Source organism: Pelophylax lessonae (genome assembly GCF_965119305.1).
Source record: "Pelophylax lessonae genome assembly, chromosome: 10".
NCBI classification, from domain to species: domain Eukaryota; kingdom Metazoa; phylum Chordata; class Amphibia; order Anura; family Ranidae; genus Pelophylax; species Pelophylax lessonae.
Genome location: NC_138777.1, coordinates 127,061,878 through 127,350,235, shown reverse-complemented (window position 1 = coordinate 127,350,235; position 288,358 = coordinate 127,061,878). Strand labels below are relative to the sequence as shown.

The 288,358-nt window shown below is 46.1% G+C and overlaps 2 protein-coding genes across 3 annotated transcripts in view; one reads left to right on the top strand and one right to left on the bottom strand.

Moving 5' to 3' along the window:
• Positions 1-94,635: 94,635 nt before the first annotated feature.
• Positions 94,636-254,553, bottom strand: PLA2G15 (phospholipase A2 group XV). Its single transcript, XM_082271076.1, has 6 exons — positions 254,285-254,553; positions 233,954-234,110; positions 200,655-200,773; positions 195,734-195,832; positions 153,409-153,633; positions 94,636-95,220 (listed from the first exon to the last, which is right to left on the bottom strand). Exons 1-6 carry the CDS (start codon positions 254,382-254,384, stop codon positions 94,709-94,711), a joined length of 1,212 nt encoding a protein of 403 aa, XP_082127202.1. The 5' UTR covers positions 254,385-254,553; the 3' UTR covers positions 94,636-94,708.
• Positions 254,554-269,527: 14,974 nt separating this feature from the next.
• The window catches only part of PSKH1 (protein serine kinase H1), a 207,753-nt gene continuing 188,922 nt past the window's right edge, over positions 269,528-288,358 (top strand). The window contains exon 1 of one of the 2 annotated variants that reach the window (XM_082271072.1): positions 269,528-269,640. The gene's annotated coding sequence lies outside the window, so the exon portion shown is untranslated. The remainder of the gene's footprint in view (positions 269,641-288,358) is intronic. The other variant, XM_082271071.1, reaches the window with a different exon arrangement.

Below are 288,358 nucleotides of genomic sequence, written 5' to 3'. Positions count from 1 at the left end.
GATGCTAGGTTGGATACTAGGGTTTTATACAAAATCAGGAGCCAGGGTCAGGGTAAATGGTCTTCTTTCAGATGCTTTTGATATTTTTAATGGTACAAGACAGGGATGTCCTCTGTCCCCTTTGCTCTTTGCCCTGACCCTTGAACCGTTCCTAAGGAAGATTATAGATACTCCGGATGTTACTGGAATTAAGGTGGGAATGGTGGAACATAAAGTCTCGGCTTATGCCGATGACTTATTATTCTATATAGTCCGACCTCAGCTCTCATTAACCATTTTGATTCGTGAATTGCGTGCATTTGGGGAGGTATCAAACTTTAAAATAAATTATGATAAGTCAGAGGCACTGTTAATCCACACTCCACAAGATATGGCAGATTCCTTACGTCACTCCTTTGGATTTAAATGGAGAGAGGCTTCCCTTTTATATTTGGGGGTACATGTTTCCTCAGATGGGAAAGTACTTTATGATCGAAACTATGGAGACTTGTTGACTCAAATCACCTCAGACATAGAATCATGGATGCCATATCCACTTACCTGGTTTGGACATATTAATGCCATTAAAATGAATGTCCTACCTAGAATAATTTATTTGCTTAGTACAGTTCCCATCCAATTACCAAAACATTTTTTCAAACACCTACGACGTGTCTTTTTGAAATTTGTCTGGCATGATAAACATCCACGATTAGCATATGATATACTTAGGAGGCGGAAATGGGAGAGAGGAGTTGGGCTACCTAACATAGCCTTGTATTATAAGGCTATGGCATTGGTTCGTATAATAAACTGGACACATGACGCTATTAATAAACCTTGGGTATCCCTGGAGAAAACAATGGTGGGTCAGAACGTAGCGGGTGCCCCCCGGATCCCGAGGGGAGGTCGCGGGCTGTCAGAATGGACATCCCTATTTACGCATAATACTCTTCGTATCTGGGATGGCCTTAATATAAAGGGGGCCTTTTCCCCGGGGGTATCACCACTGGCTCCTCTGGGTGGCTTCCCTTGGTTTCGACCAGGGGAAGATCCCTGTTTTTTTTCGCTCCTGGGGGAAGGATGGGAAAACATATTGTGGCAAATTTGCACCCGAGGGGAAACTTCTTTCATTAAATATCCTACGCGCACGATTCGGGGATTTCCCAATGTCAATGTGGCGATATAGACAAATGATGGATTTTGTAACTAAACTTTCAGCCCCCCCTCGATCGTTTGATCAACTCTATCCTTCGGAGTCATGGGTGATTAAACCCCCGCAATCTCGGCATTTACTATCTCATATGCACAATCTGGTTTTGGACTGAGTTGTGGAGACGATACCTTTTTATGTCAGAGAATGGGAAAGAGAGTTGGGAATAAAATTCTCCCCTCCGCAATTAACTAAAATTATGCAACTAAATCATGTTTCCTCTATTAACACTAGGGTTCAGGAATCTTCTTATAAGTTTATATCACGTTGGTATAGGACCCCTGACAAGTTGGCACAGTTGTCCCCACGGCCGACCCAAGCCGTTGGCGAGGGTGCAGCCAGGTGGGCTCGTTTTTACATATTTGGTGGGAATGCCCACGTATTCAATCCTATTGGGATTATATTAATTCCTGGATACAGAAACTGGCCATTGCCCCAGTAGGACCGCACCCCCCTTCAATACCTCTTCCATGATACGCATTCCTCTGTAAAGAGATACAGGTGGAGTATTATTCCGTTTGTGCTGAATGCTGCTAAGTGTCTGATTTCCAGACACTGGAAGCAGTCTACAACTCCTACTCTAGGAGAATGGAAACGAGAGGTTAATGGGATCATGGAGGCGGAGAGGAGGGTCTTGGTTTCCTGGGGTCAGCAGTCTTTTCCAAGAAATATGGGCGGGTTGGAGGCTATACTCAGAGGAAATAATTAACATTTAACATGATTGGAAATAGACTATGGACTTGGAGGTGGTATCGTCTATATGCATGCCCAGGATAAAATGGGGGGGGGGGTCCCTTAGGGGGGTGGTCACTCCTTAGGGGAAACTCTCTTCCCCCTTTTTTTTTCCCTTCTCTCTCTCTTCTTCTTTCACTTTGACATGAAATTAGAGGTAATTAAAGGATCCGTTAAAATATAGATTAACAGACGCTCTCAGACATTGAAAAGTGGAGTTTTGTGAGACTAGTATTTGATTGAGCAATAAGTATAAATTCCTTCCCCTTCTTCTTTTTTTTTTTCCACTTTATGTATCACGAATTATGGTATTGGTTGGTTTAGGGGATAATCTCCCCCTTATGATTTGATATTTGATAATAGAAATAATCACATAGGAGTGTAATATACGATAATGGGAAAGAGGGAAAAATTGGGGTTCGTTTTTTTTTTTTTCCCCTCAATACAGGGGAATCATGACACTGGGGTGTAGAAAGGTTTTTGAGATTGGAGATTTCTCCCCTTAATGATTGATAATATGAATTAATCACTTAGGGGTATAATATGATGAATATCACGATAATATGATGGAGGAGGGAGGGAAAATATTTTCTCCAAAGATTAATGAAATTCACTGATGGCTAATATGGAGAACATATGAGGTTGGGGAGGGAGGAAGAGGCAATGTTTTTATAATTGAAAATGTTAGAAATGAAAGAAAGAAGAATTTTTTGGGTTCTTTCCCCATTTCTTTTTTTGTCTTATATTTACTTTGTATGTGAAAAATTTAATAAAAATATATAATATATATATATAAAAAAAAAATATGTAGGGGGTTCTTCACTGTAAGAGCAGTAAGGATGTGGAATTCTGTTCCGCAAACAGTTGTATCAGCAGGGAGCATCGATAGTTTCAAAAAACTATTAGATGGGCACCTTAAAGACTACAACATACAGGGGTATACAATGTACGGTTAACAGCAAACACACACACATCATAGGTTGAACTGGATGGACTGATGTCCTTTTTCAACCTCACTAACTATGTAACTATGTAACTATGTAGGCCTGGGCCCATGGCCTGCTGGAGCAAAAGGACCCTGCTCTCAATTCTATGGAGACCTTCTTTGATCTAATGGCCCAACTTTGATGATCCTCAGCTTGTGGCTCTGGCTAAGGCTACCTTGCATTCTCTCCAGCAGGGAAAACGCCCCGCCGAAGATTACACAGTAGAGTTCCGCAAGTGGTCCGGGGTCGGTACACAAGTTATCAGGCAGAGACAAGTCCGTGGAGCAAGCCAGGGTCACAACAGGAAACAGGAACAGAACACAGGTCAAAGGTACAGGAAGCTGACGATAATCCAGCGCCGAATGAGAGGGTGAGCGATCCTTAAGAGGAGGCTGGGTTGGTACAATGTGCGTCATGATGCACGCGCGCTGCGACGGCACATCTCCCGCGAATGCGCACTCGCCTAGATGGATCGTTGGCTGCACAGCGGCGTCTGAGTCCCTGACAGTGCCCCCCCCCCCCCCCAAAGGGCAGCCTCCGGATGCCCAACTGGGATTGTTTTTCAGGGAATTTGTCATGAAATTCTTTTATGAGTTCAGGGGCGTGAATGTTACTTACAGGTTCCCACGAATTGTCCTCAGGGGGGTAACCTTTCCATTTGATTAGGTATTGTGTTGAATTACCCTTCTTCCGACAATCTAGGATGGACTCGACCTCGAATTCCGATTCCCCCTCTACCCTGATTGGAGGTGGAGGCGGCTCTTCCCTGCCTGGGAAGGGACTAGGCACCGCAGGCTTCAGCAGGAAAGCATGGAACACAGGATGAATCTTGTAGGAGCCTGGTAGGGCTAGTTCAAAGGCCACAGGGTTGATGATCCTCCTGATTTTGAAGGGTCCGATAAACCTTGGTCCTAATTTCTTAGAAGGGCACGTGATCTTTAAGTTGATTGAGGAGAGCCAGACTTCATTCCCAATCTTAAATGCAGGATTCTCCCATTTCCCGAGATCGTGGAATCTTTTGTACTCCTGTTGAGCTTTTGCGATGTTGTAGCAGTCGATAATTGGTTTTAATGGTAGTTATCTGGTCCTGTACTGCAGGCACTGATGTCCCAGATAAGATGTTGGGTAAAAAGGAGGTGTGGAACCCGTAGTTTACCCAAAACGGAGTCTGGTTAGTTGCAGAGTGCAAAGAGTTGTTATATGCAAACTCCGCGCAGGGAAGAAGCGGGACCCAGTTATCTTGAGATCAGGTACAGAAGCAACGCAGATACTGTTCAAGGGTCTGATTGGTTCGTTCGGTTTGCCCATTACTCTGCGGATGATAGGCAGACGATAGGCAAACCTCAATAGACAGAGACTTACAGAGTTCTCTCCAGAACTTGGAAGTGAACTGAACGCCTCTATCTGAGACTATGCTGTCCGGGAGTCCGTGTAGCCTGACCACTTCTTCTTTTATAAAGGCATTGGATGTGTCAACTGCAGAGGGTGTGCCCATCATGGGCAGAAAGTGAGCCATCTTAGAGAGACGGTCTACGACCACCAGAACGGTGGTAAACCCTTCCGAGAGTGGCAGTTCCACTATGAAGTCCATAGAGATTCCCTTCCATGGTTGTTCAGGGATTGGCAGTGGTCTAAGTAGACCCCAGGATTTAGTTTTAGCTCCCTTATTCCCCTGGCATGTGACACATGAACTTACATAGTTGGTACAGTCTCCGGACCAGATTTGGCCACCAGAAGAAACGCTGAATGAGCTCACACGTCTTCCTGACCTCGAAATGACCGGCCAGCTTGTGGTCGTGTAAGGTTTCCAAGACCCGTAGTCTAGCTTGTGCTGGGACAAAGATCTTTTCACGGTACCATAAGAATCCTTCTTATCGTCTCAAGGAAGAGACACCCGGCTCTATACATTGAACAGAAGCTTGCTCAATTGCTGACCGTAAATCGGTCTGGATAAGTAAAAAATTTTGAGTCGAAAGAATGGTGTTAGGCTCAGTCATATTTGGAATGTCTGGAAACATCTGGGAAAGGGTGTCTGCCTTCCCATTCTTCGATCCTGGTCTGTAGGTTATGTGAAAGTTAAATCGCGAAAAGAACAAGGCCCATCGGGCCTGACGGGGTCTCAGGCGTTTAGCTGTCCTGAGATATTCCAGGTTTTTGTGGTCTGTGTAAATCATGATGGGATGAGCAGCCCCTTCCTCCAAAGCACATTTTATGGCCAGAAGTTCCCAGTCCCCCACATCATAGTTCCTCTCAGTAGGAGTCATTTTCCAGGAGAAAAAGGCAACGGGGTGAAGAAGGGCCTTTGGGCCTAGACGTGGGGAGACAAAATTTCTCCAGTGGCTATTTCTGATGCATCTACTTCAAGCACATAGGATATGGCTGGGTCAGGATGCTGAAGAATAGGTGCAGAGATAAACAAGGTTTTTAACTTGTCGAAAGCCATTTGAGCCTCTTGTGACCAATGGAAACGGACCTGTTGACGAGTCAGCTGGGTAATAGGTGAAATAATTGTGGAGAATCCTTTTATAAATCTTCTATAGAAGTTGACAAACACCACGAACCGTTGGACCCCCTTCTTATCGGTGGGAGCTGGCCATTCCAGGATGGACTTCACCTTTTGTGGGTCCATGGAAATGCTGTTGGTGGAAATAATAAGCCCCAGGAATTGGATGGAGCTCTTTTTGAACTCACACTTTTCTGCCTTTACATAAAGACCATGTTCCCTTAGGGTATACAGTACTCTCTTAACATGGACCCGGTGGAGCTCAAGGTTGGGAGAAAAGATGAGTATATCGTCCAAGTAGACGATGAGGAAGTTATCCAGGAATTCCCGGAAGATATCGTTGACCAGATGTTGGAAGGTGGCCGGAGCATTACATAGCCCGAAGGGCATGACCAAGTACTTGAAATGGCCAAAACGAGTTCTAAAGGCCATTTTCCATTCATCCCCCTTCCGGATGCGGACCAGGTTGTAAACTCCACGAAGATTCAATTTTGTGAAGATCCGGGCTGAGCGGAAGCATTGGAACAGTTCTGGAATAAGGGGTAGAGGGTACTGATTTTTAATAGTGACCTTATTAAGTTCCCGGTAGTTCACACAGGGTCTTAGGGTACCATCCTTCTTTTCCACAAAGAATATGCCGGCTCCTGCTGGTGAAGAGGAGGGGCGAATAAAACCTTTTTCCAGGTTTTCATTAACATGGACTCGGAGGGTCTCCAATTCTTTTTCTGACAGAGGGAATATCCTCCCGAAAGGAATCTCTGCACCTGGAAGAAGCTCGATAGGACAGTCGTAGGGTCTGTGCGGAGGAAGAGCTTCGGCCTTTTTCTTGTCGAAAACGTCTGTGAATTCCCCATAAACTGTGGGGACGTTTTCGGGAAGATCGACGGCCAGGCAGGCAGCAGGGATATTGGATCCAGAAGGGAGGCAATGATTCAGACAATACTTAGAGGTAAAGGTGATCTTTTTATTAACCCAATCAATTTGCGGATTATGGGCCTGAAGCCATGGAAGTCCTAAAATGATAGGAAACATAGGTGAGGACAGGACATTAAAGCAAAGAAACTCTTGGTGATGGGAGTCCGTTGTGGTGAAGATGGGGTGTGTCTCTTCACTTACTGGTCCAGAACTGGGCAAGGTGCTATCCGCTAGCAGGATATGGAGTTGTTGCTTCTTGGCTTGCAGAGGGACACCCAATCTCTTGGCTAGTGTGTGGTCCAAGAAGCAGCTGCTTGCCCCAGAGTCAATGATTGCCAGGAGCGGAATCTTCTCTTCTGCTACCTGTAGGGAGACTGGGAGAACAAGATGAGCAGGAGATGGTTTGGCAATTTGACAACTCAGCAGAGGTCGGATGTAGCACTTACTGGGCCTTACTGGGCAGCTGCGCAAGAAGTGGCCGGATTCCCCACAGTAGGCAGAGATTGGCCTGGCGTCGACGTTGCCTCTCTTCAGGGGTCAAAGAGGAACGGATCAGCCCTATTTGCATAGGCTCCCCCTCGGGTCCCGTGGTGGTGGAAGGCCCAGGGTGCGGTGAGGCAGCAAATAGAACCTTGGGCAGTACCCAGGTGGGTCGAGCCCCTTGAAGACGCTCCGAGCGTCTCTCCCGCAGGCGCCTGTCCAACTGAATCGCTAGTGAGATCAGGTCTTCCAAAGATGCGGGGGCCTCTACCCGAGCCAGTTCGTCTTTAAGGGCTTCATACAGTCCGTGTCGGTACTGGTACTTAAGGGCTGCCTCATTCCAGTCCATGTTCGCGGCCCATCAACGAAAGCCAACGGTGTAATCCTCCACAGGACGTTTATTCTGCTGTAAGGTGTGCAGAGCGGATTCGGCTGTGACTGTACGTTGCGGGTCCTCATATAGTTGGGCCATGGCCTCAAAGAAAGAGGTCATGGAATTCAGGGCTGGACTCTTTTGCTCCAGGAGGTTATGAGCCCAGGTCTGGGGCTCTTCAGCCAGCAGAGAGATTATAAACCCCACTTTGACCGTCTCGGAAGAGAAGGTTCTAGGTTGAAGTGCAAAGTTCTGCGTTTTTAAAAGACCTGAATTTTCTTCGCTCCCCACGTTCAGGAGTGGGGACCCTGGGTTCAGGTGCGGTAGCCATAACTGGTCCTTTCGAAGAGGAGACAGGCACAGAGCTGGCAGGAGGTTGATTGGGGTCAGCAGGAGGTGGTGAGCCTGCAAGATTTAATACTCGACCCTCCAGCTGGAAGTAGCCATCCTGCAGTCTTTGAACTGCTTGGGTCAGACTGGAAACTTGCTGACACAGTGCCTCGAGCTGGGAAGCGCCTCTGTCGGCCTCTGACATGGCTGGATTATACTGTCAGATCACTAGGTGGAGGCCGAAGTGCTGAGAGGGCTTCCCTTGCAGCTCGGTGTGAATCACCCCTGGAAGTGAGACAGGAGGTGACGCGATCCAAGTAGCACTGGATGCTTGTAGTGGTGCAGGTGGATGGCTGAGAGGGATATCCGGGTCCCTTCTGAGAAGCTCCAGTGAAAGCAAGCAGTGCAGTGGTAAATGCCAGGCCGGGGGTCATACACGTGTGGTCAGTCTAAGTAACAGCAAGCCGGGGTCAGTACACAGTTTATCAGGCAGAAGCAGATCCGTGGAACAAGCCGGGGTCGGTACACAAGTTATCAGGCAGAGACAAGTCCGTGGAGCAAGCCGGGGTCAGAACACAAGTTATCAGGCAGAGACAAGTCCGTGGAGCAAGCCGGGGTCGGTACACAAGTTATCAGGCAGAGACAAGTCCGTGGAGCAAGCCGGGGTCACAACAGGAAACAGGAGCAGAACACCGGTCAAAGGTACAGGAAGCTGATGATAATCCAGCGCTGGATGAGAGGGTGAGCGATCCTTAAGGGGAGGCTGGGTTGGTACAATGTGCGTCATGACGCACGCGCACTGCGCTGACACATCTCCCGCGCATGCGCACTCGCCTAGATGGATCGTTGGCTGCACAGCGGCGTCTGAGTCCCTGACACGGACGATCCCTTTCGGACGTATATTTCTGTTATCTGAGGTTGAGCTAGAAACTTTACGACTGTATATTAATGAGAACCTTGAAAAGGGATTCTTCCGTCCTTCCTCCCCCCTCTGGAGCTGGAATTTTTTTTGTCGGGAAGAAGGATGGTTCACTAAGGCCATGTGTGGATTACAGGGAACTTAACAAAATTACTATTAAAAACCGATACCCACTTCCCCTCATCCCTGAACTTTTCCAAAGGTTCCGAACTGCTCAGCTCTTTACTAAACTTGACCTACGGGGAGTTTACAATCTTGTTCGTATCTGGGAGGGGGACGAATGGAAAACAGCTTTCAGGACCCGGTTCGGACATTTTGAATATTTAGTTATGCCCTTCGGATTATGTAACGCCCCAGCAACGTTCCAGCACTTTGTAAACAATATTTTCCGGGGAATTTCTGGACTATTTCGTAATCGTTTACCTAGATGACATCCTCATCTTCTCTGGTACCCTGAATCTCCACAGAGCTCACGTGAAAAAAGTCCTTGTGACTCTAAGGAAGCACGGTTTATACATTTAAAGCAGAAAAGTGCGAATTTGAAAAGACTTCCATCCAATTCCTGGATCTTATCATCTCTACCGAGGGAATCGCAATGGACCCACAAAAGGTGAAAGCTATCCTTGAATGGCCTGCCCCTTCAGACAAGAAGGGTGTTCAATGATTCATAGGATTTGCTAATTTTTACCGAAGATTTGTAAAAGACTTTTCAGCTATCATTTCATTGATTACTCAGCTGACTCGCCAGCAGACCAGATTCAAATGGTCCCCAGAAGCTCAGGCAGCATTTGACAAACTCAAAGGACTGTTCACCTCTGAACCAGTCTTACAGCACCCAGATCTGGCTTTACCCTCTGTATTAGAGGTAGACGCCTCAGAAATAGCCACAGGAGCCATCTTGTCTCAGCGCCAAGGACCTAAGGCCCTACTCCACCCTATTGCCTTTTTCTCTCAAAAGATGAGCCCCTCAGAGAGAAATTACGACGTGGGTGACCGAGAACTGTTGGCCATTAAAACCGCCTTGGAGGAGAGGAGATATTTATTGGAAGGTGCCGCCCACCCAATTATGATCTTCACAGATCATAAAAATTTAGAATACCTGAGGGCAGCTAAATGTCTGAGACCACAACAGGCCCGGTGGGCTTTATTGTTCTCGAGATTTAATTTCCACATAACTTACCGACCAGGCTCCAAGAATGGGAAGGCAGACTCTCCCGAATGTTCCCTGATACCCCCGAGTCTGTGGAACCAAGTACTATTCTGTCAGCACATTTTTTCCTGATCCAGCCAGAATTAAAATCCTCAATTAAACAGGCATCCACCCAGTATGCAGACACAGAAATACCCCCCTTGGAGAGTCGAGACGGGTTCCTTTGGCACCAGGACAAAGTTTTCGTTCCCCAACCAGTCAGGCTCCAAGTTCTAAAGACTTTCCATGACCATCAGCTGGCCGGACATTTTGGTGTATGAAAGACCCTTGAGCTTATCCAACGCTCCTTCTGGTGGCCCAGTTTAAGGAAGGATTGCCAGTCTTATGTTAGCTCCTGCGTTGTCTGTCAGCACAACAAGGGGTCCAACACCAAGTCCTGGGGTCTGTTAAGGCCTCTACCCATCCCTGTGCAACCCTGGAAGATGATCTCATTGGACTTTATTGTTGACTTACCTTCCTCTGGGGGTTTTACTACCATCTTGGTGGTAGTGGATCGTCTGACCAAAATGGCCCACTTCATGCCCATGACTGGCACTCCATCAGCCCCAGAAACAGCAAAAATATTCATCAAGGAAGTAATCCGACTACATGGGCTTCCGAATAATATTGTTTCCGATAGAGTAGTGCAGTTCACCTCCAGATTCTGGAAGGATCTTTGTAAGACCTTGTCCTTTAAAATATGTCTTTCTTCCGCTTACCATCCCCAAAGCAATGGCCAGACAGAAAGAACAAACCAGACTCTAGAACAGTATCTTCGTTGTTTCTGTACTTTTGCCCAAAATGACTGGATATCCCTTCTCCCATGTGCGGAGTTTGCATACAATAATTCAGTACATTCCGCTACTAACCAGTCCCCATTTTGGGCGACTTATGGGTTCCATCCCTCCTTTTTGCCCAATACCCTTCCTGAAGCATCTGTCCTTGCAGTCCAAGACCGGATTGATTCTACTCAGACGAACTACTTATTCCTTCAGGAGGCCGTCCAGAAAGCACAAACGGATTACAAGAGGTTCTATGATAAAAAGAAAAGAACCTACCTTTAAAAAAGGGGGCAAAGTGTGGCTCTCCTCAGCTAATCTTAAACTTTCCTGCCCATCCCGGAAACTGGGTCCAAGATTCGTGGGACCCTTTGAGATCAAAAGGGAGGTTAACTCTGTGGCTTTCGAACTGGTTTTACCCAACTCCTACAAGTATTTCACGTATCTCTGCTAAAACCAGTTGTACCCAGCCCTTTTTCTGATAGGGATGAATTACCTCCTCCTCCAGTCCTGGTGGAAGGCGAAGCGGAGTATGAAGTGGAGGCCATAATGGACTGCAGAAAGAGGGGTAGACAAACCCAGTACCTCATCAAGTGGAAGGGGTATTCTGCAGAGGAGAATTCCTGGGAGCCTGCAGATAATGTACACGCTCCTAGACTGATCAGGGAGTTCCACAACAGACACTCAGAGAGACTGGCCCGTCTGGGCATCCGGAGGCTGCCCCTTGGGGGGGGGGGGGCACTGTCAGGGAAATGGCCATAGGAGAACTGGCAACTTTGCCAGTAATAGAAGTAGACGCTCCTGACTCAACTGACACAGCCCTCTGCTGGCCTGTCAGGGAAATGACCATAGGAGAGCTGGCAACATTGCCAGTAATAGAAATGGATGCTTCTGACTCAACTGACACAGCCCTCTGCTGGCCTGTCAGGGAAATGGCCTATAAAAGGTGGCCATAGGATCAGACTCATTGCTGGATTATCTCTCAGCTTCCTGTGTTTCCTGTTTGGATTTCATGTTGTGACTTGGCTTGTTCCTGATTCGGTTTGATCTCCTGCTCCTGGTTTGACCTTTGACTTCTCCCACTGACCTTGCTTCCGTTACCTACCGTGTATGACCCCGGCTTGCTTCAAGACCTCGGCTATTCTGGTTGTCTCCTGTGCATGACCTCGGCTTGTACCAGGGTTTCCGCTACTAGAGACTATTCCTTGGCACAAGGTAGCCCGGCTGCTTCAGAGCCTTTGAAGACTCATACCCTGCTGTGATTCCAGCCTGTTCCAGTTCGCTCTCGGATTGCTCCAGGTTCTACCTACCTGCTTGCAGCTGGTAACCCATGCCACTTGGGGCGCCGCACCCTTTGAACCATCTCCAGGGCTGTACCGCACTGAGCCTCAAGGGGAGCCCTCTCAGCACCTCGGCCTCGGATCAGGAACCCGTTGTGGATTGATCTATAAGGGTCACATAGCTGTGTGAATAGAGATCGCTACAGATATCAGCCACAGTAGCCTTTGCTCAGTTGTGGATTTATCTATAGGGGTCACATACCTGTGTGAATAGATATCACTACAGATATCAGCCACAGTAACCTTTGTGCTCAGTTGTGGTTTTATCTATAGGGGTCACATACCTATGTGAATAGAGATCACTACAGATATCAGCCACAGTAACCTTTGCTCAGTTGTGGATTTATCTATAGGGGTAACATACCTGTGTGAATATAGATCACTACAGATATCAGCCACAGTAACTTTTGCTCAGTTATGTTTTTTTCTATAGGGGTCACAAAGCTGTGGGGAATAGACATCACTGCAGATATCAGCCACAGTAATCTTTGCTCAGTGGTGGATTTATCTATAGGGGTCACAGATCATCCATCTATAGGATTATAGATTACATCAGATATCAGTGAGAGTATTGATAATCGGTCAGTTGCGTACATCTATAACCACCACAACTCATCTATAGGGCTATCAATTACATCATATTCGGTCATTGAGTATCTATTGGTCAGTTGCGTATACCCTATATTGATCTGTATCAACAAAATGTCTGAAAGGCCGACAAGGAGAGGCCGACACTCACAGGCTACGAAAAGAGGGCAAGCAGCCTCTGTGTCGATTGTGAAAAGTGGTGGTCACAATCGACATAGTGCATCCTCTGCAGGCGGGGCATGCCCGTCCTTTATTTCCGACGCTGCCTGTGATATTCATCCACAACATGTGGAAGAGTTGGTGGAGTGGATCAATAAGCCATCCTCATCCTCCTCTTTCTCTGACACCCACGCTCCCCAGTAGTTTTCCTTCCACCGCAGCTGCCAAAGCGGCACGTTCCAAAGGCTCCTTCTCCACAGCTAATCCTTCAGTTGTCCCACCATCATGCATGGAGGAGTGACCTGAACTATTCGATCATAGTGTCAGTGACATGCTCCTGGAGGATGTGCAGCAATTTGAAAGCTGTGATGTTGTTTTCCAGGTTGATGAAGGGAATGACATGAGCCTAGAGAGAGGGGGTGGCAACGACGGACAAGAGACCAGCAGTCATGTTGCCACAGCTGAAGCATATTGACAAGTTTGCTCCAGTGACGAGGAGGGAGGGGATGATGAGGTCACTGACCGAACTTGGGTGCCTGACAGGATAGAGGAGGAGGGGGAGGATGCACAACTGCAACGAGGCAGGATGTGCTCCATGGGCCGGCCTATCACCAGCCAACCTATTGCATCACAGCACAGAGCTCCACAGGTGCAGGGTGCTGCAAAATCCCCGCGGGCTCCAAAAAGTTCATTAGTGTGGGCTTTTTTCAGCACCTGTGCAGTAGACAGCAGCATTGCTGTTTGCAGCATCTGTCTAAAGCGGATCAAGCGCAGCCAAAACACCAGCCGCTTGGGCACCACATGCTTGACAAGCCATATGACTTCCTGCCATGCAGTCCGTTGGCAACAGCACCTGAAAGAGGCACCAGATCAAAACAAGCATACATCACCTTGCTCCTCACCTGCGATCTCTAACCCTACTATACCTCATGCCTTCTCAAATACCAGCATTGAGAGGGATAATGGTAAAGCAATGAGTGGCACAGAGAGTTGCACCCAATCTGCTAGCAGTACACCACCACTTGATTTGAGCAGCAGGCAGATTTCACTACCCCAGTATTTGAACCATAGAAATAAATACTGTCCCAGCCATCCACATGCTCAGTGTCTTAATGCTAGCTTGGCCAAATTGCTAGCATTACAGTTGCTGCCTTTTCAGCTGGTAGATTCGGCTCCCTATGCGCAAATTTGTGGCAGGTCCCAAAAAGGCATTACTTTTCGCAAAAGGCCATTCCAGCTTTCTACCGTCATGTGGAAGGTAGTGTTTTGTGCACATTACTGCTGACTCTTGGTCCAGCAGGCATGGACAGGGACGTTACATTTCTTTCACGGCACACTGGGTAACTCTGCTGGCAGCTAGGAAGGATGCAGGACAGGGTTCAGTCTTGCAGCTTGTTTTGCCACCATGCCTTCAAAAAGCTGGTGCTGGTTCTGCCACATCTGGCTACTCCACCACCACCTCCTCCTACTCCTCTTCCTCCATGTCCTCTTCTGCGCAATTCTCCTCTACAGCAGCAGTGCTCCCTAAGCGTTCAAGGGACTATGCAAGCAGTCAGGCTAAAAGATGCCATGCTGTGCTTCAGTTGGTCTGTCTAGGGGGTTGGAGTCACACTGGTGCAGAGATTCTGTCAGCTCTGCGGGTTGACGCCACGACAGCTTGAACCAGGAATGGTTGTATGCGATAATGGCACCAACCTTCTCTCCGCCCTCTGACAGGGACACTTGACACATGTCCCATGCTTGGCACATGTTCTAAATCTGGTGGTGCAGCGTTTCTCAAGCAGATACCTGGGCTTCCAAGATCTCCTGAGACAGGCCAGGAAAGTCTGTGGCCATTTCCGCCGTTCATTCAATGCCAGTGCTCGCTTATCTGACATTCAACAGGAATTCAACCTGCCCGCCAACTGCCTCATTTGTGACATGCCCACCAGGTGGAACTCAACGTTGGCAATGCTGCAGTGGCTGCACATACAGCAGAGGGCCATCAATGAGTACCTGTGTGAGTATGGCGCAAGGACAGGGTCAAAAGAGCTTGGCTTTTTTTCGCAACGCCAGTGGCTTTTGATTAAGGATGCATGCATCGTCCTGTCACCATTTGAGGAGGCCACTCGGATGGTGAGCTGGGACGATGCATGCATCAGTGACACTATCCCGCTAGTCTACCTGCTGGAGCACATACTGCGTGGAATCATGGACAGGGCACTTGAGGCAGAACAGCGGCAGGAAGAGGAGGACTTCCTTTCGTCGCAAGGCCCCCTTTATGCAGATATCATTCCTGCAGGGGCACAAAACACACAGGAGAAAGAGGAGGAGGAAGATAAGGATTTCGGCAGCATGCATGTAGAGGAAGAGGATAGGATACAGCAGTCTTCAAGGGATGGTTTGGATTCCCCAGAAACCCCAGGAGTTGTACGTGGTTGGGGAGAGGTTGCTCCTGGTGACAATGTCATCCTTAGTGACCCAGTGGACTGAGAAGCTCATGCCTCCTCCAACTTACATTGCATTGGCTCCCTGATTCTGCAAAGCCTGCAAAAGGACCCGAGGATTTGTGCTATCAAGGAGAGGGGTAATTACTGGTTGGCAACCCTTCTTGATCCATGTTACAAGGGTAAAGTTGCAGAGCTCATCCTGCCTTCGCAGAGGGAGCAGAGGATGAAACATCTTGAGGAAATTTTACTGGTAGAACCTATCACTTAGTACCCAGTGTTAGTGGCCATCATCCCGATAGATAGTGTGACAGGAAGTCAGGTAAATCTGTGGATGTAGTCACAGACAGGAGATACATTTCCACCTGGTTTAGAAAATTCACCAATTACTATAGGGTGTCGGCTGCAGAGGTAGCCAGAACTGTCTAAGGACGTTGAACAGACTTCAGCTGTTCAGAATGAGGAAGTTAAGGCCTCTATAATTTGTCCAGAGGAAGTCTATGGATTGCTGCCTCCTGACGCTGTGTGAGCTGGGGAGAGGAGGACAGTCAGATGTGTGCCTCCCGACGCTGTGTGAGCATGGGAGAAGGATTGCTGCCTCCTGACGCTGTGTGAAGCTGGGGAGAGGAGGACAGTCAGATGTGTGCCTCCCGACGCTGTGTGAGCATGGGAGAAGACCTCCTGAAGCGATGTTTGCTAAGGAGGGTAAAAAGTGTGAAGACTACTCAAGGTGAGGTCTTGGACTATTTCTATGTGGAAAGAAATAAATGCACTGTTTGCTATGTGAAGAGACAAGCAAAGGAATGGTTGCTATGTGAAGAGACAAACAAAGGAATGTGTTCTATGTGAAAAGAAAAGGGACATGTTCAATGGACATTTGTTGTGTAAAGAGAAAAAACATGGACTATTGAGTGTCTGCTGTAGGATCAGCAAAGTTTGCCCAACAGTAGGTTGGAGACAGACTCCGTAGGTAGGTTCCTGTATGTGAGAAGGTAGCCGCCCACAGTGGCAAGGATTTATTTTGTGTTTTATTTTTATTTTGATGTTTTGAGGCTTGCACTTGTGTGAAGAAAATTGCAATAATAAACCAAACTGTTGTTTGCAACCACTTCTCGGCTATCTCCCTGTGTAACAGACCCCCCCCAAGGGGTCATCCATACCCGCCACCGAGCTAATCTCCCACAATAGATACAAAAAAATTACCCCCAATGGTTTTGGGACTTTAAAATGTAAAAAATCCGCGCTTAGGATAATTTTAGATTTCTAGTATTTGATGTTGGCTGCAGCCTACCTTTATACTATATTCCTAAGAATATAGTGAGAATGAAGGAAAAAGAAGGGGGAAGGTGTATGGCGCTGCCAAAAAGTGCTGATGTTTCTGTATGTCCAAAAATAGGTGTTAAAAGTATATACGATATAAATCACCACTATAAATAAAGTGTCCAGTGCATCGTATGTGTATTCCTAATAAATATATGCAATACTGTAGGATAATTCAACTCTGTAGATGATAAATATTTGTGCTAAACTGTGAGGAAAGGTGGATACAAAATTGGTGTGTATAGGTGTGTATACAGTATGGTAAGAAAAAATATAAAATGTATGAAATATACAAAATATAAAAAATAAAAAAATAATAAAAAATATAAATAGTTGGATCCACTTAAATCTACAGCCTTATAATCGTAAAATACAAAGCATCAAGTATGGCATAAATAAGGTGCACAATAGATATATAAATATTATGGCAGCAATAGTACAAGAATAAATAAGTCCGTAACACCTAAAAAAGGCAAATAGTCCCACAATGCTAAAAAAACTTTTCCTAAAAAACAGGGCAAAAAGGTGACTTGAGTGCAGGTGTTCTGATGATAAATATTAAAGGTGCTCAGGTATATGGTGACCATTCAGTGCTCCCCGCACCCCTTGGACCGCACTCACCAGAGCTATATACCCCTGCAGGGGTATCAGGCCTTGAATCTATAATCCTGGGTCTCCTCCACTGACCATCAAAGTGGTTGGGTGGTCCAATTATCTGCCCGAATCTTGTAAACCCGTCACCAATCTTTTTATTTATTATTATCACCATGTACTTAGGCCATCTATCAAATTATTTATATAGTGACTAGAAAGAGTACATACCATATTTCATTTCACCTCTATTTTTATGTATTCACCGTCACCAATATTAATTTATTTATCATTACCACTACATTTTTAATCACCATTTTTATCACCAATATTATTTTATCTATTATTACCATCATAATTCTAGGTCACCCATTAAATTATTTAAATACTATAAACTATATATATGATTTTTATGAATGGGTTATATTCTGAGATTGGATGTAAGATTATTTATATTTACCAACGTTACTTATTTTTAAGATTCATCTTTATCATCATTAGTTTAGTACTATATGCCAACGCAGGTATTCAATGTAATTTGCTGTAGACTAGATGGTAAACAGACCCGATACCCAAGCAGAGATTGTCATACCATTATTGTATTAGCGGGAATAGAGGAGGACCTGACCCTCTTAAAGTCCATTTTGTGGTCTCTTTTTCTTTTTTAAACCAAGGTATATTTCGTACTTTTGAGGTCAGAAATGTCCATCTCTTAATTACGCAGCCGCCAGTATGTAAATTCCCCAAGTTCTAATACACACAGTTCTACCCGGCAACAGCGTGCGTCCTCTCTCTTTTTTCTATTGGATGCTTTGCCCGGCATTCTGATTGGAGCACGCATCGAGCCTTGTTTACCATGCTGGTATAAAGAGGCGGAGATGGCGTGATGACGCTACTCCTGAAGACGTCATCACGACGAAACGTACGTAGAGCGTCATCGCGTCACATCCGCCTAAGTGGAACGCACATCCGCCCTGTGGAACGCACGGCGTCCCGGAAGTGCGCTACTATTGTTATTTTTTCATGCCACTACCCTCTATTCGTTTGTGAGTACCTAATTTTTAATCTTTAATAAAGTATTTTAAAAGCGGTACTACTCTATGTGAGCCTTCTTCCCCCATATATCGGTACACCTTCGGACCCTAATACCAAGGAACCGGGTTTACAAGATTCGGGCAGATAATTGGACCACCCAACCACTTTGATGGTCAGTGGAGGAGACCCAGGATTATAGATTCATGGCCTGATACCCCTGCAGGGGTATATAGCTCTGGTGAGTGCGGTCCAAGGGGTGCGGGGAGCACTGAATGGTCACCATATACCTGAGCACCTTTAATATTTATCATCAGAACACCTGCACTCAAGTCACCTTTTTGCCCTGTTTTTTAGGAAAAGTTTTTTTAGCATTGTGGGACTATTTGCCTTTTTTAGGTGTTACGGACTTATTTATTCTTGTACTATTGCTGCCATAATATTTATATATCTATTGTGCACCTTATTTATGCCATACTTGATGCTTTGTATTTTACGATTATAAGGCTGTAGATTTAAGTGGATCCAACTATTTATATTTTTTATTATTTTTTTATTTTTTATTTTTTATTTTTTATATTTTGTATATTTCATACATTTTATATTTTCTTCTTACCATACTGTATACACACCTATACACACCAATTTTGTATCCACCTTTCCTCACAGTTTAGCACAAATATTTATCATTTACAGAGTTGAATTATCCTACAGTATTGCACATATTTATTAGGAATACACATACGATGCACTGGACACTTTATTTATAGTGGTGATTTATATCGTATATACTTTTAACACCTATTTTTGGACATACAGAAACATCAGCACTTTTTGGCAGCGCCATACACCTTCCCCCTTCTTTTGGGACTTTATATGCCACTAAGACACTGAAAAAGGGATGCAGAAATGTATATGTAAAAATCAAAATTTTATTATATAAACAAAGAATAAATTCACAAACATAAGTATGACCAGCACAAAGCTAGACATGTGAAAACTTTAAAAACCTGCAAGCGAAGACAGACCAATTTCCATACAGAAGACTCTTGGGTATCATTGATAGAAAGAACCGGACAGGACCCTACGCGTTTCGGGTTTTAGAAACCCTTCTTCAGGGGTAAACCAGAGTTCAATGCACAATGTTTACCCAAGGGAGTCCTCTTTGTAGGGGTAACTGGGCTGTCAATTAAAATCGGTGTCAACCGAAAAGGAGATGTCTGATCTCATAGAAGACATAGTTCACTGAGAAGAAGAATATAATAGAGATGGCTGGCAGTTAACAAGAACGTGGGCGCCACAATGATCCATTATTGGTCCTAGACGGTCCCCATGGGTGAGTGGGCCAATGTGGTGTCTCAGTAGTCACTCTTATGGGTAAATGTTGCTCATGGCTAGAGGTAGGCGGAGTATATAAGAGTAGCGATTTCAGGACATGGGCAATACCCTACATCCTATCCGTATGAGATCAGACAGCAGATTCTGTATGGAAACTGGTCTGTCTTCACTTGCAGGTTTTTAAAGTTTTCACATGTCTAGCTTTGTGCTGGTCATACTTATGTTTGTGAATTTATTCTTTGTTTATGTGATAAAATTTAGATTTTTACATATACATTTCTGCATCCCTTTTTTAGTGTCTTAGTGGCATATAAAGTCCCAAAACCATTGGGGGTACTTTTTTTGTAAACATCTTGAGGAGGCCTTGAAAAATAAATTTTGTACTGCCTTTCCAGACACTGGGAGGTCAACATTCTCCGGAAGTGTTTCTGAGGCATTGTTCAGCCAAAGGAGGAGCGGTGGAGAAGGCAGGCGGCTGACCGATACCTTTTAAACAGGGCTGTTAGGTTTAAGCAACCATCGCCAGCGTTTTCATCATATGGTGCATGATTATCTAGGCGCAAGAGCAGACTTGGAGACCTTAACAGCTGCCCATCCACTGGCTTACTGGGTCTTGAGGATGGACCACTGGCCAGAACTGGCTCAATATGCAATGGAGCTTCTGGCCTGTCCTGCTTCAAGCGTGCTTTCCGAACGGACGTTCAGTGCCGCTGGAGGTTTTGTGAGGGACAAAAGAGTGCGTCTGTCCACAGACTCTGTTGATCAGCTGACTTTCATCAAAATTAACCATTCCTGGATCAACAAGAGCTATCAGGCCCCTGATGCTGATGTAACAGATTGAATTTGCTAGGGGTCTGCCATCCCTTGATTCTGCTAGCTTCCAACAATGTTTTTGGTTTAGGTCACTACCAACCCCTAAGGCCTAATTTTTCAGCACTTGTATGACAGGTGCATACAATTTAAATGTTGTATGTCACTTTTAACAGCAGGCCCTGTCGCTGTTCCCTGCTAACTGTGAAGGGTTACGGTGTTCAGGCACCACCTTCCACAAAGGCCCAATTTTTGACACTTGTATAGCACATGCCATTTCAAATTTGCATGGCATTCTTACCAGCAGGTCCCATTCCTGCATCAAGCAAGAGTAACTGCGAGGCCTTGGTTACGGTGTTCAGGCACCACCTTCCACAAAGGCCCAATTTTTGGCACTTGTATAGCACATGCGATTTCAAATTTGCATGGCATTCTTACCAGCAGGTCCCATTCCTGCACCAAGCAAGAGTAACTACGAGGCCTTGGTTACGGTGTTCAGGCACCACATACAGCAAAGGCCCAATTTTTGGGACTTGTATAGCACATGCGATTTCAAATTTGCATAGAATTCTTACCAGCAGGTCCGATTCCTGCCCCAAGCAAGAGTAACTGCGAGGCCTTGGTTACGGTGTTCAGGCACCACCTTCCACATAGGCCCAATTTTTGGCACTTGTATAGCACGTGCGATTTCAAATTTGCATGGAATTCTTACCAGCAGGTCCCATTCCTGCACCAAGCAAGAGTAATTGCGATGCCTTGTCACATGAGAGATATATATAGATAAATATATTTATATATATATATATATATATATATATATATATATATATATATATATATATATATATATATATATATATATAAAGATATATAATGAACTCAACATATATAAAGATATATAATGAACTCAACACCATTATTTTTTTTTTTAACAGAAACGTTTTTATTAATTTCAAAAGCAAGTTACAAACAAAAAATTACAGAGCTGTGTTCACAGTGGACAAAATCATAGGCAAGTAAAAGGGCAAGGTACAACATACGCACACAGTAACAGAAGATCTCCCACACCCGCAATAAAGGCACAATACAATTGGGAGGATTCCCACCACCCCCCCACTCAAGCAGCCACACCCCCCCAGCCGGGGGGTCGACCACCCCAGCGGGGTCGGCAGCCAGAAGCTACGCCAGCCATAGGGACAGCAAGTGAAGGATGACACCACCCAGTAAAGGGACAGTGAATCCAAAGAGAGAAGGGAAGGGGGGAAAGAGAGGGGGGGAAGGGGGGGAAAGAGAGGTGGGGAGGGAGGAAAGGGACCCCAAAGGGAGCCGAGCACAGCAAAGCAGAAGAGAGGAGGTCAAGAGAGAACTGACAGAGGAGAGAGCGCAGGAGGGGAAGGGTCTATCCCAGCCCACCCCTAGCCACCCACAATCACCACACCTCTGAGGACAACCCCTGCCCATGTAGGTGAGTTTATAGAGCGGCAATACAGAGTCAACCAGGGTCCGCCACCTTGACAGTAGCGGAGGGTCAGCCGATTTCCAAAGTAACAATATAGTTTTCCGGGCATAGAACATAAGATAAAATATAAAGAGCTGCGTGTGCCTCCTGTGAGAGACCAAATCACAAAAACCCAGTAATGAGACTCTGGGATCAAGGACCACGCCAAGAATCCCCAAACCCTCAAGCTCACCAACCACCTCCCACCAAAACCGCTGGGCAACAGGGCAGGACCACACCATGTGGAAGAAGGTACCAATTTGCCCACAGCCCCGGGGGCATACATCCGAACTACCAGGGTATATCTTGGCCACTCGCTGAGGGGTATAATAGGCCCTATGGAGAAATTTGAGTTGAATGAAGCGATCCCTGACCAAAATCATCCCAGAGATATACCCACTCAGCCCCTCCTCCCAGGCCTCCTCGTCAAGGGATGGGATGTCCTCTTTCCAAAGGGCATAGAGTCGGGGGCTTGCCCTTACAAGTGATTCTAAGGTACACAGAAGACAGGATACAGTCAGCGCATCTAGTTGACAGGAACCGCTCCACCGTATTAGGGGCCACCGTATTAGGGGCCAACGTGACAGCCCGCGGGTATTGGGTCTGCAAGGCATGCTTCAGCTGGAGGTAGCGAAACAGCATAGAGGAGGGGAGATCATAGGAAGAGCGAAGCGTCGGGAACGGGAGAATCACACCCTCAGGCATCACCTGTTGTAGTCGAATAATCCCGAACCGGTGCCACAGACCCGGGTCCAGGATGGACTGGAGGTGCCGTAGCCTGGGGTTACCCCAAAGTGGGGTATGAGGGGAGACACCGACCAAAACCGACATCTGCCCCCAAACCCTGACTGTTGTCCGCATAGGGACAGTCAGCTGTTGGTGCACCCCAGGGCCACGGTATACCAAGTGACCAAGAGCAGTGTAAGAGCCCATGATCGCCGCCTCCAGACTCACCGCCGGGTCGTTCCTGGGGCTGTGCGAACCACCACCGCACCGTGACCAACACCGCCGCCCAGTAATAATAGCGAAAGTTGAGTAATGCCAGCCCACCCAGGGACAACGGGAGTTGCAGGGTAGCCTTCGCAACCCTAGGGACAGCCCCCACCCAAACAAACTCTATCACCACTTTATCCAGCTGCCGGAAAAAGGCGCACGGAATAGGCACCGGGGTATTACCGAAGGCATAAAGAAATTTAGGGAGAAAAATCATTTTAAGTAAATTAATCCTTCCCACCAGTGTTAAAGGCAACGACCGCCAAGTCTGGCAGCGGAGCAGCAATTGCTGCAAAATAGGAGTGACATTGTCATCCAAGTATTTGGCGACATCCCGCTGAATTTCAATACCCAAGTAGCGAAATTTCGTAACACACTGTAGAGGCAGATCGGGGGAGGAGGGAGGGGGAACTGCCGACAAGGAAAATAGTAGGGATTTGTCCCAGTTAATACGTATCCCAGAGAAGGAGCCAAACAGCTCAAAAATCTGCAACGCCAAAGTCAGGGATCCCGCCGCATCAGGGAAATAGAGAAGGGCATCATCAGCGTACAGTGAAATCCGTTCAACTAAGGGGCCCACCTGCAGCCCCCCCAAAGCGGGGGTGGACCGCAAGAGGATAGCCAGGGGCTCCATCCCCAGGGCAAAGAGACCCGGGGACAGCGGACAGCCCTGCCTAGTCCCCCTATGCAGAGAAAATGGAAGGGAGAGAGAACTATTAGTGCGAACCCTAGCGCGTGGGGCTGCATAGAGCAGTCTCAACCAGGAGATGAATTTCGGGCCAATACCAAAGCGACGTAGGACTTCCCAAAGATAACCCCACTCGACAGAATCGAAGGCCTTCTCTGCGTCCAGAGAGGCCACGACCCCAACCCGAGTCCGACAACACTGCATGAGAAACGTGGGTATAAAGGAGACGTATGTTGATGTCTGTCCCCTTGCCCGGCATAAAACCAGTTTGGTCCCCATGATGGATCAGCGACAGAATAACCCAGTTCAAGCGTTGCGCCAGAACCTTCGCCAGAATCTTGGCATCCACATTGAGGAGGGAAATCGGCCTATACGACGCACAACGTTCAGGGTCCTTCCCGGGTTTGGGTATAACAACAATGACTGCCTCCGACATAGAACAGGGTAAGCTATTCGAGTCCAAAGTTACTTGCAGCAGGGAGTGAAGGCGCGAGGCCACCAATTCCAAGTTGGACTTGTAAAACTCCACCGGTAGCCCGTCTCGGCCCGGGGCCTTACCAGATTGCAGAGCCGCAATAGCCTTGGACAGTTCCGTGAGGGAAATTGGGCCATCCAGTTTGACCCTACCCGCCTTCGACAGCTGCGGAAAATCCAGGTTGTCAAGGTAGGCCGTGAGGGGCTCCGGGGGGTAAACCACCCGGGAGCGATAGAGGTCCTCATAGTAGCTTGCAAATTGGGCATTGATGGCAGAGGGATCCGAGTGGCAGCACCCCGCGTCATCTTTGATGTTGGCAATAAGTGTAGCCGGCGAGCGCTCCCGAGACAACCATGCCAATATACGACCCGCCTGTTCCCCCTGTTCAAAAACGCACTGCGATTGTGACAGCAGGCGTTTCCGACAAGCCGTGGCCCTCAGCAACGCTATCTCTCGATGTACCGCCTGCAGAAGCGCATACGTGCCCGAGTCTCCATCCACCCCATACCGCAACTCCAAGGCCGTGGCTCTGGTCTCGGCCTCGACCAACGCCAAAATCGGCTCCCTCCTAGCCCGTCCTATCGCCCGCTGGTACACTCCCCTGGTACACTCCCCTGGTACAAGCTTTGAAAGCGTCCCAGACGAGCGAAGGAGAGGTGGTGTCAGCATTGTGGGCCCAATACTCCAGCAGCCCGGAAGACACAACCGGGGCCACCCTCTCATCATCAACCCAAAACCTAGATAATCGCCAAACACCCTCCCCTGGGGCCGCCCCAATCCCCAAAGTGACAATGACGGGCATGGTCCGAGATTCCCCGAGGCAAAATAGAGACCTCCCGGGTACCTGCAAGCAGGGACTCCGAAAGGTAAACCAGGTCAATCCTTGAGTAAGTGGCGTGAGTGACCGAGTGACAGGTGTATTGCCGCAGCCCAGGGTTCTTCCACCTCCACACATCCACCAGTCCCAGGGCATCAGCCCAGCGGGAGAGGGGAGAGTCCACAGGGCCCCCCCCAGCAAACCTGTCCAGTGATGGGTTGGGGGGCATATTAAAGTCCCCCGCCACCAACAGACAAGCCGCCGGGTAAAGGGCCAGGAGCGGAGTCAACCGCTGTAGGAGGGTAAGCTGGCCCGGCGGAGGCACATACAATCCCGCAATACACATTTCCAACCCCTCGCAAAGAGCATGAAGAAAAACATATCTTCCCTCAGGGTCCAGGTGAAGATCCAGGAGGCTAAAACGGACAGATTTGTGGATCAGGATGCTCACCCCCCTGGAGTAAGAGGAACAGGTGGCATGGTAGTAAGACCCCACCCAGGCCCTTTTAAGCGCCAGCACCCTACTCCCCACCAGGTGGGTATCCTGTAAAATACAAACATGGGGGCGGTGTCGCTGCAAAAAGGAAAAAACAAGTGACCGTTTAAACTTAGAGTTCAATCCTCGGACATTCCAGGAGATTACCGTGAGGGGACCCATGATAGCAATTTGAAAAAATTGGAAGCCTCCAGATCTTCACCACAGACTCCACACAGGGTTAACCCCCCGCCCCCCAACAAGTCCCGGAGCGGAGTAGACCAACCGTTATAGGGCTGTGAACAGAACTCCACACCCCCCCTACCAGAGAACATACATCGTACCAAAAGCACCCAAGAACACAGCTGAAAGGAAACTTAGAAAAAAAACAAAGAACACCCCAAATGCAAAAAACATAGGCATTGTAAAAGCGTACATTGTACATTGGTGCGCATGGCAGGTGGTATGGAAAGTTTGTCGTTGTAGTAGAGGAAGCCTTCTGCATCGGTATTTAGTTGTGGTGGGGGTGAATCCAAACTTATACCATGCAAAACCTCTTCCTTCAAAGAACGGACAACTCCAATAATACGCTTGTGAGGTATTATAGGAACGGAAGGGATTTCGAAGTAGTTTTCTTCAGTTAGTCGTGATAGTGCATCCGCCTTTTTGTTCTTATCTGCAGGTGTGTAGGTCACTAGGAAGTTAAACCTTAGAAAGAATAGTGACCATCGTACCTGTCGGTGAGAGAGAGTTTTGTTAGTCTGAAGATATTGAAGATTTTTATGGTCCGTGTATATAAGTATTGGTAATCGGGTGCCTTCAAGTAGATGTTGCCAATTCTCCAGAGCCAATTTTATAGCAAGCAGTTCCTTTTCACCCACGGGGTAATTTACCTCTGGACTGCTTAAGGATTTAGAAAAGAAGGCGACTGGATGGAGTGGTGCAGTGTTAGTTGGTCGTTGGGAGAGTATTGCTCCTACTGCCATGTTTGACGCATCTACTTCAAGAATGTATTGGAGGGATGGGTCTGGATGGCGTAGTATGGGAGCAGAAGTAAACCTTGTCTTTAACAGGTGAAAAGCTTTATTTGCTTCATCTGACCATTTGAATGGTCTCTTAATGCTAGTGAGCTGTGTGAGGGGTCTCACAATGGCAGAGAAGTTCCTGATGAATTTCCTGTAGAAATTAGAAAATCCAAGGAATCGCTGTAGCGCCTTGCGGGTGGTTGGTGTAGGCCAATCCTGAATGCAGGATATCTTACTCATGTCCATCTTGATTCCTGTTTTGGATATGATGTAGCCTAGAAACAGTACCTCTTCTTTATGAAACAAGCATTTTTTCAGTTTCACGTATAGGTTGTGTGCAAGCAATCTCGATAATACTAGTCTTACATGTCTTATGTGTTCAGACAAGGATCGTGAATATATAAGTATATCGTCCAGATATACCACAACACAGACATCTAGTAAGTCTCTGAAAATATCGTTTATAAATCGTTGAAAGGCTGCAGGGGCGTTGCATAGCCCGAATGGCATTACAAGATATTCGAACAATCCGTATCTGGTTCTGAATGCAGTCTTCCACTCGTGTCCATCACGGATTCGAATGAGATTGTATGCCCCTTTCAGGTCCAATTTTGAAAAATAGGTAGCTCCACGCACCTGCTCAATGAGTTCAGGGATAAGCGGTAGAGGATAGCGATCTTTTATTGTAATAGCATTCAATTGCCTATAGTCGATGATAGGCCTGAGAATTGAGTCCTTATTGCGGACAAAAAAGAGTCCTGCTGCTGTGGAAGAAGTGGAAGGTCTAATAAAACCTTTTTTCAAATTCTCATCCAAATATTCTTTGAGATGGGAAAGTTCATCCTGTGAAAGAGGATAAACATGACCGAACGGCAATTTGCTATTTGGGAGTAGATCAATACTACAATCATAGTCTCGATGGGGAGGTAGTGCTTGAGCATTTTTCTCAAGAAAAACCTCAGAGAGATCCTGATAACATAGTGGTGCAATCTCATCTGTCACCACAGACAGGATCTTCCCGGAAGACGGGAGGTTAAACGTACCCTCGCAATAGCAAGAGAGGAAGGCCAGGGTCCGTTCCTTCCAATCTATGGTTGGTTGATGTGTGTGTAACCAGGGAAGTCCCAAAACAATGGGAAAGTGGGGTGAAGGTATTAGATCGAAGGTAGTGGTCTCCATATGAGACCCGTTAGTAGTGACTAGGAGTGCCTGTGTCTGATCAGTGATCGGACCAGAGGATAAAGGAACACCGTTAATAAGACTCACTGAGACAGGTTTAGGTTTAGAAATAATAGGGACTTTATTTAAAGCAGCAAAACGTATGTCAATATAATTTCCACAAGATCCTGTGTCAATCATGGCCTTAGTAGTAATCCTGTTCTGGTCCCACTGTAATGTTAAGCAAACAAAAAGGTAAGGGTTAGTAATTGAAGTTGTCAATCCCCCTAGGAGGACATGTGAACACTCACCCTTCTTTTTGTAGACTAGGGGACAGACGTTTATCTTGTGATCCGGGGATGCACAGTACAAGCAGAGATTACCAGATTGTCTTCTGGCTCTTTCCATAGTTGATAGAGGTGGGCGTATGGTTCCTACCTCCATAGGAGTGGGGTCATCGGCCGAAATCCGAGAAGAACTGGATAATGGCATTCCCATTTTTTCAGCCTTTCTTTCTCGTAGTCTTCTATCTATGGTGATACTGAGTTGTATCAATGCATCCAGGGTTTTTGGCAGATCTGCTCGGGCGAGCTCGTCTTTAACGGCCTCTGATAGGCCAAGCCTAAATTGAGTTTTCAGAGATGCATCATTCCATTCTGAATCAAGGGTCCATCTCTTGAATTCTGCGACAAAGTCTTCCACAGGTCTCCTACCTTGTTTCAAGGACCTTAATTGAAGATCGGCAGTACTCTGCCTATTGGGATCATCATATAGGCTAGTAAGTTCTGCTAGAAATAAGGTATAGGATTTGAGAAGCTGATCGTTTTTCTCAAAAAGAGAGTCTGCCCAGGCCCGAGGATCGCCTGTTAGGTAAGAAATAATAGTACAAACCTTAATGTGATCAGTAAGGTAGGTACAGGGTTTTAGCAAGAAAAGTAACTCACATGCGTTTTTAAATTCGCGAAATTTTTTGCGATCGCCTGTAAATACCAAAGGAGGATTTATTTTGGGTTCAGGGGACTGAGCAGTGGTAAGTTGTGTCAGTCAGGTTACCTGCTGCGTCAGAGCCTGATTTTCTTCTCTTAATTCAGCAAGTGCGTGTATTAACGCAGTTACTTGCTGTTTTAATTGTGTCACCTGAGTGGTTATTTCTGCTGAATCCATTTGAGGTTCGTTCAATCTGTAACGCTCCTGCGTTTTATATATAATGTGGATTTACAGCTGCAGAAATATTCCACTTCAGTAGTCATGTAGAGAAACGCTGAGACACCAATCCCAACTCCCAAGACTCATCATGTGTGGATAGTCTCAATTCAGCAAGTAGATACACACACTCAATAAGATGTTCCTAGAGTGACTTATATGTATAGTAATATAGTGATGATAGGCTGAAGAGACAGGTTGGGTAGAGATGGTATATGACAGACACTTGAAAGGAATGTTCTTGAAAGTAAGATAATAGCAGATGGGATGCAGATAGGTTAAGCAATCATGTATGGTAGCAGATGATAGAGTAGCAGGTGAACATACAGGATAGACCAACCCAGTGCAAGAGCAGATGGTATTAGGCTCAAGAGCTAGCAATCTTAGTTAATGCAGATGTAGTAATAGTCCTTAGTATGCAGAGCTAGATAGTGTAAGCTTTAGTATGAAGGTTATAGAGGTTTCCCCTGTGGGGTACTTATCACTAGTAGCAATGTAGTAGAGGAGAGGTTCGGCAAGAGCGGATGATCCGGTAGTGGGATACAGGGATCAGCAGCGTGGTTCCGATAGCGAGGTATGCTTGCAAGCATGAGAGCTTCAAGGCAGATTATGCGGCGTTGAACGAACATGTGAGTGAGACCGCCGGAGGTTGAAATAGCTGCTCCAGCGGCGCTCAGTGATGACAGCATCGGTCTTAAAGGTGTATGCGCACCTTACCAAAAGAGAATGGTGGGGCGCATACACTTAGGAAAAGTGGAATTAGGGTACCAAAGGTACCAGAACATTACAATGGGACAGTAGATGCGGAGGTCGCTGGTCTCCTCTGTATATATGACTCAAGCAGCCAGCCCGGAGCAGAAGCAAGCCCTAGAGAAAAGGACAGACATCACCTCTTATTTTCTGAGACGCACAGTGGCATCACGAAGCACTGTTGGGACCAAGGCATCACAGAAACGCCAAACAAACTCAGGAATGGCAGTTCAGCAGAAAGGGCCCAAAGCTACAAACACTCAATCTACTGGGGTCTCTTCTGGTGGGAAGAAGCCTTTAGTAATGGATATATCGCATGAACAAAGGAACGAAGAGCCCAAAGAATCCCTGATTATGCCGCAACAGCCCCAAATACCATTAACAGCGGAGTGGAGTGAGTTTGTAAAGCTGATCCCGACTAAACAGGATATCCAAGACATGGCTGCAGCAATCGTGAGTGACATTAAAATGGAAATATGTGGTTTAAAACAAAAAGTTGACCAAATTGAAGGCAGACTGGTGAATACAGAGACAGTACAATGTGATTTTGAAGTCAGAATCTCTGAATTTGAAAGTTCACGAGCGCAGTTGCAAAAACAAGTCACCTGGTTGCGGCTGCAGCAGGATGATGCCGAGAACCGCAGTCGGAGGAATAATATTCGACTGCGGGGCTTGCCTGAATCCGTAAAGGGCCCAGAGCTCAGAACCACGGTAGTGGGTATTTTGAATGGTGTGTTGGGGAGACCCCAAATGGAAAAAATGGAAATTGACAGAGTGCACAGGGTTAAAGCGCCCCGAAGGACGGTAACAGAACTAATCCCAGATGTCCTGATTAGGATTCACCTGTTCTCACTTAAAGAAGACAAAATGAGACAAGCATGGGCAAAAGGGCAGATTGAGTATGAAGGTTCTCAGCTGAAACTGTTGCCAGATCTTTCACGGGGGACCCTAAAGATGAGAGCCGCAATTAAACCCCTCCTAGAGGTCATAAGAAAAGTGGGAGCAACCTATTTTTGGGGACACCCCTTCCATTTGAAAGTGGTGAAAGACAGAGAAACGTTCTTATTGAAATGGCCAGACCAGCTCCCCGGGCTCTTTACATTTTTGGGGTGCGCCCCGATCCATGTGAGTGACTGGATGGATGTCCTAGGAAACTCCGTGAACTATTACATGAATTAAGCCATACAACATGGGTGAAATTGGGAGCAGATAGGTGTGGGAGCAAAACAGATGCTCAGGACAAGGAGACATTAATACAATGAACCTAAAAGTGCTGCACACAGGTTCCTGGCCTATTCCATGTTTTTTTTTTTTTTTTTTCCGTTTTTTCCCATGCGTTTTTTTTTTTTTCTTTTGTTTGTTTCTGGGGTTCTCCCTATCTCCTCTTCTCCCTCTCTTTCTGGGAGGGGGGAAAGTTAAGATGTGTGGAGGTCCCTGGTATCCCCACACCCGCCTCGAACATTTGCTTTGTCAAGATATGGGCGTTTTTTCTGCATTTTTTCTGTTTTACTTTTTATATGTCCTTACTATCTGAGTCACCCTCGAAGGGGAAGGGGGGGGGGCTACTTTTAGTGTGATTTGTGTTATTTTTCCATGCTTTTCATGTTTTTCTTATGGGAGATTTGTGGTGTGTGTTTTTGGATTTTTTTTTTTGTTTCACAGGAAAGTTGGATATTATATATTTGTATCTGTAGAAATCAACAATAACTTCACAAGGTGTTTTTTTTTTTTTTTTTTATAAATTTTTTTTTTTGTTTCTATTCGTGCCCCCGCCAGCCATGGAGGGCCGGAGCACGATCTTAAGGGTTAAGAGGGAAGGGGGCACTGAGGTAGAGGTAATTCGAGAGTGTTCCCTCACTTCGTGCGGGACATGCTTAAGACATAAAAAAGAAGATATGTGAGACTTAATAATACCTAATTTAAATCACTATTAGGGTGTATACAGAGGATATAGTGACTCAGGGAATAGTTATGGTTAATAGCAACTAGAAGTGAGTAAGAGAGATCCTCCCAGGACCTAGCGTAAGTCTGAAGGGTTAAGATGAAGTTGAGGGGAGGGTAGATGTTTTGCAGAAGGGGGGGGGGTGAGGGGGCCCCGGGGCCCTCAGGAAGGGAGATGGGGGGAGGGGGAGGGGAATCCATAGAGTGATAGGAGTAGAAGGCACAAGCAAGGGATCTGACCATGTAGCAATTAAGTCCCCTTTATCTGCGACCTGGCTCGGGGTAGTTTGACTAGATCGGGAGGCGTAAGAGGGGGTCTCTGGGGCGGGGGAGTAGGACATTGACATTATGTGAAGGGAGGCGATCGTCCGCCGAGTTAGAGCTCCTCTAGCTGGACACTTTAAATTTATAGTTTTACTGTCTGCCAGGGATAACATAGGGACTACATCCTTACCACCACGGTAGGGGTGAAAGGGAGTAGAGCCCATTTTCTTAGCTCCAATTTTTGGAGTCCAGCCTTTTCTTCTTTTTTCTTCCCTCTTGTGTTCTTGAAGGAGAGTGTCCAGGTACAGTGGCTTGCTCGCGGGGTTTTGGGAACCACGGCCCCCTCAGTAGATAGCGCCTGGTTGCTCTGGTTTAGATAACCATTAGAGGGGGGTAGGGGTAGTGGGTATTAAACAGTATATACATACTTGTTTGGGTGAAGGGGGGTTTCTTTCTTGTCAATTTTTTTTTTTTTTTACCAATTTTTTTTAATTAATTATTATTATTTTTTTTTTTTTCTCGCATAGGTTGTGTGGCCGTAGGGGGCAGGGGACCGTTCCACAATGGTGGCTGGAGGTGGGGCGACCCAGGGGGGGCAGCAGGTTGTAAGATTACGACCTATAATGTGAGGGGACTATCAACCCCACAGAAGCGTAGGAGACTTATGGGAGATCTAAAACGAGATGCTACACAAATAGCTTTCATTCAGGAGACCTACTTCCGCAAAGATGCAGTACCAAAATTGTACAATAAAGACTTTCCATGGGTTTACCACGCTACATCCCCTATTGCTAAATCAAAGGGTGTGAGCATTTTAATATCAAGTGCTATGAATTGGACCCTGAAAGAAGAATTGGCTGACCCAATGGGTAGGTTCGTGTTGGTGAAGGGGTGGATAGGACGGGTCGAGGTAACCCTCGTAAATGTCTATTTTCCCATCTATGAGCATGTAATGTTTTTACAGAAAATGATTCCAGTTGTCTTGGAATTCCGGGAAGGGCACTTAGTGATGGGAGGTGACTTTAATTATGCCCCAGAACCTCTGTTGGATACCTCCAAAAGAAGTTCATATATGTCATTTGCTAAATTACGAAGGCTACAAAAAGAGATCTCCCTCCTGGGCCTCATCGACCCATGGAGGTTGATGCACCCAGGGGAGAGAAATTACACTTTCTATTCTCCAATCCACAAGGCATATAGTAGGATAGACAGAATCCTGGTTACCCAGGCAGACCTGCCGTTAGTGACAGACTCAGATATCGGAGATTTTTCAATCTCTGACCATTTTCCGGTGTATGTGAGTATAGAGTGGGAATCAAAAAACTGTAGTCCAAGATCATGGCGCATAAATGAGGCCTTATTACAATCCTCGGAAACAGAGGGGAAGATAGAGGAAGCGTTACATAACTACTTTTTGGAAAATACATCGGAGTCGCTCTCACCTTCCACGATCTGGGAAGCGCACAAGTGCGTGATAAGAGGGGTTCTGATACAGTTGGGTGCACAGCGTAAAAGAGAGCGAGAGGCGAAAACTAAAGAATATCTAACTAAAATTGAACATCTGAGTAGACAGCATAAGAGAACGCTTGCGGAAGCTCACTTGATCCCTCTCATGCGGGTAAGAGAGGAATTGAATCAGATACTTTTCCAAAAGACAGTACGAAATATGTTATGGTTGAAAAGACACCTGTATGAATACGCAAATAAACCAGGGGCGATGCTGGCACGAGCATTGAGGGGCCCAAAAAGACGAACTCAAATTTTACGTCTTAGAAATACAAAAGGTGGGGAGGTTCACACTTCAGCTGACATAGCAGAAGAGTTCTGCTCTTTCTATCGGTCACTATATAACCTACCGGAAATAGGGAGCAAGAAAAGTCCAGAAAAGGGGAAGCAGATAGAGGAGTATTTACGAGACTCGGGCATGCGTACACTTTCAGAGGACCAAGTACTGACTTTGGAAGGCGAGATATCGGGGGAAGAGCTGGCCGCTGTGATTTCACAGACCAAGGCACATAAGGCACCTGGCCCAGATGGCTTTACTTTAAGTTATTACAAGAAATTTGGGGAGCGTTTAAAGAACCCCCTACTATCACATTTCAATGAAGTGGGAAGAAGAGCGGCGTTCCCGTTGGATTCTTTACGGGCGCACATTTATCTAATACTTAAAGAGGAGAAGGACCCCCTGTGTTGCGGCAGCTATCGCCCGATATCTTTGATAAATGTAGACACGAAACTATACGCAAGAATATTAGCAAATCGGCTCTTACCATATATGGCAGACTTGGTCCATTTCGACCAAGTGGGCTTTATTCCTACCCGGGAGGCCCGGGACAATACAATCCGAGCCTTAGATTTAATACATCGGGCACGTACATCACAGAAGAAGATGGTTTTCTTCGCAGCAGATGCGGAAAAGGCCTTTGACAGGGTGGCGTGGGATTTTATCCGGGCCACCCTGTCATACATAGGCCTGGGACCACAAATGCTGCAATTTATACTGCCACTTTATACGGTCCCTACGGCTGCGGTTAGGGTAAATGAATGGAGGTCGAGTTACTTCCCTATCTCTAATGGCACACGGCAGGGGTGCCCTCTATCCCCGCTTATATTCGTGTTGTGTCTTGAACCCCTATTGTGCAGAATTCAGAGTTCTCCGGATATAGCGGGAATCCAAAGCGGGGGGAAACAACACAAGGTGGCCGCGTTTGCGGATGACCTGCTGTTTTTTGCTACTAACCCTTCTCTTTCATTACCAAATATTCTAGACGCCCTGAAAACATACAGTGGGTTCTCTAATTATAAAATTAATGTAACTAAATCAGCGGCACTCAACATATCGTTATCTGACCAAGAAGAGAGAGCACTTCGAACAGCGTTCCCATTTCAATGGGCCTCAGATACGCTGAAATACTTAGGGATACAGTTAACGGCAGATCCCGCGGATCTCTATAGAAAGAATTACCTTCCGCTTGTAGGAAAGATTAAAGCAGATCTTAGAATATGGCAGCTGTTGGCAGTGACGTGGTTTGGGCGCTGTAGCGTTATTAAAATTAATGTGTTACCCCGTATTTTGTATTTAATGCAGACAATTCCAATAGCAGTTCCAAAAGAATTCTTTCAATCAATCAAGGGCATACTCCGCGCCTATATTTGGGCAAACAAATCCCCGAGAATTAAGATGCAGACGTTGGCCTTACCCAAAGTAAGAGGTGGGATGGGATTACCAGATATCCTGAGATATTACAGGGCGGTCCATATAGTAAGGGTGGTAGACTGGCACTGCAATAAAATTACCAAACGATGGGTGGATTTAGAGAATGAGGAATCAGGTCAGCTAGCCCCCCCAGCCCCATGGTCGGTGTTCGAATCAAAAGACGCTATTCTCAAACATCCTACAGTGGGAGCGACTATAAAAGAAACTAAGAGAATTCAGTCGCATTGGAGGGTAGCCCCGGGTATATCTCCGATGACACCGATCTTGGGGAACCCGGATTTTCCCCCGGGGTGTATAAATGCCAGACTCCGTAGGTGGGCTCAGAATGGTAAAAGACGCCTAGGTGATATATGGCAAAATGGGCCTATGCCCTCCCTAGAAGAACTTAGGACAGGTGCAGGAGAATCGCTAGATTATTTCAGCCTTTATCAGTTGTATAATTATATTAGATCAGTTCGGCAGAAAGGGTATGCACCACGAGAGCTAACAGATCTGGAAAATATGTGTAGAACAGGTAAAGCAACGGGCCATTTGATCTCAAGGTTCTATACACAATTGTCAGAAGAAGAGGGAGACCAACAATTGCCGTTTATCCAAAAATGGGAGCAGGAGTTAAACACCGTGTGGTCAAAAGAGCAGATAAATAAGATCCTGAGATTAGTTCACCAATCGTCACTAGATTGTAAGATCCAAGAGACAGGGTATAAAATTCTAACCAGATGGTATAGAGTCCCATCACTATTACACAGAATAAAAGAGGCGATCTCAGGAAAATGCTGGCGGTGTGGATTGGAGGATGGAAATATGGTACATATTTTTTGGGGATGTAAAAGAGTGCAGCCATTTTGGAATAAGATAGCAGTGGCTATAAAACATATAGCCAACGTGGATATACTAGAGGACCCCGCGTTGTGCTTGCTGCATTTGACAGGAAGCTCAGTGCGGAGCTACAGGAAGTCCCTGACTCTGCGTCTGTTGAATGCAGCAAGGGCATGCATACCTATTTTCTGGAAACAGACAGTGATCCCAACTTACGAGTTGTGGTGTGGGAAGGTCAACGAGATTTTTAAGATGGAAGAACTGTCCGCCATATTGGGAAATTCAGAGGATCAAGTTAAGTTGAGATGGAGACCCTGGGTGCAATACTTGGAAGCCAATTCTTCTTAAAGGGAGTTTAAGAGAGGGTCATCCTGGGCGGAGCCTGGTCCAGGCCGCGGGGGGACGGTCCCCATACTCCTTCTGGCGTACGGTAATATAGTATGGAATACATCTTCATACGAAGAAATGTTGGGAATGAGTGTATAAAAGTATAAAAACTTTCTTTTTGTTTTTTTTTTTTTTTTGTTTAATTGGGGGGAGGAGGGAGGGGGAGGTAAGGGGGGTGGGGTTTGGTCAGATCATGACAATGTTTGTTTGAAATGTATGTATATATAAAAAATCACCAATAAAGATATAAATTTAAAAAAAAAAACAGTAAAACCAAAAGAAAGGAGGGGGGGGGGGGCCTCTCAGGCAGCCAGCGGGGAAAGGCCACTAGGCACAACATCTCACGGTCCCACGGGAAGAGGACCCCCCCAAAAAATTTTGTCTCCCCCAAGAGGAAAAAGTGTAACATCCAGAGCGCAGACAGCGCATAAAGAGGCTCACGGCCGTGGAGATCGTGCCCAGGGAAGCGTCTCCAACCAGTGCATGGTGTCCTCCGGGGAAGTGAAGAATCTCACCGTCTCTCCATCCTGAACTCGCAGCCGGGCAGGAAACAGCATACTGTACTTAATATTGCGATTGCAAAGTTACAGTTTAACATGGTCAAAAGACCGCCGAAGACGCTGCGTGTCTATGGAATAATCTGGAAAGATCATGATCTTCGCGGCCTCATGTCGCAGGACATCCAGCTTCCTTGCCTCCCGAAGCACCAAGTCTCGGTCCCTGAAATTGAGGAGGCGCAAGATGAAGGTTCGTGGTGGGGACCCTGGCGGCCCCCGAGTCTCCGGCATGCGGTGCGCTCTCTCCACAACAAAGAAGGGGGAGAACTGGGCCTGAGGTAACAAGTTGTGCAGGAGGCGCTCAGCAAAGGACACCGCATCAGCGCCCTCCGATCCCTCCGGGAGACCGACTATCCGCAGGTTGTTCCGTCGGTTCCTGTTCTCGGCATCCTCCGCCCTTGCCTCCAGGGTTTTGACCCTGGCAGAGATCGAGCGGATGGAGGCCTCATGAGAATGGAGTACGTCCTCCGCCTCCCCCACCCGCCGCTCAGCCTCCGACAGCCGGCCACGAAACGTATCCATATCCTTGCGGATGAGGCCAATGTCCATTTGTATCGAGTCTATTTTGCCGGTGAGAGTAGACTGGCAGGTAGTGATAGCCTGCATCAGAGCAGTAAATTTATCCTGCTCCACCAGGGCCGACTCTGTGGCTTCAGTCTGAGTCGCCATGTTAAGGAGGGGAGCCGGGGGAGGCCCCGCGCCGCCCGCTGCCCCACGTGCGGGACCCGCCTTTGCCGAGGTCTTGTGCGCCGACGGGTCTTTATTCTTCGCCCGAGTCGGCATAGAAGAATAGGGGACACTGTTGGAGCAACGATCCGCAGTCAGCACAGTGCAAGGGGAGCAACGATCTGCAGGCAGCACAGTTCAATGAGAGCAACGATCTGCAGGCAGCACAGGTCAAGGGGAGCAACAATCTACAGGCAGCACAGCGTACAGGGAGCAATAGTCTGCAGGCAGCACAAGCCGAGGAGAGCAACAATCCATCGGCAGCACAGTTCAATGGAAGCAACGATCTGCAGGCCGCACAGTGCAAAGAGAGCAACACTCCATAGGCAGCACAGTTCAGTGGGAGCAACGACCTGCAGGCAGCACAGTTCAATGAGAGCAACAATCCATATGCAGCACGGTTCAATGGGAGCAACAATCTGCAGGCAGCACAGTATAAGAGGAGCAACGATCTGCAGGCAGCACAGTACAAGAGGAGCAACGACCTGCAGGCAGCACAGTTCAATGAGAGCAACAATCCATATGCAGCACAGTTCAATGGGAGCAACGATCTGCAGGCAGCACAGTATAAGAGGAGCAACGATCTGCAGGCAGCACAGTACAAGAGATATGGAGACAGACAGTCCAGACAAGGAGGCCAGTGAAGAGGCTTAAGAAGGCAGATTGAGATGGAGATTACACAGGCAACGTCCTTACCAGAGCCTCACGCAGGGCCTGCCACCCCAGGGCTTCCGTTCACTGGCGGGAAGGGACGAATCCGCTCAGGGCCCACCCGCCAACCAGGGCGGCGACTTACTTCACAGGAGGCCGAACAGGCAGCGGGGCCTATGCTGGGACACTCGGCAGGGATGGAAGGCCGCAAGCCAGCACCAGGCCCAATCCAAGATGGCGGCCGGAATCCAGGAGGAAGAAGCCGGTATGCGGCCTGCAAGGCCCCGGGAGAGCAGAGTCCGGACGTCAGGGGCCGCGGGTCGACAGTCGGAGCGCCGCCAGGTCCAGCGCAGCCCACCTCCGGTTGAGCCGGCAGTCCCGGGCAGACGTCACAGGGCCCAGGCGGACAGACAGGCGGCCGAGGTGCAGGTAGGCCGCGGGTGCAGAAGAGGCACAATCCGCCCCCGGATCTTCAAAAGAAGGACTCGAAGCACCTCCACCAGGGGGGCCCACCGTCAGTATAGCGATGCGGGGTCCTGGTCCCCGAGGAGAAGGCTGGATGGCGGAGGATTGCAGCCGGGATCCCAAGATGGCGGAGGGCTGCAGCCGGGATCGTGGAAGCCCGGGAGGCAAGCAGTTGGCCGGAACGGCACCCGGACAAAGGAGTCACACCAGCGGTGGGTAGGGCATCAGTCTACAGAGAAAATCGGTGAATTACAGGCGGCAAACCCGGAGCCTTAGTCCAGCACGTCTAGCCCGGTGGCCAACTTGGACACGCCCCCAACTCAACACCATTATTAACCACTTTCAGACCGGAGGATTTGGCTGCTCAATGACCAGGCCCTATTTTGTGATTCGGCACTGCGTGACTTTAACGGGCAATTGCGCTTTCGTGCGATGCTGTACCCAAACAAAATTGATGTCCTTTTTTTCCCACAAATAGAGCTTTCTTTTGGTGGTATTTGATCACCTGTGTGATTTTTTTTTTTTTTTGCGCTATAAACAAAAAAATAGCAAACACTATTTTTCACATTCTTTTATATGAAATTCTCAAAAAAAATGTAAAAATCAAAATTTTTTAACATTTTAGGCCAATCTGTTTTCTGCTACATATTTTTGGTAAAAAAAAAATCGCAATAAGCGTATTTTGATTGGTTTGCGCAAAAGTTATTGCGTTTACTAACTACGGGAAAGATTTACGCAATAGTTATTGCGTTTACTAACTACAGGAAAGATTTACTGTTTTTTTTTTTACTAGTAATGGCAGCAATCTGTGAGTTTATGTGGGACTGCAACATTGCAGCGGACAGATCGGTTCCCTAACTGACATTTTTGACACTTTTAGGGGTACCAGTGACATTACTACAGTAAGCAGTGCTATAAATATGCACTGTTACTGTAAAAATGACACTGGCAGGGAAGGGGTTTCACAGTATCGGTGATCAAGGGGTTAAATGTGACCCTAGGGGCGTGATTCTAACTGTGGGGGGGGGGCGTGGCTTGGGAAGTCATCACAGAGACATGTGATCCTATATAGCAGGACCACATGACATCTGTGATCACTTCAGGTAGAAGTACGGACGGCTGTGTATACATCAGCCGTTCGTCCTTCTCTGTCAGCGGCAGGAGATCGCCAGTGGCTGGCAGCCATCGGAGCCGCCTGTCACACGCACTAGCTTCCCCGCTGACGAGCGCCGTACATGTACGGGACTTTGCCTGGCAGAGCCAGACTGCTGCCGTACATCTGCGGCGGCTGGGGCTAAAATGGTTAAAACACAACACTATTAATGGCCACCATTATTTTCCAACACTGCCTTAATCCTCTTGGGCATGTAGTTCACCAGAGCTTCACAGGTTGCCACTGGAGTCCTCTTCCCCTCCTCCATGACGACATCATGGAGCTGGTGGATGTTATTGACCTTGTGCTCCTCCACCTTAGCAAACGGGAGGGATTACCATAGCAACCGGGTGAAATACCTTAGCAACCAAGAGAAATAACTTAGTAACCAAAAAAAATACCTTAGCAACCGGGGAAAAATACCTTAGCGACCGGGGAAAAATACCTTAGCAACTGGGTGGAATACCTTAGCAACCGGGAGGAATACCTTAGCAACCGGGAGGAATACCTTAGCGACCGGGAGGAATACCTTAACGACCGGGAGGAGGGCTGTAGAGACTGGAGGAAGTGTAGTAGCGACTGGGAGTAATACCTCAGTGAGTGCCAGCGAGTGCCTGTGTGTTTCTGTGAGTGCATGCGTGTGTCTGTGAGTGTCAGTGAGTGTCGTGGAGAACCAGAGGGTGAGAAAGTAGAGTAAGAAGCTAGAAAACAGCCACACAGGACAGACTTAAATTACTGAATCCCCATCAATGCCCGGCGGGTGTGGAGATGCGATTCGGTGTACATCTTGTGGCATGTATACATTCCTCTATCAGGCGATCAAGGGTGAATACAGCTGCACAAAATGTAAGCACGTTGCTTCCCTGGAAGCTCAGGTCCTGAATCTAGGGAAGCAACTGGCAACACTGAGAAGAATGTCAATACTGAAGGAGAGCTGGGAGCGTACCCGCCAGGTGCAGGCAGGGGCCTGCACAGAGGAGGGCGGAGATACAGGAGTGCAGGCATCAGAGCAGAGTAGATGGGTGACAGTTAGGAGGGGTAGAAGGGAACAAGGCAAGGAGGCCGGTCCTGGGCTGGAGCACCCCAATAAATACGCCCTGTTGTGTGGTGTTGGGGAAACCAGTCAGGGACCAGCATTGCTGGAGCAGAGAGCGACGCCCCTAGCTGCCAGGGGAAGAACTCCTCCAGTGAGGCTGGGAGAACGAGAAAGGAAAGACAGGTTCTGGTGGTAAGGGACTCAATTATTAGAAGGACAGACAGGGCAATCTGTCAAAAAGACCGTATGTGCCAAACTGTCTGCTGTTTACTGGGCGATCGGGTTCAGCACATCACGGATCGGGTGGACAGATTACTGGGTGGGGCTGGGGAAGTCCCAGCTGTCATGGTACATGTGGGTACCAATGACATAGGCAGAGGGAGATGGAGAGTCCTAAAAAACTATTTCAGGGACTTAGGCGCTAAGTTGAGGAATAGGACCTCCAAGGTAGTATTTTCAGAAATACTACCTGTACCTCGAGCCACACCAGAGAGGCAGTGGGAGATTAGGGAAGTTTACAAATGTCTGAGGAGCTGGTGTAGTAAGGAGGGTTTTGGGTTCCTGGAGAACTGGGCCGACTTCTCAGTCGGCTACCGGCTCTTTAGTAGGAATGGATTGCACCTAAATGAGGAGGATGCAATTGTACTGGGTGAGAAGATGGCCAACAAGTTAGAGGGGCTTTTAAACTAGGTGATGGGGGGTAGGGGTACAGATGTAGAATTAGCCAGCGGGGAGCAAGGTTCAGCAGGCACAAATGGGGACATTAGCGGTAGGGTGTTCAGATTTCCTAAATCCAAGGTGGGTATGGGGAAAAATTGCAAGAGCAGCCTAAAAACAACATCAAACGAGGATGTAGTATGCAACCGGACAAAATTACGAGGTTTGTATACCAATGCTAGAAGCCTGGCCAACAAGATGGGAGAGCTGGAGCTGCTGATGTATAAGGAGGACTTGTGTGGATTACAGAAACAAGAAACAATGTGGTACTAGACCTACTGATTACCAACAATACAGACCTGCTCATGGATATAGAAATCTGGGGCAACTTAGGAAACAGTGACCATAGGTCACAAGGGTAATATAAGGACACTGAATTTCAAAAGAGCCAATTTCTCTAAACTGTGCTCTTTGCTAGAAAATATCAAATGGGATAGAACCCTGGGAACAAAGAACACGAAGAAAATGGGAGTGCTTCAAGAGCATACTAAACAAAGGGATTGGCCAGTGCATTCCAAAGGGGAATACATTTAAAAGAGCAAAAGTAAACCCTGGGTGGCTAAACTCCAACATAAAAATGCAAATTAATACTAAAGAAAAGGCTTTCAAAAAATACAAGGCTGAGGGGTCATTGGCAGCATTCAAGTATTACAAAGAGTGCAATAAGAAATTTAAAGGCGAAATCAAGGCAGCTAAAATAGAACACGAGAGACATATAGCGGAAGAGAGTAAAAAAAACCCCAAGAAATTCTTTAAGTATATAAATAGTAAGAAAGCGAGGCCAGAACACATTGACCCCATAAAAGATGACGAAGGCAAGCTGGCCACAGATGACAGATAGAAGGCGAAAGAGTTAAATAATTTGTTCTCTTCAGTCTTCACAAAAGAATCGGGGGGCTACACTAACCCAGCTTGTAATGATAGATTAAATAATACGCCTCAGGAAGTACCCCCATGGATAACAGAAGATAGACTTAGAACTAAACTAGAGAAACATAAATAAATCACCAGGACCGGATGGCTTGCACCCGAGGGTACTTAAGGAACTCAGCCAGGTGATAGCCAGACCATTATTCTTGATCTTTAAGGATAGTCTACAGACAGGTATGGTGCCAGCTGATTGGAAAAAAGCCAACGTGGTACCAATATTTAAAAAAGGGCCGAGATATAGCCCGGGTAACTATAGACCTGTCAGCCTAACATCTGTAGTCTGCAAGATTATGGAGGGGATGTTAAGGGACTATATACAAGACTTTAGTAATGAAAACAGTATTATTAGTAGTAATCAGCATGGATTCATAAAAAATCATTCTTGCCAGACCAATCTATTAACCTTCTACGATGAAGTGAGTTGCCATCTAGACAAAGGAAGGCCTGTAGATGTGGTGTATCTGGACTTTGCAAAGGCATTTGACACAGTCCCCCACAAACGCTTACTGTACAAACTAAGGTACGTAGGTATGGACCATAGGGTGAGTACCTGGATAGAGAACTGGCTCCAGGGGAGAGTCCAGAGGGTGGTGATAAATGGGGAGTACTCAGATTGGGCGGGTGTGGAAAGTGGGGTCCCCCAAGGTTCTGTCCTGGGCCAATCCTGTTTAATTTATTCATAAATTACCTAGAGGAGGGGATATCCAGCACAATCTCTGTATTTGCGGATGATACTAAACTAAGCATGCCAATATCTTCTATGCAGGATGTGGAAACCTTACAAGCAGACCTGAACAAAATAATAGGGTGGGCAACTAAATGGCAGATGAGGTTTATTGTTGAAAAATGTTTGGTAATGCACTTGGGCGTCAGAAACATGAAAGCAAGCTACTCACTAGGGGGGAACCTCTGGGTGAATCTAAGATGGAAAAGGACCTGGGGATACTAGCGGACAACAGGCTTGGCAGTGGCATGCAATGCCAAGCTGCTGCAAGCAAAGCCAATAAAATACTGGCATGTATAAAAAGGGGATTAACTCCAGAAATAAAGAGATTATTCTCCCACTCTACAAGACTCTGGTCCGGCCACATCTGTGAGTATTCCGTCCATTTCTGGGCACCGGTCCTCAGAAAGGATGTGCTTGAACTGAAGAGAGTCCAGAGAAGAGCAACAAAAATAATTAGGGGAATGGAGGACATCAGCTATGAGGAAAGACTACAAGCATTGAACTTATTCTTTCTGCAGAAGAGACGCTTGAGGGGGGATATGGTATCATTGTACAAATACTGTACTGGTGAGCACCCTAGCATAAGGAACAAACTTTTCAGAGAAAGGGAATACAATAAGACACGTGGCCACTCACTAAAACTAGAGGAAAAATGGTTTAACCTGAAAATACGTAGGGGGTTCTTTACTTCTCTTCCACAAGCTCTGGTATCAGCAGGGAGCATCGATAGTTTCAAAAAACTATTAGATGGGCACCTTAAAGACCACAACATAAAGGGGTATACAATGTACGGTTAACAACAAACACACACACATTATAAGTTGAACTGGATGGACTGATATCTTTTTTCAACCTCACAAACTATGTAACCTTCTGTATTGGGGCCCCACAGATGATCAATAGGGTTAAGGTCTGGAAACATGCTTGGCCAGTTCAACACCTTTACCATCAGCTTCTTTAGCATGGCAGTGGTCGCCTTGGAGGTGTGTTTGGGGTCATTATCATGTTGGAATATTGCCCTGCGGCCCAGTCTCTGAAGGGAGGGGATTATGCTCTGCTTCAGTATGTCATAGTACATGTTGGCATTCATGGTTTCCTCAATGAACTGTAGCTCCCCAGTGCCGGCAGCACTCATGCAGCCCCAGACCATGACATTCCCACCACCATGCTTGACTGTAGGCAAGACACACTTGTCTTTGTACTCCTCACCTGGTTGGATTATCATCTGATCCATATGGAGGACTATACACATTCAGGCACATTTCTACACTTTTTACACACCTTGTCTACCACCATGGTCTCTCCTCGCTGTCCCCCACATCTACACACTCCTTTACCATTCTTTTACACTCACTTGTTATCCTCTTTGGCACTGTTTCATTTTTTGGTCACCCCTCCTTTGCCTTTTTCTTTCTCTTCTTTTCTCTTTCTTTCTTCCTTCTCACTCTTTTTCTTTTTGCCCATACATCCATGTCCCTGCTGTACCATTTTGGTATTTTACAGATACTTTCATTTCCATGCTACCATTAACTTGTGATGCAGTATTTTATTTGTACTCCAACATGCTTACATACATCTGCTTCAGCGGTACGCATTAATACCTATGGACATTCTTCCACATTTACTGGTTTCACCATTTCTTCCTCCACTTTTTCTTTCCTTTCTTTTGCCCATACATCCATGTTTCTGCTGTACCAGTTTGGTGTTTTAATAGATACCCCCCTCTTTCTGCTATCATTATTATGTGATGCAGTATTCCACTTTTACTTTAATATACTTATACATACTTGTTCCAGCAGTACACATGGACATCTTTCCACTATTCACCGGTTTCCCCCACCTGTTTCCCATTGGGATGTTTTTTTACCCCACACCTCCAGCTCCCCTACCAGACCTCCCACCACTGCCTCAGGATCACAGTGTCATTTTTATTCATCTTGGCTCTATTTATTTGTAAGTATGGATTTCCCACACAGGGTTCTTCATGAGTCTTTATACTCCATTAGACATTATGATGTATACTTCTATACTTGACAATATTATATGTACTTTTCAGATACATCCATGAGCATCTACTTCTGAAGAAGTGAGCTGTGTTCTCCCGAAACGCGTTGAGATTTAAGATGCTTTATTTCCATCATGTACTGTTTTACTATACTTACGAGCATGTACATACTTAAGTATTGTGATCCATCTATTTGTTATATATATGTGGCCTTATATGACGATTGTTCTACTTTCAACAAATCTACTATTTTGATTACATATTCAGTGGCCCTTTGTGTTCACCTCAACTAAAGTCCCAGGGCATTCCTTTTCTTTTTTGTATATTGACATAGGGATGGAGGTGTATCACTGGCAGTACCGGAACTTTATCTTTCTGGTAGCACTCACATGTCTATTTCCCAAAGACAACCTCTGGATATGACGCTGAGCATGTGCACTCAACTTCTTTGGTAGACCATGGTGAGGCCTGTTCTGAGTGGAACCTGTCCTGTTAAACCGCTGTATGGTCTTGGCCACCGTGCTGCAGCTCAGTTTCAGGGTCTTGGCAATATTCTTATAGCCTAGGCCATCTTTATGTAGAGCAACAAATTTTTTTTTCAGATCCTCAGAGTTCTTTGCCATGAGGTGCCATGTTGAATTTTCCATGACCAGTATGAGAGCGTGAGAGCAATAACACCAAATTTAACACACCTGCTCCCCATTCACACCTGAGACCTTGTAACATAGTTACATAGTTAGTGAGGTTGAAAAAAGACATCAGTCCATCCAGTTCAACCTATGATGTGTGTGTGTGTTTGCTTTTAACCGTACATTGTATACCCCTGTATGTTGTACATTGTATATCCCTGTATGTTGTACATTGTATACCCCAGTATGTTGTGGTCTTTAAGGTGTCCATCTAATAGTTTTTTGAAACTATCAATGCTCCCTGCTGATACGACTGCTTGTGGAAGAGAATTCCACATCCTTACCGCTCTTACAGTGAAGAACCCCTTACGCACTTTAAGGTTAAACCGCCTTTCCTCAAGTTTTAGTGAGTGGCCACGCGTCTTATTGTATCTCCTTTCTCTGAATAGTTTGTTCCTTATGCTCGGGTCGCCAGTACAGTATTTGTACATTGATATCATATCCCCCCTCAATCGTCTCTTCTCCAGAGAGAATAGGTTCAGTGCTTGTAGTCTTTCCTCATAGCTGATGTCCTCCATTCCCCTAATTATTTTTGTTGCCCTTCTCTGGACTTTCTCCAGTTCCAGCACATCCTTCCTGAGGACCGGTGCCCAGAACTGGACAGCATACTCCAGATGTGGCCGGACCAGAGTCTTGTAGAGCGGGAGAATAATCTCTTTATTTCTGGAGTGAATCCCCTTTTTTATACAACCCAGTATTCTGTTGGCTTTGCTTGCGGCGGCTTGGCATTGCATGCCACTGCCAAGCCTGTTGTCTACCAGTACCCCCAAGTCCTTTTCCATCCTAGACTCACCCAGAGGTTCCCCCCCTAGTGAGTAGCTTGCTTTCTGGTTTCTGGCCCCCAAGTGCATTACTTTACATTTTTCAACATTAAACCTCATCTGCCATGTAGTTGCCCACCCCGTTATTTTGTTCAGGTCCGCTTGCAAGGTTTCCACATCCTGCATAGAAGATATTGGCATGCCTAATTTAGTATCATCTGCAAATACTGAGATTGTACTCGATATCCCCTCCTCCAGATCATTTATGAATAAATTAAACAGGATTGGTCCCAGGACAGAACCCTGGGGGACCCCACTTTCCACACCCGCCCAATCCGAGTACTCCCCACTAATCACCACCCTCTGTACTCTCCCCTGGAGCCAGTTCTCTATCCAGGTACTCACCTTATGGTCCATACCTACCTTCCTTAGTTTGTACAGTAAGCGTTTGTGGGGAACGGTGTCAAAGGCCTTTGCAAAGTCCAGATACACCACATCCACAGGCTTTCCTTTATCTAGGTGGCAGCTCACTTTATCGTAGAAGGTTAATAGATTGGTTTGGCACGAACGATTTTTCATGAATCCATGCTGATTACTACTTATAATACCGTTTTCATTACTAAAGTCTTGTATGTGGTCCCTTAACATCCCCTCCAAAATTTTGCAGACTACTGATGTTAGGCTGACCGGCCTATAGTTACCCGGGATATATCTCGGCCCCTTTTATAATATTGGTACCACGTTGGCTTTTTTCCAATCAGCTGGCACCATACCCGTCTGTAAACTATCCTTAAAGATCAAGAATAATGGTCTGGCAATCACCTGGCTGAGCTCATTAAGAACCCTCGGGTGCAAGCCATCTGGTCCCGGGGATTTATTTATGTTAAGTTTCTCTAGTTTAGCTCTAAGTCTATCCTCTGTTAGCCATGGCGGCACTTCCTGAGGTGTATTATTTAGTTCGGCCTTACAAGCAAGGTTCATGTAGCCCCCCGATTCCTTTGTGAAGACTGAAGAAAAGAAATTATTTAACACTTCCGCCTTTTCTCTGTCCTCAGTGGCCATTTTTCCTTTATCATCTTTTATGGGGCCAATGTGCTCTGGCCTCGCTTTCCTACTGTTTATATACTTAACCACTTCCATACCGAGTCATGTAAAATGACGTCGGCAAAGTGGTTGTGAGGATCCGGGCCGCCGTCATATGACGTCGCCCGGATCTCCCCTCTACTGCGCGCCCCCGGGGGCGCGCAGCGCGGCGATCGGGGGTGAGGCTCGTCCCTCGGACATAGCCCATCCCTGATCAAGGTAAACAGCCAATAGAAATTGGCTGTTTACCACGTGATCGGCTGTGTCAATCACAGCCGATCACATGAGCGGCTCCAGCACGAGCCGCTCGTTCTCTCTGCAATGCGCGCCCCCGCGGGCGCGCAGAGCAGCGATCGGGGACGAGGCTCGTCCCTCGGACAGAGTCGATCCCCGATCTAGGTAAAGAGCCAATGAAATTGGCTCTTTACCACGTGACCGGCTGTGTCCAATCACAGCTGGTCACAAATGTCAACAGAGAACACGGTAACTAGCTGTCACCGTGTTCTCCTCCTCACACACTGATCCTGTGTGAGGAAGAGAGTGTGGTAACAGCTAGTTACCAATCATAGTGCACCCCAAACACACTGATTGCCCCCCCCCAATAAAGAGCACCTGTCACTAGCCCATCAAAGTACCCGAGTACCTGTCACCAGCCCATCAGGTACTCAGATGACAGGTACTCGGGTACTCTGATGGGCTGGTGACAGGTATTCGGGTACTCTGATGACAGGTACTCGGGTACTCTGATGACAGGTACTTGGGTACTCTGATGACAGGTACTCGGGTACTCTGATGACAGGTACGCAGGTACTCTGATGACGGGTACTCGGGTACTCTGATGACGGGTACTCGGGTACTCTGATGACAGGTACTCGGGTACTCTGATGACGGGTACTCGGGTACTCTGATGACAGGTACTCGGGTACTCTGACAGGTACTCGGGTACTTTGAGTACCTGTCAACGGAGTACCCGTCATCAGAGTACCTGTCACCTACCCATCAGAGTACCCGAGTACCTTCCACCTGCTCATCAGAGTACCTGACGCCTGAAGTACCCGAGTACTTGCCACCTGCTCATCAGTACCCATCACTACTCATCAGTACCTATCACGTATCAGTACTGATCATCAGTACCCATCAGTACAGTATCACCTATCAGTATCAGTACTACTCATCAGTACTTATCACCTGCCTGTCACCTGCCCATCAGAGTATCCGTGTACCTGTCACCTGCCTATCGGAGTACTCGAGTACCTGCCACTTGCTCATCAGTACCCGAGTACCTATCACCCTTCATACAGCCACCATGTCCAAGTCCAAAAGGTTTATATACGTCCTCCGTTTAAACCTAAATACCGGTGTTATGGCAGCAGATAGCTGCCATAACCCTGGTATTTTTTTAAACGGTGGATGGTTGGCTTTCTGATAAGGGTGGTCCCAGCGGCGGATTCGCCGTGGGATCACCCTTCCGGGATGGTGGAAGAGGCGCCCCCCCCCCCCTCCCGCCACGTTCCGGTCCTTTTCCCCGCTTACCGGACCCGCCGGCAGCGGGGAAAACGATTGGGTCCCAGATCCTCACAGACAGGATGTCGAGTGAGGGCAAGCTTGCCCTCACTTGACTCTATGGTCTTGGAGGACCGGAGCTACAGAAAATGTTGTTGCCTAGCAACCAGTTTAAAGGTCCTTTTTTTTTTTTCATTTTATATAATAATTTTTTTTTTTTTTTTTTCTATCTTTTAGTGTACTTGTGAGATCTGGGGACTTTTTGACCCCAGATCTCACAAAAAAGAGGTCCTGTCGTGCCTATTTCTATTACGAGGAATGTTTACATTCCTTTTAATAGAAATAAAAATGATAATTTTTTTTTTTTTAAACGGTGTAAAAATAAAAAATAATAAATAAAATAAATAGTAAAGAATAGTAAAAAAAAAAAAAAAAAAATAAAGCGCCCTGTCCCCGTGAGCTTGCGCGCAGAAGCGAACGCATACAGAAACCCCGCCCACATATGTAAACGGTGTTCAAACCACACATGTGAGGTATTGCCGCGATCGTTAGAGCAAGGGGAATAATTTGAGCCCTAGACCTCCTCTGTAACTTAAAGATGGCAACCTGTAGAAATTTTTAAATTGTCGCCTATGGGGATTTTTAAGTACCAAAGTTTGTCGCCATTCCGTGAGCGTGCGCAATTTTGAAACATGACATGTTGGATATCTATTTACTCGGCGTAACATTATCTTTCACATTATGGAAAAAAATTGGGCTAACTTTACTGGTTTCTTATTTTTTAATTAAAAAAAGTGAATTTTTTCCAAAAAAATTGCGTTTGGAAGACCGCTGCGCAAATACGGTGTGATAAAAAATATTGCAATAATCTCCATTTTATTCTCTAGGGTCTCTGCTAAAAAAAAATATATAATGTTTGGGGGTTCTAAGCAGTTTTCTAGCAAAACAACTAATTTTAGCTTGTAAACACCAAATGTCAAAAATAGGCCTAGGCAAGTGGCTAGGATGCATGATGGTGCGCCTTGGATGTTAGGCCCCTCTATATGGCTAGGCTGTGAAAAAGTCTCACACATGTGGTATTGCCATACTCAGGAGGAGTGGCAGAATGCATTTTGGGGTGTCATTTTTGCTGTGTACATGCTATGTGTTAGAAATAGCTTATAAATTGACAACTTTGTGGGAAAAAAAGAAAAAAAAAATTTTTTCTTCATTTTCCCAAAAATTGTGGGAAAAAATTACAACTTCAAAAAACCCACCATGCCTCTTACTAAATACCTTGGACTGTCTACTTTACAAAAAGGGGTCATTTGGGCGGTATTTGTACTGTCCTGACATTTCAGGGCCTCAAGAAAGGAGATAGGCCGTCAGTACATCTGGTGTGATCAATTTTCAGTAATTGGTACCATAGCTTCTAGACTCAATAACTTTCACACAGACTAAATAATATACACTAATTTGGGTTAATTTTACCAGAGACATTTAACAGTATATATTTTGGCCCAAATGTATAAAGAAAAATTAATTTTTTGCAAAATATATTTATAATATATTTTTGAAACTAAAAAAAAGTGTTTTTTTTTCAACATTTTTGCTCTTTTTTTGCATATATTACGGGAAAAAAACCCCCAGTTGTGATCAAATACCACCAAAAGAAAGCTCTATTTGTGTGAAAAAAATGATAAAAATTTTGTTTGGTTACAGTGTAGCATGACTGAGCAATTGTCATTCAAAGTGTGAGAGTGCTGAAAGCTGAAAATTGGTCTGGGCAGGAAGGGTGTCTAACTGCTCTGTATGGAAGCGGTTAAAGAACTTCTTGGGGTTCTTTTTACTCTCCTCCGCTATATGTCTCTCGTGTTCTATTTTAGCCGCCCTGATTTCGTCTTTACATTTCTTATTACACTCTTTGTAGTGCTTAAATGCTGCCAATGACCCCTCAGTCTTGTTTTTTTTGATGGCCTTTTCTTTAGCTCTAATATACATTTTTATGTTGGAGTTTAGCCACCCAGGGTTTAGTTTTGCTCTTTTAAATTTATTTCCCTGTGGAATGCACTGGCCAATCCCCTTGTTAAGTATGCTCTTGAAGCACTCCCATTTTTCCTCCGTGTTCTTTGTACCCAGGGTTCTATCCCATTTGATATTTTCTAGCAGCGAGCGCAGTTTAGGGAAATTGGCTCTTTTGAAATTCAGTGTCCTAATATTACCCTTGTGTTTCCTATTACTGTAATTAATACTGAAACCAATTGACCTATGGTCACTGTTCCCTAGGTTGTCCCTTATTTCTATATCCGTGAGCAGGTCTGTATTGTTGGTAATCAGTAGGTCAAGTACCGCATTGTTTCTTGTCGGTGCATTCACCATCTGACCCATGAAATTGTCCTGCAAAACATTTAGGAACGGCCTAGCCTTAGCTGCCTAGCCATTACCGAGTCACATGACACAGGGGAGGGAAAATGGCTAATTGGGCCCAATTTGGACATATTAATTTAGGGGGTGTACTCACTTTTGTTGCCAGCGGTTTAGACATTAATGGCTGTGTCGGGTTATTTTGAGGGGACAGCAAATTTACACGGTTATACAAGCTGTGTACTCACTACTTTAGATTGCAGCAAAGTGTAATTTCTTCAGTGTTGTCACATAAAAAGATATAATAAAATATTTACAAAAAGAGGAGAGGTGTACTTACTTTAGTGATATATATATATATAGATATATATATATCTATATCTATACACACACACACTATATTACCAAAAGTATTGGGATGCCTGCCTTTACACCCACATGAACTTTAATGGCATCCCAGTCTTAGTCTGTAGGGTTGAATATTGAGTTGGCTCACCTTTTGCAGCTATAGAGCTTCAATTCTCCTGGGAAGGCTGTCAACAAGGCTTAGGAGTGTGTCTATGGAAATGTTTGATCATTTTTCCAGAAGCGCATTTGTGAGGTCAGGCACTCATGTGGATGAGAAGGCCTGGCTTGCAGTCTCCGCTCTAATTCATCCCAAAGGTGTTCGGGTTGAGGTCAGGACTCTGTGCAGGACAGTCAAATTCCTCCACCCCAAACTTACTCATTCATGTCTTTATGGACCTTGTTTGTGGACTGGTGCGCAGTCATGTTGAAACAAGAAGGGGCCATCCCCAAACTGTTCCCACAAAGTTGGGAGCATGATATTGTCCAAAATGTCTAGGTATGCTGAAGCCTTAAGAGTTCCCTGCACTGGAACTAAAGGGCCAAGCCCAACGCCTGAAAAACAACCCCACACGAAATGATTGGGACCAATGCACAAAGCAAGGTCCATAAAGACATGGATGAGCGAGTTTGGGTGAAGGAACTTGACTGTCCTGGAGCCATGACTTCAACATGATAGAACACCTTTGGGATTAATTAGAGCGCAGCCTGTGAGCCAGGCCTTCCCAACCACAGGAGTGCTTGACCTCACAAATTTGCTTCTAGAAGAATGGTCAAACATTCCCATAGACACATTCCTAAACATTGTGGACAGCCTTCCCAGAAGAGTTGAAGCCGTTATAGCTGCAAAGCACGGGCCAGCTCAATATTGAACCCTACAGTCTAAGACTGGGATGCCAATACTTTTGGCAATCTATATATATATATATATATATATATACACAGCTTGAGGGCACACGTGCCCACCAAACTAATACCTCCCATTTATTATCTCACATGCACCAGCTCTTACTGGGGGCACAGTCAAAAACTACTCCTTACTTTACATGGGAGTGGGAGACTGAGCTGGCCTTAAACTTCACCCCATCCGAACTGAAAAAAATAATCAAGCTTTCTCAGGTCTAATCCATAAGCACAAAACCACATGAATCCTGCTACAAGTTCCTCTGTCGGTGGTACTGAAAACCCCACTGCTTGGCAAACATTTTCCCGAGGGTGGATCCTAAGTGCTGGAGGTGATGTTCTCAAGAGGAAACCTATTTACATTCGTGGTGGACTTGCCCTAAGAGTCAAAAATTTTGGCAGGACATCTCGGCCTGGATACAGAAGATCTCGAACCCATTGAATTTACTCCTCATTATCCGTTCCACGCTACCCCATCCTCTCTGAAATCCTATAAACGCAGTTTGACTGCACACTTACTAAATGCAGCTAAGTGCCTAATTCCTAGGTACTGGAGGCAGAGTACTTGTCCTACTTTGGAAGATTGGCAGGAGGATGTGGAGAGAATAATGGAGGCAGAGAGATGGGTTTAAAGAAGCCAGAATAAATAACACCAATTTTAAGTCATCTGGTCTGGGTGGATGTACTACTCTCTTGAAGCAACTGGGTCACAATCATCCTAAATGCACTAGATACGTTCCCACACATGCACAGTATACACAGTCTGAAGGGGGTGCCACAGAGACTTTACTGATGGTCAGGCTATGTGCTATCCGTAATTTTTAGTAGAGGCTGCATGACTCCAAACCCAATTTATGGATGGGAGGCTTCTTCCCAGGTGCTTTTGAGAAAAGTTGTAGTTTTGGTTAAACTTTGCCTCTCTGGGTCTGGTTGGTCAAGGGACTAGCTTCCTAACTCAGATCAGGGGATTTTCATTTCACTCTGCTAGGATGCTGTAGTATCAGTGACCAGTGTCCTGCGATGCATTACATATACCCATATAACTGTAGCTTTTATTGGATGCAGCTAGAAGGGCGATGCTACTGCACAGCTTTATATAGTTATGCACAAAGGAAGCTCTTGCCCGAGATACCTTCTGATTATGGTTGTAAATGGGTAAAAACTGTTTTTACCTCATATACTGTAACTATACTGCCTGCGTATAGTTCAGTGTTGTATAAACGGACTGTTTTTTCTTTATGGTCAGACCCCGTTTTCTTCTTTTAATGTTTTAATTTTTCCTTCTTTTGCTACTGTATTGTATGTACTGTACTGTATGAATATTGGCTTCTTTTTTCTGTATTGGGTTTTGGTTGTCTGGAAACTCAATACATTTTGATTACACAAAAAAAAAGGGCCAAAGCAGTTACCTAAAGGGGATTGTAAAAATCCTTTCAAGGACTGGTATTTGGTATAGGTGTACTATTCTTTGGTGTGCACTATATAGGGGTGTAATACACTTATAATATACTTTCTAATATAGAAAGCATATTCTAGTAGATTTGTATTGTGCACTGTGACTGGTGTGGTGAGCGTTTCTGCAGCGATACTACAACTACAAAGAGTGACAAAAACACTTTTAAAAAAGTATTATAACTGGTGTGATAGACCAGTGGCCCCCCTAAACGACAGATTGAAGCGGGGTGTTATCTAACAATATTCCAAAACAACGGTACATCGCTAATATGTAATAATAAAAGAACATATATCTATGCAATATTAAGGTGCTGTAATACATAAATCTGTGCAGTATTAAAGTGCCATAGTACAAATAACTGCGCAAAATTAAGGTGCTATAATAGAAATAAAGTGCTTGTAATAAATCAAATTCATATAATATATAAATAATTGATAGATCCAAAGAGTCCAGTGGTCTTGTGCTAGAATTGGTGCAAGATTAGCAGTTCTGGCTGATTTAGAAAAAAAAAAAACAATTTTTTTTGCTGAAAAACGTTTCCAATAGCAATACTTCTGTTATGACAGTGTCCATGTTGTGGGACTATTTGTGCACAGCTAGTATTTTGTGGCTGCAAATATGACCTGAAGGTTTTTAAAGTTCGCCTACCATTAAAGTCAATGGGGCCCGCCGCGAACTTGCGGTTCGCGAACATTTGAGAAAGTTTGCGGATAATGTTCGTGAACCTCCCTGGCCGATGTTTGTCGATCACTATCCGCCATCTCCGTCATAAAAAATAAAGCCGTTAGTAAAAAAAAAAAAAACTGGCTCCTAACTTTTTTAGCTGGCTCTTACATTCATAGCAAATGTGTCAAGCCCTGTCTTAATGAATTCTTTACATTCAGGTAAAAAATGTTTTGGTAAAAGTATTACCCCCTTACCCCGCCTAATACTTACCTGAGTGCTCACTCGATCCAGCACTGAGCCGATCTACAGTGGCTTTCTCCTCTCACTTCCTGCTCACAGGTGCTGTTGAGGCAGCAGGAGCCATTGGCTGCCTCCTCTCAGTCAAATCTTGTGATGAGAGAACAGGGGGTGGGGCTGAGCAGCACTGCGTGTTTCTATGAACACAGGCAGCGTAGCTCTGGATCAAGCTTGCAGGTATGCTATAATAGACTCTATGTGTCATTGAACAGAGAAGATAAGTATAAACCGGTTTGTTATTTACAAAAAAAAAATTGAGTTTACAAATCAATAAGACTGGACATCCACCTGGTAGAACTTTGAAAAAAAAAACAGAGGACCGGGTGGCAGCCTTACACAGTTGGGCAACAGATGCCTGGTGATGGAATGGCCAGGAAATGATATTTTTTTTTCCTGCCTCATCCCAAGTTTCCAAACATAGTCGTTCTGTTGCAATTCCCTTAGTGGCACGTCTAAGGGCCATAACCTGATGACAGTTTTAGCAAAGTGAAAAGGGACCACTAAAGTCCCAGGCCCATCACCACCTTCAGGAGCTCTGGTGAAAAACAACTGTCCTAAGTAAAACAGAGGCAAGTGGTCTCTGAAAAAAACTCAAAGCCTGAGATTTACCCCTTGATGATACTCGGGGCTAAACACTGATACAGACCAAACTTGAGAAAACACAGGATTCATTCTCGTTCCTGCTGAGTTAATAGTGAAGGTGTATTAGAGAAGCGTCCATCCAGCATGCAAGCTATGCAGAGAGTTCACAATCCCAACCATTTCTTTCCCTTCAAAGTTTGTACACAAGACACATTGCTTGGACTGAAACCCTTTAGACCAACATTTAAGCCAAAGGGACCCCTGCATTTGTACTAAAAGCAAGCCCATTCTGGATATTTCATAAATGATATCCCAGTCAAAAAAAAAAAACAGAAAAGGACAACAGTCAGGAGCCCCGATGATGGAAGGACAGAAGGATCCGTCAGGATAGAACCAGGATCCTGAGACATGTTCTTGGACCAGAAAGCCAAGGTCTGGTAGATTGACACGACCACAAAGGCAGGTTGTATGGCCTGCAAGTGAAAACAAGGACATAGAAACGGCTTCCTACCATCAATGGACACTTTGAACCAGGGGTCTTCAAACTATTGTCCTCCAGTTGTTCAGGAACTACAATCCCCATCATGCCCAGTCATGTCTGTGCATGTCAGAGTTTTACAATGCCTCATGGGATGTGTAGTTCCGCAACAGCTGGAGGGCCATAGTTTGAGAATCCCTGCTTTAAACACTGGTGGTGTCCCTCACAGGGACAGTTAAAGTCTTGTTAAAACAAAACGTTTTTAGGGGAGCATTTAAAGATTTCTTTCAGATTTAGGCCAATCACCATATAAAACTGGCTGAAAAAGGGAGGGTACAGGAAAGGTTTTAACAGGTCAAGGTACATGTGTACTGCATTAATAAGGAACCAAGTGGGATACTTAAGTTTAGGAGAGATGTAAGTAGAGACACTCCTAACATACCTGGCTCCCAAAACAGCCAAGGTGCAGTCCTCACCACCTAAGGCTGAATGTGTAGAATCTGCACAATGCCTCCAAAATTCTAAATCCCAGCCTCTTCCACCACCAGATCCAACATCTTAGGATTCAGACCAGCACATTCGACTGAGGGTGCCCTGCGACTGAGTACCTGGGAAGACTGGTAAGTATCTTAGCAACTGGTGAGTATCTTAGTGACTGGTGAGTATCTTTGCGACTGGTATCTTAGCGACTGGTGAGTACCCCGGGTTTAGTACCAGGGGAGATAGAGGTAGTGTAGGTAAGAAATAGAGTAGTGGGTAATAATGTCCGACAGGAATTGGGATGCCACTCAGTGCACTTCTTGCTCCATGTATGCGTTCCTTGATGAACCAATCGAGGGCGAATACTGCTGTGCAGGATGTGTGCGACTTGTTGCTCTGGAAGCCCAGATCCTGGATCTAGAAAACATAGTGGCAACACTGCGTAGCATCAACAACCTGGAAAGGAGCTTGGACATTACCCATCAAGCGCTGGCAGGGGCTGGCATAGAGGAGGGAGGAGTAGAGGAGATGCAGGCATCAGAGGTAGGCAGTTGGGTGACCTTTAGGAAGGGTAGAGGGATGAGTGTCAGGGAGGCCAGTCCTGAGTTGGTACATCCCAACAAATTTGCCAAGTTTCAGGTTGAGGGGGATATCAGCTCAGGGGTGGCAGTGCTGGAGGCAGCTGCCAGGGGAGTGGCGGCTCCAGGAAGAAAGGGGGCCGAGATTCAGGAAAGGTTAGACAGGTTGTGGTAGTTGGGGACTTAATCATCAAGAGGACAGAGAGAGCAATCTGTCGAAAAGATCGCGGTAGCCGGACAGTATGTTGTTTACCGGGTGCTCGGATTTGGCACATCGCGGATCGGGTAGACAGATTATTGGGCGGGGCTGGGGATGACCCAGCGGTCATGGTGCATGTGGGCACTAATGACCAAGTAAAAGGAAGGTGGAGGATCCTAAAGAACGATTTCAGGGACTTAGGGAATAGATTGAGGAATAGGACCTCCAAGGTGGTTTTCTCTGAAATACTGCCGGTACCTCGAGCCACACAGGAGAGGCAGAAGGAGCTTAGGGAACTTAACAAGCGGCTGAGGAATTAGTGTAGGAAGGAGGGGTTTGGGTTCCTGGAGAACTGGGCTGACTTCTCAGTCGGCTACCGGCTCTTTAGTAAGGATGGGCTGCACCTTAATGGGGACGGTACAGCTCTTTTGGGGAGAAAGAGGACCACCAAGTTGGAGGGGCTTTTAAACTAGGAGACAGGGGGGGGGGAGGGCTCAGAAGTAGAGTCAGTCAGGAGGGAGCAAAGGACAGAAGGCAGTAGTAGTGTCAGCAGCGACAGTAGTTCCATAACGTCAATTGGGGGGTCTGTGCGGGAAAACCTCAGACCAAACAGAAATAAACATAATCACCATTCACGATCAACTTCCACAAAACTAAGAGGGGTATATGCTAATGCCAGGAGCCTAGCTAATAAAATTGATGAGTTGAAAATGTTAGTACATGAGGAAGACATAGACCTTGTGGGCATAACGGAAACTTGGTTCGACCCCTCACATGACTGGCTGGCCAATATCCTAGGGTATTCTGTGTACCGGAAGGACAGGGTAGGAAAAGGAGGGGGAGGGGTATGTCTCTATGTCAAGAATAATGTAAGGATGATAGAGAGAAATGATATTATGGAAGGGATGAGTATGGAGTTAGAATCCGTGTGGGTAGAACTCCATAGGGAAGAAGAAAAGGGAAAAGTAATTGTGGGGGTTTGCTATAGGCCACCTAACCAAAGGGAGGAGGTAGAGCTGGAATTTATATCACTGTTGGGTAAAATGGCAAAACTGGGATCAGTCATCATATTGGGGGACTTCAATTATCCCGACATTGACTGGGAAGAGGGGACTACACACTCACAGAAGGCCTGTCTATTCACGGAAACCTTACAGGACAACTACATGTCACAGTTGGTGAATTCTCCTACTAGAGAAAAAGCAGTCCTGGATCTATTGATCCCTAATGACCCAGACCTAATCTCGGAGGTAGGAGTCCAGGACAACCTGGGCTCTAGCGATCACAGGATGATCACATTTAGCGTAAATAACAATATAACAAGGCTAGTGGGGAACATAAGAACCCTAAGCTTCAGAAGGGCAAACTTTCCAAAATTGTGCTCATTGATGGAAAGGGTAAACTGGGACCAAACCCTGGGATCACTGACCACGGAGGAAAAATGGGAATGCTTTAGGAACATATTAAACAAATGCATCTTGCAGTGCATTCCTATGTGAGATAAATTTAGAAGCGACAAAGCCAAACCTGGCTGGCTAAACCGTAATGTTAAAAAACCTATTAGGGAAAAAAAATGGCCTTCAAGAAATATAAATCAGAGGGCACAGTATCGGCTTTCGAGAAATACAAGGAGGCAAATAAGAAAAGTAAATATGAAATCAAAATGGCTAAAATCAACTTTGAGAGACAAATAGCGGAGAATAGTAAAAAGAACCCAAAGAAATTCTTTAAATATATCAACACCAAAAAAGCTAGGGCAGAGCATATTGCACACATAATTAACGATGATGGGAGGATGGTTACAGAGGACACTGAAAAAGCAACCGTGCTGAATGCATTTTTCTTGTCAGTCTTTACACAGGAAAAGGAGAGGTACACTTGCCGTTATGGCTAACAGAGGGTGAAATCAGGGAAAGGCTGGATAAAATTAACACAAACAAATCACCAGGCCCGGATGGCGTACATCCGAGAGTACTCAAAGAACTCAGTAAGATTATATCTAGACCACTGTTCCTAATTTTTGCTGACAGTATTATGACAGGAAATGTACCAGGGGATTGTGGAAGGATTGGAAAGGCAAGGACTTTAATGGCACGGAGGTATTAAAAAGTCAATATTTATTGATAATTCTTATAAAAACAAGGAAGGATTTCTTTGTACAATAAAAATAAATTAAATAAGGCACACACTGATTTGCTGTAACAGTGGCATTGATAAATGTTTGATACAGAATAACCAACTATATACGGACAAAAACTCTTAATAATAAAGTACAAATAAATACTTCACATCAAGGGGATCTTCATGAAAGGTGACAGAAGGTGAGATTGCCGTCCAACAAGATCAGTTGATGCTGTATTCAACTGTTCACATTGTTAAGCCCCGTACACACGTACCGATCGTCGGCCGACCGATCGGCCGTCAAATGTCCACGGTGTAAGATTCTGGTACCTTTGGTACCCTTATTGCCCATTTTCCTTTTCATATTGCGTCCCACCTTTTTAGTTAGGTGGAACGCATATACCTTTAAGCCGGATGACATCATCGCTGAGCGCCGCTCTGAGCGGCTATTTCAATCGCCGGCTTTCTCTCTCACATTGTTCGTTCAATGTTACCGCATGCTCACAAGCCTTGTCTTATGCTGCCGGAGCCTCCAGCTATTCTCTTTACCTGGAACAGACCAGAACCTCGCTACTGATCCCGTATCTCGCTACCGGATCACTCCCTCACTACCGGACCCCTCTACTTACTAACCTTACTAGTGATAAGTACCCCACAGGGGATTCCTCCATAACTAATTTACACTATCTATCTTCTGCACATTAAGGACTGTTACTATCTATGCATACTAATTCTATCATCTGCACTGTTACATAGATTGCTAGCTCTTGAGTCTACTACCATCTATCCTTGCACTGGGTTAGTCTATCCTGTATATGTCATCTACTGTCCTCACCACCTGTTACCATACATGATTACTAACCTATCTGCATTCTACCTATTACCATCTACTACTCTCCAGAACATTACTATCAAGTGCTTATCATTGCTGTCACTGCTCACACCTGTCCCTTCAGCACATCACCTCCATACTGTCATATACATCCCATCACTCCAGGAACATCTTATTGAGTGTGTGTATATCTGTATGCTGAAGCAGACAGGCCCACAGTGATGAGTCTGGATAGTTGGATCTGGTATTTCAACACATCTCTACATGACTACTGAGTGGAGATTCTGCAGCTGCAAATCCAGCTTACTATAAAAACGCAGGAGCGTTACACACGGCTGTCGTGTTTGTTGTTTGTCTGTTGAAAAGTGCTCTAGACTTGCCCTGTACTTTTGTCGGCCGACAGAAAATGACGTCAGTACGTTCAACGCACGTTCCACGCACGTCCGCCGCTACAAAAGAGGAAGTGAGTGTTTGGCCGTGACCCTTCTGGGCATCTCGCACTGATTTCGGTAGCATTTGTTTGGTTGACGACATTTCGCTATTTTCCGAGACATCGTTCGAGAATTCATTATGGAGACCGAGGATTCAACCCTTGCTGTAGTTAGCATTGGAGTTTTTGCTCTGAGGTGAGGTATGAGCAAGAGGAAGAAGAACCGGACCTCCTGGACGAAAAATTGGTTGCTTAACCGTGATCAATTTTCCCACATGTCCTTGCTGAGGGAGCTCCAGGAAAATAATCCTGATGACTTCAGGAATTATTTGAGGATGACGGATCCCATCTTTCACCGTCTTCTTGCCCTGGTGTCCCCCTATATTGTCAAGCAGGATACGTGTATGCGGGTTGCAATTACTCCTGAGCAAAGGTTAATTGCGACTTTGAGGTATCTTGCAACAGGGAGAAGCCTGCAGGATCTCAAGTTCACCACAGGCATCTCCCCCCAAGCACTTGGTATCATCATCCCTGAGACCTGCTCTGCTATCATCAAGGTCTTGCAGAAGGACTATATCAAGGTATGTTTTATTTTTTACATTACATTACATGTATTAGTCATCTCACCCGAATTATGATGTTTTTGGATGTACAGCAATTTACACAGGCCATTATTTTGTAACTACCCTTTGTCCGCATGCACATAGTAGTAAAGATGTAGATTATCTTAACCATTTGTAAAATTACCCACTAACCACCCCACCATTCTCTCCTATGTGTCCCTAAACGCATTGCCTGTTAACAGTATTTTGAATCTGTGTCATTTTATGACTTTACCTCAAACAATTATTCCTTGGCCAATGTTTTAGTACCTAGTTTATGATTTATCTTAAACACATCAGTCCATCCATTCCCACCTATGATTGTGTATATTTATGTAATGATGTTAAAACCTTCACTGACCACAAGCCCTTATTAATGTATAAATGCATAGTTTTACTTACCCATCCCCCCACCCACATGCTAAATCTAAAAGTCAGCATATACCAAAGCTCTAGCTCAGAGGTCTTCAAACTATGGCCCTCCAGTTGTTCATGAACTACAATTCCCATCATGCCTAGTCATGTCTGTGAATGTCAGAGAATTACAAGGCCTCATGGGATGTGTAGTTCTGCAACAGCTGGAGGGCCGTAGTTTGAGAATCTCTGCTCTAGCTGGTGAGTATAATGGGCCATACACACTATAAGATTTTCTGAAGACTTTTTCCTTAAGATTTACCAAAACCAGATAATATGAGGTCAAACCTAAACACTTTCAATTTGTATGCAATCTGGCAGGCCCTTGCACTACATAGAAAAGGTAAATCTGAAGGAAAAAGTCTTCAGAGAATCTTATAGTGTGTATGGCCCTTTACAATATAATAACATTAGGAGGTGTAAAATAAATGTATGTAGATGTTACATCCCCAAATCCAAACGATTGCCTTCCTGTTGTTTATATTTTATCAAAGTTGCATAAGCATTTAACAGACAACTGTGTGTGTAATTAATAATGTGATGTGCTCAAGCACTAAATCTTGTTTTTTTGTTTCCCCCACAGTTTCCTTCAAACGCAGAGCAATGGCTGGAGATTTCTGCTCAATTTCTGGAAAAGTGGAATTTTCCCAATTGTGGGGGTGCTATAGATGGGAAGCATGTCCGCATTGTCCCCCCTTCGAATTCCGGCGCATTTTTTTATAATTATAAAGGATTTTTAGTATAGTCATGCTAGCCATAGTTAATGCAAACTATGAGTTTATTTTTTTGGATATTGGCAACAATGGCCGCAATTCGGATGGGGGAGTTATTGAGCAGACTGAGTTCGCTCGTCGTCTTCATAACGGCACTCTGAACTTGCCATCCAGGGAGCAAACCGTTGAGGGCATGAGCTTTGTTTTTATAGCAGATGATGCTTTTGCGCTTGGGGAGCATCTTATGAAGCCCTACCCTCAGAGGAACCTCACCCCCGGGCAAAGGATCTACAACTACCGGTTGTCCAGGGCTTGCAGAGTTGTTGAGAATGCCTTGGGGATAATGGCCAACCGGTTTCCGCATATTCCTGACGTCCATACACCTGGCACTCTACAAAGTAGATAACGTGGTCCTCTGTTGCTGCATTTTACACAACTTTCTACGCAGGAATGCAGAAAACTATCTTATGCAGCAACTGGATACTGACCCTGCTATGCCAGGTACAAGTGGAGAGGCACAATCTCGTGAGCAAATGGAGTCTATGACCTCAATGCAAGTTGGACGTTCAGGATTGGCATCACAAAGGGCCCGTCAGATCCGCCAGGAATATCTGGAATATTTTGTGGGGAGAGGAGCTGTGTCCTGGCAGCAATCACTGCCACACACCCATTAATGTTCTAAAATATTTTACACACAAGATAAATGTCAGAGATATAAGATTTTTCTACACATTAAACCAAAATTGCAATGATTCTGTATTGTGGATTCTAATCATTTGGGCACATATGCCAAACATAATTTTTTGGGTTAATTATGTGTTATATATGTGTGACTTTGGAAGGGTTAATACATTCATCAGTGTGTTTCTTTACTGTTGTCTCTCCCCAGCTGATCCAAAGTGATGATGGCCATGTGTTATTTTTTATCCAGTGGTGTAAATACAAGGGCCTTCTGCACCCCTTTAAATTTCCACAAACCCTCTCACATTGAGAACTAGGTCACACCCAAGGTTCATCTAATGTCACCTTACATTGGTGGTCATTGTCCAGAAGGTGCCCATACTATATATTTCATATAATACATTAGGGTATTAACAACGTACCTACACCTGTTATGTTGTGTTCATTTATGACATCCTTCTCACTGCCCACCAATGTTAGGATATGTCAGTGTTATGTGAAACTTGATCATTGTTGATCTCTTAGTGTTATATATAGGTAATGTAAAGTGAACTAGAGCAACGAACCAGCAATACACTATAGATTACACTGATCTCCCTACACTGATTGCTACTGGCAATATCAATGCCATATTGAATCCTAGGACTGCTAGTACCTTGAGTGTTGAGTCACACTTATGCGATGCGGGAAGTCTGCGACTTTGCAGCCTTCCTGCATCGCATAAGGGTGACCCGCCACTTACTTTTTGCACAGGATTGTATTCCACAAGTGTGAAGCACTGTGTGATCCAATCCAGATACATCAGAAATAAAGGGTCATGTGCGACTTGTGTGCGGGTTCAGTGCGAATGTAGCCATACAAAGTGTATGGCTCAATTCACACTGCACATCTGATGGCATGTAATATCGGAGCGCACTGCTCCTTTATTACATGCGATCAGATGTTCAGGGCAAAATCAGCTATACAGTTTGTATGGCTAAATTCGCACTGCACTCGCACAAAAGTCGCACATGATGCATTTATTCAGCCGCATCAGGATAGGATCGCACAGTCGTTCACACTTGTGTGATCCGATCCTGTGTGAAATGTCAGATCGCACTGTGATATGCGTTAAAACTGGGGGGGTCTTTAACATTTCATTGACACCTCCAGCAACTCGCATATGGCAGTGTCAAAACTGCTTTCATTAACATGTAAATATGTGAATAGGACAGCCATCATACATTTAGTGCTTCTTTACACAGCTTTAGACCTGGACCCCCCAACGAAAGTCAAATAAAGAATCGAACACACATTGTTGAATGTAAAAATGTTTTAGTAACAAACATTCACAGGGTTAGGGTGTTGTAAAGTGCTTTTCCCAAACTTGGGTACACCCTTAACAGCTGAGTGCAATAAATATGCCATAAAAGACAATACAAAATGGGTAAAATCAGGAACATCCCAATAAAAACATTAAAAAAGTTTTTTTTTAAATTTGCCAATCATGTCCACGAAGTCTCGCATTTTATTCTGTAATGCTGTTGCAGTCTCCTTAATTTTTTCAAGGTCTGAGCAGCATTGTAGAGCCTCAGTGGTCAATTTTGCAAGAGTGCAACTATGTAAAACATGATCTGTAAAAAAAGATAAAACAGAGTCAATGTGAATCACCTACATGAGGTCATAATATAGACACATTTGGTGTCCAGTTTATCTTAAATTACTCTCGGGTTAATAACTACCCTGTTCTTAGGCTCTTTTGCCCTAGGCTCTTCTTCTTCCTCCTGTCCTCCTCCGATGGTGTTGCTGATGATTCTGCCCGTCTCCGGAGCTTACTATATATTCATTAGGGGTGTGAACGCATGATGACGTCATTGTGAGGGCATGGTCGTAATGTATATATATTAAGCTGCAGAGACCAGAGACGGGCAGAATCCACGGCAACAGCATCGGAGGAGGACAGGAGGAAGAAGAAGAGCCTAGGGCAAAAGAGCAGACAATATAAGAGCAGAAGATTGGACAGCAGAAGAGTGGAGAGGAGAAGATCCAAAGAGCAGAGTGGAGAAGACCAGATGAAGATATTTAAGAACATTTCAGAAACGTCTCCTGTCGTTATTCACATACACTTCCTTTTATGTGGTTAATGTGTAGGGGTACTATGTACCCCATACCCATTCACATAGGGAGTGGGGTCTGGGATCTGGGGGCCACCCTTTCTTAAAGGTTGCTTCCAAAGTCCTAGGAACCCCCTGGCCGCATGACCCCCCAAAACCACCAGACAGGGTTGTGGGGATGAGGCCCTTGTCCTCCTCAACATGGGAGCAAGGTGATTTTGGGTGTGGGGTGCAGAGCCCCCCCTGGCCCAAAGCAACAAAACCCCCCCATGTTGAGGGCATGTGTCCTGCTGTGGTCCAGGGGGGGTTTGGTCCGCTTGCTCGTCCCCTTTCCTGGACTGCCAAGCTGCATGCTTGGATAAGGGTCTGGTATGGATTTTGGGGGTAACCCACGCCGTCTTTTTGGTGTGGGCCTACTCTCAAACTCAATACCACACACAAAGGGCCTGCTTGGGAACTTGGGGGGGGGGGACACCCACGGCGGGTTATCCAATTTTTCTGTGTAGTTCCCCCTCAATAATCTTCACAGCGCAAGTGGCCCCGCAAGTCAGATCATCCTGATCCGACTTACGGTGCAACTTCCATTCAAATAAAGAGGCTCCCATAGGGAACTAGTGTTTACAAATGGAGGCTGAAAATAACGCTGATAAAAGCAACATGGCAAAACGTGCGATTACGCAAGTTCTCCAAAATAATGAAAACACATATTTACAGCTGCTTTTCTGGCGTTAAACAAAGCTTTGACACATCTTTTAGCTCATGCCCCGTGTGTAAGGGGCCTAGAAACCTACAAACGTCAAAAACATATGTTTTATGTAAAATGTCAATCAGGTGCGCAAAACAATTTAATCATTAATAATGACGAATTTACACTATATGATTATATAATTGACACATATTTTCAAAGCTTGCCACACCTGATTTACATTATTGAACAAACAGGTCGTTCCTTTGAAGCATTACATCAAATACAACAAATGACAAATACACTTTAAAAATCATTATTAAAAAACCTACGTGGGCACACAACTGGCTCTCCGACACTTGGTCAATGATCCTCAACATTTGCAGATGTGCCGGCAAGGCTGCTTGGCAAGTTACCATGAGATTTTTCTTCGGATGTATGAACATCCGATCCGGCTGGAGATGACACATCCTCGCATGAGGGAACATCTGCAATGTAAATTTGTAAGGGAATACAAGAATATAAGGTTAAACAATCATTGCAAATACACATATTTCTATTATCTTACTACCCAAAAATCTGTGCCTACCAACCTTCATGTTGCTCTGGTGGCTGCACACTTGTTGGCTCCACCATTATGCACTCTGGAAGAATGTCTTGATCTGCATAATACAAAAAAGTTGCCATATCATAAAAGTCACAAGAGGTACATTTGTTAAGACATGGTGCCCTGCTTGATAGCTATTTTATGAACAAATATTAAGACATGTACATGGTTATCTCAGAAAAATATGGTACATTAATGTTTGACTGTGCATAGGAACCAATTACCTTTTGGAGAATGTGTGCCAGCATCTGGGCCCATGTCCTCTGCTTCTTCCTCCACTGTAGATGGAGCTGCCAAATTCCCTGCACCTCTCCTCCTCCTTTCCCATTCTTTGGCTTTTAATTTTCTTTTTTCTCCTATTTCAAGGTTAGAATAATAATATGTGAATAATAGGAATGTTTGCAGAGAAAATTTGTGCCAAGAAAGAACATTCGTTGCAATACAATACATATATTTTTAACTATGGCTTCCTGTCTTTTAATGTAATATACTAAAAAATCAACAATAGATCGATCTAATCACGACATGACCAATAAAATGAGTAATAGTACTTTTTATATAGACATTATAATCTAGACATGTTAATACAACATACACCAAATTTCAAAAAAACATATTGCATGATAAAATAACTAACTTACTTTTTTTCAGAATACTATGTATTTGCCCAAGCTGATCTTGCTCACGATGTTTTAGATCAGACCATCGTTTCCTGATTTGGTCTTTGGATCGCTCCACACCGTACTTTTTCTTTAAACAGGCCACCACCTTGTCCATAATGCAGTCTTTCCTGGCATTGGGCCTCTCATAATTTTCCAACTTGCCATCATAGTCCATCCTTTCTAGTATTCCAACCATCTCCACCATTTCTCCCTTGGTCATGGGTGTAGCTTTGGTTTTTTTGGTGGCCCAACCACTTCGGCCCACACTAGTTGAACTCTCAGATCTTTGAGACATGTTTCTTGCCAAAGATTGTTCCACCGCCTCAGGTGTGTGTGTGTCGCATGTAGGCCTGATCTTCGGCACGTACACACCCCTGCACAAGCCCGCCACTGGAGGAGGAATTGACGCATGCGCTGTATTTAAAGGACGCCAGATCTTTCGGTCGACGATTCGCTAGTGGACATATCGTTGGTTGGAGCACGAGCGATCAACGAATCACGACTCTTCCCCGCAAACAAAGGTACGACTATTTGATTAGAAAGTGTGTGTTTTGGGCCCTATACAGCTTTTATTGGGAATATCTTTATTATGTCACAAAATACATGCTATTTTACTATGTTTTGTGTTGTGTTGTGTCTTGCAGGCATATACTGTACTGCATTATGGTGGACACTTTCACCAGCCCTGAATTTTTGCTCCAGTTCATTGAGGAGTACAGGCAACTGCCCTGTTTGTGGCAAGTAAAATCTGCAGCCTACAAAAATAAGCATCTAAAAGAAGAGGCCTATTAAAATCTAGTGGCCTTGTACAAGCCCATATATCCGAGGGCAGATATACAATACATAAAAAAAATAAATAAATAGCATTAGGACTGCCTACAGACGGGAGGTGAAAAAAATGGTGGACGCCACAAAGTCTGGAGCTGCTGCAGATGATGTCCCTGTACCACGGCTTTGGTACTTTGACAACCTGCGATTCCTGGCAGACACGGAGGAATCCAGGCCATCCATTTCAACACTGCCTTCTACTTTGGCAGAGGCCTCAGTTGATCCCAGCCAGGAGGAAGATATCCTGGAGGAGAGTTTGACTCAGGTATGGCATTTCACAATATATTGTCTGCTAAAAATGTAATCATGTAACAAAATTATAAGCAAAACCATAATTGACCATTTATGTAAACGGGCATAGCAAGGGGTTGGCATGACAGGCAACCGCCAGGGTCGCAGGCAAAGGGGGGGGGGGGGTCGCAAAAACATTGGCATTGTTTTAGGGATTTTTTCAAAATCCACTCAGTTTGCATGCGGATTCATGCAGGTTTAAAACATTGAGAGCTGCTTCATGCAGGTGTAAAACATTGAGAGCTGCTTCATGCAGGTGTAAAACATTGAGAGCAGCTGAGCCAACAGACCAGGAGACTGAGACTGCCTCTCACTGCATCCCCAGCACACCTCCGGTCTTAACAAACACTGCTATAGCCTCAGCACACCTCCGGTCTTACAAACACTGCTGCATCCCCAGCACACCTCCGGTCTTAACAAACACTGCTGTAGCCTCAGCATTCCTCCGGCTCAACCTTTTTTTTTTAAAACTAACAAACTAACAGCTCCTGCAAATGATACATCCATCCTTGCTTCCATGTCTCTGGTCTCTCACTCCGGATCAGCAAGGCAGGTGGCTTCCTTATTCCTGTTTACCTGCACCGCTTCACCCTCAATGCCCTACATCAAGCCCTCTGCAAGTTCAGGCCCCTCTCTCTCTGCAACCCCCCTCCTCTCTCTCACACCCCCTCTTTCTCTCCCTCTCTCTATCTCTCACCCCTCTTTCTTGTTGTTCACACCTGAGACAATGATTGCCCACTAGAGAGGTCTATACTGGGCAAACAAGGGACAAATGAGAAACTTTTAATGCCCTTTTAGATTTTTTTGGGTGGTTAAATTTTTACATTGATCTTGGGGGGGGGGTTGTTGCCAAATACAGCTCCTCAACAAGGGCACTGGAGACCCTAGATACGCCACTGTATGTAAAGTCTGCTATTTGTTCACAATAATATAACAAACATGCATTTTTTATACACTATAACATTCTAATCAATTGTTCATTTCATCAACAGGGAAGTATCACTAAGGAGGAGGTAGGTTGCAGCCAGGAGGCTGTGGAGCCCTCGGTATTATTTCCACCTCCTGCCAAACGCAGACAAAAAAGGAAACACATGGATGAGATCACCGACCAGTTCATAAGCGAGGCCACCATAGCCCTCCGTAGGAAACCTGAAGCACATGAGTCCTTCGGGAATCTAACGGGCAAAACTTTAGGGCAAGTGGACCTACTGCAGCGCCAATATGCCCAAAAAATAATATTGGATGTGCTGCACAAGGCCTAAAGGGGCTGCCTTACGGAGCACAGCCACGCGTGCGATGAGCACCCGTGTCCTCCACCTCCACCACACCAGCTACCACCTCGCCAAATGCCACATGGCAGTCAGTGGCAATATGGCCAAAATGATGACAACATGCCCTCATGGCAGCCTGAGTATAGCTATAGGCAATTATAATTTTTGTACCCTGTTATTTATTTTACCCCTGTTTCTTATTTTATAAGTTAATTTAGTCCAAATGGACCTTTTTTATGTTTATTTTTATAATACGGAAAGTATTAATGTTTTCTGTTTGTTTTTTCTGATTTAAAAAAATAAATAAGATTGAAATTAAAAAATGGCGTATCTTAATTTGTTAACATGTTGAATATTGTGCATAACCAGCAAAATATGTTTTATACATTAATTCATAAAATAATAAAGGGACATATCAATAGTTAGATCTTTGCAGTCAAAATACAAAGATAATGGTGAAGAGTTAAAATTATTAAAATCTAAAATTTGATACAACAGATAGAATAGACAAACATTATCTTCATCATAACAGAACACATGCCTTTTTATTTGTAAAGTATTGAATTATGAGCAGCATCTTCCTTCTTCTCACATTTATCAAGATGAGCATGTGCTCCGCATTTCACATATTTTTTGGACTGCCGCGAGCCGAAAGTTCTTTCTGGAAAAAATGTTGAGTTTACTTGAGAATATTCTTCCGGGACGTTATTTGGTTCCGATCATGCGCGTTGAGATTTGTAGATGTGTGTCGGCCGAATTCTATACTGACTGGCGAACAATCGGCCGTTCTGGTGTCGGCATACAAAAATTTTAATGCTTGCACGACAGATTCTGTTCGGCCGAAAGTGCGCTGTCGGCTGGCGGAAGCATCATACTAACAAGCCGAAAATCGGCCGATCGTTCGGCGGCCGAACATTTTCGGCCGACAATCGGTACGTGTGTACGAGCCTTTAGTATTCACATTGCTCGACATTTTTCGCTACAATTAGCTTAGTCTGAAGCGTTATAATAAGATATTCTGTGTGATAAACATAGATATTTAAGGAAACAGCATAGTGTATATTCAATACAGATTCATCAATCTTTACACAGTGAGGTTACAATCACACAAATTTTTTACTACATTTAGTATCTCATAATTACAGAAATCTATCATGTGATCAAACCGGGACATATGGGAGGCAGTGGGCCAGGAAGCAAGAGGAGCCTAATAGGGTCATGTGTGGGAGTCAGGTGCACTTGAAACCTGATGGGGTAGAATAATATTGAATATTACACATACCTGTATAATGCTGTGAAGAAAAATAACGTATAAAAATAAATAATAAAAAAAAGTACAGATGTCTGCTGACTGGCATGATCATCTTGCCACCGGCTGAGACATAAACATGGTCATTAATACGTTGGCAAAACTGGCGTATGGTCTTACCCACGTAAAATGTGCCGCAGGCACAATACATTAGGTAGACTACCCCTTGTGTACCACAGTCAGCTCTGAATTTAGGGACCAGTTTCTCACCATTGGGGAGTGAGAAACTGGCTCCTTCCTGTACCCAGGGACACAGGGCACAGCCGTGACACCTATATGTCCCTCCTGGAAGTGGCCTGGTAGGTTTTACTCATTCATAGTGACTTGAGGTTAAGTGGTCCCTTATGCCCCATACACACGTGCAGATTATCTGCAGACTTTTGTCTGCAGACTTACCAAAACCATATAATATTAGGTCAAACCTAAACACTTTCAATTTGTATGCAATCCGGCAGGCCCTTGCACTACATAGAAAAGGTAAATCTGAAGACAAAAGTCTGCAGATAATCTGCACGTGTGTATGGGGCATTAGAGAGGTAGTACGTTTGAAGACTATTTGTGGGGACTCATGGATTCACCAGCCCTTGTTATGGTGGTGGTTGGCCAACCGGGGAGGGTGTTTGTTTGTCCATGCAGGAGCGCATACATGGTAAGAAATGACTGTTTTGTCCCATTAACTATTTTGCTGTCCCTACAAGCTATTTCATGTTCTACCATAGCTGGCATAGTTGGGTATTTACTCCTGCTAATACCTATACACTATTCGGTGGTTAGTACACTTTGGTGATTTGAGGCTTATTCAGTGGCATGTTACATAATCAACTCTCACTCTGCTTGGCACTTATTTAATAGCCTTTACATTATGTGGCTAGACCTTGGGTGCTCTGCATGCGATCTTAGTATGCATCTGATTATTAATTTACTAATTTATATCCTATATTTTCCAAGGTAGATGTCAGCTTAGTATCCATTAACCCCTGGATGCTATTTCCTATGCGGCTGAGATCTCAATTTACTACATGTCCCACCTACTCCTGTTCTGATCTACGACACCCTCCTCTTTAGTTACATGTGGCGCTATTGCGTTATTTTTCTTCACAGCATTATACAGGTATGTGTAACATTCAATATTATTCTACCCCATCAGGTTTCAAGTGCACCTGGTTTTCTGGCTAAGCCTATGCATGCATACCATGTCTATTGTGTGGACCCCCACATATGACCCTATTAGGCCCCTCTTGCTTCCTGGCCCACTGCCTCCCATATGTCCCGGTTTGATCACATGATAGATTTCTGTAATTATGTGATACTTACATGTTGTAAAAAATTTGTGTGATTGTAACCTCACTATGTAAAGATTGATGAATCTGTATTGAATATACACTATGCTGTTTCCTTAATTATCTATGTTTATCACACAGAATATCTTATTATAACGCTCCAGACGAAGCTAATTGTAGCGAAATATGTCGAGCAATGTGAATACTAACAATGTGAACAATTGAATACAGCATCAACTGATCTTGTTGGACGGCAGTCTCACCTTCTGTCACCCTTCATTAAGATCCCCTTGATGTGAAGTATTTATTTGTACTTTATTATTAAGAGTTTTTGTCCGTATATAGTTGGTTATTCTGTATCAAACATTTATCAACGCCACTGTTACAGCAAATCAGTGTGTGCCTTATTTAAGGCTAATATTCATATTTTATTGTACAAAGAAATCCTTCCTTGTTTTTATAAGAATTATCAATAAAAATTGACTTTTTAATACCTCCGTGCCATTAAAGTCCTTGCCTTTCCAATCCTTCCATATTCTAATTAAATAGGGATGTGGCACTTTCTATTGGTTTCCCTATATGCTCAGATTGCTGCTGTCTGATTGCATATTTCCCTTGTACCAGGGGATTGGAGGAAAGCTAACGTGATACTGATATTCAAAAAAGGGCAGAGGCATATCCCGGGAAATTATAGGCCTGTCAGTCTGACATCTATAGTATGTAAACTTCTGGAGGGGATGATAAGGGACTATATTGTAGAATTTGCTAAAGACAACAACATCATCAGCAGTAATCAGCACGGGTTTACAAATGGGCGTTCTTGTCAAACCAATCTCTTAACATTCTACAAGGAGGTGAGCTGTAAGCTAGATAGGGGCAGACCAGAGAATGTGGTGTACCTGGATTTCGCTAAGGCGTTTGATACAGTTCCCCACAAGCGCTTAATTTATAAAATAAGGTCTGCAGGTATCGACCGCAGGGTTTGCTCTTGGATACAGAACTGGCTAAAAGGGCGTGTCCAAAGGGTGGTAATAAACAGTGCATACTCAGTTTGAGTTGGTAAGCGGGGTCCCCCAAGGCTCAGTCCTGGGACCAACCTTGTTCAATTTATTCATAAACAGCATTGAGGACGGGATCAGTAGTTCTATATCAGTTTTTGCAGATGACACAAAATTGGGCAGGGCAATAACTGCACAGCATGAAGCAGATATCCTACAGAATGACCTGGACAAAATAACAGAGTGGGCAACGACATGGCAAATGAGGTTTAATGTGGAGAAGTGTAAGGTTTTGCACTTGGGGACTAAAAACATAAAAGCACAATACACGTTAGGGGGGGAACCCTTGGGGGAATCAAAATTGGAGAAAGATCTGGGAGTCTTGGTAGATGATAGACTAGGCAATAGCATGCAATGTCAAGCGGCAGCTGCCAAAGCCAGCAGAATATTAGCATGCATAAAGAAAGGGATGTATTCCAGAGATAAGACTATAATCCTTCCACTTTATAAAACTCTGGTCAGACCATATCTGGAGTATTCTGTCCAGTTATAGTCGCCAGTCCTCAGGAGTGATGTGTTGGAGCTGGAGAGAGTCCAGAGAAGGGCAACTAAACTAATTAGGGGATTGGAGGCCCTTAATTATGAAGAGCGTCTGCCATCGCTTGATTTATTCTCCCTGGAGAAGAGACGCCTGAGAGAGGACATGATAGCAATTTATAAATATCTCAATGGTGATCTCGGCATATAAAAACAGCTATTCAGTCGAAGGGATTGCATGAGGACTTGAGGGCATACAATGCGATTAGAGGAGAAGCGTTTTAACCTCAGGCAACGTGGGGGGTTTTTTACTGTTAGGGCTACAAGATTGTGGAATTCTCTACCACAAGAGATGGTTTCTGCGGGAAGTATGGTGGCTTTCAAAAGACTCTTAGACGTACATCTCAAGGATCAGAACATTCAGGGGTATGTGAGATGATTACGGCCACACACACCTACACAGGTTGAACTGGATGGACTATTGTCTTTATTCAACCTCACCTACTATGTAACATTCAGGCTCACAAAAAAAGGGGTGAAAGCACTAACTTACTGCAGTGTTGGTCCTCCAACAGCCTGCCCCACCCAGGTAGACAGGCAGGATCCAAGGGACATGCCCCATCCAGCCGTCTTTCACTTCCCAGGGAGCATACTACCAAATCAGACTTCAGGGACATGGTTTCCCTGGACAGGTTCACCATAGTTCTGGAGCTGTAAAGCACTCTGTGGCTAAATAAGCACGTTGCTTTGAGAGTGCCTAAGTGAGTGCCTTATACAGAGTCCAGTGCCCAGAAGGCACATCACATTGTTGGCCTTGCTTCTTCTTTCTAGCTGGGACCAGGTATGGCTTTCAGGGGAAAGCCAAGGATTAGCCGATCTGGAAGCAGGAACAATGAACCCCAGTGACTCTGCAGAAAAGTTGCTAGAAAAAAAAAAACAACCTTGAGAAAAGAAAAAAAAGAGGGTTGCTTCTCTCAGATGACACTAGAAGAAACCCAGACAAGCTGGGAGTGGTTTTACTGGGTGCCTTTTACAACTCTGGTTTGCAACCAATCTCCTGATGAAAGCAGCATCATCCCATGTGCCTAACAACTCATCCTGTTTCTTGTCAAAAATTATTTAGAAATCCTGTTTTTGCTCCCTGTTCATTGGAGAACACAGGACTGTGTGGGAGGCTCAAAAGCAGTCCCAAATAGTGTCTAGCCAGGACAGCAAAAACTGCACAAATATGCCATAGCAAACCTTTAAGTAGTGTGAATAAATTCCACTGCTGCCTGCAGAATCTTGTGTTCAAAGCTAGCATCCACCAATGCAACTACATCCGCCCAACAGAATTGTGTAAAGGTATGGATAAAGGACTATCTAGCAGCTTTGCAAAGCTGAACAGTCACAGGGATAGGATAAAACCATTCTTTCAGGAAATAGGCCTGAAAAATAGTTTGGAAATCTAAATAGATTTGGTCACAACAGATGACAGAGGCCCTACGAGGAGACCTTCTGGAAGCAAAGAGGGTTGTTCTTTCGGAAGAAAGTTGTATAAATGCCAATCTTCTTAGGAGGAAAAAATAAAATATGGAAGGGAGATATCACAATGCTCTGATTGAGGTGAAAAGATAATATGACCTAAGACACGAATGAGGGCCAAGGTTTTAGGATGACTGTTTCCTTCCTTGTTGAAGAATGAAAAAAGTAACCGTACAGTACAAAGATGCAAACACTAGGCCACCACCTTCTGAGACAGAGAAAGAGGATCTCCCTAAGCAGCTGAAAAAAAGCCTTTAACCACTTCTGGACCGGAAGGATTTTCCCTCTTAATGAGCAGGCTATTTTTTTGTGATTCCGCACTGCGTTACTTTAACGGACAATTGCGTGCTTGTTCGACGCTGTATCTAAATAAAATTGATGTCCTGGTGTCCTTTTTTCACACTCTGCTATATAACATTCCCATAAAAAAAAAATCTAAAGATTAAAATTTTTTAACATTTTAGGCCAATTTGTTTTCTGCTACATATTTTTGGTAACAAAAAAATCGCAATAGGTGTATTTTGATTGGTTTGCGCAAATGTTATTGTGTCTACTAACTACTTGAAAGATTTATGTCATTTTTATTTTATTTATTTTTTTACAAGTAATGGCGGCGATATGTGATTTTTAGCGGGACTGCGACATTGCGGTGGACAGATCTGACCCCTGACTAACATTTTTGGCACTTTTGGGGGGGACCACCAGTGACATTACTACAGTAATCAGTGCTAAAAATATGCACGGTTACTGTAATAATGACACTGGCAGGGAAGGGGTTAACACAGTGGGTGATCAAGGGGTTAAATGTAAGCCTAGGGGAGTGTTTCTAACTGTATAGGGGTTGGGCTTTTGAAATGATCACAGAGACCAGTGATCCTATATAGAAGGATCACAGGCGCTCTCTGATCATTCCAGAGAGAACGGTCAGCTCTGTTTACAATAGCTGACCGTCCTTCTCTCTCAGTGGGGAGCGATCGTAGGTGGCCTTCGGCAATCGGAGCCGCCAGCCCCGTGCATTGGAGTCCCCACTGCCGAGTGGCGCGCGACCGACGTACAGCTACGTCGGTTCGCACAGGAGGGCCAGCCTGCCTCAGTAAAACTGTGGCGGGCAGTCGTTAAGAGGTTAAAGAAATGGAAAAAAAAATAGATTAAGGTCCCAAAGAGCAAGAAAGGACCTACCAGGATGGATGATGTATGATCCTAAACAAAGGTACAAACAAAAGAATGATTGATAAAGAATTTTTAGAACAGAGTCAACAGGGCTGAAAACTGGCAGGAAACCCAGAACTCAGACAACTGAGTAGGTCCAAGAGCTAAAGAGAAGAGACTCATATTATCCGAAGTAAGTGTAATTGCAAGCCTTATCAGAAGGTGATTTCTGAGCCTGGAACATTGAAAAAGTTACTGTCCTTCAGTTCTAGAATCTGAGATTCAATAGCCATGCAAAGCCGCAACTGAGAGTCCTTTTGAACAGGTGCCAAGATACAAAGTCCGGTCTATGCAAAAGATAGAGTAGGATTACCTAAATCCTCTTGGTCAGTCCAGAATAAAGGTAAACCGTCTATATCGCTCTTCTGTACACGCCAAGAAAAGTTGTAATGGGGCAAAAATGTAAATCAGGATAAATTAACCCAATGACGAGGGCACCTAGTGTTTCTACCACTGGCTTTCTTTATCTGACGATGAACCTGTTCATTTTGTGGTTATAATGGAAAGCCATCAGGGCTATGTCATTAATTCCTTACTATTTAAACATGTCCTGGTGATGAGGTTACTCTCTTGGATCCAGATACTTTTAGCCTAGGAAATCTGCTTGCCAGTGTTTCACACTTGGGATGGGGACCGCTAAGAGAGCTAAAACCCATTCAGTGTAGGAAAGACCTGCATTCAAATAAACAAAACCTGGAACTGCAGAGATTTTAATTTCTCCTTAGGCAAGAAAGCAATCTCAGAGCTGGTATGGATCAGAATTAGGTAATCGAAGTGCAAAGCCTGAGTCATGGAGCACTTCTGAGATTTAGGAGCCAACCAAAGTCTTTCAGGGATAACAAGGTGATATGATGCTCCTGAGCTAATGTCTGCATGGCCATGTTGTAAAGATAAGGTTGTCATTGCCAACTCGAAGAGAAGTGTCCACAAATCTGAAGTGATTTCTCCATACAGTAAAGCAGTTCTGGAGACCAAAAACAATCAAATCAGTAGACCCGCCCCCCCCCCCCCCCCACACACACATTGTCCACACACCTTCAAGAGATTGTACGATTGTACACCTCCCAAAAAATGTTTTAAAAATAAAAACCTCAAAGGCATAATGAGCTAGTATGCATTGCCATTATGAAATACCTTAAAAAGAAGCCCCCATAGCGCAGCCAGCACAACACTTACACGGCCGACATGATAAACAGTCTTCCTTCCAGGTCCGCGTTCTCCGGCCATTGGATTGGCCGGAGCGGTGATGATGTCATTCCCGTGCATGCGCACTGAGCCGACGTTCACAGCACATGGCTCTGAAGGAACAGCACGGATGGCCGTTCCTTCAGAGCGCATTTGCCAGTAATCATCTCCTAAATGGTGCATGTTTAGGAGATATCTATGGTACCTATAGTTTAGCCTATAATAAGGCTTACTTATAGGTACAAGTTACAGAGGAAGCTTTTACTTCCTCTTTCATGCTGTTATCATAGGGGATTTAGAGGGCCTTTATTCCAGGGTTGCTTAGAGTTGCACAATACCAGGGGTCACCTATGAATGAAAGGGGTGCCTGTCCTCCCAAAAGAAGTGTGCGCCTTTATGCAGTGGCCACTTGGCCTTGCAGGTCTGGGTAAGCAGGTACTTGCCCCATCTGTAGTTGGTATCATCAACGTCACTGAAGAGTCAAAATGTCCTTTTCCTGGGAAACCATGAAGGACTAGGGATTTCTTGGAAACCTGCAAAAAACTAGAGCAGGAGCTGATGCAAGCTACCAAAAATGACTTGTGTCTAGGGAAGGCTTTGAAGTTATATTTGACTATGTGGAACTGTCAGGTCAATTAAGTGATGAGGTGAACAAATCAAGCCCAGTCAATATTACCCAGGCCAAAACAAGCACCGGTTGGAGCAGAAAGAGAGATTCTGATTATTTCTTCTCTGGATCCTTAAAGGATACAGATTCCACAAGGGGAATCACAGCCACCCTGTTAAGGCAATGAACAGATGGGGATCCATTGTATGTGGTGTAACCCTTTTTTGGAGCAGATTTCTTGGGAAAGGGATAAATGTTTGGGAACTGCTTAGGAATGCAGAAGAGACAATCAGGCTGTTTCCACTCTCTAGACAGATGTAATTGCTGAGAGTTCTGGAAGACTTTGAAGTGGTATTAAACACCCCCCCCCCTCCCCCCAAAAAAAAAAACCAAACAAAAACATATATTATACTGTTACTAAGTTGACCAAAACTTAGATGTGATGGGTGCATTAGTTTTCTTTTTTTAGGCTTTCTTCTATTTTCATTTTATGATGTGGCCAGTAAAACTATTATCTTTCAAAAGAACAAGCTCTCTTGCAGATGTATCAGTTTACAGAGATGAGACAAAAAAATGAACACTGACAGGGGTTCCTACAATGACCAGCTTTTATTTAAGTAAAACCTTTATCCATAAATGAAAAAAAAAAAAAAACTGGATTTTTGACTTACCGCAAAATCCTTTTCTCTGAAGTTCATTGACAGACGCAGCTCCATATTCTTCTTAATCATTGGGTTATGCTGCCCCCTACAGGAGTAGGACACTAGGCAGGAAAAAAACGTTACCACGATTATAGGGCAGTCCCTGAAGGCATACACCCACTCACTCTGCTATAGGATTCAGTTTTGTTGCAAGCAGTGTCAGAAGTAAAAAACCCCAACCCAGGGGGGGCGTGGCCAGGACTGGCATGTGAGTGGACGTGTCTCACTGAGCTCCCCGCTATTACCCGGCACTGATCCTTCTCTGGCTCCTCTTCTGTTGCGAGTTCAGCCGCCCAACACCCCGTACTGCCCTCACTTACCTCCGGTGCTCATCTGGCCTGCCTTTCCTCTATAGGCTCCCGCCGGGCGAAAACGAACACAGCCATGCCGTCCAGCCAAAATGGCGCCGCGGTCCTCCTGCAGCGGGAACAGCGGCGCGGCAAGTAAGGATTTGGCCAGCAAGCTCCCCAAGCCTTCCAAAACTGCCCCTAGAGACACCACCAGGGACATGCGTTTTTATGCACAAAAGGTGCCTTCAGCCCAAGGGGAGATGGAGGGGGCCACAACGGTGCAATCCTCTTATACCCCACTAGCTGACCATGCAGGGGATGGGATGGACACTTTCCTCCCCTGACACGCTGGCCTCTCCACACGCTTAGCCCAGGGATGCAGCCAGCTCAGCCGCCCCTTATGCACAACCCACTCTGGCTGACATCCTTCATGCAGTACATAAGTGCACCGCTTCTGTGGATCTCATGAAGGAACAGTTTGGGGGCCTTAAGGAGACGGTGGCTTAAATTCGGCAGGACCTCCAGAAGGTTAGAGAACGCATGACAGCTGTGGAGGGCAGGGTCAGTGATATAGAGGATCAACCCCCCTTCTGAGAGATAAGCAGCAGGTCTCCAGGCTGGCCAAGGCTACAGACCTCAGAGCAGAGGACATTGAGAATCGACTGCGCCGCAATAACATGCGCATTGTTGGCCTACCGGAAAAGGTGGAAGGCAGGGACCCCACGGCCTTTGTGGAGCAGTGGCTGTTAGATATCTTTGAGCACAATTCCTTTTTGTCCCTCTACGCAGTGGAAAGGGCGCATAGGGTCCCCCCTAGGCCTCAACACCCGGGTCGCCCCTCTCGCACCATGCTGGCCCGCCTTTTGAATTTCAAAGACAAAAAATTCCAACCCACTCAGAAATAGAGGGGCGGGTGCTGCTTCTGTCAATGAACTTCAGAGAAAAGGATTTTACGGTAAGTCAAAAAAACTGTTTTCTCCATCGTTCATTGACAGACGCAGCTCCATATTCTTCTTAACCTTTGGGACATCCCAAAGCAGTATTTGCATGAGGGGTGGGAAAACAAAGCAGAGAAAGAACGTAATACCCCAAAGGCTAAACTTAACCAACCAGGTATCATGGGGCTTAATCAGGAACAACTGGAGCTCACCCTTAAAGAGAAAAATTGCTCTTTTAAACAGCAGCCTGCAAAACCTTGCGGCCGAAAGAGGCATCCGAGGATGCCAACACATTTACTTTGTAGAACGTGTGCACAGACGACCAAGTTGCCACCTTGCAAACTTACATTACTGACGCCTGATGGCGAAAGGCCCAAGAGGCACTCAGCGCCTTCACAGGGAAAGGTGGAAACTGACCCTTAAGTGAATACGCCTGTACCACCATATGCCTGATCAATCTGGATATGGTGGCAGCAGACGCAGCCAATCCCTTCTGTGGTCCTTTCGTGACAAAAAAATGTCTGATTTCCTGAAAGACTCAGTAACCATCAGGCAAACCCTAATTGCCCGAGCCACAGCCAAAGAATGCAAGGCAATTTCCTTGGGATGCTTGGGCTTAGGACACAGTGAAGTTAGCACAATGTCTTCAATGGAAATCAGAAACCACCTTAGGAAGAAACGACTGATTAGGTCAAAGTACCACTTAATCTATGTGGACCACCAGAGAAGGAGAACGGCAGGACAGTGCTGCCAATTCAGACACTCTGCGGGCAGAGGTAATAGCCACCAAAAAGGCTACCTTCTGTGCAGTGTAAGCAGAGAAAACTTCCTAAGTTTTCAAAGGGAGGTTTTTGAAGAACAGACAGTACCAAGTTAAGATCCCACGGAGGTAACGGGGACCGTATCGAACTCCCTGGATAAAAGTGTGAATCAAAGAATGCGTAGCTAAAGGTCGTTGAAAAAAAACACAGCCAAAGCCGATACCTGGCCTTTTATAGTACCCAAGGCCAACCCCTGCTCAACCCCTGCTCAACCCCTCTTTGAAGGAAAGTCAATATCCTAGCCACTGAAAAAGAGCGTGAATGCACCTTAATCGAATCACACCATGGGATGTACGATTTCCATGTACGATGATAAATCTTCCTGGAGGTAGATTTTCTAGCCTTCAACAGTGTAGGAGTCAGAAAGACCCCTATTCAATACCTCGCCAGCGACTGTAAAGCAGGATGGAAGATCGGCCCTTGAGACAACACATCTTTCCTGCGAGGAGCATCAGCAGACCAACCTTACCAGATCTGCATACCAAGACTGGAAAGGCCAGTCTGGGGTCACCAGAATCCCTTCCATCCCTATTCAGCGCAGAAGCCTCGGCAGAAGTTTCAGCAGGGGAAATGCATAGAATAGTCGATACTGACCCCAAGGATCCACCAGTGCATCTTTGGCGTTGGCCAGAGGATCCCAAGACCTGGCTACAAACCTCTGTACCTTCTCATTGAGCCGAGAAGCAGGTCTACATCGGGTGTCCCCCACCAGATACACAACAGGTGAAACACCTCCAGGTGCAGGGACCATTCCCCCTAGTCCAACACCTAACAACTAAAGTAATCTGCCTGCCAGTCCTCCACTCCGGGTATATGCACGGCGGAGAGGGCTGGGACAAAATTTTGTGCCCATATTAGGATCTCGGCCAGCAGGACACTCTTGGTGCCCCCTTGATGATTGACATAAACCACGGACGTGGCATTGTCTGATTGAATCTGAGCTGGACAACGCTGCAGACGATTTGTCCAGTAACTCAAGCAAAGCTTCATTGCTCTAAATTCCAGAATATTGATCGGAAGTCTGGACTCATTCAGGGTCCAGGTTCCCTGGACAAATAACTTTCCAAGTACTCTTCCCCCCCTCCCTCAGCCGGCTGGCATCCGTGGATACCATGGTCCAATACAATGGAAGGAAGGGCTTGCCCTGATGCAGGGCCAAGGAAGGGCGCCACCACAGAAGAGCACTTCTTGCGTTTTGACTAAACCGAATCAGATTGTCCAAAGATTTTGGATCCTTGTTCCACTTGACAAGAATACCCCTTTGCAGAAGTCTTGAGTGGAACTAAGCAAACGGAACCGCCCCGAAGGTAGACACCACCAGGCCTAGAGCTCGCAAGCAAGTCCGCAATGGATAACAGCAACCGAATCACCCTCTACAACTTTGCAGCTTTTTGGGGGGAAGAAACACCCTTGTAGAGGCTGAGTACAGAGTAAGTCCCAGATGAACCATTTTGGAGGCTGGGACCAGAGCAGATCTTCTGAAATTGATGGTCCAACCGAACTCTTGGAGAGTCTGTACAGTGAATGACAGATTGCCCACCAGAACGGAGTGGGAGTCTGCTCCAGATACGGGTGAGGGCGTCCCTTCATGCAGACCTAGGTTTGTCCGTAGATCTGGAGTGGCCTGTTCTCGGCTTACCCGACCATGTCTTCTTGAAACCCCCAGAAGACCTAAATAGCTTAGGTCCGCAGACCAGATTTTTAGCCACACCATGCGTGCGTGGTTACCATTATTGCATTTAGAACAAGTCCACTGACTCACGACAGTTTTGTCACAGTAGGCAGGAAAAGGGAGTACCTTGCCGCATTTACGGGATCTGCGGGCCCCGAGGGGACTGGCGCCCCTCATGTTAAAAATGTTCTGCACCGATACAATCAGTGCATTCACCAGCGCCCTTGCATGTGCAGTAAAAAAAGGGAATCATCCTCACTGCAGAGCCCACGAAGTGCGTGGACGCAGACCCAGTAGAGTCCCTATATGGGAAGCTCACCCTGAGAACATAACAAGCAGGGTTGATTGCCGACCACAGTCCCGCAAGGGGACGCCGGCTAAAGTTCCACAAAATAACCCCTATTAGACATAAGGATCACCCACCATACATGACATAAAAGGACATAGCCCCCTATAAAGGGGAAGAGGGGGCCCACCGTGACGCGCAGGCAGAGTACCCCTAAGGCGCCCCCCAGTTCAAGGGGGGTGCAAGACAGTCCATATGTCCACCCCCCTGAGGAGGGGGGGGCAGATGCCCATCCACTGCCCATCACCCCAGTCAGCAGCTCAAACAGTCTGGTCAACAGCTCAGACAGCCAGTCGCGAGTAGGCCGCAAAGCCGCGGCCTAAATCTGGGGCCCAATCTGGTCACGAGTCTGCCGTCGGCTCTATCAGCAGCTCGGTTAGGAGCTCGGACAGCCTGGTAAGCCTGTTATGAAAAATACCTGACAGCTTGGTCAGTCACTCAGACAGCCAGCTCCGTTAGCCGCAAGCCGCGGTCTAAATTTTCTGCCTGATCCGGCCGCCTGAGGCATCCGCAGGTCAGCTGGGTCAGGCACCTCATCTCGGTCAGCTGGGTCAGGCACCCCATCTCGGTCAGCTTGGTCAGGTACTCAGACAGCCGCGAGTAGGCCGCAAAGCCGCGGACTAAATTTTCAGCCCGACCCAGACACGTGAGGCGCAGACCCGCAGATGAAGAAACATCCGCTTCCCACCAAGCACCGCAGGGATCCCAAAGGACACCCCTGCCCTAGTCACTAACCCCCTGGGGGCCTGGGAACTTGCCAGGTCAGCAACAACCGCATCCACCCCCCCTTACTGGAGCAAGTGACAAAGCCAGCTCCTACCTAACCCCGGGAGGAAGGCATGGGGGTAGGTTGGGGCCAAAAGACCACCGTGACTGTTAGAAGGGCTGGGGAAAATGGAAGGGAACCCGGGTATCCAACCATCCCAAGGAGGGGCCGACATCCACCCCGAGACCGTTAGAGCTGTACGGGGGACACTACTCACCATACCAACGACAATCGGTTAGGCCCCACTCCGGACAGACTACCTCTCCACTCAGGGTGGGGGTGCTGACAGCCAAGGGGCATGCTGCGACTCAGGCTGAACTGTGTGCCTCCCCGGCGAGGTGTTTCACTCGCGGGCCAGCCCCCGTCCATTGGGGCTCTGTCGTGGCGAGACCTAGCGCGGGGCTATAACCTGCACACGCTCGCTGGCCGGACTGGGAGACCTTAAGGATCTAGGATATCCAGTCTGAAACCCAGTCCGGCTGTTTGCAGTTCTCTCAGGAACATAACTAGCTAAAAAAGTAAGGTTTAAACAAAGGTTCACTTTAAAAAAAAAAAAAAAAACAAGCTAAGACCGAAGTCTCAGCCAGGAACTAGGTCCTACTCCTAAACTAGGCAGAAACAAACTGAATCCTATAGCAGAGTGAGTGGGTGTATGCCTTCAGGGACTGCCCCATATGCTTGGTTAACGTTTTTTCCTAGTGTCCTACTCCTGTAGGGGGCAGCATAACCCAACGGTTAAGAAGAATATGGAGCTGCGTCTATAATCAGTTAGAGCTAACTTTTTTCTCTATCCTTCATTGACAAAGTGAGCTGGAGTTAAGCTTCAATTTGTTAGTGTGTCTAAATCTGCTAGCCCACCTAATACTTTCCTCCCCCTCCAGATTAACAATGCTGCTGCCTGCTGTAACTCCTGTGCTCCTTCAGAGTGGTGGCACTCTAATACAGGAGGTGTGTTACTTGCCAGATCACCAAGTGAAAACAGAGGGGAAAACCTAAAAAATAAAAACTAATGCAGTCAACACATCTAATGATTGGTAAGCTGCAATGTATCACATTTTTCGTTTGGGTCTAATAATGCTTTAACAGAACATTTAGGACTACTGAAACCCAGAACAGCCAATGAGCCCTTGGATGAGGTGATAGGATATTGCACTTTAAGTGCCTGAATGGGCTGTCCATATCTCATTTCTGACAAGAGTAAGACTAGGTACAGATATAAAGGGATCTTGATAGAGATTCCGGCTTCCTATTTGAGTTTCCCTTTAAAGGACAGCACATTGTCTACATACAGTATCTCACAAAAGTGAGTACACCCCTCACATTTTTGTAAATATTTTATTATATCTTTTCATGTGACAACACTGAAGAAATGACACTTTGCTACAATGTAAAGTAGTGAGTGTACAGCTTGTATACAGTGTAAATTTGCTATCCCCTCAAAATAACTCAACACAGCCATTGTCTAAACCGTTATCATTTTGGAATACTGCCCTGCGGCTCAGTCTCCGAAGGGAGGGGATCATGCTCTGCTTCAGTATGTCACAGTACATGGTGGTATTCATGGTCAATGAACTGTAGCACCCCAGGGCCCACAGCACTCATGCAGCCCCAGACCATGACACTCCCACCACCATGCTTGGCTGTAGACAAGACACACTTGTCTTTGTACTCCTCATATTTTTGTAAATATTTTATTATATCTTTTCATATGACAACACTGAAGAAATTACCCCTTGCTACAATGTAAAGTAGTGAGTGTACAGCTTGTATAACAATGTAAATTTGCTGTAGCCTCAAAATAACTGAACACAGAGCCATTCATGTCTAAACTGCTGGCAACAAAAGTGAGTACACCCCTAAGTGAAAATGTGCAAATTGGGCCTAAAGTGTCAATATTTTGTGTGGACACCATTATTTTCTAGCACTGCTTTAACCCTCTTGGGCATGAAGTTCATCAGAGCTTCAAAGAATGCCACTGGAGTCCTCTTCCACTCCTCCATGATGACATCACTGAGCTGGTGGATGTTAGAGACCTTGCGCTCCTCCACCTTCCGTTTGAGGATGCCCCACAGATGCTCTATAGGGTTTGGGTCTAGAGACATGCTTGGTCAGTCTATCACGTCTACCCTTAGCTTCTTTAGAAAGGCAGTGGTCGTCTTGGAGCTGTGTTTGGGGTCGTTATCATGTTGGAATACTGCCCTGCGGCCCAGTCTCCGAAGGGAGGGGATCATGCTCTGCTTCAGTATGTCACAGATGGCATTCATGGTTCCCTCAATGAACTGTAGCTCCCCAGTGACGGCAGCCTTCATGCAGCCCCAGCCCATGATACTCCCACCACCATGCTTGACTGTAGGCAAGACACACTTGTCTTTGTTCTCCTCACCTGTTTGCTGCCACACACGCTTGACATCATCTGAATTATAGTTTATCATCAGACCACAGGACATGGTTCCAGTAATCCATGTCTTTAGCAAACTGTTTGTGGGTTTTCTTGTGCATCATCTTTAGAAGAGGCTTCCTTCTGGAATGACAGCCATACAGACCAATTTGATGCAGTGTGTGGTGTATGGTCAAAACACTGACAAGCTGACCCTCCCCCCCCCCCCCCCCACAACCTCTGCAGCAATGCTGGCAGCACTCATACGTCTATCGCCCAAAGACAACCTCTGGATATGAGGCTGAGCACATACACCCAACTTCTTTGGTTGACCATGACGAGGCCTGTTTTGAGTGGAACCTGTCCTGTTAAACCGCTGTATGGTCTTGGCCACTGTGCTGCAGCTCGGTTTCAGGGTCTTGGCAATCTTCTTATAGCCTAGGCCATCTTTATGTAGAAGAGCAATTCTTTTTTTCAGATCCTCAGAGAGTTCTTTGCCATTAGGTGCCATGTTGAACTTCCAGTGACCAGTATGAGAGAGTAAGGCTGGCCATACACTATACAATTTTCTTGTTCAACTTTCCTTTAGATTTACCAAAACCATGTAATATAGGGTCAAACCTAAACACTTTCAATTTGTATGCAATCAGGCAGGCCCTTGCACTACATAGTTAAAGGTAAATCTAAAGGAAATTGAATAAGAAAATTGCATAGTGTATGGCCAGCCTAAGAGTGATGACACCAGATTTAACCCACCTGCTCCCCATTCACACCTGAGACCTTGTAACACTAATGAGTCACATGACACTAGGGAGGGAAAATGGCGTATTGGGTCCAATTCAGACATTTTTACTTAGGGGTGTACTCACTTTTGTTGCCAGTGGTTTAGACATTAATGGCTGTGTTTTACGTTATTTTGAGGGTACTGCAAATTTACACGGTTATACAAGCTGTACACTCACTACTTTACATCGTAGCAAAGTGTCATTTCTTCAGTGTTGTCACATGGAAAGATAGAATAAAATATTTAAAAAATGAGAGGGGTGTATTCACTTTTGTGAGATACTGTATGTGTACATGTGTCTATATGTGTGTATACATGTGTCTCTGTGTTTGTACCTCTGTATGTAGACGTGTTTGTACGTGTGTGTGTGTTTGTATGTGCGTGTGTATACATGTGTGTACACGTTTGTATATGTGTGTGTGAGTATACGTATGTTACTTTTAATCCTAACCCCCTATTCCTGTACTATCAGAACTGCTTTTTTAGGGCTTGTTCGTAATAGAGGCAAGGACTGCCGCTCCCCTGAAAAACAGTACATGCTCAGATTACTTTTAAGAGGCATTTGGCAGGCGGTAAAGAGGCAAAATATTGCTTTCTCTCCACCTGTTTTAACCCCATAAATCCAACATTACCACACTGCAACCACATGCAATGCACACAGTTGCGGGGTGGTTTCAGTGCAGAGCCATTCACCTGGGGGATATACTTCAAGCTGCGGCCACAGCATTTGTACACCCCTAGCTGCTAAAAGGTGAGCAGCTGGGGGTTGAAAAACAGCTCAACCATGTGGTTTTGCTGCCCTCCAACCTCACATGTGAACAAGCCCTTGGTTCACATCTGTGTGGCTGCGTGCTGCCCTGCCCGCACAAATGCAGGGAAAGAAGTCCCCGACCCTTTTTTAGCACTGCACCAAAAACACCCCACGCTTGCCACTGTTTGGGGTACCATTAAGAATTAATGGCACCTTTAAAAAGAAGAGCATTTGTCTGCATGTCAGGAAGGAGCATGATTTTGTGTGCAGAGCCTGTTTTTCCAACTTTGGTATTTGGTCAAAAGATGCAAGGAAAAATAGCATTTTTGTAAGAACTTACCGTCCTCTGACAGTCGCCGCCCACTCATACAATCTTCACGTCTGGGTATTGGCCTTCTCCACAGGAGTAAGCTAGGCAGAAGCTTTTGTTAGAATATTCACAAAAACTTTGTATAGACACACCTACAGGGGGTTGTCCCTCTGGTCCAATACCCCCAGCTAGCCTCATTCCCAATTCAGTTTGGTAGCAAGCAGTATAGAGATCCACGAACCCCAAAAGAGGGGCGGGGGGCGACCACTGTCAGAGGACTCAGAGAAAATAATTTTACGGTAAGTTCTTACAAAAATTCTATTTTCTCTTACGTCCTCTGACAGTCGCCGCCCACTCATACAATCTGCACGTCTGGGACGTCCCAAAGCAGTGTAGATGTGAGGGGTGGGAAAACATAACCATCAAGAAAGGCAACGCAGCACCCAGGTCAGAGAAAAGAACCTTTTCTGAACCAGAAAGGTAAACACTGGGCACCAAGAAAGCTCGACAGGAGCGAAAACCCAGGAAAACAAATAAAAAGGGGAAACCCCAACAGGAGGAGACAGGCCAAAACTACCCTGTCTCCCCTAAGGCACTGCCGCACTCAAAACTTTGCGGCCAAAAGAGGCATCCGCTGATGCCAAGACATCAAGTTTGTAAAATTTTGTAAAGGTATGCACGGACGACCATGTCGCAGCTTTGCACACCTGAGTCACAGACGCCTGATGGCGGAAGGCCCAAGACGCACTAATCGCTCTGGTAGAGTGCGCTGTGACAGGGAAAGGAGGAACCTGATCCCCAATTGAATAGGCCTGCACAATCGTCTGCCTGAACCATTTTGAAATGGCTGCCGCAGACACAGCCGTACCCTTCCGAGGTCCCTCAGGAAGGACAAAAAGACAATCCGACTTTCTGAAGGATTCAGTAGACGACAGGTAAACCCTGATCGCCTGTACCACATCCAAGGAATGCAAGGCAAACTACTTAGGATGCTTAGGCTTCGCACACAGCGAAGGTAAGACAATGTCCTCGTTGAGATGGAAATCTGAAACCACTTTCGGAAGAAAGGACTGAGGAGGTCGCAAGACCACTTTATCCCTATGAACAACCAGATAGGGGGAGCGGCAAGACAGGGCCGCTAACTCCGACACTCTGCAAGCAGATGTGATCGCCACCAGAAAGGCAACTTTCCGTGACAGCACCGGCATGGGAAACTCCCGCATGTTCTCAAAGGGAGGACGTTGCAAAACGGACAGAACCAAATTCAGGTCCCAAGGAGGCAAGGGTGCACTCCTAGGGGGAGCCAGATGACGAACCCCTTGAATGAAGGTGCAGATCAAGGAATTTGACGCCTGAAGGCGCAGAAAAAGAATGGCCAGCGCAGACAACTGGCCCTTAATAGTGGTCAGCGCAAGACGCTGCTCCACACCAGTTTGCAGGAAAGCCAACACTCTCGCCACCGAAAAATGAGCGTGGATGGAACCCCTGCAACTCGAACCAGGCGAAATAGGCCTTCCAGGTACGATAATAAATCTTACCTGAGGAGGCCTTCCTGGCCTTGAGCAAGGTAAGAATGACCGCCGACGAGAGACCTCTGTCTCTCATGACCTGACTTAACAGCCACGCCATCAAAGCCAGCGACTGTAAAGCAGAATGGAAGATCGGTCCTTGAGACAGAAGATCGTCTCTTAGCGGGAGCCGCCAGGGAGGAAGCTCTACGATCAGTTGCATGATGTCCACGTACCAAGACCGACGCGGCCAGTCTGGGGCCACCAGAATCACCAACCTCGGTTCCGAGACCAACCTGTGGAGGAATCTGGACAACAACTGAATCGGGGGAAAGGCATAAATCAGGCGATACCAGTTCCAAGGCACCACCAACGCGTCCGAGGCGTCCGCCAGAGGGTCGCGTGCTCGTGCCACGAACCTTCCCACCTTGTTGTTGAGACGAGACACGAAAAGATCCACGTCCGGGGATCCCCACCGCGCACACAGCATCTGAAACACTTCCGGGTGGAGGGACCATTCCCCTTGGTCGAGGGTCTGGCGACTCAGATAGTCCGACTGCCAGTTCTCCACACCTGGAATGTGAACTGCCAAAATCGCCGGGACCTGCGTCTCGGCCCAGGACAGAATCTCGGACACTTCCTTGACCACCCGGGCACTTCTGGTGCCCCTTAGTGATTGATGTAAGCCACCGCAGTTGCGTTGTCCATCTGCACACGCACTGGGCAGCCCCGAAGACGATCCGACCAACGGCGCAAACAGAGCCTGATTGCCCACAGTTCCAAGACATTTATCGGCAGGGAGGATTCCCCCTCCGACCAAGTACCCTGGGCAGACAAATTGCCCAAAACTCCGTGGTGACCACAGTAAATAGCAACGGACGAAAGGACTTGCCTTCCTTCAGAGCCGGAGACTGGAGCCACCACAGGAGATCCGATCTGACTAGGGGGCTCAAAACAATCCTCCTTTCCAAGGACTGAGGATGCCTGTCCCACCGGACCAGAATCTCCGCTTGAAGAGATATCGAGTGAAACTGTGCAAATTGGATCGCCTCGAAAGCCGGCACCATCAAGCCCAGGGACTGCATGCAGGTCCGAAGCGAGGAGAACTCGTTGTCCCTGAGGGACCTGACCTCATCCTGCAGGATCTGGAGCTTTTCCTCCAGAAGGAAGACCTTCGCCTGGGCGGAGTCCAGAATCATCCCCAGGTAAGGGAGACGGAACAGAAGGGGACAAAGTCGACTTCTGAAAATTGATGGTCCACCCGAATTCCTGGAGCGTCTGAATCGTGATCGACAGATCGCGCAACAGAGTGGCACTGGAGCTCGACCTTAATAGGAGATCGTCCAGGTAACCGAGGATGGCAATCCCCTGCACCCGCAACAAAGCTAGAACAGGAGCCAAAACTTTGGTAAAAACTCTTGGAGCCAAAGCGAGGCCGAAAGGCAATGCCATGAACTGATAGTGTTCCTCCGCTATTGCGATTCGGAGGTACCTCTGATGACGTAAATAGGGATGTGTAGATACGCATCCTTGAGGTCGATGGAAGCCAGGAAATCCCCTAGACTCAGGGATGCCACCACCGACCGGAGGGACTCCATTCTGAACTTCTGAACCCGCACAAAGCAGTTTAGAAACTTCAAGTCCAGTATCGGACGCACCTTGCCCTCCTTTCTGGGCACTGTGAACAGATTCGAGTAAAAACCCCGAAATCTGTCCCACTGTGGAACCGGGACAACCACCCCCTGGGCGAGGAGATCCTGAACCGCCCGATGGAGATCTCAGAAACGATCGGGGGTTAAATGAAGATTTGAGGGAAAGAATCTGTCCGCTGGGCGTGATTTTGTACCCTGACCGAATGAGTTCCTGAACCCACCTGTCCTGAACTTTAGCCAGCCAAGGTTCGGGAAAATAGCGCAGACGTCCCCCCCATCCCTGAAACGGGTGAGGGTGCCCCTTCAGGTTGAAGCAGACTGAGCCGCTGTGCCAGTGTGGGCAGCTTTTGACTTGCCCGCCCAAGGCTTCTTCTGGCCACCTTTGTCTTGTGCCTTAAAGGCACGAAAGGACCCCTGGTTAGGTTTAAAGGAGGGACCCCGCTTGCCGTGGAATGATTTTCCCCTGGACACCTGGGGCAACAGAGTGCTCTTGCCCCCAGTGATCCCCTTGACCAGTTTATCCAGAGAGTCCCCAAAAAGACGACTCCCCGCATAAGGGATGTCAGAAACTGTCTTCTTGGAAGATTGGTCGGCCGACCAGCTTTTTAACCAAACAATGCGACGAATCGCAACTGCGACCGCTGAAAGTCGTGCAACTAAAGGAGCCTCATCTAAGGCCGTGTCACACAGGTATAAAAACAGCCTGACCCATTTGATCCACCATGTCCAGAGTAGCTCTGATGCGCTTAAGCGCCTTGGCCCACTCCACAACAGCCTGAGAGACCATTACCGAAGCAAACACGGGTTTCAGCAAGGAACCCGCTACCAGATAGATGTGGCGGGAAAGAGTTTCCACCCGCCTATCCGCCGGGTCTTTAAACATTGGAGAATCGTCCGCGGGCATTAAAGTGGCCTTATTTAACCTGGACACAGTGTGGTCCACCTTAGGAGCCGCAGTCAAGCGAGAATCCACCAGATCCGCAAAGGGATAACGGTACTGAAATCTCTTTGGCACCACAAAATTGCGTTTCAAATTACGCCATTGTTCATTCACGGTATCATGAAACTCTGCGGGACAAGGAAAAACCTGACCCGATTTTTGGGCTTTGCGGGGTATCAAAGGAAGACCGCTTACCCGACAGATGGGGCTCATCATCCAAATTTAAAGTGTCTTTCACAGAGCTAATAAGCGCGGACACCGCAGCGTGATCATGTGCTGATCCGGAGGAGGAATTCTCCTCCTCCACATCCGACTGAGACCCCACAGGGAGTACGCTGTCCGTGGCAACTAAATCTGGCTCTGAATCAGAAGACTGAGAGGGCATAGGCCTTTTCTTAGAAGCCCGGTCAGACATCAACAAATCCACTTTTGACGCTAAAGTCACAAGTGCAGCAGTAAGGGAGACTATAGCAGAGGATTCAGGAGTACCTGAACCCTCTACCAGATCTGGGGGGAATTTGCTATCCTGGGACTCCATAATAGCAATCTCAATTTTAAATGACGATGGCCCTTTAAATCAGCGATTTCCGCGGTCCCCACCGCAAATGGGGAGCAAGTCCTGTGCTGCAGGGAACTGCAAAAAAAATGAATGCTAGCAGGAAAGCAGGCCAGGAAACACAATAAAAGCCCCCCCACAGTGTGCTATACTTGCCACGCTGCTGAATCGATCTGCATGTGAAGAAAGAGGAAGTGACCTCACGCCTCTAGAGGCAGACACAGCCCTGAGCCACAAGAAAATGGTTGCCAATACAAGTCTATGGGAAAAGCTCTGGGAAAATGTCCGCTGTCCACATAAGGACATTTTGCCCACACTAAAGATGGCGCCCGATCGGCGCCAACAGCATAGTAGAAAATGGCTGCTGCCCTCACAATGAGGCCAAACAGCCTGCCCACAGCTAAAATAGCGGCCGCGCGGTGTCACGCCGATTGCGGCCCCCACACACCATGTACTGTGCCCCAAATAGTTGCACAAGCACCTCAGGGACATAGGAGACCCCCCCAACCCCATATACAGCGGTGGAACCGCCACATCGCCCCCGCAGGGACCAGGAAGGGACCCACAGGGGACCGCACCTACAGACATGAGGGTCTGTGACAGGAAGCCTCCCACTCTGAGTGGTGGTGCCGTCAGCTGAAGGGGACACTAGCAACACACGGGTGTACCGCAGTTGAGACATCCTGGCGAAGATAGCAACTTCACAGGCTCGACCCTGAGGTCAGGGACATAGTCGTTTGCGAGGCCTGGGCGTACCAATAACATGCTAACGCTCGATGGCAGGCTGGGATTCCGTAAGGCTCTAGAATAACCAGTGCGATTCCCAGCTCCGCAAACGCTGTAGTCTTCTGAAGTCCGACTAACTAAGCGCAGGAACAAATAAAAAGCTATCTTTGTAAAGAAAAAATACTTTTCTAGAGAGAAAAAAATAAAAAGAAGAAAGAAGGCTGAGACCGCAGCCCCAGCCAGGGAAAAGCCAGCCTACTCCTAAGCTAGGCAGCAGCAAACTGAATTGGGAATGAGGCTAGCTGGGGGTATTGGACCAGAGGGACAACCCCCTGTAGGTGTGTCTATACAAAGTTTTTGTGAATATTCTAACAAAATCTTCTGCCTAGCTTACTCCTGTGGATAAAGCCAATACCCAGACGTGCAGATTGTATGAGTGGGCGGCGACTGTCAGAGGACGTAAGAGAAAAAAAAAATTTACCGTATTTTCCGGCGTATAAGACTACCCCCCCCCCTACTTTTCAAGTTAAAACACAGGTTTTGGGCTATACTAGCCGTATAAGACTATGCCAAGCATAAAAATCACAAAGTAAATTAAGTAAGTGTAATCTATGAAAGCGCTGGCTGTCTGTGCCCTATTTATTTGCAAGGTACCATAACTAAGTACCGTAAATGTATTCTTTTATAAATCTCCAAGGTATTGTAAGTAAGTATTATAGGTAGATGTATAATCTCTCAAGGCGCTGGCTGTGTGGAAATCCTGTACCAGTATACCGTATGTACCGTAGCTTCGGCTACATACAGTATACCGCGCTGAGCCAATCACAGTGAGCGTTGTATTCTATTATTGAATGCAAAGCCTGCTCGGATTGGCAGAGTCAGAGAGAGTAACATAATCTTGCCTCTCGGACTCCGCCAATCCGAGCAGGCTTTGCATTAAATAATGGAATGCATAGCTCACCGCGATTGCCTCAGCGCGGTATACTACGTAGCCGAAGCTACAGTACAGTATACTGGTACAGGATTCCCGCACAGCCAGCGCCTTGAGAAGATTATACATCTACCGGTAATACTTTTACTTACAATACCTTGGAGATTTATCAGAGAATACATTTACGGTACTTACGGTACCTTGCTGATGAATAGGGCACAGACAGCCAGGGCTTTCAGAGATTAAGCCTGCTTAAATCCCTTTGGGATTTTTATACTCTGTGTATAAGACGATCCCCCCCATTTTTGGAGGATTTTTTTCAGGTTAAAAAGTCGTCTTATACACCAGAAAATACGGTATTTGTAGCCAGTTTTTTATATATTCTATAATAAAAGTATGGATGAGGGCATGCAGTGGCCAAATAGTTAACATTCCTTAAATTATAAAAAAAATGGGAATACACCCAAACTATTTCTTTAGTTACAATAACATTTGTCTTCCTCTTCATATGCAGAACATAGGTGAAATGTGCTGGAAATTGTGCAAAGTACAACTCAAAAAATGGCTCAATAATGTTTGGGCAAACTGTACATAAATGCATGACTGGTAATCTTTGAACTTTGAAGTTATAATCATTTAAAAAACAGATAAAAGAGCCCAAAAATCCAAATTTCAACATACTGAGAAGGCAGGTTACAATGTTTTTAAGAGTAGTAGGCTATGTACCTAAAAGAACCATCTTGATGTAAGATATGGTGGTCATATTTGACAACATTGCAATGTGTTCATTACCCGGCAGCTCCACTAAAGACACTGTCTGTTTCTGCCTGCCCACCCACTTATGACACTGTAAGGCACTTTCTATGTTAACTGTTCCATCTCCAGGTCCATATATTATGTTTGGGTCCTTGTCTGGGAAAGTATCATACTGGAACGAATCAGGGGTGTCCACTTGAGTACCATAAAGACAGTGCACAGGAACTCCAGGAGGTGTAAGAGATGATATTATTCCCTCTGTTTCTTTCCTCATGACCCAACCTTCTGGAAAGCCAATGTCATTATAAAACTTCTGATAGTCCTGCAGTGTGTAGTTTGAGCTTTGTGTCCTTACAAATACTTTGTCAAAGGACCACGTGTTACTGTATGGAAGTAGCCAACTAGTAGTCACTGCTGAGCGCTGCTGGTCACGAATCCGCAATGAACTGATTACTGGAATTCTGTTGTTATCTCCTATAAGGCAGATAATAAGTGTAAAAATTACTTCGCCTTATAAGGGCATTTTTACAAATAAGAAAAAAACAGCAGTTCATATTTATTTGTAAACCAGAAAAAACACTGCACTAAAGGAGAAGCCGCTGACATCTGAAACAATAGTACAAAGTTCCAGATAACAATATTCCAAACAATATGGTGTAGCGCTAATCATGGAAATAGTTTGCAACAATTGATATGTAACAATTAATAACCATAAAGTGAATGTGGCTCAAATAAAGTTATAAATAATAATAATAATAATGCTGTGTGACAAAACATAAAATAAATCAACAGTATTAAATGTCAGCACAATGAGTCCATGTATATCATAAGAAATCCGTCAAGGATAGCAGATGATCAGAGTCCCCAGAAAGAAAATCTCCACATAGAAGAATAAGATGTGTCAAGGAGTCGTAGAGGAAAATGCACCCAAAAAGTGTATCAAATTATAGGTGGCTAAGAGCATCAAACAAAGAAACAGATGGTCCGGGATAAAATCACCAATTGCACCATAGTAACCATCAGTAGCCAGCAGGATCAGATGAGAAGCATTTCCGAGGCATCAGCACTTTCCACAAAACTTATCCTCAGTGTGTATAAGAAAGAAATAGAGGGATGGCTACCATAGTGCATTACCAAAAACTTTTATTTAAAATAGCTAAGAGATAAAATACTCACATTACGTGAATCACATGAATGGCATATAATACAAGAAGCATAAAGAAATGTGCTGCTGCAGCGTTCCTGCAGATCGTTCCTCTTTCAACAGGGCTGCATAAGAGGGGGCGGGACAGGCAGAAGCTCATCACACCGCCGCAAGTCAGGAGCTGTGGTGTCTCGCGCCCTCAGGATAAACACTGAGGATAAGTTTTGTGGAAAGTGCTGATTCCCCTAAAAATGCTTCACATCTGATCCTGCCGGCTACTGATGGTTACTATGGTGCAATTGGTAATTTTATCCCGGACCATCTGTTTCTTTGTTTGATGCTCTTAGCTATAATCTGGTGGCGAGGTTGATCCTGTAAGGAGCCATTTAATACACTTTTTGGGTGCATTTTCATCTACGACTCCTTGACACATCTTATTCTTCTATGTGGAGATTTCCTTTCTGGGGACTCTGATCATCTGCTATCCTTGACGGATTTCTTATGATATACAGTACATGGACTCATTGTGCTGACATTTAATACTGTTGATTTATTTTATGTTTTGTCACACAGCATTATTATTATTATTTAAAACTTTATTTGAGCCACATTTACTTTATGGTTATTGATTGTTACATATCAATTGTTGCAAATTAATATTTATTGTAAAAGAAAGCCCAAATGGTTAGCCGTTTTTAAGCTGAAGTCCAAGCAAACAGCTAAAGACACAGATGAAAAATACATGTAGGGAAGTTGCCTTACTTGCAAACAGATTTCTATTTCTGTCCATCTAGTTCTGAAATTTACAAAGCTCAAGTCATACAACACAACCCTGTCTGGCAGCGGAGGACACATAATTTCTATCTTATGTAGTTCATAACACTTACAAGTCTCCTCTACAATCCCACCCTGTGACTGAAAGCGATAGAAGAAGCAGCAGACCAATAAGTTCATCTCTCTGTCACCCTGTTCTCACCTCCTATCAGCATGCCCCTCTTACTGCAGTACAACTGACCGGCTCCTTGTCTCCCTTACCCCAGTCTAAGTTCTGCTGCACAAGGAGTGTAGGAGTCTGATGCCAAATCAATTTCAAGCACTTACTGCTTGCATTAAAACGACATTAGGAATGTAATAATAAATACAAAGCGATACCAATATATACACACACATATACATACACACACACCATATATACTCGAGTACACGCTGACTTTTTCAGCACGTTTTTTATGCTGAAAAAGCCCCCCTCGGCTTATATTTCGAGTGAGGGTCCCTCCTACCTTTTCTCCGGTGCAGTGCGGTGACGTGTTGGCGCCATTTTTAAATGTAAGGCGCCTCACCGAAAAGGTAAGTGAGACTCCTCCGCAGCCCCTGCATCTCCTCAGGAGATGCAGTGCTGCGGGCATGGTACAGGAGATTCTCCTGTACCATGCTCGCTGCACTGCATCTCCTGTACTATGCCTGCAGCCCTGCATCTCCTGTATCATCTCCTGTACTATCTCCTGTACCATGAAATAAAAGTGGATAGTAATGCGCTTCAGTAGTAAACCAACAATATTAATGTGTAAAACAATAAAATCTTGTAGGTGCAAAAATAGTGCTTGAAGTTTTTACCTCCATCATCTCTGGTAAGAGTCCATCTTTATCACTGGGCGTTATTTTATTATCACATTGTCAAGTTTATTTGGAGGCTCTGTTTTGTCTAACACATGGTAAGAGGCCATTCACTACGTTTGAACACAGTCACCATTTAAATGTGGACTCACCACTGAACATGTTATTTGCACATGTTTGATTATGGACTTTAATTGATGAACTGTATTTTGTTTACACATGATTCTGAAGTCCTCCAATTTTGTGCACTATTTTTGCACCTACAAGATTTGATTGTTTTACACATTAATATTGTTGGTTTACTATTGAAGCGCATTACTATCCACTTTTACTTCATTTACATATTTCTCTAGTGCTGCTTCTACTTATTGATTTGCGCACTTTTTTTTTTACTTTCCTCAGTCCTCAGTCCTTAGGAGATGCAGGGCTGCGGGCATGGTACAGGATATTCTATCGCAGCACTGCATCTCCTGTACTATGCCCGCAGCCCTGCATCTCCTGTACCATGTCCACAGCCCCTGCACCATGCCCGCAGCCCCTGTTTTGGGTCTCGTGGTGGTCCAGTTGGGTCCAGTAGCTGCTGCATTTCCCACCCTAGGCTTATACTCGGATCAATAGGTTTTTCCTGTTTTTTGTGATAAAATTAGGTGCCTCAGCTTATATTCGGGTCAGCTTATACTCGAGTATATAGAGTATATATACACCTGGAGTTCAGCTTAAAGTATAACTAAAGGCAAAACTTTTTTTTTTTTAGCTTTGGATATTGCTTTGTCCCCAGAACAATAATAGGAATGGAAATGAACACAAGTTTTAGTGACAATTAAGAGATTCCCTCTGTTTGGAGGGATTTTTTTTCTCTTCCTGTTTTGGGACAGGAAGTGAAGGAAAATCTTCCCACACAGAATTTAACAAAACAACCCCCCCCTTGCCCCAGAGGTATGCTTGCTTACCCCCCCCCCCCCGCCCTTTTTTCTGACCTGTCAGGCTGCATGCCCGGATAAGGGTCTGGTATGGATTTGGGGGGGACTAAATGCCATTTTTTTTCTAAATTTTGGCGTTTTCTTTTTTCCCTTACATTTTTAAATAGCCAGGAGCTGGCAATTGTAACCGCGAGTCATTTTAAATGGGATTGGACTTTTTTTTTTTTTTTAGAAAACTGGATTTTTGTTTTACCATAAAATTATTTTCTCTGAGGTTCACTGACAGACACAGCTTTAAGTCTTTAGACCATTAGGCTTATGCTCTTGCTCTCTAGGAGTAAGACTAGGTGGAAACCTTTTTGGTTATGCCCCTGGGGCAGTCCCAGAGGGTTTACCATCACTTCCTTCTGTAGGACTTCCAGTTTATGACAAGCAACGTCAGAAGAACAAATAACTCAACCCCAAAAGAGGGGTGGGTGCTGTGTCTGTAAGTGAACCTCAGAGAAAAGGATTTTACAGTAAGACAAAAATCCAGTTTTCTCTTTCATTCACTGACAGACACAGCTTCAAGTCTTCAGACGATTGGGATGTCCCAAAGCAGTGCAACATGAGGGGTGACAACTGGAGCTCACCAACAGAAAAAATTTCACACTCAAGAAGCGGAAGCCTCCACAACTGAAGCCTGCAAAACTTTGCGGCCAAACACTGCATCCAAAGATGCAAGGACATCCACTTTATAAAATTTTGTGAATATGTGTACAGACGACCAAGTAGCCGCCTTGCACACCTGAACCAATGGCGCCTGATGACAGAAGGCCCATGCGGCATTAAGCACCCTCGTAGAATGCGCTTTAACAGGGAAAGGAGGAACCTGACCCTTATTGGAGTAGGCCTGCACCACCGTTTACCTGATCCACTTGGAAATGGTCGCAGCAGATGCGGCCTGCTCCTTACGAGGTCCATCCGTAAGAACAAAGAATCGGTTCAGTCACCGCCAGGTAAACCCAAATCATTCTTACCACATCTAAGGAATGTAAGGGAATTTCCTTAGGATGTCTCCATTCAAATGAAACACCGAGACAACCTTCGGAAGGAACGCCTGACAAGGTTGTAACACCACTTTGTCCCTATGAATCACCAAGTAAGGTGACCTACAGAACAACACAGCCAACTCCGACACGTGACGTGCGGAAGTAATAGCCACCCCCTTCTGTGACAGAGTAAGCAAAGGAATTTCTCGAATATTTTCAAAGGGAGGCCTTTAAAGCACAGACAGAACCAAATTGAGATCCCACAGAGGTACCAGGGATCGCACCGGAGGAGCCAGATGGCGAACTCCCTGCACAAAGGTGTGAACGAATTGCTGCCAACAGCCTTTGTAAAAAATTAGATAAGGCGGAAATCTGGCCCTTGATGGTGCCCAGAGCCAAACGTTGATCTACACCCAACTGTAGAAATTCTAACAGGCGAGACACAGAAAAGGAGCGACTCACACCAAGTAATGTACGCCTTCCAAACTCGATTATGAACCTTCCTGGAAGTTGATTTCCTAGCCTTTAACAGTTTAGGAATCATCAACTCTGACAGCCCAGGGCCACCAGAAAGACTGGGAGTTTCTTCTACCTCGATTCTGCGTAGAAGTCTCTACAAAAGTTGTATTGGAGGAAAGGTGTAAATCAGACGATACTGACCCCATTGGGCCACCAGAGTGTCTGCGGCGTCGGCCAGAGGATCCAGAGACCTTGACAAGAACCTCTGCACCTTCCTGTTGAGGCGGGAAGCCAGCAGGTCCACATCGGGAGTCCCCCACCGAAGACACAGTTGATGAAATACCTCCGGGTGAAGAGACCATTTTCCCGTATCCAACTTCTGCCGACTGAAATCGGCCGCTTGCCAATTCTCCACCCCCGGAATGTGCACAGCAGAGAGGACCTGAACATACTGTTCTGCCCACCTCAAGGTGCCGGCCACTTCCCTGGCTGCCAGGGCACTCTTTGTGCCCCCTTGATGATTGACATATGCCACAGCCGTAGCATTGTCCGATTTTATACACACAGGGTGCCCCTGCAGACGATCCGTCCACTGAGACAAAGTCTGATTGTCCGAATTTCCAGGATGTTGATCGGCAACCTGGACTCCTTGAGCCAAACACACTCCCAAGACACCTCTTCATATGGACAGACTGGCATCGGTGGTGATTACAGTCCAATACAGGGGAAGAAAAGATTTTTTACAGACGCAGGCCTGGGGAGCAGAGCTACCATAGGAGAGACTACCTCGAACCCCGACTCAACACAATCAGATTGTCCAATGACAGAGGATCCTTGTTCCATTTGATCAGAATCTAACTTTGCAAAGGTCTGGTGTGGAACTGCACAAACAAAACCACCTCGAAGGTGGAGACCATCAGACCCAGTACTTGCATTCAAGTCCTGAGAGACGATCGATGGTTGGACAACAGGAGCCGAGCAGCCTCCTGTAGCTTCAGTAGTTTTGTCTGAGGAAGAAACACCCGGGCTGACGCTGAATCCAGCATCAGACCCAAGTAGTCCAGCTTTGTGGATGGAGACAGTGCCGATTTCTGAAAATTCAGTGTCCACCCGAACTCCTGCAGAGTTCGCACCGTAACCTCCAAGTCGGCTTCTAGAGCCGAAGAAGACTGCATGCAGAAGCAGATCGTCCAGGTAACCCAGTACCATGATCTCCTTCTGCCGTAACAAGGCCAACCCTGGGGCCAAAGCCTTTGTGAACACTCGAGGAGCTGAAGCGAGAACAAAGGCTAATGCCACGAATTGAAAGTGCTCCCCGCCCCGCAAAACGGAAGAAAATGCTGATGCCCGACATATATTGGAATATGAAGATAAGCATCCTTGAGATCAATAGAAGCCATCAGATCTCCTTGAAGGAAAGCTACTACTGTGCAGATGGACCCCATCCGAAATTTCGGAACCCGCAAAAAGTGGTTCAGAGCCTTGAGATCTAAGATTGTACTAACCTTGTCTTCCTTCCTGGGAACTGTAAACAGATTTGAATAAAAACCTTGGAAACCAAGCTTTTTATTCAAATCTGTTTACAGTTTTGAAACCTTGGAAAAAGTTTCCCACACTGATACAATCAGGGCCTCCACCAGCGCTTTTTCAAGCGCGGCTGCAGAGGAGGAGGACGACTCATCCTCACTATTTGAGCCCTCAGCATGCGTGGACTCAGACCCAGTGGGCTGACTCTCGTCCACGGCGGCCAAATCCACCTCAGAATCAAGAGTAAGCAGAGGATACAGGTGAAGGTGGGGGGCGCTTCTTGCCAGGCCTCCTTTGTAGGGCCATATCTACTTTGGCTACTAGTTACTGCAGGGCTTCACCACCCGATCCAGGAGTGGATCGGGTGGTGAAATGAGCTCCCCAGGCTCCATGACCATAAAGGGTTAAGCAGAACCGCAGCTCAGCAAAGAAAAAAAAATGGGAGGCCAATCCCCCCTGTGCACCGTTGTGGCACTACAAGAAGCAGTGCACCCGCGGCACTGTTTACAGCAAGGAAGGATAGTGTATCCCAAGAGACTCACCACCTGACCTGGAAAGTGCCAAAACGATCTGCCACACTGCTGGAAAGAGGAAGAGGAAACGCTGACCTGACACTTGAGGCCCCCACAGCCTCAGCACTGTCTCCAACTATAGGAAAATGGCCGCCAATGCAAATCTCTGCGGAAACCAAAAACATGGCCATCGAACCGGTAATAACCGAGACCATGGAAAAATAATGGTACCACGTGGCGTTGCACGGGACCCTGGACCCCAGGTAAAAAAATTTACAGACCCCAGAAGAGGACCCCCCCCCCCCCCGCAGCACCCAGGTATGGAAAACCCTAGCTGGGACCAACAGCGGCATCACCCACTGCTCCTCCAGCCCAGCGCCATGTAGCCCCCCTACCCAATTTCACCCATGCCCCCAAACAGGGGCCGGGGTGGGGGGGGGGGGGGGGGTCGGGGACAGGGGAGGGCATCCAAATTTAAGGGAGAACCCCGCAAGGAGGAAGGGTGTTGTGGAAATTTTATTAATATTTGTGGACATTTTTTTAGGATATGTTTGCCATTATGTCTCCCAGTGTTGGTTTACCAGTAATTGCTATGCACAGCAAATTTGGCTTTAACTGGAATTTAGGAAAGACCTGTAGTTGTGGAAACCTTCCATTAAATGGAGACTGCATGCTACTTGCCTGATCATCCCCATCGTTGGGCGCTCGGAGTGGCTACACGAACGAGCAAGTGCCGGTCCGGATCTATGGCAGTGCGAGACGAACTCCACTGCACAAATGTATATCAGTCACGCGGGGCCCCAGTATTCACTGGCGGAGATATGTTTGTGATATGGAATTCTTATCATTTTGATAATATCTGCCCTTTTGCTGGAAAAATGGCTGGTAGCTTTCCATTATGCTTGATCCGCGTGATTGAAATACTGCTGCTATTGTCCTTTGCAGATAAAAGTCTCATTCACTGGAACAGTTGCATAATCACTATCAAGTATGGTTTTTATGAACTATATTATATAGGATTCACTCTAACAGGGTATGATGGGAGTGCATGCAGATGTATTAGCGGGGCAACGATCATGAGATACACGCTAGTTCCATTGTATAGTGTTTGGCAGGCATTTTTCCTACACGTGTGTTTCATTGATGGTAATAGTGCATGGTTGCTCGTGCAACCAACGGCGGGAAACTCAGGCATGCAGCTCCGCTTGTGCATGAACATACACTGCCCTTTCTATTGATCCATTGAATGTATACATGTGTGTGATTGGTTGTGCAGTACAGTTGTCCCCTCCCACTGCAAACCCCTTTTTCCTGACCATAAATAAACCAGGGCTCTGCTCTGAAGTGGAGACTCTTCAGTTGGCATCGATTTGACATAGCGTGTGTCTGTTTCCTTCTTTGTCGCCGCTCGATTGGATTTCTTTATACAAAAGAGCTGTACATTGTACTTTTCAGTACAAGGGATTAATGGCGCTTGGCACGTATTAATACCCACAAGTGTGCTTTTCAGCACAGTGAAAACCCCAATAATTTCCATCACAGTAATGGCAAGCCAGGAAGTTCTAACCGTAGGTTTCTAACTTCACAGTGGAAAAACAGAGGGGAGTGAGTCGAGTCTAGTGCAACAAAGGCCGGCCGTTTTTGGTAGGACACTTCATTTCAGTTTTTGAAAATTTGTTTCTTTAGACCAAAGCCTACTTTCTTTGTCTGCTGCGGAAGTTAGAAACACAGCAAAGGACATTTTCATTTGCAGATTTTGTATAATGATGGGGTGTTTTGTATTAAGATTTGTGTCTGAGGTTAAGGTCTATTAATTGGGGAAGAAACCTGTCTTTTACAAAGTTCCCAGTTAATACAACCTGGGGTTGTGATAAATGTGTGAAATATTTCCTTTTCAGCATCTCTTTTATATTATAAGTTTAGTTCGATAGGATAGCAATAGATTGCTAGTCTGACTGATAGTCAGTGTTGGTTTTGGCGGCGGATACCGCGTTTTAGTATAACAATCGGCTTGTGTATGTGCTGAAATTGTTTTTTGGCGGCAACACGTTTATTAGTGAAATTGGTGGTTATTTAAGATGCTGAAGTTTAGGTTGAGCATAGACATGCCGGTTTTGTACCGAGTTTCTGTTTCTAGTAGTGGCCGCGCAACTGAAAATCAGTATTCTGTGAGGATAACAATAGAGGACTGAGAAAAAGTAACTAAATCACAAATCTCAAACACCCAGCGCTTCTGCACTCTAAATATACAGTGTGCACACCAATAAAATAAATAATGTATGAACAGCTGCTGCCTAAAATATTAGAACATAAAAAACAGGATGCATATCAACTTAACATACAAATTAAGATTAATATCCACAAGCAGCGCTAGAAAGTGATCTCTAAAAGAAATTTGCGAAAGTCACTAAGTGGATACTCTAATGGTCCGGATGTACCGGGAGATTTGATCCGATGGGCTTGTCTCTTGATAGGATCTGGTAAGTGCGTTTCCTTTGGGAGAGGTTCACTTGGTGAGGTGAAGGGATTGAGAATTTCTTTCGGCTCCAGCACTGGTGGATTTTCCCTCCTTGGATCCTATGGGGGCTTTATTGGATTAATATCCCATGGACTTTATTGGACTGGAATTTATTAGTGATTTATTTTAGAGATAACTTTCTAGCGCTGCTTGTGGATATTAATCTATTCTGTGAGGATAGTTATCGTCTACACTAGATTTTGATCTTGTTGATTGTAAATTCTGTTTTTCCTGTTTTTAGTATAATTTTTTTGTTTTTATACCAAGAAACATGTGTTTGCTTGACTTTTTGTTTTTACATATTTCTATTGTGGCTGGTGGTTCTCAGTGCCACCATTTTGTGTCAACCACGTGTTTGGCCGCCATTTTGTTTTAGCATTATACTTACATAGTTGTAACACAATTTCCTTTGTGTATTGGCCATTTTGGGTTCTACATCCTATTTTGTTTGGTGGTGTTGAAACCCACGTGGCTGAGCCGCCATTTTGAGTTTTAACAAACCACCTCTTCCGTTTTAGGTATTTCTAAACATTTTTCTCTTTTTTGTTTAAAAGGGCAACTTTGTTATAGAGCTATTATGTGATTTTTGTACTGTATTTCAGTTTTAAGTGGGATTTCTTGGTTTTAATTGAAATTCAGCATCTAGGGAGATTTTTACAGGATCATTGCGGTTGTTTTTCTAGCAAACCTTTTTGCGGTTGTTTTTCTAGCGAACCTTTGTTCAGATTTTTTTTTTTTCAAATTTAGCATATATATCCATCCCATCTGTCTTTTTGTGTTTCTAGGTTTGTTTTTAAGGGTAACTATTTTGTTTTAGAACTGTTCTCAGTCTTTTTGTAAGCATTTGTGTTTAAGCTGTTTTTGTAGTGTATTTTGTCCCATTATGTTTGTAACTGTAAGTTTTTCAACAATAGGCTACAGTTTGGAGTGTGACTGATCCATTCTTTTATTGGATTCAGTTCTCGGTTAGAATCGGGTATGTTTTGTGCTGAGTTGCGGTTATTTCTCGAAGAGGTAGTGTTTTCGGTACTGCAGGTTGGGTTTTAGGTAGAGAGGTTATACCTTCCAGTGTACAATCAGCAACCGGCATCTCAATTTAATGTTTTAATGTAACATCAAGGAATAGACTGAAGACAAGGTTTGTATAGGGAGGACTTTCATTGTGCTTTTTTGGGTTGTTTGGCTGCACGGGTTAGGTCTAAAGGAACGTTGTACTTTGGGCCATTTACGTGAAATGGGTGATAGCGACATGCTTGTTTCAGCCTCCAATGCGTGAGGAATAGATACTGAAACCTGCCCCATATTTGGCCGTGTAAAAAAATTGGAGTTGGGGAGCGTGTGGGAGTCGATGAGCTGTATAGCCATACAAAGCCACTGGGTTGAGGTTTTCTAGCTGACCAGCGGAGGGCCCTGTAAAATAATCGGCGTCCGGAAGCAATAACTGTCAAAGCAGGCACCTGGCAGTGTTGCTCCTAAACTAGGTGCAGAAGGATTCCAATCGTCATGGGCAATGGTTCGTCCATGCAAAAGGGGGAAACACGGGCCCATCAAATTTGCCAAAAGGCTTCATAGTACATGAAGTCTGCGTTTGGGGCTCAGGCCATGAGACCCTTCAGGAAGTGGCATAAGTGGTCCAAGGGAACCAGTTGGTGCATCCCTTTGGGAGGTACCTTTGATGTCTGGAGATGGGAGAAGTTCATTAATGAATTTAGGACTAGGCTCCAAACAACAAAGATGTTAGACGTAGCATAATTGTGGCTTCAGAGATCTATTATGGTCAATCAGCAAGGCGTACATGAGGCGGTTTCTGTCCGGAAGAACCGCTTTATGTATACTTGGCCTGATGAGATAGCAGAGTCCAGTGATCCGGTGAGGGAAGTGGAGGAAGCTCTTTCTAGGCTAACTTTACTTAGAGGAGCCAGATCCGCTAACACTGAACCTATCACTGTCCCCCCGATTCACGGCCTGTAAATGACTCTATTGACTCTGCATCTTCATCTCAGTTTTCTTTGGTTTACAGTACAGACCTCGATACTGTTAACACCCTTTCACCTCCCACTGTCTGGATCTCTCAACAGCCTGTCATAATACCTAAACCCTCTCCTTCCAACTCTGTGGTAAACTATGAGCTCTTTTCAAGTGGGGACTTACAAGCGTTGTGTAAGTCAAGGGGGATTCCGTGGAGGAACAGAAATCATGTGGAGTGTTTACAAACCCTAAGGGACTTTGATTCCAAGGTCCCTTCCCTGTATCCTTCCCTGGGGAATCTCATGCCAGAACCAGTTTTGGGTGAAACCGTTCATATTAATCCACCGATGAAGCCACCACCTCCACAGTACACCCATGCTTTTGACCCCGGCACTTATCCAGTCCGGGTACAACAGTATGAAGGCCCCCCCTGATGCTAATGGAGAGAGAACAAGGGGGGATAGAATAGTGTGGCACGTCCCTTTTACACCCTCAGAGATCAGGAGCATCCTGGCCGACTTGCCGGACTATAGGACAAATCCACGGGGGTTCGGAAGGATTTTTGGCCAAACTCAATTTAGTTATGGCATGAGCGGAACGGATTGCACCCAGATTCTGAGAGCTAAAGTGAGAAATGAGATGGCAAATACAATAATCTCTCGTTGTCATATTACCACCCTGGAGCAGACATCAGGGGGTGGAAGGAATTTGTTGTGGCCCTCCGGGGAAAACTCAGATTTGTATGGTGCTACCGCCACTACTGATGTGATGAAGCTGAGCCAAAATTCAGGGGAGGAATGCGTCTGTTTCTGGCATTGCCTGATGCAGGCTGCATTGGATGCAGATCTGGAGGTTGGCCCTGATACCCCAGCTGTGGGTGTGTTAGACCCACAGCCATCCATCTTATGCTAAGAGCCAAAATTAGAGGGGATCCACATGCAAATTCGAGAACGGCTATTATTAGCTAGACTCGAATTTAACGAGATGTCCATGCCTGCCATTTTATCTACTCTCACTGCTATAAAAAGGGAGATGGATCTGAAGAGGCAAGATAAGACATCCAAGGTTTTTGTATCCCAGGCCCCCTGCCCACAGCGAACCGTAGAACGTATCTCAGAGCGCCTTCCCGAGCAAATGTGCCGAGGGGCCAGAGATATTGCCCAACGCAGAGAGGAATGGGTTTGCTATAGATGTGGAAAGTTTGGGGCACTTCAGGAGTCATTGTCTGACCAACACAGCTGGCCCAGGGGGGTGGCAATTTATTCCAGGAAATCCGGAAACCCCAATGGTAGGTATGGTCGGCAACGACTATAACTGATCATAGGGCGTTGGTAAACCAGTGTCAGCCCACATCAATCTATTTGTTGAGGAATTAAAATATCCCCTCCCTTGCCTCATTTACACCGGTGCAGCCAAAATTGTCCTAAGATCTCAAAACCTTAAGAGGTAGGGTTCCCCTTTCAGGGGAAACAACTCCCACCGTAGGTCTCACGGGACAGACAGAGTCTTTGCAAATGACTGAACCTCTCGATTGCAGTCTAGGACAGAACACTGAAGCTGTTAGGTCTGTACTGATATCGGTTGATGTTTCTTCGAATCTGTTAGGAGCTGATATTTTGTCAGAAATACAGGCAATTATCGAGTACACTCCAACAGGTATTATGGTAAGCAGCACACTGTCTGATGAACGCTTATGTATGATGGTAGCACTGCCATAGCTAACTGAACCAGGCTGTTTCATTGAGTTGGATGTGTTGGCTGAGGTGGACCCGAAGCTCTGGGCGGTTGATAAGTATGATGTGGGGCTTCTGCCAGTTCCACCAACTACAATCAACTTCAAACCAGGGAGCATCTTACCCCAACTACCACAGTACCCTTTGAGTGTGGCTCAGATGGATGGTATTAAAATCCAGGTAGACCGATACTTACAGGTAAAGGTCCTCACACCCATCAAATCGCCCTGTAATACTCCTTTATTTCCAGTGGCCAAAAAGATCAAAAATGGTCAAAGGCAAGGAAACAATATACTGTTTGGTACATGACTTGAGGGCTTTGAAAAAGATCATTGTCAGTAATGCTCCTTTGGTGCCTGTCCTACATACCTTGTTAGCTTCAATACCCCCGACAGCAAAATTTCTCACTGTCATTGATCTAACCAATGCATTTTTCTCTGTACCACTGGATTTCCCGATGCCAGTACCTTTTATGCTTCTACATTCCAGGGTCAACAACTAACCTGGACACGCCTCCCAAAGGGGTCAGTGACCAGTCCCTCGGAATATAGTTGCAAACCTAATCACTTCAGCCCCGGAAGATTTTTTTCCCCCTTCCTGACCAGGCTCTATTTTGCGATTCGGCACTGCGTTTTTTTAACGGACAATTGCGCAATAGCGCGACACTGTACCCACATGAAATTGACGTCCTTTTTTTCCTATAAATAGAGCTTTCTTTTGGTGGTATTTGATCACCTGTGCAATTTTTATTTTTTGCGCTATAAACAAAAAAACAATGTAGGCCAATTTGTTTTCTGTTACATATTTTTGGTAAAAAATTGCAATAAGCGTATTTTGATTGGTTTGCGCAAAAGTTATTGCGTCTACTAACTACGGGAAAGATGTAATTTTTATTGTGTTTTTTCTTTTCATTTTTACTAGTAATGGCGGCGATCTGAGATTTCTGCGGGACTGCAACATTGCGGCGGACAGACCGGACCACTAACTGACATTTTTGGGGGTACCAGTGACATTACTACAGTAATCAGTGCTAAAAATATGCACGGTTACTATAATAATGACACTGGCAGGGAAGGGGTTAACAGTATAGGTGATCAAGGGGTTAAATATGACCCTAGGGGAGTGAATCTAACTGTATGGGGGTTGGGCTTCTGAAATGATCACAGAGACATGTGATCCTATATAGCAGGATCACATGAGCTCTGTGATCATCCCAGGGAGAAGGACGGTCGGCTGTGTTTACAACAGCCCACCATCCTTCTCTCTCAGCGGGGACGATTGCGGGTGTCAGGCGGCAATTCGGAGCCGCCTGACACACGCATCGGTTTCCCCGCTGACGAGCGGGGGCGCCGGCGCGCGCTCGCCCCCTAGACTCCCCAGAGCGAGTGCCGTACATGTATGGCGATTTGCCTGGGAGCGTCTGCCTGACTGTGGTGGGCGGTTGGCAAGCAGTTAAGCTTGTGTTTGAGCAATGGACCCCAATGGATTCAGAGGTTGTATTGCTGCAATGATGGATTGCTGATAGATCTGTTGCGGTTGTCCCACACAGGAGGCCTGTTATCAGCATACTGTATCATTGCTTAACCCTCTGGCGTCCACAGGCAATAAGGCTAGCAAGAAGAAATTCCAGTTCTGCAAGGAGAAGGTTGTTTTTTTTAGGTCACTGCATTTCTGAGGGTACCGGACACCTAACCAGAATACAGACATTGAGGGATCTCCAGAAACCTCGTAACACCGGACAACTAAGAGCCATTCTCAGACTTGTCAAATACTGCAGAGATTGGATCCCAAACATCTCATCCAAACTGGGGCCTCTTTATGAGTTAACCTCACAAACACCATTCCAATTGACTGATGAGGATTGGGCAATCTTACAGGATCTGACCCAGGAACTCTCCAAAGCACCTGCTTTAGGTCTGCCCAACTATGACCTCCTCTTTTTCCTCTTTTGGCATGAAAGCAAGGGCCATGCAACTGGAGTATTGACCCAACTACATGGTCCCCGGTACCGATCCATCATGTACCTATCAATTGCTTTAGACCCAGTTATCCGAGGCTCACCAGGATGTGTACGAGCTGTGGTCGCCTGCACTGTATTGTTACAGAAGGTAGGTGACATAGTTTTGGACTTCCCGTTGACACTCTATACTCCCTATTCGGTGTTGGAGATTTTAAATCAGGTCCAAACAAGACACCTGTCTGCTGCTAGACTGACTAGTACAAAGTGGCCCTCCTAACACCCACTAACCTCAATCTTAAAGGATGCACTATTTTGAACCCTGTGTCTCTTCTTCCTGTTCAGGAGAAAGAGAAGGTGGGAGAAGGTGGTACAGAAAATGAAAATTTTCAGAACTTTAGTAACAACACTAATTTCTCTTTTCCAACTTCCAACTTTAGTAGGACAAGAACAACACAATTGCCTTTCTTTAATGGAGTGGGAATCAGTGGCTGTCAGTCCGGTGAAGGAGACCCCCATTACAGATGCAAAGAACCATTTTGTCGATGGTTCTAGGTACTGCACCCCAGATGGTAAGCCACACACAGGTTATGCAGTAACTACAACCAGTGAAATTGTGGAGAGGGGCTCTTTAGGTTCCCATATGTTCGCACAGGAGGCTGAGTTGTGGGCACTAGCAAGAGCTTGTGAGATCCATAAAGATCAGAGTATCAATGTCTATACAGACTCAAGCTACGCTTTTGGGGTGGCACATGATTTTGGTCCTATCTGGAAGGCGATAGGGTTCTTGACTAGGTCAGGGAAGCCGGTGAAACATGCAGAGTTAATAGACAGACTGTTCATTGCTTTCTGCTTGCCACACGAGATAGCCATTCTGAAGGTAAAGGCGAATACTACTGAGACGACTATGTAGCCAATGGAAATGCCTTGGCAGATAGAACTGCTAAGGAAGGTGCTCTGAGTCCAGTGGCAGAGACCCTGATGCTAGCCATCCCCTCTGATGTGCCGCTAGAGGAATTTAAGAAACTTCAGTCCCAAGCGGAAATGCAGGAAAAGAGGAGATGGACGGCTTTGGGGGCTACACAGGGTCCAGGTGACATCTGGGGTCTTGATAGTAAATGCCGTTTATCCAGATCCCAGTTTCCAATGATGGCCCACTCGGCACATTACCCCGGGCACCAGTCGAAGATGGTTATGTGTGCACAGGCGGAGGAGCATTGGATTGCCCCTGGCTTCACTACTGCAGCTAACTTTACCACTACCTGCCTAGTTTGCGCACTGTACAATGTAGGTAAAGCGGTAGCGGTACCGAGAATGCATTCACCCAAACCAGAATATCCCTTTCAGCACATTCAGATAGACTATATCACTTTGCCAAACAGCGAATGTACGAGCATGTCTTGGTCTGTGTAGATATGTTTTCTAGGTGGCCAGAGGCTTTACCCATTCACAGTGCCAATGCTACTACCACCACAAAAAAGATCCTGTCTGAGATAGTTTGTCACTGGGGGCTGCCTGAAACGATCGAGTCGGATCGCAGATCACACTTCACCAGTCAGATCTCTGCAGAGGTATGTAAGGCGTTTCACATCAACCAGGGATTACATACTCCTTATCATCCTTAAAGTAGTGGTAAGGTTGAATGACTGAATGGAACTCTTAAAAATAAAATCTCAAAAATTATGGCTAAAAAGCCATGGCCCGAATGTCTCTCTGTTGCTCTTTATTCCATCAGGAATGCCCCTAGCCAGCCCTATGGATTATCACCTTATGAGGTAGTGTTTGGAAGCCCACCCAAACCTAGACTGTACTTTCCTCAGCAGCTGTCATCTTTACATTCCCAGCTGACGGGGTATGTGCAGTCCCTGCAAAGGGAGCGCCAAAAGGTCCACCACAGGGTTCGGGAGTCTCTTCCGGACCCAGACACAATAACCAGTGTCCATTCTTTTCAACCAGGGGAATGGGTCTTCTAGAAAAAACACCAAGAGGACAGGTTCGGAGCCAAGGTATTCCGAGCCATACCAGGTCCAGCTGACGCCGACTTCTTTGAAGCTCGAAGGACGTGATAACTGGATCCACGCCATCCACTGCACAAAGCTTCTCAACTACTTCCAAGAATGATGATGAGGAGTATCGTTTTTATTTACATACTTCGCTTAGTGTATTTTAGCAAGAGTAATAATAAACAGCATCCCAACTTATTGTTTAAAATGCATCTTCAGCTGGCCAAAGAGGCAAACCGGTCTAACTGCTGGGTGTGCTCCCAACCCCCACCTAGCCATTCCCCCTCGGGAATGGCAGGAGTGCATGCTATCTATATATGACGTTCGTATTGGCATTAAGAAATATCGGACACTTGTGAAAACAACCAGGATACACTTGTCTATAGAATTTAATGACACATTCCTAGAGGGTAACATCAGTTATAGTTTTAATGTTAGCTCTGGCTCCTGTTCATTGCTGGCCAATCCAATTTGGGTATTGGGACAATTAGGTAGTCCACAGATGTGCCTTAACTTTAGTTTTGGCACCGGGACTAGATTTGTAGAATCTACAACCTGTGAGACAGGAAGAAAGGTCAATCTCACCAATGAAACTGAGTCTTTTTAATAACACCAACAGACCGGATTATATCTGCTGGAAGGACGGTTGTGATATACAGACTAAGGGAGCAATCCCTCGGTCTATTATGTTACTGCTTAGTGTCCATGACCGACAGGAAAATTCTTCATGTACGGTGTTGACAGGTCCCTATTACTTTTTAGGTGGTTCTGCAGCTTATAAGGTAATGCCCCCTAATGTGAAAGGTTTGTGTGCTTTAGTAAAGCTCGTACCCGTATCATACATTGCCGCTGACCGTGAGTATCTGCTATTAAGGCAAGGGTGCAAGACAGGACTCGCAGAGAACGGTTTTCTTCTCACGATCAAGTATGGGCATGGTTCCCAGCTTGCACTGGGTGGAGAATCTAGCTGATGAAATGGTTGAAAAATTTCTCACCCATTGTGGATGAAATGTTTGAAACCATTGAAGCTGTAAGGGAAATTACTCAAGAGCAAAGACAAATGAAAACTTTAGTACTGCAGGAGAAGATGGAACTAGATTTTCTTTTAGCTTCCAAGGGGGGTTTTTGTGAATTCATAAGAGAAGACTGCTGTACCTGGATAACAGACACCAGTGATAAGGTCCAGGCCCATATGGATAAGGTAACCTTATTGCAAGGCAGAGCTATAGCTAGCGAGGGTTGGAATCCTTTTAAGGCTTTGGGGATTTTTTGTTCTCCATTGGATCTTGGTTGAAGGAAATAGGAGTATATATACTCATGTTCTTGTTTCTATTCCTCCTATATGCCGTGCTGAATTTATCCTGTTGTCTGGTCGACCGAGTCACCCAAGCACGAGCAGATGACCTCGTCCTGATTGCTGAGACAGGACGCCCTGAAATATGCCCCTTCATCAGACGCCAAGGATCCCAGCCCGACTGCTGATCAACGCATCCCATCATCCCATATCTTCCCTCTAAAGTCACCTCCCGAAGAGCGGAACCCAAGTGTCGTTTCCTTTTGACCCGTTATCTCTTTTTCTTTTTTTTAACTCTTTGAAATAGATTTTTTATTGTGAAAAGAACTGTTCTGTTTATTTAGAAGATGATTCATCAAGGGACACATGGGAGCATATAACAAAGAGGAGGGGCTGTAGTGGAAATGTTATTAATATTTGTGTCAACATTTTTTTTAGGATGGGTTTTTAGTAAAATGGCCATTATGTCTCCCAGTGTTGTTTTACCAGTAATTGCTATGCACTGCAAACTTGGCTTTAACTGGCATTGAGGAAAGACCTGTAGTTGTGGAAACCTTCCATTAAATGGAGACTGCACGCTACTTGCATGATCATCCCTATTGCGGGTGCTCTGAGTGGCTACGCAAAAGAGCAAGTGCCGGTCCAGATCTATGGCAGTGCGAGACGAACTCCACTGCACAAATGTATATCAGTCACGCGGGGCCCCGGTATTCACTGGCGGAGATATGTTTTGCTGGAATAATGGCTGGTAGCTTTCTATTATGCTTGATCCGCATGATTGAAATACTGCTGCTATTGTCCTTTGCAGATAAAGTCTTATTCACTGGAACAGTAGCATAATCACCATCAAATAGGTTTTTTATGAACTATATTATATAGGATTCACTCTAACAGGTTATGATGGGGAGTGCATGCACACGTATTATGAGATACACGCTAGATCCATTGTATAGTGTTTGGCAGCCATTTTTTGTACACGTGGGTTTCATTGTTAGTAATAGTGCATGCTTGCTTGTGCAACCAATGGCGGGAAACTCAGGCACGTGGCTCCGCTCGTGCATGAACATACACTCCCCTTTCTACTGATCCATTAAACCAGGGCTCTGTTCTGTTCTGAAGCGGAGACTCTTCAGTTGGCATCAATTTGACACAGCGTGCGCCTGTTTCCTTTGTCGCCGAGAGCTTGGATTACTTTATACAAAAGAGCTGTACATTGTACTTTTCAGTACAAGGGATTAATGGTGCTTGGCTTGTATTATTATCCACAAGTGTGCTTTTCAGCGCAGTGAAGTTTTCAGCGCACAGAGAATTTCTATGCTTTGAACCCCATTAATTTCCATCACCAGGGGGAGGAAGGACCAAGGGTGGCTTACCATCCCCAGGGGGGCCCGCAACCACCCCAACAATTCCACAGGAGAGGGGGGACACTACTCACCATACCGTGGTGGGCGCCACTCCCAGCAGTCCACCGCACCATCTTGGAATGGGGTGCTGCAGCCTAAGGTACACTGCGACTCTGGTCGTGACCAGTGCTATGCGACCTCATGAGATGTTTCACTCGCCGGTCAGCCCCGTCCAGTGGGACTATGTCACGGCCAACTTAGCGTGGAGCTAGTAGTTGGGTTGCGCTCTAAGGCCAGACTGGAAAGACCGTAAGGATCTAGAATGTCCAGTGCGTCGCCCACTCTGGCTGTTGATTGTAGTTCTCACAGCAACAGTTAATAGTTGTTGAGACAGGAACAAAAATAATAAAGTAAAAAGATCCATTTCAATAGGAAAAAATGCCAAGACCGCAAAATCCCATCAGAGAGCCAGGTCCTTACTCCTGAACTCGGCAGAAGAAAATGGAAGTCCTACAGTAGAAAGTGATGGTATACCCTCTGGGACTGCCCCAGGGGTGTAACCAAAAAGGTTTCCGCTAATGTCCTACTCCTAGAGAGCAAGAGCATAAGCCCAATGGTCTGAAGATTTGAAGCTGTGTCTGTCAGCGAATGAAAGAGAAATGTCATTTTTGCTGGAGCATGATTTATACATGCTACAGGTGTGCGACTTTACAGGCATATAAGGGACCCCTCAGGCACTATATTTAACTTTTTTTATTATATTGTATTATATATATTTTTATTTATTTATTTTTTTCCCTTTTGTTTTCCCCTTTATTTTTTAATATTTTATTTATTAATTTTTGTATTTTATTTTATTCAGTATATTTTTTATTTATTTATATTTTAATTTTATTTATATTTATTTTCATTTTTATTATTATTTTTAATTTGTCTAATATACAATTTTTTGTGTAATATACAATACACATACTGTCAGGTCCATAAATATTGGGACATCGACACAATTCTAATCTTTTTGGCTCTATACACCACCACAATGGATTTGAAATGAAACAAACAAGATGTGCTTTAAATGCAGACGTTCAGCTTTAATTTGAGGGTATTTACATCCAAATCAGGTGAAAGGTATAGGAATTACAACTGTTTGTATATGTGCCTCACACTTTTTAAGGGATCAAAAGTAAAAGGGACAATTGGCTGCTCAGCTGTTCCATGGCCAGGTGTGTGTTATTCCCTCATTATCCCAATTTACAAGGAGCAGATAAAAGGTCCAGAGTTAATTTCAAGTGTGGTATTTGCATTTGGAATCTGTTGCTGTCAACTCTCAATATGAGATCCAAAGAGCTGTCACGATCAGTGAAGCAAGCCATCATTAGGCTGAAAAAACAAAACAAACCCATCAGAGAGATAGCAAAAACATTAGGTGTGGCCAAATCAACTGTTTGGAACATCCTTAAAAAGAAAGAACGCACCGGTGCGCTCAGCAACACCAAAAGACCCGGAAGACCACGGAAAACAACTGTGGTGGATGACCGAAGAATTCTTTCCCTGGTGAAAAAAACACCCTTCACAACAGTTGGCCAGATCAAGAACACTCTCCAGTAGTTAGGTGTATGTGTGTCAAAGTCAACAATAAAGAGAAGACTTCACCAGAGTAAATACAGAGGGTTCACCACAAGATGTAAACCATTGGTGAGCCTCAAAAACAGGAAGGCCAGATTAGAGTTTGCCAAACAACATCTAAAAAAGCCTTCACAGTTCTGGAATAACATCCTATGGACAGATGAGACCAAGATCAACTTGTACCAGAGTTATGGGAAGAGAAGAGTATGGAGAAGGAAAGGAACTGTTCATGATCCAAAGCATACAACCTCATCAGTGAAGCATGGTGGTGGTAGTGTCATGGCGTGGGCATGTATGGCTGCCAATGGAACTGGTTCTCTTGTATTTATTGATGATGTGACTGCTGACAAAAGCAGCAGGATGCATTCTGAAGTGTTTCTGGCAATATTATCTGCTCATAGTCAGCCAAATGCTTCAGAACTCATTGGATGGCGCTTCACAGTGCAGATGGACAATGACCCGAAGCATACGGCGAAAGCAACCAAAGAGTTTAAGGGAAAGAAGTGGATTGTTATGCAATGGCCAAGTCAATCACCTGACCTGAATCCGATTGAGCATGCATTTCACTTGCTGAAGACAAAACTGAAGGGAAAATGCCCCAAGAACAAGCAGGAACTGAAGACAGTAGACAGTTGCAGTAGAGGCCTGGCAGAGCATCACTAGGGATGAAACCCAGGGTCTGGTGATGTCTATGCATTCCAGACTTCAGGCTGTAATTGACTGCAAAGGATTTGCAACCAAGTATTAAAAAGTGAAAGTTTGATTTCTGATTGTTAAAGCGGTTGTAAACCCTTTAAAAAAAAAAATCTGCAAGACAAAGGCATAATGAGCTAGTATGCATCGCATACTAGCCCATTATGTGTAACTTACCTTAAAACGAAGCCCCGACACGGACCCCCGGACATCGCTGCGGGCGCTGCCATGATCCCTCGTCGTCTCTTCCGGGTTTGGCGGCTCCGGCGCGATGATTGGCCGGAGCCGCGATGACGTCACTCCCGCGCATGCGCGCGGGAGTGATTTTTCCGGCAAGCTCCCGGCAACTTAATTGAAGGTCCCCCCGGACCTTCAGAGCGCATGCGCCGCTCGCGCGAGCGGCTGCATGCACTGTAAATATCTCCTAAACCGTGCCGGTTTAGGAGATATTATTTGTACCTACAGGTAAGCCTTATTATAGGCTTACCTGTAGGTAAAAGTGTCAAAAAGCGGGATACTACCGCTTTAATCTGTCCCATTACTTTTGGTCCCTTAAAAAGTGGGAGGCACATATACAAACTGTTGTAATTCCTACAACATTCACCTGATTTGGATGTAAATACCCTCAAATTAAAGCTGAAAGTCTGCAGTTAAAGCACATTTGTTTGTTTCATTTCAAATCCATTGTGGTGGTGTATAGAGCCAAAAAGATTAGAATTGTGTTGATGTCCCAATATTTATGGACCTGACTGTATTTATGCATCGCTGCTTTGATTCATATCAGCTTGGTCTCTGCGCAGTATCATCATTGTTCTCTCAACATATCCTCTGCTTGATTAATGTTTCTAGATATTAGCTTAATTTTTTTAAACTTTTTTTAGCGCTTTTTAGGATTGTATTAAAGTTTTATGTAACATAGATTTTAGGATTATAATAATTACATATGCACTTTATTTATTTTTCATTTATGGAGCCTTCATATGATAAGATGCTAAGGTTGTTAAGCAGGAAGTGAAGGTGTATTTGAAGCTAGTAGACACCTAACAGGAAATCAGCATGGGGTCATGTGATCGCCAGAGGGAGTATAAATTACTTGCTGAGAAGCCGGTATGTTAGGTCTTTGAAAATGCCCACTGGGAGGGGCAAAATGCGTCAACGTAATTCCGTTTTTTTGTCAGCAACGTCATGCGTCACTTCCGGTAAGGTGGAACGCAATCGGAAGCGCGGTGGAACGCACGCAGCTTGTCACTGCATAGACCGCAAAAGCAGTATGCTGTGACCTCTTCACGGACACCTTGGAGGTTGGCCATGAGACATATGATGAGCAGATGAATATTGAGAATACTGTAAGTGTACATCTGCATTTTTTATAAATAAAACCTTATTGGAACATATTATACCAGAGTTTATCTGTCTTCCCATATTGAGAAAAAATTACTTAAAGGGGGTCCCTACCTACAACCGCTTACCAGTACCAAGTCCTTTAGACCCCTATGCTGTACAGCCTAGGGGTCCACGTCTTCTGGTAAGTGGATTCACTGTTGGGGGAAGAGTGAACACGGGACGAACGATCCACAAGAATTCACTTGGATGTTCCCATTTTTTGAGCACCAGTCACGTTATTCACTGGATGATCACTGGACACTGAATTTTATGTTTGATTTACTGGAATACCTATTTAAATAATTTTTTGTCACTGAGGTTCATAATCGTGGAGTATATATTTACATTCACCTATTAGAATTGGGAGTGTATAAATAATTTATTTATTCACTATTGCCCACACTGGGTTTTGTCAATATAGTATACCAAGGTATATCCCCAGCGCCAAGGAATGAATTAAACCAGTGAATAATAGAATATAGAAAAAATTATAATATAAAAAATAAATTGTTATAATAATAGAAAGATATGGTGAGTGATGCAGCTATAGAATAAATTGATATATAACTGTAATAGTCTTAATAGTAAGACTACCTACAGGGCTTGCTGGGTGTGCCTCTAGTGGTAAAGGTAAATTGTATTGTGTGAAGCTTTTTACCCAGATGTAAACATAATAAAGTGTTCAAGTGCAATAAATATCTGACTAAACCAATATATAGCAATACAGTATAAATAACAGTGCAGATTGCAAATACATAAATTAATGCTCAAATAAATTATATAGAACTGTGATGAGAGCTATAAAGTGCACGTGATCAATAGAAAATATATAGATATGTAAATCAAGTCCAAATATAGGGACTGTAGTGACCAGTTCAAATAATACAAGTCCTTTGTGTAAGTGTGCTTATCCATTAAGCCCAAGGTGCAGGTGCTCAATATGGACTTCCAATATCCTTTGTGACAACGATCTTTCCACCGTGGTGTGTGTAAATTGAATGACTTACCAGATACAGTGGGTCCTATATGCCTTATAGCATTAGGACCACTTATGCTTTATTGGCCCCCCGGGCCAGGAAAGGTTCCCCCTTGGCTCTCCGGTCGGGTAGTTATAACCCTCCGATATTCTATCCAAAATGGGGAAAATACTGAAAATTGTGCCATACTTACTGTAATTTTCTTTTCCTGGTGCCTATCCATGGCAGCATACTTGTGATAAACTCCACCTTGAGCTCCTCCTCAGGACCAGCGAATATTAAGAAAAGGATTAGTGTACCTAAGCATTCTTCATAATATAGATACCAAGGGTGGGATCGTATGCTACCATGGATAGGCACCAAAAAAAAAAAAAATGACAGTAAGTATGGCACAATTTTCTGTTTTCCTGGAGCCTCCATGGCAGCATACCTGTGATAAATAACTAGCTGAAACGGGTGGAATCACGCACAAAAAAAAGATTTATAGGCATAAGCATTTCCAAGGACTTGACAGGGCATCTGTTGCTTCTGCCCGAGGGTGAGGTAGTCGTAAAATGAGCCTCGGCAGCTTGGCACTGTTCGCTGCAGCAAAGAGATCCAGATCAAGAGAGCCCCACCGATCCACGATCCAGTTGAATATTTTCGGATGCAGGGGCCATTTGTTGGCATCCAGGAATCCTAGAGATAGACGATTGTGCTTAAGTGGCCTGAAGGATAGACTGCTCTTAAGCCCCGTACACACGTACCGATCGTCGGCCGACCGATCGGCCGTCTTTTGTCCCCGGGCTGTCCTGTCCGCTGAAAAGTGCAAAAGACTGCACACGAATTTTGTCCGCCGACTGCAGAAGTGATGTCATGTGATGGTTAACTTTCCCTGTGTTTTTTCTTTTCTGAGCATGCCCAGTCTTGCAAATCTGCTGTCTGTCGGCCGAAATCTGTACTGACTGGCGAACAACCGGCCGTTCTGGTGTCGGCATACAAAAATTTTAATGCTTGCAGGACAGATTCTGTTCGGCCGAAAGTGCGCTGTCGGCTGTCGGAAGCATCATACTAACAAGCCGAAAATCGGCCGATCAGTCGTCGGCCGAATCTTTTCGGCCGACAATCTGCACGTGTGTACGGGCCTTTAGATCCTTCAGATTCCTTTCTGCCCAAGGATGATGGGTTCCACCTCTTAACAAAGAACTGCTGTCCCTCTCTTGGCGTTGTATGTATGACACTGCAGCTCTGTTGTTCATTTGAATTAGTACTAGTTTGTTTCTGATTTGAAGCGTCAGGGCTTATAATGCAAGATAGGCTGCCGAAATCTCTAGGATATTTGAAACTAAAGGCCCGTACACACGTGCAGATTGTCGGCCGACGACCGATCGGCCGATTTTCGGCTTGTTAGTATGATGCTTCCGACAGCGCACTTTCGGCCGAACAGAATCTGTCATGCAAGCATTAAAATTTTTGTATGCCGACACCAGAACGGCCGATTGTTCGCCAGTCAGTACAGATTTCGGCCGACAGACAGCAGATTTGCAAGACTGGGCATGCTCAGAAAAGAAAAAACACAGGGAAAGTTAACCATCACATGACATCACTTCTGCAGTCGGCGGCCAAAATTCATGTGCAGTCTTTTGCACTTTTCAGTCGGCTGACGATCGGTACGTGTGTATGGGGCTTAAGCCTACTGCATTGAACGACCATCTTCCTTGAGCCAAAACTTGGTTGCAGTGTGCTCTCCAGCCTATTGCACTGGCATCTGTAGTAACTGTGGTCCTAATGGACATGGTTTTATAAACATTTACTTTTTCGTCCACCAATGTAGACCCCCGTGCATCGGGTTTGTCAGGCGTATAAACTGGAATAGATAGTGTTTATTCATGGTCTCAGAAATCTTAGTTGAAAGTGTCTCAGGTGCCAGTGGGCCCACAGGACCAGCAGGATACAGGATGACACAATCCCCATTAGGCTCAGGCAGTTTGAAGCTGTCAGGCAGGACCGTGTCCTCATGGCGGTCACCTTCTGATGTGACAGGGACACTTTGTGGTGTTGAACAGGGCACCTAGATAAATCATCTGCTGAACTGGAGTAAGGTGACTCTGGATGATTTGTCATCCAGCCAAAATCTGATAGTGTTTATAACAGAATCTTCCTGTGTTCTACTAGCTGGGCTGGATCTTTCACTAGGAGAATATTATCCTAGTTCTTGTAAGGGTGTCAGGACTGCGATTAGAACCTTTGTGAAGACTCTGGGTGATGTACAGAGACCGAAGGGGAGACTCTGAAATTGTAGATGAACCTGACCAACCACAAATCTCAGGTATTTTTTAAATGGTGGAAGTATAGGTATGTGTAAGTAGGCATCTTGAGGGTCCACCGAAAACATCCAGTCCCCTGGCTGTAAAGCCTGGATAATAGCTTGTAGCGATTCCATCTTGAATCTTTCCAAAAGTATGTAGCAGTTAAGTCTTTTTAAGTTTAGTCTCCAACCTCCACTCCTTTTAGGTACCAGGAAAAGGGTGGAGTAGAAATCCAAAAATCTTTTGGACAGTTACTGCAGAGAATAAATAAACTGATGAAGCGCCTCTGACTTCTGGGGAGACTTTTTATCCTTGTAGGAGTGAAGAAATCTCAGTGCGGCTGGCCTGAAAAAATCCAAACTGGATTGTCAAGACCACCCAGGGATCCTTGCACTTTTTTACCCAAATCTTGGAGAAATGCTTTAGTCTAGCACCAACTGGGAACACTTGGGACAGTCTGGCATCAAGAGGACTTGGTGGAGTCTTGCGGAAAAGGCAAAGCCTTATGCGTTTTTAGGAAAGTGAATGGTGTGCTTCTCCAGCTCTTCTTTGGGTCCTTGCCCTGCCTAGACTGCCTGTAGTCTTTGCCTCTGAATTACTGAAACCTGGATGTAAGCCCCTTGGTACATCTAATTCTCCTGTCCTGGGGAAGTAGGCCTGACTTCCCCCCTGTAACACGGGAAATGGCTTTCTCTAACTTTTCTCCAAAAACTGCCTTACCATCGAAAGGTATTTTACACCAATTTTGTTTTGACGTTGTCAGCCTTCCATGGTTTTAACCATAGTGCTCATTTTACCATTACGGCAAGAAGCATTGATCTTGCAGAGCATCTAATCATATCAATCGCTGCTTCACCAATGAAGTCTGCAGAGAGTTTTAGTTCATCCATGGCCTTGATCATGTCTTCCTTCGGGACATCTTGCTGAATTGCCGTTTTTAAGTTTTCAATCCATACCCACAGGGCATTGGATACTGAAGTTAAAGTGCTACTAAACTCCTCAACAGTAAAATTAGTGTGTATATGCAGTAAAGCATGCTTGTTATACTCACTGTAGAACCTAGGGGGTCAATCCCCTGCATTGTGTAAAAAGAGCTGTTTGATCCTGTCTTCTCTGATCCTCCCTTCTTCCACTGACTCCAATATAAATCCTGATATTTATAGAGCCAGGGGACAAGCTGCATATGTTCAGTTTGGTGTGTATTGCTAGACAGTTTATTTATTTTTTTTCTTGGGAGAGTGCATATATGTGATCAGCACAGGGCCAATCAGCACTGTCCAGACAGAGGGGCAGAGGTCCTGCATTCTGAGAGGACAATTGTGGGCGAATGAAAACTCCTCCTACAAGCTTTAACCAGACACTCAGTCACAAAACTGCTCTAACTGCTGAAGAGAAAAGGTATTTAGCACTTTATTTTTACTAAAATAATTGCATTTCCATGTTCCGTTTGCTGTGGGAGACCAGATATAGTAAATGCAGGGTCCTGGGTTTAGTAACACTTTAAGGCTATTGCTGGCTTACAGGCATTGGCAGCAATTTGGTAAGCTCTCTTCAAGTCGAGGTCTTTTCGTCTATCTATAGAATCCTTAAATGAGGCTGAATCATCAACTGGCAAAGTGGTTTTCTTTGCCAAGCAAACCACCACTGCATCTACCACTGGCAGACTGTCCAACATTGCAGAGTCTGGTTCAGACAGTGGATACAGTTTATCCAGGCGATTGACAGGAAATCTTCTCTCTGTTTTCTTCCACTCTTTCTCAATTACGTCTCTGATCTCATCCATCAGAGGAAAGGAGGAAACTTGTATTTTAAAAAATGGGACAGTAACTGTTCAATCTCTTAGATGTAGTGTCATCATTTTCCCAACGAATAGCTAGTTTCACAACCTGAACATAGCGTTGAACCAGGCAAAAGCTAAAGCTTGAGGGGTCTGGATCTTTTGAAGAATCACGGGGGGAGAGGATTCGCCCATGGATGGGCCAGGAAGTGTTGTGTTTGCCGATTCCTCTTGAGGAGACTCAAGTTGCTTGCTGCAATGGGCTTGCTGCTATGGGTTCTGCTAGGGAATCCTTGACCACTTTTTTGAGTAGGTCAGCTAGCTGTTGTCCCTTAGTCTGCTGTATAGTCCCTAAAACAGCTTCGCTAACCAATTTGTTTGGCAACGGGGTGGCTCCACATGCCCGACTTTTCCCTTATGATCCTTCCCTACTAGCATGGTATCTGAATTTGGATGTAATACCCTGAATGAGGCTCTCATTGGATTCCTCCTGTCACCTTGATGTTCCTTTGGACCTTTTCTGGCATACAGGGCTGAAATACATAAAATATGGATTCTTCCTACCTTACCTGTAAAATTAATTTCTTGTAGTACATCACGTGACACAGAGCAGCCATATTCATTACTACCTGGGTTGTACCCCACCTATAGGTGAATGGACACTGGCAAACAATTAAGACAGGAAGTCCCCCTCTATATAACCCTTCCTATACAGGAAGTACCTCAGTTTTGTAGCAAGCAATAAACATCCCAGACAAGAGGGGAGGTACCTCTGTGTCCGGTGATGTACTCCAAGAAATGGATTTTACAGGTAAGCTGTAGGAAAAATCCATATTTCTTTTTCGTACATCACAGGACACAGAGCAGCCATATTCATTACCATCTGGGACATCCCAAAGCAATGCGCTTGAGGGTAGGGGGACACCATAAAAACACTGCCATCAGACCGCAAAAGATCAACATAGCTGCCTGCATAACACTGTGGCCAAATGCAGACCCCATCTTAGGTCCTAACATCCACTTAATAGAATCTAGTGAGCGCATGTCCCAAAGACCAAGTAGCGGCCTTGCAAATCTGAGCCATAGAAGCTTGATGGCGAACTGCCCAAGAGGCACCTACTCTTCTGGTAGTGTGTGCCTTTACCGGAAAAGGTGAAACCTTTCCTTTTAAACCATACGCCTGGATAAAATCTGGCGAATCCATTGAGCATTTGTAGATTTAGATGCTGCCTGCCCTTTCCTGGGCCCTTTTGGCAGCACAAACAAAAAGTCGGTCTTACGAATCTGAGCTGACCTTTTCAAATAGATCTTGAATGCACGTAATACATCGAGAGAATGTAATAACCTTTCGTCTGCTGTTTGAGGATTTGGAAGGAAGAAAGGCAGTATAATGTCCTGATTCAAATGAAAAGCAGACACCACCTTGGGCAAAAAACCTGAGTGTGCACGTAGAATCAAGAATGGCTCTTTACAAGAAAGAGCCGCTAATTCTGATACTCTTCTGGCTGAAGTTACTGCAACCAAAAAGACCAACTTTCTGCTCAAAAGAACAAGAGGAATATGCTGCATGGGCTCAAAAGGCTGTTTCTGTAAAACTGTCAACACCAAATTTAGATCCCAAGGACACAATGGTGGCCTCACTGGTGGAAGCATATGTAGCCCCCTTTGAACGAAGGTTCGAACTAAAGAATGCGAAGCAATCAGTCTCTGGAAAAAAAAAAAAAACAAGAAGGCTGAAATGTGACCCTTAATAGTGCCTAACTTCATTTCTACTCCTACTTGCAAGAAGGCTAGAATTCTCCCAATGATATATTTACGGGGATGCCATTTTCTGGCCTCACACCAGGAAATGTAAGACTTCCAGACTCTGTAATACAGTGCCTTGCGAAAGTATTCGGCCCCCTTGAACTTTGCAATCTTTTGCCACATTTCAGGCTTCAAACATAAAGATATAAAACTATTTTTTTGTGAAGAATCAACAACAGGTGGGACACAATCATGAAGTGGAACAAAATGTATTGGATATTTCAAACTTTGTTAAATAAAAAACTGAAAAATTGGGCGTGCAAAATTATTCAGCCCCTTTACTTTCAGTGCAGCAAACTTTCTCCAGAAGTTCAGTGAGGATCTCTGAATGATCCAATGTTGACCTAAATGACTAATGATAAGTAGAATCCACCTGTGTGTAATCAAGTCTCCATGAGGGATGCTACGGCGACGCGTTATCGGAGCATGCGCTCCTTCTTCAGGCCGTCTGAAGAAGGAGCGCATGCTCCGATAACGCGTCGCCGTAGCATCCCGCATCACCGCCAGGAGTGACGTCAGGATCCCAGGATTCACGAGTGCCAGCGTTCCACCAGTTGACGGGGAGCCCACGGACACCACCGAGGCCGTCCCTGTACACACGGAGTAACCCTCCCTGCCGCTCTCACAGGGATCCACTGCCTCCACCACCAGGACCCACTTCAGTGATGCTCCTGATGATCAACATTACTTGACTAATTGCATCTTATTCACCGACTAAATGTGAGTGTAATACTGCTGCACATACTTCAATAAAATGTCTTGCTGCACTTAGAAGGCGCTGCGCTGTCTTCCCTCTTGTCTCCCCCCAGAGATCTCTTCGGTCTCTTCCGCCGGCAGCCGCTACAGTGGACAGCTACCCCCTAAACTGTTTGGGGGTCCCCCTACCCCTGGTGTTTCCCTTCTCCCTTCCCCCCCCCCCCCCGGGTCTCCAAGACCAGACTTTTTTGAGACCTCTTCTTGCGCCAATTCACCACTAAACCATTACCTCCTTCTGGGCTGACTGACTCTTGGTGCCTCCCTGATGGTTGATATAAGCCACAGCCATGGCATTGTCGGATGTACCCTGACGGGGTAACCCCAAAGTCTGGGTGTCCAGTATTTTCATGACCAACAAACTGCTTGGATTTCCTGGATATTGATAGGAAGACTTTTACCCAAGACCACTTTCCTTGGACAGTGGCTCCCTCCAGAACCGCTCCCCAGGCAGAGAGACTGGCATCTGTACTCACTACCTTCCAGACTACTGGAAGAAAGAATTTCTCTTTCCAAATTCCTGCCCATCAACCACCAACTTTGACTCGGTCGTACCCTCGGTACCAAAGACATGCACCAATCTAAGGCCTGGATCTTTCTGCTCTGAATGTTGTTCTGTAAAGGTCTAGCATGGAATTGAGCATAGGGAGCTGTTTCAAATGAGGACACCATCTTTCTTAATAACTTCATGCAAAGACGTACAGAAGGATACTTTTTTCTTCTTACGGACTGAACCAGATCCTTCAGGTCTATGACTTTGCTTGATGGCAAGAATACTTTTGCCTGTACTGTGTCCACAAGGAAACCCAGATATTCCAGACGCTGGACCGGCTGTAATGCTGACTTTGCCAAGTTCAGAATACAACCCAGACATTCTAAGAACGGAACTGTCCATAACACATTCTGGCTTAGAGCGGAAGCTGATCGGTCTATTAGTAATAGATCGTCTAGATAGCCTATCACTGCTATTCCTTGAGACTATAGAGCCACCAATACCGGGGGTAGGATCTTTGTGAACACTCGTGGAGCCGTGGCCAGCCTGAAGGGCAGAGCCACAAACTGAAAGTTATGGCTTTCTACTGCAAAGCGTAAAAACCTTTGATGGCCCTGAAAGATAGGCATGTGAAGTTATACATCCTTGATGTCTATGGATGCTAGAAATTCTCCTCCCTGCAGAGAGGCTATGACTGAACGAATTGACTCCATTTGGAAAGTGCGAATGTTTAGAAACTGGTTCAGAGCTTTGAGATCCAGAATAGGTCTCAAGTCTCCGTTTGGCTTGGGGACTACGAAAAGGTTTGAGTAAAAACTCCTGAATCTTTTGTCCTCCGGAACTTCTGTAATCACTCTTTGAGACCTTAAATGGTCCAGAGCCAGAAAGAGATCTTTTTAGAGGATCTGCAGGTACATTTGACTTTACAAACCGAGGATGAGGAAACACCTGAAATACCCCTGCGAGATAGTGGAAATAACCCAGTTGTCCTGAATTATTTCTACCCACACCTCTGAAAACCGTAGCAGCCTTCCCCCCACCCAACTGAGAGGGGGTGCCCCTTCACAAGGCAGATTTAGAGCTAGACTTAGTAGGTCTCTGGGCCCAGGGTTTCTTCTGCCCTTGACCCGAAGGCTTGGTTCTAGATCCAGAGGGCTGTGGCCGTCTCAAGAGCCTGGGATTAGAAGTACTGGAAGTCTGAGCGTTGGAAAACTTCAAAGAAGGGTGTTTGCTTTTCCTTTTAACTGGTAGCAACACACTCTTTGCCCCCAAAATCTTTTGGATATATTTATCCAGATCATCACCAAATAGGCGTTCCCAATGAAAGGGAAAGCCAGCCAGCAACTTTTTACACAGTAATTCTTACAGACCAGCTTTTTAGCCACAGGATTATGCGCATATGAACTGACAAAAGAGCAAACCGTGACATTCGCTGTATGGAGTCTTTAAGAGCATCTACTGCAAAACACAAAGTTCAAGGTATGTCTGCCAAGTCTTCCACAGACTCTCCTTGAGAAGGAACCATCCTGGAAACTCATTTAATACGGTCTTTTAAAGACTGACAAACTCCTATAGCTGCCAGTGCTGGTTGTATAGCAGACCCAGCAATCAGAAAGGAAGCTTTTAGCAAACTTCTGATCTGCTGGATCTTTTAAAACCGGGGCATTATCCACAGGGCAAGTTAAGCTTTTGTTAACAGAAGAAATGGCAGCATCCGCAGTAGGTATACTCCATTTTCTTATGAATATTTCCTCCAAAAGGATACATACAAAACCTTTTGGGAGGAACGAAAATCCTATCAGGATGACCCCAATCAGCATACATTATCTGTTCCAAGAGCGGATGTAAGGGAAAAGCCTGAGGACTTTGAGAAGAGGGAATGAGCCTAAAGAGGAAAAAGAGACTTCAGACATCTCTAGGGGAGTATTTTGAATCCAGACCATTTCAGTGAGAGACTGAATTAACAATCTCTGGGACTGAGAGGCAGAGAAGACTCCTCAGATCCTGACTTCCCAAAAGTGGAAACCTCAGCTTGATGTACTACAGGGTCATTTACAGCTACTACTTCCACATCATGAACTAAAAAAAGGGGGGTCAGGTGAGAGGGATTTTTCACGTTTCGTCCCTCCTTGTGATGCTGCAATCATGCCAGCAATTTTACCCTTAAGGCCGGCTAACGCCAATGCTAAATAGTCCTTAGTGACGTAGGCTGAGACAGAAGCACTGGATGCAGCTACTATGCCTGAAAACCATAATGGCTCAGATTGGCTAGACACCTCTGGCCCTTCAGGGGAGGTAAACACAGAGGAAGCACAGCTAGGATCTTCTAATCCTGACAGTGGCACCATTGTGCCCCTACCAGCTATGCCCCCCCCCCACTCCTCTTTCAGGAGGACATTGCTTTAGGCAAGAAAACTTGAGGTACTAACTTTAGTGTACTCAAGGTTTGTGCCAAGCTATACAGCTTATCACACACAGCACTGATTATCCCAAAGTAACAGAACCTGTCTATGCCTGTAAACATGCACTCACGGTGACTCATGCACCCTGCTGCTACTGCTCTGCATCCCCTCCCACCTCTGAAAGAAGCTTGCGCGCTGGGAACACTTTCTTAAAAAGTCGCGCCATTTGCGCTGGTTACTGTGTTTGTGCGGCGTGCATGACTGCATCCACGTGTACTCCAATCGAGTCATGACACGCCGCTTCCCTGCTTCACGTGCATGCTTGTGAATGTAAATGGCGAATATTCCTGCACGCGTACAATCCTTCGCAACATGGATGCCACCGAGGCGCTCCCTGACCTGCAGCCACAGAGGGGACGAATGCGCAGGCATTTGTGCACCTAGGCAAAAAAACTGAATTTTTGTAAAATCTTACCTGTAAAATTCCTTTCTCTGAGTCCTCCGACAGTCGCCGCCTCTTCATATTCGTCAATAATGGGGTTATTGACCTTTGCTCCGTAGGAGTAGCTAGGCAACAGAATATATTAATATCAAAGCTTTTAGCATATCCCACCCCCAGGGGGTGGTCCCCTCAGTCAATACCTCCCTGCTTCCTGCATACCAACTCAGTTTCAGTAGAATAGCAGTAGAGTACATAAACAAACCCCAAAAGATGGGCGGGGGCGGCGACTGTCAGAGGACTCAGAGAAAGGAATTTTACAGGTAAGATTTTACAAAAATTCAGTTTTCTCTTACGTCCTCCGACAGTCGCCGCCTCTTCATATTCGTCACTAATGGGGACGTCCCAAAGCAGTGTAGACATGAGGGGTGGGAAAACAGCAGCCGCACCTAAAGCAACGCAATACCCACATCAGAGAAAGGAACCTTACCAAAGTAAGAGAACCAACTGGGCAACAGGAAAAATGTGCTCAACAGGAGCAACAACCCAGGAAAAAACAAGTAACCCAGGGGTAAAAACACCCCAACAGCCAAGGGCCCAAACAAGGGACCCTAAGGCACTGCCGCACTAATAACTTTACGGCCAAAATAAGCATCTGCCGATGCCAGAACATCCACTTTGTAAAATTTTGAGAAGGTGTGAACGGACGACCAAGTCGCTGCCTTACACACCTGGGCCACAGAAGCCCTAATGATGACAGGCCCAAGACGTACTCAAAGATCTGGTAGAGTGCGCCTTCACAGGCACGGGAGGAACCTTCCCCCTCAAAGCATAGGCCTGCTCAATGGTCTGTCTGATCCATTTGGCGATGGTAGAAGCCGACGCCGCCATGCCCTTCCGAGGTCCCTCAGGAAGGACAAAGAGAGAATCCGACTTGCGAAAGGATTTAGTCGATGACAGGTAAACCCTGATTGCCCTAACAACATCCAAGGAATGTAAAGCCACCTCCTTCGGATGCTTAGGCTTCGCGCAAAGCGAAGGCAAGACAATGTCCTCATTGAGGTGAAATTCAGAGATCCTCTTCGGAAGAAAAGATGGGTTAGGTCGCAAGACCACCTTATCCAAGTGAATCACCAAATACGGAGACTTGCAGGACAAGGCCGCCAGCTCAGACACCCTGCGAGCCGAAGTGATCGCTACTAAGAAGGCAACCTTCTTAGACAACAAAGACAACGAGATCTCCCTGATATTTTCAAAAGGAGCATGTTGCAACACGGACAGAACAAGGTTCAAATCCCATGGAGGCAAAGGCTCCCTCCTAGGAGGGACCAAATGTCGCACCCCTTGAACAAAGGTGCCAACCAAAGAGTTAGACGCCACAGGACGTTGAAAAAGAACGGCCAGCGCAGAAATCTGACCCTTAATCGTGGCCAACGCCAAACGCTGGTCCACGCCCGTTTGAAGGAAAGCCAACACTCTCGACACCGAGTATGAGCGAGGGGAAAACCCCCTGGACTCACACCAGGCAAAATACGCCTTCCAAGTACGGTAGTAAATCTTCCCTGAAGAGGCCTTCCTGGCCTTGATCAAGGTGGGAATGACCTCAGGGGAGAGACCCCTATCCTTCAGGACCTGGCTTTCAACAGCCAGGCCGTCAAAGCCAGCGACTGTAAAGCAGGATGGAATATCGGTCCTTGAGACAGAAGGTCTGCTCGAAGAGGCAGACGCCACGGAGCGTCGATCGCCAGATTCACGAGGTCTACGTACCAAGACTGGCGAGGCCAGTCCGGTGCCACCAGAATCACCGTTTTCGGTTCCGAGGCAAACCTGCGAAGGAACCTGGACAGCAGCTGAATCGGTGGAAAGGCGTACATCAGGCAATACTGATGCCAGGGCGTCACTAACGCGTCCGAGGCATCTGCCCGAGGATCGCGGTCCTTGCCACGAACCTTTCCACCTTGTGGTTTAGACGAGACGTGAACAGGTCCACATCTGGGGACCCCCACTTCGCGCACAACATCTGGAAGACATCCGGGTGAAGGGACCATTCCCCCTGGTCCAGGGTCTGGCGGCTCCGATAACCCGCCTGCCAGTTTTCCACCCCCGGAATGTGAACTGCAGAGATCGCCGGGACGTGCGTCTCGGCCCAAGATAGAATTTTGGCTACTTCCCGAGCCGCCTGGGCACTCCTGGTGCCCCCTTGGTGGTTGATGTAGGCCACCGCTGTGGCATTGTCCGTCTGCACCCGAACCGGACGGCCCTGAAGCCTGTCCGTCCAACGCAGAAGACAGAGATTTATCGCTCGCAATTCCAGAATGTTGACCGGAAGGGAGGATTCCTCCTCCGACCAAGTTCCCTGTGCGGACAGAACACCCAGAACACCACCCCAGCCCGACAGGCTGGCATCCGTGGTGATCACCGTCCACGACAAAGGACGAAAGGACTTGCCCCCCGACACCGCCGGGGACTGGAGCCACCACAAAAGACCCCTTCGGGTGAGATGGCTTAACGACAGCCGCAGATCCAGAGATTGCGGACGCCCGTCCCACTTGGCCAGGACCTCCGCTTGAAGCTCCCGCGTGTGAAACTGGGCGAACACCTCATACACGTCCGGAGGGACGAGCACTGATTGTCCCTGAGGGACCTGACTTCGCACTGAAGTGTCCGAAGCTTGTCTTCCGGCAGGAAGACCTTTGCCTGAACAGAGTCCAGAATCATCCCCAGGTAGGGAAGACGAACCGACGGACACAATGTCGATTTTGGAAAATTTATCGTCCAACCGAATTCCTGCAGAGTCTGCATCGTGATGGACAGGTCGTTCACCAGGCCCTGACTGGTCGCAGACCGAATCAGGATATCGTCCAGATACCCCAGGACAGAAATGCCCTGGGCCCTCAACAAGGCCAGAACCGGCGCAAGCACCTTGGTGAAAACCCGCGGAGCCGAAGCGAGACCGAAGGGTAACGCCACGAATTGATAATGATCCTCCGCAATGGCAAATCGAAGGTACCTCTGGTGACCCTCAAAAATGGGGATGTGTAGGTACGCATCCTTTAAGTCGATGGAGGCCATGAATTCCCCCGGAACCAGGGCAGCCACGACCGAGCGCAGGGATTCCATGCAAAACTTGCGAACCCGCACAAAGCGGTTCAGAGCTTTCAAGTCCAGAATCGGACACACTTTGCCCTCCTTTCTGGGCACAGTGAACAGATTGGAATAGAACCCCCGAAACCTGTCCCGATGAGGCACCGGAACCACCACTCCCTGGGCCCGCAGGTCCCGCACCGCCAGGTGCAGATCCTGCAAGCGCTCCGGAGGCAGCTGAAGGTTTGAGGGGAAAAATCTGCCCGCCAGCCGAGAGAGAAACTCGATCTTGTATCCAGATCGAACGATTTCCTGAACCCACCTGTCCCGAACGCGGTCCAGCCAGGGTTGAAGAAAACCGAGCAAACGTCCCCCTACCCCAGAAACGGGTGAGGGTGCCCCTTCAGGCCGCATTGTTATGGGCAGCGGATCCGGACTGGCCGGACTTCTGCTTACCCACCCACGGCTTCTTCTGGGAGCCTTGGCCTTTGAAGGGCTTGCCCTTATAGTGCGACCGAAAGGCACGAAAGGACCTCTGAGAGGGCCTAAACAAAGCATTCTTCTTACCACGAACAAACTTATTCTTGTGAGATTGGGGCAAGAGAGTGCTCTTACCCCCAGAAATACCCTTTATCAGAGTATCCAAAGAGTCGCCAAAAAGACGAGATCCTGCGTAGGGCAAATTAGCCAAAGTCTTGCGAGAAGATTATATTTGGGGGGAGTACCGCGCTTTAAAGGTGCCTCATGCAAAATTAATTAAAACATATAAATATATATGTGAAAGGTGTCTTAGTGCTTCTCAGTGTAATATTCACAAAATGTGCATCAAAACATAATGAATAAAGTAAACTTCTATCAAATATAAATCCTTCAATCCATAAACAATTAGGTGGTTAAAATTGCTGAATAAATATACTTTTTCATAAATCAACAATGCATATATAATTTCTTAATAGAATATAATAAAGTGCCAAATTGTAAAAACTTCCTAATACGTGACCATCTAATAAAATTATTTTGTGCTGTTAAGTGGGTGATTTAAATATAAAGTGCTAAAATGTCCTTGAATAAATGTATAAATATATAGTGATTAAACAAATCTTCTTAATCCAACACCGCATGCAGGTGCTCTTCTGTGTGGTGTCCACTAGGTGTCCTAAGCGCTCACCTCAATACTCTTTTAAAAAAGCCTTGTATTGTATGCCTCAGAGTACTAGTCCTTCCTCCTTACTGGCGTCTGGGTGCCATGATAAGAAATCGATTTTCCTCCCTTTTAATATATGCAGCGATGTGCCAGGGGATATCTGTGGACCTTTGTGTCTCCAAAAAACAAAGCGGGCCAATATAGTGAAGTATGTTCCGTTTTTTATTAAATAAATAAGAGTAACACTCACATAAATAAAAACGGAACATACTTCACTATATTGGCCCGCTTTGTTTTTTGGAGACACAAAGGTCCACAGATATCCCCTGGCACATCGCTGCATATATTAAAAGGGAGGAAAATTGATTTCTTATCATGGCACCCAGAGTTCATCCTGCAAATGCAGCGTTTGCTTGATAGAAGCAACCAACTCATCCATGAGTGCAAGCTCTTCAGACTAGCCAGGCGGAGAATTATCAACCCCTTCCACCTCAGCCTCCCCGTCAGACCCCATAAGGTCCAGGGATGAGTGAGACCCTGAGAAGGGCACTCCAGCCATAGCAGCCCCATCGCCCTCTGAATCAGAGGAAATAGACACCCTGGGCCGTTTTGTGGATCGATCAGCCACCAGCATCTGCACCTGAGCAGCTAAGTTAGCCACAATAGTAGCCAGATCAGCCCCCTCGGGGGAAGCAGCAGCCCCTTGGCCCCCCACCAGGGTGGGAGGAAACTTGCAATCCTGAGAATCCATGCCCCAGCAAAGTAATTAATAAAGGGTATTGCCCCTTTAAGATCGCGGCGAGCGCTGCCCACCGCACCCACTGAACACACTGACCCCCACAGGGACAAGAAACTGGGCAAGGAATACAGGAAAAAGGGAGATATAAAACCTGGAGAGCTCACACAGGCTGCTGCACCGATCGCTGTCCCAGAGGAAAAGGAAGTGATGCAAGACTGACCGCCCCTATGAAGCCTATGCAAGGCTACACAAACATGGCCGCTGGCTGAGGAAAAAACCCTGGGCAAAGGGAACATGGCGCTGACATGTGGTGATCGATCGCCGCTCAAAATGGTGATTGGCACCAAAAAACGCTGTGCAGTACCTCACAGGACTTGCCACCATAACTTTTACCCCAGAAAAATGGCGGATCGCCGCAGCGATCTCCGCACAGCATGCTGAAAATCTGACTGCTGCATATGACACCCAGCAGAGCGGGAGAGCCCCCCCCCCCCCTTTCAGCCCACACACAGGCAGCAAGTGCACACAGGAGCTGACAGGGAACACAGCATGCCACACAGACACGCAGGGTCACACAGTCCCAGACTGACACCCAAAAAAGACAGGTCCCCGCATAGAGTTACACTTACCTGTCCGGATGGCGTGGGGAGCCTGCTCCAGCGACCAAACCGCAGTACTGAGGACAGGGAGTGTCGCAAGCCTGACGCAGTGGAGTTGCGGTGCGAAACCGCAATGGCGTCCAGTGAGGTAGCCACCTCACCGATAGCATCCCTGCAGCGAACAGGGATGGGTCGTTCAATGTGCCAGGGCAAAACCTAAGCTGAACGCTCAATGGCAGGCTGGGAAGCCCCTGGCCCTGAGCCCTGGGATCCAGGGTGGCTAGACTGAGACCCAGCGCCGCACGATCATCTTCATCAGAAGAACTAACTAACGCTGAAAATAAACAGCTAAGTAGAAGAAAGAGAAAAAACTTCAAATAAAATCAAAAAAGAGAAAAGTGGCTGAGACTAAGAGCACAGGAACAGCCTGCATACTCCTGAGCTAGGCATATGAAACTGAGTTGGTATGCAGGAAGCAGGGAGGTATTGACTGAGGGGACCACCCCCTGGGGGTGGGATATGCTAAAAGCTCTGATATTAATATATTCTGTTGCCTAGCTACTCCTACGGAGCAAAGGTCAATAACCCCATTGGTGACGAATATGAAGAGGCGGCGACTGTCGGAGGACGTAAGAGAAATATAATTTTTTGTAAGAACTTACCGTAAAATTCTTTTCTCTGAGTCCTCTGAAAGTCGCCACCCTCTCATACAGTCTGCACTTCTGGGTATTGGTCTTATCCACAGGAGTAAGCTAGGCATAAGATTTTGTTAGAAAACATTCACTAAACCTTTGTATAGACACACCTACAGGGGGCTGTCCCTCTGGTCCAATACCCCCAGCTACCAGCATTCCCAAATCAGTTTGGTAGCAAGCAGTATAAAGATCCATGAACCCCAAAAGAGGGGTGGGGGGCGGCGACTGTCAGAGGACTCAGAGAAAATAATTTTACTGTAAGTTCTTACAAAAAATTCTATTTTCTCTTACGTTCTCTGACAGTCACCGCCCACTCATACAGTCTGCACTTCTGGGACGTCCCAAAGCAGTGTAGATGTGAGGGGTGGGAAACGTAACCGTCAGGAGGAGACAGGCTAAAAACCGCCATGTCTCCCCTAAGGCACTGCTACACTAAGAACTTTGCGGCCAAAAGAGGCACCTGCCGATGCCAGAACATCAAGTTTGTAAAATTTAGTAAAGGTATGCATGGACGACCAGGTCGCCGCTTTGCACACGTGGGACACCGACGCCTGATGGCGGAAGGCCCAAGACGCACTAACCACTCTGGTAGAGTGCGCCATGACAGGGAAAGGTGGAACCTGATCCCTAATTGAATAGGCCTGTACAATCGTCTGTCTGATCCATTTGGAAATGGTTGCTGCAGACACATCCGTACCCTTCCGAGGTCCCTCAGGCAGGACAAAAAGAGAATCCGACTTTCGGAAGGATTCAGCAGACGACAGGTAAACCCTGATCGCCCTCACCACATCCAAGGAATGCAAGGCAAACTCCTTAGTATGCTTAGGCTTCGCACACAGCGAAGGCAAGACAATGTCCTCGTTGAAATGGAAATCCGAAACCACTTTCGGAAGAAAAGGACCCATGAGGTCGCAAGACCACTTTGTCCCTATGAACATCCAGATAGGGAGAGCGGCACGACAGAGGCACGACAGAGCCGCCAACTACGACACTCTGCGAGCAGATGTGATCGCCACCAGAAAGGCAACTTTCCGTGACAGCACCGGCAGAGGAATCTCCCGGATGCAAAACGGACAAAACCAAATTCAGGTCCCAAGGAGGCAAGGGTGCCCTCCTAGGGGGAGCCAGATGACGCACCCCTTGAATGAAAGTGCGGATCAAGGAATTTGACGCCAGAGGGCATTAAAAAAGAATGGCCAGCGCAGGGATAACTGGCCCTTAATAGTGGTCAGCGCCAGATGCTGCTCCACACCAGTTTGCAGGAAAGCTAACACCCTCGCCGCCGAAAAGGAGCGGGGATGGAACCACTGGGATTCACACTAGGCGAAATAAGCCTGCCAGGTATGATAATAAATCTTACCTGATGAGGCCTTCCTAGCCTTGAGTAAGGTAGGAATGACCGCTGACGAGAGACTCTGTCTCTCAAGACTTTGCTTTCAACAGCCACGCCGTCAAAGCCAGCGACTGTAAAGCAGGATGGAAGATCGGCCCCTGAGACAGAAGATCGTCTTGTAGTGGGAGCCGCCAGGAAGGCTCGACGACCAGTTGCATGATGTCCCCTTACCAAGACCGGCGCGGCCAGTCTTGGTTCCGAGACCAACCTGCGAAGGAACCTGGACAACAACTGAATCGGGGGAAAGGCATAAATCAGGCGATACCGATTCCAAGGCACTACCAACACGTCCGAGGCGTCCGCCAGAGAGTCGCGTGTTCTTGTCATGAACCTTCCCCACCTTGTTGTTGAGCCGAGACGCGAACAGATCCACATCCGGGGATCCCCATCGCGCACACAGCATCTGAAACACCTCCGGGTGTAGGGACCATTCCCCCTGGTTCAGGGTCTGGCGACTCAGATAGTCCGCCTGCCAGTTCTCCACACCTGGAATGTGAACTGCCGAAATCGCCGGGACCTGCGTCTTTGCCCAAGACAGAATCTCGGCCACTTCCTTGGCCGCCCGGGCACTGCTGGTGCCTCCTTGGTGATTGATGTAAGCCACCGCAGTTGCGTTGTCCGTCTGCACACGCACAGGGCAGCCCTGAAGACGATCCGACCAACGGAGCAAACAGAGCCTGATTGCTCGCAGTTCCAAGACATTTATCGAAAGGGAGGACCCCCCCTCCGACCAAGTGCCTTGGGCAGACAGATTGCCCAGAACGCCACCCCAGCCCGACAGGCTGGTGTCCGTGGTTACCACAGTCCATAGAAACGGTCGAAAGGATTTTCCTTCCTTCAGAGCACGCGAATGGAGCGAGCACAGAAGATCCGATCTGACTTGGGGGCTCAAAGAGATCCTCCTTTCCAAGGAGTGAGGATGCTTGTCCCCCCTGGTCAGAATCTCCGCTTGCAGAGATTGTGTGTGGAACTGTGCAAATGGTACCGCCTCAAAAGCCGACTCCATCAAGCCCAGGGACCGCATGCAGGTCCAGAGCGAAGAGAACTCGTTGTCTCTAAGGGACCTGACCTCGTCCTGCAGAGTCCGGAGTTTGTCCTCCGGAAGAAAGGCCTTCGCCTGGGCGGAGTCCAGAATCATCCCCAGGTAAGGGAGACGAACAGAAGGGGACAATGTCGACTTCTGAAAATTGATGGTCCACCCGAACTCCTGGAGCGTCTGAACCATGGTTGACAGATCGCGCAACAGTGGCACTGGAACTCGACCTTAAAAGGAGATCGTCCAGGTTCCCCAAGGATGGCAATCCCCTGTACCCGCAACAAGGCAAGAACAGGAGCCAACACTTTGGTAAAAACCCTTGGAGCCGAAGCGAGGCCGAAAGGCAACGCCACGAACTGATAGTATTCCTCCGCTATTGCGAATCGGAGGTACCTCTGATGACCCTTGTATATAGGGATGTGTAGATACGCATCCTTGAGGTCGATGGAAGCCAGGAAATCCACTGGACTCAGGGATGCCACCACCGACCGGAGGGACTCCATCCGGAACTTCTGGACCCGCACAAAGCGGTTCAGAAACTTTAAGTCCAGAATAGGACGCACCTTGCCCTCTTTTCTGGGCACTGTGAACATATTCGAGTAAAAACCCTGAAACCTGTCCCGATGTGGCACCGGGACAACCCCCCCCTGGGCGAGGAGATCCTGAACTGCCCGATGGAGATCTCGGAAATGATCTGGAGTCACATGAAGATTTGAGGGAAAGAATCTGTCAGCTGGGCGTGATCGAAACTCGATCTTGTACCCTGACCGAATGAGTTCTTGAACCCACCTGTCCTGAATCTTGGCCAGCCAAGGTTCGGGAAAACAGCGCAGACGTCCCCCACCCCTGAAATGGATGAGGGCGCCCCTTCAGGTCGAGGCGGACTGGGCCGCCGTGCCCGTGTGGGAGGCTTTAGGCTTGCCCGCCCAAGGCTTCTTCTGGCCACCAGAGGCCTTGAAGGACTTACCCTTGTCTTGTTCCTTAAAGGCACGAAAGGACCCCTTGGTTAGGTTTAAATGAAGGGCCCCGCTTACTGCGGAAGGATCTTCCCCTGGACACCTGGGGCAGCAGCGTGCTCTTACCCAGAGTGACCCCCTTCACTAGTTCATCCAGAGAGTCCCCAAAAAGACGTTTCCCTGCATAAGGGATGTCAGACACCGTCTTCTTGGAAGACTGGTCGGCCGACCAGCTTTTCAACCAAACAATGCGACAAATCGTCACTGCAACTGCAGACAGGCGTAAGACTAAAGGGGCCTCATCCAAGGCCGCGTCACACAGGTATAAAACAGCCTGAATAATTTGATCCACCATCTCCAGAGTAGCAGGAGGGGCGGAGTCAGCAATAAGGGTGCGTTTAAGCACCTTGGCCCACTCCACAACAGCCTGAGAGACCATTACGGAAGCGAACAAGAGGTTTCATTATGGAACCCGCTACCATGTAGATGTGGCGGGTAAGAGTTTCCACCCGCCTTTCCTGCCGGGTCTTTAAACACCAGAGAATCCTCCGCGGGCATTAAAGTGGCTTTATTTAACCTGGACACAGTGTGGTCCACCTTAGGAGCCACAGTCCAGCGTAAATCCACCGGAGCCGCAAAGGGATAACGGTAATAACAGGCACCACAAAATTGCGCTTTAAATTGCGCCATTGGTCATTCACTGTCTCATTAAACTCAGCAGGGCAGGGAAAAACCTGACCCGACTTCTGGGCTTTGTGGGTCCCAAAGGAAGACAGCTTACCCGACAGGTGGGGCTCATTATCTAAATTTAGCGTGTCTTTCACAGAGCTAATAAGCGCAGACATTGCAGCGCGTTCTCTTGCTGAACTGGAGGTGGAATCCTCCTCCTCCACATCCGACCGAGAGGACTGAGACCCCCTCAGGGGGTACACTGTCCGTGGCAACCATATCTGGCTCTGAATCAGAAGACTCTGAAAGCCTGGGCCTTTTCCTAAAAGCCCGGTCAGACATTAACAAATCCACTTTTGACGCTAAAGTCGCAAGCGCAGCAGTAAGTGAGACTATAGCAGAGGATTCAGGGGTACCTGAACCCTCCACCAGAGCAGGGGGGAATTTGCTATCCTGGGACTCCATCATAGCACTTCAGAATTTAAATGGCGCTGGCCCTTTAAAATCGGCGATTACCGCGGTTCCCACCGCAATGAGGAACTAAGCCTGTGCTACTAAAAACTGCAAAAGAATGAATGCCAGCAGGAATGCAGCCCAGGAAACCCCTAAAAGTGTGCCTATACCTTGCCACACGCTGTCAGCTCGATCTGCATGTGAGAAGAAGGAAGTGACCTCACGCCACTAGAGGCAGAACACAGCAAATGGTTGCCAATACAAGTCTATGGAGAAGGCTCTGGGAAAATAGCCGCTGTTCACATAAAGAATATAGTGCCCACACTAAAGATGGCGCCCGAAGGTGTTACACCGATTGCAGCCCCCACACACCATGTCTGTACCCCCAAAACGTTGCCGAAGCACCTCAGGGACATCAGGGACCCCCGCAACCCCCCACACAGCGGTAGAACCACCACAGCGCCCCCGCAGGGACCGGGAAGGGACACACAGGGACCGCACTAACAGACATGAGGGGGATATTACAGATCCATGTGCACTGCCATCCCCATAAACTGAGGGCCCACATACACACCCTGACAGACAATGCCATAGACAGAGGGGTAAAATGGTACTCACCGAAACGTGGGTACCGCTCTGTGACAGGAAACCTCCCACTCTGGGTGGTGGTGCCGTCAGCCGAAAAAGGATGCTAGCAACACGTGGCGTACCGCAGTTGAGACATCCCAGTGAAGTAGCCACTTTGCAGGCTTGTCCCTGAGGACAGGGACATGGTCGTTTGCAAGGCCTGGGTGTACGCATAGCCTGCTAACGCTCGATGGCAGGCTGGGATTCAATAAGACCCTAGGATAACCAGTGCGATTCCCAGCCCGCAAACGCTGTAGTCTTCCGAAGTCGGACTAACTAAGCGCAGGAACAAATAAACTATTCTTGTAAAGAAAAATCACTTTCTCGGAGAGAAAAAATAATAAGAAGTAAAAAGGCTGAGGCTGCAGCCCCAGCAAGGGAAAAGCCAGCCTACTCCTATGCTAGGCAAAGACAAACTGATTCGGGAATGCTACTAGCTGGGGGCATTGGACCAGAGGGACAGCCCCCTGTAGGTGTGTCTATACAAAGGTTTTGTCAATGTTTTCTAACAAAATCTTATGCCTAGCTTACTCCTGTGGATAAGACCAATACCCAGAAGTGCAGACTGTATGAGTGGGCGGCGACTGTCAGAGGACGCAAGAGAAACCTGAACGCCAAACAACACGGGGTGAGAGCAGAATGTTTAAGCAAACAAGGTGCACTTTGTCGCAGCTGATACACCTACTGTCTCAGGTGAACAACATAGGATGAGAGCAAAATGTTTAAGCAAAACTGAGACCTAAAAGAGGCACTCAGTATCTGTTATTTTAAAGGGGACAGTGCAAAAAAATATTTTTTAAAAAAAATGTTTTAATGTGGACTTACCATTCCTGCCGCAGGATTCTGCTTAAAACAAGAACCCAATCTTCACCCATCAAGGCGGGTTTCCGTCACTTGCCTACCATCAAGGACTGGGTCCCCTTGGTTTTGAGTGGCTACTCCTTTGGACCTGTAGAGCACCCTGCCGGAACGCCTTTGGGGTTGGTTTTTTACCAAGGGTCCGAATCCCAGGGTCCAGTGCCTAAAAAGGTCACATTACCGGCAAAACCTTGTTTCTCCTTTACCAAGACTCAGGTACCATCCTTTTAGTCTTCCACTTTTGGATGGATCTGATTGCTAATCCCCTTAGATTCAAAGATCTTGATCAGGGTTTGTAGCATAATCTTCTTTCTTCTTTTAAAAAACATGACATGGAGAGCTTCTCCAATCTGTGACCATCATCTTTAAGACACTGCTGAAAAAAACTGAGGTACTTCCTGTATAGGAGGGGTTTTATAGAGGGGGATCCTGCCCTAATTGTTTGCCAGTGTCCATTCACCTATAGATGGCGTATAACCCAGATAGTAATGAATATGGCTGCTCTGTATCCCGTGATGTACGATAAAGAAATTTACCACTTAAGTGCACTTTTCTTTTTTAAACGACTCACCTGGGCAAAGGTTCTTACCTTAAACGTTGAGGCGGGTATTGATCAGGAGGTGTACAGCTCATGTTAACCGGCTGGCAGAAAAAGCAGCTAGAGAAAGACAGAAGAGGTAATATCTAATTCTTCAGCGGAAGTAGAAGAGTGAAGTTTTCAGGAAAAAAATATGCAGTTACCTTATGTGGATGATAGCGGTACTTCCAGGAGCTCCCAGGAAAGCCAATGCTCCCCAAAGGCAGCAGGAGACCATACTGAAGCTCCTGGGGAATAAATAGTGGGGAGGGGAGAGGCAAATGGGGAAAGAACCACCACTTCCTAGAGAAAATTTTAGGTAAAAGGTAAAACACGCTATACTTGCCCTTATCCAAGATGGTTGCTGCGGCCTCAAGCAGGACCGTGCATGCGCAGTAGGTGGCGCTAGGACCCACTTGGTTCGCCCCAGCCTCACCGACTCTGGACACCCACGCATGGGCAGTGGGAGCGGGAAGACGACAACTGAGCCAGAAAATGCGGCGCGAGGTGCGTGCCAGCCGCTATGGGGATCCAAAAATCTTTTAAATAGAGTTATTACTACAATACAATACTACAATAAGGGTAGAGAGAAAGAGAGAGATGGAAGGGAGAAAGAGGAGACAAGAAATAAATGACAATGAGAGGATGACAATTGGGAGCTAAAGGGAAAGCTGGAGACAGCTGCTTCTTCTGCTGTAGGCTTCAGCAAACGCCAATAATTAGATGCAGAAAATGTGCTCTTAGTTAATAGACAACTGCTGTCCCAAAGACACACAGGAGGACTCACTCTCTTATTAGTGCATTTAGCTGCCCAAGAAAAAGGGACTGCACTTGGGGAAGGCTGAACCCAGATGGAAGCTGCCGATTGCTGAGGTAGAGGATGCTCAACCACCATTCACGGTCTATGATGTATGAGGAAAAAAAGTAGAACGCTGGGGGTCCTTTTCTTTTATAATATTCACTGGTCCTGAGGGAGGAGCTCTCATCACAGCTATAATGCCATGGAGGCACCAGGAAGCAAACCATAATATGGGGGGGGGGGGGACGGAATTTTTGTAAAATCTTACCGTAAAATTCCTTTCTCTGAGTCCTCCGACAGTCGCCGCCCACTCATACAGTACTCACCAATGGGGTATTGACTTCCTCTCCACAGGAGTAGCTAGGCATAAGACTATTTAAAAAACAAAGCATTTACATAGACACACCCATGGGGGCTGTCCCACTGGTCCAATACCCCCCTGCAATCAGCCATCCCAACTCAGTTTGGTAGCAAGCAATTAAGTGTATAAGAACCCCAAAAGAGGGCCAGGGACAGCGCTGGTCGGAGGACTCAGAGAAAGGAATTTTACAGTCGCCGCCCATTCATACAGTCTTCACCAATGGGGATGTCCCAAAGCAGTGTAGACATGAGGGGTGGGAAACGCAACCGTCAGAAAGGCAACGCAGTACCCACATCAGAAAAAGGAACCTTACATGAACAGCAAGACCACCTTCTGGGTAACCGGAAGGCCCAGGACGCACTCACCGATCTGGTAGAGTGCGCCTTGACAGGGAAGGGCAGAACCCGTTCCTTCAATGAATAGGCCTGTACAATTGTCTGTCTGATCCATTTTGAAATGGTCGCCGCAGACGCAGCCATACCCTTACGAGGTCCCTCAGGAAGGACAGAGAGAATTCGATTTTCGAAAGGATTCGGTCGGCGACAACGTCAAAGGAATGCAAAGCAACCTCCTTAGGATGCTTAGGATTCGCACAGAGTGAAGGTAAAACAATGTCCTCATTAAGGTGAAAATCCGAAACCACCTTTGGAAGAAAGGGCGGGTTAGGTCGCAAGACCACCTTATCCCTATGAACCACCAGGTAAGGGGAGCGGCAAGACCAGGCCGCCAACTCCGACACTCTGCAAGCAGAAGTGATCGCCACCAGAAAGGCAACCTTTTTTGACAGCAGAGGCAACGAGATGTCCCTGATGTTTTCAAACGGGGAACGTTGTAACACGGACAGAACCAAGTTCAAGTCCCATGGAGGTAAGGGCTCCCTTCTAGGAGGGGCCAAGTGACGCACACCTTGAATGAAGGTGCGAATCAAAGAATTAGACGCCACAGGGCGCTGAAAAAGAACAGCCAGTGCAGATACCTGGCCCTTAATCGTGGCCAACGCAAGGCGTTGGTCCACACCAGACTGAAGGAAAGCCAACACTCTTGCCACCGAGTATGAACGAGGAGAGAAGCCCCTGGACTCACACCAGGCAAAATAAGCTTTCCATGTACGGTAATAAATCTTACCAGACAAGGCTTTTCTAGCCTTGATTAAAGTAGGAATGACCTCTGAGGAGAGACCCCTGTCTCTCAGGACCTGGCTTTCAACAGCCATGACGTTAAAGCCAGCGACTGTACAGCAGGATGCAAGATCGGTCCCTGAGACAGAAGATCTTCCCGCATCGGAAGCCGCCATGGAGGCTCGACGGCCAGGTGAACGATGTCCGCGTACCAGGACCGGCACGGCCAGTCCGGCACCACCAGAATCACCAAAGTTGGTTCCGAGACCAACCTGCGAAGAAACCTGAACAACTGAATCGGAGGAAAGGCATACATCATACTGATGCCAAGGCACTACCAGCGCATCCGAGGCGTCTGCCAGAGGATCGCACATTCTTGCCACGAACCTTTCCACTTTTTTGTTTAGTGGAGACGCGAACAGATCCACATCCGGGGATCCCCATTTCGCACACAGCATTTGAAATACCTCCGGGTGCAGGGACCATTCCCCCTGGTCCAGGGTCTGGCGGCTCAGATAATCGGCCTGCCAATTCTCTACACCCGGGATGTGAACTGCCGAAATCGCCAGGAAATGGGTCTCGGCCCAAGACAGAATTCTGGTCACTTCCTGGGCCACCCGGGCACTCCTGGTGCCCCCTTGGTGGCTGATGTAAGCCACCGCAGTGGCTTTGTCCGTCTGCACCCGTACAGGACGGCCCTGAAGACGATCCGACCAATGGAGCAGGCACAGCCTGATTGCTCTCAATTCCAATATGTTTATTGGAAGGGAGGATTCCTCCGACCAAGTGCCCTGGGCAGACAGGTTGCCCAGGACGCCACCCCAGCCCGACAGGCTGGCATCCGTGGTAATCACCGTCCACAGTAATGGCCGGAAGGATTTCCCTTCCGACACAGCCGGGGACTGAAGCCACCACAAGAGATCCATTCTGGTTTGGCGACTCAGAGACACTCTCAGGTCCAAGGACTGAGGCAGTCTGTCCCAACTGGCCAGGATCTCCGCTTGGAGAGATCGCTTGTGAAACTGTGCAAATGGTATCGCCTCGAAGGCTGACACCATCAACCCCAGGGACCGCATACAGGCCCTGAGTGACGAGGATTTGTGGTCTCTGAGGGACCTGACTCCGGACTGCAGGGTCCGGAGCTTGTCCTCCGGCAAGAACACCTTTGCTTGAGCAGAGTCCAGAACCATTCCCAAATATGGGAGACGAACCGACGGAGACAAGGTCGACTTCTGAACGTTGATGGTCCATCCGAACTCCTGGAGCGTCTGGACCGTAGTGGGCAGATCGCGCAACAGGCTCTGACTGGCACTCGATCTTAACAGGAGATCGTCCAGATATCCCAAGACCGCAATGCCCTGTGCCCGCAACAGGCCCAGAACAGGCTCCAACACTTTGGTAAAGACCCTTGGAGCCAAAGCGAGACCGAAAGGTAACGCCACAAACTGATAATGTTCCTCCGCGATAGCGAATCGGAGGTACTTCTGATGGCCCTCGAAAATGGGGATGTGTAGGTACGCATCCTTCAGATCGATAGAGGCCAGGAATTCTCCTGGACTCAGGGAGGCTACCACCGAGCGGAGCGATTCCATGCGGAACTTCCGAACACATACAAAGCGGTTCAGAGCTTTTAAGTCCAGAATCGGACGCACCTTGCCCTCCTTTCTGGGCACAGTAAACAGATTCGAGTAAAACCCCCGAAATCTGTCCCGATGAGGCACCAGGACGATAACCCCCTGGGTGAAGAGATCCTGCACAGCTTGATGCAAGTCCTGTAACCGCCCTGGGGTCAAATGAAGATTTGAGGGAAAGAATCTGTCTGCCGGTCGTGAAAGGAATTCAATCTTGTACCCTGATCGAACGATTTCCTGAACCCACCTGTCCGGAATTCGGAGCAGCCAAGGTTGGAGGAAACCGTGCAAACTTCCCCCCCACACCTGAAAAGGGTGAGGGCGCCCCTTCAGGCAGAGGCGGACTGAGCCGCCGCTCCGGCGTGGCCGGATTTTGGTTTGCCCGTCCAGGGCTTTCTCTGGCCACTTTGGCACTTGAAAGGTTTCCCCTTGTTCTGTGTCTTGAAGGCACGAAAGGACCCCTGACTTGGTTTAAAGGAAGGGCCCTGCTTTCCGCGGAAAAATGTTCCCTTATGGTTCTGGGGCAACAGAGTGCTCTTGCCCCCAGTGACTCCTTTCACCAATTCATCCAGGGATTCCCTAAAAAATGCGAGACCCCGCATAGGGGATGTTAGCCACTGTTTTCCTGGAAGTCTGGTCAGCCGACCAGCTTTTCAACCATATCAGGCGACGGTTTAGCACCGCGATACTAGACAGGCGCGCAGCTAATGGGGCCTCATTTAAGGCCGCATCGCACAAATACATGACCTCCTGATAAATCTGGTCCACCATCGCCAATGTAGCAGGGGGAGCAGAATCAGCTACGAGAGTGCGTCTAAGCATCTTCGTCCAATCCGCCACAGCCGGAGCTGCCATGACAGAGGCGAAGATAGGTTTCAGCATGGAACCGGCCACCATGTAAGCATGGTGGGCAAGTGATTCCATCCTCCTATCCGTAGGATCCCTAAATACTGGGTGATCTTCGGTGGGAACCAGAGTAGCCTTGTTCAATCTGGCCACAGTGTGATCCACTTGAGGACCACACACCAGCGCGAATCCGTAGGAGACGCGAAAGGGTAAAGAAGTTGAAACCTCTTTGGCACCACAAAAGTGCGTTTTAAACTGCGCCATTGCTCATTCACTGTAGCATGGAACTCAGCGGGGCAGGGGAAGACCTGCGCCGCCTTGCGGGTCCTGTGTGTACCAAAAGAGGACACAATGCCCGGAGGATTGGGCTCATCCTCTAAATGGAGTGTTTCTTTAATGGCAGAAATCAGCGCATCCATAGCTGCGCTTTCCTCGGGCGTCCCAGGGGGGGGAATCATCCACCCCTGCAACCTCCGCCTCCCCCTCAGACTGAGAAGAGCAAGACCCTGAAAGGGGCACGCCACCCATGGCAACCAAGTCAGATTCAGAATCAGAAGAAAAGGAAAGCCTAGGCCTTTTTCTATCAGCTTGTTCAGTCATCAGAATATCCACCTTTGACACTAAAGTCGCCACAGCAGCAGACAAAGTAGTCAGGGTAGAAGATTCAGAGGAACCTGAATCACCCACCAAGGCTGGAGGGAATTTTCTGTCCTGAGATTCCATGTCAAAAGAAAAAGGTTTTTTTTTTTTAAAAAAAAAAAAAGGTACTGGGCCTTTAAGCGCGCCGCGGACCCCCACAGCGCACCGCTACACTAACTGTGAACACAGACCCCTAAGCAGGATAAACTGAAAACCAGAAGGAATGCACAAGGAAAAAAGGACAGCAGACAGACCCCACAGGAGTGTTCCAACCGCAGCCGAGTCCTTCTGAGAGAAAGGAGGAAGTGATGTCACCGCAATAGACTGAACTGAGGCTTTAGGCTAAAGAAAAATGGTTGCCAATAGAAATTAATGGGAGGCTTCGGTAAATTGCCCGCCGACATGTGCTCGGAACGATCGTTATGCCACACACAAGATGGTGCCGCAAGGCGCCAAAAACACACCATAAACATGCTGTATAAGCGCCCATAGTGAAGCCAGACATGCTGCCCACACCTAAAATGGCGGACCGGCGGTGTTTAATGCCGCAGCGGTCGCCACACGTGTCTGTACCTCCAAAGCACCCTAAAGTGACACAAGAGAGGGGCCCCAGAAAATCACACAGCGCACCGACTGTGACAGAAAACCCCCGCAGGGATCGGGATCAGGGAGCCCAAAAACGCACAGACATGAGGGGATAACACAGACACACAGGACTGCCAGCCCCAGACAGAGGCCCCACACAGAATGTACTTACCTGTACTCGATGGTGTGGGGTGCCTCTCATCGGCGGGAAACCGCCCACCCTCAGATGGCAGGGGTGCCGTCAGCCAAAAACGCAGGACGCCAAATAGTGCACAGATAACCGTGGATGAGGCATCCAGGTGAGGTAGTCACCTCACAGGCTGCATCCCTGAGGACAGGGATGGGTCGTTTGCGAGGCCAGGGCGAACACATAGCCTGCTAAACGCTCGATGGCGGGCTGGGATTCCATCTGACCCTCTGTCCTGGAGAACCAGGACGACCAGTCCGACTCCCAGCTCTGCAAACGCCGTCTTCATCCGAAGAGCCGACTAACGCTGACAAAATAAACAGCTAGTAATGCAAAGAAAAATGACATTTACAGAAAATAAAAATCATAAAATAGAAGAAGGCGGCTGAGACTGTAGCCCCAGCACAGGGAAGCCTATCTACTCCTTAACTAGGCAGAAGACAAACTGAGTTGGGATGGCTGATTGCAGGGGGGTATTGGACCAGTGGGACAGCCCCTATGGGTGTGTCTATGTAAATGCTTTGTTTTTTAACACGTCTTATGCCTAGCTACTCCTGTGGAGAGGAAGTTAATACCCCATTGGTGAAGACTGTATGAGTGGCCCGCGACTGTCGGAGGACGTAAGAGAAAAACAGTTTTGCCTTTAGTTCTACTTTTATTATGTAATTGACATACATTTTAGGGGTCTTTGCGCACTATATTGATGTATGAATGATTTTACAGGCAGAAAGTCCAATTGCAAAAAATGCAGGTATGGTCTGTAAAGTGCTTGCATTTACAGGAGTATACTTTTTCTATAGCATAATCTACTATTCAAAGCCGAGGTGCGACTAACGTATGTATGCTAAGTGAAGGGTCATTCCCACCCCCAGTCAGATGCATTATAAATGCTAATATGTAGAGACATTAAAGTGGAACTTTAGTCAGAAAATTAAGTCCTGCTAGATCACTTCAGGATGGCCTCTTTGGCAGTTAAAGCTATGTAAAACATTAAAAATAAGTGCGTATACTGTTAAAATCCAGTAATATACTGTCTCACCCTGCTGTGCACATACTCAGTTTCCCTCTATTTTTAAGCACTGCCAGACTTGCAGAGGCCGATCTACTGACAGCCTTAAAGCAGAATTAAACCCTCCTATACTTTACAGCCAAGGAAGCTGCTGTTGTTCAGGGGATCTGGGCTTCTACAAAATGGCAATCTCTAGCAAGAGGAAACAGGAGCAATGATGGAGGCAATTTACAGTACACACTAATTTTGGTAGCATTATGGGTAATGTGCAATGTATGTTCCTTGCTAAAGAACATATATTTGCAAGTATTTTCATTGATTTAATTTACTGTTTATTTAGGTATTGATTACATATACATACAGTTGCAAGAAAAAGTATGTGAACCCTTTGGAATGATATGGATTTCTGCACAAATTGGTCATAAAATGCGATCTGATCATCATCAAGTCCCAACAATAGACAATCACAGTCTGCTTAAAGAGGTTGTAAACCGAAATATTTATTTTTTTCACCCTGAAAGAGAAACACATAATGAGCTAGTATGCATCGCATTCTAGCTCATTATGAAATACTTACCTTAGAACGAGCTCCCGCCGTGCCGCCCGCTTACCTCTATGACGGGCGACATGTCCAGTCGCCCATCTTCCGGGATCGCGGCATCCGGCCATCTGATTGGCCGGAGCCGCAGTGACGTCACTCCCGCGCGCGGGAGCTGACGGTCACGGCACGGGGCTCTGAAGGAACGGCACGAGCAGCCGTTCCTTCAGAGCGCATGCGCCAGTGACGTCACTGGCTGCATGTAAGGTAAATATCTCCTAAACGGTACATGTTTAGGAGATTATTTACAGTACCTATAGGTAAGCCTTATCATAGGCTTACCTATAGGTACAAGTTGCAGAGGAGGGTTTACTTCCTCTTTAAACTAATAACACACAAAGAATGAAATGTTGCCATGTTTTTATTGAACACGCCATGTAAACATTGACAGTGCAGGTGGAAAAAGTATGTGAACCCTTGGATTTAATAACTGGTTGAACCTCCTTTGGCAGCAATAACTTCAACCAAACGTTTCCTGTAGTTGCAGATCAGACGTGCACAATGGTCAGGAGTAATTCTTGAGGATGTCTGGTGTGAATCGCTTTCTTGAGGTCATGCCACAGCATCTCAATCGAGTTGAGGTCAGGATTCTGACTGGGCCACTTCAGAAGGCGTATTTTCTTCTGTTTAAGCCATTCTGTTGTTGATTTACTTCTATGCTTTTGGTCATTGTCATGTTGCAACACCCATCTTCTGTTGAGCTTCAGCTGGTAGACAGATGGCCTTAAGTTCTCCTGCAAAATGTCTTGATAAACTTGGGAATTCATTTTTCCTTCGATGATAGCAATCCGTCCAGGCTCTGACGCAGCAAAGCAGCCCCAAACCATGATGTCCTCACCACCTACTTAACAGTTGGGATGAGGTTTTGATGTTTGTGTGTTGTTGTTTGTTGAGCCTCTTTTTCGCCACACATAATGTTGTGTGTTTCTTCCAAACAACTCAACTTTGGTTTCATCTGTCCACAGAATATTTTGCCAGTACTGCTGTGGAACATCCAGGTGCTCTTGTGCAAACTGTAAACGTGCAGCAATGTTTTGTTTGGACAGCAGTGGCTTCCTCTGTGGTATCCTCCCATGAAATCCATTCTTGTTTAGTGTTTTACATATTGTAGATTCGCTAACAGGGATGTTAGCATTTGCCAGTGACTTTTGTAAGTCTTTAGCTGACACTCTATGATTGTTCTTCACCTCATTGAGCAATCTGCGCTGTGCTCTTGCAGTCATCTTTACAGGATGGCCACTCCAAGGGTGAGTAGCAGCAGTGCTGAACTTTCTCCATTTATAGACAATTTGTCTTACCATGGACTGATGAACAGCAAGGCTTTTGGAGATACTTTTATAACCCTTTCCAGCTTTATGCAAGTCAACAATTCTTAATCGTAGGTCTTCTAAGAGCTCTTTTGTGCGAGGCATCATTCACATCAGGCAATGCTTCTTGTGAAAAGCAAACCTGCATCTGGCATCTCACTCCAATTAGCTCTTGGAGATGTCATTAGTCTAGGGGTTCACATACTTTTTCCACCTAACTGTGAATGTTTACATGGCGTGTTCAATAAAAACATGGCAACATTTCATTCTTTGTGTGTTATTAGTTTAAGCAGACTGTGATTGTCTATTGTTGTGACTTAGATGATGATCAGATCACATTTTATGACCAATTTTTGCAGAAATCCATATCATTCCAAAGGGTTCACATACTTTTTCTTGCAGCTGTATAGCGATATACCTTTAAGATGAAATTTATATTTGTGTTGCTGTACATGAATGGTATAATTTTATTTTTGTTCGCTCATGTAAAAAAATTTTTTTGTGCACAGAAAAAAGGGGTTTTTTATAAAGTTTTTTGTGTGGGTACATTAACTGCTCGTTCGCAACACAAAAACGTCCTCCAGATCCGTGCAGGATGCTTTTCTGCCTGCATGTTTTTGATGCGTTTTACCGCATTCCAGTACAGTTCTGTGCAGAAGAAAAGCAGCTAGTTATACTTTTTTTTCTGGACCTGAAAAGCACTGGAACGCACTGCGCTGGTGTGACCTATGCCATTGAAACCCATATAACCCATTTTCCATGCATTTCTGATGCAGAAAAAAAAGCACTGCACTGCTTGTGGTGTGAACTGGCCATTAACCACTTGCCGACCGCCGCAAGTACATATACTGTAGCGGTCAGCCCCTCCTGAGCAAAGCGATATATTGCTACATCGCTCGCCCACGAGCCTCTAGGCGCACTCCCGCCCCCACTCATTTTCCTGACATACCCACGCGAGTGACCGGAGGCTACGATGTCCGCCGGTCACTCACAATCTCCTGCTGGAGAGGAAGAAAGGCAGGTGGCTAACGTAAACAAAGCCGCCTGTCATTCTCCCTGGTGTAACTGCAGAGACGATATGATCCTGCTATGTAGGATCGTATGTCTCTGTGGTTACATCACAAGCCACGCCCCTTGACAGTTAGAACCACACCCCAAGGGACACACTTAACCCCTTGATCACTAAGTTAACCCCTTCCCTGCCAGTGTCATTTTTACAGTAACAGTGCATATTTATAGCACTGATTACTATAGTAATGTCACTGGTACCCCTAAAAGTGTCAAAAATGTCAGTCAGGGGTTAGATCTGTCCGCCGCAATGTCGTAGTCCCGCAAAAAAAAAAAAAACGCAGATCGCCGCCATTACTAGTTAAAAAAAAAAAAAGCAATAAAAATGACATAAATCTTTCCCGTAGTTAGTAAACATAATAACTTTTGCGTAAACCAATCAAAATCAGCTTATTGCGATTTTTTTTACCAAAAATATGTAGCAGAAAACAAATTGGCCTAAAACGTTAAAAATTTTGATTTTTACATATAAATTTGAGAATTTCATATAAAAAAATGTGAAAAACATTGTTATTTTTTCAAAATTGTCGCTCTTTTTTTGTTTATAGAGCAAAAAGTAAAAAATTGCACAGGTGATCAAATACAACCAAAAGAAAGCTCTGTTTGTGGGAAAAAAAGGACGTCAATTTCATTTGGGTACAGCGTCTAACGGCTGCGCAATTGTTCGTTAAAGTCACGCAGTGCCGAATCGCAAAATAGGCCCTGGTCTTTAAACAGCCAAATCCTCCGGGGCTTAAGTGGTTAAAGTCCGTTGGGTGCTTTTTGTTTGTCTTTAGTAATGTGACCAGTAACACAGATTTTTTTTTTCTAACTGATCTAGATGTGGCACTAGATATTTTCTATTTTGTATATATAAAAAAAAAAAAAAAAAAAAAAAAAAGCCTAAACACCTAGAATGGTGGCATTTTTGGCATCCGAGTGAAAGAGACCGGCTATCTGAGTGCATATGTCAGTTTAGCAGTTATTTGAATACATTTTATGATTACTTTAGACCAGGTTTAAAAGAATTACATTTCATACTGACCTGAAGCAAGAACTCGCATTGTTTTAGCAACTCCACCCCAAGGAGCACCAAGAGCCACAAAAGAATGAATATATTTGTCCTTCCAGTTTTGGGTCTGGTGGTTGAGGAAATAAAGTGTATACAGGTTTCCCATGCTGTGTGCAATGAGCGCCACGGGGCTCTTGTAGGTTTCAAACATAGTTTCTATGAGCTTCTGTAAAGCTTCAAAGTATTCTGTGTTTTCATCTAGATAACAGAAAAATAAGATTTTTGTAAGATCTTACCATAAAATCTTTTTCTCTGATGTCCATTGACAGACGCAGCCTCATCTTCATGAGCTGTGTGGGTTATGCCGCCACCTGCAGGAGTAGTCTAGGCAGTACATTAGTACAACATTTTAACATATACACGCCCATGGGACTGTCCCTCTAGACATAACCCTCACAGACACAGCCCCGCACATCAGTTTAGTTGCAAGCTGTGAAGACAAAAAAAAACATCCCCAATCAGAAGGGCGGGTGCTGTGTCTGTCAATGGACCTCAGAGAAAAAGATTTTATGGTAAGATCTTACAAAAATCTTCTTTTCTCTATCGTCCTTTGACAGACGCAGTACCATCTTCATGAGCTGTCTGGGACGTCCCAAAGCAGTATAGGCATGAGGGGTGGTAAAAACGCAACCAGAAAGTAACGTAAAACTGCAAAGGCTAAACCTAGCCAACTGGGTAACATGAAGCTCAACCAAAACATGAGCTCACCCGGGCAAAAGACCTCTAAGAGAAGAAGAAAAAAAAACACTCTTTTGAAACAGCAACCTGCAAAACCTTGCGGCCAAAAGAGGCATCCGAAATCCACCTTGTAAAATTTGGTAAAGGTGTGCACAGACGGCCAAGTCGCTGCCTTACAAACTTATATGACTGAGGCCTGATGGCGAAAAGCCCAAGAGGCACTCAGCACTCTAGCAGAATGAGCCTTCACAGGGAAAGGAGGAACCTAACCCTTGAGTGAATAAGCCTGAACAACCATCTGCCTGATTCATCTTGAAATGGTCGCAGCGGACGCAGCCAAACCTTTGCGAGGACCATCCGCAAGGACAAAGAGAGAGTCCGACTTCCTAAAGGACTCAGTGACCATCAGATAAACTCTGATTGCCCGAACCACATCCAGAGAGTGCAAGGCAAATTGCATGAGATGCTTAGGACATAAGGAAGGCAACACAATGTCTTCATTAAAATGAAAATCTGACACCACCTTTAGGGAGAAAAGACTGATTAGGTCGGAGGACAACTTTATCCCTGTGAACGACAGGACAGCGCCGCCAACTCCGAGACTCTGCGAGCAGAAGTAATAGCCACTAGGATGCAACCTTCTGCGACAAAGAAAGCAGAGAAATCTCCTAATATTCTCAAAAGGAGGCTTTTGAAGAAGAACAGAGAAAACCAGATTGAGATCCCATGGTGGCAACAGGGATCTCCTTGGGGGAGCCAGATGATGCACCCACTGAATAAAAGTACAAATTAAGGCATTAGTAGCCAACGGACGTTGGAAGTAAATAGCCAAGGCCGACACCTGGCCCTTGATAGTCCCCAACACCGTCCCCGCTCAACCCCTTTTTGTAAAAAAGGCCAAAACCCTAGCTACAGAAAATAAGCGAGGGTGCAGCTGCAGCGATTGACACCATGAAATGTAGGATTTCCATGTGCGATGATCGATCTTCCTGGAAGTTGTCTTCCAAGCCTTCAAAAGGGTAGGAATCACCGAGTCAGAGAGATCCTGATCCCTCCACACCTTGCTCCATACAGCCAAGCCAGTAAAGCCAGCGACCATAAAGCAGGGTGGAAGATCGGTCCACGAGACAGTAGATCTTCCCGCAAAGGAATTCTCCATGGAGGATCCGCGACAATTCTTAACAGGTCTGCGTACCAAGACCACCGAAGCCAGTCTGGTGCCACCAGAATGACCGAAATGCCTTCCATCGCCACCCATCGAAGAAACCTTGGCAGGAGTATGAGCAAAGGGAAGGCATAGATCAGGAGATACTGGCTCCAAGGAGCCACCAGGGCGTCTGTAGCGTCGACCAGAGGATCCAGAGACCTGGCCACAAACCACTTAACTTTCCTGTTGAGGCGAGACGCAAACAGATCCACCTCCGGAGTCCCCCACCGGGCACACAGGAGATGAAAAACCTCTGGATGAAGGGACCATTCCCCTTGATCCAACACCTGACGACTCAGGTAATCTGCTTGCCAATTCTCGACACCAGGAATGTGGACAGAGCCGGAACATGGTGTTCCACCCAAACCAGAATCTCGGGCGACTCCTTGGCTGCCAGGACACTCTTGGAGCCCCCTTGATGATTGATGTAAGCCACGGCCGTGGCATTGTCTGACTGTATCCGAACCGGAGAGCCGTGCAGCCGACTCGTCCAGTGAAGCAGGCAGAGTTTGATCGCTCTCAGCTCCAGTATATTGATCAGCAAGGAAGACTCTTCCTGTCCCCTGGGCACAGAGCTTTCCTAGCACTCCACCCCAGCCTGACAGGCTGGCGTCCGTGGTGACCACCGTCCAAAACACTGGCAGGAAGGACATGCCCTGGCACAGGGCAGGTGACCGGAGCCACCAAGAAAGAGCCAACTTTGTAAGATGGCTCAAGCGAATCTTGTGATCCAAGGACCGTGGATCTCTGATCTATTTCGCCAGAATCTCATTTTGCAAAGGTCTCGAGTGAGACTGAGCAAATGGGGCTGCTTTGAAGGGCCCTCAAGTAAGTCCACAAGGAGGACTGATCGGTCTCCATCAGCAACCTGACTGCCCTTTGCAGCTTGCCAAAGCAGAGTCGAGGGTCAGTCCCAGATAGGTGACCCGTACTGATGGCATCAGATCAAATTTTTTTTTAAATTGATCTTCCACCCGAATTCCGCAAGGGTCTGAATCGTGATGGAGATGTTGCCCAACAGATCTGAGTGGGAGACTGCTCGCAACAGGAGATCGTCCAGATATCCCACAATTGAGATACCTCGCCAATGTAACAAGGCCAGCACAGGGGCCAGGACCTTGGTAAATACTCTGTGAGCCGAGGTGAGACCAAAGAGTAACGCCACAAATTGAAAGTGCTCCTCTGCCACCACAAAGCAGAGAAATTGCTGATGTCCCTCGAATATGGGGACCTGGCGATACGCATCCTTGAGATCGATGGAGGCCAGAAAATCCCCCTGATTCAATGATGCCACCACTGACCGAATGGACTCCATTCAAAACTTCTGCACCCGCACAAAGTGGTTCAGAGCCTTGAGATCCAGAATTGGATGCACCTTGCCCTCCTTTCTGGGCACCGTGAAAAGGTTTGAATAGAAACCTAGAGAGCGTTCCTGCTGAGCAACCAGCACTATCACCCCTTGCAGTCTCCCACAGAACCTTCAAACGCTCTGGAGACAGGTGAAGATTTGACTGAAAAAAACCTGTCCCCTGGCCGGGACCAGAATTCAATCTTGTACCCGGAACAAATCAGTTCACAAACCCAATCGTCCTGAATGAAGGAAGTCCAGGGTTCCTGGAAGAAGCGCAGACGTCCCCTCACCCCTAATCCAGGTAAGGGCGCCCCGTCAGGCTGAAGAGGACTTTTAAGCAGCACTGGACTGACCGGCCTTGGGCTTGCCCCAATGCTTTTTAGCCCCTCCAGAAGCTCTCAACGGCTTACCTTTTTCTTGCGCCCAGAAGGCACGAAAAAACGCTTATGGGCAGAAAAAGAGGGCCCCCCCTTAGTACGGGGAGTCTTATCGTTGGAGGATTGAGGAAGAAGAGCACTTTTCCCGCCAGTCAAGCCCTTTAATCGACTCATCCAATGGGTCGCCAAACAAACGCTCTCCCAGAAAAGGGAGATCAGCCAGGGCTCTCTTAGAAGCTTGTTCAGCCGACCAGGTCTTCAGCCAAAAAATTGCGTCTCAAGGCAATGCCCACAGCCGAAACCCTGGCCACCAGGGGAGCGGTATCCATAGATGCATCACACAGGAACACTAGAGCTTGAATCACCAGGTCCAACAGTTCAAGCTGTTCAGCAGGAACAGCCAGGGTCCAAAGACTCCCGCAAACCCCTAATCCATTCCGTCACTGTCTGTGAGACTAAAACAGACACACAGCGGTCTGCAGAGATCCCCTTTAAACTATACTAACAGCAGAGCGTGCAGGGATATGTCTGCAGGGACCCCACTACTGTACCACCACGTCCTGATCCTTCCAGCAGCATGCAGAAAGAGACAGAAAGTGACCCCGTCCAGCAGCAGGAAATAGAACACAGGAAGTGATATCACCTGAATGAAAGGTCACGCTGCTCAGTGCAGCACAAAAGGCTACACAACATGGATGCCCAAACAGTTCAACAGGAAGCTCAGGGAAAATGGCTGCCCCATACAAGTCTATGGGGAAAAAAAACTACATCGCCCACATTTATGATGGCAGCGCCCACGGCTTGCCATGCAGTCAGGGACCGACACTATGGAGGCCTTAAGGATCCACAACAGGAACAAGCAATCCCAAGGGTACCCTGCCGCCACCCCCCCCCCCCAGGGCGCCAGGCGCCCCAGACACATAGCCCCCCGCAGGAACTGGGAAGGGGGGCGTACACACAGAACGGGCACCAGGCAGGCCAGGGGGATCTTTTAGGAGGCACAATCCTGTTATCCCCAGGAGAGGGTCCGCATCCCCCCAAGGCCAGCAGGGGCAAGGGGGACACATTTACTCACCATACCATGGACTGGGTGGCTCCGCTTCGGGCAGACTGCCTCCCACCCGAAGTGGGGGTGCTGCCAGCCGAGGGGTAGGCTGCGACTCAGGGCGTTCCAGGTCGTCACGTCCCGGCGAGATATCCGCTCGCAGGCTTGATCCCACCTGGAAAAGGGGCACCGTCATGGCTAGGCCTAGTGCGGGATTATACCCTGCTCATGCTTGTAGGCCAGGCTGGGGGGACCATAAGGATCTACATTACCCAGTGCAAAGCCCCAGCCGGCATCGTTGTTTGTAGATCACCAGGAAATTCTTCCCTGAACACTAGCTAGCAAGTCAGTAAAGAGAAATAAAAGAAAACATTCTGAAAAGAATACAAAAAACTGAGACCGAGGTCCCAGTAGGAAAAACTAGGTCCTACTTCTTCTCTAGGCAGAAACAAACTGATGTGCTGAGCTGTGTCTGTGAGGGTTATGTCTGGAGGGACAGCCCCGTGGGCGTGTATATGTTAAAATTTTGTACTAATGTACTGCCTAGACTACTCCTGCAGGTGGCAGCATAGCCCACACAGCTCATGAAGATGAGGCTGCGTCGGTCAATGGACGATAGAGAAAATAGAATTCATTTATCAGTACTTGGATTCATTTTTGAACCTGCTCTTCTTTTATTGTTCCCTTTTTATGAACACAGTGGATGCAAGAGCTATACTGTTCACTTTTCCTGTCTACCACTGCATCTCTCTTTAGTCATGAATTGCTGGATTTTGAACCAGATCATAATGTTTTCTCTTCATTATAATACTTTCACAGAGATCTTAGAAATACTAGTAATCACTTTTCTATGGGTTGAACTAGATAGATTCGTGTCTTGCTTTAACCAGAATAACTATGTAATCACAATTTTAACTGTAAGCAAGTCTGTTGGGATCTTGTCACATAACATTTAAGAATTTGGCATCCCAATAAAATGAAGTTATAGCTATATGGTAGAAATGCACTGCCTTTAAGCAGGTGCACGGCAGTGCAATTCATTGTTGGGATTTGGGCCAGCGTGATTTTGGAAAAGATTCATTACCTTCTTTTGCAAGTTTTTTCTGCATAGGTCAGCCCATTGATATTATTGGAAAACACACAGAAAAACCTGGCGCTGAGAGCTAACAAATCTAAAGACCAGAAAGATGATTAACAATAAAAATGATGATAGGTGAAAAATGTCCATGGATCTCGTCAGGGGTGCAGCTGTCCCATACTCAGTCCCAAAAGGATAAATGACACAAGCAGCAAAAATAGAATAAAAAGTGCAGACCAAGGACAAAACTTGCTTGGAGATTTGAGGTACAAAAATATCAGTTTAATGGAAACACCACAACAGGGAAGTTCCAACTAATAGATTGGAAAAAAACGCTGGCCACCATGTGGAATGGCATAGAAAGATAAGCAGTACCTTATTGGGAGCCAATGGCGATGATAGTGTGCTGTACAGTAGATGTCACCCCAAGCAGGGGATAGGATGGAACCTGTAACTGGTAATGATGGAAAAGGGCTCGACCAGAAAAATGCCATATCAATGAAGAGAGCCCGCAAGTGCCGTCCTGCACTGGGGAGGCAAAATAGCAGTGTCACCGGCAGTTTCTCCGGAGAGCACTGGCGTCTCCTGCTCTCGTCGTCCGGAAGCTGCACCGGGAGATGACATCGCCGGGCAGCCGGAGACCAGTGAAGGTAAATGCAATGCAATACAATACAATGTCCATACCATGTGATGGGAAGAGGAACGACAAATGGTACTATATGATTCGGGGGAACCCCCTTCTTCAGGTCTAAAATTGGCGTTGAGAATAAGGAATTTAAATAGAGCAAGATGAGGGGGGGGGGGGTGACATGCTGTCACCCGCACTGACTCCCCCTACCTGGAAACTGCTGACAACAAATTACAAAATATACAAATATAACATACTGACCATGTGGAAAATTTGAAAAACATAAAACATAAAAAACGCATACAAAATCATATAAAAAGTTCAAGAAACATTGAAGTATATATGAAAAAAAAGGGCCCTTTTATATTTTATGCTATGTTTTATTAAAAGGGCCTTTTTTTTTCATATATTCTTCAATGTTTCTTGAATTGCTCATATGATTTTGTATACGTTTATGTTTTTCCAATTTTTCCACATGGTCAATACGTTATATTTGTAATTTGTTGTCAGCAGTTTCCAGGTTCCTCCCTCTTCCTTTCCCTATTTAAATCCCTTATTCTCAAAGCCAATTTTAGACCTGAAGAAGGGGGTTCCCCCGAAACATGTAGTCCCATTTGGCGTTCCTCTTCCCCTCAATAGCTGGCTGCCTCATCCATACACCTTTGCCATTTAGTGTGGACATTGCAATGAATGGTGTGGACAATGTATTGCATTGCATTTACCTTCACTGGTCTCCAGCTGCCTGGTGACGTCATCTCCTGGCGCAGCTTTGGGACGACGAGAGCAGAAGACACCAGTGCTCCCAGGAGATACTGCCGGCGGCCACACAGAAGTACCTGCTATTTTGCCTCCCCAGTGCAGAACGGCACTTGCGGGCTCTCTTCATTGATGTGGCATTTTTCTGGTCGAGCCCTTTTTCATCATTGCCAGTCACAGGTTCCATCCTATCCCCTGCTTGGGGTGACATCTCCTGTACAGCACACCATCATCACCATTGACACCCACTAAGGTACTGCTTATCTTTCTATGCCATTCCACATGGTGGCCAGCGTTTTTTAATCTATTAGTTGAATCTTCCCTGTTGTGAGGTTTCCAATAAACTGATATTTTTGTACCTCAAATCTCCAAGCAAGTTTTGTTCTTGGTCTGGGGGAGCTCTTTTCATTCCATTTTTGCTACTTGCATTGATATTATTGAGCTGCTCTACATGCGACATGCAGAAATGTGCCTGTGCTTGGTCACACCTGTACCAGTGCGATGTGCATAAAGCCTAAAGTTTAAGAGAAACCAAAAGAAAAAACTGATAAATCAGCACCAGGGACATAACTTACAGCCCGTAGGTAGTGTCCCGTGTGCTGAATGTCTGTTCTTCTAGAAACAAATATAACATATGTTGCCGCACTAAACAATGAAAATAATAAAAATTGTTAAAACTGTGTCCATCACAGACACGGACTACGCCCAACCATGTCTGTGATGTTACCACGCAAGTCAAGCTTGTCTACATGTGGACTAGTTCCCAAGAACCATTGATTTTTTTAGGTGCTGCATTTTATCTGGAGTTTTGTTAATTCTTAGTATCATTTTCTTTTAATAAAATATCATACAGTTTTACACTATTTGGACCATTTTTTTTTTCATATGGTTTGTGAGCTAGAGCGATTTTCATTGTCAGCCATGACACTATCCTTTTTAGCCTAAACTAAGGGAACTGAAGCGATCTTCTGTGTATCACTCACGATTTTCTAGACTCTTATAATTTGGAATTCAGATCTCTGGTGAGCAAGCATTTCACATGATTCAAGGCGGAGATGCACCTGGGTGGAAACTCTACAAATTATTTGTACACTTACATTGGATATTCACTTCAAGAGACTGTGTACACTTACATTGGATACTCACTTCAAGAGACAGAGAGACAGAGACAGAGAGCGAGAGAGAGAGAGACATTTATTATTTTGATTGTTTATTGCAGCAACTTGTATTTGTTTCTATCCCCAAATGTCCTCTTGTGTTGTTGCCTGCAGCTTAGATTCATTTTTTGATTTCATTTTACATTTTCTACCTGTGCAATAATTTTATTTATTTATATTGTTCTTCTAGACATCCTCTACTGTCCATGCTCTCTTACCCCCCATAATCTTCCAGTGATGTGGCTGTTAATACAACTAAGGGGCTCCCACAGACTCCAGACAAGAGCCTGACTATGCCAGCCCCCTCTGTCATTCACAGCAGCTATACTACAGCTTCTCCGAATAAAACAGGATCTAAGAAAGGAGGAGGAATAGATGAGCAGTACAGCTTCTATGAATAGACAGCTGGGCAGAAGGGGCAGGCATAGTCAGGCACTCTAATGAGAGTGTATGACAGCCCCTTAGTTGCATTTACCCACATGCATAAGACAAAATTAATGTGGGTGGCATCAATGGGGCAGGATTTAACCTTAAATAAGAGGCATCAGTACAAAGGACACAGCTGATTGTATGTTTTGTCCCTTATGCTGATTTTTCTTTTCTTTTTTTCTTTTCAATGTTGGCTGCAGCACTTCGATTTAAAATACGTTCCTGTAAAGAAGGTAGTGGATATTTACCTCTACTGCAGTCTGCGCTGCCAAACCCAACTCCATTGAAGAGAAAGCAACCCCTGAACTCTCAAAAACTGACACCTTCATTCTGCCAACCTTTAGTATTTATTGGTTAAAGGCAGGGGGAGAGAAAGTGCCCACTATCTAAGGAACTTCTTATTTAGACTTTGAGTGTATTATTATTACTTTAGAAGTTCTAATGTTCTCCCGACCCAGGAAACATATGTTTTTGTTTATTTAAGTTTCCACCTATATCCATGTGAAATCTCTTCTCTTCTGTTTGGTGAATGCAAAGGTAAAAAAAAAAAAAATTTGAATAATAAACAGGATCACAATGGACAATACATTTTAGTTATGGGAGCATGTAGTATAGAACACTAAAAACTTGACACCTCAGCGCTAAGGCTCCATGAACACTAGCATTTTTTTTAAGCCTAAAAAATGCTAGAAAAAAAAATGCTTGATGACAAATGCTGATAATAGCGTTTTTGTGCTGGCTTGTTATAGTGTTTTAGTAGCTTTTAGGAGCATTAGAGTTTAAGTAGTGTCCGTTGAAGCTATGTCGCGGTGACCTAGTGCGTAGCTGCGGTCTGCGGAGGCTCACTGGCCAGACTGGGGAGACCACTGGATCTAGATTATCCAGCCCATTGCCCAGCCCGGAAGTTGATTGTAGATTCTCAAACAAGAAAAAGCAAACAGATGCAAGGAAGGAGAGAAAAATTGGATTTTTGACTTTCTCTGATGTTCATGGACAGACACAGCTCCTCAGGATTCTTGATCATTAGGTATACTGCTCCCTACAGGAATAGGGTGCTAACCAGAAAAAAGAACTTGACTAAGCCTATGGGCAGTTCCAGGAGGTATACTTCCCTTCCCCTCTCTTTGTTACAAGCAGTTTAACCCATGGAGGGTTGGGTGCTGTGTCCGTCAATAAACATCAGAGAAAGTCAAAAATCCAATTTTTCTCTCCTTCTCATCCTTCTTGCATCAAAAATCCCATTTTCTCTTTAGTTCATTGGTGGGGTCAAATTTCGAACCCCGTGAATAAAGTTACGCACCAGGGAGTGCGTGGCCAGGGGTCATTGAAAGAAGACCGCCAAGGCCGACACCTGGCCCTTGATGGTACTCAAGGCCAACTTCTGCTCAACCCACCCCCCCCCCCCCATTGAAAGAACGTCAAGACCCGAGACATCTAGAAGGAGCGAGGGTAAACACCAAGCGACTCACACCACGAAGTGTATGCTTTCCACGTACGATGGTAGATCTTCCTAGAGGTACACTTCCTAGCTTTCAGCAGTGTCGGAATCACTGACCCAGGCAAACCTCTATCCCTCAGCACCTGGCTTTTACCAGCCAAGCCGTCAAAGCCAGCTACTGTAAAGCAGGATGGAAGATTGGTCCTTGGGACAACAGATCCTCCCTGAGAGGCAGTCTCCAAGCAACGTCGGTGAACAGCCGCACCAAGTCGGCGTACCAAGACCGGCGAGGCCAGTCTGGGGCCACTAGAATGATCAGAATACCTTCTGCCTCGATCCTGGGCAAGAGCCTCGGCAGAAGCTTGAGAGGAGGGAAAGCGAAAATCAGATACTGGCCCCACAGAGCCACCAGCGCTTCTGTGGTGTTCATCAGAGGATCCCATGACCATGCCACAAACTTCTGAACCTTTCTGTTGAGCCAAGATGCCAACAGATCCACCTCAGGGGTTCCCCACTGGAGACATACAGTGCCTTGTGAAAGTATTTGGCCCCCTTGAACTTTGCGAACTTTTGCCACATTTCAGGCTTCAAACATAAAGATATAAAACTGTAATATTTTGTAAAGAAACAACAACAAGTGGGACACAATCATGAAGTGGAACGAAATTTATTGGATATTTCAAACTTTGTTAACAAATAAAAAACTGAAAAATTGGGTGTGCAAAATTATTCAGCCCCTTTACTTTCAGTGCAGCAAACTCTCTCCAGAAGTTCAGTGAGGATCTCTGAATGATCCAATGTTGACCCAAATGACTAATGATGATAAATAGAATCCACCTGTGTGTAATCAAGTCTCAGTATAAATGCACCTGCACTGTGATAGTCTCAGAGGTCCGTTTAAAGCGCAGAGAGCATCATGAAGAACAAGGAACACACCAGGCAGGTCCGAGATACTGTTGTGGAGAAATTTAAAGCCGGATTTGGATACAAAGATTTCCCAAGCTTTAAACATCCCAAGGAGCACTGTGCAAGCGATAATATTGAAATGGAAGGAGTATCAGACCACTGCATATCTACAAAGACCTGGCTGTCCCTCTAAAATTTCAGCTCATACAAGGAGTAGACTGATCAGAGATGTAGCCAAGAGGCCCATGATCACTCTGGATGAACTGCAGAGATCTACAGCTGAGGTGGGAGACTCTGTCCATAGGACAACAATCAGTTGTATACTGCACAAATCTGGCCTTTATGGAAGAGTGGCAAGAAGAAAGCAATTTCTTAAAGAGATCCATAAAAGGTGTCGTTTAAAGTTTGCCACAAGCCACCTGGGAGACACACCAAACATGTGGAAGAAGGTGCTCTGGTCAGATGAAACCAAAATCGAACATTTTGGCAACAATGCAAAACGTTATGTTTGGCGTAAAAGCAACACAGCTTATCACCCTGAACACACTGTCAAACATGGCATCAGCAGGGACAGGGAAGATGGTTAAAATTGATGGGAAGATGGATGGAGCCAAATACAGGGCCATTCTGGAAGAAAACCTGATGGAGTCTCCAAAAGACCTGAGACTGGGACGGAGATTTGTCTTCCAACAAGACAATGATCCAAAACATAAAGCAAAATCTACAATGGAATGGTTCACAAATAAACATATCCAGGTGTTAGAATGGCCAAGTCAAAGTCCAGACCTGAATCCAATCGAGAATCTGTGGAAAGAACTGAAAACTGCTGTTCACAAACACTCTCCATCCAACCTCACTGAGCTCGAGCTGTTTTGCAAGGAGGAATGGGCAAAAATTTCAGTCTCACGATGTGCAAAACTGATAGAGACATACCCCAAGCGACTTACAGCTGTAATCGCAGCAAAAGGTGGCGCTGCAAAGTATTAACTTAAGGGGGCTGAATAATTTTGCAAGCCCAATTTTTCCGTTTTTTATTTGTTAAAAAAGTTTGAAATATCCAATAAATTTCGTTCCACTTCATGATTATGTCCCACTTGTTGATTCTTCACAAAAAATTACAGTTTTATATCTTTATGTTTGAAGCCTGAAATGTGGAAAAAATTTGCAAAGTTCAAGGGGGCCGAATACTTTCGCAAGGCACTGTATCTGATGAAACACGTTGGGGTAAAGGAATCACTCCCCTTGGTCCAACACCTGCCGACTAAGATAATCGGCCTGCCAGTTTTCCACCCCTGGAACGTATACAGAGGAGAGGGCCGGAACAAAGTGATCTGCCCACCGTAGACTACCAGCTACCTCCAGAACTGCCAACACACTTTTTGTTCCACCCTGGTGATTGACATAAGCAACAGCTGTGTTGTTGTCTGACTGAACTCACACTGGAGCCCCCAGAAGATGATTCGTCCAGTGATCCATGCACAGCCTGATTGCTCAGAGTTCCAGGACATTTATCTGTAGTCTGGACTCTTCCAGTTTCCAAACACCCTGAGCTCTGACCCAGGACACCTCCCAACCCAGACAGACTGTGCAATACACGGGGGGAAAGCATTTGCCCTGTCGCAGAGCCGGAGAGCGAAGCCACCAGACCAGAAACCCTTTTGGTTTCCCAGCTTAACCAGATCGGAGTTTCCGGAGACTTCAGACAATTGTCCCATTTGCCCAAGATCTCCCTTTGCAGGGACCTCGTATGGAACTGTGCAAATGGAACCACCTTGAAGGTAGATACTATCAGGCCCAGCACCAGCATGCAAGTCCGGAGGGATGACCATCTGCTGGCCAGCAGGAGATAAATTGCAGCATGCACCTTCTGGAGTTTGTCCAGAGGAAGGAACACTCTGGCTAGAGCTGATTCCAGAGTCAGACCCAGATAATCCAATTTTCTGGATGGAATCAGAGCAGACTTCTGGTAACTCAGAAGCCAGCCGAACTCCCTCAAGTCTGTATAGTGATCTCCATGTCATCCACCAGAGCAGCAGAGAACTCTGCTCGCAAGAGGAGGTCATCCAGATAGCCCAGTACTGTGATCCCCTGCTGCCATAGCAATGCCAGAACCAAGGCCAACACTTTTGTGAAGACCCGAGGGGCAGAGGCGAGACCAAAGGGTAATGACACAAACTGATAATGCTCCCCTTCTACAGCAAAGCGGAGGAAGCGCTGGTGACGTGCACAGACTGGAATGTGCAAGTAAGCATCCCTGATGTTGATAGAGGCAAGAAAATCCCCCTGATGGAGGGATGCCACTACTGTGCAAGTAGACTCCATCCTGAACTTCTGTACCTGCACAAAGCAGTTAAGGGCCTAGAAATCCAGAATCCGATGCACCTTGCCCTCTTACTTTGGTCAGGTTGAAGGGGCCTTGTCCGCGGGTCTGGAGAATCCCACTTTCTGCTTTCCAGACTAAGGCCACTTGGAACCTCCCGAAGAGGATTTGAAAGGTTTAAACCCTTGTCAGTGGACCCTGAGGGATGAAAAACCTTCTTGTGAGCTGAGAATGATGGACCACGTCTACGACAAGGTTCTTTACCCTCACCAGCCTGTGGAAGAAAAGTACTCTTCCCCCTTGTGAGACTCTTAATGATGTCATCCAGGGTAGCCCCAAACAGGTGATATCACTGAAAAGGTAGCTCAGTTAAAGCCGTTTTAGAGGTCTGGTCTGCAGACCAAAATTAAGCCACGATAGGTGCCGGAGTACCACTGCCCAAACAGACAGCCTAGAAATCAGGGGAGCCACATCCAAAGAGTCCCTGAACCAACTGGTCCGCCAGTTCAGCAGGGGGGAGCAGCTCAATCACTGCCCAAAAGTTCAGCCCACTTGGTCAGAGTTTGCAACACCGGGGCAATACTGAAGACCAGCCTAAGCGCCAAACCAGCAACAGTGAATATATTGGCCGGCCCCAGCCTCCGCTTTTTTTGTCAGCTGGATCCTTAAAGGTAGGAGTGGAGGATTCACCTGAAAAGTTAGGGCGTGTGGCCGCAGACCCCGCAGGGTGGGCCACAACCACGGCGGCCAAATCAGATTCAGGATCTGAGAAGACAGGTGGGCAGGGGAAGGTGGGGGTGCTTTTTGCAAGCCCTGCCACCCAAAAAGCCACCTCCACCCAGGACACAAAGGACTCCAGGACCGCCGTCAGTGCATCAATGGATGGTTGGGACCCCAAGGGCCCTGCAGCCTCTGAGAGGGGGTCAGGGGGGGGGGGGGAACGTGCTCCAAAGGACTTCATTAGTAAATAGGGGGACCCCACAAAAAGTGTCAAACACTGCTAAGGGACACCCCCACCATGCTGGTAAAACCACCAGGTCGTCAGCGACAGAGCACCCCACGATCCAGCATTAGAAAGACGGAGGACCCCACCAGACTCGCCACACCACCAGATAGGCACTGGCAGCACCAGGATAAACTGTACTCCACGTGCGGCGTCCAGGGAAAGAAGAGAACCAGGAGTCAGCACCAGGGGACAAGGAGGGGCTCCCACAGCCAAAATCACAACCCAGAGGCTCCTCTGTAATGGCTGCCACTTATTTGTATGCCCGGCCACTGGACTACACAAACATGGCCGCCAGCCATATACATTACAGGTTACAACAAAATGGCCGCCCCGCTTCAAAAGGCAACCAGGAGGGATCCCTGGGGCCCAAGAAAAGCACCACAGGGAAAGGGGGAACTGGGCACAGACCCCCACCAGGTCCAGTACTGCCCCCCCCCACCATTACAGCACCATGCCCCAGCCCCAACACCCAGCCCAAACCACCACAATACCCCAGATGGGGGGGGTGGATGGGGGGGCTAGTTGACTCACAGGGACTGCAACCAAATTAATTCAGGGGGGCCTAACAGGAAGGAGGGGAACATGGGGGTCTGACCTTCCCATGGAGGGGTCCGAGTCTACCCCAAAACCCTCTAGGAAGAGGGGGGACAGCTACTCACCATACTGGGAACCAGGCGGGCACCGCTCCAGACAAAACCCCCTCGCCATCTAAATGGGGGCTGTCGGGCAGGAGGAACGCTGCGACACAGGCGGAGGCCTGGGGATATGCAACCTCGCGAGGCATTTAACGTGCAGGCCAGTCCCCATCCAGTGGGGCTATGTGGTGGCCGACCTAGCGCGGAGCTGTGGTATGTGTGCAGTCGCTGGCCAGACTGGGGTAACCATTGGATCTAGATTATTCAGTCTGTCGCCCAGTCCGGCAGTTGATTGTAGATCTCCCAGGGGAGAAAAAAATTGATTTTTGACTTACCATAAAATCCTTTTCTCTTAAGTTCATTGACGGACGCACTCCTCTAATCCATATCAGAAGGGTTATACTGCCCCCTACAGGAGTAGGACACTAGGCAGAAAAAAAAGTTATGGCTACGCCTATGGGCAGTCCCAGAGTGTACACCCTCTCTCTTCCTACATAGGATGTCAGTTTTGTATCAAAGCAGTGTCAGAAAAGTAACACCAACCCAACTCAAAATAGAGGGGTGGGTACTGCGTCCGTCAATGAACTTAAGAGAAAAGGATTTTACGGTAAATCAAAAATCCAGTTCTCTCTATCGTTCATTGACAGATGCAGTCCGCTGATTCATATCAGTAGGGACGTCCCACAGCAGTGCCATAAAATGAGGGGTGGGAACAGCAGAAAAGAACAAGTCCCCATGGCTAAACATAGCCAACCAGGTAACATAGAACTCATTGGAGCAAAAGATGAGGCCCATCTGAAACAAACAGTAAAAACCCTCAAGGAAGGCCAAAAGCCCTCCAGACAGCTGCCAGCAAAACTTTGTGGCCAAAAGAAGCATCCGTAAATGCCAGCATATGCACCTTATAAAATTTGGTAAAGGTGTGAACAGACGACCAGGTAGCCGTCTTGCCTGAAGCACAGATGCCTGTATGGCGAAAAGCCCAGGAAGCACTAGGCGCCAAAGTAGAATGCACCGAACCAGGGACCTGACCCTTAATTGATTAATCCTGCACTACCCTCTCCAACTGAAAATAGTTGCGGCAGATGCAGGCAGCCCTGTTCTGGGCCATCTGTGAGTACAGAGAGTGAACCTGACTCACGAAAAGACTCAGTAGTCACCAAGTACACCTTGAGTGCCCGAACTATATCCAAGGTATTCACATTTCTTAGGATGTTTGGGCTTAGGACAAGGATGGTAATACAATGTCCTCGTTCAAGGTGGCATGCCAGATGCAACCTGCGCCCCAGGCGCAGCCGCCGCTGCGTCCTCCAAATTGCAGGGTGTCTCGCACCAAAACCACCAGTGCATCCACCAGCGCCTGAATCATGCGCGGCAGTAGAAAATTCATCCTCATTATCCGAGGAGACTGGGCGCGAGGTAATAGACCCAGCAGGGAGGACCCTGTCTGCGGTGGCTGAGTCAGACTCAGAATCCGAGACATTAGATGAGGCAGGGGTAGGTGGAGAAACATTTCAGCGTACCGCGCCCTCTCAAGGCCACCTCCATCTGGACACACAACAGGACAGAGGGAAACCCAGGAATGTGGGGATCTGACCATCCCAGGGAGGGGCCCGCGTCCACCTTAAAATCCGCCAGGGAAGAGGGGGGGAATGTTTACTCATCGTACCAGGAACACAGGTGGGCGCCATCTCTTGAAAGGACCCCTCTAGACCGCAGTGTGGGGGCTGTTGGCCAAATAGAAACGCTGCGACATAGGCCTAGACCCTGTCGTGTGCGACCTGGCGAGACGTTTAACTTGCGGGGCCAGTCCCCGTCCAGTGGGACAATGTCGCAGCCGACCCAGCGCAGAGCTAAGGCCTGCACGCGCTCGCTGGCCAGACTGGGGTGACCACTGTATCTAGATATCCAAACCGTCGCCTAGCCCGGCATAGTTGCTTGAAGATCTCACAGGAAAAAATTCCGGAAAAAAAGACTAGCTAAAAAAATAAATCTACATAAAAAAAAATACTTTTATGCCAGGACCAAAGATCCCAGCAAGGAACTAGGTTCTTACTCCTGACTAGGCAGATTAAAACTGACATCCTATGTAGAAAGAGAGAGGGTGCCCATAGGCATAGCCAGAAAATTTTTCCTGCCTAGTGTCCTACCCCTCTAGGGGGCAGTATAACCCTACTGATATGCGTCCATCAATGAACGATGGAGAAAAAGCTATTTAAAAAGAAAAAATTGCAAGGACCAGAGATCCCAGCAAGGAACTAGGTCCTTACACCTGACTAGGCAAAAAAAAAAACTTTATACCCATAGCAGAGAGGGGAGGGGGAGTATACCTTCTCGGACTACCCATAGGCGTAGTCAAGTTATTTTTCTACCTAGTGTCCTACTCCTGTAGGGGGCAGTATAAACCAACGGTCAAGACTTCCGGTTCCGGCGCCCATGTAGGAGGCAGCGCGGGACATCGGCTCCAGGACAAACCGGCCACATAGCCTGCATACTTGCCCATCCGCACTCGCTCTTGCTGCCATCGGCCAGCCAGTGACCCGGGACCCCGATCGCTATGGATCGATTCCTCCATCACGGCGGCGCTCCGCCGGCGGCCCAAATCAAGCCCGCGGCTTCAAATGCGGCCTACTCTGAGGAAGACATGGCGGACGCCGCCCCCCCTCAGGCGCCACTGACACAGCCACACCAGACCACCACATCCATCCCCGAGGCACAGATATCCTCCCTGGCACAGGCTGTGGCCACCCTGCTGTCCCCCACGATTAAGGACGCTGTGGACAAAGCCATCTCTGAGGGGATTGCCCAGATAAAGAAGGAGATAGGAGACCATGCACATCGGCTGACAGAAATAGAACACAGAATGTCTGACCTGGAGGATGAGCTACAGGGTTCTTTTGCGATGGACCAGCAGGCCAGGCAGACACAGAGGTATCTCCTAGATAAAGTGGATGATCTGGAGAACAGATCTAGGAGAAATAACCTCCGGATCATAGGACTGCCAGAGACCTATGGAGCAGAAACTCTTTGTGACATCGCTTCAGCACGCCTCCCTGCGGCTCTGGGGATCCAGACGCCTTGCTCTGTGGAACGCGCTCATCGCCTGGGGGCCCCCTCCAATGACAGACGCACACCGCGATCGATCATCGTGCGATACCTGAATTATATGGACCGGCAGAATATTCTAAAATCCTTCCGCAACTCCAAGGCTCTGCAAGTCGACGGCCATAAGCTGCTGATATTCGCAGATTACTCCCAGGAGGTTTCCCGCCGCAGGAAGGCCTTTCAACCGATTTGTCAGGCCCTGTTCCACAAGTCTATTAAGTTTACACTGGCATACCCAGCCATACTTCGCCTAGCGGACCTATCCGGAGAACAGAAATCCTTCTCGGCACCCGACGAGGCCTACCACTTTCTGGAACGCCACTACAAACTCACCCTGGACCCCCCGTCCACACCGTCACCTCAACGCCCCCAGGGGGCAAGGGGACAGCAGAGCCCCAGAAAGGATCCAGCAAAGAAGAAACGGATCTCTTACCGCCACAGACCACGCTGATGGCCCACCTGATGCCGGACTGATAACTGTCTACTATGCTCCAACGAACTCGCCCTGTGCATATCCTGTGCTTCCCAACGTCGGTACCCCAGTCTGGTACCTGGTAACTATACATGTCTAATATGGTTACACACAACTGTCATTTTCTTTATTCTTTTACCAGTTACGCTAGGATGAGTCGTAGCTAGTTCAGTATACCCGTCATGGCTGTTTGACCCCTTACGGGTCTCTTTACTGCATATTTGTTATTAGATGCCATTTTAAATGCATAGGCCCGACCCGCCTGCGTGGGATATACCGTGCACGCGGGTCGCCGCCATTCTGTAGCTTTCCCTCTCCAGTGTTGAGCCTGCTACTACGTCGGGGACCTCCCGCGTTTGTTCTAAGCAGCATCCCTCAATTACTGCTTATTGATCATCCAAGGCGGGGCATACCACACTGGACCTGGTAACGCTGTCCGATGCGTGAGCTCATTTACATGAGGAAAAAAGTGAAGTTCTACATGTTTATCTTTTGTTCCCTGCTGGTTTACCCTTTGGCTCACGTTGGGCCTACCCTTCTACCTTTGCCTATTCCCTTGGCATCTACCTTCACCTACCGTTCGTTGTCCTCCTTATCTGACCTATTTGACCAGTTGGGCATCCCGTCACGAGGCATAACACTAGAGGCGCTCCCACAGATAACCCTTAATCGTCACGAGTTGTCTCTCCCGTGGGACCCTCCATGAGTGTCATATCTTGGAATGTTAAGGGACTTAGATCACCTAACAAAAGGATGGCAGTTCTCAGACACTTGAAGCGTTTGAAAGCTGACATTGCGATTTTACAGGAAACGCACTTGGAAGCAAAGGACTTCCATCGTATGCGCAAGTTGTGGGTGGGACAGGTTTTTGGCTCTCCGGCAGTGAAGGGCAAGGCAGGGGTCCTAATACTCGTTCACAAGAACTTACAAGCTACCATCAAACACACGGTATCTGACGCGGAGGGACGCATAGTGATACTACACCTAGACACGGCGCAACGGGAATGGGCAATTGCGGGTGTCTACGCCCCGAACACGCCCTCGCCGCCTTTCTTTCAGTCTTTAACCCAGACATTAGCTCCCTTCCTTCAAATCTGTAAAGAAAAGCGCACGCAACCTCGGGCAATAACGCTTTAATAAAGGACAACAACACAGTACATTGGAATTGCACTCACACTTTTCCTTTAAGACAATCGCTTTACAGCATTCCAACAGGAGCTACTCGCTCCTCCCGTCCCTCCAGATGGTGACTCTGCGGTCTCCTCATTCGCGGCTGCCGCCGCTGTTTCCCCGCTCTCCTTCACTTCCTGTGTTGCCTGGTCACCGGATGCCGGTTCTAGTGCGCCTGCGCACTATACCAACGTAATCTACGGCGCCTCAGGAGAGCCTCAGCCAAAGCCGGAGCCACAAGTTGTACGGAGCTGCGAGGTGGGAGATTCAAGACACGGGTGCACTGCCTCTGCTGTTACTACGGACCGTAGTAACAGCAGAGGCAGTGCACCCGTGTCTTGAATCTCCCACCTCGCAGCTCCGTACAACTTGTGGCTCCGGCTTTGGCTGAGGCTCTCCTGAGGCGCCGTAGATTACGTTGGTATAGTGCGCAGGCGCACTAGAACCGGCATCCGGTGACCAGGCAACACAGGAAGTGAAGGAGAGCGGGGAAACAGCGGCGGCAGCCGCGAATGAGGAGACCGCAGAGTCACCATCTGGAGGGACGGGAGGAGCGAGTAGCTCCTGTTGGAATGCTGTAAAGCGATTGTCTTAAAGGAAAAGTGTGAGTGCAATTCCAATGTACTGTGTTGTTGTCCTTTATTAAAGCGTTATTGCCCGAGGTTGCGTGCGCTTTTCTTTACAGATTTGAATTGTTTTGATCCGCCCCCCCCCCCCCCCCCCCCAGTGGAGTGAGAGAGGAGCAGCAGCAACCAGGACATTTCAGCTATAAAACATACAAACAAAGGAGGTGAATACATGGACAGCGCCATGGGCTGGTGAAGTACTCCTCTTTGTACTTGTTGTATATCAGCATGTGCAGGATCTGTCCTTCTTGATTGCTCCCTTCCTTCATCTACCGCTTTTAGTAGCGGGAGACTTCAACCAACTAATGGACCCGGCGGAGGACAGATCCCTCGCCGCTAGAGCCCTCCAGAACCCAAGTTCACGTCACTCCTCGTTGCTGCGGGAATTTGCAGATAGCGTACACCTCTCCGATGTGTGGCGATTACACAACCCTGAAGGGAGAGAATACTCCTTTTATTCTCACCCCCACCAGTCGCTCTCCAGAATCGATTACATTTTTGCGAATCCCACTGTACTTGCTTATGTGACATCCCCTCTCATACATGACATAGCGATATCTGATCACGCCCCAGTCTCAGTTGGCATCACCCTATATAACTCCACTCCTGCTGCGAAATGTTGGCGCTTTCCCTCATATCTCGCTAAAGACCCGGGGGTCTCCTCCCTCATCAAAGCGGCCTGGACAGAATTTGTTACACAAAACGAATCTCCCTCGGTATCTCCCACCCTTCTTTGGGAGACAGGGAAAGCAGTCCTAAGAGGTCGTCTTATATCTTATGCCGCGGCATATAAGAAGACACTATCCAAATCTTTTGAGACGGCCAGCTCTTCACTGAGAGCGGCACAGGCTGCGCTCCACAGCCGCAACTCTCCTGAAAACATAGTCCGCTGGCGGTCTGCTAAGGCAGTCTTTGATGAGTGGGCCGAGAAGAGGGAACAGCTATATAGATCACACCAGGAATGGAAATTCCACTGTTATGGTAACAAACCGGGAAAGCTCTTGGCCTCTCTGTGCCGAGGCCCCTTCACCCCTACTCAGGTGTCTGCTCTCAGAGACACTGATGGCCAAATAGTGAACGACCCAAAAGACATCAATAAGGTTTTTGCTCAATTCTACCAAAACCTGTACAGCCATGAGCCTATGGACGAGAGGATGGCCTCAGAGTGGCTCTCCAGAATCGGCCTCCCGACTATTACTCAAGACCAACTATCGCAGCTCAATGCCCCATTGACTTTGGAAGAATTGACCAAAACCATCAAATCACTAACACCGGGGAAATCACCGGGCCCCGACGGGTACACGCCAGACTTTTACAAGCTAGCAATGGAATCGGTAGCACCGACACTGCTGTCTGTATTTAACCATATACTGGATGGCCATCCCTACCTTCCTACGGGCAGCCAAGCCCACATCAAACTGATATACAAAAAAGGTAAGGACCCACTAGACCCGGGCTCTTATAGGCCGATCTCACTACTTAATGTAGATTCCAAATTGTTATCCAAATTGATGGCGGACAGATTGGCATCCATAATGCCTACTCTCGTTCACCCCTCACAGGCGGGGTTCACGAAGGGTAGGTCAGCGACCTCCAACATCAGGAAAGTACTTCTCGCATTGGAGAAGGCAAAATCAGACCCGGGCGCAGACACAGCGATCATAACTCTCGATGCCGAAAAGGCGTTCGATAACGTTAATATCCAATGGTTGGATCGCATGCTTCTCCAATTGGGCTTCTCCGGTAAATTTCTCCACCTGATCCGCGCGATGTACACGTCCCCAGCAGCACAGGTGGTGATAGCGGGACATATGTCCCCGTCCTTTCGTCTACTCAAAGGGACGAGGCAGGGGTGCCCGCTTTCCCCGCTTTTGTTCAACTTGGCGCTGGAACCGCTATCTAGGGCCCTCTTGGCACACCCAGACTTACATGGTATTGGGGTGGGCACCGAAGAGCTTCGTATTGCAATGTTTGCTGATGACGTCCTTTTATTTACATCGGCTCCGGGCCAGGATATACCCACAGTCCAATCCATATTTGCTGACTATCGTCTGTGCTCGGGTCTGCGCATTAACTTTACCAAGAGCGAAGTCCTGCCCCTCAACACGACGAGTACCCCGTCGTGGGCAAACACCTCAACTCTCCGTATAGCAACATCTCACATAACTTACCTTGGGGTCAAAACAGGCCGTTTCCCCTCATCAATATATCACCTAAATTTTACGCCAGTCCTCGATAAAATGATAGCTGAAATGAAAACTTGGGCCAACTTACCGCTGTCCTTCTTCGGAAGATGCCATCTTTACAAAATGACTACCTTCCCCAAGTTATTGTATCCGCTGCAAACCATTCCTTTGCTTTTAAAACACACTGATGTCACTAGACTACACAAAGCGCTGTCCACCTTCCTATGGAAGGGGAAGAGACCTCGCATCTCCCTCATCAAACTACACCTACCGAAAAGAGAGGGGGGAGTGGATCTACCTAACACGAGATTATACAACATAGTATGCCTCTTGAGGGGATGTCTAGATTGGCTCAGCCAGGATTCGCGTTACACCAACTGGTCGCTGGAGACGCAGATGGTGGCCCCATGTGACCTCATAGCGCTGCTGCACTGTGGGACGGGGGATATACCGCAACCCCTTCGCAACAACATCTTGATAAGAGACACAGTGGCGACTTGGCGAGAAGTGCGGAAGAAGCTGGGGACCCCCCAGCGGTTGTCAAGGTATCTACCCATACACCGCCACCCCGGGTTCCCACAGGCGCAGCAGCACTCAATTTATGAAATGTGGTCATCTAAGGGGATCGAGCGGTTCCACCAACTGTTTGATGTACACACGGGCAGACCGTTGGCTTTCGCCAGCTTTGCGGAAGCCTACGGCCTTCCTCCAGGGCATTACCTCTATTTCAGGCAATGTATAAGTTATGTATCTGACCTGTGTAATACTCCCTCACAACGTTTTCGCTCAAACCTTTTGGACACATGGATACAACAGGGAAAGCACAGGATATCACAGCTATACAAGCCTCTAAATCAGGAACTCTTGAAGGGGATTTCGGCTTCCATAGCCAAGCCCTGGAACAAGGCGCTCCACTCCTCTGACGCACATCGGAAGATCCTTCAAGGATACACCACCACCCGTATGTACGTCTCCAACGAATTCTGGAGGGAACAACAATTTAAAATCCTACATGGTGCGTACCTCCCGCACATTCGGTGGTCTACTGACGCCGCCCACCACTTTTGTACTCTATGCAATGAACATTTCCCTTCCCTTCTTCACAAGCTATGGTCGTTTATCCACATATCATCCTTCTGGGATAAGGTGACTAGGTATGTTGCCAAAATGACCGGGGTACTACTCCCCCATGATATTTACCCTCTACTTTTTAACTGCTTGAACAAAAACTCCACCTCCTTGTCTCAGTCAAATTGGAAGCTTTTGTCCTTACACAAATCCTGGATAGTGTCCTGCCTAATGTCGGCCCGCAGGCTGATACTCCGTCATTGGCTTTTGGACTCTGCCCCCACAATTTCAGAATTGTCCACTGCCATGTCTGCATTGAGAACCACAAAATCTGTGGGTCTCTCCATCGACCCAAGTCTGTCTCACAAAAAATTTGACAACAAATGGAACTGTCTATCGTCCACCTGCCCCATGAGAGCTGAAGGATACTTAGCTCCCGTCTCTGTTCGATCTAAGATCCCACCACTACTGACTTAGTGGACTACAACGCACCGGTGTACAGCACTCTCCACAACTGTAATCTCCCTATGTAGTATGAATAAGTTTTAGCCTCTTTTTAATGCCTCACTGTATGTATAAGTCTGTTCAGGTGACAACGGGCTCCTCTGAGCTTTCAGGACTGAGCCGCTCGACTACGGTGGGCAGCCCAGTCCCAAACGAATAGCAACGGCGGTCTTGATACCCTACCAATACTAAATATGATGCCTACCACCCATCCTCCCTCCCCTCTCCCTCATCTCCCCCCCCCACCCATGTCATTCCTTGACACCAGGCTATACTTTGCTCCTTTTCTGTACAGCCCTCCCCCCCCCCCCAGAGTTACACAAAACACCCTAGGCTTTGCAGAAAATTGATCCTGCGATTCCACCCAGGAAATTCCTTGCGACCAGCATTGGCACTTGGCAGAGCGCGTTGTCACTAGTATTATACCGTTTGAAGTACTTTTGCTCCACTGCTCACAGTTTTGTTATTTGTAATGCTTTGAATTTCAATAAAATATTGTTTAAAAAAAAAAAAAAAACAACGGTCAAGAATCCTAATGAGCTGTGTCCATCAATAAACGAAAGAGAAAAGTGGTTTGGAGCATCTTAGAGTTTTTTATTCTGCCGGAAAAACGCTTCAAAAAAATTCTACAAACACAATTATTTTTCTACTCCTAGACGCTGAAGCTCAAAAAAATAGAATTTTTGTAAGAACTTACCGTAAAATTCTTTTCTCTGAGTCCTCTGACAGTCGCCGCCCACTCATACAGTCTGCACGTCTGGTATTGGCCTTCTCCACAGGAGTAAGCTAGGCAGAAGATTTTGTTATAATATTCACAAAACCTTTGTATAGACTAGGGATGCACCGAAATGAAATTCTTGGCCGAAGCCGAATAATAATAAAATGTTTGGCCGAAGGCCGAATACCGAACGCGGTGTTTCACATTTTTTCCATTTATTTAGCCAATTTTTTGTCCTCTCTCTTGTCCTCTCGTGTCTCTCTCTCTCTCTCTCTCTCTTGTCCTCTCATGTCTCTCTCTCTCTTGTCCTCTCTCTCTCTCTTGTCCTCTCATGTCTCTCTCTCTCCCTAAATGTTACTGTAGGGAATGGGATTCAGTGCACACTGCAGCCTTGTACCATAGGGTTAATGTTAGTAGGGATTGGGAAGGATGCTGGGAATGGAAATCAGGAAGCATGCAGGCAGCCTTGTAAATTTTAATTGCAGATACAGGGCACTGGGCAGGTCAGGGTTAATGTGGTAACATCAATTACTCAGTGACAGTCAGTCAGTGTCAGTGTGGACTCGATCAGATTATACAGTCTCTCATAGTGGTGGTAGTAGGAGGCTGGAGGTGGACTAGTAGTAGCCTGGAAAGGAGCACAGCCGCATACATACATTACTCACTCGTGCACTGCAGCCCGCCCCACACATTCAGTGAGTCTTACTCTCCTCCCTAGTTTTTTCAATGGCACATTCAGGAAGCCAATCACGCCGTGAGTAGCGGCACAGCGGAACCAATCAGGTGTGCAGGCACGCGTGATTGGTTCGCTGTGCAGCTAATCACGGCATGATTGGCTTCCTGAATGTGCCATTGAAAAAACTAGGGAGGAGAGTAAGACTCACTGAATGTGTGGGGCGGGCTGCAGTGCACGAGTGAGTAATGTAATGTATGCTCACCGCTGAAGTGTCCCGGCTTCACGGAAGTCTGTGAGTCCTCCTGTCCTCCTCCGAGTCCCTTCCCCCTGTAAATATCGTGACCTCGGCGATATGAATATCGCCTACGGCCACAGAACGATAGTCGATATCATATCGACTATCGTTCAGCCCTATTATTCGGCACAAAATTATTCGGCCTTTTGACTTATTCGGCCGAACACCGAAAGTGCTATTTTTTCTATTTTCGGCCGAATAATGTTCGGCCGCCGAACATTCGGTGCATCCCTAGTATAGACACACCTACAGGGGGCTGTCCCTCTGGTCAATACCCCCAGCTAGCCTCATTCCCAATTCAGTTTGGTAGCAAGCAGTATAGAGATCCATGAACCCCAAAAGAGGGGTGGGGGGCAGCGACTGTCAGAGGACTCAGAGAAAATAATTTTACGGTAAGTTCTTACAAAAATTCTATTTTCTCTTATGTCCTCTGACAGTCACCACCCACTCATACAGTCTGCACGTCTGGGACGTCCTAAAGCAGTGTAGATGTGAGGGGTGGGAAAACGTAACCATCAAAAAAGGCAACGCAGCACCCAGGTCAGAGAAAATAATCTTTTCTGAACCAGAAAAGGAAACACTGGGCAACAAGAAAGCTCAATAGGAGCGAAAACCCAGGAAACAAAAAAGGGAAACCCCAACAGGAGGCACAAAACTACCCTGTCCCCTCTAAGGCACTGCCGCACTCAAAACTTTGCAGCCAAAAGAGGCATCCACTGACGTCAAGACATCAAGTTTGTAAAACTTTGTAAAGATATGCACGGACGACCAGGTCGCTGCTTTGCACACCTGAGTCACTGACGCCTGATGACGGAAGGCCCAAGACGCACTAATCGCTCGGGTAGAGTGCGCCGTGACAGGGAAAGGTGGAACCTGATCCCTAAGTGAATAGGCCTGCACAATCGTCTGTCTGATCCATTTAGAAATGGTTGCCGCAGATGCAGCCGTACCCTTCTGAGGTCCCTCCGGAAGGACAAAAAGACAATCCGACTTTCTGAAGGATTCCGTAGACGACAGGTAAACCCTGATCACCCGAACCACATTCAAGGAATGCAAGGCAAACTCCTTTGGATGCTTCAGCTTCGCACACAGCGAAGGCAAGACAATGTCCTCGTTGAGATGGAAGTCTGAAACCACCTTCGGAAGGAAGGACTGATGAGGTCGTAAGACCACTTCATCCCTATGAACATCCAGATAGGGGGAGCGGCAAGACACAGGGCCGCCAACTCCAACACTCTGCGAGCAGACGTTATCGCCACCAGAAAGGCAACTTTCCATGAGAGCACAGGCAGAGGAATCTCCCGGATGTTCTCAAAGGGAGGCCGTTGCAAAACGGACAGAACCAAATTTAGGTCCCAAGGGGGCAAGGGTGCCCTCCTAGGGGGAGCCAGATGCCGCACCCCTTGAATAAAGGTGTGGATCAAGGAATTTGACGCCAAGGGGTGCTGAAAGAGAATGGCCAGCGGAGACAACTGCCCCTTAATAGTGGTCAGCGCAAGACGCTGCTCCACACCAGTTTGCAGGAAAGCCATCACCCTCGCCACCGAAAAGGAGCGTGGATGGAACCCCTGCGACTCACACCAGGTGAAATACACCTTCCAGGTACGATAATAAATCTTACCCGAGGAGGCCTTCCTGGCCTTGAGCAAGGTAGGAATGACTGCCGATGAGAGACCGCTGTCTCTCAAGACCTGGCTTTTAACAACCACGCCATCAAAGCCAGCGACGGTAAAGCAGGATGGAAGATCGGCCCTTGAGACAGAAGATCGTCTCTTAGTGGGAGCCGCCAGGGAGGCTCGCATCGCATAAGTGTGAACCGGGGCTCTACTGCCGAAATCGCCGGGACTTACGTCTCGGCCCAGGACAGAATCTCGGCCACTTACTCGGCCGCCCGGGCACTCCTGGTGCCCCCTTGGTGATGTAAGCCACCGCAGTTGCGTTGTCCGTCTGGACACGCACTGGGCAGCCCTGAAGTTGATCCGACCAACAGAGCAAATAGAGCCTGATTGCCCGCAGTTCCAAGACATTTATCGGCAGGGAGGATTCCCCTACCGACCAGGTGCCCTGGGCACATAACTTGCCCAGAACTCCACCCCAGCCCTACAGGCTGGTGTCCGTGGTGACCACAGTCCACAGCAACGTCAGAGCCGGAGACTGGAGCCACCACAGGAGATCCGATCTCACTTGGGGGCTCAAGGAAATCCTCCTTTCCAAAGACTGAGGACGTCTGTCCCACCTGACCAGAATCTCCGCTTGAAGAGATCTCGTCTGAAACTGCGCAAATGGAATCGATTCGAAAGCCGACACCATCAAGCCCAGGGACCGCATGCAGGTCCGAAGCGAGGAGAACTCGTTGTCCCCGATAACCTGACCTCGTCCTGCAGGATTTAGAGCTTGTCCTCCAAAAGAAAGACCTTCGCCTGGGCGGAGTCAAGAATCATCCCCAGGTAAGGGAGACAAACAGAAGGGGACAAAGTCGACTTCTGAAAATTGATGGTCCACCCAAACTCCGTGATCGACAGATCGCGCAACAGAGTGGCACTGGAGCTCTATCTTAATAGGAGATCGTCCAGGTAACCGAGGATAGCAATCCCCTATATCGGAGGTACCTCTGATGACCCTCGTAAATAGGGATGTGTCGATACGCATCCTTGAGGTCGATGGAAGCCAGGAAATCCCCTGGACTCAGGGATGCCACCACTGACCGGAAGGACTCCATTCGGAACTTCGGAACCTGCACAAAGCGGTTTAGAAACTTCAGAATGGGACGCACCTTGCCCTCCTTTCAGGGCACTGTAAACAGATTCGAGTAAAAGCCCCGAAACCTGTCCCGCTGTGGAACCAGGACAACCACTCCTTGGGCGAGGAGATCCTGGACCGCCCGACGGAGATCTCGGAAACGATCGGGCTTTAAATGAAGATTTGAGGGAAAGAATCTGTCTGCGGGGCGAGATCGAAACTCGATTTTGTACCCTGAACGAATGAGTTCTTGAACCCACTTGTCCTGAATCCTGGACAGCCAAGGTTCGGGAAAACAACGCAGACGTCCCCCCACCCCTGAAACGGGCGAGGGCGTCCCTTCAGGACGAGGCGGCTTGAGCCGCTGTGCCAGCGTGGGCGGCTTTTGACTTGCCCGCCCAAGGCTTCTTCTGGCCACTAGAGGCCTTGAAGGACTTACCTTTGTCTTGTGCCTTGAAGGCACGAAAGGACCCCTGGTTAGGTTTAAAGGAGGGACCCGCTTGCCGCGGAGTGATTTTCCCTTGGACACCTGGGGCAACAGAGTGCTCTTGCCCCCAGTGAGCCCCTTGACCAGTTCATCCAGAGAGTCCCCAAAAAGATGACTCCCCGCATAAGGGATGTCAGACACTGTCTTCTTGGAAGACTGGTCAGCCGACCAGCTTTTTAACCAAACGATGCGACGAATCGCAACTGCGACTGCTGAAAGTCGTGCGACTAAAGGGGCCTCATCTAAGGCCGCGTCACACAGGTACAGAACAGCCTGGCCCATTTCATCCACCATCTCCAGAGCAACAGGAGAGGTGGAGTCACCAATTAGAGTGCGCTTAAACGCCTTGGCCCACTCCACAACAGCCTGCGAGACCATTACCAAAGCGAACACGGGTTTCAGCAAAGAACACGCTACCAGATAGATGTGGCGGGAAAGAGTTTCCACCTGACTATCCACTGGGTCTTTAAACACCGGAGAATCCTCCACGGGCATTAAAGTGGCCTTGTTTAACCTGGACACAGTGCGGTCCACCTTAGGAGCCGCAGTCCAGCGAGAATCCACCGGATCCGCAAAGGGATAACGGTACCGAAATCTCTTTGGCACCACAAAATTATGTTTTATACGGCGCCATTGTTCATTCACGGTTTCGTGAAACTCTTTGGGACAAGGAAAAACCGGACCCGATTTTTGGGCTTTGCGGGTCCCAAAGGAAGACCGCTTACCCAACAGGTGGGGCTCATCATCCAAATTCAAAGTGTCCTTAACAGAGCTAATAAGCGCGGACACCGCAGCACGGTCCCGTGCTGATCCTGAGGAGGAATCATCCTCCTCCACATCCGACTGAGACCCCTCAGGGGGTATGCTGTCCGTGGCAACCAAATCTGGCTCTGAATCAGAAGATTGAGAGGGCATAGGCCTCTTCTTAGAAGCCCGGTCAGACATCAACAAATCCACTTTTGATGCTAAAGTTGCAAGTGCAGCAGTAAGTGAGACTATAGCAGGGGATTCAGGGGTACCTGAACCCTCTACCAGATCTAGGGGGAATTTGCTATCCTGGGACTCCATAATAGCAATCTCAATTTAAATGATGCTGGCCCTTTAAATCGGGGATTCCCGCGGTCTCCACCGCAAATGGAGAGCAAGTCCTGTGCTACAGGAAACTGCAAAAATTAATGCTAGCAGGAATGCAGGCCAGGAAATACAGTAAAAGCCCCCCACAGTGTGCTATACTTGCCCCATGCTGCTGAACGATCTGAAGAGAAGAAAGAGGAAGTGACCTGGGCGTATGCTATAGGCCCCCCAACCAGAGGGAGGAGGGTGAGGCGGACCTCATGTTACAGATAGGATTGGCAGCAAGGATGGGAAATGTCATAATGGGGGACTTTAATTATCCTGATATAGACTGGGCAGAAGGAACTGCGCACTCAGCCAAGGCTCGGCAGTTCCTAAATGTTTTGCAGGACAATTTCATGGGTCAGATGGTGAATGCACCGACAAGAAACAATGCGGTACTTGACCTACTGATTACCAACAATACAGACCTGCTCACGGATATAGAAATACGGGACAACTTAGGAACAGTGACCATAGGTCAATTGGTTTCAGTATTAATTACAGTAATAGGAAACACAAAGGTAATATAAGGACACTGAATTTCAAAAGAGCCAATTTCCCTAAACTGCGCTCGCTGCTAGAAAATATCAAATGGGATAGAACCCTGGGAACAAAGAACACGGAGGAAAAATGGGAGTTCTTCAAGAGCATACTTAACAAAGGGGTGGGCCAGTGCATTCCACAGGGAAATAAATTTAAAAGAGCAAAACTAAACCCTGGGTGGCTAAACTCCAACATAAAAATGTATATTAGAGCTAAAGAAAAGGCCTTCAAAAAATACAAGACTGAGGGGTCATTGGCAGCATTTAAGCACTACAAAGAGTGTAATAAGAAATGTAAAGACGAAATCAGGGCGGCTAAAATAGAACACGAGAGACATATAGCGGAGGAGAGTAAAAAGAACCCCAAGAAGTTCTTTAAGTATATAAACAGTAAGAAAGCGAGGTCAGAACACATTGGCCCCATAAAAGATGATAAAGGAAAAATGGCCACAGAGGACAGAGAAAAGGCGGAAGTGTTAAATAATTTCTTTTCTTCAGTCTTCACAAAGGAATCGGGGGGCTACACGAACCTTGCTTGTAAGGCCGAACTAAATAATACACCTCAGGAAGTGCCGCCATGGCTAACAGAGGATAGACTTAGAGCTAAACTAGAGAAACTTAACATAAATAAATCCCCGGGACCGGATGGCTTGCACCCAAGGGTTCTTAATGAGCTCAGCCGGGTGATTGCCAGACCATTATTCTTGATCTTTAAGGATAGTTTACAGACAGGTATGGTGCCAGCTGATTGGAAAAAAGCCAACGTGGTACCAATATTTAAAAAGGGGCCGAGATATATCCCGGGTAACTATAGGCCGGTCAGCCTAACATCAGTAGTCTGCAAAATTATGGAGGGGATGATAAGGGACCACATACAAGACTTTAGTAATGAAAACGGTATTATAAGTAGTAATCAGCATGGATTCATGAAAAATCGTTCGTGCCAAACCAATCTATTAACCTTCTACGATGAAGTGAGCTGCCACCTAGATAAAGGTAAGCCTGTGGATGTGGTGTATCTGGACTTTGCAAAGGCCTTTGACACCGTTCCCCACAAACGCTTACTGTACAAACTAAGGAAGGTAGGTATGGACCATAAGGTGAGTACCTGGATAGAGAACTGGCTCCAGGGGAGAGTACAGAGGGTGGTGATTAATGGGGAGTACTCGGATTGGGCGGGTGTGGAAAGTGGGGTCCCCCAGGGTTCTGTCCTGGGACCAATCCTGTTTAATTTATTCATAAATGATCTAGAGGAGGGGATATCTAGTACAATCTCAGTATTTGCAGATGATACTAAACTAAGCATGCCAATATCTTCTATGCAGGATGTGGAAACCTTGCAAGAGGACCTGAACAAAATAACGGGGTGGGCAACTACATGGCAGATGAGATTTAATGTTGAAAAATGTAAAGTAATGCACTTGGGGGACAGAAACCAGAAAGCAAGCTACTCACTAGGGGGGGAACCTCTGGGTGAGTCTAGGATGGAAAAGGACTTGGGGGTACTGGTAGACAACAGGCTTGGCAGTGGCATGCAATGCCAAGCCGCCGCAAGCAAAGCCAGCAGAATACTGGGTTGTATAAAAAAGGGGATTCACTCCAGAAATAAAGAGATTATTCTCCCACTCTACAAGACTCTGGTCCGGCCACATCTGGAGTATGCTGTCCAGTTCTGGGCACCGGTCCTCAGGAAGGATGTGCTGGAATTGGAGAAAGTCCAGAGAAGGGCAACAAAAATAATTAGGGGAATGGAGGACATCAGCTATGAGGAAAGACTACAAGCACTGAACCTATTCTCTCTGGAGAAGAGAAGATTGAGGGGGGATATGATATCAATGTACAAATACTGTACTGGCGACCCGAGCATAAGGAACAAACTATTCAGAGAGAGGAGATACAATAAGACACGTGGCCACTCACTAAAACTTGAGGAAACGCGGTTTAACCTAAAAGTGCGTAAGGGGTTCTTCACTGTAAGAGCGGTAAGGATGTGGAATTCTCTTCCACAAGCAGTCGTATCAGCGGGGAGCATTGATAGTTTCAAAAAACTATTAGATGGACACCTTAAAGACCACAACATACGGGGGTATACAATGTACGGTTAATAGCAAACACACACACACACATCATAGGTTGAACTGGATGGACTGATGTCTTTTTTCGACCTCACTAACTATGTCACTATGTCACCTCACGCCCCTAGAGGCAGAAACAGCCCTGAGCCACTAAAAAAAAAATGGTTGCCAATACAAGTCTAAGGGAAAAGCTCTGGGAAAATGGCCGCTGTCCACAAAAGGACATTTTGCCCACACCAAATATGGCGCCCGATCGGCGCCAAAAGCATAGTAGAAAATAGCTGCTGCCCTCACTATGAGGCCAAACAGCCTGCCCACACCTAAAATGGCGGCCACGCTGTTTTGCGCCAAAAACGGCCCCCACACACCATGTACTGTTCCAAAAATAGTTGCACAAGCACCTCAGGGACATAGGAGACCCCCGCAACCCCCCATACAGCGGTGGAACCGCCACAGCGCCCCCGGAGGGACCGGGAAGGGACACACAGGGAACGCACCTACAGACATGAGGGGGACATCACATAACCCATACTGAACTGCCATCCCCATAAACAGAGGGCCCACATACACACCCCGACAGACATGGTCAGAGACAGAGGGGTATAATGGTACTCACCGGTCCAGCGAAAACGTGGGCACCGCTCTGTGACAGGAAGCCTCCCACCCTGAGTGGGGGTGCAGTCAGCCAAAGGGGACGCTAGCAACACGCGGGTGTACCGCAGTTGAGACATCCCAGCGAAGATAGCAACTTCGCAGGCTCGACCTTGAGGTCAGGGACATAGTCGTTTGCGAGGCCTGGGCGTACCAATAACCTGCTAACACTCGATGGCAGGCTGGGATTCCGTAAAGCTCTAGAATAACCAGTGCGATTCCAAGCTCCGCAAATGCTGTAGTCTTCCGAAGTCCGACTAACTAAGCGCAGGAACAAATAAAAAGCTATCTTTTTAAAAGAAAAAATACTTTCTAGAGAGAAAACATAAAAAGATGAAAAAAGCTGAGACAGCAGCCCCAGCCAGGGAAAAGCCAGCCTGCGCCTAAGCTAGGCAGCAGCAAACTGAATTGGGACTGAGGCTAGCGGGGGGTATTGACCAGAGGGACAGCCCCCTGTAGGTGTGTCTATACAAAGGTTTTGTGAATATTCTAACAAAATCGTCTGCCTAGCTTACTCCTGTGGAGAAGGTCAATACCAGACATGCAGACTGTATGAGTGGGCGGCGACTGTCAGAGGACATAAGAGAAATGCTAATAGCCTAAAGAAGATTGCATGGAAACATAGGATAACCCTATTTAGCTTCTAGAAGTGAATGCTAATACAGCTTCTAGGAGCTTAACCGCTTCCTACCCGCCCGCCATCAAATGACGGCGAATCAGTGCATCTATTGTTCTGGGACACCATCATATGACAGCACACCGGAACATGCTCTCTCGCGCGGTCGCGAGGGTGCGCAGAGAGGCGATTGTGGCCGCGCCGTGACCCTGATCTAGGTAAAGAGTCAATGACATCTTTACCCATGTGATCGGCTGTGTCCAATCACAGCCGGTCACATGCAAATGAGGATATGCCGTTATTCGGCTCACCTCGCCTCACACTTTTAGATTGTGAGGTGGGGAGAGCCGATCAGCGGCTCCTCCTCACAGGGGAGACAAGGACATGTAATCAGGGCACTGAAAAAACACATTAGTGATTAAATACTAGCAAAAGAAAGCTCTATCTGTCTCAAAAAAAATTATAAACATTTCATTTGGGTACAGTGTTGCATGACTGAGTAATTGGCATTCAAAGTGTGACAGCACTGAAGGCTAAAAAGTGGCCTGAGCAGGGAGTGAAAGTGTCTGGTATTGAAGTGGTTAATATCCTATTGCATATACAATATGTGACCAGTCCGAAGTTTCAGAGATATGTTCTGGTCTTTACTTAATGTTTACTTTACTTAATGTGGAGATTAAAAGGTTGCTTGGGATAAATGTTCCTAGTGCGCATGCGCGCGGTGCCGATGTCGGACATGTTCTGACCGCGCTCCGCACATCCCGACAGCTCCATAGCTAAAATCCGCAACTAGAGAGCGGACAGAGACTCTGGAGGACTCGTAGGCTGCAGCGGAGGTGATGCTGCATCGCAGGACATCAACAAACCCGAAGAAAAAAAACCCGTCAGCGCCTCAGCCTTCTTCTTCGGCGCGCCCCTCTCCTCCCAAGACACAGTCTCCTGGGACCAAGATGGTGGCGACTCGCAGCTCCACGGCCCGGAACGGCCCTCCGCCCACACAATCTGCGCCTTCCCGCCCTGACCATCGGGCACCTACAGCGGCTATCCTGGAGGGGGTAAGAGACCTTTTCTCCTCACAATCACAAGGGGACACCTCGCAACATTCACAGGCACCGGCGCCACACTTCTCCCCATACCAGGCCTCCTCTGAGGGAGCGGCATCTCCAGCCTCCTCCCTAGATAGACAGAGGGCGGACATAGCTGAATTGGCGCTGAGTCAAGGGGGCTCCATGACATCCTCAGCCTCCCCTCCTCCCCAGACATCATATTCGGGAGACTCAGTGCGGATAGCCAGATTTTCTGCTTTACTGCAGCAGGAACTTTCCAAAGCATGTGCAATCATTACTGCTGACTTGAAATGGGACTTCCAGGACATAGGCAATAGACTGGACTCCATTGAATCTAAAGTGGATGGCACTGTGAGGAGAGTCAATCAAAATCATAAACTGATAGTCTCCCTGCAAGATCGCCTAGACCAGGCCCAGGATAAAATCGAGGACCTGGAAAATCGGTCCCACCGCTATAACTTCAGAATAAGGGGCCTCCCTGAGTCCATCACGGACCTGGAACCAACCATACATGATCTTATGACTACCCTCATTCCTGATATTACACCCAGTCATTTGGAATTGGATCGCTTCCATAGGGCCTTGGCGTCCCCGCGCCAAGATGGCCTGCCTAGGGATGTCCTTGTTAAACCACATTTTTATAGGATTAAAGAGAAAGTGATGGCAGCGGCCCGCTTTAAATCTGATCTCACTATACAAGGTCACACGTTCCAAATATTTGCGGACATCTCCCAAACCACTATACAAAAGAGGAGGTCACTGAAGCCTTTATTGACCCATCTTATTAACCGGCAGATCAAATATAGATGGTCTTTTCCTTTCCGCCTGTCCTTTACTTATAAGGGGAAAACGCATTCCTTTTCTACCTTCCGAGACGGAGAAGATGTGCTTATGGGCTCATCTCCATGGATGGCCCTCCGCCTAGATCTCGCTCAGTATCCCCGACGACGTCAGCCAGGCCTTTGTCACCAATATGGTCCCAACAGAGCCGGAGGGGACATGCCCGCACACGCACACCACCGTGAGGCCTTATGACAGGATGAGCAGCTTTGGATCCCTCTCTTGTCACTCACATGGGTGCCAGTACCCAATGGCAGATTGCTTTACACAGTTTTATTGTTGACTTTGTTCCTTTTTTTTTTTCTTCTCTCTTGTCTCCAAGTTGCGATAAGACTGTTCCAGCCTGGAACAAGCTACACTTCGGTGGATGCTCGAAGACGACGGCCTAGATCGCCCTATCGGGAGCGGCCCACGTGAGACTGTTCTTACGCTTCTTTTTATTTACTTTATTGTTTCAGTTTTTTTTTGGGGGTGCCTGCGACCCCCTATCTATAGGAACTGTCAATTTAATGGACCGAAGCGGCCCCTGTGGATTTGTGACTATTTTTCTGAGTCCCCATTGTTCTACCACAGTTTTCAGTGTTTTTTTTTTTTATTATCTTGTTTTTGTCTGTTTCCCTGGTGGTCACACTAAGGGACAAGGACTCGGCCTCCCGGGTTCTAACTAGACTGCCGTTGGGCCTTGATGTTTGTGTTGCTGTTGCCCGAGTATATTTGCACTGTACATTGAGCCTCTGGGGTAGTCCCGCCTCATGACACCCGGCATGTAGCTGGGGTGGTTTGGAGCGGAACTGCTCGGGATGTTTCCACATGCCACTGACCATTTGCGAACTCGCCCATGGCATTATGCGGTGAGCGATCTCGCAAATTTTTTGGGGGAGCTGGACCCCACAACCAGCCCAGTTTGGACGATTTTCAGGTTTTAGATAGAGTGTTTCCGATTGCCCCCCCCTTGGAAATGGGGGGGGGGGGGGAAGGGCGGGGTGAGGGCTCCCTTTCCTCGCCCCTCTACTCTCTCACTGCTTTCTCCTCCCTTTTTCCTTTTTCTCTTTCCTACCCTTGTGTTCTCATGGTGTCCAGGTCTTACTGATTCCGTAGACCTAGTCGTGCATCCCTCAGGTCCGCGTTCTCAGGGGGGGGGGGGGGGGGGGTGATCCCCAGTGTATTTAGCAGAGTGCGGTTTGCCGAACCACAATGACGAATCTTGCTCCAACTCCCTTTAAAATCCTGACCCACAACATTCAGGGCCTCAATGCGCCAGTGAAACGCACAAAGGCCTTCCAATAATACTCTAAACAGGGATTTGATATCCTTCTACTACAGGAGACCCATTTTGCCCACTCTTCCTTCCCAAAAATTCTGAGTGCGAAATATCCTACCTGCTACCTGTCCAATAGTTCGGATAAAAAGAAGGGGGTGGCTATATGCATAGCAAAAAAGGTTCCATTCACGCCTAAAAGTGTGATCCGTGATAAAGAGGGTAGATATGTTATGGTACAAGGCACAATAAATGAACATGAAGTTACGTTGGTCTCCTATTACGCCCCAAATGTGGGTCAACTGGATTTTTTTCGGTCCATGCCCGCAGTCATCATGCCACATGCAGCGGGCCATGTCATCTTTGGGGGAGATAGCAACCTTCCGCTGGGCCAAGTTTTGGACAAATCGTCCTCCCTCCGAACCTCCCTCCGGCATGTTCCTAGACAGGGAGTCAAATTGGCTCGCCTGCTGCATTCGCATGATTTGGTGGATGTTTGGAGGAATGACCACCCTGCCACCAGAGACTTTACGCACTATTCTCATGCCCACAAGACCTATGCCCGCATTGACCACCTGTTTACCATGTCTCCGCTCCTCCCATTTGTCTTGAAGTCCCAGATACTGGTGACCCCGTGGTCAGACCACTCACCAGTAGCTATGACAGTTTCTGATCTTTGGACGAAACCGAAACCCGCTCCCTGGAAACTTAACGCTTCCCTCCTTAATGATCCGACTATTTTCAAGGAGGTAGAGGGCGCTATAACCCAATACTTCCTGGATAATACTGCTACTGGCACTTCCTCTGCGATTCGTTGTTCGGCGCATAAGGCCACAATTAGGGGCAAATTGATTCAGATAGCTTCTAGGAAGAAGAAGGAACGGGCCCAGGATATACTCAAGCAGGAGTCGGACCTCCGAGACCTCCTGAGAGAACAGAAACGTAACCCCAACGTTGACATACGACCAAAAATAGACTCCGCCAGACTGACCCTCAACCTGAGTTTGACAACACGCGCAGAAAAATCTCTACGGTGGTCGGGTAACCGCTACTATACCAGAGTTAATTTTGGCAGCAAATTTCAATTTAGTTTTAGTCTTAGGACTAAAATGGCATTTTAGTTTTAGTCCTATTTTAGTCTTCTGCAAGTGTTTTAGTTTTAGTCGTATTTAGTCGACTAAAACTCCAGTATATTTTAGTCGACTAAAACGCCCTACATTTTAGTCGACTATAACTCATTTTAGTCATCTATAATCAAATGGGTGTAGTTCAATTGTAATTTGTAATGCATTATTTAAGCATTTCTCTACAATTTCCAAACTCATTATAAACTACTGCTGGTCCTGGAGTGAAAAATCTAATATGTTATTATTTATGCTTTGAGCATGCACCAGTGTTAATTTTTGGCAGCAAATTTTGATTTAGTTTTAGTTATAGTCTTTTGACTAAAATGCCATTTTAGTTTTAGTCGTATTTTAGTCTTAAGACTAAAATGCCATTTTAGTTTTAGTCGTATTTTAGTCATCTGAATTGTGTTAGTCGACGAAAACATTTTAGTCAGTTTTAGTCGACGAAATTAACACTGTACTATACCCTGGGCGACAAACCCCATACCTTGCTGGCCCGCAAACTGACCCCACGACCATTCTCCCCTGCCCTTTCAAAACTGAAACTTCGCAATGGCAATAGAACGCAGAATCCTCAGTTGATTGTTAATGAATTTTACAATTTTTACACCAAATTATACTCCTCCCCGATTCCTCCTCAGAGCTCTCGGATGGATGAGTTCTTTCGTGACCTCCCTATTCCGCAATTGTCCGTAGAACACGGGGACATTATGGACGGGGAATTCACAGAACCTGAAATCTTATCGGCCATAAAATCCATTAACCCTTCCAAAGCCCCGGGCCCGGATGGCTTTTCGGGCCGCTATTATAAGAAGTTCAATGAACTTCTAGCCCCTCATCTTTGTTCTTATTTTAATGAGATCAGACGTGGTTCCCCCATCCCTCGGTACGAAAACAATGCCTTCATCCATGTTATCCCTAAACCGGGTAAAGATCACGGCGACTGTTTGAATTACCGACCGATCTCTCTCATCAATTTGGACGTGAAAATAATGTCCAAAATTCTGGCCACCCGCCTGAATTCATTTTTGGCACATTACATTCACCCTGACCAAGTGGGTTTTGTCCCGACCAGACAGACCTCTGACCAAACTAGACGGGCTATCAACGTCATATCAGCTTTACAGTCTAATTGGGATGGGGAGGGACAGAGAAAGGGTATGTTATTGTCCCTCGATCTGCATAAAGCATTTGATTCTCTGTCCTGGGACTACCTGTGGCACACACTCGAGAGATTTGGGTTCGGACCCTCTTTCCTCACTCTGCTGCGGACCCTGTATATCGAACCAGTGGCGAAATTGTCGATTAAGGGCTATAGTTCAGATTATTTGGAGATTCGTAGGGGCACCCGTCAGGGCTGTCCTCTGTCCCCCGTATTGTTTATCCTAGCTTTAGAACCCTTGGCGATTAAGCTACGCCTCAATCCAAACATTCAGGGTATTCCCTGCGGAGCTAGGGTGCAAAAGTGTGCCCTCTTCGCGGATGATATTCTGTAGTACCTAACTGCCCCGCTGGTTTCGATTCCCAACTTGCTTCAGGACTTGGGACTGTTCACTGCGGTATCAGGTCTGCGGGTGAACCATTCCAAGTCCCAGGCTCTGAACCTCACTTTGGACGACGCCACTGTGTCGACACTAAAGAGCGCTTTCCCCTTTAGGTGGCAGGGAAGCTCTCTACCGTATTTGGGCATCTATTTGACGTCATCGATCATCACACTTTATGCAGCCAACTACCCTCCCCTGTACAAAACTCTGGGGGCAGATCTCGCCAGATGGGCGACCATCCCCCCTGTCCTGGTTCGGCAGGTTGCACTCGGTGAATATTTTGCCATGGTTACTCTATTTGTTCCGTACTTTGACGATATCCATTAACATGCCAGACCTCAAAACGTTTCAAAATAAGGTTGTACAGTTTATATGGGGGGATAAGAGGCCCAGGGTAAACAGACGTACCCTGTATACACCTAAATTGAGGGGGGGTTTGGGGGTGCCCGATTTCCTCAAATACTACTACGCTGCACAGCTCACCTATTTGATAAGATTCCACTCTAGAGAACCTCGCCCGATTTGGATGCAGCTTGAAGCCAGTCATGTACCTGCTCATCCCATTGAACATCTACTGTGGCTACTGCCAAAAGACCGCCCCGCAATCCTGTGTCCCACCCTGTCCCAGTTTTTGGGGATATGGGACCGACTGGCGAAACGACACGGCTTCAGGTCTCCTCATGCCCCATTGGCGCCCCTACTGGGCAATCCACGGTTTCCCCCGGGCCTCTGTCCCCTAGCCTTCACTTGGTGGACCAATAAGGGTCTTCTTCGCCTAGCAGACTTATGTGATAGTAGGGGTATTCTCTCCAGAACTGCAATGAAGGACAAATACTCTCTCCCAGAAGGGGAATTATACCGTTATACTCAAATCTCTCACTATATTTCCTCTCTGAGGAGCCTGAGCGATATAACTACCTCAACTCCTATGGAGTACCTTTGTACCAATATCGATAGACAGAAGGGATTTATCTCTACAATATATGCAGTGTTACATGATGATGATGTTAAGTTACCATATATGGTCCGATGGGAGGCAGACCTGGGGGAGGAGATGGAAAGGGCGGAATGGAACCAGTTGGCGGTATTGAACTCAAAATCCCTAATCAATACCTCTCTGATAGAGGCCAATTATAAGGTTCTTCTGAGATGGTACATGGTCCCTGTCAGGCTGGCAGGGGCGGTCCGAGAGGCCTCTCCCTTGTGCTTCCGGGGCTGCGGTCAGTCTGGCACGGTCATGCATATCTGGTGGACCTGCCCCAAGGTCCGCAGATTCTGGATCCGAGTATACAATTTCATATATTCTCTTACTGGTGTTAACCTGCCTAAATCCCCTATCCAAGCACTTTTGAGCAAACCAATAACTATGGTCCCGAACCACACTAAACGTTTAGTTGCTCTTATCTTTACAGCAGCCAAGATCGCCATAGCTCGCTCATGGCGATCCCCGGTGATATTGCTACAACTGCTCAAAGCTAAATTAACCTGGATCATGGTGAACGAGCGAATGGTGGCTATCCTCCAGGACAAATTACCCCTATTTGAGAAGACCTGGGAACCCTGGATGAGATATCTGGCGGGACTCCAGTAGCATGAGAGTCTCTCATGGTGAGCTCCTCTGGGAGCTGCCCCCCACGGCTATTTTGGTTTCTTGTGGCAGACCTGGACACCACCCTCCCCTTGTCCCCATCTCTCACTCTTTTCTCTACTTCCTCTATTCCCTTTCTTCCTCCCCGGACTTTCTGGTTTTCTCTTTCTATTTTTCCTTTTCTTGTCTGTACCTCCGTTGATCTACACTTCCGCGGATACGGTCCCCTTGGGACCCCGTTGGGTTTGACAGTGCCGCCTGGAGCGGCCTTGCCATGCATTATAGTTCTGTCATCTGATGCAATACTGAGACTACATGGCTGTCCTGAGGCCGGGGGTTGGTGACGGGTTGGGGTCTGGACGGCCGCCCCCCTCCATTCGGCGCAGTGTGTTCCCCTGCGGGGCGCCGGGAGGGGGCGGGTCCGGGCCTGGCCAGGGCCGCCCGGCCGGGGACGTAGCAGACAATGTATCACCTAGACCTGTTGACTATTATTATGCATCCCTTCGGGGACTGAATCACTAGTTCTGTTTTCTAAGTTGTACCTATGTATTTCACAACTGAAGTCCTCTACGCTGTTTTATTGTGTACTCTTTTCCTTTGCATTTAAACCAATAAAAACTTATTGAAAGTAAATGTTCCTTTTGTAAACCAACTTTCAGCCACATCAGGTCTCCATCATCACCTTTACTGGAAGGAACATGAACTCTTATTTAACCATGCCTGGGACAAGCTGGTTTCTAATGTAAGAAATATCTGCACATCAGCCATGCACAACATAAAACAAAACAACATGTTAATTGTTAAAAATCAAACTTACTTGGAGCTTTTCGCCAATCATAAGGAGCACCTCTTACGTCAGCATCACGCGTGTATCCCCAATCAACCATACTCTGAACAAGTGTGTGAAAATATATACCTAAAAACAGAAAAAAAAATTGCAGGGATTGTAGAATAACAGAAACCGGTACTAAAAGAAATAGGAGAGCCGACATTTTAACCTCCCTCTAGAAATACTAATTGCCCGAATGTCTTTGATTTCCCTGTTCTGAGCCAAAAGCCTAGAAAAAGCATTCATATTAACTAGTCAGAACATAGCTGTTTACTTGTTACAAGTCAGTGCCTGATGGTATTGAGAGTAATAGATTGGAATGAAAGCCAGACAACTACAAAAATTTCAGAAAGAAAAAGGTAAGCAATTGCAGCTTCTATATTCTCTCAGAACAGGTTTCCTTTAGGCCCTGTTCACACTGGGGCGATCCGACTTCCCAGGGCGACCTCCGAGGTCGTGGTGCGAGCAGCGCGCCGCGACCTCGGAGCGGCCGGCACGGACTTCATAACATTGAAGTCTATGACGGTCGCTCCGGGTCGCCCCAAAGAAGCTCCGGAACTTTTTTCTAAGTCGGAGTGACTTGTGTCGCTCCTATTAGAACGGGTCCGCAGCTTCCCTATGGAAGGCGACCTACGGCGGCCTGTTAGGCGACCAGGTCGCCTCACAGGTTGCCCCAGTGTGAACGGGGACTTAAGAGCCGTTTTTTTTATTAAAAAATAAATAAAGACTGTTTGGTTGATTTTTTGACAGAACTGATATATATGTTATGTTTGACAGACTCCCTTGTCATAGGCAAGTGGCTTGATAAAAAGCTACCTGTGCATGCGGTCACTTATGCTGGCCATACAAAAACAATGTCTTCCTTTAAAAAAATATTTAATTTTAAGAATATTTTGTTCAATTTTCTGATTGTCAGTGGGGTCAAATCGACGATCGTTTTTGACCACATTGAATGGAAAATTCGAAGGAGCAGGATAGAAAACTTCTTGGTCAAGGGAGTTTTCAGACCGTGTGTGTGGTTTTCATTCAGAAATTACATTTATTTTAAAACTGAATGTTAAAAGCAAGTTACATTTTCAAATTACATTATTTTATTCAGCGAATGTACAAAGATTTTTCGTATGAATATTCTCATCCAATAATCGATATGTGTATGGCCAGGATAAGGCTTGGTTCACACCTATGCAGTTTGCTTCTGATCCGTTTCTGCAGTACTTTTGCTGTGCATTTTTGCACATGCGATTTTGCTGCCATTTGCGTTTTGCATTTTTTATGCTTTTTTTGGGCCAATTTGTTGTCGCAAATCGTGACAAAAATGCACTACATGCTTTTTTGCAGCTTCTCCATTGAAGTCTATTGAACCAAAAAAAGCACAGTGTTGCGTTGAAAAATGTCAGTGACCCTTTCCAAATATGTAGCGGCTGAAAAAAACATAGATGTGAATGTGTCCCATAGGAAACCATATTACATGAACTGTAGTGCGTTTCTGCAAAAAGCACCAAAAAACGCATAGGTGTGAACCAGGCCTAAGACGTTTAACAGAAAGCTTTTTTTTTTTTTTTTTTTTTTTATCACCTGTCATAATGGGGTAAAAAAAAAAATAAAAATAAGATTAGCCCTTTATAGTACAAAAAGAGCAGATAATTGCTACTTTATAGTGCTTTATAGGGCTTAATTTATACTGTGAAACAGTTAAAGTAATAATATATATTACTTATATCCTATATATAATAAATACCCCCAGAAGTAGTATATATGGGCCTTTTAACTAGAAGTCAGACATGAAGCTGTTTGAAAGTTTGAAAGGTGGATATAAATCTTTAATATTAAAGTAATACTAAAAGCTGAGACTTTTTTTTTTCATGGATATAATCGTTTTATATAGAATGCACAATACTGGTAAAAGTTTACTTTAAATTTAATTGTAATGCCTTATATTACCTCCAGTCTATCAGCCTCCGCCTTCTCTGGGTTCTTCCCTACACAGTCTTTATAGTGATTTTTTTAAACAAACATGTTATACTTACCTGCTCTGTGTAATGGTTTAGCACAGAGCAGTCCTGATTCTCCTCTTCTGGGGTCCCCACTGACACCTCTGGCTCCTCCTGCCTTCAGAGTGACCCAATAGCAAGCTGCAAAGTATAGTATAGAGTGCCCCAATAGCAGCCTTTCCCAACTGGTGTGCCGCCAGAGGTCCTCAGGTGTGCCGCGTGATCATGGGAGAGCAGGGCTGTCAGATGAGTCCGATCTCCCGCCGAACTGTACATCGGCACTGTGAGGGAGCTCTGTCAGCCTCAGAAAGTGAAAGTAAAGGGAGGGGGGGGGGGGGAGTGTGTTGTGCTCTCTGCATTCCCCTACAGTGCAGTAACCGGATGAAAGAGGAAAGGTACTGTGCTAAAACATTTTAAAAGGGCTTTATACGTGTGTGTGTGTGTGTGCGTGTGTGTGAGTACATGTGTGTGTGTCTGTGTGTGTGTGTGTGTGTGTGTGTGTGTGTGTGTGTGTGTGTACAATGTGTCTGTATGTGTTTGTGTGTACATGTGTATGCGCATTTGTCTGTTTGTGTCTGTATGTGTGTATGCATGTTTCTGTTTGTGTCTGTATGTGTGTATGCATGTTTCTGTTTGTGTCTGCATGTATGTTACTTTTAATCCTGACCCTACCCGCAGAAATGCAGGGAAAGTCCTTGACCAGTTTTTTTTTTTAAAAATGCGCCGCATCAAAAGCACCCCATATTTGCCAATGTGTGGGCTACCATTAAGAATTAATGGCACCCCTAAACATCAGAGCATTTGTCTTTGTGTCAGGAACTAACCCTATTTTGCGCGTGTTCCGCAACATACAGTAATGTGAAGCAAGCCTTAGACAGGGGTGCCTCAAGACTAAAAACACTTTTCAAGGGCGCCCCAACTGGAAAAAGGTTGAGAAACACTGCCATATAGCAAGGTTAAAAAAACTTTTGCCTTTAGAACCACTCACTTTCTGACCAGCATTAGAAGAGAAATAGTGTCAACACAGGATGACACTGTGGACACTTAGATTAATACGTGCCACGTCCTAGTCAAAATGTTTGTAGAGGAGGTACGAGCAATGGACTTTATTGGCACTGACAACCAGACAGTTACGTCGTAAAAACAACAATTTTTATTGAAAAATCATTAAAAAAACATATATGCGTATGTGTACCACCACAGGTGCAAAAATGAAAAACAAATCAAAAGACAATCACATTCAATTCAAAAGACATAAATTTTAAAAAGGCATATATAACCTCAGTAACCATGGCCTCTAAAACCATCTACATGGACCAAATATACCGTGATGGATCTATACAAACTGAAGGTTGTGGAACAGCCCTGAGGCTATTTCTGATAGAATGGTATAGAGCTTGTGAGTAAGTCCATCGACGGTAGAGATAGGGAGGCTTGGTAATTGTACATTGAATTCGGTCAGAAACAAACTCTATATGTTTTTCAGGAGTTTAAATATTAGCTGAGCAATTCTACAGAAATATAGAAAGGACAAGTTTTAGGATTATATACATACGCCATTAGACAAATGTGCGCATATATATCTATGTTATGTCGTCTTCCAAGGGAAAGAAAAGGGGGCAAAGGGGGAAGGCCAGGAGAGAGGAAAAAAAAGGGGGAGGGAAAAGGGAGGGGGGGGAGGGAAAAGGGAGGGGGGGGGAAAGAAAAAAGAAAGAGCAAAAAAGAGGGAGAGGAAAAAGAAATAAGGAAAGGGGAAGGAGAGAAAAGGAGGTTGGGAAAGACAGAACATACAATCTGATAATATACATAATTAGAAAGACCTGACTAGGTGAATTAGATGGGTTTTCACTTACCAATATAGGAATGTTGGTAGCGTAGTGCACAAAGGCACTGTTTTGTATTAAAAAGGTGCCGATGCCTGAGTCCGCGAAGCAGGACTGGCATTTGTCGGACATCTGCTCCTTTTTTGTCTGCTTCGCGGACTCAGGCATCGGCACCTTTTTAATACAAAACAGTGCCTTTGTGCACTACGCTACCAACATTCCTATAAATTTAAAAATTTTTTAAGATTTTTTTAAAATTTATGTCTTTTGAATTGAATGTGATTGTCTTTTGATTTGTTTTTCATTTTTGCACCTGTGGTGGTACACATACGCATATATGTTTTTTAATGATTTTTCAATAAAATATTGTTATATTTACGACGTAACTGTCTGGTTGTCAGTGCCAATAAAGTCCATTGCTCGTACCTCCTCTACAAACACTTTCTGACCAGGACTACATGACCCATGATGCAGCGCATAAAACGCTCTTCTCTGAAAATCCAAAACACCCAACAAGCAAAATCCCTTTCATTTAAATGGCCCCTGTTCACATCTGAGCATTTTGTCCCCTGAAGCAAAATGCCTGAAGCTCAAAAAAGTACATGGGCTTCTTTTTGGACTGATTACCTGCCTTTTTGTTAGATGTCAATGCCTTCCTCCAAACCCCTGCAAAAAAACGCCTTAAAAAAGCCCAAAAAAAACACCTGAAAAAAGCCAGAAAAAAAACGCCTGGAAAAAGCCCCAAAACACGCCTGAAAAAAGCCCAAACGCCTGAAAATGATACGCTCAGGTGTGAATGGAGCCTAAGAATTTGCCTAAATGTATGATAAAGAAAAAAGAGTGACGTGTACAGCATGGAATAAATTAAAAAAGTAATAGCTAGCAAGGAAATACAATTTCTCTCCCTCACCATCTGAGGATAGCATACAGCCCTTCAAAAAAAAAAAAAAAACGAAACTTGATGTATATTAGCAAAAATTTAAAAGCAGAGATGTTCAAAGACATGCCAAAAGAACCAACTTTATTCTCATGACTAAATAGTTTATAAATGTATTGTGCATAATTTTATAGCAAGAGTATTTTTCTTTTATTTACCTACACTCCTTTTGCTAGGATCAAGAAATTCCAATGGATAGGTCTGTCCAAAGCCTGGGACCCTTATATCAACTCCCTCTGGTGAAGCTGAAGTTTTGGTTGTGGTGTTATAGACCAACCTGAAAAGAATGTAAGACATACAGTACACAATCTCTTAAAACGAGGCAGCAAAGTATCCACAGGGTCATCAGTCATCAGCATACCACTTATACACCAAAGAAAAAAAACTTTTAGATAAACACAATGAAAAAATAAAAAGTGTTTATTATCCCAACATTTCATATTCTTAATATATGCCTGCTGTATCATGTATTTGTATGAGAAAGTATTCTGCTCTCTATGTACTGCTTTATTTGTGTTAAATCACTAGCATTCCTGCTAGTCCCCTTGCTTTGCTAATAAAAACTGACTACACTAAGCAGGAGAATACACATGGTCAGTTCTCTAGGTATGCTGTGAACTCAGTGTGCTCTCCTCCAATGATCAGACTTGTCCTGACATGCCCCCACTGCATAGCCTTTGACTGGGAAGCTCAGTGTACTGCTTCTTCTCCCCACAGCTCTTATGTAGCTGAGAACAGAAGAAATGGGATCACGGAATGTATCCACACCTACAACACTATCTACAGAACTGTCTTCATAAGCTCCAGAGGATCTCCAGAACTGTAAGTCTTAACCTTCTAATGCATACACTAGTATTCACCACCACATATCCCCCACTAGAGGGCTCCAACCTCCATCTTATGAATAGTAAAATGGGTCTGAAAGTAATATCTCTGAATGCACATTAAAGCGGTAGTAAACTCAGTCATAGCATATCATTTAAATGCAATCAACACCGGTAACATGTATTTTTCAATATAATAGAATGAAAGCAATCAATTATACGTTTTCCTAACCTGTATAATTTCATATTTTCTGTTCGGTTTTCTGTGATGTCGAGCGCCGCCATCCTTGCTGTGGTTTTCGTCTGCTGATTGCTGCTGTATTTCCGCCCACAGTATGGGTTTGTTCCTAAATCCCGCGCATGCGCAGTAGACGCCGAAACCAAGCCTCGTTTTGGTTTCATTCACCATTTGGACAGCCAATAGGAGGCTGTCCACTATCTCCCCTGTGACGTAGCAAGTCACATGGGGTAGTGGAGAATTTTTTTCATGGGGGAAGGTCGGAGTCTCGCGGGAGCACGGGGCTGACGTCTAGCAGAGGAAATGACGCAGCCCCGCAATAGACACTGAATTATTCCGGCAAGCTCATTATCTTGCCGGAAAATAAGATCACAATGAGCATGCGCGAGTGACGTAATTGACTGCAGCGATCTAAATCGAAGGAGAACGGCTGAAGTGACAGGCAGGGTAAAAGGTTGGTAAAATAATACGGACACAGATCATTTTGATTATGCAAAGTTGTAAAATTGGTGATACTACCGCTTTAACAGCCTATTTAACCACTTAAGCCCCGGAGGATTTTCCTGCTTAACGACCAGGGGGTATTTTGCGATTCGGCACTGCGTGACTTTAACAGACAATTGCACGGTCGTGCGACGCTGTATCTAAACCAATTTGGCGTCCTTTTTTTCCCACAAACAGAGCTTTCTTTTGGTGGTATTTGATCACCCGTGCGATTTTTACTTTTTGCGCTATAAACAAAAAAAAGCGTACATTTTGCAAAAATAACAATATTTTTCACATTTTTTTATATGAAATTCCCCAAAAAAAAAATGTAAAAATCAAAATTTTTTAAAATTTTCGGCCAATTTGTTTTATGCTACCTATGTTTGTTCCCCAGAGCCTCACAGGCGAGCGACGTAGACCTACGTCACTCTGCCTGTGAGGGGCCGACTGCCGCAGTAAATATACTGTGAGCAGTCGGCAAGCGGTTAAGCGAAAGATTTTCTGGAACGACATCAAGAAACTCCAAGGGGATGTGGTGTGTGTAAGAGACTCATTTTCATGCCCAGAAAGCCCCTAAATTCTCCCACAAGCTTTTCCCCCATATTTTCACAGCCAACGCTGAAATTTAGAAACAAGGGGTTCTCATAGCCATAAAAAAACTCAGTTTCCTTCCTACTACAATCTGTCAGCATTGACCTTCAAGGAAGACACCCGATACTAGTTTGCGACTTAAATAATACCACCTATACAATAGTGAACCTATATGCGCCTAACACTGGACAACTCAAGTTTCGCAACACTTTACTAAAAAAAAGTATCAAAAGTCCATTGAGGGCTCCTCTTGTTCAGAGTAGACTTCAACTCCATCTGCGACCCGCAACTAGACACCACCTCAACAGAAAAATCCCACAGACATACCCTTTCCACTTTACTAAAGGATTATAACCTCTATGATCCCTACACATTATTTTCTGTTCTGCACCAGTCCTAGTCAAGAATCGACTTCTTCCTAATGGATCTCCAGTTACTCCGTAGGACTACACATGCAGATATATGCAGTGCCACATGGTCGGACCATGCCCCAACATCAGTAACCATCAGAGAAAAGGACCCAATTTCCCTGACCTTCCTATGGCGCAATAACACCTCCTTATTCTCCAAGCCTACTAACAAAGAGAGATTGACAAAACAGCTTAAAATAATTCTTCCAGCTTAACACGGATACGGAAATGGACATATTTACCATTTGATGCTCGCACAAAGCATTTTGTAGAGGTTTGATGATACAAATTTGTGGTAAAAAAATACTGCGCTAACAAAAATAGTGAACAAATAGCCGCTGACACTCCAAAAGACTGTGATGGCAACCAAATATAAACAAATTGTGCAGCGCTCAAATGTTAAAGTGAGTACAATGGGATACACACTGAAATGCAAAAATAAAGTCCAATATTGAAAATTAGACAAAAAAGGAAGGTGACCAGTCCCACATAGAAGAGTGAATACTTGTGATAAATCCCACACCAAAAAGAGAATATCATTCGCTCACCAGATGGCATGGACCCAAAGTACCTTACAGCAATTGGGTCATGCAGGCTGAAAGTGATGATCTCCTTGGAACAGATGGCAGAGGCTTCCACGAATTCTCCTCCAAATGGTGGATATAGGAAGGTCACTCTTCTATTCTCTTTTTGGTGTGGGATTTATCACAAGTATTCACTCTTCTATGTGGGACTGGTCACCTTTCTTTTTTGTCTAATTTTGAATATTGGACTTTATTTTTGCATTTCAGTGTGTATCCCATTGTACTCACTTTAACATTTGAGCGCTGCACAATTTATGTTTATAATTGATGATACAAATGTCAGAGAGGGAGAGAAGGCGTAGGTTGTACCCCGTCTGAGCTTCTCAACCAAATTAAAATGTTGGAAGAGCATTATAAACAAATTTTAATTCAGCAAACTCTAAATGAATTACAAAAACGTAGATTGGACCTCAGACAGTTTTTATTGCTACAACATGAAAAAACTATAAAACGTTCTAAGGCAACGTACTATACTCAAGGGAATAAAGCAGGACGTTTATTATCTATCTTAATGCTAGACAATCTAAGACCAAATTGTCCTCACTAATACATCCTACTACAGGTAAGAGGGTGTATCACCATGACAAAATATAAGCGAATGCTTTCAAATCATACTACTCCCGTCTATACAACTTAAAAGAGGATACAGGGACACCTCAACCCTCCCTAGACAGTATAGAAAAATTCATAACTATCTTAAATCTGCCGTCATTGACCCCCAAGCAACTTACCTTCTTGAAATGTCCTATATCAGATGAGGAAATTCTATCTGCTATTAAAACAATGCGAAAAGGTAAATCCCCAGGAGCTAACGTATTCTCAGCGAAGTATTATCAAGAATTCACTGAAATACTGCTTCCACAATTGAACAACGTTTTCAACAGGGCTGCGACCTTAGCCTCCTTTCCTCCAGAAATGCTGCAAGCTATGTTAGTCATTCTCCCTAAAGCAGGGAAGGTACCTGGCTGTCATCAAAACTTCACCCAATTTCTCTATTGAATTCAGACCTGAAGCTTTATGCTAAAATCTTAGCCAACAGATTATTAGACATTGCCCCTACTTTAATCCAGGCTGACCAGGTGGGCTTTGTGAAGGGCAGGCTGGCAGCAGATGGCACAAGACGCATATTCAATCTACCGGGAGTGGTAGAAATTCGCAAAACTCCCAACTATTTTCCTCGCACTGGATGCCGAGAAGGCGTTTGATAGGGCCCACTGGAGATACCTTCAGGCCACATTAACTAACCTTGGCTTCCAGGGCCTTATCAAACAAGCTATCTCCACTCTCTACACCAACCCTTCCGCCCAAGTCTTTACGTCTAGTGCAATGTTGGACACTTTCCATATCACAAATGGTACACGACAGGGATGCCCCCATTCCCCATTGATATTCTCCCCGGTTATGGAGCCACTAGCAACCCTCATTAGATCCCACCCTAAAATTCATGGCATTAAAGCTGCAGAACAGACATATAAAATCGGGTTATTTGCAGATGATGTGTTCCTCCCCATTTCTGACCCACAAACGTCTCTCCAGGCAGTGAACTCAGCCTTGGAAACATTCAGCGAATTTTCTTATTACAAACTTAATATAACTAAATCATCTGCCCTACCAATAGGAATAACTAGGAAGGCTCTAAAGGCCCTAAAAAAAAAAAAAAAAAAAAAAAAAAAGGCAATTCAATTATCAATGGGAATCTCACAGACTCTCATATTTAGGCACCTCCCTTACTCACCCTTCCACTCAAACCTATGAGGGTAACCATGGGGCACTGCTAAAACAGATGACAAAAGACTTTACCCACATAGGGAAATTCGTGCTTTCCTGAATGGGAAAAGTAGCCGCCTTTAAAATGCTAATTCTACCCAAACTGCTATACTGCTTTCGTACATTCCCTATACAAGTATCAAGAAGTTTTTTTTTAGCTCCGTGGACACAGCTATTAGAGCACCTGTCCTGTTGGAGTATTGAAAAAGGAGATATCCTCTGGTGTGAACCCCCTTATATCTGGCTTTACTCAAAATCTGATACTACATTAAAAACGCATTTGCTATCCTAACCAGGCAACGTATCGGTCTGGTGAGTGCCCATTCTTATCTTGGTGAAGGATCACTGGTGGAGGAGTGTCTGTTTTAATTATATTGGCACTGAATATCAGCACACATCTGTGGATTTATTTAACCAATTACCGACCGCCTACTGCAGATTTACTGCGGCAGGCAGCCGCTCCTGGGCAAAGCGGCGTAGGTCTATGTCGCTTGCTCTCAGGAGGCTAGGGGGCAAGCGCACTCGTCAGCAGGGAAGCCTATGCGTGTGTCAGACGGCTCAAATTGCCGACTGACATCCGCGATCGTTCCCCGCTGAGAAAGAATGGTCAACTGTTGTAAACGCAGCTGACCGTTCTTCTCCCTGCAATGATCAAAGAGCCCATGTTATCCTTCTATATAGAATCACATGTCTCTATGGTCATTTCGGAAGCCACACCCCCCCCCCCCCCCCCCACAGTTAGAATCACTCCCCTTGGCTCAAATTTAACCCCTTGATCACTCATAATGTTAACCCCTTCCCTGCCAGTGTCATTATTACAGTAACAGTGCATATTTTTAGCACCGATTACTGTAGTAATGTCACTTGTCCCCTCAAAAGTGTCAAAAATATCAGTCAGGGGTACGATCTGTCCGCCGCAATGTCGCAGTCCCGCAAAAAAATAAAAAAAATTGCAGAGTGCCGCCATTACTAGTTAAAAAAAAAAACAATAAAAATGACATAAATCTTTCCCGTAGTTAGTAGACGCGATAACTTTTGCGCAAACCAATCAAAATACGCTTATTGCGATTTTTCTTTACCAAAAACATGTAGCAGAAAACAAATTGGCCTAAAGTGTTAAAAAAAGTATTCTTAAATTTTTTTTGAGAATGTCATATAGCAGAATGTGAAAAAAATGAATTTTTATAAAATCTTACCGTAAAATTCCTTTCTCTAAGTCCTCCGACAGTCGCCGCCCACTCATACAGTCTTCACCAATGGGGTATTGACTTCCCCTCCACAGGAGTAGCTAGGCATAAGACGTGTTAAAAAACAAAGCATTTACATAGACACACCCATGGGGCTGTCCCACTGGTCCAATACCCCCCTGCAATAGCCATCCCAACTCAGTTTGGTAGCAAGCAGTTAAGTGTATAAGAACCCCAAAAGAGGGGCGGGGACTGTCGGAGGACTCAGAGAAAGGAATTTTACGGTAAGATTTTACAAAAATTCAGTTTTCTCTTACGTCCCCCGACAGTCGCCGCCCACTCATACAGTCTTCACTAATGGGGATGTCCCAAAACAGTGTAGACATGAGGGGTGGGAACGCAACCATCAGAAAAGACAACGCAGTACCCACATCAGAGAAAGGAATCTTACATGAACAGCAAGGTAACCTTCTGGGTAACAAAAAAAGGCTCAACAGGAGCAACAACCCAGGAAAGCAAATAACCAAGGGGGTAAACAACCCCAACAGTCAGGGACCCGCAACAAAACCAGGGTCCCCTACGGTACTGCCGCACAGAGAACCTTGCGGCCAAAGGAGGCATCAGCTGATGCCGGAACATCAATTCTGTAGAATTTGGAAAAGGTGTGCACTGACAACCAAGTCGCAGCCTTGCACACCTGGGCCACTGAAGCTTGATGCCGGAAGGCCCAGGACGCACTCACTGCTCTGGTAGAGTGCGCCTTAACAGGGAAGGGCGGTACCCGTTCCTTCAACGAATAGGCCTGTACAATTGTCTGTCTGATCCATTTTGAAATGGTCGCCGCAGACGCAGCCATACCCTTCCAAGGTCCCTCAGGAAGGACAAAGAGAGAATCCAATTTTTGAAAGGATTCAGTCGACGACAGGTAAACCCTGATCGCCCTGACAACATCCAAAGAATGCAAGGCAACCTCCTTAGGATGCTTAGGATTCGCACAGAGCGAAGGTAAAACAATGTCCTCATTAAGGTGAAAATCCGAAACCACCTTTGGAAGAAAGGACGGGTTAGGTTGCAAGACCACCTTATCCCTATGAACCACCAGGTAAGGGGAGCGGCAAGACAATGCCGCTCCCCTTACCTGGGGACAAGCGGCAAGACAATGCCGCCAACTGCGACACTCTGCGAACTGTTTTCAAACGGGAAGCGTTGTAACACGGACAGAACCAAGCTCAAGTCCCATGGAGGTTAAGGGCCCGGAACGACAACCCCCCCAGACGATGAGATCCTGCACCGCCTGATGCAGGTCCTTCAACCGCCCTGGGGTCAAATGAAGATTTGAGGGAAATAATCTGTTTGCCGGCCATGAGAGAAATTCGATCTTGTACCCTGACCGAATGATTTCCTGAACCCATCTGTCCGTGATTCGGAGCAGCCAAGGTTGTAGGAAACCGCAAAAACGTCCCCCCGCCCCTGAAATGGGTGAGGGCGTCCCTTCAGGCAGAGGCGGACTGAGCCGCCGTCCCAGCCTGGATGGAATTTTGTTTGCCGAAAAAGGGATTTTTCTGGCCACCTTGGCCCTTGAAGGATTTTCCCTTGTTCTTCGCCTTGAAGGCACGAAAGGACCCTTGATTAGGTTTAAAGGAGGGGGCCCGCTTTCCCCGCGGAAAAATTTTCCCTTAGGGTTCTGGGGTAGCAAAGTGCTCTTGCCTCCAGTGACTCCTTTAACCAATTCATCCAAGGATTCCCCAAAAAGGCGAGACCCCACATAGGGAATGTCAGCCACTGTCTTCCTGGATTTCTGGTCAGCCGACCAGCTCTTTAAACCAGATTAAGCGACGGTTAATCACTGCGACGCTGGACAGGCGTACCGCCAAAGGGGCCTCATTTAGAGCCGCATCGCACAAATACATGACCCCCTCGATAAATCTGATCCACCATCTCCACTGTAGTGGGAGGGGCAGAGTCAGCCACGAGGGTGCGTTTGAGCACCTTGGTCCAATCCGCCACAGCCTGAGCCACCATTACAGAGGCAAAAATAGGCTTGAGCATGGAACCCGCCACCATGTAGGAATGTCAGGCAAGAGATTCCAGCCTCCTATCAGTAGGGTCCCTAAACACCGGGGAGTCCTCGATGGGGACCAAGGTAGCTTTGTTCAATCTGGCCACCGTGTGATACACTTGAGGAGGCACACACCAGCGCGCAGCCGTAGTGGCCGCAAAAGGGTAGTGAAGTTGAAATTTCTTAGGCACCACGAAATTGTGTTTTAAGTTACGGATTCCATAACAGAAATACATTTTTTTTTTTGTAAACTGGCCCTTTAAGAGCGCCGCGGACCCCGCAGCGCACCGCTGTAAAGACTGAGACACAGACCCCCCGCAGGGACAAAAACCGACCAGGAAGATTGCACAAAGTAGGACAGGAAAAGAACAGCAGGACAGAACCCCACAGTGTGTTACCAGCTCCTTCGGTAGGCTCTGTGAGAAAGAAGGAAGTGATGTCACCGCTGGAGGCTGAACTAGGCTGCAGGCCAAGGGAAAATGGATGCCTATTGAAATCTAATGGGAGGCTTCGGCAAGATGGCCGCCGACATGTGCTCTGAAACTATCGCATGCCACACGGCATGACATTTTCAGAAAATAAACCATAAAAGAAAAAAGGAGGAAGGCTGAGAATGTAGCCTCAGCACAGGGAAGCCTATCCACTCCTAAACTAGGCAGAAGACAAACTGAATTGGGATGGCTATTGCAGGGGGGTATTGGACTAGGACAGCCCCCATGGGTGCGACTATGTACAGGTCAGAGAAAAGAACCTTATCTGAACCAGAAAGGTAGCACACTGGGTAACAGGAAAGCTCAACAGGAGCGAACAAACCTAGAAAAGCAAAATGACCAAGGGGGAAAAAACCCCAACAGGAGGAGAGACAGGCTAAAAACGCCATGTCTCCCCTAAGGCACCGCCGCACTCAGAACTTTGCGGCCAAAGGAGGCATCTTCCGATGCCAAAACATCAAGTTTGTAAAATTTTGTAAAGGTGTGCACGGACGACCAGGTCGCCGCTTTGCACACCTGGGACACCGACGCCTGATGGCGAAAGGCCCAAGACGCACTCACCACTGTGGTAGAGTGCGACGTGACAGGGAAGGACGGAACCCGTTCCCTAAGCGAATAAGCCTGTACAATCGTCTGCCTGATCCATTTAGAGATGGTTGCCGCAGACGCAGCCGTACCCTTCCGAGGTCCCTCAGGAAGGACAAAAAGAGAATCCAGACTTTCTGAAGGATTCGGCAGACGACAGGTAAACCCTGATCGCCCTGACAACATCCAAGGAATGCAAGGCAAACTCCTCAGGATGCTTAGGATTCGCACACAGCAAAGGTAAGACAATGTCCTCGTTGAGATGGAAATCAGACACCACCTTCGGAAGAAAGGATTGATGAGGTCGCAAGACCACCTTGTCCCCATGAACAACCAGGTAGGGGGAGCGGTAAGACAAGGCCGCCAACTCCGACACTCTGCGAGCAGAGGTTATAGCCACCAGAAAGGCGACTTTCCGAAAAAAGCGCAGGCAGAGGAATCTCTCGGATGTTCTCAAAGGGAGGACGTTGCAAAACGGACAGAACTAAATTCAAGTCCCAATGAGGTAAGGGCGCCCGCCTAGGGGGGGCCAGATGACGTACACCTTGAATAAAGGTGCGGATCAAGGAATTTGACGCCAAGGGGCGCTGGAAAAGAGTGGCCAGCGCAGATAACTGACCCTTAATAGTGGTCAGCGCAAGACGCTGATCCACACCGGATTGCAGAAAGGTTAACACCCTCGCCACAGAAAAGGAGCGAGGATGGAAACCCTGCGATTCACACCAGACGAAATAAGCCTTCCAGGTACGATAATAAATCTTACCAGACGAGGCCTTCAAGCCTTGAGCAAGGTAGAAATGACCGCCGACGAGAGACCCCGATCTCTCAAGACCTGGCTTTCAACAGCCACGCCGTGAAAGCCAGCGACTGTAAAGCAGGATGGAAGATCGGCCCCTGAGACAGCAGATCGTCTCGTAAGGGGAGCCGCCAGGGAGGCTCGACAACCATTTGCATGATGTCCGCGTACCAAGACCGGAGCGGCCAGTCCGGCGCCACCAGGATCACCAACCTCGGTTCTGAGACCAACCTGCGAAGGAACCGTGACAACAACAGGATGGGGGAGGGGGAGGCATAAATCAGGCGATACCAAGGCACCAGCAGCGCGTCCGAGGCGTCTGCCAGAGGATCGCGTGTTTTTGCCACGAATCTTCCCACCTTGTTGTTTAGACGAGACGCAAACAGATCCAAGTCCAGCATCTGAAACACCTCTGGGTGTAGGGACCATTCCCCCCTGGTCCAGGGTCAGGCGACTCAGATAGTCGGCCTGCCAGTTCTCCACACCCGGAATGTGTGAACTGCCGAAAGCGCCGAGACCCGCGTCTCGGCCCAAGACAGAATCTCGGCCACTTCCTTTGCCGCCCGGGCACTCCTGGTGCCCCCTTTGTGATTGATGTATGCCACCGCAATGGCGTTGTCAGTCTGCACCCGCACAGGGCGGCCCTGAAGACGATCCGACCAACGTAGCAAACATAGTTTGATCGCTCTCAGTTCCAACACATTTATCAGTAGGGAGGATTCCTCCTCCGACCAAGTGCCCTGGGCAGACAAATTGCCCAGAACACCACCCCAGCCCGACAGGCTGGCGTCCGTGTTGACCACCGTCCATAACAACGGCCGGAAGGATTTCCCTTCCGTCAGAGCCGGAGACTGGAGCCACCACAGAAGGTCCGTTCTCACTTGGGGGCTCAAAGAGATCCTCCTTTCCAAGGAGTGAGGATGCCTGTCCCACCTGGCCAGAATCTCCGCTTGCAGAGATCTTGTGTGGAATTGCGCAAATGGTATCGCCTCGAAAGCAGACACCATCAACCCCAGGGACCGCATGCAGGTCCTTAGCGACGAGGAATTGTTGTCCCGGAGGGACCTGACCTCGTTCTGTAGAGTCCGGAGTTTGTCCTCCGGCAGGAAGACTTTCGCTTGGGCGGAGTCCAGAACCATCCCTAGGTAAGGGAATCGAACAGAAAGAGACAATGTCGACTTCTGAAAATTGATGGTCCACCCGAACTCCTGGAGCATCTGAACCGTGGTTGACAGATCGCGCAACAGGGTAGTACCGGAACTCGACCTTAACAGGAGATCAAAGGGTAAGGGGAATCCGCGCTTAGGATAAGAAAGAAGGGAGGTGGTAGGGAAAAAAAGGAAGTGAAATCCTAATTGACTGCAGCCCACTTCGGAATATAACCTACTAGAGATTATACTGAATATGTGAAGAAAAAGGGGGAAGTGCTTGGCGCTGTCAAAATGTACGTGAAATAGTAAAGATGCTTCTCTCAATGGTGGGAGATAATGAATAGTATAAATATCACAAATATTATGCACAGATAAGAAATGCAGTAGGTAAATAAATAAGTTAGTTCATAAATGTTCAAAGGGTAAAATACAAGGATATAGTGTAAAACTTAGAATCTAAAAGCCAATATTAAATGCATACATAAATTGATAGTGACCTAAAAATTCATAAAAAATACTGCAATAAAAAAAGGGGGTGCCCTTCAAGTGAAGGTGACGTAGGGAAAATATATATAAATATATAATTAAAGTGCAGTGAGTGGTTGAAATAGCGAACCAATAGATAGTGGTAGAAAGTATGGTAGAAAGTAGGATTCAAAAATGAGTAAATATATATTAATTAGGGTGACTTGAGTGACCAAAGAGTGGCGTGCTCAAAAAAGTGGTCTGAATCCCAAAAGGGGAAGAGAGTGTCCAGTGAGGTCCCCCAAAGCTCACAGTGGGGTGAACCAAAAAAAGAGAAAAAAATGAAAAACGGATACAAAAAATGTGATACAAAGATGGTGTTTAAGTGTCTGTTGAACAAGATATCTCTAAAAAATATAATATGTGCTATTGGGAGAAATGCGCAAGAGAATTTGGTCCAAAAATGCACAAAAATGCATCAACAGAGTCCTCAGAAGCGAATAAAGGTATAACAGTCCACAATTATGATGAAGTGCCAAAATCACAGGTGCCACGGGGTGGATGATTCTAGAGTGAAGACTATGGTGCTCCCCTGTTCAGTGGGTCTGGTGCTCCCCTTTCTTGTAAAATACCGAGCTTACCAGAAAGAACTACCCCCACAGGGGTAGAGCGCAGGTCGATATTAGTAGGGATCGCTCCCAAGGAAGAGGGGTCCGGTCACCTGGTCCACTTCAAAAGTTCCAATTCCCCGGGTCACAATATCTTGGCGTATTGGTAGGGATATCTCAACTTTAATGCTCCAAAAAAGCCATCCCAGGACATGTGTATATAAAAAGATGCCTCCAAAATAGTGAAATACCGCTAAACCATTTATTAATGCATCAAGGATAAAAACAGCTACTCACATAAAAACAATGGTAAAAATCACTCAAATGGCTTAGAAACCGCAAGGTCCTCTCTGGCGGTGGGGTGGTGAACGGCGTGTGTTCTCCCGACCGGAGCTGCGTTCCAAGCCGATCAGTACAACAAAAGCGGAGGCATCTTTTTATATACACATGTCCTGGGATGGCTTTTTTGGAGCATTAAAGTTGGAATATCCCTACCAATATGCCAAGATATTGTGACCTGGAGAATTGGAACTTTTGAAGTGGACCAGGTGACCGGACCCCTCTTCCTTGGGAGAGATCCCTACTAATATCGACCTGCGCTCTACCCCTGTGGGGGTAGTTCTTTCTGGTAAGCTCGGTATTTTACAAGAAAGGGGAGCACCAGACCCACTGAACAGGGGAGCACCATAGTCTTCACTCTAGAATCATCCACCCCGTGGCACCTGTGATTTTGGCACTTCATCATAATTGTGGACTGTTATACCTTTATGCGCTTCTGAGGACTCTGTTGATGCATTTTTTGTGCATTTTTGGACCAAATTCTCTTGCGCATTTCTCCCAATAGCACATATTATATTTTTTAGAGATATCTTGTTCAACAGACACTTAAACACCATCTTTGTATCACATTTTTTGTATCCGTTTTTCATTTTTTTCTCTTTTTTTGGTTCACCCACTGTGAGCTTGGGGGACCCCACTGGACACTCTCTTCCCCTTTTGGGATTCAGACCACTTTTTTGAGCACGCCACTCTTTGGTCACTCGAATCACCCTAATTAATATATATTTACTCATTTTTTAATCATACTTTCTACCACTATCGATTGGTTCGCTATTTCAACCACTCACTGCACTTTAATTATATATTTATATATATTTTCCCTACGTCACCTTCACTTGAAGGGCACCCCCTTTTTATTGCAGTATTTTTTATGAATTTTTATGTCACTATCAATTTATGTATGCATTTAATATTGGCTTTTAGATTCTAAGTTTTACACTATATCCTTGTATTTTACCCTTTGAACATTTATGAACTAACTTATTTATTTACCTACTGCATTTCTTATCTGTGCATAATATTTGTGATATTTATACTATTCATTATCTCCCACCATTGAGAGAAGCATCTTTACTATTTCACGTACATTTTGACAGCGCCAAGCACTTCCCCCTTTTTCTTCACTTAACAGGAGATCCCCCAGATACCCCAGGATTGCAATCCCCTGCGCCCGCAACAGGGCCAGGACAGAAGACAACACTTTGGTAAACACCCTTGGAGCCGAAGCGAGACCAAAAGGCAATGCCACGAACTGATAGTGCTCCTCCGCAAGTGCGAATCGGAGGTACCTCTGATGACCCTCGTAAATGGGGATGTGTAAATACGCATCCTTGAGGTCGATGGAAGCCAGGAAATCTCCCGGGCTCAGGGAGGCCACTACCGATCGAAGGGATTCCATGCGGAACTTTTGAACCCGCATGAAGTGGTTCCGAAACTTTAAGTCCAGAATCGGAACGCACCCTGCCCTCCTTTCTGGGCACCGTGAACAGATTTGAGTAAAAAACCCCAAAACCTGTCCCGATGTGGCACCGGGACGATCACCCCCTGGGCGAGGAGATCCTGAACCGCCCGTTGGAGATCTTGGAAACGGTCTGGGGTCAAATGAAGATTTGAGGGAAAGAATCTTGTCTGCTGGGCGTGATCGAAATTCGATCTTGTATCCCGACCGAATGAGTTCCTGAAACCACCTGTCCTGAATTTTGGCCAGCCAAGGTTCGGGAAAACAGCGCAGACGTCCCCCCACCCCTGAAACGGATGAGGGCGCCCCATCGGGTTGAGGGGGACTGGGTCGCCGTGTTAGAGCGGGCAGCTGTTGACTTGCCCGCCCAAGGCTTTGACTTGCCCGCCCAAGGCTTCTTCTGGCCACCAGAGGCCTTGAAGGATTTGCCCTTGTCTTGTGCCTTAAAGGCACGAAAGGACCCCTGGTTAGGTTTGAAGGAAGGGCCCCGCTTACCACGGCAAAGCTTACCCTTGGACACCTGGGGCAGCAGTGTGCTTTTACCTCCAGTGACCCCCTTAACCAACTCGTCCAGGGAGTCCCCAAAAAGGCGATTCCCTGCATAAGGGATGTCAGATACCGTCTTCCTGGAAGTCTGGTCAGCCGACCAGCTTTTTAACCACACAATGCGACGGATTATCACTGCGACTGCAGATAAGCGTGAGACTAAAGGGGCCTCATCCAAGGTCGCGTCACACAGGTATAAAACAGCCTGAATAATTTGGTCCACCATCTCCAGAGTAGCAGGAGGGGCGGAATCAGCCACAAGGGTGCGTCTGAGCACCTTAGTCCACTCCACAACAGCCTGAGAGACCATAAGTGAGGCGAACATGGGTTTCAGCAAGAAACCCGCCACCATATAGGAGTGGCGGGTAAGAGATTCCACCCGTTCATCCGCCGGGTCCCTAAACACCGGAGAATCCTCCGTGGGCATCAGAGTGGCCTTGTTTAACCTGGATACCGAGTGATCCACCTTAGGGGCCACAGTCCAGCGCAAATCCGTCGGAGACCCAAAAGGATAACGGTACTGGAACCGCTTAGGCACCACAAAATTGCGCTTTAAATTGCGCCATTACTCATTCACTGTTTTCGTGAAACTCAGCGGGACAGGGAGATACCTGAACCGACTTCTGGGTTCTGCGGGTCCCAAAGGAAGGCCGCTTACCCGGCGGGTGGGGCTCATCCTCCAAATGCAGCGTATCTTTAACAGAACTAATGAGCACAGACATTGCAGCACCTTCCCTGGCCGACCCGGAGGGGGAGTCCTCCCCCCTCCTCCTCCACCTCCCCTTCCGACTGAGACCCCTTAGGGGGTACACTGTCCATGGCAACCATATCTAGCTCTGAATCAGAAGATTGAGAAAGCCTGGGTCTTTTCCTAGAAGCCCTCTCCGACATCAACAAATCCACTTTAGACACTAAAGTCGAAAATGCAGCAGTAAGGGAGCCCATCGCAGAGGATTCAGGAGTACCTGAACCCTCCACCAGAGCTGGGGGGAATTTGCTTTCCTGGGACTCCATAAAAACACACTTCGAAATGTTATGGCGCTGGCCCTTTAAATCAGCGATAGCGGCGGTTCCCCCTGCAAAGCACCGCAATGAGGTAGCCTGTGCTACTAAACACTGAAAAGAATATAACTGCCAGCAAAGATATTATCCCAGAAAAACAGCAGAAAAGCCCCCCAGAATTGTATTCATACAAACCGCGCTGCTAGCTCAATCTGAATGCTTGGAGAGAAAAAATGATGTCACGCCGCTAGAGGCCGAACATGGTACTCAGCCAAAGGAAAATGGTTGCCAATGTAAGTCAATGGGGGAGGCTCTGGGAAAATGGCCGCCGAGCACATGGGAACAAACATTGCCACACTGAAGATGGCGCCCGAAAGGGCGCCAACTCATTACAGGGAAAAAGGCTGCTGCCCTCACATGAAGCCGAACAGCCTGCCTACACCCAAAATGGCGGCCCCGCAGCTTTTACACCGCTGCGGGCCCCACACACGTCTGTACCCCCAAACGTTGCACAAGCACTACCAAGGGACTTCGGGACCCCCGCAAACCCCCCACACCAAGGCATGACCGCAATAGCACCCCCGCAGAGACCGTGAGGGACACACAGGAACCATACATACAGAGGGGGATATCAAAATAAATACAAAAAATGTGCTGCGCCAGACGTGCACCAATAAACATAAATTATGTTAATATATCTGAAGTCCATACAAGCTGTGATTGTGCTCAAAATCCAATAAATGTGCATCAGTGTCCAAGTGTCCAAATCAGAAATGCAATCTGGTGAAAAGTGCACACCAATCTGTGAAATCCCTCCACCTGCTAGATTGGCCTCTCACCTCCAAAAAGGACCCAGACGGGCCAGCAAAAGCATATACTGAGGATATCAGACTCCTGGAAAGACACTCCAGCCTCTCACCTCCGGAGGTCTCAAGACACGGGACATGCGATGCAAAATATAAAAAAGGGAAAATATAGTGCTCTCCGTTTCAACAATCAGGCTTTATTGAGGAAAATAGAAGTTTACTCATGTACAGGGCACTTCACCGCGTCTGCTGTTATGGCAATAATAGCGTGTGTCACTCTTGCGTGACCGACGCCGAACATCTCTTGAGTGACACTTGGGACACTAATGCACATTTATTGGATTTTGAGCACAATCACAGCTTGTATGGACTTCAGATATATTAACATCATTTATGTTTATTGATGCACGTCTGGCGCAGCACATTTTTTGTATTTATTTTGATCTATTGTGGGATGTGAACACGATTGGTGTATGCTGCCGGCTATATATGTTTTATGCACAGTGATATTCAAGCACTTTTTCAGTACATTATTCACGCACAGTGTTTTTACCTATTTTGAGTGTTATATCACATATTTGGTTTTGCGCTGATAGTTTTTTGTTATATATGAGAGGGATATCACAGGCTCCAAACAGACTGCCATCCCCATAACAGAGGCCCTACATACACCCCCCGACAGATATAGACAGAGGGGTAGCATGGTACTCACCAATCCAGCGAAAAGCATGGGTGCCGCTGTGAGACGGGAAGCCTGCCACCCCGGGTGGGGGTGCCGTCAGCCAAACCGGACGCTAGCAACACACGGCGTACCACAGTTGAGACATCCTAGCGAAGTAGCCACTCCGCAGGCATTGTCCCTGAGGACAGGGACAGGTCGTTTGCGAGGCCTGGGCGTACACATAGCCTGCTAAACGTTCGATGGCGGGCTAGGATTCCTTAAGGCTCTAGGATAACCAGTCCGATTCCCAGCTCCGCAAACGCTGTAGTCTTCCGAAGCCTGACAAACTAAGCGCAGGAACAAATAAAACAGCTATCAGTGTAAAGAAAAACACACTTAGCAGAAATAAAAAATGAAGAAAACAGAAGAAAAAAAGGCTGAGACTGTAGTCCCAGCTAAGGGAAGCCTGCCTACTCCTAACTAGGCAAAAGACAAACTGAATTGGGAATGCTGCTAGCAAGGGGGTATTGGACCAGAGGGACAGCCCCCTATAGGTGGGTCTATTGAAAGTCATTTTCGGTTTCGGTTTTCGGCCAAGGCCATCCTGAATTTTCAGTTTCTGTTTCGGCCCAGAATTTTCATTTTGGTGCATCCCTACTGAAAATCCCATTTCTATATTTAGTTTACTTATTGCAATTTGGCCACACCCACAATTTGCCACAAGATGGAAAAAAAAAAAAAAGGGGGATTGGATTGCCCAGGCGCTAGGTATGCCACCCAAGTTTTTACACTATAGCATGTACAGTTTTCTGTGTCAGGAAGCTAAGAGTTGGTAATGTCAGTTCTTCCTTTTGAACATTACTTTTTTTTTATTAAAGCAGACCTAAAATCAGGATAACCTATCTCTACTTCAATGGTCCAGCGCTCATGAGGTCCCTTTCTGGAGTCTTCTCCTTGGATTCTTTTGGGTGCAGGTGTTGAGCCACCTAGAATGGTGTGCACAGGAATCATTCATCCTAGCACGCTAGCATCATGTTGAAAATGTAAACTGAGCGGACATGTCTCTTCTGCAATAAAGAGCCTGCCTGTTCGTAATTTTTTTTTTTAACCATTTTCCGACCGGCCCATTGTAAAAATACGGGCGCAAAGTGGTTGTATAGTTCTGGGAGGGTGTTCCTGAACGTCCTCCCAGAATCGCGCTCCCGCGCGCCCCCTGGGGCATGCACACGGGAGTGTCCGCGCTCGCCGGGTCCAGGGGACCCGACGCATCACGGATCGTGGTAAATGGCCAATGAGAGCGGTCCTTTACCACGTGATCGCTCCGTCCAATGACGGAGCGATCACGTCACAACAAACCGGCGCATGTCCGGTTCATTTCTCTCCTCTCCTCGGACGCTGTACACAGCAATCGGTACAGCGTGCGAGGAGAGGAGAGAAACTGCAGCTGCACGCCTCCTCTGCCTCAACTGTGCCCAATTAGTGTCTCATCCGTGCCTCATTCGTGCCCCATCAGTGCCTCAGCCGTGTACCATCCATGCATCATCCGTGCCTCATCCATGCATCACCCGTGTCACATCCGTGCCCACCCATGCCACCTCAGTGCTCATCAATGCCACATCCATGCCCCCTCAGTGCTCATCCGTGCCACATCCATGCTCATCAATGCCTCATCCGTGCTCATCCATGCCTCATCTGTGCGACATCTGTGCCTGCCCATGCTGTCTCAGTGCTCATCCATGCCACATCCATCCCACATCTGTGTTCATCCATGCCACGTCAGTCTTCATCCGTGCCACATCCATGCCACCTCAGTGCTCATCCGTGCCACATCAATGCCACCTTAGTGCTGATCCATGCCATGTCAGTGCTCATCCATGCCACATCAGTGCACATCCGTGCCACATCCATGCCATGTCAGTGCTCATCTGTGCCACATCCATGCCACGTCAGTGCTCATCCGTGCCACATCCATGCCATGTCAGTGCTCATCCATGCCATGTCGGTGCTCATTCATGCCACATCCGTGCTCATCTGTGCCACATCAATGCCACGTCAGTGCTCATCGGTGCCACGTCAGTGGTCATCCGCGCCACGTCAGTGCTAATCCATGACACGTCAGTGCTCATCCGTGCCACATCCATGCCACGTCAGTGCTCATCCGTGCCACATCCATGCCACGTCAGTGCTCATCCGTGCCACATCCATGCCACGTCAGTGCTCATCCGTGCCACGTCAGTGCTCATCCGTGCCACATCCATGCCATGTCACTGCTCATCTGGGTCACATCCATGCCACGTCAGGGTGCTCATCTGTGTCTTATCCATGCCACGTCAGTGCTTATCCGTGCCACATTAATGGCAAGTCAGGGCTAATCCATGCCACATCAGTGCTCATCAGTGCCACATCCATGCCACGTCAGTGCTCATCAGTGCCACATCCATGCCACGTCAGTGCTCATCAGTGCCGCATCCATGCCACATCAGTGCTCATCAGTGCCACATCCATTCCACATCAGTGCTCATCAATGCCACATCCATTCCACATCAGTGCTCATCCGGGCCACATCCATGCCACATCAGTGCCACTACAATGCTTACCAGTGCCCTACAGTGTCTCACAAAATAGTAATGGGAAGTCTGGAAATGACCGTGCTCCCTGCATGTTGGGCCTCTGTATGTGGCCAGGCTGTGGAAAAGTGTCACATATGTGGTATCGCCATACTCAGGAGGAGTGGCAGAATGTATTTTGGGGTGTCATTTTTGCTATGTACATGCTATGTGTTAGAAATGTCTAATAAATGGATAACTTTGTGTAAAAAAAAAAAACGGAATTTTTGTAAGATCTTACCTGTAAAATTCCTTTCTCTGAGTCCTCCGACAGTCGCCGCCACTTCATATTCATCACTAATGGAGTTATTGACCTTTGCTCCGCAGGAGTAGCTAGGCAACAAAATAGTTAATATCAAAGCTTTTAGCATATCCCACCCCTAGGGGGTGGTCCCCTCAGTCAATACCTCCCTGCTTCCTGCATTCCCAACTCAGTTTCAGTAGCATAGCAGTAGAGTACATAAACAAACCCCAAAAGAGGGCCGGGGGCGGCGACTGTCGGAGGACTCAGAGAAAGGAATTTTACAGGTAAGATCTTACAAAAATTCAGTTTTCTCTTATGTCCTCCGACAGTCGCCGCCACTTCATATTCATCACTAATGGGGACGTCCCATAGCAGTGTAAACATGAGGGGTGGGAAAAAAAAAGCAGCCGCGCCTAAAGCAACGCAGTACCCACATCAGAGAAAAGAACCTTACCAAGGTAAGAGAACCAACTGGGCAACAGGAAAAAAACGTGCTCAACAGAAGCAACAACCCAGGAAAACAAGTAACCTAGGGATAAATACATCCCAACAGCCAAGGACCCAAAACAAGGGGCCCTAAGGCACTGCCGCACTAAGAACCTTGCGGCCAAAGGAAGCATCCGCCGATGCCTGAACATCCACCTTGTAGAATTTTGAGAAGGTGTGAACTGACGACCAGTCGCCGCCTTACACACCTGGGCCACAGAAGCCTGAAGACGATAGGCCCAAGACATACTCAGAGACCTGGTAGAGTGCGCCTTCACAGGGAAAGGGGGAACCTTCCCCTTCAAAGCATAGGCTTGCACAATGGTATGTCTGATCCATTTGGCGATGGTCGCAGCCGACGCTGCCATGCCCTTCCGAGGACCCTCTGGAAGAACAAAAAAGAGAATCCGACTTGCGAAAGGATTTTGTCGATGACAGGTAAACCCTGATCGCCCTAACAACATCCAAGGAATGCAAAGCCACCTCCCTTGGATGCTTAGGTTTCGCACAAAGCGAAGGCAAGACAATGTCCTCATTGAGGTGAAATTCCGAGATCCTCTTCGGAAGAAAAGAAGGGTTAGGTCGTAAGACCACCTTATCCAGGTGAATCACCAAGTAGGGAGAGCTGCAGGACAAGGCCGCCAGCTCCGATACCCTGTGAGCCGAAGTGATTGCCACCAAAAAGGCAACCTTCTTAGACAAGAGAGACAACGAGATCTCCCTGAGCTTCTCAAAGGGAGCATGTTGCAATACGGACAGAACAAGGTTCAAGTCCCATGGAGGTAAAGGATTCCTCCGAGGAAGAGCCAAGTGACGCACCCCTTGAACAAAGGTGCTAACCAAAGAATTAAGACGCCACAGGGCGTTGAAAAAGAACGGCCAGCGCAGAAAAATTGATTTTTGTAAGAACTTACCGTAAAATCCTTTTCTCTTAAGCTCATCGACAGACGTAGTCTTCTTGATTCTCAAGAGCTGGGTTATGTTGTCTCCGCAGGAGTAGGACTAGGCAGAATGACAAAACGTTCTGGCTCCACCCTAGGGGGCAGTCCCTGAGGGTATATCCTCCCTCTCTCTGCTACAGGGAATCAGTTCTGTTTAAAGCAGTACAGAGAAATTAACCCAACCCAACTCAATGATAGAGGGGCGGGTACTACGTCTGTCAATGAGCTTAAGAGAAAAGGATTTTACGGTAAGTTCTTACAAAAATCCATTTTTCTCTATCGCTCATTGACAGACGTAGTCTTCTTGATTCTCAAGAGCTGGGACATCCAGAAGCAGCGCCACAAATGAGGGGTGGGATTGACAAAATCAAATCCAATCTAGTAGGCCCAACCGGTGCCAAACTAGAAGTTTTAAAGGCTCATTATAAACAAAGAATGAGACTAAAGAAAAATTTTCCAACGGAAAAAACCCTCGAGGTAGACCACTGGTCTCCTCAAATTGCGGCCTGCAAAACCTTGCGGCCAAATGAGGCATCAGACGATGCCATTACATCAACTTTATAATGTTTAGAGAAGGTATGCACCGACGACCAGGTAGCCGCCTTGCACACCTGGACCACTGACGCCTGATGGCGAAAGGCCCATGACGCACTAAGTGCCCGAGTGGAGTGCGCCTTAACAGGGAACGGGGGCTCCCGACCCTTAATAGAATAAGCCTGCACTACCGTCTGTCTGATCCATCTGGAAATGGTCGCGGCAGATGCAGGCAACCCCTTTTTGGGTCCATCTGGGATCACAAAAGTGAATCCGTCTTGCGAAACGAGTCTGTCGTTTTCAAGTATACCCTGATCGCCCGGACCACATCCAAGGAGTGCAAAGCAAATTCCCGAGGATGACTGGGCTTAGGACACAGGGAAGGTAATACAATTTCTTCATTCAGATGAAATTCTGAAACTACTTTTGGTAGGAAGGATGGATTCGGACGAAGAACCACCTTATCTCTATGAACCACCAGATATGGTGAACGACAAGATAATGCGGCCAGTTCTGACACCCTGCGTGCAGAAGTAATAGCCACCAAGAAGGCCACCTTCTGGGACAACGTGGGTAGAGGAATCTCCCTAATATCTTCAAAGGGAGGTTTCTGAAGAACCGACAACACTAAATTAAGATCCTAGGGGGGTAACGGCGCGTGCACTGGCGGAGCCAGATGTCGCACCCCCTGGATGAAATTCCGCACCAAGGAATGAGTAGCCAAAGGCTTCTGAAAGAAGATGGCTAATGCTGAGACCTGACCCTTGATAGTACTCAAGGCCAGTTTCTGCTCAACCCCTTGTTGCAGAAAAGCCAATATTCGACTAATTGAATAAGACCGAGGACGGAACCCCAAAGGTTCACACCATGCAATGTAGGACTTCCATGTGCGATGATAAATCTTTCTGGAAGTCGCTTTCCTTGCTTCAACTAGAGTAGGAATAACTGAAGCTGACAAACCTTTGTCCTTCAGCACCTGGGTCTCAATAGCCAGGCCGTTAAAGCCAGCGATCGTAAAGCAGGATGGAAGATCGGTCCCTGAGACAGTAGATCCTCCCTGAGAGGAAGTCTCCATGGGACGTCCGCCACCAGTCTGACCATGTCGGCGTACCAAGCTCGACGAGGCCAGTCCGGAGCTACCAGGATTACTGGGATTCCTTCCTCCTCTACCCTGCGAAGAAGTCTTGGCAGTAACGCGAGAGGAGGGAAGGCATATATTAGCTGGTATTGCCCCCACGGGGCGATCAGTGCGTCTGCGGTTTCTGCTAGAGGATCGCGGGAGCGAGCCACGAATCTCTGAACTTTCCTGTTGAATCGTGATGCCAACAGATCCACATCCGGGGTGCCCCACCGTAGGCACAACTGGTGGAAAACGTCTGGATGGAGGGACCATTCCCCCTGATCCAGGGTCTGACGGCTGAGATAATCTGCCTGCCAATTCTCCACCCCCGGAATGAACACCGCAGAGATTGCTGGAACAAATCGTTCCGCCCAGCGAAGAATGCAAGCCACTTCTTTGGCCGCTCGGACACTCTTGGTGCCCCCCTGGTGATTGACATAAGCCACGGCCGTGGCATTGTCCGACTGGATCCGAACCGGGCTGCCCTGGAGCTGCTCGGTCCAGTGAATCAGACAAAGTCTGATCGCTCTCAGTTCCAATACATTTATCGGTAATCTGGATTCTTCCGGGGACCAAAGTCCCTGGGCAGATAATTGACCGAGAATTCCTCCCCATCCGGATAGACTGGCATCCGTGGTCACTATCGTCCAATATATTGGCAGAAATGACTTTCCCTGGCTGAGCATTGGAGACCGAAGCCACCAAACCAGAGACTCTCTGGTCTGTTTGCTCAATCGTATCTGATTGTCCAGGGATTCCGGATTCCGATTCCATCTGAGGAGAATCTCTTGCTGAAGAATTCGGGTATGGGACTGGGCAAATGGGACTGCTTCGAATGAAGCCACCATCAACCCCAGAACCCTCATGCAAGTCCGAAGGGAAGACCAGCTGTTGGACAGTAACAACTGGACTGCTGATTGAATCTTTCGAAGTTTCCCTACCGGAAGAAACACTCTTGTCCTGACTGTGTCTAGAATTAGACCCAGATATTCGAGCCTCTGGGTGGGAACCAGAAAAGACTTTTGCTGGTTCACCAGCCACCCGAATTTCTGTAAAGAAATCATAGTAATTTCTATGTTTTGTAGCAAGGTCTGAGGAGAATCTGCATGAAGCAGAAGATCGTCTAGGTAACCTAGAATCGATATACCTCTTTGGCGCAGAAGTGCCAACATTGGGGCCAACACTTTTGTGAAGACCCGCGGAGCCGTGGCGAGACCGAAAGGTAACGCCACAAACTGATAGTGGTTCTCCTCTACGGAAAAGCGTAGAAAACGCTGATGTCCTGCGAAAATGGGAATGTGAAGATAGGCGTCCTTGATATCTATGGACGCTAGGACATCCCCTGGATGCAGGAAGGCTGCTACCGTGCGAATGGACTCCATTCTGAATCTTCTTATGTTGACGAAAGAATTGAGTGCTCTTAAGTCCAGAATTGGACGCACTTTGCCCTCTTTCCTGGGTATTGTAAACAGGTTTGAATAAAACCCTTGAAACCGTTCTGTCCAAGGAACGTGGACTACCACTCCTTGTTGTAGTAGATCTGTGACTGCTCTCCGCAGATCTTCTAGACGATCCGGAGATAGTCGGATATTGGAAGGGAAGAATCGCGCCGGTGGGAGAGATCGAAACTCGATCTTGTACCCTGACTTTATGACTTCGCAAACCCATTTTTCCGGGATTCTGGAAAGCCATGGATCCGGGAACCGGCGAAGACGTCCCCCCACCCCAGTTATGGGTGGGGGCGCACCTTCAGGCTTTGGATGGTTTATCTTCAGGTCTGGAGGGGGCGGGCTTTTGCTTGCCCGACCAACGACCCCTGACGCCTCCTGTAGGAACCTTGGAGGACTTAGTTTTTTCACCCGCTGGACGAAAAAACCTCTTGTGAGCAGAAAAAGAAGGCCCTCGTCTTTGACGAGTTCCTCTACCTTTAAAATTTTGCGGTAAAAAGGTGCTTTTTCCACCGGTGAGATCCTTAATGATCTCATCTAAGTTGGCTCCAAATAGACGTTCTCCTGAAAAGGGGATATTAGCCAATGCTTTTTTGGAACCTTGGTCGGCTATCCAACCTTTTAGCCACAGTGTACGCCTGAGAACCACTGCTGAGACTGATGCTCGCGCCATTAATGGAGTGGCGTCTAACGCCGCATCACATACAAACTGTAACCCCTGTATCATTTGTTCCAACAAATCTGATACCGCCTGAGGGACTTCTTCTAAGTCCCGGCGTAACCACTTGGTCCATTCAGTTACAGCCTGCGAAACCAGACCAATAGCAATTATTGGCCTGAAAGCTGATCCAATCAAGGAAAACATGGTGCGAGACATAGCTTCTATCTTGCGATCCACTGGATCTTTAAAAGACGGAGCGTCTTCTAAAGGAATAACCGTGGCTTTATTCAATCTAGCAATTGGTGAATCCACCACAGGTGGTTCTGTCCATTTCTTAATAAGGGTTTCCTCAAACGGATAACGCCTGTCAATGCGTTTGGAAATATTAAAAGTGCGTTTTGGCAGACGCCATTCTTCATCGATTGGATTGCCAAAACATTTGGGCAATGGAAAAACCTTTGCCACTTTGATGCGCTTTTTAGTCCCTTTTAGTCCCAAAAGGGATCTCAGTTTCAGCTATTTCTGATGGAATACCCTGTAACCTTAAAGTCTCTTGAACAGATACAATGAGTGCGTTTACCAACGCTTCCTCTCGGGCTATGGCAGATGCCGAAACATCCTCCTCACTGTCTGAAGAGACAGGACCCGAGACACCAATACCAGATGAAGTACCTGCAACTGCAGAAATAGGCTCAGAGTCTGAATCCGAGGTTTCAGATAATAAGGGGTTAGGCGGGGGTCGCTTTCTTGCGCCCTGTCCCTGACAAGCCACTTCCACCCGGGACACAAAAGTTTCCATAATGGCTGACAAAGATTCAATTGTCAATGGGGTGCTGGAGGATCCCGCAGACCCCTCGAGGGGATCCGGAGGAGATACATGAGTGGCAGGGTCCATGTTAATACAGGACACTTTTGCCAGCAATAAACAAAAAACTTTTTTTTTTTTTCTTTTGTGTGTCTCCCCCTAGCGCAATAGCGCCCCTCAGAGTACCTGCTTCTCGATCCCAGAGAGAGAGAGAGAGGGACCCCCAAGGCTCACCAACCGATGCAGTGCAGTTTCCAACAAACTGCAGCCAGCGTCTGTCTTACACAGACTGGAAGGAGCTGTTTGCTTTTTCCCGGGCAGAAGGCGTGGCTCCGCCCCCTGTGTACGCCTTCCGGCGTTCCCAGCCCTCCACGAGGAAGCTGGGCTCACAAAACATGGCCGCCCCCATAGAAGAGACATAAGACTCCAAAAACATGGCGGCCGGCGTGACCTAAGGACATACATGCATTCGGTCTACGGCAAAATGGCGGCGGACCGCCGATATCGTCTTCCCAGCACATCCACCTGCACTCTGCTGAGAGGTGACATATGGATCTACCGAGATACACTGCACATAAGGTAGGATTATACCTCCTATGTTTGCTGTAATGTTACAGTCTGCTGGGTAGAGTGTTAGCTCTTGAACCAAGTCCACTTCCCACAAACACATGCTGTATTACAAGGGGGACTTGTAAGTGTCAGATATATACTGACCATATATGGAGGGGCCCATAATATATACTGCCTCATAAATGAGGAAAAAAAGGGAACGTTTTACTCACCATACCGAACCGACAGGCACCCTCTCTTCATAATACCCTCTCCACCGAGGTGGGGGTTTGTGGACGCCTGGACTCTCTGGTCCTGGCGTCCAAGCGAGCTTTTAACTCGCAAAGTCAGTCCCTTTACTGGGACTCCGTCGCGGCCGACTCAGCGCACTGGTCTGCACGCGCTTTTAGGCAGAAACCGGGGTGACCACTGGATCTCACATCCAGCCCGTCGCCCGGCCCCGCATACTTACTTGAATATGTCGCGGCCGACCAAGCGCAATGCCTGGTCTGCACGCGCTCGTAGGCCGGCTGGGGTGACCACAAGTGTCGCCCAGTCCGGCATTTTTGCTTGAAGATCTCACAGGAAAAAAACACTGGAGAAAACTACCTAAAAAATGTCTTTCTTAAAGAAAAAAAGTCTTGCCAGGACCAAAAGATCCCAGCAAGGAACTTAGGTCCTTACTCCTGACTAGACAGAAAAAAACTGATTCCCTGTAGCAGAGAGAGGGAGGATATACCCTCAGGGACTGCCCCCTAGGGTGGAGCCAGAACGTTTTGTCATTCTGCCTAGTCCTACTCCTGCGGAGACAACATAACCCAGCTCTTGAGAATCAAGAAGACTACATCTGTCAATGAGCGATAGAGAAATCTGACCCTTAATCGTGGCCAACGCCAAACGCTGGTCCACTCCAGTTTGGAGGAAAGCCAACACTCTCGATACCGAGTACGAGCGAGGGGAATACCCCCTGGACTCACACCAGGCAAAATACGCCTTCCAAGTACGGTAGTAAATCTTCCCCGAAGAGGCTTTTCTAGCCTTGATCAAAGTGGGAATGACCTCAGGGGAGAGACCCCTATCCTTCAGGACCTGGCTTTCAACAGCCAGGCCGTTAAAGCCAGCGACTGTAAAGCAGGATGGAAGATCGGTCCTTGAGACAGGAGATCTTCTCGAAGAGGCAGACACCACGGAGCGTCGACCGCCAGATTCACGCGGTCTACGTACCAAGACCGGCGAGGCCAGTCCGGTGCCACCAGAATCACTGTGCGCGGTTCCGAGGCCAACCTGCGAAGGAACCTGGACAGCAGCTGAATCGGCGGAAAGGCATACATCAGACGATACTGACTCCAGGACGTCACTAACGCGTCTGAGGCGTCTGCCCGAGGATCGCGCGTCCTTGCTACGAACCTTTCCACCTTGTTGTTTAGACGAGACGCGAACAGGTCCACATCTGGGGACCCCCACTTCGCGCACAGCATCTGAAAGACATCCGGGTGAAGGGACCATTCTCCCTGGTCCAGGGTCTGGCGACTCAGATAATCCGCCTGCCAGTTCTCCACTCCCGGAATGTGAACCGCCGTTATCGCCGGGACGTGCGTCTCGGCCCAAGACAGAATGTCGGCCACTTCCCGAGCCGCGCGGGCACTCCTGGTGCCCCCTTGGTGGTTGATGTAGGCCACCGCTGTGGCATTGTCCGTCTGCACCCGAACCGGACGGCCTTGAAGCCTGTCAGTAAAACGCAGAAGGCAGAGATGTATTGCTCGCAATTCCAGAATGTTGATCGGAAGGGAGGATTCCTCCCCCGACCAAGTTCCCTGGGCGGACAGAACGCCCAGGACACTACCCCAGCCCGACAGGCTGGCATCCATGGTGATCACCGTCCACGACAAAGGACGAAAAGACTTGCCCCCCGACACCGCCGGGGACTGGAGCCACCACAAAAGACCCCTTCGGGAGAGGCGGCTCAACGAAATCCGCAGATCCAGAGATTGCGGACGCCCGTCCCACTTGGCCAGGACCTCCGCCTGAAGATCCCGTGTGTGAAACTGGGCGAAGGGAATCGCCTCGAAAGCCGAGACCATCAATCCCAGACACCTCATACACGTCCGGAGGGAAGAGCACTGATTGTCCCTGAGGGACCTGACCTCGTCCTGAAGTGTCCGGAGCTTGTCTTCCGGCAGGAAGACCTTCGCTTAAACAGAGTCCAGTATCATTCCCAGGTAGGGAAGACGAACGGACGGACGGACACAACGTTGACTTTGGGAAATTTATCGTCCAACCGAACTCCTGCAGAGTCTGCATCGTGATGGACAGGTCGTTCACCAGGCCCTGACTGGTCGCAGACCGAATCAAGATATCGTCCGGATACCCCAAAGACAGAGATGCCCTGGGCTCTCAGTAAAGCCAGGACCGGCGCAAGCACCTTGTTGAAAACCCGCGGAGCCGAAGCGAGACCGAAGGGTAACGCCACAAATTGGTAGTGATCCTCCGCAATGGTGAATCGAAGGTACCTCTGGTGACCCTCGAAAATTGGAATGTGAAGATACGCATCCTTCAAATCGATGGAGGCCATGAATTCCCCCGGAACCAGGGCAGCCACCACCGAGCGCAGGGATTCCATGCGAAACTTGCGAACCCGCAAAGTGGTTCAGAGCTTTCAAGTCCAGAATCGGACGTACCTTGCCCTCCTTTCTGGGCACAGTGAACAGATTGGAATAGAACCCCCGAAATCTGTCCCGATGAGGCACCGGAACAACCACTCCCTGGGCCCGCAGGTCCCGCACCGCCAGGTGCAGATCCCGCAAGCGCTCCGGAGTCAGCTGAAGGTTTGAGGGGAAAAATCTGCCCGCCGGCCAAGAGAGAAACTCGATCTTGTAACCAGATCGAACGATTTCCTGAACCCACCTGTCCCGAATGCGGTCCAGCCAGGGTTGAAGAAAACCGAGCAAACGTCCCCCCACCCCAGAACTGGGTGAGGGCGTCCCTTCAGGCCGTATTGTTATGGGCAGCGGACCCGGACTGGCCGGACTTCTGCTTACCTGTCCATCGGCTTCTTCTGGGAGCCTTGGCCCTTGAAGGGCTTGCCCTTATAGTGTGACCGAAAGGCACGAAAGGACCCCTGAGAGGGTCTAAACGAGGAATTCTTCTTACCACGAACAAACTTATTCTTGTGAGTCTGGGGCAAGAGAGTGCTCTTAACCCCAGAAATACCCTTTATCAGAGTATCCAAAGATTCGCCAAAAAGGCGAGATCCCGCGTAGGGCAAATTAGCTAAAGTCTTGCGAGAAGATTGGTCAACAGACCAACATTTCAGCCATATCAGGCAACGGTTCAATACCGCCACACTTGAAAGACGCGCAGCCAAAGGGACCTAATCTAAGTCCGCATCACACAAATACATGACACACTGATGAATCTGATCCACCATAGCCAAAGTTGTCGGCAGGGCAGAGTCAGCCACCAGGGTGCGCCTGAGCACTTGCGTCCAATCCGCAATCGCCTGGGCTGCCATAATGGAAGCAAAAATCGGCTTCAGCATAGAGCCAGCAACCGTATAAGAATGACGGGCCAGAGACTCCAATCTCCGGTCCGTAGGGTCCCGGAACACCGGGGTATCCTCAGCAGGGATCGCAGTGGATTTATTTAAAATCGCCACTGCATGATCCACCTGAGGCGGCACACACCAGCACTCATCAGTGGCGGGTGTAAATGGATAACGCAGCTTGAACCTACTCGGCACAGCAAAAGGCTTTTTTAAATTGCGCCATTGCTCATCAACCGCGTGCTGAAATTCCGTAGAGCAAGGAAAAACCTGCGATGTTTTGCGTTTCCTTTGCATCCCATAAGAGGACATCAAAACAGGAGGACATGGTTCATCCTGCAAATGCAGCGTTTGCTTGATAGAAGCAACCAACTCATCCATGAGTGCAAGCTCTTCAGACGAGCCAGGGGGAGAATTATCAACCCCTTCCACCTCAGCCTCCCCCTCAGACCCCACAAGGTCTAGAGATGAGTGAGACCCTGAGAAGGGCACTCCAGCCATAGCAGCCCCATCGCCCTCTGAATCAGAGGAAATAGACACTCTGGGCCGTTTTGTGGATCGATCAGCCACCAGCATCTGCACCTGAGCAGCCAAATTTGCCACAATAGTAGCCAGATCAGCCCCCTCGGGGGAAGCAGCAGCCCCTTGGCCCCCCACCAAGGCGGGAGGAAACTTGCAATCCTGAGAATCCATGCCCCAGTAGTATTAGGAAAAAAAGGAGTACTGCCCCTTTAAGATCGCGGCGAGCGTAGCCCACCGCACCCACTGGATACACCGACCCCCACAGGGATAAGAAAACTAGGCAAGGAATACAGGAAAATGGAAAGGTAAAAACCTGGAGAGATCACACAGGCTGCTGCCACCGATCGCTGTCCCAGAGCAAAAGGAAGTGATGCAATGACTGACCGCCCCTGTAAAGCCTATGTAAGGCTACACAAACATGGCCGCTCGGCTGAGGACTTCATAGGCAAATAGAAAATGGCGCCGACATGTGGCCTGATCGATCGCCGCCAAAATGGCGGCGTTTGGCGCCAAAACGCCGCGCCTTACCACACAGGACCGGCCACCATCATTCTGCCGCAAAAAAATGGCGGATCGCCGCAGCGATCACCGCACAGCATGTCCAAAACCAGACTGCTTGGTGTATGCACTCAGCAGAGCAGGAGAGCCCCCCCCCCCCCCCTCGCAGCCCACACACAGGCAGTAATTCCACACAGGGACTGACAGGGAGCTCAGCAGCCACACAGACATGCAGGGTCACACAGTCCCAGACTGACACCCAATAGACAGGTCCCCACATAGAGATACACTTACCAGTCCGGATAGCGTGGGGAGCCTGCTCCAGCGACCAAACCGCTGTACTGAGGACAGGGAGTGTCGCAGCCGTGACGCAATGGAACTGCGGTGCGAAACCGCAATGGCGTCCAGTGAGGTAGCCACCTCACAGATAGCATCCCTGCAGCGAACAGGGATGGGTCGTTCAATGTGCCAGGGAAACCTGTGCTGAACACTCGATGACAGGCTGGGAAGCCCCTGGCCCTGAGCCCTGGGATCCAGGGTGGCCAGTCTGAGACCCAGCTCCGCACGATCATCTTCATCAGAAGAAGCTAACTAATGCTGAAAATAAACAGCTAAGTAAAAGAAAGAGAAAAAAACTCCAAATAAAATCAAAAAGAGAAAAGAAGCCGAGACTGAGAGCCCCAGCACAGGAACAGCCAGCCTACTCCTAAGCTAGGCATTAGAAACTGAGTTGGGAATGCAGGAAGCAGGGAGGTATTGACTGAGGGGACCACCCCCTAGGGGTGGGATATGCTAAAAGCTTTGATATTAACTATTTTGTTGCCTAGCTACTCCTGCGGAGCAAAGGTCAATAACCCCATTAGTGATGAATATGAAGTGGCGGCGACTGTCGGAGGACGTAAGAGAAAATGCGTTTTGGTTTTCTTTCCACATTTTCCAAAAACTTGTGGAAAAAAATGACATGTTCAAAAGACTCATTATGCTTTCTAGATCATGTGTTGGATGTTTTCTTTCTAAAATGGGGTCATTTTGTGGGTAATTCCATTGTCCAGGTGCTCCAGGACTTTCAAAAGTGTGATAAGTCGTCAGAAAATTATATGTGTAATTTTTGCTTCCAGAACGCCTGACGGTGCTCCTTGGATGTTGGGCCTCTGTATGTGGTCAGGCTGTGGAAAAGTGTCACACATGTGGTATCGCCATACTCAGGAGGAGTAGCAGAATGTATTTTGGGGTGTAGTTGCAATTATGCCTATACAGTGTGTAAAAAATAACTTTGTAATATGACCATTTTGTGAAAAATATATATATATTTTTTAAAAATCTTCATTTTGCAAAGAATTGTGGGAAAAATTAAAACTTCAAAAAACTCACCATGCCTCTTACTAAATAGCCTGGAATGTCTACTTTCCAAAAAGGGGTCATTTGGGGGGTATTTGTACTGTCCTGACTTGTTAGGGTCTCAAGAAATGAGATGTCAGTACTTTAGGTGTGATCAATTTTCAATGATTGGCACCTTAGCTTGTAGACTCAATAACCTTCACAAAGACCAAAAAATGTATACTTATTTGGGTTATTTTTACTAAAGATATGTAGCAGTATAAATTTTAGTAAAAATTTATGAAGAAAAATGACCAAATTTGCAAAATTTAAAACCAAAACGAAGAAAAATGCATTTTTTTTTTTTTTTTTTTTTTACAAAATTTTCGGTCTTTTTTCATTTATAGCGCAAAAAATAAAAAACCCAATTATGTTTAAATACCACCAAAAGAAAGCTCTGTTTGTGTAAAAAAGGATGAAAATTTCATATGGGGACAGTGTTGCATGACTGAGTAATTGTCATTCAAAATGTGAGAGCACTGAAAGCTGAAAATTGGTCTGGTTAGGAAGGGGGTTTAAGTGCCCAGTGGGTAAGTGGTTAAATCAACTTTAGTTTTGTTTTACCATGAAAGTAAGTTATGAACAAACATAACTATATTTATGACTGAAACCAACTATTGTAATCAGAGTTTTGTGACAGCCAGGTGCTGTGCTCTGTTTACAGAGTGGGATGCTGTCACACTGACAGTGGAGCGAAAAGCTGAAGGTCTCATAGATAAAGCCCTGATTTACGTATATAGTTTCAAGACTGAACTATCAGTTTGACAGTTCAGTCCTGCACAATGCAGAAGATGGCTGGGTGACTGGGATACAAGGTTTGCAGTCGTCATAACAACTAACTGGAAATTGTACAACCCCATGTACATAAATACGAAGTAAATAAAAAATGAATACACAAATGAAAAATATATCCATAAAACTAATACTGTAAAAAATGCTGGACTAATAAAATAAAAAATAAAATAAAAAAGGTGGAACAATAGTAAATATTGCATCGATACATTATAAGCCAGCAAACAAATTTAAAATATATAGATTTTAAATATTCAATACCCTTAATTTAATCTCACCTTATGTTATCAATCCAGCAATCAATTACAAGGGGCAACAAAAGCTCCAGGTTTAGCCAAAGAGTGAAGTAGTAATCGGTTTTCTTGGAACACATGTAATGTACAACCGATGGTTTATTCAACTTGGCTTCCAGCTGGTTTCCTAGGTCGCCAGGAACTAAGTAATAAAGGAAAATGTAATTAATACTAGTCTTGTATTTTCTGATACAATAGTTTTATTGCAAAAAAGAATAAAAAAAAAAAAAAAAGCGTAACGACTGTTCACCTATGCAGGAGTACAACATATCAGACATAACATCAAGACATAGGCATGAAATCATAAGAGCAGTTAACTTTTTTAAAAATGAATGTCCACTTAGTAACCTAGGGTTGCAAGCACCAGGTCCATATAAGTCGCCTGGGCCCGAGGGCCAATAAAGGGAGCCCATGTGTCAGGTGCACAAGTTTGCATCAAGAGAAAGAGTGTATAGGTCTACTGGACACCCCCACCAGGGTGTCTGGATGAGTGACGAGAAGCGGAGAGGGATACGAGGGAGCTTATCCAGTAGAAAGGCTCAGTGAGAAAAGTTTGACCTGGCAGCAATAAATTTAAGTCAACAAAAATGCCCTAGGTCCAGGGACATAGGGTTGCACGATAGTAAGGGAGGACCGAGGGCGGCCAAGTGTCCAGCCTCAGCATCAAAAAGAAGGAAACCGGAGAAAGAGAGGAAAAGAAAGGAAAAAGGGAGTGGGGGGGAGGGGTGGAAGAGAAGAAATCCTGCAAGTGAGGGGGAATTACATAGTGGACATTACGAAAGACCCAAATTGTCTGGATGCAGGGTGGGTAGAGCATAAGGCTGCATTCATACTGCGTTTTCTACTGCGATTTTATAGTGATTTTCAGGCGTTTTTTGAGGCAGGCATTGACATCTATCAAAAACGCTGGTAATCAGCCCAAAAAGAAGCTCATGTACTTTTTTCAGCTACAGGCGTTTTGCTTCAGGCGTTAAAACGCTCAGATGTGAACAGGGGCCATTGAAATGAATGGGGTTTTACTTGTTGGGCATTTTTGAGTGTTTTTCAGCTCCAAAAACTTTCCAAAACGCCCAGGTGTGAATGGAGCCTTAGACCACCAAAATGACCACACTAATAAATTTGGAGCGAGAATCATGAAGGATGCTAGACATTTTTTCATTGATCATGAAGTCAGTCAAAATACTCTTTACCATGGCAAAACGGAACAGAGGGTTTCTTTCAGGCTCTAGCAATCAGCAGCTATAAATAGGTAAGACGCCAACTTTTGTTGGTAAGAGAACAATCTATGTATCAGCCAGTGCAGTAAAGCTACTTTAGCATCTTTGCGGATATGTACAGTATCTCACAAAAGTGAGTACACCCCTCACATTTTTGTAAATATTTTATTATACCTTTTCATGTGACAACACTAAAGAATTGAAACTTTGCTACAATGTAAAGTAGAGTATACAGCTTGTATAACAGTATAAATGTGCTGTCCCCTCAAAATAACATACAGCCATTAATGTGTCAGAACTATTGGGGCTAAAAGGAATCATACAAGGCCCATACATATTATTTTATACATATTGTTATATGGGCATCCCGGCAGCCATTTTGTCATGAGGCGAATGTAAGTTCATTGTCCTTGGGTAAAGATTCTTAAAGAAAATCTTAAGAGTCTCAGCAAAGACCTTCTCAAGCCAATAAATAAAGGGGCCAAAACAACACCCCGAGATAAGGACTAGCCATGGTGCCAGACTAGGTTATAATGAGAGTGATGTCATTCTTGTCTGGATTTCAACAATGAACAAGAGATCAGAATGTTTCATTTTTTTAGGGCTCATTTAAAAATCTGCTTGAGAAAACATTATTATTATTTGAAGTAATTGTATTAGCCTACTTAATTGAATACATTCTAGGAACGTTTTTTATATATATATATATATATATATATATATATATATATATATATATTCACTGTTATAATATTCAACCGATATTCATTATATATTGGGGGGAGGTACTCCTTGAATTATACGCGCATTATCACTGATATAGTAGGTATAAGCTTCAAACATATAGAATATTTTGATATGTATACCATTTTTTTTTTTTTTTTTTTTTAAAGAGCGAAGTGCTATTCCATTTTTAAGTTACTTCACATATAAGGAATGTTAATTGCAGTGGTCTGAAATCCTATACAGGTAATATATATTTTGGGAGAGTCTGTATTTTTGACAGTAAAGTGACATGGGGGGGGGGGGTAAGCATCCATAGGATTTAAGTTTTTCTCCAAGGCTTAGGTCAGAAGGTTATCTTTGAGAAAATACTTGAATTAAACCATTTTCCCCAAATATTATTTGTTATATAGAGGGATAGTGCCCGCTATTGATATGACAAGGTAAAGCCATATAGAGGATGAGCCGCTATCTGATGTATCTTCATGTGAAAAACAAAATCCACGCCCGCATTCCCATAGGATAAATGTTTAGTGTAAGCAAGAGACAGGAGAGAATTGAAAAGATCAGGAAAGAAGCAAGATGCTCTGATGAGGTTCTGACACACTGATGGGAGACTTTGGAAGCTGAGGCAAGCTAATAATAGTGACATCCCAGACAACAGACATAGAAGTTTTTGGTAAAGTATACATTTCTATATTTTCTACAGGCAATTCATTTTGTCATATACATCTGACTGAACCATTATTATCCCTATAGCATCAAGATTTGAATTTAGATCATTCTAACTGCAGTATGACTGGTCTATTTTTTTTAATCTTGGAAATGTATACATACGTGTGTATTATATCATCTTGAGGCTGATTTTAGCCCATAGTAAATGGTGCAGTTGTGATGTATTATTAAAATAAATTAACTAAATAGAAGTTTATTTTACCAAAAGCAATCTGGACTTCTAGCAAGTCTTGGTGTATGGTGTAACAATTTTTTGTCCATGCATTTTTTTGAAAGCGGAGTTCCGGCCTCAAAATCGACTTTACACCATCCACTTGCTTTAATGTAGCTGAAAAAGAATTGGATAATTTCAATTTTTTTATTTACTTACCTTGTTAGTAAAGAAAATATACTTACCTTCCTTCCTCTTTGGCCGCGGCCCGCGCCGCCTCTTCCTGCTTGCATTGACTCCTGGGAGCCGAACGTCATCGCTCACAGGAGTCAATGCGCCTGCACCGGCCCTGCTCGTCACTTCCGGTTCAGGCACGTTATTCCCTGTTGAACAGCTTCTGGGCATGCCCAGAAGCTGTGCAGGGATGACATGACGCGCCTGCACCGGAAGTGACAAGCAGGGCCGATGCAGGGCATTCTGGGACTCCGATGTCACCGAAGAGGATGCTCTGGCTTCAGCTGCCCACACCGGAGATGGCAGAGCTGGACAAGACATTTTCAAGGTAAGTATTTTTAGTACCTAAAAGGTAAGAGAAAACAGGGACAGTTCAGAGGCTATCGTTGCTAAAATGCACTACCCCCGACTGTACCGGGGGTATTTTTATCCAAGAAAAATTTGAGGCCAGAACTCCGCTTTAACATTGTGTTGTGAACATCTGTTGGCTGAGAGAGGTCACGTGTCAAATCTGTCAAATTTTGTTTCCATATTTGGTGAGCTCACGAGAAGTTATTAATCACATTCCAGAAGTTATGGGTTTTGGTTTTATTTATTTATTTCAGGTTCTTATATAGAGCTGTCAATTTACACAGCACTTTACATATACATTGCACATTCACATCAGTCCCTGCCCTCAAGGAGCTTACAATCTAAGGTTTTTGGTTATTTTGATATTCTGTAAAAATATTCTATTTGATTGCATTTCTCACATTACCTACATGATACATATTATTAAATTTTGTTCCACATTTTGTGTTTATTACCAGTTATATTTTTTGACATTATTCTGCACTGATTTTATTTAATATATATATATATATATATATTATATATATATATATATATATTTGCACAAAATTGTATTCCAAAAGTGTATTCCACTTATCTTCAGGTTAGTGTTTTTGTTGATTTAGAGAAATAAGTTGAGAAGCAGCAGCAATTTCCCCTTATAACACAATTTTCATTATTATTTAGTGGCGTGAGTGATTTTTCTATTATTAATTGCTAACTGGAATTTGCCTAATGGCGTTTTAGCGAAATAAGAATTTTTTTTTTTTATTAGATACTTTCTGGACTACTGATCTCTTTGTGCTTTAGCTGCATAAAAAAAAATTAAAGACCGAACAAAAATCAACTGCTATATCACCACCAACTCACTGTTTTTTATGTTTAAATACGTTTATTTAGCGTTTGAAATAGTTAAAAGTACAATAGGAGTGAGTAGAGTTTGTTCAGAAAAATAACCAGGAGATACAGGTGCATGTGTACCAAGATGCAATAGAAATAGGCAATACAATGTACAAAATATGCAAAGTATTCCTACAAAGTTGTAGTGATAGGTTTCTCGCATGAAACGTGAAAAGAGAAAATTAACACTTAGGTTGGATGACTCTCGCCAAAAGAATAACATGTAGGAAGAACTATAACCAGAGTAGACTGTTAATAAGGATGTAGATCTGGCCATAGTTATAGGCCTAGCGTCAATAGATAAGGAAACAAAGTAAGGGCGGTCATACACTAGTAGATTTTCAAATTAATTTTCTACGAACATTCGTATGAAAACAATTCTCAGTACCTTTGATGACAAAATGAATATTATTGAAATAAGTATTGCAATTACTGTTTGCTTTAAACATTTGATTTTTGACTTTTCCTAATGAAAACCACATTTGGCCAGCTCAAAGCAGAACTTTACTATCACTCAACATGAAATATTTGTAATCCTTATGCTGCTAGCCTTTGTAAATAGATAGAAAGTTATACTGATCAGCCATACCATTATAACCACCCACCATAACCTGTTGAGCCACAGACTCCACTAAACATCTCTAGGTATGCGGTGGTATCTGGCACCAAACTGTTAGTAGCAGATCCTTTAAAGCAGAACTTTCTCTAAAAGGGGAAGTTCCACTTGTGTTTGCCTTACCCCCCTCCACCACATTTGTCACTTTGGAGGGGGGAGCAGGTAACTGATTTTGACAGGTACCGATTCCCACATCCAGTCAAGATGTGCTGCGGCGATCTGAGCCGGAAGTTCAGGCCCCCCTCCTTCTTGGGCACATCATAGGTCCCAGAAGACTAAGGGACCATTCACAAGGCAAATCCTGACTCGCGCATGCGCAGTATGAGACCAGCTGTGGTCCCCCTTACTTACGATGCCGGAGCCTGCACCGGAAGCCAATTGAAGAATCAGCTTGGGTGAGGACATCGCTGGATCCCTGGACGTGTAAGTGTCTTTATATTAAAACTCAGCAACTACAGTACTTGTAGTTGCTGACTTAATTTTTTTTTTTTTTTGGGGGGGGGGGGGGGACCTGTAGCTCCTCTTTAAGTCCTGTGAGTTGCAAGGTGCTCGATTGGATTCAGATCTCGAAAATGTGGAGGCCAAGTCAACACTTCAAACTCTACTCAAACAATTGTTGAATAGACCAGGCCACCTTCTTCCATTGCCCCTTGGTCAAGTTCGGATGTTCACATGCCCACTGTAGGCACTGGACATGGGTCAGCATAGCCATTGTGATCAGTCTGTGGCTACACAGTCCATTATGCAACAAACGATGATGCACTGCGTATTCTGACACCTTTCTATCGGAACCAGCATTAAAACCTTTTCAGCAATTTGAGTTACAGTAGCTCTTCTATTGGATTGGACTACACAGGGCAGCCTTCACTCCCCGCACACATCAATGAACCTTGGCTGCCCATGACCCCATCACTGGTTAACCGATTTATCCTCCTTCGACCACTGCAGACTGGGAACATTCCACAAGAGCTGCAGTTTTGGAGAATATCTAAACCAGTCGTCTAGCTATTACAATTTTGCCATCATCAATGCTAAGCAAAACCTTAGGTTTGTGATACACAGATACATAGAAAAGTTCCGCTTTAGGTTTGTTCCACTGCGCCATTTCATTACAAAGAATTTTGATATCAGTATCTCATGTGTGTACCTGGTTTTCATGTTTGCCTCCTTAGAACTATTTTACAGTATCTACTGTAAGGGCAAAGTTACTTTTGCCCTGTTACTTTTTGTACCTACAGACATTTGTGAAGCATTTTGCAGCTGGACTGGGGAACTCCTGCAGGCCTTCCCCACGTCTAATGGCTGAGCCTACCTACGGGAACAATCAATCACGATTCTTTCTCTCCCATAGAGAAGCCAGCTTCCAGGGTACCTAACCTTCCATGATTTTTTTTTTTTTACTGACAAAACATGAAAATTTTACTGACGAACTTTACGGACATTCTGATATGACAGAAACATCTAGTATACAGTAAACTAAGAAAAACTATAGTTAAACAGTATGAAGAACATGCTAACACTGTGGGGAATGTGGAAGTTCTGCTTGTTTGCATCAAAACAGCCCCTGGGTATCTGGTTTTGACTTCCGGTCAAATCCCTGTCGTGGTGATCTGAGCGGAAGTTCTCAGCTCCAGGACATTGATCGGCAATCGAGATTCCTCCAGGGACCAAACTCCCTGAGCTGAGTCCTGATTGAGGACCCCCCCCCCCCACCAGGACAGACTCGCATCCGTGGTGACAATTGTCCAGTATATAGGGAGAAAGGATTTTCCCGACTGAAGCATCGGGGACCGAAGCCACCAGACCAGGGACTCTCTGGTCATGCGGCGTAACCGAACCCGAGAATCCAGAGAATTTGGGTGTTTGATCCACTTGAGAAGAATTTCATTTTGAAGAACCCTTGTGTGAAACTGAGCGAATGGGACCGCCTCGAAGGAGCACACCATCAGCCTCAGTACTCTCATACAGGTCCGAAGGGATGGCCGGTCGTGGGACATCAACAAACGAACCGCTAAATGGAGCTTCTGGAGTTTTTCCAGAGGAAGAAACACCCTGGCAGAGGACGAGTCCAAGGTAAGGCCCAGATAGACCAGTCTCATGGAAGGGGTCAGAGACGACTTTTGAAGGTTCACGATCCAACTGAACTCCTCCAGAGTACTCATGGTGACCCCCAAGTTTTCCATGAGCAACATGGGGGACTCCGCACAGAGATATAGATAGTCCAGGTAACCCAGGACCGATATCCCCTGCTGTCGCAACAGCACCAGCACCGGGTCCAACACCTTTGTGAAGACCCGAGGAGCGGAGGCGAGACCAAAGGATAACGCCACAAACTGATAGTGATCCTCTCCCACAGCAAAACTGAGAAACCGTTGGTGAGCAGCACAGATTGATGTCTATTGAGGCCAGGAAGTCCCTCTGGTGTAGGAAGGCCACCCCCCGTGCGAATAGTTTCCATCTTGAACTTTTGAGCGTGCACGAACACATTTAGTGCCTTTAGGTCCAGGATCGGCCGCACCTTGCCCTCCTTCTTGGGAACCGTGAACAGGTTGGAAGAAAACCCGTGAAAGCATTCTGCATGCGGAACAAACACTATCACTCCTTGCTGTAGCAAGTCCTTCACTGTCCCATAGAGCGCTCGCAAGTGATCTGGGGATAGGCGGACATTGGAAGGGAAAAACCTGACTGGAGGAACGGATCAAAACTCGATCTCGTATCCAGACCGCACAACCTCCCGGATCCGGGTCAGCCACAAGTCCACAAACCGGCAAAGGCTTCCCCCCACCCCAGTTACAGGCGAGGGCGCACCTTCAGGCCCACGGGACCTTGTTCATCGGTCTGGACACTTGGAACCACCCGAGGAAGCCTTGAAGGGCTATGCCTTATCGGCTGCCCACGAGGGACGAAAATACTTTCTGTGATCTGAAAAGGACGGGGAGAGTCCCTAACCCTGGAAGCCTGCGGAAGAAAAAAAGGTACACTTACCCCCCGTAACACCTTTAATAATGTCGTCCAGAGTAGCCCCAGACGGTCTCCCTGAAAGGGGAGTTCCTTCAAGGCCTTCTTAGAAGCCTGATCCGCAGACCAACACTTCAGCCAGAGCATACGCCTCATGACCACCGCCGAAAAAAACGACAGACGACCCAAAAGGGAAGCAATGTCCAGCGCATCGTCGCAAGCAAACTGCAGCGCCTGCACCATCTGGTCCAACAGTTCCCCAAATTCAGGAGGGACAGGCTGGCCCTCCATTTCACGGCATAGCAGCTTCGCCCATTCAGTCACCATTTGGGTGACAAGGGTTGAAGCAAAAGCAGGAAGTAGCGCAGTTCCCACCATAGCGTATATGTTGCGGGCCACAGCCTCCGCCCTTCTATCCTCTGGGTCCTTAAAGGATGGAAATCTTCTACCAGAATCACAGTAGCCTTGTTAAGTCTGGAGACCGGGGGATCCACCTTAGGTGGCACCGACCACTTCTTCACCAGAAACTCCTCAAAAGGGTAGCATCCGGTAAACCGCCTAGACACCCCGGGAGAACGTTTCAGCAGCTCCCATTCTTTGGCGAGCAGACCAGCAAAATAAGTGGGGAAGGGAAAAGACTTTTCAAACCTTTGGAGGCTTATGGGTGCCAAAGGCAACCCGCGCCCGCCCCAGGAGCGACGACAGCCGCATCCTCCAACTTTAGGGTTTTGCGCACCAAAACAACCAGTGCTTCCACCCGCGACAGAGGGAAACCCTGCACTGTGAGGGTCCGCATCCACCCCAAAATCCGCCAGGGAAGGGGAACATCTCATCTCATGACAGGACCCCATGCCAATGGAGTAGGGGGGCTGTCGGCCAAATAGGAACACTGCGACATAAGCCGAGACCCTGTCGTGTGCATCCTGGCGAGATGTTTAACTCACGGGGCCAGTCCCTGTCTGGGGACGTTCCAAAGCAGTGTCCACATGAGGGGTGGGAAAAGCAGCAATGCACATAATTCCCAAAAAGGGCTAAACATAGCCGAACAGGTAAACCAGGAGCTCAACCAGGAACAACTGGAGCTCACCACCTAGAAAGAATACACCCTCAAGAGGCAGGAGCCTCTGCAACAGCGGCCTGCAGAACCTTGTGGCCGAACGCAGCATCTGCAGATGCTAGGACAGGGATCCTCAAACTACAGCCCTCATGCTGTTGTGGAACTAAACATCCCATTGTAAATCCCTGACATTCACAGACATGACTAGGCATGATGGGAATTGTAGTTCCCGAACAACTGGAGGGCCATGGTTTGAAGACCCCTGTGCTAGGACATCCACCTTGTAAAACGTGGTAAATGTATGCACAGACAACCATGTGGCCGCCTTGCACACCTGAACCACTGACCCCTGATGACCGAAGGCCCAGGAAGCACTGAGCGCCCTTGTAGAATGCGCCTTAACAGGGAAAGGAGTTTCCTGACTCTTAATGGAATAGGCCTGCACTGACCGTCTGCCTGATCCATCTGGAAATGGTCACAGCAGATGCGGCCTGCCCCTTACGAGATCCATTCGTAAGGACAAACAAGGAATCCGATTTCCAAATCGCCGCCAGGTATACCCGATTGCCCGAACCACATCCAGAGAATGTAAAGCAATTTCTCTAGAATGTTTCGGCTTAGGGCACAAGGAAGGCAACACAATTTCTTCATTCAAGTGGAAACCCGAGACGACCTTAGGAAGGAACGACTGATAGGGACGTAGCACCACTTTGTCCCTGTGAACAACCAGGTAAGGTGACCGACAGGACAACGCAGCCAGTTCCGACACCCTGAATGCAGAAGTAATAGCCACTAAAAAAGCTACCTTCTGTGACAGAGTAAGCAGAGGAAGTTCACAAGTATTTTGAAGAGGTGGTTTTTGAAGAACCAACAGAACCAAAATTGAGATCCCACGAAAGGTACCAAAGACCTTACCGGAGGAGCCAAGTGGCAAACCCCTTGAACGAAAGTGTGAAGCTAAGAATTTTCAGCCAATGGCCGTTGGAAGAAAATTGCCAAACCAGAAATCTGGCCCTTGAGGATGCCCAGAGCCAAATGTTTATCTACACCTTGTTGTAGCAATTCCAGCAGACGGGACATCGAAAAGGAACGGGGAGAACCCCCCCCCCTGAGAATCACACCAAGAAAGGAATTTACGCCTTCCAGACTCTATGATAAATCTTCCTAGAAGTAGAATTTCCAGTTTTTACAGAGTATTGTATCTCAGGAGCTCGAGGACGGCAGACTGCTAGTTAATTGGCTCAGGTTGATTGACTCATTGTCAGCTATTAGTTACTGACTCATTGTCAGCTATTAGTTACTGTCGGAAAAGTAGAAAACTGTCTGTGTTGGTTGTTCTTTAGATAATTAGTTCAGGTTAATTATATTTCTGTACACAATTTCATCTGCATATGATAATGTAATCAGGCACCTGACCTGGTGTGGTAATCTGATCAGGAGGGGTATGTCCATCCTGTATATATTCGGTGTGAGTTGTTACATAGTTAGTGAGGTTGAAAAAAGACATCAGTCCATCCAGTTCAACCTATGACGTGTGTGTGTGTTTGCTTTTAACCGTACATTGTATACCGCTGTATGTTGTGGTCTTTAAGGTGTCCATCTAATAGTTTTTTGAAACTATCAATGCTCCCTGCTGATACGACTGCTTGTGGAAGAGAATTCCACATCCTTACCGTTCTTACAGTGAAGAACCCCTTACGCACTTTAAGGTTGAACCGCCTTTCCTCAAGTTTTAGTGAGTGGCCACGTGTCTTATTGTATCTCCTTTCTCTGAATAGTTTGTTCCTTATGCTCGGGTCACCAGTACAGTATTTGTACATTGATATCATATCCCCCCTCAATCGTCTTTTCTCCAGAGAGAAAAGGTTCAGTGCTTGTAGTCTTTCCTCATAGCTGATGTCCTCCATTCCCCTAATTATTTTTGTTGCCCTTCTCTGGACTCTCTCCAATTCCAGCACATCCTTCCTGAGGACCGGTGCCCAGAACTGGACAGCATACTCCAGATGTGGCCGGACCAGAGTCTTGTAGAGTGGGAGAATAATCTCTTTATTTCTGGAGTGAATCCCCTTTTTTATACATCCCAGTATTCTGTTGGCTTTGCTTGCGGCGGCTTGGCATTGCATGCCACTGCCAAGCTTGTTGTCTACCAGTACCCCCAAGTCCTTTTCCATCCTAGACTCACCCAGAGGTTCCCCCCCTAGTGAGTAGCTTGCTTTCTGGTTTCTGGCCCCCAAGTGCATTACTTTACATTTATCAACATTAAACCTCATCTGCCATGTAGTTGCCCACCCCGTTATTTTGTTCAGGTCTGCTTGCAAGGTTTCCAGATCCTGCATAGAAGATATTGGCATGCCTAGTTTAGTATCATCTGCAAATACTGAGATTGTACTAGATATCCCCTCCTCTAGATCATTTATGAACAAATTAAACAGGATTGGTCCCTGGACAGAACCCTGGGGGACCCCACTTTCCACACCCGCCCAATCCGAGTACTCCCCATTAATCACCACCCTCTGTACTCTCCCCTGGAGCCAGTTCTCTATCCAGATACTCACCTTATGATCCATACCTACCTTCCTTAGTTTGTACAGTAATCGTTTGTGGGGAACGGTGTCAAAGGCCTTTGCAAAGTCCAGATATACCACATCCACAGGCTTCCCTTTATCTAGGTGGCTGCTCACTTCATCGTAGAAGGTTAATAGATTGGTTTGGCAGGAACGATTTTTCATAAATCCATGCTGATTACTACTTATAATACCGTTTTCATTCCTAAAGTCTTGTATGTGGTCCCTTAACATCCCCTCCAAAATTTTGCAGACTACAGATGTTAGGCTGACCGGCCTATAGTTACCCGGGATATATCTCGGCCCCTTCTTAAATATTGGTACCACGTTGGCTTTTTTCCAATCAGCTGGCACCATACCCGTCTGTAAACTATCCTTAAAGATCAAGAATAATGGTCTGGCAATCACCTGGCTGAGCTCATTAAGAACCCTCGGGTGCAAGCCATCCGGTCCCGGGGATTTATTTATGTTAAGTTTCTCTAGTTTAGCTCTAAGTCTATCCTCTGTTAGCCATGGCGGCACTTCCTGAGGTGTATTATTTAGTTCGGCCTTACAAGCTGGGTTCGTGTAGCCCCGATTCTTTTGTGAAGACTGAAGAGAAGAAATTATTTAACACTTCCGCCTTTTCTTTGTCCTCAGTGGCCATATTTCCTTTATCATCTTTTATGGGGCCAATGTGTTCTGGCCTCGCTTTCTTACTGTTTATATACTTAAAGAACTTCTTGGGGTTCTTTTTACTCTCCTCCGCTATATGTCTCTCGTGTTCTATTTTAGCCGCCCTGATTTCATCTTTACATTTCTTATTACATTCTTTGTAATGCTTAAATGCTGCCAATGACCCCTCAGTCTTGTATTTTTTGAAGGCCTTTTCTTTAGCACTAATATACATTTTTATGTTGGAGTTTAGCCATCCAGGGTTTATTTTTGCTCTTTTAAATTTATTTCCCTTTGGAATGCACTGGCCAATCCCCCTGTTTAGTATGCTCTTGAAGCGCTCCCATTTTTCCTCCGTGTTCTTTGTTCCCAGGGTTCTATCCCAATTGATATTTTCTAGCAGCAAGCGCAGTTTAGGGAAATTGGCTCTTTTGAAATTCAGTGTTCTTATATTACCCCTATGCTTCCTATTACTGTAATTAATACTGAAACTTATTGACCTATGGTCACTGTTTCCTAAGTTGTCCCGTATTTCTATATCCGTGATCAGGTCTGTATCGTTGGTAATCAGTAGGTCAAGAACCGCATTGTTTCTTGTCGGTGCATTCACCATCTGACCCATAAAATTGTCCTGCAAAACATTTAGGAACTGCCTAGCCTTGGCTGAGTGCGCGGTTCCTTCTGCCCAGTCTATATCTGGATAATTAAAGTCCCCCATTATAATGACATTTCCCATCCTTGCTGCCAATCCTATCTGTAAAAGGAGGTCCGCCTCACCCTCCTCCCTCTGGTTGGGGGGCCTATAGCATACGCCCAATATTACCTTCCCCGCCGTGCCATCCCTTTGAAGCTCTACCCATAGGGATTCTGCCTCATCCATAGCTCCATTATTAATATCATCCCTCATATTTACCTGTATGCTGTTCTTAATATACAGACATACCCCTCCCCCTTTTTTACCTTCTCTATCTCTGCGATAAAGGGAATACCCCTGAATGGTCGCCATCCAATCATGAGAGCTGTCAAACCAAGTCTCAGTTATCCCCACAAAATCTAAGTCCTCCTCAAACATCAGCAGCTCCAGCTCTCCCATATATATTGTTCAATAAAAGGTCCCAGTTCTCTACAACCTATGTTTTGCCTAGTTTTTTTATGGGGGGTGGCCAGAATATCTGATACCTATGTTCAAGACTGGAGAAGCCATATACTGACGGAATTCCACAAACACAGTGTGGGTCGCGGTTCCGTTACATAAAGTCTCATTTGAAAAAAAAAACACAACATGTTATGCTTTAACTCCTCTGTGCAGTTGGTTTTGCACAGAGCAGCCTGGATCCTCCTCTTCTCGTGTCCCTTGTTCCTGGCCCCTCCCTCCTATCAAGTGCCCCCTCAGCAAGCAACTTGCTATGGGGGTACCGGAGCCAAGCTGCAGCTCTGTGTGTCCATTTAGACACAGAGCTGCCGTTCAGCCCCGCCCCCTCTCTCTCCCGATTGGCTCACTGACTTTGCTTGACAGCCGCAGGTGCCAATGGCGCCGTGCCTGTATCTCAGCCAATCAGGAAGGAGAGTCCCAGGATGGCCAAGGGACTCATGGACATCGCTGGACAGAGAAGGGGCACAGATACGTTTTAGGGGGTGCTGGGGGGCTGCTACACACAGAAGGCTTTTTATCTTAATGCATAGAATGCATTAAGATGAAAAACCTTCCTGACTTTACAACTCCTTTATTTGAACAAGCTGAAGTCAGAAGCTGATTTGGTACTATGCACAGTTCAACCAGATTCTGTGTGCAACAATTTTAGTAAATCTCCCCCTCCATGAAACTACATTTTCAATGCACATCTTATGCAGGTGAAAAATACAAGGTGAAGGTAGGAAGATTTATAATGCTTTTAAAGCATGGCCAGGAGACAGAAAATGGTGGCATAATATGTAGAAAATCCCTGGAGGCTGTGTCCATTGGATCTTGGCAAGTATGCATCTCTGGAGCAGTGGGTCAGCTTAAAGAGAGCAAATGCGCTGAGTGCAATTTTTCTTTAAGGCACCGCTGCCTCGGATTGCTAGTCCTAGGAGATTTGGTGATATCCCTGCTGTGCTGCTTACTGATTTTCTTGCCAGAAACTCTGATATAGGGAAGGAATAGTCCTGCTTCTACCAAGCGGCTTTATACAGCAACATACAGTGGAATTCATAAAGTGTGTCATAGACACTCTTTAGAACTCCGATGCTCCCCTAAATGACAAATATTGGTGTGGGCAACCGATTCATGTAACACAAACAACAACAACAATGGGATAATAAGCGCTCCCCAGGACAAAGAAAACTAGGCTGGTAAATAAGGGATAAATTATCTCAGTTTATTGAGGATATCTTGACAAGGAACTCCAATAAATGGATGGTAAAAAACACACACTGGTCACCATGAAGGTATGAGTGGTTAGGCAGTACCTGGAGTGGGAGCCAATGCTGCAGTCAATGTGTTGAGGAGATGTCCCCCCAATGGGGGATGGTTAGATAGAGCTGAGCCTGGTGGGGATGGGAGGGAGGACGAACCGGAGAGATGCCTCAAGTAAGGGGAAGAGAATCTGCAGCATCTGCCCACGCCGGAAGATGAAATCACAGCTGAGAGCATGGGGTGGCTGGCCACATCCTCGGAATACACCAGCGTCTCCTGCACTCGTGAGTTCTCAGCCGCGCCGGGAGATGACATCACCGGAAGTCAGCTGCCGAGCCGGGGGATGACAACACCGGGCAGCCGGAGTCAATGTCCACACTCTAAAGTACCGGAGTAGAAATGGCCAAGTGTGTGGGAGGACAAAAGCGCCAAAAAGAGATTACATGTTTCGGGGAGGTCCCCTTCATCAGATCTAAATTTTGCGTTGGACATGTGGAATTACATTTTTTTTTTTTCATATGTTATATGATCTGTACATGTTTTTGTGTCCTTATGGTCCTCATGTTGCTATTTTGTGATTACTGTTTATTTGTTGCCAGGAGTTCCCGGTAGGGGGAGCCAATGTGGGTGATGAGGTTTCTCCTCCCCTTCCTCCCTCTAGCCCTTTTCTATTTAACTCCACATGTCCAACGCCATGTCAACACATTGACTGCAGCATTGGCTCCCACTCCAGGTACTGCCTAACCACTCATGCCTTCATGGTGACCAGTGTTTTTTACCATCCATTTATTGGAGTTCCTTGTCAAGATATCCTCAATAAACTGAGATAATTTATCCCTTATTTACCAGTTTCTCTGTTCTGGGGAGCGCTTATTATCCCATTGCTGTTGTTTGTGTTGCTTTTCTCATTGGGACTGAGTATGGGACAGATGCACCCCTGACGAGATATATGGCTATCCTCATCATCTACATTTGTTTATTTATTTTATTGTTTTTATCAATCAGCTCTTTGGGTCTCTAGTTTAGTTAGCTCACAGCGCCAGGTCTTTTTTGTGTGTTTTTGCAACAGATTCATGTACCTGTTGGGAACAGGTATAAAATTCTGTTCCATGGAGGGGGTTGGTACGAAGGCTAAGGTGTCCACACCACAACTCAGCCCTAACCCAATTCAGCCACCAGCTGAAGGTAAACAAAGGGCACAGGATGCTGGTTCCAGGACCTATTACCTCTAAAAGGCTAGCATTGAAGTGTGTTGCTGTATTAAGGCAGCAGAGCTGCCTGAATATGGGGGGGGGGGGTTAGTACACGGGGTGTGGACTTCATTGACAAATAATGGCAATGGCTATATTTGGGTAATGATGTCACCAAAGACCCTGCTTCTTTGTGTACTTCTAGACTACAACTAAAAGGGCCAGGGAAGAGTTATTGTTTACTATAAAGCTGGCAGCGTCATAGCAACCAGGGAGCCCTGCGTGGGAAGCTACTACATCCATGACAGCTTTCCAGTACAAAATGCCTCACTTTGGACACTGGCATTTCTCTGTATGCAAATATAACAAAACCCTCTATTCTTTTTTGGAACTACATTTCCCATGATGCTTACCTACACTACAGAGTACATAAGCATCATGGAAAATATAGTTCCAAAACTTCTGGGGTGCCACGGTTTGCCATCACTGCTTTAAAGCCAAAGAAGATTCCATCTTAGCCTATATTTGATCTGCAGCTGCCATGGTGCCGCACCTGTGATCAGTTATGACACCAGCCATGGCCTGCCAGTACAAGCAACTGTGACAGTTACCATACACAGCATGCCTTGAATGTAATGGGTTTTGGAAAACAATCCAAGTGAAACTGAATGCAATTTTTTCTTTTTTGCCAATAGGCAGGCTCTTTATTGAAGAACAGAAATGTAAAGTAATTTCTGCAATAAAAATGACCTTCCTGTTAATAATACTCGACAGAATGTAAACGAAGCAGCGCATGCACAGCATTGTATACATTTCTGGCACAGTACTAGTGTGTCAAGATAAATAACACCCACCCATACTAGATTGATGTCAACCCCCACAACTAATTAAGTCAGCTAAACACTGGCACCCAGAGGTCAGGGAGAAGATGTTGGCTCCAATGAGGGACCTGAGAGGTCTTTGGCTCATTAAAGCAGAGGTTAGAATAAAACCACTCGATTAAATAATTTCCCAAAACATATACATTCAAGCCATGAATGATAACTGTCACATTTGCTTGAACTCTCAACTGAACTATCAAATTATCCAATGGCTGCTGTCAAAAACTGATATGTGCAGCACCATGGCAACTGCAGATAAAACAGAGGCTAAGATGGCAGCTTTGTTGGCTGTAGGATTGGAGAGTTTAGTACTACTTTAACCGGTTGCCGCATGTACATATATTGCGGCGGTCAGCCCTGGCCAGGCAAAGTGACGTACCGGTACGTCACTAGCCTGGGAGCCAATAGCGGGCGAGCGCGCGCCGCCGGAGGCGCGCTCCCGCTTCGGCTCATTCACGGACACCTCCATGCGTGTGACTGGCGGACCCGATGTCTACCGGTCACTCGCGATCGTCCGCTGTGAAGGGAGAAAGGCAGGCGGCTAGTGTAAACAAAGCCGCCTGTCATTCTTCCCTGTGTAAAAGCACTGATCTAACGGCCCTACTATGTAGGACCGTTGATCTGTGCTGTTACACACACAGCCACATCCCTGCACAGTTAGAAGCACGCCCCTAGGGACACACTTAACCCCTCCCTCTCAAAAAAGTTAACCCCTTCACTGCCAGTGTCATTTTTACAGTAACAGTGCATATGCATAGCACTGATTACTGTAGTAATGTCACTGGTACCCCCAAAAGTGTCAAAAATGTCAGTCAAGGGTCCGATCTGTCCGCCGCAATGTCGCAGTCGGGAAAAAAAAAAACGCAGATCGCCGCCATTACTCGTTAAAAATAAAAAAAAAAAGACAAAAATCTTTCCCTTAGTTAGTAAACGCAATAACTTTTGCGCAAACCAATCAAAATATGCTTATTGTGATTTTTTTTACCAAACATAGGAAGCAGAAAACAAATTAGCCAAAAATTTAAAAAAATTTAGATTTTTACATTTTTTTGGGGGGGGGGAATTTCATATAAACAAAATGTGAAAAATATTGTTATTTTTGCAAAATTGTCGCTCTTTTTTTGATTATAGCGCATGATACAAAAATCGCACAGGTGATCAAAATACCACCAAAAGAAAGCTCTGTTTGTGGGAAAAAAAGGACGTCAAATTAATTTAGGTACAGTGTCGCACGACCATGCAATTGACCTTTAAAGTCACGCAGTGCCGAATCGCAAAATACCCCCTGGTCAGGAAGGGGGTAAAATCTTCCGGGGCTTAAGTGGTTAAATCAATAAATTTAAATGCACTTTTAACCTCTTGCCAACTACCCGCCCTAGTATTACTCCCGCAAGGCAGGTCGGCTGCACAAAATCACGTAGTACTACGTGATTTGGTGCACGAGGTGTTGGCGGCAGACGTGTGCTGCTGGAGCCGCGCTTCCGCTGTGCTTAGACACAGCGGGAGGCGGGCCGTGGGAGGAGCGGAGGCAATTGCCGCTGCCCTCCCGCAATCGTCTGAGAAACCGAGAGAAAACCCGCCTGCTTATGTAAACAAAGCAGGCGGCTCTTCTGTCAGACAGGCAGGGAGAGATCAGCAGTTTCAGCTAAGCTGAAACAGGGATCTCTCTGTGCCTGTCACAGAACCTCCCCACACAGTTAGTAATTACAGTTAGGCATACATTAACCCCTTTGATCCCCCCCCAGTGTTAACCCCTTCCCTGCCAGTGTCATTTATACAGTAACAGTGCATATTATTTAGCACTGATTACTGTATAAATGTCACTGGTCCCCAAAGAGTGTCAAAAATGTTATTTTTTTTTTTTTTTAGATTTATGTGAATTGTTGGAGCGTTGTGAGTTTTGTTTTTTTTTGTTTTTTCTCTTTGTGTGTGTATTGACTAATAATAAATAAAAAAAATTTCAAATGCACAAAAAAAAAAATGTTATAGTTAGGGGCCCCGATCTGTGCACTGCAATGTCGCAGTCCCGCTAAAAATCGCTGATTGCCGCCATTACCAATAATAACAAAAAAATGAATAAAAAATTCCAAAAATCTATCCCGTAGTTTGTAAACGCTATAACTTTTGCGCAACCCAATTAAAATGCACTTTTTTGGATTTTTTTTACCAGAAATATGTAGCCGAATACAAATTGGCCTAAACTGATAAAAAAATTTTGATTTTTTTAAATTATTTTATTGGGAATATTTAGAAAGTAAAAAATATGGCGTTTTTTTCAAAATTGTCGCACTTTTTTGTTTATAGCACAAAATCTAAAAACCGCACAGGTGATCAAATACCACCAAAAGAAAGCTTTATTTGTGGGGGAGAAGGACATCGATTGTATTAGGGTACAGCATCGCATGACCGCAAAATTTGTCGTTAAAGTAACGCAGTGACGAATCGCAAAAAATGGCCTGGTCATTAAAGCGGAGTTCCGGGCCAAAAATCATGCCTTTACATTTTATGGCATCCGCTTCCTTATCCTTCCATGAGCAAGAATTGGATATTCCCGGCATTTTTTTTTTTTTTACTTACCTTTACAGAGGTAACCTTTACAGCCTGTGCTGTCACCTCCTGTCCCGCAATGCGTCCTGGGAGCTCTTACTCGTCGCTCCCAGGATGCAATGGGCAATGACGTAGGCGGCCGGCCGCTCCTCTCATCGCGTTATTTCCAAACAGGAAATGACGCCATGTTAGGCGGAGCTGCCGTCCCTATGGAAACCCAGTACTATGTTGATCGTATAGTACTGGGCATGCGCGAGATTTTGCGCTGGATTGACCGGACTCCTCCCATCAGAAGCAGGGCAGACATTTCCCCACTAAGGACTCATGTAACCCGGACAAAGATGGTGGCGCTCTGCAAAAATTATATAAAGTAAGATTTTAGGATTGCCTAACTGTTATTTAACGGTATAAACCAGGATTAGCTGATATATAAAAGGTCGGTGGGTCACTGTTTGGGAGGTATTAAAAAAAAAAAAAAAAAAAACGATTCTGTGGCCAGAACTCTGCTTTAAGGGGGTAAAACCTTCCAGAGCTGAAGTGGTTAATAACCCCCCCCCCCCCCCCCCGTTTATTTATCTTCAAACTGGTGGCAATTATTTTAGAATCTGTTGCAGCCATAAGAAAATATTCGCAGGTGTGAGAAAGCTTTCCTGGATTGGTGCAAGCTATTAAAAGGAGCCATACCACCGATAAAAATACAAAAATCTCCCCTAGTGCAGAACAACACATGGTGAGCCAGTAAATGGGAATACTGGTATTGGCTAGTCCGAGGATAGATTTCTATTTCAGCTCCGCGCAGAGTTGGGTTCTCTTTAAAAGCATTACTAATGGGTTTTGCTGACTCCAGGTTCTCTCTAGCAGCTAACAGACAAATCATGGGATTTGTCACATGACTTATCAGCTTCCGATCCTCAGTAGAAATGGCTTTTCAGAAGCTGACAATCACCCTCAATGAACTGTTATCCCTGAAATGGAGGACACAAGTTGTCTCCTCACAAAGCCACCACAAACACAATACAGTGCACATGGAAATCTCTGCCCATGTATGAAGAAACAGTACAGAGCACAAAGATTGAGCTGGAGGGCATGGATTTCCATCTACTTTGTATCTCCCACTACAGGAAAGAGATTTAGCCACCCACACAAATCACACTGAGAACTTACCAAGAACCACAGGTGGTCCTGGAGAACATCCACAGGGCGAACTGCGAGTCCACAGCAAAACAACGACAAGGAGACTCGACAACCTTACTCCAGCAGACATTTCTGCATATGCATAGTGTCGTACAGGGACAGAGAACCGCCAGCGATGGAATATTGCAAAGAAAAACGTAATCTACACGTTCCGTTTATTTTTAAAACTCCCACTACACTGCCATCCGATTTTCTTCCACCGGCTAGTTTTTTGTCCCTCACGCCCTTCCGTCACTGCTCCCGTCCCATTTAATCGGCCTTTCAGGCTAAAGTAGTTGAGCACCAAACACTTCCTACTTGCTTTTCTCTGGTTTTAGGACTACTAATGCCTGTGCCTACACACACAATCTTAACATGGGAGATCACGAGATGTTGTTCTCAAGTTAGCAGCGTAAACATTAACCAGCCTAGGGATGGATTTTTGACCCTTGTAAAAAGCATACGTTCGGCATTTTAGCGACTTTGATAATTACACAGAAAAGTGTATGTTTACTTAGTAGATAGGCAGATAAACTGGGGAACCAGCGAATGAGGCGATTTGGGTACAGTTATGAAAATGAGTGGATCAGCTGTACATAGCAACCAATCAGCTTCATCTTGTTGAGTAAAGCCTCGTGCCGACCGGTGTTCCGTGAGAATTACCTACCCGTGAGAAAAACCTACCCCTCGTCACTTCCGGTTCACGGCACTGTATGGAATGCAGCCGTTACATTGAAACAGCGGGGCTGCAATACGAATCATCTCCGCTCCTGTGGATGTCACTTCCCTGCTCTCGGCAAGTAAATATAAAAGCGGCGGCGGGTGTATGTAAACATAAATCACGGAGACGCCAGCCGCTTTTATATTTACTTGCCGAGAGCAGGGAAGTGACAGCCACAGGAGCGGAGATGATTCGTATTGCAACCCCGCTGTTTTATTTAACCGCCGCGTGGGTAGGCTTTTCCCACGGTACACCGTCCTATTTCCATACTAGTGCGCATGCGCACTAGTTAGCTCCTCTGTCGTCCCTTTAGGTATCCGGCCCTGTGAGCATGCGCACTGCTGCGCTGCTCAGCTGTTCCTGGCCGGAAGTGACGAGGGGTAGGTAATTCTCACGGGGTAGGTAATTCTCACGCTACACCGGTGTTCCATGAAAAAACCATACCCGTTAAAAATCCATACTCCCGTCACTTCCGGTGCACCTACGTCATTGAACAGCTGAGGAGCTGTCTAGTGCGCATGCTCAGAGGGTATGGATTTTTCACAGCACTGTGTGTAACGTTACACTTGCAGCATTTACAGTAAAAGAGCTCGGCTGCAATATGAGTCATCTCCGCTCCTATCCCTGTCACTTCTCTGATCTCGGCTACTAAATATAACAGCGGCGGCGGGTGTATGAAAAGATAAATCACGGAGCCGAGATCTCCGTCATTTAGATTTCATACACCCGCCGCCGCTTTTATATTTACTAGCCAAGATCAGGGAAGTTACAGGGGTAGGAGCGGAGATGACTCATATTGCAGCCGAGCTCTTTTAATGTACCCACCGCAACACCTGAGTCGTTGTAACGTTACACACACTGCCGTGAAAAATCCATACATGCGCACTAGACCGCTCCTCAGCTGTTCAATGACGTATCCTGAGCTGTGGGCATGCGCACTGCTACGCTGCTCAGCTGTTCCTGACAGGAAGTGACGTGGGTATGGATTTCTCACGGGGTATGGTTTTCTAACGTTACACCGGTCCTCCGTCTTTTGTCCAGAGTGGTGTCTGTAGGTTGGAATGTGCTCTAGACTGCACATTTTTTTTCGCGCATGACAGAATTCTACTTCAGAAGTGATTTCATGTGTTGGATTGCTTTCTTTGTGTTCTTTCATCTCTGAGCATGCCTAGTCTTGCTCATAAGATTTTTCCCCATCGAAATCTGTACTAATGAGACAAAAATCGGACGTGTTTTGACGGCCGACAAAAATTATATAGCCTGCACACCAGGATTTTTTCGGCCGAAAAGTCGGAGTCGGTTGTCGGAAGCACCATACTAACAAGCCGAAAATCGGCAGATCGGTCGTCTGACGAAAATTCCCGGCCGAATTTTGACTCATGTGTACGGGCCTTTAGGCTGGCCATACACAAACAATTTTCTGTTGGATTTACCACAAACCACATAATATGAGGTCAAAGCTAAACAACACTTTATCTTGTATCCAATTAGGCCTTTGTACTACATAGTTGAAGGTACATTATAAGAAAATTGTACAGAAAATTGTATCATGTATGTATGGCCAGCCTTAGGGTTCGTTTATACTAGTGGTTTCAGGGGCGATAAAACCACATTGTTGAGCTGTATTTTTACCACACCTCAACTGCTGCCCTTTAGATTTTTTTCTTCGGTGGCATGGCAGGAATTATACTTTGTTTTGTTTGCCAGGCACTACCACCCATTGATCTTGACTCATTAAATTGACTAAGACCGTGCTTTATCCATCCCACAACGCTTGCATGGTTGTAGTGTGCTATTTAGGGGCTTAAAACAGGCATCTGAGAAAGTGATATATTGCTTCCTCACTGCCTAATAAACCCCTCAGAAAATCAACCCGAGCATGGATGCTGCTAGTGTAAATGAAGACTTTTTTCTGATGGGCTTTCGGATCAGTTCCAGCTGTATGTTTTTCAGGAGGACCTGATCAGAAGCACCGTGCAGCTCTATGGATAGGCGAATGTAAACGGACTTATGTCAATTTACATGCACCTTCCTCTAAGTCCATCCAGGTCCAGAAATAGAAAAAAAATTTCTAAGCCCTAAATGTGACAGATAGCCTAATGTAAAGGGACTCCAGAGTCTGTTTACATCTGGCCACCCACAGAGTTATCATGATTTCATGCATATCCACTGGAAACAAACTGAAGGGGCACAAATCGGATCGGCTCTCATATCCCCTTCTGATCAGAGTGGATACCGCTCCATATGGAAGGGTCCTTAACCAGTTCTGGACCGAAAGGATTTGCCCCCTTAATGACCAGGCCATTTTTTGCGATTTGGCACTGCGTTACTTTAACGGGAAATTGCGCGGTCGTGCAACACTGTGCGGAAATAAAATTGATGTTCTTTTTTTATTGGTTTGCGCAAAAGTTATTGCGTCTACAAACTAGGGGAAAGATGTAATTTTTATTTATTTATTTATTTACTAGTAATAACGGCGATCTGCGATTTTTAGCGGGACTGCAACATTGCGGCGGACAGATCGGACCCCTAACTGACATTTTTGAAACTTTTGGGGGGGGGGGGGAACCAGTGACATTACTAAAGTAATCAATCAGTGCTAAAAATATGCACTGTTACTGTAATAATGACATTGGCAGGGAAGGGGTTAAGCTAGGGATAAGCAAAGGGTCTAGGGGAGTGTTTTCTAACTGTGGGGGGAGGGACTTGTGAAATGATCATAGAGATCTGTGATCCTATATAGAAGCATCACAGGCGCTCTGTGATAATTTCAGAGAGAACAACGGTCAGCTGTGTTTACAACCCTCTCTCAGAGGGGAGCGATTGCGGGTGCCCGGCAGCAATCGTGGCTGCCGGTCCCGTGGATTAGCATCCCCGCTGCCTAGTGGGGACAAGAGTGCGACTGTGCACGCTCACACCCAGGAGAGCTCCTGCGAACCGACGTAGCCAAACGTCGATTCGCGCAGCCGAGCCAGCGTGGCGGGCGGTCAGAAAGTGGTTAAAGTGGTTGTAAACCTCACACATTAAATATGAACAAAGCACATACTTCTATACTGTGTACTTGTCCTTATACAAAGCCCTGAGTGTGATTTACCTCTGCTGCCTCATTCCTCTGTTATCTGCTTGAGTCACTATTGATTTTTCCCAGCTCCAAGAGATAATTGGTGATGGGGAGGAGAGCTCAGCACACAGCCTGTGGTTGACAGCCACATCTGTGCATTTTTTTCAGCACACTATGCCCAAAAGGTTGGCTAACCCTGAATTAGAGTAACTCTTGTGCTGCTTCATACTATTTTCAGGACTCCACCATCAAAACTGGAGTTAAGGTAAGACAAAAAACAGCATCATATGGCAGCTCTGACCTAAAAGGGCCCCAATCTGCCACATTAAACTAAAAAAAGTACGTAATGAGGGGGCGTGGCCTGGCGCGGCATGCTGTGAGACATGGGTGAGGTGAGCTCCGCCGGACTATACTCCTAATCTTCTTATCCTGGGGTCCTACGGCCACTATACACCCTGATTCTCCCCACTTACCTTTCCGGTCCCCCGCGGCCACATGTCTCCGCCGAAAAAATCAGCTGAAACGGTGGCAAAACTTGACAAATTCCGCCAGCAGGAGAAGGAAGCTTCCTCCCAAGATGGCGCTGCCCAGGGACACGAGGCGGGGACGGCGGCGGGTCAGGACAGAGCCAGGGTGCTAGATGCTATATCAGTCTGTCAAATGACCCTCACAGCCAAAATAGAGGAGGTCAAGGTGGACATTTCTCTGATAAGGCACGATATGCAGAAAATAAGAGAGCGGGTCACCGAAACTGAGCACCGGATCAGTGGGCTTGAGGACTCCCTCCCCCCCCCCCTGCAGAATTCTACAGACAGGCTACAACAACAGGTACAACAAATCCTGCAGAAACAGGACAACATGGAGAACAGATTGCGGCGGTGCAATTTGCGCTTTATTGGTTTGCCTGAGGGGTCGGAGGGCGCTGATCCTACCACATATTTGGAAAACTTGATTATTCAGACCTATGGCAGGGACTCCCTCTCACCCACCTTTGTGGTAGAGTGCGCTCATCGCCAATCGGGCTGTCCACCACCCCAGGGTGCACCCCCTTGCACGTTTATAGCGAAGTTCCTCAACTATAAAGACAGGGACGCTATTCTGCGGTTGGCCCGTGTGAAGGGGAACATCCCGATCGGCAATGGCAGAGTCGCGGTCTTCCCCGATTTTTCCGCGGAGGTCCAGAGGCGTTGCAAAAGTTTTATGGAGGCCAAACGCAGACTGCGCATTAAAAATTTGAAGTATGCCGTGATGTTTCCGGCTCGTCTCGGAGTGGAGGGCGAAGACGGGGTGCATTTCTTTGAGGATCCAGAGTTGGCCATCGCCTGGTTGGAGCACCTTGAGGCCCGTGGATGAAGTGAATGCTGACTCCCTCCCCTGATTCCCCTAGGATGTCTCCTTGTTGCACTGATGCTGTATTACCCCTCAGCTGGACACCCCTGCGTGGATTATCCTGCTCTGTATCCTGTGGAACTGTTCTACTTTGAAACGTCACCTATTTCCAGTGGACTGTGTCTACTATCCGGACGGCATACGCGAGCCCCCGGTTCTGTTTCCAGGGTCCGTCGCTGATGCCCAGCACTCCTGAACTTTAACTAGAGGGCCCATGACAAGTTGCGTGTTCTGGCAGAGCACCGATACACCACGTTTGTATTTTTCCCCCTTTTTTTTATGTTTCTTTTATTTTTTCTCATTATTTTTCTTTTTATTTACACCCTCTGTGGTGTTGAACTTTCTCACAGACTGTGCTGCCCAGCTAGTTTTTTCTCACCCCTTGCCCCTGTTGTGTCAGGTGTATGTTCCCTGATTCATTCCCTCTTTATTTTAGGTGTGCCCCTTTTCTCTACTGGACCAACCGTATATTTTTGCACTAGATCCTGCATGGAGTTGTGTTTTGCATGTGGTCTGGTTCTGGCACTTCTCCTTTTTTTGTATATATGCTACGATATGGATGTCTCAGGGACTCTTTTTTCTGTTGGTTTTTTGGGGATCCAAGCCCGCACGTGTTGGGGGTGGTGCAGGGCAGGGTGGGGGGATGAAGTTTCAATTTTAGTACAACTGTATTATATATGCAAGTACAGTGCCTTGCAAAAGTATTCGGCCCCCTTGAACTTTGCGACCTTTTGCCACATTTCAGGCTTCAAACATAAAGCTACAAAACTGTAATTTTTTGTGAAGAATCAACAACAAGTGGGACGCAATCATGAAGTGGAACGAAATTTATTGGATATTTCAAACTTTGTTAACAAATAAAAAACTGAAAAATTGGGTGTGCAAAATTATTCAGCCCCTTTACTTTCAGTGCAGCAAACTCTCTCCAGAAGTTCAGTGAGGATCTCTGAATGATCCAATGTTGACCTAAATGACTAATGATGATAAATAGAATCCACCTGTGTGTAATCAAGTCTCCGTATAAATGCACCTGCACTGTGATAGTCTCAGAGGTCCGTTTAAAGCCCAGAGAGCATCATGAAGAACAAGGAACACACCAGGCAGGTCCGAGATACTGTTGTGGAGAAGTTTAAAGCCGGATTTGGATACAAAAAGATTTCCCAAGCTTTAAACATCCCAGGGAGCACTGTGCAAGCGATTAATATTGAAATGGAAGGAGTATCAGACCACTGCAAATCTACGAAGACCTGGCCGTCTCTCTAATCTTTCAGCTCATACAAGGAGAAGACTGATCAGAGATGCAGCCAAGAGGCCCATGATCACTCTGGATGAACTGCAGAGATCTACAGCTGAGGATTGGAGACTCTGTCCATTGGACAACAATCAGTTGTATACTGCACAAATCTGGCCTTTATGGAAGAGTGGCAAGAAGAAAGCCATTTCTTAAAGATATCCATAAAAAGTGTTGTTTAAAGTTTGCCACAAGCCACCTGGGAGACACACCAAACATGTGGAAGAAGGTGCTCTGGTCAGATGAAACCAAAATTGAACTTTTTGGCAACAATGCAAAACGTTATGTTTGGCGTAAAAGCAACACAGCTCATCGCCCTGAACACACCATCCCCACTGTCAAACATGGTGGTGGCAGCATCATGGTTTGGGCCTGCTTTTCTTCAGCAGGGACAGGGAAGATGGTTAAAATTGATGGGAAGATGGATGGAGCCAAATACAGGACCATTCTGGAAGAAAACCTGATGGAGTCTGCAAAAGACCTGAGACTGGGACGGAGATTTGTCTTCCAACAAGACAATGATCCAAAACATAAAGCAAAATCTACAATGGAATGGTTCACAAATAAACATATCCAGGTGTTAGAATGGCCAAGTCAAAGTCCAGACCTAAATCCAATCGAGAATCTGTGGAAAGAACTGAAAACTGCTGTTCACAAACGCTCTCCATCCAACCTCACTGAGCTCGAGCTGTTTTGCAAGGAGGAATGGGCAAAAATTTCAGTCTCTCGATGTGCAAAACTGATAGAGACATACCCCAAGCTACTTACAGCTGTAATTGCAGCAAAAGGTGGCGCTACAAAGTATTAACTTAAGGGGGCTGAATAATTTTCGCAGTTTTTTATTTGTTAAAAAAGTTTAAAATATCCAAAAAATATTGTTCCACCTTTTGATTGTGTCCCACTTGTTTTTGATTCTTCACAAAAAATTACAGTTTTATATCTTTATGTTTAAAGCCTGAAATGTGGCAAAAGGTCGAAAAGTTCAAGGGGGCCGAATACTTTCGCAAGGCACTGTATTTTATACACCTTTGCACACTGGCACTGACTAGTATACCAGTGTTTCTCCTCTCCCTAATTTTCCCTCCCTCATTCAACTAATGTGACCCCAGTTCAGACACAGAAGGGCAAACAAAGACATCCTCAGGTGCTTAATGTCTTCCTTATCAATTTATGATATCATTTATTAGAATTCCAGCACCTAGCTCGCACAGTGCCCAAAGTTGCAATGCTGCGGCTGTGGCTTTGTGTAACAAAGAAATGCAGGTGAGATCCATCTGCCAGCATGCTGACAATTTTGAGCAATTTGAGGCAATATTTAGCATTTTGCCAAGACACCCCTGAAGAGCCCAGAAGGCACCCTGGTTGAAAAAGGTGGGTCTATATAGGAGTCTGCTAAAATCTATTGAGAACAAAATGAAGAACATTAGTGAATCACATTAGCATTACATTATACAATATAGTAAGGTATACCCCATGCGGTGAGCCCTGGCTTTACTTCTATGGTTTATATACAAAAAGGAAAGAAGAATACAATGATCATTTCCTTATAGAAATTAGCTTTAGGTATCGCAGTGGCGTACCAACGGGGGGTGTCAGACCAGCGCCACAGGGCCAGTCTGCATGTACATGGGAAAGCAGCTGCAGTAGCTGCTCCTTCAGTCCGTGCTGCTCACCCGCATGCAGTGAGCACAGTGTTCTTCCCCTGTAACTCCACAGGTAGTAACTAATTTTCCCTGGCCTGGGGGGCCCCATCTTTTGATCCAGAGGGCCCCAGGCGCGCATTGAGGGAAGGGAGGAGTGCACAGCCGGTGACAGGAGAAGTGACTGCGGTATCACTGCTCCTGTGGCCAGCACGCCTTGAGGGAGACCACCTGTATCATGCCTGCAGTCTCTGACTATCTCCTGTATCATGTCCGCAGCCTCTGACCATCTCCTGTAGCATGTCTCCAATCTCTTAAACTTAAACACATTGCTAAGGCTACGTTCACATGTTAGCGTAGCGGATCGCGGGCAGAACACCACGATTCTGCCCGCGATCCGGAGATCATTGCAAATCGCGGGAGGCCTGTGCGTTGCCGTTGATTTGCAATGGCACCCCAAACGCTGTGCGATGTTGCTGCGATTTCCGCCTGCCGAATCGCGGTGACATCGCGCAAACAAAATCGCGGATCGCATGACGCCCAAAAAAGGTACAAGAGCTTCTTTGGGGCATCATGCGACCCGCGATTTTGTTTGTGTGATGTTACCGCGATTCAGCAGGCGGAAATCGCGGCAACATCGTACAGCGTTTGGGGTGCCATTGCAAATCAACGGCAACGCACAGGCGTACCGCGATTTGCAATGATTTCCGGATCACGGGCAGAATCGCGGTGATTCTACCCGCGTTCCGCTACGCTAACATGTGAACGTAGCCTAAAAGTATTAGCTATCTGTTTATGCCAAAGGTAAGACTGTGCAGGGGAGGCAGAAAGTGTAAAAGGGGGCACTGTGATTAGAGAGACGGGGGGCAGGGGGGGGAGGCAGACTGCAAGGGGCACTGTGATGGGAGGCAGTGAAATTTGTGCAATATATATTTTTGAAAACATTACACATTTTTGTGGGTGTTTTTACATTTTAAAGTTGGTGGGGAGGAGGGGGTGCCAGATATAGGATCCGTCCTGGGTGCCAAATACTCTAGGTACGCCACTGGGTATGGCACTTCACTAGACCTCCAGGCAGTCAATCCCACTTGCTATGATATGTGTTTACACTATATGTGTTTGAGTATATTTATTGCTGTTTGTATCTTGTAATAAACTTTATTGTGGTAATGCGCTGGCCGTGTGCCCTTCTCTTTTTATTTGATACTTTTCAGTCTTAGGATACCCTGTGTCCTGAGGGCAGCAAGACCATCAGCGTTAGAAAGGCAATTTACACCGTACACCTCTGGGTTAACCATTGTTAGCGCAGGAGAACATTTGCTTGTTACAAGCAAATATTGACTAAATACATTACTCAAGAGTACTCCTCATTGATTCTTGGTGTGCTTTGCATTGTGAATCTTTGCCTCTGTAAAGGAGTTTCCTGTAATCAAGACCTGGCACCACTGCTCTCTCTCCTTGTGCAGGGTGATTGATCTTGTCTCCACACTCTTTAGGAGCTTTGTGTAGGGGGGGGGGGGGGGCATGCTGGGTCCCTCCCACAGCTCTGCACTCTGCACAGGCTTTGTAAAGCACCACTATGTTTACAAAGTAATGGATTTGTTTCTTTGGTGGCTATTTAAATTAACCACTTTAGGACTTGAGGAATTTCCTGCTTAACTTCCAGGCCACTTTTTTCAACTTGCCACTGCGTGAATTTAACTGACAATTGCGCGGTCATGCAACGCCGTACCCAAACGAAATTTACGTCCTTTTTTTCCCACAAACAAAGCTTTCTTTTGGTGGTATTTGATCACCTCTGCGCTTTTCATTTTTTGCGATATTAATAAAAAAACGGCGAAATTTTTGCAAAAAAATTGACATTTTCTATTTTTACAGTTAAAAAATATCCAATATATTCAATTTTTGTCATATATTTAGGCCAAAATGTATTTAGCTACATGTCTTTGACAAAAAAATTCTCAATGAGCGTATTTTTAACCACTTTAAGACCGGAAGATTTTACCCCATTCCTAGCCAGGCTATATTTTACGATTCAGCACTGCGTTACTTTAATGGACAATTGCGCGGTCGTGCAACGCTGTACCCAAATTAAATTTATGTCCTCCCCCCCCCCCACAAATAGAGCTTTCTTTTGGTGGTATTTAATCACCTGTGCGATTTTTAATTTTTGAAAAAAAAAGCGACAATTTTGAAAAAAAAAAAATATATATTTTTCACATTCTGATATATAACATTCCCCAAAAAAAAAATTCTAAATCAAAATTTTTTAACATTTTAGGCCAATTTGTTTTCTGCTACATATGTTTGGTAAAAAAAAAAAATCACATTAAGCGTATTTTGATTGGTTTGCGCAAATGTTATTGCATTTACTAACTACTGGAAAGATTTGTAATTTTTATTGTTTATTTTTTTTTTACTAGTAATGGCGGCCATCAGCGATTTTTTTTTGCGGGACTGCGACATTGCAGCGAACAGATCGGACCCCTAACTGACATTTTTGGGGGGACCAGTGACATTACTACAGTAATCAGTGCTATAAATATGCACAGTTACTGTAATAATGACACTGGCTGGGAAGAGGTTAACACTGTTGGTGATCAAGGGATTAAATGTGTGCCTCATGCTTACTGACGTGTGTGGGGGGAGGGGGTTGTGTGACACAGACACAGATCGCAGGTTCAGCTATGATGAATCTTGTGATCTATCCCTGCCTGTCACAGAGGAGATCCGCCCACTTTGTTTACACAAGCGGGCGGATCTCCTCACTCTTTCCCCGACGATCGGGGAAGAGCGGCGGTGATCACCACCTCTCCTCCCCTGGCCCGACTCCCGCTGTGTCTGAATACAGCGGGTGCGAGCCTCCGGCGGCATGCGCGCGGCCGAGAGGGGGAGGAATCCAGCGATGTAGGTTTACGTCGCTGGACCCAGCCGAGCCGCTCTGCTGCAGTAGCAGCAACGTGAGCGGTCGGCAAGTGGTTAAGGTTTATGTGCCAGGAGTTTATTTTTAAAGTGTTCATTGACCTTTACAGAAAAATTGTAAGGGTGAACACTGGACCCCCCCACTTACCTCGGGGGTTGCTGAGCTGTCAGCACCCCCTGGGCAGTCCAGCAGGGGTTTGAAATTCACACTCTTCTCCCTCTTTCCCATGCAGTGCAGCATGAAGAAGAGTGAGAACAGAAATCCTCAGACTGCTGGAACAGCTGTTTAGGGTGCTGACAGCTCAGCAACCCTAGAGGTAAGTACAACTGGGAGGGTGTCCAGTGTTAGCTCACCTTAAAAAGGTTGTAAAGCCTCAAGGTTTTCCACCTTAATGCATTAAGGTGAAAAACCTTCTATGCTGCAGCTCCCCCCATTTTCTTACCTGAGCCCGATCTGATTTAGCAATGTGCACGAGCGCAGCAGTTCCAGCCACTGTCTCTCTCCCCATTGGACAGACTGGCTCCTGCCGCTGTCATCAAATCCAGTGACACGGGAGCAGGGGGAGGGGCCGCTGTCTGCGTCAATGCACACAGCAGTGGGACTCGGGGGCGAGCCCACAGGTGTGCCCCCAGGGAAATTTCCGCAGGGGCAGCCGATGAAGAAAGAGGGGCCAGGGGAGCCAGGGAGGGAACCCCGCAAGAAGAGGTTTGGGCTGCTCTGTGCAAAAAGATTGCACAGAACAGGTAAGCATGGCTCCCAACTCTCCCTGATTTTGAAAGACTGCCCCTGATTTGGAACAAGGTCCCTCTTTTTCATCTGATATATAAATTATATATATCTATATATATGTACATAAAATTTTACCATTCAAAAAGTGTTTCACAGTGCTAGACCTTTTATGAAATGTCTAAATTGTATTGTAGCAAGGTTTCCAGGCCTGTGGCCTGATGTGGGTCTGCCATTGTTACCGGTTACCTCTCCAGCCCATGTGAGCTGCGGCCCTGGGTGTGAGAACTGAGACAGTGACAACTCCAGCATCTTTGGAGTTTGGTTGTTTTATTGTAGTTTTAGGGGATGGGAGAAGGGAATGAGTGTGATACTCCTTTGGCTCGACTATGTACAACTCTGGGACTTTTTATAACAAAAATGCCCATTAGCGCTATCTTGACGCCAGCCGATGCTAGCCAATGCTTACTGACGCTTTGAACACACTGTTAGCTGTGCTGGAACTCCGACTAAAGTTCGGAAGATCCAGGACTGTGGAACATTGAACATCTGACACTGCCTGCACTGCAAAGTCACTGACTACTCTCTCCAGCCTTGCCCCGGCTTGAGGTAGCTTGCTGTATATTCCTGTAACTCTCAACTAATGCACTCACACTGTGAATTAACTCTTCAGGGCCCAAACTGCAGGCGCCCCCTTTGCCACTTCAGGGTCTTCTGACTAGGTACCCCCCTTACAGCTAGCCAACTCTTGGATCCAAGAACCTTCTCCGGAGTGGTCCCCACTGACTCTAGGCAGACCCTCAGGGGCAATCCTCAGTACTCACGACCTGTGTAGGCTTTCCTGGGACTGGACCTCTCTCTCTCTCCGCTGGTTCTCGGCACACCGGATCCCCCTCAGCTCAACTCAGCACTCTCTTGATTCTCCGGCAGCCCCCGAGACATCCGCTTCCTCTGACAGGAGGAGAGACAGCCATCCCCTGGGACTCTGCTTCCCACGAAAGACAATGAGTCATGCCCTCCCTCAAACTTATACCCACTCCCAGAATCCTTTGCGGCAGAATCTGCCTTCTGGGGTAGTTACAAGCTTGAATGTAACCCTGATTAGGTTTCCTCCACTGCCCAATGAGAAGCCTCTCACAGAGACAGTGGGGAGACTCCCCCCTCAGCAGACACACCTGGAAGCCATGACACCCTACCAAAAATAAATCATGGCCCTGTTGTTAGGCAGACAAGGCTCACTTTACATTTACCTAGCACCTACCTGTAGGGTGCTGCCGTTGCATTTGTAAATGTGAAAAGCCAGTATAAAGAAATAGTAGTAGTAAAATAAAAGCACTTGGTTTATTATTTATATAATTGTAACCACTTTAAGACACCGTGTTATTTTAACAGACATTTGCGCGGTCATGCGACGCTGTCAGAGATGTATAGTTACTAAGTAGAACTACTTCACTACTGTACTTAAGTACCGAAAGGCGGTATCTGTACTTTCCTAGAGTAGAATTTTTTTCTCCTACTTCCACTTTTACTTCACTACATTTTTTCGATGATTTCAATACTTCTACTCCGATATTTTTTTTTTGTGCTGCATAGTTACTCGTTACAATTATAAAAATTACCACTGCCAGAACAGTAGATGGCAGGTTTCATGAAGTTAAAAAAAATGTGTATAATGTCATGTGTAAATCAGCGCATACGAAAATAAATGCTACTGTATGTATAAATAAAATGGTCTGCATATCTGCTGTTAAGGGGAACCTCCCCCAACCAAGGAGAGTCACAAGCGTACATAGACCTTTTTTTCTAGTAAGAGGCTGATTTTGCTTTTTTCACTGGAAGTTGAGAGCACAGGTTTTGCAGTTTTGTTTCACTGGAAGAGTCTATTTGGATATTATTTTGCACTTACCTTCATCCGCCGGGTAAGGGGGAAATCCACAAGGTGGTGGGAGTCTGCACCTATTATTTGGAATAGCACCTGTTTGATTCCTGCACCTTTGAAAATATATTCATCTTGTTTTGTCACATATATATATATGGTATTATGGCATTATGGCATTATATATATATGGACTTTTTATTGACTTTGATTCCATACACTCTTCCTTTATTTCATTATTGGAATATATTGTTGTATATCACATTGGTTTATACAGTATATGATTTTGCGCACCAATAAGCTGCGGAGAAAAAAAACATGCAGGGAAGAGAAGGAGGGATGCTTTAAAGGGGAAAGGGAGGGACATACTTTATCTGTTTTTGTTTACAAAAAGTTACAGCCAAAGGAATTGTGATTGTCCTTTAGGTTAATCATTTGAAATAATAAAAAATAATATGATGTTCAAACTTTTGACTCTTTCTTTAATAACTACATAACACAGTACTTGTACTTTTACTTTCAGTACTTGAGTAGCAAAATTAAAAAAAAAAACTACTTGCAATACTTAAGTACAAAAAATGTTAAATACTTTAGTACTTCTACTCAAGTCACTTTTTGATAGAGCACTTCCACTTCTACTCAAGTCACTTTTTGATCGAGCACTTGTACTTTTACTCAAGTATGGGTTTCAAGTACTTTATACAAGTGTGGACGCTGTACCCAAAGACAATTGACATCCTTTTTTCCCCACAAATAGAGCTTTCTTTTGGTGGTATTTGATCACGATTTCTATCGATTGCAGGTGTCAGACGGGAATTGGAGCTGCCTGACACAGGCATCGGCTTCCCCGCTGACGAGCAGGGGCGGGAATGTGCCGCTGGCCCCCTAGCCTCCTGAGAGCGAGCGCTGTAGACCTACGTCACTTTGGCCAGGAGCGGCTGCCTGCCACAGTAAATCTGCGGTAGGCGATTGGTAACTGGTTATAAGGGGGCATGATGGGGGGGTCCTATGCCTACATACTTTTGCTAATAGGTGTCCCCCCATTCCCATCTCAAAAAGTTGGGAGGTATGGGTAAGTATAGACACGTTTGTTATTTTTATAAAACAAAACAAAAAAAAAAAAAAACAGGGTTTGCAACCCCTTTAACACTTTTCTGTAAAGGTAACCCTAGCCTTTAAGGATTAATTAAGTGCAATATATATTTTTCGTGGCTTTAATATGAAATAATAATCTGAGCTGCCAGCTGGTCTCAGCCCCCATGTCTCCCTAGGTCAGTGTCTTTTCCCTCCTCCTCTCAAACCCCCAGTGAGTGAACTCCCGGCTAGGCTAGCTCAGTCAGCAGCCAGCGCAGACTCTCTGTGAACACTTCTCCTCATTCCGTCTGCTTCCAGTCCATTCTTTGCACGTTTGCTGCCCGCTGAACTTCCCACTCTAGGCTTGGAGCAACAAAGGAAAACGAAATCTAAAGTAGAACTTCCTTCACTCGGAATACCTCCGCACCTCCAAGTTCCTCTCCCCACTCAAATCCATCCCCTACATAACTGGTCACTCTTTCGCGGCCCGTAAACTTTATGGTGCTGTTGCTATGACACCGTTAGGCTCCGTAAGAGAATTCCTGACGTCAGACAACTTCCGGTTGGTGAAGTTTCCCCCGATCAACTTTTGAGAAGTGAAGAATGTCAACCTTTTGATGAGTCAACAATGTGATATTGTAATCAGGTAATAGTTTACAGGATTGTATCGAAGATGTGAGTCCGGCTATAAATGTGGAAAGGGGAACGCAGAGTGATTTGGGGTTCCTCCCATGGTACCTCTATTTGTTGTCATTACGAGGGTTTGGGAAGGAGAAATCCATGGATGGCAGTCGTTCATTTGGTGTAGGAGTACACTGATTTGTTTATAGAATAGAAATGTTCTTGTGGTGATATTTTTATTGGGTCCCTTTTTTTAAAATGTGAAATGTGAAGAATACTTGGTGTAAATAACTCTTCAGTTTGTTTGCATGGCTTCTGTAGGTATATAGATAAGGACAGTGATGAAACAGAAGCAAACTGTATTTCTACTTTAGCAGTGTTCAGTGTTTGTGCTTTACTTTACAAGCCAGCTTAGACATGTCACAACAGTAGGCTCTGTATGTGACAAATTGATTAAGGGGTTGAATTTTAGGCAGCCTGGATGTTGCTATAGTACACAGATGCATTGTATAGGTGTTAGGATTTGTTCAGTGCCGGTTCACACTTCCGCTTTTGCGGAGATCGCATGTAATTCGGAGCGCACTGCTCCTAATTACATGCGATTTGATGTGCGAATGCACTTTGTATGGCTGAATTCGCACTGTATCCGCACCAAACACGCACATGAGGCTTTTTTTGAGCCGCAGTAGAATCAGATCGCACAGTGGTTCACACTTGTGCAATCGGATTCTGTGCGTAATTGCAGATCGCACTGCAATATGCGATCGCAATTGGGGGTGCCGTTAACTTTTAATTGACACCCCCTGCGTATCGCATATGGCAGTGTGAACTGCCAGGGGTGCGGATGCGATGCGGAACGCACTGCATATTCGCAGCATTCCCGCATCGCAGAAGTGTGAACCGGCACTCACATGCAAGGTCGGGGAGGAGGGGTGCAGTAAAACCAGGCAGCTGAGCTACGGTTTTACAGCCCCCCAACTGCCCACATGGTACACTAAAGATACAGCTACTTGTGGCTGTGCACAAACCAAGGCAAAACTTAAACAGCATGTTGCCTTTGGCTGGCAGTGCCACTGCCAAATGCAACAAATGTAGTTCTGTTTGGCTGTGCCAGAACTGCACCGAAAACCACTTGCAGTGCATACAATTGCTAATTGCTAACTGTTGGTTGAACCATATGGACTTGTGTCTTTTTTCAACCCGACTAACTATGTAATTATGTAATTGCAGTGTGGTAGTAGGTAATTATATATTTAAATCAGGCAGTGAGGAGGCAACATATCACCTCCTTACCACCTGTCAAGCACCTCTGAAAAGCAATCAGAGTATGGATCTCTTTTTAGAGGTGTGGCACTTGGGAATGAGCCCTTAAAGTGATTCTTATGGCAGAAGGTTTTTTTTATCTTAACGCATTCTTTGCACTTAAATAAAAAACCTTCAGTGTGCAGCAGCCACCCTAATACTTACCTGAGTCCCATCTCGATCCAGTGATGTGCGTGAGTGCCTCCACCATCGCTGATTGGCTGAGACACAGCATCAGAGCCATTGGCTCCTGCTGCTGTCAATCAAAGTGAGTTAACCAATGAGGAGAGAGAGGGAGTGGGGCCGAACCAAGGCTCCGAGTCTGAATCTAAACCCAGAGCTTCAGCTCGGGTGCCCTCATACCTTGCTGTGGGAGCACTCAACAAGAGAGAGGGGCCAGGAGTGCCCGGAGAGGGACCCGAGAAGAGGATAATCTGGGCTGCTCTGTGCAAAACCACTGCACAGAACAGGTAAGTATAATGTTTGTTATTTTTAAAGAAAAAAAAAAAAAAAAAACAAGACTTTAGTATCACTTTAATTCATGTCAAGCGACATTCCTCATGCCCTGTGATGTTTTTTTTTCATTAATTTGTTACAGTGTTAAAATTGGAAATAATCACTTCTGGGGCCTTGCAGTCGCAACATAAATGCACAGGGGTGGTTGACAGGCGAATGGGAGGCAGTAAATCACCCCTTCCTCACTGTTTGTTTTAACCTTGAAAATAGCACACCACCTGCATTATTACATGCAGTTGCAGCCATGATCCTGGTATAATTTTTTAGAGCTGGCGATGGACTTTCCTGTGGGTGTGATCCAAGTGGCTCTACAGCTGCCTGATCACTTCTACAGGGCATTGAAGACACCAAACAGACCCCATATCTCTCCGTAAAGAGCACGTGTCACTGCCCATACTATTACAAGAAATGTTGTTCAACCCTTGTGATAGCAATAAAGTTAATCCAAAAACAAATTCACAGAGAGAAATGTTAGAATTGGCATGGGTTTGAAGTGTTTGAAGTGACTGTAAAGTCTCGTTAAAAAAAAAAAAATAATAACAAACATGTTATACTTACCTGCTCACCACCAGCAGTACCCGCCAGCAGTACCAGCCTTGGAGGACAGCCAGTTAGCAGCCACCAGCCATACCCACCTGAGGGACAGCAGCACGATACCTGCTGGAACCCAATTCAACCCACTTAACAAAATAGAAGGGGACCCATCTCCTTCTGTCTTGACAGATCAGATTGGAGGGCCCATAGAGCAGAGCGGGCTGAGTCTGTGTCTGCTCTGCATATGCTGACACGGTCCTGTCATCTGATCTGCCTGCTCCGCTCATTGTGGCCCGTGACCGGTTACCAAGTCGCTAAAATGGCCCTCGCTCCCCAAAAGGTATATACACACGCACACAAACTTTTTTTTTTTTTTGAGGTGGGGGGCTGGTAATCTTGAGTGAGTTCCCACACTTTTTTTTCACAGGACTTTATCCCTGCAAAATCTATAGAATAGCATTTTATATGTCTAGCAATATTTGTGCAAACATTTGTGAATCAAACCTATAGATCCCTAGAGAAAATGTGTATATATCGGGCAAAGACAGCGTTTATAGTAACCACCACCCTAGATATTTTGCAAAAGCTTATTCACAAAAAATAGTGCTAATCATAAAACTATATAGAATATGTCTACATATTCTCTTTGTGTGCTCTTGTACACTTATTCCTAGCCACACGTGCTCCAACTGTGCACAAACCACTTCAGCACACACCGCACTCACCAGTTCATATTGACCCCTTGTATACAACAATAAAGTCAAAATGTGCCTCTTTAGGCCAGATGTTTCACAAGCTGGATCATGCTGTACTCAGTATTTTCTGTAAACACCATAAACGGGATCTTCTATCACACCAGGAAATATTCCACTGTTTCTTTAAATCCTTCCGGACCACCATACAATATCCAGAATATCAATCAAAGAAAGAAGAAAGGGATGCCTCTTATAGCGTAATATGTTTTTTTTACCCTATGCGGTGAAAAAGAGATATGCACTTTGTAATGTGAATGTGGATAGACAGCCTTTGAGAAATTAAAACCAGGAACACCACTGTTCCCTCCAGCATGTTCCAATAAAGTGGAAGGGATGTAACTGGAAGTCCAACCCTACGCGTTTTGTCATTGATGTGCGACGTCCTCAGGAGCAGGAAACCCTGGCTTCACCTCCGCCATGTATACAAATTTATATACCATATTAAGTGGCAGGAGAAGAAGCCATTGATTCTAAGGCCTTCTTCATGGAAAGGGAGGAGGCACGTATGGCACAAGGAATGATAAAGACCTCTGTTAACAATAAAAGAAAGGTGATTAGAAGAAGCCCCTATTATTTCTTTATTATTTTGCTTATTTATTAGTTTTTATTAATATGTCCCAATAATTTCTTTAAAAATAACTCTAGAGCATATGGGGAAGTTCCACTATCCCATGAAAGGGAGTTTCAGCACCCACTGCCGTACTACGTCTAACTACATACAATGGAAAAATAATTATTTGATCCCCTGCAGATTTTGTAAGTTTGCCCACTTACAAAGAAATGAAGGGTCTATAATTTTTTTTATCATAGGTGTATTTTAAATGATAGAGACAAAATATCAACCAAAAATCCAGAAAAAACGCATGATACAAATTAGAGCTGCACGATTCTGGATAAAATGAGAATCACAATTTTGCTTAGAATAAAGATCACGATTATCTCATGATTCTTGGCGTAACATCATCTTTCTCATTATACAAAAAAATGGGCTAATTTTATGGTTTTAGGTTTTTTTTTAAGTTCATCAAAGTGTATTTTTACCCAAAAAATTGTGTTTGCAAGACCGCTACGCAAGTATAGTGGGAAATAAAATATTGCAATGATCGCCATTTTATTCTCTAAGGTCTCTGCTAAAAAATATATATAATGTTTGGGGGTTCTAAGTAATTTTCTAACAAAAAATGCTGATTTTAAGCAACAAGTGCCGGAAAAAGGCTTAGTCTTTAACCAATTCTGGACAGGAAAGGTTTTACCCCCCTTAATGACCAGGCCATTTTTTGCAATTTGGCACTGAGTGACTTTAACTGGTAATTGTGCATTCATGCAATGCTGTACCTAAACAAAATTTATGTCCTTTTTTTTTTTACCAAAAATAGAGCCTTCTTTTGGTGGTATTTGATCACCTCTGCGGTTTTTATTTTTTTGCGATATCAATAAAAAAATACGGAAAATTTAGAGAGAAAATGAAATTTTCTACTTTTTTCTTAATGAACTCAATTTTTGTCATACATTTAGGCCAAAATGTATTTAGCTTGATGTCTTTGATAAAAAAATCTCAATAAGTGTATATTTATTGGTTTTTCGCAAACTTTCGTATACTTTCTGACTGCCTATCTCATTTCCTTAAGTGCTAAAATGGCAGGGCAGTACAAACCTCCCCAAATTACTCCTTTTTGGAAAGTGTTCCCCCCAAGGATTTTCCTACAAGGCATTGAATATTAAAATTTTTTGTCACAGGTGTTTGAAAAATGACAAAAACAAAATAAAATTACACAAAGTTGTCATTGAAATTATATATTGGTCATGCATGCCATGGGTATATGTGGAATTACAGCTCAAAATATATTCTGCTGCTTCTCCTGAGTACAGGGATACCCCATGTGTGAGACTTTTTGGAAGTCTAGCCGCGCACAGGATTCCAAAATCCAATCACTGCCTTCAGGCTTTCTAAGGCCGTAAATTGTTGATTTCACTCCTCACTACCTATCACAGTTTCAGAGGCCATGAAATGGCAACACAGCACAAAACGCACCAAAAGACCCTTTTTCAGAAGGTAGACACCCTAAGATATTTGCTAAGAGGCATTTTGAGTATTTTGCAGATCTCGCTTTTTGGCACAAAGTTTTGAAAAAAAAAAAAAAAAGAAAGTTTCCTTTTTCTTTCTTCATTTTCCAAAACAAATTAGAGCTGCAAAATACTCACCATGCTTCTTAGCAAATACATTGGATGTCCGTTGAAAGATAGAGGTTGTGGATCTTATATTGGAAGTTAGTTAGTAGTTTTCTGCCACCATCCCAACAATTTATGTGTAGTTTGTGGTGCCTCAAGTCAGGTGGGGGGATTTTATGGGCAGGAGTAAGGATATAGAAAAATAATAATATATAATATAATATATTTATTGAATTATAGAGGGGGGGGAGAGAAAAGCACAAATTATATACAACATTGGAGTGTGAATGGGTAGAGGCCCATTGAGTGCTAGTGAAGAAAAGGTAGAGTGTGTTTACACGTGAAAATTATGTGACTTCATGTTTTTGAAAACAGGACAATCCTGCACTGTTGATCCCTATAGGATAGGGAATGGTTCAGAGCGGGTGTCCGATCGGTAATCCGACGCGTTTCGGCCAGGATTCGGCCTTTATCAAGGTTGTATCACCGATTCTATAATTATTGAGATATAATGTGTAAGTAGCTCAGTAGCACTACATATATATATATACAAAAGAATTTTTCTTAATAAGCATTTTACATACACTTTTGTATCCGATTTCTTGTGAGTGTGTCTTCCCGAGATTTTCTTCAGGTGCTGCAGGAACTATATGCTGTGTGGGATAGACGGATAATTTGAGTATATGGGCTGGAGAAAATAACCAAATGGAGAGTAGTGATTTTAGTAAATGGTTTTATTTACTTGGGATCTGAGAATTCAAATCAAAGTCCAGAGAAGGGTCCAGGATATATCTAGCAGTGGGACCAATCTGAAAAGATATCAATTTGTTGTAGGTTTTTTGGTTTTGTGCCAGTCCGCATGTGTGGTGCTTTAACATAAGAATTGGTGACTTCCAACAAGGAAAAAGAAACGGCTGCAAAAGCCGTTGGTTCTGAGGAGGAGATAGGTTCAAGGAGAATCTTCTCCTCCAAAGAAAAACTTACAGTTTTGTAGGGTAGTAAGGGTTAAAGACGTCCGTCCGCAGCATAAAAGTCTCCAGGATGCTTCCTCTCCCTCGGTTGGAGAGAGACTGGAGTTCCTGGAGCGTTCCCCGGCCTTAAATAGGCTGTCACGCATGCGCATAGGCGCTGTGTGAAGCCTTGTGACAGCAACCGTGCACGGTCAGTGGCGCGCCTGCGTGTATGACGCGGCGCATCCCTTGACGCCCTCCGGTCGTGACACTTGGGCCGCCGACACGGAGGAAGAAACCGAATGATCCTGTGGGGATCTGGGAGGATACCAAGGCATCGACCCTCGGTTCTATAAGCCCCGATCTCAAGGATTCGGGGCTTTCCGTGCCGGGAGCTCCTGAAGTTTCGGGAAGGGCACCAAGAAAGAGGATTTGACATGATGATTATATTAATACAGAAAAGTACATGAAAAACAAAAACAAAAAGGGCAAAAAATGGTGGTGATACACATAGTGGTCACCTAAGTCTCACTAAAAGCGATAATTAGCAGCAGTAAATTATATAGAAGCAAGGGGCACAAAGTGTGCCGGGGTAGGGCCAGAGAGGGATACGTGGAGGGGAGAGGATCATTGTGTCAGGCATTCCAGGCATTCCAGAAAAAGGAGGGGGGTCAAAAAATCAAAATAATAATAAAATTAAAAATAAAAAATAAATAATTTTGGTAAAAACGGTTTGATTAGTACCCTGATCTCCTTAATCTAATCGGAGTCATATGTGTGTGGGGAAAAATCAAAGTTAGGGTGATGTTGGAAATTAATCAGTTTTCCCTGATGAAAAGCCCTCCAGGAAAGGGCGGAAGCTTTGAGCTTCATTGAGTCCTGGTGGGACTGTCGCTTTAAGTCTGGTTATCCAGCGCATTTCTAACTGCAGGAGGATCTTATTCCAATCACCTCCTCGTAATGGAATATGGATCCTATCGAGGGCCATAAAATTGACCTTTGGCATTTTGTAATTGTGGTGGTTTTTAACGTGTCTGCCAAGTGGAACGTAAAAATTGCCAAGATGCATAGTTTGTAAATGTTGGTTAACACGTTTCCCAAATTCTTGTCGGGTTTTCCCGATGTAGAAAGCCCCGCACTCGCAGGTCATGATGTAGACCACACCTCTGGTCTTGCAGTTGCAAAAATGATTCGGTCTGAAAACATCTCCATTCGGTAGGGTGGTATCTATCGTTTGGCGGATTACATAGCATTGGGCGCAACTCCCACATGGGAAGGTCCCCTTTGTTTTACATGGGTCTTTTCTGGACCCTTCTTTGTGTTCACTGTGAACCAGTTTTTGTTGTAGCGATCCTGCCTTCCTAAAGGTGATGGGGGGGTGTTTTGGTATCAGTTTAGAGATGTTTGGTTCCTCGGTGAGAATGGACCAATGTTTTGTGAGAATGTTTTTTATTAGTTTGTGTTCGTTAGTAAATCGGATAATGATCCGAGTGGTGGGTTCTTGAGTCGTGGGTTCTTTGTTTTTAAAGAGAAGTGTTTCTCTGTTAGTCAGATTGGCACGGTTAAAGGCCTTTCTGAGTGAGGTCTTGGTATAACCTCTCTGAAGCAGTCTAGTTGTTAAAGCATTAGCTTCTAGTTGAAACTTGGTTTGATCTGAACAGTTTCTTTTTAATCGTAGGTACTGGCTGTAAGGTATCGATTTGATAAGTGGTTGTGGGTGGAAGCTGGAAGCGTGTAAAATGGAGTTTCCTGCTGTATCCTTTCTGAATAGGGTCGTGGATATTTTGCCAGTTGGTTCTTTATATATGAGAGTATCCAAGAAGGAAATCTGGTACTTGTTGTATGTCATCGTAAAGAACATATTATGTTCATTGGTATTCATTTTAAGAAGTAAATCGGGTATCATGTTTTCTGGTCCGTTCCATACAATCAGTATGTCGTCAATATACCTTTGCCAAAGAAGGATTTTCTCCGAGTAGATGTTGTTCTCTTCTTTTGATAAAAAGTCCTGTTCCCATGATCCTAAAAAGATGTTTGCATAGGAGGGGGCGCAGCTAGTCCCCATTGCTACTCCACAAATTTGGAGGTAGTAATTACCTCCAAATGTGAAGACATTATGGTTCAAGATGAATTCTAGCATTTCGACAATAAAATTGTTGAATTTTAGGTCATGTTCGCTGTGGCTGCGTAAAATATTTTGAACTATATTTAGGCCTTTGGTGTGTGGGATATTATTATATAAAGACTCGACATCAACGGTAATCAGGTATGAGTCTTCAGGTATTGTAGTGTCATTCAGGATTCTCAGAAGATGGAGAGTGTCTTGGGTATATGAGGGTAATTCTTGAACGTGTGGACGTAGATGTCTGTCTATTACCTTACTTATGGATTCTGTGATGCTGCCGTTGCCGGAGATAATGGGTCGTCCGGGGGGTTTTTGTGGGTTTTTGTGGATTTTTGGTAGTGCATATAGTGTCGGGGTTTTAGGATGTGTGGTCCTGATAAATTCCCACAATGTTTGGGTAATGATGCCTTGGTTGAATGCCTTATCTACTTTAGAGTAGAAGATTTCGTCATAGGTTTTCGTCATTATAGGGAGAATTTGTTTATAACATTGTTTGTTGGCAAGTATGTTAAGGCACATAGTTTTATAATTTTCATTATCCATAATTACTACATTACCACCCTTGTCTGAGGGTTTTATAGTGATGTTGGCATTGTCTTTTAATTCTTGTAGGGCTTGCCTTTGTTTGTTGGTGAGGTTGGAGGTCTGTCTTTTCTTTTTCAACTGTTCAATCTCTTTGGTGGTTTGTCTCACAAATAATGCGATAGCGGGATTAGTGTTGAGGGGTGGAAACTTGCTTGATTTCTTTTTGAAGGATGGTGTATTGGATGTTTCTGTTTCTTCTTCATTGTCACTATCATGCATTAGGTCAGATTCGGTTAGGTCGTCCCATTCATCAAGATCGCTTTCTTGAAGAAGCAAATTGAGGTCTCGAATGGCTCTAAATTCGGCCGCGGTTAATTTAGTTGTTTTCTGTGTAGGTTGTGGTTGTTTTTGGTAGAAGCTTTTAAATAATAAGTTCCTCGCAAAAAGATGAATATCCTTGATGGTTTCAAAGGTATCGGTACTGGTGGTTGGGCAAAAAGAGAGCCCTAAGGATAGGACCTCCTTTTGTTCATCTGAGAGTGTATATGATGACAGATTGAATTATCGTTTTTCCCTGGCTTCCTCCAGTTTTTTCTCTGATTGGTTCAGTTTCTTTGGAGGTTTTGTGTTTGGTTTCCCTAAAAAAACCTGTTGTTTTTGTTGTTGTTGTTGTTGTTCCACTTGGGATCTGGTAAAGATAGGATGAGATCTCACGGGTTGATTCGTGTCTGTTGACTGAGTTGCTGGCTCATCTTGTATGTTGATGGTATCTTGGGGGTCTGTAGTTCTCTGATTCTCATTATCCGTTCTATATGGCTGTTCTGTTTGTTTGTATTGTTCTCTTCTCCTTCCTTTGTTTTGTTCAGAACCAGAGGCATATGAGGATGAGTCAGATGAATAGTATGGTTGTCCTGTTCTGTTTTGAGGTTTACCGTATTGTGTTCTTCGATTTTGTCGTTGGTTGGCCCATTTGTAGGCCCTTCCTTGTGCAAAGGCATTTTTATCCCGCCAATACTTTCTTTCTTTTTTCCTTAATATTTCTTTGCCAAACTCTTCCAAGTGGGATTTGAGTTTGTTTTCTTGTTCGCTGTAGAGTTGTTCTTTCTTGAGGGGGGCCAGTTGTTCATATAGTTTCTTAATATCGTTGTCCAGTGTTTTAATTTGTCTTAAATATTCTTCTTGTAGAAGAATCATCAGGTTACGAGAACATTCATTGAGTTGGTCTTCCCATTCTTTTTTCATTTGAACTGTTATGTTGTCCATGGTGGGAAAAATTTGGATCCTTAGGCCGACGGGATTGATTTTCTCACTTATGTAGCGTTCAAAAGTTTTTATATGCCAATGTAAGGCTGATTTTCTCTCCAGATGTTTTTGGAGAGATCTGAATAATGCTAGAATGTCTGAAGCAGTTTGCTCCTTGTTTTGAAACTTGTCTGGATGCCGGACATGAGACTCTCCCACTCGTCTCCAATCAGGTCCCCCACATTCCTTGCTTCTTCTTCAGTCATCCTTGATTTGTAAGGGAAGGATGAATTAAACCGGGTGTAGGGGGGCCCTTCTTAAATTGTGGTGGAAACCACAATGAGGGTCGTCCTGTCCGGGAAGAAGTGGGTTATGATGCTCTGCTGGTCAGCAATCAAAAAATAGTATTTGGGGCTGTTTTAAGATAGTATTCCAAAGATCCGTGAGGGCGTGGATGTGTTATCCATCCGGGGTATTCGTTGAAAGATAGAGGTTGTGGATCTTATATTGGAAGTTAGTTAGTAGTTTTCTGCCACCATCCCAACAATTTATGTGTAGTTTGTGGTGCCTCAAGTCAGGTGGGGGGATTTTATGGGCAGGAGTAAGGATATAGAAAAATAATAATATATAATATAATATATTTATTGAATTATAGAGGGGGGGGAGAGAAAAGCACAAATTATATACAACATTGGAGTGTGAATGGGTAGAGGCCCATTGAGTGCTAGTGAAGAAAAGGTAGAGTGTGTTTACACGTGAAAATTATGTGACTTCATGTTTTTGAAAACAGGACAATCCTGCACTGTTGATCCCTATAGGATAGGGAATGGTTCAGAGCGGGTGTCCGATCGGTAATCCGACGCGTTTCGGCCAGGATTCGGCCTTTATCAAGGTTGTATCACCGATTCTATAATTATTGAGATATAATGTGTAAGTAGCTCAGTAGCACTACATATATATATATACAAAAGAATTTTTCTTAATAAGCATTTTACATACACTTTTGTATCCGATTTCTTGTGAGTGTGTCTTCCCGAGATTTTCTTCAGGTGCTGCAGGAACTATATGCTGTGTGGGATAGACGGATAATTTGAGTATATGGGCTGGAGAAAATAACCAAATGGAGAGTAGTGATTTTAGTAAATGGTTTTATTTACTTGGGATCTGAGAATTCAAATCAAAGTCCAGAGAAGGGTCCAGGATATATCTAGCAGTGGGACCAATCTGAAAAGATATCAATTTGTTGTAGGTTTTTTGGTTTTGTGCCAGTCCGCATGTGTGGTGCTTTAACATAAGAATTGGTGACTTCCAACAAGGAAAAAGAAACGGCTGCAAAAGCCGTTGGTTCTGAGGAGGAGATAGGTTCAAGGAGAATCTTCTCCTCCAAAGAAAAACTTACAGTTTTGTAGGGTAGTAAGGGTTAAAGACGTCCGTCCGCAGCATAAAAGTCTCCAGGATGCTTCCTCTCCCTCGGTTGGAGAGAGACTGGAGTTCCTGGAGCGTTCCCCGGCCTTAAATAGGCTGTCACGCATGCGCATAGGCGCTGTGTGAAGCCTTGTGACAGCAACCGTGCACGGTCAGTGGCGCGCCTGCGTGTATGACGCGGCGCATCCCTTGACGCCCTCCGGTCGTGACACTTGGGCCGCCGACACGGAGGAAGAAACCGAATGATCCTGTGGGGATCTGGGAGGATACCAAGGCATCGACCCTCGGTTCTATAAGCCCCGATCTCAAGGATTCGGGGCTTTCCGTGCCGGGAGCTCCTGAAGTTTCGGGAAGGGCACCAAGAAAGAGGATTTGACATGATGATTATATTAATACAGAAAAGTACATGAAAAACAAAAACAAAAAGGGCAAAAAATGGTGGTGATACACATAGTGGTCACCTAAGTCTCACTAAAAGCGATAATTAGCAGCAGTAAATTATATAGAAGCAAGGGGCACAAAGTGTGCCGGGGTAGGGCCAGAGAGGGATACGTGGAGGGGAGAGGATCATTGTGTCAGGCATTCCAGGCATTCCAGAAAAAGGAGGGGGGTCAAAAAATCAAAATAATAATAAAATTAAAAATAAAAAATAATAATTTTGGTAAAAACGGTTTGATTAGTACCCTGATCTCCTTAATCTAATCGGAGTCATATGTGTGTGGGGAAAAATCAAAGTTAGGGTGATGTTGGAAATTAATCAGTTTTCCCTGATGAAAAGCCCTCCAGGAAAGGGCGGAAGCTTTGAGCTTCATTGAGTCCTGGTGGGACTGTCGCTTTAAGTCTGGTTATCCAGCGCATTTCTAACTGCAGGAGGATCTTATTCCAATCACCTCCTCGTAATGGAATATGGATCCTATCGAGGGCCATAAAATTGACCTTTGGCATTTTGTAATTGTGGTGGTTTTTAACGTGTCTGCCAAGTGGAACGTAAAAATTGCCAAGATGCATAGTTTGTAAATGTTGGTTAACACGTTTCCCAAATTCTTGTCGGGTTTTCCCGATGTAGAAAGCCCCGCACTCGCAGGTCATGATGTAGACCACACCTCTGGTCTTGCAGTTGCAAAAATGATTCGGTCTGAAAACATCTCCATTCGGTAGGGTGGTATCTATCGTTTGGCGGATTACATAGCATTGGGCGCAACTCCCACATGGGAAGGTCCCCTTTGTTTTACATGGGTCTTTTCTGGACCCTTCTTTGTGTTCACTGTGAACCAGTTTTTGTTGTAGCGATCCTGCCTTCCTAAAGGTGATGGGGGGGTGTTTTGGTATCAGTTTAGAGATGTTTGGTTCCTCGGTGAGAATGGACCAATGTTTTGTGAGAATGTTTTTTATTAGTTTGTGTTCGTTAGTAAATCGGATAATGATCCGAGTGGTGGGTTCTTGAGTCGTGGGTTCTTTGTTTTTAAAGAGAAGTGTTTCTCTGTTAGTCAGATTGGCACGGTTAAAGGCCTTTCTGAGTGAGGTCTTGGTATAACCTCTCTGAAGCAGTCTAGTTGTTAAAGCATTAGCTTCTAGTTGAAACTTGGTTTGATCTGAACAGTTTCTTTTTAATCGTAGGTACTGGCTGTAAGGTATCGATTTGATAAGTGGTTGTGGGTGGAAGCTGGAAGCGTGTAAAATGGAGTTTCCTGCTGTATCCTTTCTGAATAGGGTCGTGGATATTTTGCCAGTTGGTTCTTTATATATGAGAGTATCCAAGAAGGAAATCTGGTACTTGTTGTATGTCATCGTAAAGAACATATTATGTTCATTGGTATTCATTTTAAGAAGTAAATCGGGTATCATGTTTTCTGGTCCGTTCCATACAATCAGTATGTCGTCAATATACCTTTGCCAAAGAAGGATTTTCTCCGAGTAGATGTTGTTCTCTTCTTTTGATAAAAAGTCCTGTTCCCATGATCCTAAAAAGATGTTTGCATAGGAGGGGGCGCAGCTAGTCCCCATTGCTACTCCACAAATTTGGAGGTAGTAATTACCTCCAAATGTGAAGACATTATGGTTCAAGATGAATTCTAGCATTTCGACAATAAAATTGTTGAATTTTAGGTCATGTTCGCTGTGGCTGCGTAAAATATTTTGAACTATATTTAGGCCTTTGGTGTGTGGGATATTATTATATAAAGACTCGACATCAACGGTAATCAGGTATGAGTCTTCAGGTATTGTAGTGTCATTCAGGATTCTCAGAAGATGGAGAGTGTCTTGGGTATATGAGGGTAATTCTTGAACGTGTGGACGTAGATGTCTGTCTATTACCTTACTTATGGATTCTGTGATGCTGCCGTTGCCGGAGATAATGGGTCGTCCGGGGGGTTTTTGTGGGTTTTTGTGGATTTTTGGTAGTGCATATAGTGTCGGGGTTTTAGGATGTGTGGTCCTGATAAATTCCCACAATGTTTGGGTAATGATGCCTTGGTTGAATGCCTTATCTACTTTAGAGTAGAAGATTTCGTCATAGGTTTTCGTCATTATAGGGAGAATTTGTTTATAACATTGTTTGTTGGCAAGTATGTTAAGGCACATAGTTTTATAATTTTCATTATCCATAATTACTACATTACCACCCTTGTCTGAGGGTTTTATAGTGATGTTGGCATTGTCTTTTAATTCTTGTAGGGCTTGCCTTTGTTTGTTGGTGAGGTTGGAGGTCTGTCTTTTCTTTTTCAACTGTTCAATCTCTTTGGTGGTTTGTCTCACAAATAATGCGATAGCGGGATTAGTGTTGAGGGGTGGAAACTTGCTTGATTTCTTTTTGAAGGATGGTGTATTGGATGTTTCTGTTTCTTCTTCATTGTCACTATCATGCATTAGGTCAGATTCGGTTAGGTCGTCCCATTCATCAAGATCGCTTTCTTGAAGAAGCAAATTGAGGTCTCGAATGGCTCTAAATTCGGCCGCGGTTAATTTAGTTGTTTTCTGTGTAGGTTGTGGTTGTTTTTGGTAGAAGCTTTTAAATAATAAGTTCCTCGCAAAAAGATGAATATCCTTGATGGTTTCAAAGGTATCGGTACTGGTGGTTGGGCAAAAAGAGAGCCCTAAGGATAGGACCTCCTTTTGTTCATCTGAGAGTGTATATGATGACAGATTGAATTATCGTTTTTCCCTGGCTTCCTCCAGTTTTTTCTCTGATTGGTTCAGTTTCTTTGGAGGTTTTGTGTTTGGTTTCCCTAAAAAAACCTGTTGTTTTTGTTGTTGTTGTTGTTGTTCCACTTGGGATCTGGTAAAGATAGGATGAGATCTCACGGGTTGATTCGTGTCTGTTGACTGAGTTGCTGGCTCATCTTGTATGTTGATGGTATCTTGGGGGTCTGTAGTTCTCTGATTCTCATTATCCGTTCTATATGGCTGTTCTGTTTGTTTGTATTGTTCTCTTCTCCTTCCTTTGTTTTGTTCAGAACCAGAGGCATATGAGGATGAGTCAGATGAATAGTATGGTTGTCCTGTTCTGTTTTGAGGTTTACCGTATTGTGTTCTTCGATTTTGTCGTTGGTTGGCCCATTTGTAGGCCCTTCCTTGTGCAAAGGCATTTTTATCCCGCCAATACTTTCTTTCTTTTTTCCTTAATATTTCTTTGCCAAACTCTTCCAAGTGGGATTTGAGTTTGTTTTCTTGTTCGCTGTAGAGTTGTTCTTTCTTGAGGGGGGCCAGTTGTTCATATAGTTTCTTAATATCGTTGTCCAGTGTTTTAATTTGTCTTAAATATTCTTCTTGTAGAAGAATCATCAGGTTACGAGAACATTCATTGAGTTGGTCTTCCCATTCTTTTTTCATTTGAACTGTTATGTTGTCCATGGTGGGAAAAATTTGGATCCTTAGGCCGACGGGATTGATTTTCTCACTTATGTAGCGTTCAAAAGTTTTTATATGCCAATGTAAGGCTGATTTTCTCTCCAGATGTTTTTGGAGAGATCTGAATAATGCTAGAATGTCTGAAGCAGTTTGCTCCTTGTTTTTGAAACTTGTCTGGATGCCGGACATGAGACTCTCCCACTCGTCTCCAATCAGGTCCCCCACATTCCTTGCTTCTTCTTCAGTCATCCTTGATTTGTAAGGGAAGGATGAATTAAACCGGGTGTAGGGGGGCCCTTCTTAAATTGTGGTGGAAACCACAATGAGGGTCGTCCTGTCCGGGAAGAAGTGGGTTATGATGCTCTGCTGGTCAGCAATCAAAAAATAGTATTTGGGGCTGTTTTAAGATAGTATTCCAAAGATCCGTGAGGGCGTGGATGTGTTATCCATCCGGGGTATTCGTTGAAAGATAGAGGTTGTGGATCTTATATTGGAAGTTAGTTAGTAGTTTTCTGCCACCATCCCAACAATTTATGTGTAGTTTGTGGTGCCTCAAGTCAGGTGGGGGGATTTTATGGGCAGGAGTAAGGATATAGAAAAATAATAATATATAATATAATATATTTATTGAATTATAGAGGGGGGGGAGAGAAAAGCACAAATTATATACAACATTGGAGTGTGAATGGGTAGAGGCCCATTGAGTGCTAGTGAAGAAAAGGTAGAGTGTGTTTACACGTGAAAATTATGTGACTTCATGTTTTTGAAAACAGGACAATCCTGCACTGTTGATCCCTATAGGATAGGGAATGGTTCAGAGCGGGTGTCCGATCGGTAATCCGACGCGTTTCGGCCAGGATTCGGCCTTTATCAAGGTTGTATCACCGATTCTATAATTATTGAGATATAATGTGTAAGTAGCTCAGTAGCACTACATATATATATATACAAAAGAATTTTTCTTAATAAGCATTTTACATACACTTTTGTATCCGATTTCTTGTGAGTGTGTCTTCCCGAGATTTTCTTCAGGTGCTGCAGGAACTATATGCTGTGTGGGATAGACGGATAATTTGAGTATATGGGCTGGAGAAAATAACCAAATGGAGAGTAGTGATTTTAGTAAATGGTTTTATTTACTTGGGATCTGAGAATTCAAATCAAAGTCCAGAGAAGGGTCCAGGATATATCTAGCAGTGGGACCAATCTGAAAAGATATCAATTTGTTGTAGGTTTTTTGGTTTTGTGCCAGTCCGCATGTGTGGTGCTTTAACATAAGAATTGGTGACTTCCAACAAGGAAAAAGAAACGGCTGCAAAAGCCGTTGGTTCTGAGGAGGAGATAGGTTCAAGGAGAATCTTCTCCTCCAAAGAAAAACTTACAGTTTTGTAGGGTAGTAAGGGTTAAAGACGTCCGTCCGCAGCATAAAAGTCTCCAGGATGCTTCCTCTCCCTCGGTTGGAGAGAGACTGGAGTTCCTGGAGCGTTCCCCGGCCTTAAATAGGCTGTCACGCATGCGCATAGGCGCTGTGTGAAGCCTTGTGACAGCAACCGTGCACGGTCAGTGGCGCGCCTGCGTGTATGACGCGGCGCATCCCTTGACGCCCTCCGGTCGTGACACTTGGGCCGCCGACACGGAGGAAGAAACCGAATGATCCTGTGGGGATCTGGGAGGATACCAAGGCATCGACCCTCGGTTCTATAAGCCCCGATCTCAAGGATTCGGGGCTTTCCGTGCCGGGAGCTCCTGAAGTTTCGGGAAGGGCACCAAGAAAGAGGATTTGACATGATGATTATATTAATACAGAAAAGTACATGAAAAACAAAAACAAAAAGGGCAAAAAATGGTGGTGATACACATAGTGGTCACCTAAGTCTCACTAAAAGCGATAATTAGCAGCAGTAAATTATATAGAAGCAAGGGGCACAAAGTGTGCCGGGGTAGGGCCAGAGAGGGATACGTGGAGGGGAGAGGATCATTGTGTCAGGCATTCCAGGCATTCCAGAAAAAGGAGGGGGGTCAAAAAATCAAAATAATAATAAAATAAAAAATAAAAAATAATAATTTTGGTAAAAACGGTTTGATTAGTACCCTGATCTCCTTAATCTAATCGGAGTCATATGTGTGTGGGGAAAAATCAAAGTTAGGGTGATGTTGGAAATTAATCAGTTTTCCCTGATGAAAAGCCCTCCAGGAAAGGGCGGAAGCTTTGAGCTTCATTGAGTCCTGGTGGGACTGTCGCTTTAAGTCTGGTTATCCAGCGCATTTCTAACTGCAGGAGGATCTTATTCCAATCACCTCCTCGTAATGGAATATGGATCCTATCGAGGGCCATAAAATTGACCTTTGGCATTTTGTAATTGTGGTGGTTTTTAACGTGTCTGCCAAGTGGAACGTAAAAATTGCCAAGATGCATAGTTTGTAAATGTTGGTTAACACGTTTCCCAAATTCTTGTCGGGTTTTCCCGATGTAGAAAGCCCCGCACTCGCAGGTCATGATGTAGACCACACCTCTGGTCTTGCAGTTGCAAAAATGATTCGGTCTGAAAACATCTCCATTCGGTAGGGTGGTATCTATCGTTTGGCGGATTACATAGCATTGGGCGCAACTCCCACATGGGAAGGTCCCCTTTGTTTTACATGGGTCTTTTCTGGACCCTTCTTTGTGTTCACTGTGAACCAGTTTTTGTTGTAGCGATCCTGCCTTCCTAAAGGTGATGGGGGGGTGTTTTGGTATCAGTTTAGAGATGTTTGGTTCCTCGGTGAGAATGGACCAATGTTTTGTGAGAATGTTTTTTATTAGTTTGTGTTCGTTAGTAAATCGGATAATGATCCGAGTGGTGGGTTCTTGAGTCGTGGGTTCTTTGTTTTTAAAGAGAAGTGTTTCTCTGTTAGTCAGATTGGCACGGTTAAAGGCCTTTCTGAGTGAGGTCTTGGTATAACCTCTCTGAAGCAGTCTAGTTGTTAAAGCATTAGCTTCTAGTTGAAACTTGGTTTGATCTGAACAGTTTCTTTTTAATCGTAGGTACTGGCTGTAAGGTATCGATTTGATAAGTGGTTGTGGGTGGAAGCTGGAAGCGTGTAAAATGGAGTTTCCTGCTGTATCCTTTCTGAATAGGGTCGTGGATATTTTGCCAGTTGGTTCTTTATATATGAGAGTATCCAAGAAGGAAATCTGGTACTTGTTGTATGTCATCGTAAAGAACATATTATGTTCATTGGTATTCATTTTAAGAAGTAAATCGGGTATCATGTTTTCTGGTCCGTTCCATACAATCAGTATGTCGTCAATATACCTTTGCCAAAGAAGGATTTTCTCCGAGTAGATGTTGTTCTCTTCTTTTGATAAAA

Excerpts from the sequence above, each read along its gene's own strand:
- PLA2G15 (XM_082271076.1), bottom strand. The coding sequence starts at position 254,384 with ATGTCTGCTGGAGTAAGGTTGTCGAGTCTCCTTGTCGTTGTTTTGCTG. Across the intron at positions 153,634-195,733 it reads TGATTGGCGAAAAGCTCCAA|ATGAAAACACAGAATACTTT; the intron begins GTAAGTTTGATT and ends TCTGTTATCTAG. Across the intron at positions 95,221-153,408 it reads AATGCGAGTTCTTGCTTCAG|GAGATAACAACAGAATTCCA; the intron begins GTCAGTATGAAA and ends TCTGCCTTATAG.